Source organism: Meleagris gallopavo, chromosome 9 (genome assembly GCF_905368555.1).
Source record: "Meleagris gallopavo chromosome 9, MGAL_WU_HG_1.1, whole genome shotgun sequence".
Taxonomy (NCBI): Eukaryota; Metazoa; Chordata; class Aves; order Galliformes; family Phasianidae; genus Meleagris; species Meleagris gallopavo.
Genome location: NC_139412.1, coordinates 15,118,084 through 15,361,876, shown reverse-complemented (window position 1 = coordinate 15,361,876; position 243,793 = coordinate 15,118,084). Strand labels below are relative to the sequence as shown.

The following is a 243,793-nucleotide window of genomic DNA, read 5'->3' as shown; positions in this document are numbered from 1 at the left end:
TGCAGCCATGTAACATAACGTGTACAGTATCCAGTCACTATTCAGCACAGGAGTTAGAGCAGGAATAAAAAATTGGGATCTATTGTTTCCTAGCAACAAGGCTGAGGCCGTTATAACACAATTTCTGTAAGATCAGAACCTCTAACTGGTGTCGGACAGAAACCGAAGATCTTGGCATACATTGTAAACATTTTACTGTTCATGAGAAAGCGAAAAAGGAACGTTACTTTGACATATATTGTATGCTATGCTTCTCTTCTCTTTTATCGACACTTCTGCCTGAAGAGTATGAAGACTTAATGTGTTATCATGGTTCATACAAGTAAGATACTGTCAAGGACACAATCTGATATACTAACATTTATTAAAAGGCTAAAGTCCACCACGAGATCTAAGGAAAAACTGGGAACTGCCGAACGCGTTTCCTTAGACAAGGAATGGCTGGTGGCCAACGTATGGGCGCACGCCTGATGCCACCGCCCCGTTCCTGCTGAGCCGTGGTTCTCCTCACAGCTGGGACGCTTGTGACCTGGTGATGGTTTGTGTCAAGGACAGCTTAAATAACAGTCAGTGTTTGTCGGGAAACCCTCGCGGCCGGCGGTGTCAGCTGTGCTCCCCGCAGCAACCAGCACCTCGGCAGGACCCTGCCTTCGTTCAGCTCCAAGTGCAGCCCCTCTGCCACCTCTTTCACCCCGAGCTCTGTGCCTTCCCACAGCACCGAGCAGCGCCTGGACAGACGGACGGACAGCCCTGAGGACGCCGGCAGTGAGCGCCCAGAGCAGCGCCCGCTGCGGCAAGGAGAGGCTGTGCCTGGTGGGTGCAGCTGGGAGGGCAGCGCGGAGCTCGGCCTGAACAGCCGGCACATGAGTACCGAGTTGCACTTCGACCAGTTCATATATAGGTATTTGGCTATGTTCTACATATAGAGCTATATATATATTTATACCTTTGAAATGTTGTAGGCTGGCTAAATAAACAGGAACGCAAAGGAAACGTTACTTGTACACACTATTGTTTTGGCTGTCATAAAAAATATACAGCACATATCTCTCATGGTAGGTACTTGGCTACAGGATAGTGTGCAATAGTGGCTCTTATTTTTTGTTTTATTTTCTTGTTTTATAATTTTATTTTTTCCTTTTGCAGAACCTTGTTTGTAGTGCAGAACGCTAGCATCAAATTATCTGATTTAAAGAACGATACACATTTCCATGCACTTATTTTTCCTTTCTTTACTTTTACTCATTTGGGTCTCTAGGTGATAGTGCAAAATTAAAAAAGCAAGAAAAGAAGGAAAACTACAAAAAGAAACCAAAACAAAACCCAATGCTCAGAAATTATTCTAGCTACTAGAAGAAGAAAATGGAGACTGAACTGTTCCCTGCCTCCATCTGAGGTTGTTCATGGACACAGTGGCCCACAGCTGTTTGCTGTAGCTGCAGTTCTCACAGATCACTGCTGGCCCGTGTGGTGCTACGACTTCAGCCCCCAGTGCTCATTCATTAATGAATGCTCTTTAGCACTGCCGACTCAACATGACGCTTCTTTTCAGTTTCCTGAATTTCTGAAACTGTTTTGATAGAGGCATTTTTTCCTGTTCTAACAGGGCCAAGTAATATCACCAGATTCTTCATTCATCCAGATTCTTGTAAGAAATACTATTCAGAAAGATACCTTAGACTGTCCACCCAGGAACTGGGAAAATGCCAAACCTACTCTTAGAGACAAACTTGTCAAACTTGTAACACTTCCCACTCTTTTTGACCTTTTGGCATAATCTGAGAACAACAGTAATCAAGGCAGTATTAAAAAACACAGCTGTAGGTAATACAAAGTGCATTTCCTGCATATAATACAAATATAACTTTAAGAAACTAAAGGCACAAGCTAACTAAATAGGTATTACATACTAGAAATGCACAGTTCAAGGTAAATCTAATAGCTTCAAAAATTTGTTTATAATGGATATTTAAAGCAGTTTGAAAATGATACGTCATTATTGAATTGCAAAAAAGTATAATTGCTTAAAATATAAGTAAAATAGACTCTAATATTTGACATCTTGGATCAGTGATAAAATACATCATCACGTTTATGAATGCACTCTCTATATACAATTCATAAATTATTTTTCCATTGATTAAAAGCATATTAGAGGCTCAAGGATTCAAAGATCCATTTTTAGGCTGGTGTGGAGGTATTCAAATTCTCCATGATTTTATGGAAAATTGTGTCAAACGGAACTGCTCTTGGCAGCTCCAAATCCTGTACAACAGTTAATGATGAGCCTGAGCAAAATGTGTTTTGGTCCACGGGTCCCCCTGGCTGGGATGGAGGGTGGTCAATGGGACAGCATCTACTCAACCTGACCCCGAACCTCCGAGCCAGACTGCACCCCCAGAGCTGCTCTGGCTGCAGAAGGAGTAGAGGGAGTCTGTGTGAGACTGAGACCCAGAGGGTCTAGGTCTCAGGTTCCAGTTCAGGCTCATCCCTAACTTTGGTACAATCTGCTCCACCTGCCCAAAAACAAGATGAAAAAATGAAAATTTGAAAGGGAAGAAAGACAAAGAAAGCACTTTGTTAGCTTCGGGAAATGTGAGCAGAAATTGCTTCAATATATTCACTATATCTGTTTTGAAAGAAATGTGCAATAACATCACTGTTACAGATACACAGGTTCTATAACAAGACTTCTAGCTCTTTTGGAAAGTCAGCAAAGGAAATGTGCTTACCCAGCCTCTCTCCCAGGCACCCTCCCCCTGCCCATGATAATCAGGTCTGTTAAAATGACAAGTGAAAAGAAGGATCTCCTACTCTGCTATGAGAGAACTGTGCCAGCAGCGCATGATACCTTGGGAAATAAAAGTTTCTGCCCATGCAATATAATGCTTTTCTATGTGCTCTAGATATTGAGCTGAAAAGTGAAGAGTCATCCCCGAAATGTTCTACGTTTATCAACATATGTACTATCCACACTTAGGTTCATCAACTCCCAACCCACCAATCTTCTTCACACTTGGAATAATGATCAATACAGTGGGATTATCCATTTGAGATGAAAATAACATGATGCCTAAACCCAACACCACCACAATTTCCAAACGATCTGTGAAAAGAAGGTCCTGGCCCAAGGACTACAGGCAGGACTGATCCCGTGCGGCTGCTCATTGCTGCACCGCGCGGACCCTCCTGGCTGAATAGCGAAGGTTGTCCCAAAAGCACTGAGCTAAAGCCCATTCTGGAGCCTGCTGATGTTGGTGGGAGGCTCGTGCTGACTCGTTGCTCACCATGTGCTGTTCTGGCCCATCCTGGAACCTGGCTGAGTCCCAGTCGTGCAGGGCAAGCCCTCACCCCCTGCAAGATCTGCAGCTCCACGTGTGCTGCTGGGATCCACAGCCAGTGCCAGGGAAATCTTGGGGAAGAGGCCCCTGAACGCAGATGCAGACACAATGCGGTGCTCCTCACCGAGTGAGAGAGAGGCAGCTATGGCCCGGCAAAGACAAAGCTCACGTGGGGCAGCCTTTAAGTGCTGCATCCAATAAAAGTACTTACGTACTGTATCTAATAAAAGTTGGGTTAGAAAATCCCATAGATCACAGTTGTGACAAATGACATGTGCAGGGTTGGTGAGCAACTACAAAGTTTCCATACACAGTCTGGTTTTTGAATGCAATCCCTTGAACCTATGGGAGATCTCAATGGGATAAAACTACCCAGTAAGTATAGGTTGCAGAATCAGGCTCTGTAACCTCTTAAATAACTGGTGAATTATTAAACCACTACCAACAAAAAAAAAAGAAGTAGTGTTTCTTTAGAAGAAGACAGAGCATGCTGCGCTCACACCTGCCCTGCGCGCTCTGCTTCTGAAAGGTTTGAATACTGCCACACAAGAACTAAAAATCTTCACTGTAATCTCTCGAAGAGTTAAACGAACAATATTAAAATACCATCTTCTGTCACATTTAAAGGCAGTTGGATATGTTTTTTCCTCTATATTTATATATACAGAGTTCTGATCTAGAAAAACCAATACAATAAACCATTTTACGTTTAAAAACAGGCAGTCTTTGGTGACGCAAAGGCAGAGATTTTCTTTGTTACCTTCTGCCTATTTCACTCTGTCTCATAAAGTGAATATTATTGGCACTGTCAGAAAGTTCGAGATACTGCTCCACTGACAAAACAAAATATCCATCGTAACCTTGTACCCGCCCAGTGTTTAGAAGCTGCTGTTTCTCTCCATCTGTCCATGCCCTAATCCCCTCTTCCCCTTCCTGCAGCCGTCTCTGCTCCTTAGTCCAGGCCTGAGCCACAGCTCTCTGCCTGGCTACCTCTAGGACATGGTTCTTTTCCTCTTCCACGGTCGTTCCATAGCGAACGTTAAAGCACAGTGCGCCGTGCTGCAGCTGTATGTCAGCGAAGCGTCTAGTCCTCCCGTTGATCACGGAAGTCATTTGTGACACTGTGACATTCACGCCATTCTCCAGGATGCGTCGTCCTCCAGTGTTGCCAATTAGGGCCAAATCTTCTTCAAGAGACCCCAGCTTGATGAAGTAATGTGTGTCCCGGCCCTCTATGGTGAAGTGCAGGTTCTCCAGATAGTGAGCGTTGTTGAGTATGGCAGCGATGCGCCGGCTGTCCTCGTTAGCCACACCAATAATGTCCGCTGTGACGATGCCATCCTTGATAGCAAATTTGATGCCTTTTCCAAACACTGAAGGAATAGCTGCAAACCTCGGTTGCTTCACTCCCTCATAGCACTTGCCATCACTATACCTGGGGGTCATAGGAAGTTGATCCAAGGATATAAAGTTTCGGAGTTGCTTCTGTAGCTCGCACTGAATACCAAGGATAGTCTGGAAAAGAAAACACCAACAAAGTTTGCAGGAGAGAAATCTCACAGTCTCACAGTCCCTATCAGTATCTTAGCTGCTTAAAATGGATTTGCAATTAGTTTGCAAACCGTCGTACGCATCTATAAAGCCTGGAAGTACGCATAGGCTTTCTAAATACCGAAAGTACTACTTTATATCTCTTGGACTCTTCAGTTTCCAGAAAAAAAAAAACAGAAAACATATTTATCGCAAATGCTATTCTCATATTTATCTTTCCTTTTTTTTTTTTTCCTCTCTCCTCTTGTCACTCTAACAGCTGGTCTTTTGAATTGTAGGTATGGAGAAATCTGAACTCAAATCTGTACTCTCACACAATTCTAAGCAAATCACTTGTTCATTATATCTTCTGTAAAATAGCACTAACAGTTTATATAGCCCATTCTTCAGGGAAAGCAGGCTGTGAAGGTCTCAAGATGCTAGAACAATAGGAACCAGGTAGGCACATCAGATCTGTAGATCTTCCCCCCCCCCCATTGTGCAGAAGAAAATCTCCCTCCAGCTGTCTATTTGTCCGTCAACACAATATATATCATTATACTCTTCTTGTGCCTTTGTTATAGCTTCTTCAATATCTCACTGACAATTTTGCACGAAGATGCTCCACGGACATGACCCTCCAGCCTTCTGCACTCTATGTGGTCATCTATGCATGGGAAAAGAAGCGTATTCAATGCTGCTGACGTGAACTCACAACATTTTATGCTTCCTTTTCCTGGCTGAATAAGAGAAAGGCATCTATTCTACCTCTTCTATGTAAAATTATGTTTCTTTGTTAACAGATGCTCTTATGATTAAATGCAAAACATGAACACCTGCTCAGAACATCAGTAGCTGGCCCTTACAGTGATTGCTGGACCCCATGAGCTGCTGCATAGCACTTCTTCAGTAAAAATTAGCCCTGGAGTTTTACAGACCTTCTACACACCTATAGTAACATTACTGTTTTCCTGCAAAAACTATGCAGAGGAGCAAACTTGTACACTTGTTTGTATTCTTAGTGATTTCACACCTCTTGAGGCTTCTTTACTAAAAGATATAAACCAGTTACTAAAAGATTAAAACAGTTGTTTTAATTCTTAAATTCCATAAAATTCCTGCAGTTCATTCTATTTGTGCATGCTTTTATCCATTTGCTGCAAAGTTTCTTCACTGTGTGCCTAAAAGCTTCTCATTAAAATTGTCCTCCACTTGATACCAGTAAATAATGTGACAACATGAAGGCTTCTAGTGTAGTTAGACTATTATTTGTCTTGTCAATCAAGCAAAAAATACAGCCACATTGTTTCCTTGGTCTCCAGCATTTTCTAATCAAATTGCTTACTTTAGAAACAGAAGCGACTGAACAGAGTGTTTGCTAACCTTTCCAGGATCCCACTCCTGGGTTTTTGTTTGAAGCTGTAGAAGTTCATATGTTGTCTCCAAAGCTTCGATCTCTGGTTTTGGAAACCCAGGCAGTACATTGTGCAACTGAAAACCAAATAGCTCTAGCCAACTTCCAATGTCTACAAAACAGACAAACAAAAAAAGGGATTCTGGAAATGAGGCATGTAAATCCTAGAAAAAGTCAGTGTAGTTTGCAGAAATCCAAGCTATGCAGAAAAATGATTTCATGTCAATTTGTTTTCAATACTGCTTACAGCATTTATTGTAGGAAAGAAATCATGTGATTATAAAGCATGGCAATAATCAAATCAATAGTGTACCTACTTTCTATTTATAATGGAAAAAAACTTACATTTTCTTCCCCTTATTTTAGCATTTAAAAAAGCAGCAGATACAACTATTAATTATTTTACCGATTACCAGAAAGACTAAAAAAACAGATAAAGGTCTGTGAGTTGTTGGCTCCCATAGGAATACAGTAGATTAGAGCCAAATACTAACTTTAGATGTCTGCAAAGGATTTCTGAAATCTTGAATCCATACCAGAATCTCACCAAAGGGTGTATTTTCATGAGAAATGTGTTATTTTTACCTGTTGTATACTTAGCAACATCTTGGATCCTGCCAACTGGGTAGTTGTTTTCAAATGAGTAGAGATTGAATGGTTGTGGGACAGCATTCAGGTGTTTCCATATGTGATGGTTTGGTGTTGTCCACCGACCAGCAATAACATCGTAATCCCGCTGACCCAGATGAACCAATTTGGTGAGAGAATCATAGAGCCCTCCATGAAAACCAATGACAACCTGGAAATCTGGATTAGTGTCCTGGTAGATCTCTCCATATGGAGTGTACAAAATTTCTTTTATGACTTGGCCCCGACTGCTAAATACAGCTAGAGGTGTTCCAGTGTTATCACAAGCAACATAATATTCTTCTCCACTGCTTAATTCCATTGCAATGAGATGACCTTGAAGATCATAATACAGAGATGTTATTTCTGAGCTGCTATGATTGTACAAGTGAGTAACTCGTATTGGGTTGGAGAGATCAGCATAAAAGAACTGCAGGTGTTGTCCCAGGCTTGATTTGCTTGCAACTCGTCTTCCAAGACCATCATAACAGTATTGAACAGTCCAGCCAGACACTTTGTTGTATGCTTTGTTCAGCAGACCATTAGAGTTGTACTCAAAGATCTCATTGCCTCTTTGCCTGAGGAAACCATCTTCATCCATTTTATATTGAATTTCTCCAAGTCTGGTAATGCGATCTCTAAGGTCGTATCTCAGAGGAGTGAGGCGTGCACTGTTTCCATGGCTCAGCAAGTTGATGTTGCCGTTAAGGTCGTAGCTGTAGCGCCACTGGGTTTTATCATTCACAGACACAGTCTGAAGCTGACCATCAGCATCATACTCATAAAAATACCGTGTGATATTGGCATCTACACCAACACGTATGTCACAGATCACCATACGGCCCATATTATCATACTGGATGGTCATCCAGTAAGCAATTGACTTGAGAATTTCATACTGAACTTCAATCACCTGGCCGTTGGCACTAAAAATTTTGGTATGTTTCATCACAGTGGTGGTTATAACTTGATTTAAATCATAATTAATTACACTGAATTTCCCAAATTGTTCAGTCCTGCCAGAGACATCAACGTAACGGTACAGATCAATGGGCAGAGGCGTCTCGTTTATCATGGCCTGCATACTCGTGACACGGAAATTGTTGTAACTGTAGTCAAACCTGGCATTGACGAGCCCCTCTTCACTAAACCTGAAGATCTGGCGACCGATAAGCGGACCTGTCCACAACAAACAGGAGAAAGAGGAAAAGCAAGAACAAAAATGAATTACGTCTACAGAATACTTAACCTACAGAACTGGCACAGACAAGCTACGAACTCAGATAAACCCTTGAGCCTCATTGCTACTTGACTGTCTCAGACAGTACCACTAACTATGCTAGATTATTCTCTCACAAACTTTTATTAATGTTTGCTCTACGGAATATTTATATTTTATTAACATTTGTTTAAATGAATGCTTTTTTATTCATAATTGTGATTTCTATTTACTTGCAAGATAATTCTAAACTGAATTTATTTTCCATGGTGATTTCCTTCCTTATATGAACAGTTCTTTTGAATTTATGTTACGTTATGGTATAAACAGGGAAACTTGAAAATGCAATCAATAAAACAACTTGATTTAGTATTTAGCAAATATCCACACAGTGGAATAAAAACAATCAAACACTGTAAGAGCTATTCCAAACCAAGCAATAAAAAGAAAACCATATTTCAAATGGGGCAGCTATATATGCCTGTGGACAGAGACATAGACACACACACACACACACACACACACACACATTTTTCTACTGAAACATAAAAAATAAGAACTTGTAGACATAAAAATAATGGAATTTCATGACAGGTAAGTGCAGAATCAGGGAAACAAAAATTAGCAAAGTAGTTATAGCTAGACAAACCTGTTTGCCTGTATCTGATGGTGCAGATGAAGCCATCATGCATTAAGTGTATGGTTTTAATAACGCCAGAAGATTCCTCGTAGGTAAATGTGACTTGAGTAGTGTCATACAGAATCTCAGAAAGTCGAGACTGTTTGGAGTACTTATAGAGGACTCTGCGTCCCGTCCCGGGATACAAGGTTTGCAGAAGCCGTCCATCTCTGGTGACGTCCTGTATGAAAGCCGCGCCACTGTCCGGCGGGGTGTAGATGTTGCGATAGTACCCAACAGAGAGCATGGTCTGCAAGGCATGGCGTACCATGCTGGGCATGGTGACCGACAGCAGGTAGTCTGACTGGTCATATTCAAAGATGTAGCGGCGCTGGCTGTGCAACAGGAGCATCACAGACTGCAATCAGACAGGAATGGCGGTGTAAGAGGCTGATCAAGCGCTTTATTATTCATCAACTATCTGCTCTTGTAGGTTTCTATTACTGTCTGTTTAACCCCAGGTCAAGCTTTCAGCTCCAGCAGACCTGGCCAGCAAGGTGACATGGAACAGAAGGAGAATGATAACAGGGCTAGAGGTAAGGACCCCCAAACTGGAAGGCAGATGTGGCTCTCATTGGCATTTCAGCCTCATGCTGACTTGCTGCACTACTCTGAAATATTTAGGTCATCCTCTAAGGAAACTCCAACAGAGGGGACCTCACTCCTAGGTAGAGCATCTGTACCAGCAGATGTTTCTACAGGAGGTGGAAAGGAGAAACGTTCAGTGTTGTGTACGTGGTGTTCAGCTTTTATTGGAACTGTGCACAGTTCTAGCCCAGCCCTACCCCTTTTTTGTACATCTTCAACTGTCTCACAGCATGCACGCTAACTCTGCTTACACAGATGGATGAAAATGGACTGCAAGTTTTTTGGTGTGACTACTTCTGTCTCTGTTTTTTTTTTTTTTTTTTTTTTTTTTTTTTTTAAAATATATACAAAGATTATGTCCCTAGCCTGCAGTAAGGTACTGGCTGAACTCTCTCCTAGCACCGATGTGATGCCGCTCTCTATATACTGCTCCCGTGCCTGTTTTAAAGCTGTCTGCCATTGACAGGGAATGAATAACAAGATCAGAAACATCACTAATACAACTTTAGTGCCCCTCTGTGCCATTTTACAGCACTTTGAGGCTTTTCCACTTTTGTCCAGAATAATGAAAAGACAGTCAATAGAATGGCTGGAGACTGAGTATCTTGTCTGGCTTATTAGGGGACACTATAAAGAGAAAACAAAATAATTCCCTATTCATCCTAATAATATTGTGGAAGATTTTTGAACTATTTGCACAGACGGGGTTCTAATTGTTTTAAAGAGTTTTGGAGGCGGACTGTCTGTGAAACATCTCCCCAAACTGTCACTTTGCCAAAGCAGCCAGAGCCCGGTCAGTCGCACAGACTGGTGCCACATTGAGTCCAAGAGCCGCTGGCAACTCCTCGCGGTTCTGCTGGGAACAGGCAACTGCTGGGCACGGCCACTAGATGTCATTTGTGCCCAACAGATGCACACAGCCCTCGGCCAGCTCCCACGGCAGCGAGCGGCAGGATTTGGGAAGGGATCTGGGAGCGAGCAGAGATTTGGGAATGCCACTGGCTAATTGAGGAGAGTGACCCAAAGAAGGGAAAGTGAGAATTATGCACAGGGCCACCATCACGGCGCCTCTGAAAACTCAGAACGCTGGGACCAGCCCTGGGAAGTGGAAATCTTTGTGAAGATACGTAATTAACTCATCAGGTGCTAATAAATGGGAAAGTAAATAAACAGGCGTTGGAAGAGAACTGTATAATTGATTTTTTGATAAAAGGAATTATTGGTTCTTATGAGGTTTCAGACAACATTTAGTAATCATTACTTAATTAACACAATGAGCTATTGACTTTAATGGGCCACAAAATTATATCTCCATGTCTAATTCTGACAATGAATTCATCTTCCTTTGGCACGAGGAACAAATTGTGATGGAAGTACATTAAATAGCTGGGAGATTATGTCCATGGTGTGTATGACTTTCAATAATTTAGTGACAAGTTACAGCATAAATCAAGACTACCACTACCTAGGCCTGTAAGCTTCTGTCATTTGCTTCGACGTGATCAGGATCTGTCCACTTGTGCAGAATTCCAGAATGACAGATTTAAGTCGTACGACTTTATTTATCAGCTCGTCATAAACTATGAGCAAACAAAGTAGTTGGAAAGATAAAAAAAAATACATCTTTCCAAAATTACGGTCCATTAGGCCCAAAGAAAAAATAACAGATTCCTCCAAGAGGCATGTTGCCCAAATATTTGGAGGCTGCACAAATGCCTGTTTACTTGCAATCTGCAGAGCATACAGACAAAAGGAGCCCTGACAAATTTATCTGAACCGAACTTCTGAAGCTTCCAGGGTTTGCCAATCTTGTTAACAAGTGAGAGAACCATGCAGACAAAGAAAGAATCACATTTTTATGCATCTTTTTTTTTTTCTCTCTGGGTTAGATTTAAATTTTTTTTTTTTTTTTTTTTTTTTTTTTTTTTTTGAGGATCAGGCTTAAATACATTCAAAATAAGTACAGCAAAGTTTATCTTAAAAGTACACATTTGGAACTTTTTAATATATAAATAACTTCAAAGTCATTGGATTTCTTGCGTGTAACATCCGCTATCAGTTTTACCTCACCTGCCTCTTTCTATCCATTCCCTGTGGTAAACAGGTTCAGAAAACCATTCTGCAAATTCAGAATAGTCTGAGATGCTGCCATTCAAAAATAAAGTTTTGAAGGACACTGAATATAATCTCACACTGAGTTGTGAAAGCTTTCAAAATACAGATTTTTGGATTTGAGAGACAAAACGATTCTGAATGAGATGCTGCTACTGACGAATGTGATGCTGTTCTTCCTAAGACTGTACAGCATTTATTCCCCCATTTCATGACTATTACCTACAGTCATAAATGAAAATTACAACACTCAGGCAGTTTAGACATGAAGTCACTATAAAAGCATGGCAATAACTCATTTTGTATTAGTTTATGTTTTTTCCCCATAATGGGCATCATAAATACTAAAGTAATCTTTCTGTTGGCAGGATCGGTCCCTTTTTGACAGCAGAGCACTGAACAGGCGCTAGCTTGCCCTCACCGCTGTGTAATTCTGGCTTAAGGGAGCTGTATTTGGTGGGAGGAAACAGTTCCATTTCAATGACTTTTTTTTGACTACGTCACACAGAGCAGCAATGCATTTTTCATCAGTGAGAGTGTCCTTTGTGCTTGGACAGAGACGAGGAAGCCTTTTTGGCAACTGATTAAACAAACCTGAGGTGCTGATAACTTTCTTCTGAACTAATCTATGGCAGACTCGAAATAAGTCTGAGACATTTGTTTAGGTATGCATTTTCTATAAGTCCTATATCCTATTGCAAGAGAGAAAATACGAACATAGCTCACAATATGGTACCTGTATCAAAACAAACATTCTTGTGTTGGTACAACAATCCACTTATAAAGTGAGTTACCTTTTCTAAGTATGTGTAACTCCATATTTTGCCATCTGCCCATGTTCTGGAAATGATGTTTCCACTTGGATCATACTCCATTTTCTCAGTCCAGGTTCCTCTTTGGATATAGGTCACTAATCCAGAGTGAGAATAAGTGATGTTGACCTCATTGTATTTGCTGATGGGTGACCACAGAACTGGCCGCCCTGTCTGGTCATACATAATCCGAAGAGTGAATTTTCGATGATCATCATAGATCTTTCCAGTTCTGGTGACATGGTCAAAATCAATGGAGAGCAGATTTCTATTGTGGGCCTAAAAACAAAGATAGAGGAAGAAGATGATATACCTTAATTCCAGATGACGGAAACATTTCTGCTTCGGCTCTGATCAGAACAGGCAATGCTTTAAGAGTATGAGTGACAATGCAGGGCGCACTAAAGACAAGAAAATAGAAAAACGTTCAGTTGAGAAACAGGAGGACCAAGAAACAAAATGCTGCCTGTGTTCAATTGTTACATATTACATTGCAGAATGCTTCCTATTTCCATATGCTCAGCTTTCTTTTCCTAAGCTTTTCAGCTTTCATCTCTCCTACAGGGTGTGTGATTCCAGCCAGAGATGTGTAGCTAAGCCCACAAATTAACAAACCCCTCCTAACTCACCTCCTCTCTCCTAAGCTCCACTAGTGCCAATGGGTCAGCTGCTGCTCTGGAATAGCCCATCCAGGTCACATACCAGTGTGAAAAGGAAGAGCTGCGCTTTTGGCTCCCAAAGACCCTACTCACTTGTGTCCTCACACTTCTTCACAAAAGCAGCCCACTCCCAAGGCTTGTGAAAGCTGATGCCTTGGCAGGGGAACAGGCTGACTGCCTCGACCTGCTTGTGCTTGTGGTCCCACAGGGGGGGTGGCCCAATCAGAAATCAAAGACAAGCCAGACTTGTGAAGACAAAATATGCTTCTCCAGTGCTTCCACCATCTACCTCCTAACATCACTCAGCCACTGGGCAGTCGCTATTCAACTTCATTTAATTCTGAATTAGAATTTAGGGAACCATAAAACACTGCTCGTTGACTTGTCATTTTCAGATCAATGCCCAATGAACTCACTGTATTAATTGACTGCATTTTGCCTAATCACTTGCATTAATGTATTTGGATTAATACATTCCTTACAGCTGAGATGATGTCAGCTCAGGTGCTAGAACTGCACAGCACAGTGCCTGCTTCTCCTTGAGAGGTGGAGGCGTTGCAGTAAATAGTTAAAAATATCTATTTAATAATTCAAGCTGTGATGGTATGGTGGTTGTGATTAGAATGAACATTATTTTCATTTCCCTTTCTGTTTTTAGATACAAAATAATTTGAAAATCTAGAAGAAGCAGGTGTTCTTTCTTCGACTACCATTCCTGTGGTTTTATATACACACATGTCTAACTTTAATACTGTTCATTTACAATAGCTGTAAAATACCTATACACCCCTGTAGACTGCTGTAACTATTACAATTTATGCTCTAATGATAGTTAAGGAGCCCAAGTAAAATGTGATGCTCAATTCAACTATATTTGCTTGTATACAGTCTGTTGGATTAAGTTTATGTTAATATATTTCTTTGCAAACTTCTTGCAATTTCTGAAAAAACCCTCTTGGTGGTAAAATATCTGAAAAGCAAGCAGGAAATATACCCTGGCTCGTGCTCATTTACTGTGTATGTACATACTTATGTTCTTATTGCTAATATTATTATTATTATTGTAAAATGCAGCTAGGAGAAATGAAAGTCTTGAATACGAATTGCTTGCAATCTAATTTTCAGAGACAATATAATGAATAAGAATGGAAAACACAGAGAGACAGAATTAGCAGTGAAGAAAAATAGCAGCATCATTTAAAGGCTCACAGTCAAGGCACTGGGAGGCCTGGGCACAGGTTGCCCAGAGAGGTGGTGGTGCCCCATCCTTGGAAACACCCAAGGTCAGGCTGGTCCAGGCTCTGAGCACCTGAGGGAGCTGTGGTGTCCCTGCTCATTGCAGAGGGGTTGGACCAGATGGCCTTTAAAGGTCCCTTCTAACTCGAAGGATTCAATGATTCTATGATGATTCTGTGAAAGTTAAAACAAGGTTTGGAGAGGCATCGTTGCTTCTTTTATATTCTGTATTTTATGTCGTTTGTGTCTTTCTTATATTAGATTTAAGTTAAATTTAACACCCTTCTTAAGACAAGATGCAGTGATACATGAGTAGCAGGCTGCACTTCAATGCTGTCATTGAAATGCTGATTTCAAATCCCAGTGGCTTCCTACAGATAACTCCTCCAATGTACACGCAAGTCCGTAAGGAGCCCCTGTGAGAGACTGGAGCTCATGTGTGCGATTACAAGCTGGTAAAATCTGGTTTCTGAAAGCAGTGTTGGGTCCAAATTCCAGATGATGAAAATAGGGAGAAAACTCAGCCGATTTCAATAATCACGTTAGTCGTTCATAACAAGATACATTATATATTTTTAAACATTTTTTGGCTCTATTTCTATTGATTTGGTTGCCAGAAATTTTGCAGATGTAAATGATTGCATAAACCTTCACTTCTCTTGACATTCACTCTCAAATCTAAACTGTCTCAAATGTGAAATCGGATGATGTGATTGTGTATTTCCTTGTCTGTGTCTGGACTTGAGTCAAGGCAAACTGATACAGGGTGGCTGTGGATTTGACCTTACCATTACAACTTGCTGCAAGGCTGGTAAATAAAGGGAGATAATTTGCTAAGTATGATAATAAACATAGCTGTCAAAGCCTAAATTCAAAGGACTTTTGACTTGAATTGAGGCCAATGAGTTACTTCCATTTTTGTTATTTAAAAAGTAAAAAAAAAATAGGTGAGAGTGGCCAAGCATTCAATTTTCAATTCTGTAGATATTCAGTTATAAAACCTGGCCTGCATCCAACGCCAAGTTCCTCTAACTTATGCAAAAGACAGGAGGGAGCAGAGCTGAATTCTAATCAGTATATTACTATGCACCATGCTCATTGGTTTTAACAACAGCTCTGCTTCATTTTTAGAAGTCAATTAAAATAGCACTTCAATTGATAAAAAGAAGTCCTGCTAGATGAAGACTGATGTTAAAATGCCTGATTGTACATAGATTTATTATTAATATAAAATGCATACATGTCTACGGCCTGTTTTATGCACTTTCATGAAGTGCCAGGGCAGGCAGTTCTGCACTTAAAGGAAAACTCTGATTAATTCCTATTTCTAACATTGATTTAGATGCTGAGATAAAGTTAGCTGTCTTTCCCAGCACTTCCATTAACATACTCATTTCTGCTTTAATTCTAGAGCAAGTAATATGTATCATGCAAAAAAAAAACCAAACCAAACCAAACCAAAACAAACCAACCCTTTTTAAAACCCAACTTTTATCACATTATTGGGAATGTGCTAACAATGGCCTCTTTCCAAAACTTATTTTACACTAACAGTGTAACATGGTTTCAAGATGGGTTTTAATTGCGGTTAGGAATTAAAAATGTTAGGAACTGGCAGAAAAGGAATAGCTTTCGTCTCTTCAACTAGGTCATCCTTTATCTCATCCCCAGTGACCTGCCTTCTAATTTACACCTCTTAGCATTCAAAGCCATTTGTTTCAGTGACAGTATCAGGACTGATCTTTAAGTGACATCTTTAAACTTGATTTCTATGCTTTTTTATTTCCCTAGAAAACTTTTCCATTGTACTGTTTTCTTCCCATAACTGAGGGCTCCTGCAGATCTGTTCATTTCCACCGAGAACTTGTCCAATCCCCAGAGCTTTTCTTTACATTTATTTTCAAAGTTCAGCATAGTTCTTTTTGCCCTACATTGCAAGCTTTCTAACACACTTCCTATTGTGTCAGTCATGGCATATTAAGTGCTTAACAACTTTTTTTTTCAAGCTGGAACTCACTAGAACTCACTGGAAGTTTTCTGTAGGTCTCATCAGAACTCATCCAGGATAAGAGCTGCTACTGATGCTACGTTTTTTTTCAAGCACTACTCATGGAAAGGATTTGTCAACAGTGGGCCTTAAGTGCCTTTCAATATTGGCTGACTGATTCAGACACTGTATATAGTGGCATTTTTGCTCCTGAATGTCTTGCACGTTTCCTCTAATAAAGAAGAAAGACAGCTGTCTGTGGGTACGTTCTGCTGCTCCTTTGCCTCCCTCTCCAGCCGCACTGTTCTGGCTTCTTTACACCAGTGCTGGCTCCCAACTCCATCAGCATCCCATGCAAACATCCCAGTGCTAAAGCTGAACCCCGGGAATCATGTATTTAACCTCTCCTCCAAACTCTATTCATTGGCCATAGCAGCCTCAATAATCCATTTGTCTTCTGTGCTTATTTGCGTGGTTTATCTTATGCGCAGAATACTTCTTTCTGCTATCAAATCCTCCTTTAATATGTTATCCCACCAGATTCCTTCCAGCCTTTCTCTGACAGCCCTCAGACAGACAACTCTAGAGCTCAGTGCAGTCAGAGAAGAGGAAACAGCATAATGCAGGCAGCTGACTTTCTTTTGAGTAAGCAAGGGCAATGCATAATCTTCCCATCATCTTGGGTAGGTATAGAAGGAGATCTATAATTCACAGAAATAACAATGCAATGTTCAGCTGCTGCGATGCTAGTGGATCTTTCTGGAAGGACAAAGCATACAAATGGCATACTGATATTGTTCTTACACCATAAACTTTCTTGCTGGAGAGAAGATGAAGGAGGAGGAAGAGAAAACACAAGTGCTTCTATGCACCAGCAGACTGACTCTGAGGCAGGTCCATCAGGAGAACTCTAGACAGCTTCAGGTTTTCAATATTTCACTGAACATTTTATGCCTCCAGCCAGAATCCATCTAATCCTGACCAGTTTCCTCCCTTTTTTGGCAAGCATTATTAAGGATCATGCAGAGGCAAGTGAAAATGAGATAAAAGAACTCGCAATCAATTTCAACAACAGAAAACATAAACTGCATAACAGGAAAGCTGTGCAGGATGAAGAACTTTGAAATGTAACGGTGATGAACAACTTGGCCCTGGCAGTGTAAGCAGAACAGATGACTGGCAATGTCCTTTCCATTTAAGACTTTTATTCTGTAAGATCCTTAAAAAAGTATGTGCCATAGAGTTACTTAAGCACAAAATCACACAGGAACCATTTGATTAGGTAAAGTGAGCCACAGAGGCTACAGCTTCAATCCTGTGGTCTTAACAACACACTTTTGCAATGACAATATATTCAGCTGCCACCCTGGACAGGGAGATGGGGACTGACACTAAGATAGGGCAGATGCAGTCAGAGGATGGGCAAGAAACACCACATGAAGATTTTTCTCCACTTGCAAGACCCTTCTAAGTAATTAATTGTGACTGCCAAGACTGAAAGATGTTGTTTCAAATGTTTTTTTCACACATGGTGGTAATATCATGGCCATATCATACAAGTTTTTTGTTTCTGCCTGTTTTCAGGCACAGCTGAAAATCAAACTGATACATTTTTAAAATAAGGTAATATATGGGATATGATAACTAAAAAGAAATCCAGTGATTTAGTAACCATCTCTATATTTTTAGAGCTAACAGATGTACCTTCAGAGATAATACTCATCCAGACATGTTGCAGTTAATAATGCAATATTTTAAAGTCCAGAATTCCCAGTTGTACTACTGGTACAGGCGCTTTATGGACTACTCATGTGAAAAACAGAACTGATTTTGTAAAAAAAAACGTTCTGCAAGGTAGTAGCCTTGGTGTTACCTAATTAAATGCTGAGTGTTGACCATCTGTCATTGTAAACTGTGAGTTCTCCTGAAAATAAATATAAACTGTGGATGTACTGTTGAAATAATTCTCTATTAGAGCTGTAAGGTAATGCAGTCAGAGGGAAGGAGGGGGAGGGGGGGTGGGGCTGAAAGCACACAGTGGAGAGCAGAATCCACAGGACTGTGGATAGATGGGGAGGCTCTATAACACTATGGCTTGCAGGAGATGCCCTGGCACAGACACCCAAGGTATGCCCTGAGAGATCTCTGCACTGAGCAGAGGCTGGAACCTGCTATATTCCCCAGAACAAAGAGGTGGTTAGATCAGAGAGGCAGAATCTGGCTCCAAGTCTGCCACTGTACTGCAGGAACTATGATTCGTCCCTTGCTCACAGCTTCTTTCAAAGACATAATTAAGTTCTTAGTTGAAAAAGAAGAGGAAGAAAAAAAGTAATTATGTCTTGAGGTCAAGTCTAACAACCAAAATCAAACAGAGATTAAACATCCCTGCCAGTGTTGGAGGAGTTTGGTTTTGAAATTCATGGCTGGGGCCCACCATTGATACAAACTTCCCATTACACTTCTTACAAAGTAGAACATTTCAACATGATTTTAGTTCAATGGCTTTCAAAGGGAACACTGCACTTCACACAAGAGGAAACCTTACCCTTAGCCTTCTCTCAAATGTGGAGATATTGCCTTTGGTCTGCTCCCTCCTTTGCCTCCATTCAATGAGATTTGAGTTATGCTCTCCAGGAAGGGAGATATTGCACTTCCCTAAAGTGGGACTGACTACTCCTGCTAGAATATGAGGCTCTGTGTTAAGCGTGATTTCCATTCCACTGGCAAAGGTGACTCTCAGAGATCCATCTGGGCTGACCCGGTAGATATTCTGTGTGTTATCTGTCAAAAAACAACAAGCAAAAACAGGGAATAGAGAAAATTTCAGATTCACAGGTTTATGAAGAAAATGTCAGGTGTAATGGGGCTTTGTTTGTCCCAAGCTTACAGACTTCTGGTCGTACACTAACTGCAGTGTGATTTTTGAAATCTGTAACCTCCACATCTACACATGTCTAAGCATCTCTTTATTACACTGGGCCAAATGACTTCCGTTGTGCAGGTTTCCTGAGCAGGAGTAATGAGTTTTGCTTTCAGCCTAGCAGTACATGAACTCATAGGCTGCATTTTGACCACTGTTATTCCTCTACTCTTGCCCACTATCATCAGGACCCTGGGGCAGAGGCTCCATGATGGCCAGCCCTGAGACTGAGTTCTACTGTTTGCTTAGGGCTAGGAGACAAAGAGAGTGTCACCCTTAATAATCAACTCCTCCTTCCTACACGTGCTGCCATCAGGACGCAGTGCTACCAGAAAGAATTCATGGCACTGGCCAAACATGGCATTTCACTACCAGAAGGGCAGCAGAGCACGTCACTCTTTGGGCACAGTTCTCAGAATTACAAGCTTGGTGTATTATGGGTCAATCCAATTCCCCTAGATACTGGCATGGTTAATAGCATGTAAAGCTTGGAGACATCAAAGATTTCAATAACTGGAATCTACCCATGGGATTTTTCTCAGAGGAAAAGAATTCACTGGTGGTTTGTTCCTAGCAGGAGCCTCAGGAGAAATGTAAGTACTATCGAGCTATTTGTACTGAAACAAGGAAGAAACAAATGAACTAATTTCAGTGTCTTTCTGTCAAACAGTTAAGAATGCAACAATATTCAGAGTTTGAAATGTGAAGACTAGGAAAAAAATAACAGAAATGCCTTCATTACCTTGTTTTAAAGTATATATTGTAGAAGTAGCTGAGAAGTTTGTAGCTGTGACCACGTTCTCCCGGTTTGAAGTATCAAGTTCCACTCTTGTCAGTTTTTCAACATCACTGTGGAAACTGCTGACTTCCCCAGTTGGGAATGTGGCATTGGTCAGGTGGCCATCAGAGTCGTACCTGCAACACACAGCATTAACACCACAGGAGTACCGTGCCTGCAGATACTGCAGACATTCTTAAAAAAATAGAGGGGGAAAAAAAAGATGCATTTTCAATACTGCTCAATAAGCAAAAAGGTAAGAATTATTGCATGTTTCATTCTGAAAGCCAGACCTTAGGCTACTGCAGCACTCCATAGTGGTGAGGTGCTGGAACAGCTGCCCAGAGAGATCTTCCTGGAGGTGTTGAAGACCAGGTTGGATGGGGCCCTGGGCAGCCTGATCTAGTAACAGATCTGGAGGTTGTGGACTTGATGACCCTTGGGGTCCCTTCCAACCCAAGCATGATTGTGTGATTCTATAACTGCCTTTTGCTGCTGAGGAGTGAAGCACATAATATGAATGGCAAATTGAAAAAAAAGGGACCTAAAGCATAACAAGAGCAATAAAATTGTGTGGAAGTCTGTTTGGTCACCTGTGTGGGTTTCATTCATGTGTTACATTTCTCAGGGGCCAGAACCTCTCATCACAAGTAAAATCACCAGAACCTAGAGTGCCCCATTTCAGTTAACCTAAATTAATCAGTGCTATAGAAACCATTCTTGTTTAAAGGACTCTATGCAATAATCAGGCCATGTTACGAAAAAGTCAGTGAGTAATTCAAAAGCTGTGGAGCAATGTTTCTAATGGGTCTCTTCATTCTATAGATAAGTTTGTTCTTTCTGACGGTTCACACAGCAAACAACGCAGAGCAATGGTTGGTATTTGATACAGTTTCATATTAGTGCCACCCATCTTAAAAATCTCATTGATCCTGAGACATTTCTACTCATCCAAGAGAACTCACCGAACATGCTGAAGATGCTTTTGCATGAGTAAAAATCGACAAATATTCATAAAATAGAAGCCCACTTGAGCAGGTAGGAAAGCATAATTAAGTTTTCATCTTTTATTAACTGTCTCTCTTGCACTCACAAAATATATCCTCAGCTGGTGTACCAACTGGCACAGCCCTGCTCCCTCCAAGGGGAGCTCTTCCAATTCACATCAGCAGATGATCTGGCAATGTCCTTCACTTTAACCGGTTAGCATCTTTTCTTTCAGGCCCTTACCTACCCCTAATTAGACAAAATCTGTGTGTCACAAAAGATACTGATGAACAAAATCAGGAATCCCCTTTTCCATTCAATATGAAAAAGAAAATAGAGCAGCTCTTCTTCTCAAATGGAACACTGGAAAAAGAACTCGGCAAGCATCTTGTATTTTTTGACAAGTAAATTCATTAAATGTTAAATACAATATAATCTCTCTCTCTTTCACCTCTTACTGCCCTAACACACTTTGTATGACTTCCTTACATCTCACCCTGATGTTGGTTCTGTGCCAATGGACTGAGTGCCACTCTCTGTGATTAAAACAGATTAAGATCACTCCTCTTCATCATTAGAAAACTTCACAAACACTGGGCAACTATATTTCATTTACTACTTATCAAATAAGACAGCTTGCTAAGTTATTTGGATTTTCTACTTTACTACACAAAAATCCTCAAAGGATACATTTTTACGGGATAAATGCAGCCAGCTTGTTGGAATATACTTGCGCATGGGAATCAGGATCCACCTCTGCAAAGGACTGGTTTTGCTGCTGGATGCTGCTGATGAAGAGGTACAGAAATTTCTGTGTAGCTGAAAATGGGACTGGATAGCAGACCAGACTTGGCATTGAACAACTAACATGAGGCTGTAGAGCACCTGCCCGTGTACCCTAACTCAACTAGATGGTGCAGCTGACTTCAAGGTCAGTGTCTCCATAATGGTTTCACAGTGTGACTATCTAAAGGGCTTTTGTATTCCAGATTGCTTCAAGAAACCCAGCCCTCTGAGGACAGGTTTTGCCACCTTTCACATGATGAATAACAGCATACTTGGTCTCAGTTCTTGCAGAGCAATGTCCTACCCATACTAGTAGGGGCAGAATCATTACGTATTTCTTAATGTTAATTTCGTGCCCAGTTATTGCACTGTTAATCATTCTGGTGACCATTTAATCATGCAAATAATTGCACTGATTTCAGTACTCACATGAGGAAGTGCTCACCAATATTAGAAAAGCACACTTGGGGATAGAGCTTCACAATCTATTTGCATTTCTATGTGTAGCACAGTTAAGAGTTATACCATTTCAAAGGGAAAGCAGTCTAATTAATTTTTTCAGAGAGGGCTGTTTCTTGCAGATGTTTTCTTGTCCTTGATTTAATAGAGGCACAGTGGCCCCCCTTCTCTTTTAGGGCTTTAATAATATAATATTAGGAAAAAACCCTATATGACTGAAATTGTACATTAGTACATAATTTTATGCAAGAGCTCTTTCAGTGCTTCCATTCTATCAGATTAGACTAGATGGATGACAAGTACTTTTGTAGATGGTTTTCTACCTCTTAATAATCTTCCTCTGAGTGAATCTGACACACAGGTACGTGTTCTGAACAGTTCATTATCTTTGCTCATATTCCCAAGTATGTGTGATATGTGTTGTTAAACAAACTCATTCCTATTTCAGCTTGATGGTGACATGGATTGAACTTTTGGATGTAAATGAAAATCTAGCTTAAACAGAAAAGTTAATTGCAGGCAACTGGAAAGTTGCTTGTATGTTAATTCTCTAACCTCCAACACTATGTTTATCTATGACTAAGGACCATCATCTACCATGAGCTATTTATAGTGAAAAGGAAAATCAGCTTCTGAAAACGCATCTACATTCGGAATATCATTGATTATATCAGTTGTCCCTCTGACATGGCATCTCAGCCACTCAGAAAGTTGTAACATATTATGAAGATGGCTTAAAATATTGGTCTGAACAACAAATATTAACAATATGACTTCACCATTTAATATTGCTGTTATTTTTGTAATGTTAGATCTGTAACTCTGTTAATTCTACTGGCAGATCTAGACTTGGCAGAAGTGCACAAACATACAGTCTGTACGACTGGAAGCATCAGTGTGGACACTGTCCCTTCACGTATCTCTGGGTAAGGAAATCAGTGCTACATAAGTGGGAGGACCTTGAAAGCAGGCTAAGTCCTTTAAAAAGAAATCTTTCTGAGTCCTGCATTACAAACTACTTGCCAGAGGACAACAGGCATGAGCAGCAATTGTCTGAAAAGGCTTTCAGCCGATGTCAGTGGGACAGAGTAGGAGTAGCAATATCAAAGCCACTGAGAAGCACAGGACTACACATAATCCCCTCTAACATGCTTGAACAATAAAGGCCCTGAAACAATGCATAGTGTTCAGCATTTTAGGAAGCAGCAGACATGACTTGGAGCTACTGTGAAAGCTTTTTGAAAGTGTCATCTGTCCACCACCGGAATTCATCCCATCCTCTGTTAGGAATTTCAATGAATCCCTCTTCTTTCAAAGAAGCACATATTTTAATTCACTTCAGTATAGAAGAGATATCACTCTTAGATCAGTGTTTAAACTGCACCAGACAGCAAGCACCGGCCTCATGCTTTTGCATGAAACTTGCAACTTCTATCGCTAGATGCCAGATAATGAGAACCGAATCAGGGAAGCTCCGTATGGTTTTGTTCTGAATATCATCGAAAATTGCCCTAATTGTTTATACCCAGAGCAACTCTATCATTTATTCTGTTTTTAGTAGAATAATTGAGGGCAAAATGGAAAAATATCCACTTCAACAACAAATCCCACGCTCTAGGCAGCAGTTTCCCCTGCTTTTATCCTACTTGCAGTTTAATAGAAAATAATTCTAGAAAACCTCTAATGATGGTGACTCAGCTGCCTTTCCAGGTGACTTATGCAGTAGCTTAATTTCTGTTCATATCTCACCTGGATGGCTTTTCATTTTCCTTTTTGACAATGGACTCCTATGCCCTACAGAAAGCAGGCATGATTTTCCTTGAAGAACTTTGAACTAGTAGTGCAGTGTTGACACATGATTTCCATCAGTCACTTGCCATGTTCTCAAACAGGAATTATGACAATTAATTATAAATAATGAGAAATTCTGATATATCACACCTCTTTACAAATCAAACATTGCTTTTCTCTCGGGTTGTTCTCTCCCAGGGACCAGACTCTAACATTCTGACCATATCTTTACTTGCTTGCCTTGCTCTTTATGAGTCCTGTCAAATGTTTCAAAGCCTTCCTTATAAGGCCATTCCTATTCTTTTTCCTATTATATATATATATATATATTTAATTACATATCCTCTTCCCCTAACAATGGAGACAAGTCCATTCTTGCATTTGAATGTTCCTTCCATCAAGATTCTCAATTTCTTTTGTAACACTCCTTGCTCCTATGAGTATGTTAATTTTTCCCATTTTGTCTTACTCAGGGTTTTTGCAAATCTGTGATTCACATCACAACTGGCCTCTACTTTTATAGTTACCAAAAATTCCAAAACCATATTTGCAATTAGAGAAACAGAGATTCACACTAATATGGTATCAATGATGTGTAGTTCCAGGCAGTTTTTTTACATGTAATGGGCACTGTGTACATTTACATTTGACACTTAAGAAACGTTTTACCGTTTGTAAGAGCTTGTACAATAGCTTTGTCTTTGGAAATTACTAGAATCAAAAAAAATTTAACGCTTGTTTAAAACAGGGCTCCTTACGTCAGAAATTTAACATCATGGACTTACTCATACACAGTTGTCCATCCATTTTCATCACTTTTGGTTGCTAGAAGTCCTGTGTTTCCGGGATATGTCATCAGAGCCAGGTTGTAGCCTTGGGCATAAACCCTTTTCAGAACACCATTGCTGCTTATTGTCAGCCAGTATACCTGGCCGCCCGGCACCACGACCCACAGGGGCAAGCCGCTCGTGTCTCTGCGGATGTGCACCGAATTCCCATTGCTGCTGGTAATGGTGACAACATCCCCTTCTCCGCTGTAGGTGAAGTTGTAAATATAGTCCCTCGTGATGAGGTTCAGGGTGTGCAGGTGGGTGCCATTGATGGTGAACTGATACAGCTCTTGGTCTGCCGGTGACGCAATCTCGTACATGTTCGTGTCACTGAGGTGAGCCTTGTTTCGGCTGATGGCGCGGATGCGAACGTTGCCAAGGTCTGCTACGTACAGCGTGTCATCAGGAGAGACTGCTAGGGAGGAAGGTGCTTTCAGCTTTGCATCTTTGGCATATCCACCATCACCTGGGAGATAAATGGTAATGTTAGTAATCTGCAACGTCTGCATTTAAGCTGAACCTCAAAGCCTGACGTACTGCTTCTTCTCAGCATTTATATGTCAATAGGAGACTATCTGCTTCCAATTCATTAAACCTCCATTATCTAAAGCTGGTGCAATTCTGGATCAGTCCAGTAAAGACAAACTGGAAGACAAATTATCCAATTTACACCATTTTTACTAACTCCAAAGCCCTGATACTCAGGGAAGTATCACGTAGTGAAACATGAAAGAAAAAATGTTAACGACAGGTGAAGTTTCATTTCCTGCTTCTCGTATGCTGATATGTGGTCCAAGTAGAACTGTGGTATGAATAAAACAAAGAGCACATAAAAATCAGTAATTCAAAGTAATTAAGTGAAGCAAAGATTAGATTGTACTTACTAAAATCTCAACATTATGGGAAACTAAGTGAGATTAACAGCCAAAAAAGGCCTTGAAAATATACCTCCTCTTATATCAATTGTAATTGTACTTAGTACTTATAAATACGATGCATTTTAAGATTCAAAGAGGATGTTTTCATGATCATGGGCTGTATACCTGAGTATCTAAATGACTTCAGATGAACAGGATTTTGTGTAACTGGAAAGGAAGCATATTAAGCCTCACTCTCAGAGAGCAGCACATTACTGTTACTATTGCTCCCTTTCTCCTGACTCAGAAATACAATTTGATGGAGAATTTGAGCATATCCTTTCCTTTGCTGCCTTGGAAACGGACAAATGAGCTGGTCTCTGCCAACCTGTGCCTGCCTTTCACCAGCCCAGCACTGGCACAATCATTAGCTTTGCCACAATATTTTTCTGTGTGTGTGCTGAGGGTAGGTTCCCTCAAACGGAACCCCGGTCAGGATGCTATTTAGCACTGGTACGACAGAGCTATACCTGAAGCTGGCAGCATGTGGCAAAGCTCATGAGATTTTGATTATCCATAATGGGTCAGGAACTCACCCCCTCTGGAAGACCATTTACATTTTTTTTCCTCTCCTTCTTGACATACTTTATGTTTTCTTGTCAGTCATTAACCTTTCACTCGAAATGGGCGGCTTATGAATTATGATAGCATTACAGAGCTGAACAAAGTGGTTCTTGGAGATGGCAAGATGACAGTATACTGCCTTCCTCTGTGTAAGGGAACATTCTCTTTAGTTCCATCATGAAATAGGTTTATGTGCAAAAAAAAACGCACAACAAGAAGGCGTGAGATAGCATTTTTCACAGGATGTGGAACATTTTTATACTCTCCTTGGCAAAAAGGGCTTCCACATCCAGGAGCATTCAGGTGCAATCTGCACAGGGGCTGCTAACATCTTCAGCACGAGCAAAGCTGACATAAAAAACCATACTTAGAACTCATTTTGAATGATGTGTAATCTCTGTATCGAAACAGGAAAATCTGTGCCCACTCAGAGGCTCTTCCACTGCCAGCTGGAAGACTCATGACTCTGCACCCAATGGATTAAACAAATTCATGCGGAGCTACTGATAAGGCTTTCTGCTTTCCAAGTTGAACCAGCCTGTTACCCCTGTCACTTTGCTAACCTGCAGCTATGCCAGAGGGTCCTGACAGTGCAGCAACAGGAAAGTACAGGATAGCGTTGCCTTACCTGAGAAACAGTCACAGTTAGGATCAATCTTGCAGTCACAATCTGACGGGGCTCCGGCGATTACGGAGATCTCGCCGTTGGTTGTGACCTGTTGTATGCGGTTGATCTTTCTTTCATCAGTCTCAGCAATGTAGAGTATCCCGCTGTGGGACACTGCGATGGCCCGGGCCGACTCCAGGGTGGAGTGGATGGCCACCTTGCTGACGATGAAGTGGTCGATGCCGGGCACCTGGCAGTGAATGGGGCGTCCTGCGATGATGCGCACACGTCTGCTCTCAGAGATCTGCAGGACAATGTTGTTGTCCAGGACGTACAGCGAGTTGTCCAGCGGGTTCACTGTCAGGTCTGTTGGCCACTCTAACCGCACCTGTGAAACCAAACCAAGGGGAGGGCAGGTTCAAAAAAACAATTAAGACACAAAGCAGTTTTGGTCAACCATCTCTGAGGACCGTGTCATCAAGGGGATTTACCCACTGCTGCTGTGCTAGGATGTACCTTCAATTGCTTTTGTCAGAACACTTTAATATAAGCATACCCTTTTTGTGAGATCCAGCACCAATGTGGAACTAAATTTGATTTCAAAAGTAATTTAGCAACCCCTGAAAGGTATTTGCAGAAGTCCATTAAGGGCGGAACTTTATTATACCTATGCATTCATGCAAATAAAAGCATATACTTTGTGTCATGCAACATCAGCCAGAAAATTCTCCAGGTCTGAATGTTATTGTTTCAAGGTTGCACTCAACACTGGCAGAGTGAGAAAGTTAGAGGTTGTCAATGTCCTAACACTTTAATTGACCGTTAGCACAAAAGGAAAATGACACGGTAGAAGAGCATGACACATTGCCACAATTTATTTACTAAGCCAGAAATGTTAATAAGACTTATGTGCCATAAAATATATAAGCTCATTAATTCTTTGTAATGTAATAATGCACCGATATATCAGACTTCACACAATACAGTAGCTCAGCCATTATTACTTATAATGATTTTAGTTTGTGAATTCAGTATTTCTGTCATGGAGTAAGTAAATTTGTCATAGTTAAGGTGAGCTTTTTGCCTTTCGCCATGAAAGTCAAGGTATCAACCAAGCAAAGTTTCCAAACAGAATTGGAGAAGATGCTAGAAGAATGACCTCACGGACTTGATGCCCATTGCATCAGGACCTGGAGGAGTTCAGCATGTTCCCAGCTGGAGGTGGGGCAGCCTGTCACCCTGCAAGACAGCTGGTATGGAGGCTGCTGACACAGTGTGTTCTTGCAAGAGCTTCAAATTCCTCCTACAGAGAATGCTCTGCAGCCAGTGCAACAGTTCTAGTCTGGGAATGAGCAGCTGAGGACACCGGTGCTTCTCCCCAGTTAAAGGCTGGTGGAGGATTTAGTTTGCAGCTTGTCTATGGAAAGGTCACAGAACAACTGAGTTGCAGAGATTGCAAGACAGACTATTTTTATCTCAAGATGCTTTGCTTGTTATCCTTTGTGAAGAGATGGCTGCTTTTATCTGAGTGAAATTTCTATGGACTAAATATTTCAGTCATCAGAAGAGAATAAATGCCAAACTAAAATGCAATGGTTTTATAGGCACAGAAGCTTCCCCTGTTTCATGTACTGCTTTTGTTCATTTTTCCACTGTGCTAATTAAAAGATCTATGAATGCAGAGCCCACAGATGATGATACAATGCTCAGCACTGCAGAATAACATATGGTGGAGTGTGTGGCCATCACAGGCCACCTGCTCACCCAGGGTCAGCTCAGGCACCAGGCTGAAGGCCAGCTTCTGCCTTTCGCAAGCATTGGTACTTCCAGATAATCTCATTTCCAGAGGCACACTGCTGGTTTGATAATTGATGTTTTAATAAAGCGAGGGCACTGCGGCTCCTGTGTCTCACCCAGCGTGGTTACGCGGTGCACCACACCATTATGAAGGCTCACGGAGTAATCGAACTCCTCCTCGTGCCCAGTCCATTTTACTAGACAACATAATAACTGGCATTAAAACTAATGCTGCTAGGTTCAAGATCTCTCCTGAACCAAGTGGCAGAATCCCTCCAAATGACGATAACTGTGGTGAGACAGTTGGAAGCAGATTCCTCCCATAAAGGTGCTGAATTGTGTGTCCCACCCAACACGTATGGGCTGCTGCACACTGAGCTGCTCGCGCATGCCTTCTTCGCTTCAGCTGAGAGCTCGATGGAACCCGAACAAAACTTCTGGCACATGCAAACCTCTACAAGGCTGGCTGTGGGAAACTTGGGAAGAAACATTCTGCCGTGTGCTTTCAATGCAGAACATTTGATTGCTCTGTCAAACCGAATGGATTATTTGCAATGGCAGACACCTCAACGCCCCCTTCACAGATCTCTCTGCTGTAAAAATAATCTGTGATTAACTGTAACTAGATTATTAGTGGGAAAAACTTTGGGTTGAAACTCCCTACTTTTGCCATAACAGCTACGCACAGCACCTGCCATATCTTAATACCTGGTTTGCCTTCACAGACCAGCCACATTGTCTTCGCCTCAGTGAATAAATTGAATTCCTCCCACTGTGAAGGTATGTCTGGTGTCTTGCAGATAAACAGCGTCTGATCTGGACCAAAACAACTTCTTCTCTGGTTGATTTGAGGCTGGTTTTGTTTATTGAGGTAGAATAAGCTTTATGGAAATGTCCATTTCACTTGCAGCAAGATGCCTAAAACCTAAGAAGAAGCTGGATCTTAAGAGCTGCCATTATCTGCAAGCGCACTGCTTTCATACTGATTGCTTCTGCAAATCTAGCTGCATTATGGTAAAAATAGATCAAATTTAAATTGAGGACATCTAAACAGTTCTGGCTACTAAACCTGACCTGCCATCTAGCTCTCTGCAAAGCTCGCAGAAGGATGACTGCACTCATTCCTGGGTTTAAAGCAGTTGTGGATGTATTAATGGTCTAATTCCAGGCAAAATATTAAAGCTAGCATGTACCTGTCTAGAGACTGCAGCAAAAAAACAGCTGCCATTTGCTGCCGGAGGGGAAAAAAAGGCCATGTAGACCAATTAAAAGCAATCAAACGTACGAACAAATGCAAAATGCAGAATGTTCTGAATCCAAAGAAGAATTTCAGATTTGGAAAGAAATCTGTATTGCTCTGGTCAGCATGTGGCTTCATGGCATTAAAGGAGTGTGAGCTGGGGCTGCTGCTCACTCCTCATCTGCCCCTGCAGTCCTCACAGCAGCGCTGAGCTTTCCCTGCTCCTGTGGCGTGTGGGTTCAGGAATCGTGTCTGGCTGAAAATTAATCACCTCAATCAGCTTAAGCTGAAGTGTAAGTGCACCCTCAGGTTCACTGTTACCTTGAAAAGTCACCGGTTGTTTCTTTTCTTTGAAAGCAAGCTGCCCTCTGGCAGGTTTCTGTGACCAAACCATCAGTTGTGCTGCGTTCAAAGCCAATAAACATATTACAGAGAAGCACTTCAATTCTCATCTGATATGACTATGCCTATTAAAAAGTTTTTCCAGACAAACACTCAGTTAGGGTTAGAATATTAAGTCAGTTAATATACTTTTTAATCTGAAGCAGCACTTCATCTGCAGAGTCCTCTCCTATAGATGTATATTTTTATTATAATTAAAAATTGAGCCAACTGCCAAGTGTGTTTGCTTATACTTGATGGGTTTTTATTTTTAAGCAGCGCACAGAAATGACTTTGCAGATTATCCCATTATAAGCAAAAAGATAAGATTTGTTCAGCAGCAAATACCTTACTTCACACATAGAAATTTTCAGGTGACAATCTTGGTTTGGTTCACTGGAGACTAAGCATATGCAGTGGAAATCACTGTGGAAACAAGTGAACCCTTGAGCAATGAGACCTTTTGCATGTAAGTATTAGCATGTCAGCTTCTCCTGGAATCCAGCATTTAACTGTCAACATAAGGCTCCAGCTATAGGTAATAATCAATGTCTGGTTTGAGAAGTGCAAAATTAAAACCCACTGGCCTGGCTTTCTAACAGGTTTTTTTCATGTCAAGTGTTCTGGAAAATACAAAATGCACTGAGACAGTTTCAACTTAAATACATTTTCATGGGGAGATCTACATTTAGGTAGTTAAATAGCTCTCAGGCTTGAATGGTTGGTATATTTTCTTTCTTGCAACAATATGCATGTGGCTGTATAACCATCTGCCTACCTATCTATCTGGTTGTGAAAACCAAATATCTTTTGTGCAACAAACACTGGAACTAAGTAAATATTGTGAGTTTTTTGCAAAGTAGCACTCACGCCAGAGTAATCACCCACACCTCTTAAACACACAGAGACACACACGGACACACATCAGTGTTAGCAAAGAATACCATTTTACTTTTTGTTTTGACCACACGACCAAAACATTCTGCACATTTTGCACAACACTTTACAGCCGTGGCATTTTTGGTGTTACTTTACAGAAATCAAATCAAACACGTTTTGCTGTTCATATCAAAGCAAGAAAAGTAATGAGGGAAAAACTTATCCTTGTCCACAGAAGCAGATTTCAAGAGCTTAAATGTTTGAGGTGCAGGGGTAAATTTCACTGGGGTAAGTTTAATTTATCGTGGGTTAAAAGAAACTGCATAAATCCATAGAAAATCTTCACAGTTGCTTTGATTTCTTGCCATGCACTGATTGTATGTTTTGATTCAATTGCATGTAGTAGATTCATACCAATTGTTTCTGATAGTCCTGACTGATGGATTACTTCCTATCGGTACTGCTCAGCCTCAAGCATTTCTATTTATGCTTGCTTTGTCTTTATTCTGCTCTACGATATGCATTTGCAGACCGCACTCTGTATTTCTCTTTTGCTGCTAACCTCATTCTCTCATCTCTTTCTCTCCACACTCACTTCAGACGTTGCTTCCAGCACAGCCATGATGCACCCCACTGCTATGTGGAACAGTATTTTCCTCCTCCTGCTGAACCCCTTCTTTCTCCTCCTCCCCTGCGTACAAAGGCTCAGAGAAAGGACTTGCTTAGGTGGGGCTCTAGAGGTGAACACAGCTTACAAGGCTGGAGGAGCCTGGTTCTGCTTCCCTGAACTTTCTACATGATGTCTCACTATATATATTCCTCTCTATTTCCTCACAGTTGACAAGCACTGATATTTTTTTCATCATTTTCTGACAGTTTGCTCTCACTTCTGGGCTCTCTCTTTTGTTGACACTGACACTGTCAGCGTATCTCCTTCCTTAATGGCACAGAGACAGAGCTTTGCTCACACAGCCTGACACAGGGAGCACTTGGCATGGTGGGATTACAGCTTCCTCCCACTCAGAACCAGCCTTTGTTTCCCATGCTCCTGACGCTGCCTACTACAAAATTCAGAATTATGCAGTTCAGCTGTAGCGGTCCCTGCTCTAAACTTCACAAACGTTGCTCTCTATGCATTCATCGTTCCCCAGTGCAAAATCCAAATAAATGAGCTTAGCAGCCTAACGACCGCTGTTTGCTGCTCTAGGCTAGGCAAGCAGCTGTGGCACATTGACAGAAGCAGCTCGGAGCTCTGAGACTCTGATTCCCTGGGATCACGGTGTGGGCATGCTTCCCCCAGCCTGCCCCTACCCTCGGTAATTTCCAGTGGGTGAGGGTGCAGCAGAGGAGCGCAGCGCGAAGGCCCACACCACCAGCCTTCAACACTCCTCTCCGCTTTGCTTGCTGCAAGCTCCACTGTTCTCTCTCTTTCCAGCTCCCTTCTCGTTCCATAATTTCTTTTTTATGATCTTTTTTTTCCTACTTGACAACTTCAAAGACTGCATGAGGAATCTTGGGTTGACTAAATCAATAGGAAAGTTGATTTCTATGGGGACAGGTTTCACACTGTCTTTATTTAATAACAGACAGAATATTATCTAGAAACACATAAGCCCATTGACTATGAAGATCAATGAGACTTAGATTCCTAAGCCATTTAAGTCTGTTTAAACATAGCATCCATGGTTTATACAGGTTAGGAAGAAAATACTTCGTTAAACACCCAGAAGGAATTACAGAGTATTTCAAGCAGGCCGGTGCCTCTGAGAGGAGGAATTTGAGACTCTTCACTTAGAGTGTCTGAAAATAAATCATGAATCTAACTCAAACTTGACTCCTCGCAGAAATCCTTATGTGAGAGTATTATTTACATTCAGTGGGTACTCACAAGAAAACCCATCAGAGTCTTTGAACCTTGCTTGACACTATAAGCAGGCACTGATTTTGTCAACTGAAGGTATTTGTTACTGCTGTGATGCATATTTGGATATGCATTATCAGATCATGCCAGAAAAGCATACAGAAATAAATGTTAGGACTAAATGCTCTCAAGTGAAATTCAAGATGTTTTCAGAATGGTTCTTGATATCTCTAGCAAAGTTTTGGATCTCTGGATCTCAGGCTCTCAGGAATTTCTCGACCTAGAAAGCAACAGAAATCTCTACATGGTGCTAGGTCTAGAACTGAAACTGCCTTTTGAAACTTCTGCTTTTCTTTATTAAAACAAAATCCAGAAACACTGGAATGAACAGACTAGATTAAATGTCCTTCTGTATAAGAGCATGCAAACACAGTGAAACAACTGTGGTTGTTTCTGGTTTAGGATTGGGCTGCTTACACCAAGTTTCAACCATTGACGTCTTCCAATTCTCTCTATTTTTGATGTATCTTTCATGAACAATTCAGTGCTCTTATTATTGTTCACACTAACCACTAAAGACATTGGCTTTGTTGTTTCCACTGACGTGGACACAGAAATCTAACTGAACTGGCAAGTATAATAGAAAGAAAGAAATACATATGGATGGAAGACCTAGAGGGTTTTACATCATATCATGACTTTCTCCAGTTTTCACCAGAGACAGCTACATGCTGTTCAGTTTTCCATTTTGCTTTGAGCAGTTGATTGAATGGCTATTGAGTGATGTTCAGACATTTATGATTTTCCTGCAATGTGACCTACATTGCTTAACTTCATAAATTTATCCTCCAAGGCAGTGTATCATTTTGCATGCCATACCCATCCCAAAGGAACCTATCAGCAGGAGATGAGGCCCAGTTTGTATAAGCCGAATGTCCTTCAGACATTTTTAGCTAATTTGTTTGTAAATGTGTGTATTATTGTCAGAGTAACATACTGCATAAAATGGCGCTCTCTGTCATTCTGTTTGCATTTCTCTGTGTCACAAACTTAATAATTCACAGCCATAAACATAACCTCTGTATGGCAGGCTACAAATGGGTACAACCGGTTTCTGTCTTGACATCTGCATTTTTTTTTTCCTGCACTGACACAGTGTTTGTTCTCATTTTTGCTCATGAGGAACAATGGTAGAAAAAATGCCAAAGCAAAACCAGTATCATGAAGAGGGGAAATCAGGCACTCCTTGCTGCCATCCCCAGCTGCAGCTCCTGCCATTTTACTCCTGAGGCTGCCACAGCCTGCTTTCATTTGACTTCAGCAGCCTGTAATAATAACTCAGTCCTAACAGTAATACTGGAGATATCACTAATTTCTCCAAAGCAACAATTCCTGGTGCTAAAACCTTTCCAGTCCTTGTTTATAACTAGCAGTGAGACCCAAGAAGTATGAGATAGCAGTGAAACACTCTCTAGAGTTTCCTCATGCTGACATGCTTCAAAGCCCTGCCCTTTGTAAGCAGTTATTATTACAGCATTGTTTTGACACAATCTACAGACTTCCAGGTTCCTCTTAGCACCTGGAGCAATTTGCACACCAGAAGTATCACCGTGCTAGCTTTTCTGAGCCTCCTCCCAGTGGTTACGTTGGTGCAACGCTTTCAGTCACACAACCATTCTCACATTTGCTTATTATAGTTCCAAATGCAACGGTTTGCCACCACAAATTTCAGTGACCCAACAATAGAACTGAATACCCATTCCTCCCCCCACCCCACTTCCCCATCACTTATGCATTGGTATTATTCTTTTAATTTCAATATGCTTTCTTCTGATCTGCTATGGAAAGACCAAGATCTCAAAGACCAGCAGGGTGTGATACATCACTGCAGGAAGCACACCATCATCCCTGGTGACCTCTGCCTTCCATGTTCTCCTATACAGAAGCTCCAGACTTGGTCTCTCTCACCCTAGCACTGTGCAGTGTTTCCAGATGCTCAAAGCGGAATATGCTGGGCAACCTGAAATACTTGGAATAGAGGCAGTAAAGACAGATCCAACTGAAGTAACTCACTTTTTACAACACGCAAAATTTGTGCTTTTGACTCCACAGATTGTATTGGCTGGCTGGTGAGAGGAGGAGAGCAACACACACACATTACCAGCCCTGACAATCCTAAGAAACGGTGGAAACAGTAACCAACTCCAGCCAAGCACTAATTTCATAAATCATACATGGTCCTTATTATCAGTGAGTGTGGATGAACAACTGGATTAAAATAAAGGAGGGACACTGCCTACTTGGCTTGCTTCTGCATCAACAGTCACATTTCCTCCAGGTAACTCCAGGTTGACAGGGACTGCTTTACAATATCTGAACAATTATGGGAGCTCTGCAGGGTATATAAAGGCCATATATACATACTTGCAAATGGAAATATTTACATATGCATTTATAGTATATAGTAAGTATAAATTTATTCTTCATGTATACATTTTGTTCACTACGTCTCCTTAACAGATGAAAAACTCAGATATAGTCATCAATATAACTCAACCCACTGCAGGCTCTCACCAACCTGGCAAAGCCGTGCCACAAATTTGCAGCAGTGCAGTTCAGCACTGCCGACACCCCTGCCATAAATATCGCCGTATTCGGTCACACTGAAACCATCTTTAAACAGGAGATATAATCAAAGATGACTTGTGCATAAGGACTAAAACATGTGGCAACCAGAGACATCAGTTGCTTGGGAAAGTGCAACAGGAGGTCCTCAATGCTGGCCAGCCCTGCTAGCATCTGAGAGCACCACCATAGCACTGAGACACTACCTTCGTGCCAGCACCCACATCTTGTAGACATTACTTACTTTTTCAAGTCTCTCATTAGGGGGAAAAAAAATAAATAATTAAATATGTCTCAATCTGTCTCTAGCAAAAAGTAAGGTAAAAGCCATGAAAGCACTCTGCCATGACTCCCCTTCACCATGGGTCACATGAAGCGTCCAGTGCCTCCTGCCTCCGCAGCCAAGGAAAAGGCTGCAGGTGCTGAAAGCTGATTAAAATGTACATAGTATTTTTACTCAGTAGTAATGCATTATTTATGGCAGGTAATTGAAATAGATTGCTGTTTTGCAGGTGACCAATAGAAAAAGAGCACTTGGGACTTTAAGGAAGAAATTGGAGCGTTTCTTCACCACATCTCACTTCTATGAGTAATATTTCAAATCCAGTGATAGAATAATTTGATTAGAATATAAATTAGGTGTGATGAAACCATCCTGCTCTCTGTTTGATATTCTAAAAATCACATTATACACCTACAAGTTTGATTCATGAGCTCTCACAGATTCTTTTCGACCTGAGGTCTTAATCCTATGAGCCTCCTTTTTCTCAGTTCCTGTTAAAGAGAGGCCACTTAACCTCTCCTCTACCCCCAGGAAAATATTATTTTATCTTCTACCTGAAGATCCCTTTTTTAAGAGGCTTTCAGCTTGGTTTTGCTTCAAAATACGGATACTAGCAAAGTCTTTTCCTTGCAAACATGATTATGACTGGAATTATTTTGTATAGGTTTCTGGTTACAGGGACGAATTATTTGAGGGAGGGCTTTCCTGGACTACTATCAGCTTTTCTGGACTAATTCATACATCAAAAATCAGAAAAAAACCCAACAAAACAAAGAAAGCTCTGAACATCTCCTGTAAAGGAAGACCACAAATAAGAATGAAAGATCCTGTAAATCATCATTTTGTGAGCTTTAATTTCAGTGACCTCAAGCATACATATAATACGTACTTCTGCAAAGCACCAAAATGGACAGCACAGAGAATTTGTATATTTTAGGTGCATTAATTACACTTGACTAGAAGAGCGTATCAAAAGCCTCGCAGAGGTAGAGGTCTAAAAGCAGATCAAGAGCAGGAGTAGCTTTGCTATAGGGAGAACCAAGCCATTGCTTTTTGACGGCAGGTAGCTCTTTAACAGAGTAACAGTATTAAACACCTACCACTAAAACAAGGCAGCAAGAGAGCATTCTGTGCTTTCTGCTTTTATAAGAGTGCAGTTTATACTGTCGTGTTTATAGAGAAACACCTACAGGGACAGTATGTCTTCCTCCAGCCTGCAATACTAATTAATTAATGGGCTCTTCGTAATCCTGTAGGTCGTTTGTGCTGTCCTACTCTCACCCTGGCTTGAAAGCATTCAGCCTGGAATCCATTTGGCTTTCATGCTGGTAGCTTGCTCCCTCTGCTTCCCACCCGCTCATCAGATCATGGTTTTGTCTTTGTATTTTCCTTTCCTGCTTCCAGTGCACTCAGGGAAAGTCCTGTTCAGGCTGCTTGCTCCAATGAGCAGCCCCTCATCACTGCACTCAGCTGAGGTCACCGTGTCCTGGGAGCTTTTTGTTCTGCTCAAAAGGCATCCACAATGCCACTGAAGCGTACCGTGCCTGTGCAGATGCTGGTGGGGAATGCCTGCAGCATGTGTGACTGTGGAAGCAATGTCAGCGTTTGCATTTTTGAGAAATAAACTACATTTTAAAGTGATTTTGCTCCTGCTTTTCAGCATTCTTTACTTTTTCATACGGGTCTTCAGCAGAATTACTGCTCTCTCCTCTCTCCTACACATCATTTGTTCAAGGTAGGCTGCCCAGGATGTGGCACTTGTGCCACGTGTGGGTCCCTGTCTAGTCACTCCCCTTTAAACCTTGTTCTAGAAATGTGCCTTTTAATTTGACCTATGCAAGCAAATTGCCTACATAAGTAACACTGACACATTTTTATGAGGGAGCAAAACATTTTGCAGTGTCACTGAAGTTTATGCGAAGCAACACAATATAGATGGTTCCCTCACACGGAGAACTGCTGAACAAAAGCTGATGAAGTGCAAATGTCAAGAAAAAGTCTTCAAACCAGACCTTTCATTTTGCAACACAGCAGTGACAGTTATTAACACCATCAATCAGGCCAGAGCTATTGCTTTGGCACAGACTCATGCCTGCTGGGACTGACATCAGCTTGAGAACAAGGCCATGGTTTCAGGCTAAGAGAAAGCTCCTGGGATTCATTTTCTGTTTCCTTGCGAACGTTTAGTCTCTTCATTCGCCGGGAATGTGCTCAAGATTGGTTTATGCTGTTCCCAAACACTAACTGCAAAAATATAAATGACTCGAGGTTCAGAGTGGTGGAAATTCAGCCCACATATTTCTCATGGGAGGAAAGATAGGGAGTGAAATTGCAAGGTGGTAGAAATATCTGCTAATTCCCTCCTTGGCTCTCACCAAAGCAATGGAGGCAGAAGAGAATGAAAGCTTATTGCTCAACCTGAGCTGAAATACGTTTCCTTTGACATAAAACCTCCCACCATGTCAGTATAACATCTAGGAACGCTGGATCTAATGAAGTCCAGTTTCCTAAGGACTTGTGTCTCATGGCTGCCTGACTTGGGAGTTCAATAAAATCCAAGCACCAAACGAAGCTCTTCCCGTGAATGGGGCATTTATTAGATCCTGAGTGGATTCTCTAGAGTTTAATAAAAGAAAGTCCGTGCTGCAATATTTCCTTTTGAAAGGGCACTTCAGGTCTTTCTCCCGTAACTGGATTAATGTTTTGTATGGGACTTGTAGGAATTTAATAGCTATGAAGGCAATTTTCCTCTGCAAATTTGTTGGAAATCAGCCAAAGATTCTGATTCGCCGTATCTTAGTGAGGTGAATATTTACACTCGCGGACTGAAGGAATACTAGCAGCTCTTTTTGATATTCTCGAAAAATGTTTTACCTTAAAAGCTTAGCCCTTGTTCATGTGGCAATATTCAGAGTTCTGGGGTCAGCATTTACAAAAAGGACGACGAGCTCTACAAAGCAAGATACCAGATAGCTGACCTTAATGTAGGTAACCACCAAAATTTTGGCACCCATGGTGAGCGCTGAGTACATATAATGTGTAAAGCATGTTCACAGATCTGGTTATGACAGGCAGCTTTCTTTAAATGGGCTTCTCATTAACAAATGAACTTGCACTGCGCTGAGAAGTCACTCTAGCTAGCTTTGTACACGCAGAAACAGTACTGAGGAGACCAGAATACCATATAAATACCTCAACCTAACGTCCTATTTCTTCTAAATTCAGATTAACACCCTCAGAGTGAAGTATGAGATCAAAGCAATTAGTCAAAGCTGGGTAGCTGATTTGCCACAACACATCATCTTTTCAACCCCAGCTGTCCTTACCCCCACCCCTATCTGTTATGAATACAAAATTCTCTCTTAAGAACAAGAAAGCACTGAATAACAAACACAGAGTGATTAGAAAGATGTGTTTCTGTCAAACCTGATATTGAAATAAATGATTAAACACTTTCATAATCAACTCATATATTAAAGTGAATGCCTTAAAGTGAAAGCATGTAATTTATAGTAGTTTTCACAACAGGCAGTTATTCTGTGTGTTTACTTCAAGAGTACATTTTAGTATTTCAGTAAATCAAGATACATTGATTTTGAGCAAGTTGTTGATTTTATTGTCAGAGCAAATTTAGCTTTGAGAATTGATTTTATTTGCCTATTTCGTAAGTCCCTCTAAACACACAATTTGTGAGCAACCCACACTCTCTTGCTGTAAATGCCACTTGTAATTTAGCCAAAAAACTATCTAACTGAAGATGGCCAAATTCATTTTTCATTACTGTTGATGCCAAGCTGGAATAAACTCAGTGGTCTTGCAAGGACACAAAATTATTTTGACTAAGTGAAAATATCCCTTATTTTCTTAGATATAATTTCAGATTAACATGCTTTACTTCAACGGGGTGTGATTATTTCTCAGTTTTCTAGTTATCAGCAACAATTTTGAAAAAAAAAAAACAACACCCGATCAAGCAAATTTGATAGAGCTACTTTTCAGAACATGCATTCCAGGTATTCATTTAGTGACTATGCTTTACAAGATATGTGAAAATACTCAAAATTCTGGATTTTGCAAAAAACCTCAATAAGATGAATCTCTTAGGAATCCACAGAATAAATGTTCCAAACAAGAAATGCTTCCTTAAGCAACATGTACATCTATGCTGCAGATTGCTAGCAATGTTAGTTCACCTACCAGTAACAGAGAATTAGACAGCAATTATTACTACAGCTTACTTTGCTGCTTTTTAGGTTTAATTTAATGGCTGATTTAATATGCCATCATTTATTTTGTTGTTTTGAATATTTACTGACATGCATTCTCAATTTATCTGAAGATTATCTCACTGTCTGTGATAAGAAAGCATCTCGATTTCCCAGAATGCTGAAGCCTTCGCAAACTTTTCAGAAATTTGCTGCAATAGAAACCTGTAGGTGCTGTGAAATGGAAGCATAAGGCTTGTTCATGGAGAAAGGAGTGCCCTTCTGCTTCTATGGGAAGAAGACACTATCCCAGCTGAATGCCCATGCCCAAAAAGCACTACGAAGAAGAACTTGCTTTGTGACATGCATCTTCTTATCAATGATTTTGCAGATGTTTTTTCTCTTTCTCTCTATGGCATTAGGCCTGTATCGTGGACTAAGGTAAACTAAATCTGTTTCCAGCAAGTAGCCAGCCCACCATAAAACAAGATTTTAGGGGACAGAGCTATTTACAACTTTGATATGTTTGATTTCAACCTGAAGAGTTTTACCTTTTCAACTTCATTTTCATGTTAAAAACAAAGCCATTTTATCCCCATATTTGCCAGACCCCCTGTTGAAAGTAATTTGCTAAAGGGTGCTTGTATTTTTTAAAAAGGAATACAAAACCATCTACACGAAGCATTGCATTGCAGATTTAGTGAGACATTTTGTTACTGAGCAAAATGAGGGAAATGAGCAAAAATTTGCACATAAATACACACTCGCAAACTATACGACCAAAAAAGCAGTTATGTGTACAGACTTAGACGTGTATCACAAGGAGGAGGCAGGGAGCAGACAATGCACCTGGCTCCATTCCATGTCCCTCCGAGATCTCTAAACTGGTTACGGATGCCCCAGGCATTTGTTATGTGTATCCAAGAAGCAAGCAAACGTGCTTCAGGCAGCAATAAGTTCCATGAAGCATGGCTCCTGCCAGCAGGTCTGCAGCAATGGAGCGGAGAGTCAGTGCCTCCAGCTGTGGAATACTGGTTGCTTCAGTGGGTTCCTGCTCATCATCTGCAGGACTGGCTATCCTACAAGACGAGGTGCCGGAGCAGAAGTCAAGGTGCCCAGAAGCAACATGTCCTTAAGACAACTACTAGGCTAGTTTAAGCTTGGGCTTAGCACAGCTAACTCAACTGACCCTGTTGTTCTGCTTTACATGGAAAAGCTACATATCTACTGAACCAGAGAGAATAAGAAGGTATATCTATCATTTCCCTGCCCTGCATTTTCAAATGCTTAGTGACATGTAAAGTGGAACAAGGACACTATCTTCAGTTTTGACCCTAGTAATACAATCCTCAGGTGATGTTAGCACTATATTCCATTGTTTGTCCTTGTGAAATTCAATAAAAATTATCCAAGGCATTGACTCCATATTCCACATGTATGTTTTTACTGCTGTAATTCAAACTCTATTCAGAATTTAGGAGCAAGTTCATACCACTGTTATGCAGTATATTTTAGCTGTGATTTTGTAATTGTGAAAGACTGAGGGAAGGGCAGGGAGAAAACGAAATGCAAACTCAACAAGATGCCGGTTATTAGCTTTCACAGTCCGCAATGTACCCGCTGTATGCTACATGAATGCCTCAAGTTTTCTTCAAGTACTGTTTTTCCCCATTTTGAAAGTGATTAATTCAAGTATTTATTGGTAAAGGCCAATTCCTTCCTTGTGCTGTCTATAAGGGTGGCTCACTGACTAGCCAGGAGCACTATTTATGTTTCTTCATGACTATCTATATATCCTTTTTACTGTAAACTAGAGAGACGGTAAGTGTGCTTTAGTTCAATTTCTTTGCTCTGAAAAGAACTGAAAAGCACTTGGAGAAACACACTGAAAGGCAGCAGCTTCAGTACACTACTGCTGTTTTGTAATTACATACAATAATGCTCTTCCATGATTTAAAACAGACTTAGATGTCAACAGAATATATATTTTTTTCCATTTAGCAGTTCAAGCAAATCAATCTGATTACTGGACTAAAGGAAAGTACTCTAAACATCCCACAAACTCCTAGGAGGCTGTATCTAAAATTAGCTAGCAACTTTCCAAAGCAGTATATATTCATTATATACTCTCTACACACTCACATGAAAACTCCTGGATAAAATCAAACACACAGCTTTGCATTTATGTAATACACCTTATACATTTATATAATACACCTTGAAATAATAATGTGAATGAAAGATTCACTCCACACTGTGCAGTTCAGAGTTACCTGATTCATCTGGCAAATTCTGATATATAATCCTCGTACAAGAAACCAATCCCTCTGTCTCCACAATGTGTAGAAGAGTGACAAAACACACAAGAAACCAGGTGTCTACCTGAGTGATGTCCATTCCAGAGTCACAGCTCAATGGCTGGGTTGATGTGAGGCCGTTGGAACCTATTATTGTGGTGATCACGCCATTCTCATCAATTTTCCGAATCATGGTACCGTCAACGAAATAAATAAATCCATGCTTATCTATAGTGATACCTGGATGAAAGGAAAGGGTGAAAAAAAAGTGTTAGCATTGACATTTCCCAGATTAAAGAAATATTTCCTCTCCTCTTAAGGCTCTGAAAATCCAATGATTAAAATGAGTACGACTCAGTTTTTTTCTACCTATTACTTCTTCGAGGCTTATACAAATTGTATATGGAAAGATCTTATCCAGACATCAGACTGTCTCTGATCCACAGAAAGAAGGAAAATATAAGGAAGAAACAGAACAAAGCGGCAAATGCTTTTCTTGTCATGTATATAACATAAAATTATGCTCAACAGCTTCATGGCCTTCATCACAGAGCAGGACAAGATCAGCTTTTCGAAAACCTTACCTTGCACTTGATTTTTCTTTATTTTCCACTTTATTAATGCTCATGCAGAAGCAATTTTTTTGTATTACTGCACTGTGTGACTTCCTGGAGCATCTGAGCAGGGAGGAAGCACCAACAGAAAGCAAGATTGACTTTTGCAGTGCAGGGGCTATACAAACTAATGGTACAAAATGGGCTCTGATACCAGGTGGAAGGAATACCTGTGCTGCAGAATGTACTGCAGTTGGTGTTGCCCAAAGCACAGGGTCACCTACTGGAACCAGTCTCATGACAAGAGTGGCTTCAGTAAGGGTCTGCGTTAGCTCTAGCATCACTACACTGCAAAGGAGAGATGGACCCTGAAGCAAACACGAGGGCACTGCAGAGTTCACAGTCTTCTGTATTTCTGTATTTTCCGTATTTCACTGGGGAAACGAGCACAGAATGCTTGCTGTCTCCCACCAGCAGCGTGTGGTGCCTCTGTGTCACAACCCATGCCTGACCCTGGTCTATCCCAGTCCAATATTTTTTCCTCATTTCTCCCTGCATTCAATATTTGTCAGATGCTTCTATGTTGTGTGAAATGTATGTAGGATCTTTCTTTCCTGAAATGTTGAAAATAGCTAGAAGAGCACTTCTATTCATGTTAGGTTTGTGAAATAGTAAACCTGCTCCATTTCTTGCTTTAAACTACTTCATAATTTCCCATTTAAAGTTGCATAACTTGCAATTATAGCAGCTGCTGCACACAGCCAAGCTATTTTAATAATGAATTTATGTTCTGTTACACAGAAATGAAAGGCAGAGTGCTTGAACAGATGGCTTGGACAGTGGCTTATATGGTTCCTGATTTTTGTCCCCTGCATTTAGCACAACTGAAGGCTGCATGTTCTGTGAGTTTACAAAATACTTGTCTGTCTGCCAGCTAAGGATATCATGCAGCAATTCCATACACCATTATGTAAGAAAAGAAAAGAAAAAAATAACTTTTCCCCCCATCTCCTAGTCCATCTTCCTGATATTTCACCTCTTTATATACATAGGAGCAGTGGTAGCTGAGGGCGGTGGGGAAATAGGTGGGGGACAGAGGCAGGACCAGGCAGCTGCGATGGGCATCACACAGATCTGTGAGGCTGACAGTCCCTCCAGGCCCCTGGGTACATGTGCATCTGGCAGCTGGAAAACGTGTCTGGCCTTTGGGCTGCCTCTTACAGTGCTATCACCCAATGGCAGAGCCCCAGAATAATTCACCCATGGATGCTTTTCTAGCAGAGAGCAGGAATAACATCAACAGCAGTCCCTACAGAGGGGCCAGCAGGTTACAAGGGCTTGCCTTTCCCCCATACCAGGCAGACTGATGGCCCAGGTTTCATGACCTGATCTTTGGTTCATATATGTGTAAATGAGAAGGGCTGTGTTCACCTCCTTCTACCACAGCGTGGGGCCACAGAGCAGAGGGAGCTCTTGGGTATCTTCTGCTCTTGCTGAGGCACTCCGCATACCTGAGATCCTTCCTGGGCTCTGCACTGCTCTCAGCAGTGCTGCACGGTAAAGTTAAAGCATGCCAATGGATTAGAAAATGAAAAAGCTGTTAGGAAACCATGTTAGGATTTCGTCTTGGATGTGGGAAGGTCTCTTCAGATCCAGCCCCTTAACTCTTACAACTTTCCTGGAAGTCTCTTCAAGGCTCTTTCTGATGGAAGGGGGGAAAAAAACCCTTAGTGGTATGGATGGTGTGTGAATGCAGCTATGATTGTTGGAGGTGTTTCCAGCCTTCCTGATAATGCCTTATGGAGCTGTATGAGTTGGTATATCAGACACAGAAAGATGAGCTGAGACTTGCTTTGCTTTTCAGCATAGCTCATGCTTTGAAGTGAGAAAGCGGATGAGGGTGGGACCTACAGCACAGCTGCTGTGCCTTGGGGCCTGCCTTTGCACGAGCAGCAGGGAGCAGTACTGCTCACCTGGGCCGGATCCATGTCATGGATAACCAAGGCCAGGATCCATCATCAGGGCAAGTGCATCTTGTTTTACGCAATTTCCCTGCAAGCAGATGGCTCTGCTGGCTGCAAACCAGCCATTATGTAAAAGTCAGAAATTATGCAAAAATGAAACAAAGCTACTCAGCTGTGTTGCTGAATGGATTTCAAACACTGCCTATACAAGAAAACCAAAGATCTTTTTGCAATAACAACACACATTTTACTTTCCAGCTATGGCAGAAAGGCAGGCTATCTGCAGGGGAAGTACGTATGCCAGTGTGGTATAAACAAGCCCATGTCTTCAGTATTTGAGCAAAAGATGATAAATGCCTAAAGAGAGATATATATATAAAATAAAGGATGATAAACTTAACCTAGTGAGCTAAATTTCTTCAAGTACTAGCATACAGATGTTCCACAGTGGACCTGTGCTCACTCCTATATACTAAAATAATGTGACTTTGCCTTTTTGAAAAACTTACTTATGCGTTTAAAACATGTTGAGAAATGCCCTGTGTAAGGCATCCATTCGAAAACAAAACACAGGTTTGTGACTCAGCTGCCCCAGTTTATTCACTATTACAGATGGATTCATTAATGTTCCTGATCACATCTTCTGTGATGCTTCACCTAATCTGTACTCCAAGAGCTTATTTTAATCCTTTTCAGATGTACAGTGTGATGTTTAATCACTGAGGAAGTAGAGGAACCACGTGTACGCAATGTGTGACGATTTGCTCTGGGTGTAAGAGTTGTCACTGCTCACTCTGAGTGGGAAAGGTCGTTCTTAGGTGTTGCTTTGCTTTGTCATTTTAATTCTGTTAACCAACATTTAGCAATGGAGTGCTGCTGGTGTGATCACATGGCTACGAAGCACCATCACGAAAAAGACAGAAGCTTTTGCACAAAATAATACTTGGATGGGCTCGTTACAGCCATGGCGTATGTAGAAGGCTGACTGTTCTCCTATTATGTGCTCTGAGGAGTGATTTTGGTACAGGGTTATTTCTCCTGACAGATCTTAGTGCGCATACATATGCTATTAAAAATGCAAATAACACTTTGAAAGTTAACTGATCACTTCTGTGTGTAGTTCCCATAGGTATAAATTCAAGATACATATGAATGTTATAGATCTGACCTTTACTTTCACTCTTGAAACTTGGCCTTGCATTGTTAATGGAGCTAAACTCATGATGAATTTATAATTAAATTGGAAAATACAGATTAAAATTAATACAGCTAGTTCCCAATTAAGACAGGTTCCTTCTGCCTCGTGTCATAGACCACAGTCAAGTTTTAAGAAGCTTCCTGGGAACAAATCCTTTTCGGAACACAACAGTGAACAACAGCTAGAGCTACATATTACCTTCTTCTGAATATTTACACTTTCTGCTCAGCTTAAAACTTTGCAAATGATCATTTCACATTGAAAACTTCCAATTAAGCTTCTGAAGAGTTTATACATGAACATCTAAAACCACTGGTGAGGACTGATAAAAGAGAATGCCACCTTCAGCTGGAGAAAAATTGTATTTAGAAGAAACTTGTGATTCTCATAAAACTTTTAATAGGAAGAAGTGAATCAAATTGGTTAATTACCATTTTATGGTTGGTAAAAGGGCAAATTACATGCCATCTATTTCTAAACTTCTAAATGTCTCCGGTGCTTTTAATTAAAGCTGCCATCTAGAAACTACTAAAGCAATTTTATGCAATTAGTTATTTATATGTTACCATAATACACCACTCAAAATATGATTCAAATGATTTGCAGTCTGGTGCTTTGTGATCTTTGTCATCTTTACTTCATTACTGTCTTAGTACTAGCAGCGAAATTAACAATTCTTTGTCAGCTGGAACAGGACTTCAATACTTGCACTTCACTGCTGTTCTCTTTGGAGATGTGGAGCAGCAGAGCTGAAGCAAACAGCATTTTTAACTATTGAATCCAGAATGTCCTGCTTTAGTCAGAGTCATGATGGCTGGGGTCACGCTTTCTGCTGACAGTGGTTTGCATAAAGATGAACAACTAATGCATTCAAACGAAGGCTGGAGCAAGTTTAGGAAAATACACTTTCCCAAAAAATTCACTTCTGCAGGCCTCTGAAATCATAGGTAACCAAGGCTGCTGAAGAAAAATAATACATTTTGCTGAATCAAAAATGGCATGAGATGAATTTTGTACTACTGATGCACATATGATGATTTCAAGCTGCAACTTGGTTTATTCTTTACAAGTTGCTGCTGAAACATTCCGCTTTTCTTTTTGAATTGCGTGAAAGGTTTCAAAAGCTGCTGTGAATTTATAAAATGGTAAAGATTGATGAATGAACAAGAGATTAACTATGAAGGAATCCTATTTTCATGAAAGAGTAGATTAGGAATTTGGTCTGCATTCTACTGGAGCAAAGGGGAATCTCCAGCTGAGCAGGATCAGGTCCTAAATGGCCTATTGTGATTTGACAAATGTAAAGGTTTAATCTGAGCAGTTGTTCTTGCAGCTTTATTTACTTTAGCAAGAAGTGCTGCAGATGGTGAGCAAGAAGACTGATTATTTCAGGATGTAAGCTACTGGAGTGAACACATTTTCAAAGCCATGATTCTTTTAGTAGTATTTCCTTACAAAAATAACTTCAAGCAAAATGCATAAAACTAAGCTGCAGAACTGATTTTTAATTTAAGCTTTCATTTGTGCTGCATGGTCATGTGCCTGAGTGGAATGCTTATTTTTATGCATGGACTTTAAAACTTACTCCAGCCTTCTACTTTTCCCTGCTGCCTGCTTTGGGGTCACTATATTCAGGTAGGCTGAATCCTGTGTGCAGTTCTCAATTTCTTCTGCAGCAGCGATTCTCCACATAGCACAGATGTGACCCCCTGTCTTACAGTCCCAAAGTCTGGTCTGGACCCAGCAGTCAAAAACCATGCACTGCAGATGCTAAGATGGTTAATTCTTTGGATTCAGTGCTTGTGCTCCCAAACATTGTAAGTCATCTTGGTAACTTACTGTTCAGTCATTGGAGGGACTTGCTGGTTCAACATAAGGTACTTAGTTTGCTCTCCCATGCTAGTTGTCCTGCGTGCACGTTCTGAGACTGTCTCAAAACACACAGTAATTCAAATCAGATGTTAATCTAAACCACTTTTCTTGGTATACTGATGCGGAAATACCATCTCAGCAAAAAACTGGTAACTTGATTGTCTCAGCCTTTCACCGCCTCTGTCATTTAAGCCTGGAAAGTCAAACCTATTTACATGTGCAAAGCCCATTGGTTTCAGAGGGTTAATGGTAAGTATCTAATGCCTTCGACATAGAAATTGCCTTTGCAGTGTTAAGTAGACAACTCTTCGGTATTGCTATTAATTTTAGTGCTTACTGCTCCAAAATTTAGTGACTAATCTAGTAAAATCAGGAGGCTATTCCTTAGTGCCCTATTATAAATATTACTCAGGACAGTTTAAATGTTCCAGCGTTGGTGACTAGATATGCCATAAATACTTTTTAATCAAAAAATAACCCAAGCTACCAAACAGAATTCCCACCCCAAAATTAAAATTCGTTGCTTAGTAAAGTTCAAGCTATTAGAATTGAGTCAGTGATTAATATCTTGTGTAGTTACTACTTCATTTTCAATATCTTTTTGTATAATAAATGTGTTCAGCTTGTCACATATCTTACTTTATGTCCCCACCTTGTACCATTTCACATTTTGCTTAAGTACTTGGTCATCTATTACATGACTCATTAGTCTGAGTTCTATATAGAATTAAAGAAAGTTGCAGTAAAAATAATATATTGAAGTTCAAGTTTCAACTACATCACCCATGCATGTTTGAAAACATCTTTCAAAGTCAGCTCCAACACACAATTGTGCAAGATTAATATTCAAAAGACCCCATCTCCAGTTCTTTGTGCAGAAGTGGGAACAGACTGAATAAAGCCCCACACGTTTGTCAGCTGAGAAATGACAGCTGGGGAATGATCAAATCATCACCGACTAGTGTGACCATGATGTTTTACTGTCTGACATTCAGTTCCTGGTCACGTGGCAAAGTCAGCCATGCCAGATAATTAGAAACAAAAGCCAACGAAGGCCTGAAGTTGTCAAATAATTATTCAGGACTCTCCAAAACTGAACAGAAAACCAGAACAACAAAGAAAACACCCTACCTCTATGCTCACTGAAGTAGAAAAACCCGAGTTCAAAATAGTTAAACTAGTATTTTTAGCAATATTCCTTCAGAGAAGTAAATAAGTGTATATGAATTTCCACTCACTTCCATACTTCTGAAGATGTTACCAAACAGGATTAAATTTCACGACAGTATTACACAATAGTTATTTCTTATCAATTTTAGAAGTGGATAAACCAAGTCATATAGATAAGGTTCTATTCAAAGTTGCAACCAGTCAGTAGCAGAAATGAGAATACAGCTTCTGAGATGTAACTAACCAAGGTCAGCCACTAAACTACTAGATACTACCTTTCTACTAGGCAAAAGTACTTTATTTATTGCAGAAAAAGGGAACATTCAGAGCAAAAGCAAGGCAGGTAGACTAACTGGAGCCAGAAGGAAGTTCTACACCAGCCTAATAATAAATGTATATCTTGTCTCGTCAAGTAATGCATTTAAATATACTTAATATCCTTTTCTATTACTCTGTCTTTATCTATGTGATAAGGTACAAATTTTTGGACTGTAAAAAATCTCGCTGTTGATGAAAAATTAAAGTAATTCATTTGGTTCTGTGGTCGAATACTACATAACATTATATTGCTTTTTGTTCAAATATTTTTAAATGTGGAAAAGATGCTGCTGAATCTCTGGGCTCACCAACACCTCTGTCAATGAGTCCTGTCTTCTAGAAAAAATATATACAATTACATTTTGAATTAATTTTAGTAGAAAGGTAACATCTTCTAACTTACTCATGATTCCATTGACAAACCAAAATATTCATTAAATTTTACTTAGCTACGTAAGTCTTTCAGTTTTTTTCATAAATACTAAAAAGTGGGCACCAGGCAAGTACTTTCTATTGCTTCTGAGATTTTTCAGCGTCTTTGTGTAGTGGAAAACAAGGACATGCACTCATAAAGCCATCATGATAATGCACAGCTAACACTTTGCACTGTGCTGGTGACTGTGGGTTGATGTTGCGTGATCCCCTGCACAAGAAGGGGAATGTGACACTCCATAATGACTTCAAATGGAAATACAAAACCCAGAGCATAGAAAATGAAATAGAAAACATAGAAAACAATTTCAATTTAAGCTGACATCATTTAAATGTGTACATCAGCTGGGAGCCATTACCTGAATTTGCCAATGTCTGAGCCATTGTCTGTTTATGGTTAATTTTTTACTTTTTGCTGTCTGCCCCAGCACTTATGAATTATACTTTTTATTCCTCTTACTGTCTTTATGACTAGAACCTGTTGAGGAAAACAGCTATGCATGCATATTTTTATAAGTAGATATATTACAAATTCTCACCAAGATACTGGCTGGCAAGAAGGTACAATGAAACAATGAATTGTATTGTAATTAGATATAATCAATTGTAACCAAGAACAATACATTGATTATTTTCCTGCTAAAGGATGCGAAAACCTTTCTTCTCAACTATTTTTAGAATTGATTCATAGCATTAATTAGCTGCCAGAAGATTAACATTTATTTGTTCTCGTCTCACACTTAACTTCCATCATTAAAGACATGTTGAAGTTGCTCTATCTATAATTAAAATGTGTCACTTGCTAAGCCTTAAAACAGGATTATTTGCTTGCCCTAGAAATGTTTGTCTGTACATACATTCTAATTTCCTACTGATACACAAGCTTTCCTTTATTAGCTCAAGAAAAATAATTCCTCAGAGCTAGTCATTAGGAGCTGTGGTGTGCTGCAGGGGGAGCTTGCTAAAAGCCCGCTTACAGGCTCTGCCATCAGAGCTGCTGCTTATCCTCTGTTCCAGGGATCTCAGCAGGAGCTGAGGTTGATCAGCTTGTTTAGACGACCAAATCCAGACCCTCTATCTCAATTCTAATGCAAACTGCAGTTTTAATGTAGCTTGTGGGGTGATTAATTATGCCACTAGTGGAGATTCAAGGCATCAGGTGCATTTTGCCTGTGACAATACAGAATGAACTCTGAAAGAATGGCTGCAGCAAAATGCCCCCTTCATGTGGAGCTCCTATTTTAGAAAGTGCATCTAATGGGGAAGGACAAACTGGATTACTCAGTGTACTTGATCCTATTGTCTGTTTGATTTAAAAAGCCCTGACTTGAAATGTATAAGTAAGCCCCACTAACCAGAGTCACCTGATTGTATAAAAAAACAAAACAGAAAAAATACAACAATACTATTTGCTTAGAAGTAAAATATGATTAAATGCTGCCACCCTGCAATAGAAAGGTACTTAAATAGGAGTGTAACAAGCAAGGAAGGAGTAAGTAGAATGACAGAACTGTGGGATGTGGGTTGAAAGGTACTTTAAAGAGCATCAAACTGTGATCCAACTGTGCCATAGGTGGCAGGGACATTTCGCACTAGATTAGGCTACTCAAAGCCCCCACCAACCTGGTCTTGAAAAATTCTAGGGATAGGGTACCCAAAATGATCTGGAATAAACATGTTCCAATGAATCACCTCTCCCATAGTATAAATTATTTATCTGAAAGTAATGCCTCCTCTTTATTTTCACTGAAGCTACAACAGATATGAAGAGTATAATTACACTATTTGATAAAGCAAATTCCCAGCTACAAAGCACTCCTTATCAACATAGTCACTACCAATATCTGTGCATTTCCACCAGTGATGAACAGGAGCGTACGTGCTGTGCTCATAAGTGGAAGTGCCCCACTGTCACTGTCACCACTGCTAAAACCACCACCCAGCCCTCAGTGTGCTCACATCCACTGATTGGTCTCCATCAACATTCAGCAAGTGTTGATGAATGTCAGTGGGTGCCATTTTTTTCTGCATGGAGAAATTCAATTCCACAGCTTTGTTTCATACACCCTTCTATGTCAGATGCCATTCTGCGTGACTGCCCCCCTCCTGCCATCTGTCTCATGGCAACAAAATGTAATGGAATATTGATGGGAAGCTTCTGCCTTTGCTTCCATACCACCAACATTCACCTCTGATGTTGCTGAATGTAGGGAAATAACAGCTGCCCACCACATACTTCAGACATGCTCTTTTCTTACCTCTTGGGCTGTTGAGAGATGCCTCTGATGCCTTCCCACCATCTCCACAGTGACTCTGGTCAAATGGGAGGCACTGATCACCTGTTCCTGCCACCACGTCCACGTTTTTGGCCAGGTCCTTTGTTTCAGTGAGTGATTTTGCTTTGTAAACTCTTCTGGTATTGGTATCTGACAAGTAAAGGGATTCTGACACTGGGTCAACAGCCAAGTAATATTTATGTGCGGGACTTGTACTAGAAAAGAAGAACAACAAAATTATTATTTTTTCCTATTAATTTTTGTTCATGGTAGCCTAAAGCTTATATACTCCTATTTAATTCCGCTGTGAATTGGAGATGAGAATTATAAGTGAGACCAGCTATCATGCAGCTCATCCAAGCACCGCTGTAGAAGCAGCTGTAGAGCCTGCCCATCCTGGTTGGTGTCCTGGATAGCGAGCTCACCCACAGCAGTACTGCTGGAGTTGGTGTGGCGTGGCCATGAGGACCAAAAGACCCAGTGTAAAGCTAACTGAAGTGACTTCAGCTTACTTAATAATTATTACTTTCAAAAGCAAGGTCATTTTTTTTTCTATACCTTTTCTGTTTTCGCACTCTTGGCATTGAAAACACATCTGACTTGCAGCAAAATGAATCACAGATTGCTCTGCATGGGTACTACTATTCACTCTTGGTTATTTTTATCCGTTTCTAAACCTTAGCAAATATGAAGGTATGAAATATGGCACCTTAATTCATGCCGACTGTATTGTCAGGAGCGAGGCAGAAGGCCAAGCACTGTCAGTGCAACTAGGCATGAATTAATACACCATAATTCATGCACCAAAGTGCCTTATTGAGCTTATAAAATGCTATTTAAAAAAATATTTACATACGTTAATTAAATGGTGAGGATTATAAATTCCAATCAGAAAAACTGGGCTTCATCTTACTATCGAGTATGACTTTTTGCTTCGTTTTGAGTGCAAAGTTAATTTCCCCTTTGAGGAAATTGCCTGGGCTCAAACCTGGTGAGACTGCACTGTAGTGCTGATGATAAAACAGACCCTGGATGGGTGTACATCCTTCAGATCACTCAGACCATTACTGAAAATGGAGGAGCTGGGCAGAGGCTGAGGGGTGGCCAAAACTTGGTGTGTTGTTCAGGTCTCAGGCAGTATTTTACTGCTGTTGAGTTTCACCTAAGGAGGCGATGGCTGACTGCTGCCTGTATGAGACATGGTGCTCCTGTCACTCTTCATGCAGCTGTTCTAAATAAACACTCTTAGAGATTGCTATGCAGATTAGAAGATAGTCAAACCTTAATAATCTTAATAAAATGCTGCTAGCACCTAGGATTTCTGCAACTAAGTTAAGAAATGAGCTCTCTGAGCTTTGTCAGTTTTGTTCATAGGGGCTTTGGCAGTGTGCTTTGCCTAGCCCAGTTTTCTGTGCCACGACAAATCAGGACAGGCAGAATCCAGACAAAACAGAGCTGAAGAACTGGTAGAGATCCCAGGACAGCCACATAATGTCTGAAATGATGCTGACTTACTTTACTGTCCAGATTCGGGGTTGCTGTAGCCTCTTTAAAAATGAAGCTTTTGCTTGTCCCCTAACAGACAATCAGTTGAAATCTTTATTTGATTTATTAGCAATTAGGCCAATGCTGTAACTGTGATAAATGTGATGGAGCTTGGGCCTATTTCATTTCTCATTTTCCATTCAAAGAGGGACAGAAACTACTCAACACCTCTGAGTCATCAGCTAGAGTAGCTTAATGCTGACCTTAGTCATAAGCTTCTACAAAAGACAGAAGGGGGAAGTGGAAGGAATGAGACATTCCCACATCCGTGGAACAGATGTGAAACCCAATTCAAGGAAATATGGGGAATAGGAGATAACCAAAGCATCATGAAAAACAAGTAACTGGATGCAGCTAAAGGTAGTTAATGTTGAATTACACATCATCATTATTATAAAATTATTTGTTAAAAACATTTGAGAACCATTTGTGCTCTCAGGAGTAAGCTCAGAAGAGCCCGGCCAGCTAAAAAATGACTTTTTAATAAAATATTGCTGACGAAAATATTGCAAGGAGAATTCTAGATGTTAAATAAACATATTCTCCATCATGTAGAAACTACAGAGAGCCAGGAGTCATTATATACCCTCCTTGTAGACACATTTTCTATCATCCTCGTCATTACATTTAATAGGCCGGCTGTTAGAAAACTCTTGATGTTATCTATGCTCAAAGCCTTGAATACTAAAATGTTTAAATTTAAAGAATATTAGCAAAAAATGGAACAAAATCAAACACTCCTTATCTTTGCAGAAGTTTGCAGTTAAACCTAAATGCAAGCTTATTTAAATTAGTCTATCAAAACCAACATAAAATAGTCTAGGATTCATGATTCATTTTTCCAGAACAGTGATTATATCCTGTGGTACAGTTCACCCCTGTTACCTCAAAGCCTGGTTTCCATTTGACCAGTTACCAAACACCTTGGTTAGATCTTATTAAAAGTTTGATGACAAAGTTCAGAAAACTGAACAGGATGAATTGTTTTTAAACAGTCTTTTAAACCAAGAACTGTCTCTTCTCTGTCTCCTAGTCTCCCAGCACTACCCTTTTTTACATGGTGTTTTCTTTGTTCTGGCAAAAACTTCTTTTTCTCTCCTTTGTGCAGACTAGAGATTGTGTGGAGAACTTGGTTGTTAAGCCTTTTCCTTCTGGGACTTTCACAAGCCTATGACAAAATTCAGTTGTTTCTCCCAGGTATGTGGATATCACAGAAATGTCCAAGAAATGAATGCCCCTATAGTCATCCTCACCGTGGCCATTAAAGCCTGAACAGAACAGCATACACTGGGACTGATGAGTGCTCCTCCATAACCTCAAGGACTACAATAACTTCAATTTACTTCCTCAGATCTTCCTCAGATTTCACTTGGACAGGATATGGATAGAAATAATTATTACTGTAATTAATAGGGCTGTGGTACTTGTGCATTCTCACAACTTGATTTAATTAAGGCTTAAGCTCTTCTCAGGAAAAAAAAAAACAACAAAAACCTGTTCTAATGAGAAGTATTTAAAAAACTCTACTTTCCAAAGAAACCCCCAAATTAAAAACCTGATTGAAGGTCTGAATGCACTATAGAATAAGTACATTCAATTTACTTCCTTTCATCAGTGTACAAAGATACTGATCAGTTTAGCATAAAGGCAAATGGAAATGACCCTTCGGCTAAAATATAAAAACCTTGCACTTATAAGCTAGGAATTTTTCATTTTTATTAACCTTTTATTGTAAAATATATGAAATATGACATCATCTACAAGCAGGCTGGCAAATAATCTATAGTATTCAATAGCATTCTAGCGGCTACATCAATTAATTCTGATCAGTGCTTTCAGTCTGCAAAACATACACTCAGTCCACGCAGCACTTCCTGCTATGCCATGCAGTCATCAGCCTCAGTGTTTATTTATCTCATGTACTGAAATCCCTGACGTTTGCTCCTAAGGGTACACAGTGTCTCGGTGCCTCGTTCTCTCTTCCTAGTCTGCAATGCCGCTTTTGCAGGTGGACTGTAACACCTTACTGTATGTTACAGAAGTCTCGTTTCCAACATTTCAACATTAATTCTTTAAAAAAAAAAAAAAAAAAAAAGAAAGAAAAGAGACTTTACATTGCAATGTCAAAATGTTACATAGAAATGGGAGAAGTAACTTGCTGGAGCTGGAGGAGGCAAGGTTGGAGATGCGACGTGCTTTGGTACTGCCTTGTTCTCGGTGCACACCTTGTAACTATGGCAGCTTTTAAAGCTCAGGTATGCTAGAACCTCTAAAGCATGAGTTCTTGTGGGACTCTGAAGCCTTTATTTATTTCTTCACTGGTAAAACCCCAGTTTGCTTGTCTAGCTTTATCTATGATCATACAAGCATAACATGAAAACTGTATGACAGCCCTAGACAGCATCCCAGCTTGCAGGTTCAAACTTCTCCATCTCTGCTTGGTCATCAATTGATTTTAGGACCAATTAGTTGACAAAATCAACTGATTTGCTCCTTCAAAGGGAAAAAAAATCAAACGACCTTAAATGTGAATTTGATTAGCATTTACATTTATTAAATTTAGAGTTTCTCTATATCAGGATGTCTACAAATCAGGACTTTTCTAAGGGTATTTCCTTGAACGTGGTTCACATATTTGCATTACCATGTTTTACTCACCTGTGCCTTGTGTCTCTATTCCTAGTCAGACAGTCCGGTTCAGGTTTAAAAAAAAAAAAAAGACAAGAAATATTAATTCTCCAGAAAAGCTCTACTTTTTATCTGACTGCTGTACAGCAATAACAAAACACTGTTTATCCTGGCATTCAGTATCACTTCTTCCTCTCAAAATATGTTTCCCTTCTGCCACCCACCACCCGCACATTTTCAAGTTCATTCTGAACAACCAGCTCACAATTACATCACCTGCAAGGCTAGATAGTTAGATTTGTGTCTTCTAAGTAAGAGCATTTTAGTGGATCAGTGTCCAGAATCTTTCCTGCCTTTCTCCACATCCACATCTCCAAATCAGGAGTCATTAATACAGTCAAGTGGTCCTGCCTGAAACACATTGGTCTGCAGTGCCAATCTCGCTCAGCTGCTTAAACCCAGCCACATCCTGTTATTTGTGAAGAATGATTTAATTGCATTAATTTCAGCCATGGCAGGTATATCAGACCTATAGATCAGGCACTATGCATATCTGCTATTGAGTGGTGGTGGGAGTGAGTCTTAAAGAAAAGGAAAAAAAAAGCTTCCTGAAATTTCTAAACTTTCTGGGGGAGGAAATAATTGCATGAGAATCCCCATGAGAAGAAAGAACAGCTCTATTAACTCTGCACTTTGTAGAAATTCATTATGCAAACCCCATTCTAAAGGCCACTTACAATGCCCTTTTTTAACTTATGATTTTAAAGAATGCATAAGTTTTCTGATGACTGAGTTTCACTGTCAATGAGATGCGTGCTCAGGAGACAGCTAAATGCAGCTGTGTCTTTAAATCAAAAAGGACAAAGTCTCGCTGTAGTTTTCATAGGCGTATCACAGCCAGGATAGGGACACAAGCCAGAGCTAATCTCTTTTTACCTCAACTCTAATATGCCAATAGAGTTTCCAGAGGGAAAGATCCGTCTGACAAAATTGAAGTCTCCAATATACACACTCCCATCAGGCCCAGAAGTCAGAGCAACTGGGGCAAAGAGTTTGCTGTTGAGTGCAAGACCATTGCAGTTGGAGCAGGAGACACTCCTCTGGTGTCCATTGCCCATCACAGTGGAAATGACCGGTGGCTGCTGGGAAATGAACATGTTTTCACCATTTCCTTTGTGTACAATTCCTAGGCAGAAGGTGGGAGGGGATGTGAGAAAACAAGAGAAAACAAACAAACAAACAAACAAAGCAGATATAGAGCGCTTGAACTGTTCTGCAGTCTGGTATTTTGAAATCCTAGGGAAAAGCAGACCAGCAAAATAGCAACAGACATCAGATCTGTGAAAACTTCATCACGGGGCTCCATGAACCTCCTCTGATTTTGCTCAGTCCCAGGCTTCGCCATCACCATTTTGTCGATTAGTGGTTAGTGGCTATTTTAAAAGCCAACATCATGAGGAGAGCTCATGGTTGGTTAATGCTCTAACAAATTGACTGTTAATTGCAGTGCTATCCGATTTCTCAGGGATTACTACTTTAATATTCATTTTATTCATAAATTTTTATTAGGTAGCAGAGGAATTTCTGAGGCAGTTTGAATATTTAATTAAAGGAGATTAATGGGACGACTATGCATTTTTCACAAAGGAGCACTGAGTGGCAGTACAAAATCAATATTCACATTTAAATGCCAGTCCTTCATGGTATATAAAAATGGTGTGGCGTGCAGCAGAGCCAAGCTCGGGGTCACAGCACCGCGGCACCGACACATTTCTTACCAACAGGAGTGTGTTATGTTCTGCCATAAAGTTCAGAACAACTTGTCGGAGGATCAGTTATTTCAGCACTGCTCTGCAGCATATGGTGTTGAATTTTCCTGATCACTACGTTGGCAAGTACCAGACCCGCTACAATTATTTTCTCAAGTAGATATTTGCAGCACTTATTTTCAAATAACATAAAGAGTGACATATTCAATGACATACGACTGCAAAATGTTGGCTGTTTCTGAGCGAAAGATAGCTATTCTTAAAAATTTCCTATTTCCCTGAGAGAGCCCTACTTCATAAAGAACAGAGTGGCATAATTAAAGGAATAAACCCAAGGGAATGTACTTTCTGGAGGAATCTCACTGATACACCAGGAAACGAGAGACTGCAGTAAGGACACAAAACCTCCTCAGTGTTTTCCTGTGTGTGTGCTCCCTCTACCTGCTTTTCTTAAATTCTTCTACGTCTTGCAGTTAAGTCCAATTAAAACTTACTGTGTGTTGCCATAGATGTTTTGAAAAAGAATTCTATTAAAATACAATAAAATTCAGAACAATAAAGGACAGAATGCACGTGTTTATTTGAACGCTGGCTATTCTGGCTATAACAGAAAAAGGTATGTCGGCAATATGCCAGCAAAACAATGGCAATACCCTCCCTTATGCACTGGACAGAAATAGTGCTAAATGAAGATGCTGCCCTTTGTCTGAAATTAACAATGTAAAGGTAATCGTTCAACTGGCTCATACAAATTCCAGTAAATAATTAGGGCTCTCGGGAATGTTTTGCTGTCAATACATGTAAACGTGTACTTAATTGCAGGCTCTTGAGTTGCTGCTTTAATTTTAGCCAGCGCTGTGCTGTGCCGGGGCTAGAATTACCGTAAAGCATAAAGTCCCCTCAAAAGTAAATCAATACATCTGCCCATCAGAAGGAAATTCTAATTCAAAGAATACTCTGAAAAATCAGTTAATAGCACATTTATTTCTATTCATGAGATACCTGTGCCTCTACAAGGACCCTCTAGAGGAACCACTATTTACAGTATGTGTTCTCTTCTAGATTATGAGAAACGCCCTGAAGATCTTCCAAACTGACCAATGTTTAAACATCAAACTTAGGTCACGTCATGAATTGTAAATGATCAACTATCTGCACCAGAGGGAAGAAAAGTGGAAGAACAAGAGTTTACGATGGCTGAGGTGAGGCTGTGATCCTCAATGTGATGCAAAAATGCTCACATTTAAAAAGCTTGAGCTTGAGACAGCCGCATATTGGAATACATATTTCTCCTATCTACACTGCAGGAATCAGATATTTTCCTTTCTTTTTAAGATACTTACATTGGCACTAGAACACAGTTTTTAATTGGTATGGTTTCTGCATGTCAGTGCTTGTCCCTCCAAAGCTCAGGCTGTGCTATGAAGTGCAATCCTGTATAATTGCATCTATTTGTTTCCACAACTACTCTATTCTACTTGATTTATTTTGTAACATCTCTGAAAGGAATAGATTTGTGAGTGGGAGGGAAGCACAGCTACCTTGTCTCTAAGTATGAACAGCAGCAGATCTGCTGGAAGCAAGGCTCAGTGGCTGAACTTAAAAGTAAGCTCTTCTGGACCAGTTAACTCACTAAGCAAAACGGGTTTAGTCTGAAGACAAAACTGCAATTTCCAGTAGAGAATTTTTAGAAAAACATTTGTTATCTTTCAGTGTCATTTCTGTAGTTAATCCAGTGGCAGTGTTTCAAAACAGGATAAATTTCATGCTACTCAGAAGTGTAGCTCTCCATATGTACAGAAGGATGCTTTAATTACAAATGAAATTCTCAGTATCTTCATACTTGAGAAGGCTCCTCACGCTTTCTGTTTCACTCATGGTGGTATGGAGATAGGTCTGAACTGTACAGTTCTGAGTCTGAATCTTGCCCTTATTATAAGTACAGTTTACATATCTGAAATGGAAGAGCAGTCTGCTAGTTTCAGGATCAGAACTGTACTAGTTATTTTTAATCTTCTGAGTAATGCAGTTGACTATTTTGTTTTGTTGCTTCGATAGGAGCCTACAAACAGCTGTTAAGAGTGTACTAGCTATGATATAGAAATCTTTTTTTTCTGTTCTAATTGCTTTTCCAGTTCCTACATATATGTATGAGCCACGGACAAAGCCTCTACAATGAAGAGGAATGCTCAATGACAGAGCTGAGCCGTGGCTGGGCTCCATGCTCCTCACGACTGCACACACGTGCTTACACCCTGCCAGATGTGTCTCAGTAGCAGCAGATGAAGATGTCCAATGCTTTCCCCCTGACGTCAGCCCTCTTCATGGCCAGTGCTGCAGGAACACGTGAGGAAGAGGAGCAGCTATGGGAAGCTGGGGCAGTGTGCACAGCCTGTATGATTTCAGAGGAGGTGCTGTGTGGCTGACAGGTCGCTGCTCTCTGGTGCTTCTTGTGTCACACAGCTGGGATGGGGCCAGCAAGCAATTCATCCCAGTATATCCCACAGTCAGGAGTGCAATGGTTTAGCACTGTTTGCATTATTATTGTATATTTTACAAAATCTGAAAACGTTAGTGACTATAGGGGTGAATTACAGCAGGAAGCACCGCAGTTAGCAGATAGCCATATAAACTGGAGTTAGTGCCAGCAATTTAGTCTTGAAATTAAACTATGCAAGTGGTAAATTGGCACTAAGGAGGAGACTATAGGGCACACAGTTGGGGGCTGAGCTGACTGAGGTCAGATTTCTCTTTGTGTTAAATGTCAATAGCTGGCATTTAAAAGAGACAATCTATACAAACCAATAACACAGGGTATGAAAGAACTGCTGCTTAAAATGTCAAACTATTTTAAATCAAAACAGAAATCCAAATTATTTACAAACTAAATCTGACCTTTTGTATTTGGAATATTTATACTCTAGTTGCGCATTCAACAACAGAACTTGTAAAAACCTGACAGCCATACATCTGTGCATGAATCTTCATTATAGAAGTTTGCAGATGGAAATAGATTTCAGAGGAAAAACTCCCAGTTGGAGCAAATTGAGACAACTTGACTGAATCCAGTACTACGTTGGTTTCCATGAGCTGAAATCTGACCCCAAGTTTCCCAAGGAAAGCGAGATATCAGTTTATCTGCAAAATTGTATTTTCTCTGGTTGGCATAACTTGTATTAAATTATTGTTTTGATAGTTTTATTCCTTTTTACAGATGTTGAGGGTAAAAAAAAACCAACAAAACAACAAAGCAAAAAAGCAGGAATAAAATAAAAGCAATGATAAGATAGATTCAAGTCTCCATGTTTGAAGAATCTCCATGCAGCATTAACAGCGTGACGTCAAAAGTATTTACAGGATTTTTCTGGTGCTTTAAAAGGTGCTGGATTGCTTGTCCTGAAGAGCAACCTACTGTGCTTCTCCACAAAGAGGGCAACCACAAAAGCCTCTGCACATTGGACCGACCACCTATCATTCAAAAGTTCTGATTCCACATCTGCTCTGTCTCCCTCGATGTCTGTGGCCACCAGAGATACTGCTAATCAAGGTTGGTCGTAGGATGAATTACTTCACTTCACTGAGAATATAACATACACAAACTCACCTAAAATGTAATACTTCCTTACCAACAGTGTGAAAAGGAACCTAAATGAGCATGCCCTTTTCCCATGCAAATGACCAAAACGTGGTAGTGATCACTGGTTAGAGATTATTAGTCTTTAATACCTGGGAGCCAGAACATTTAAAATATCCTTTCAGATGGCATTTACAGTTCATTTCTCAAGAAAGGAGGGTGCACATTCAAGGAAAGAAGATTAAGTAGGAATACTGAATATCTGAACAATTAATTCCTTTAGAATTTGTTTTCTTCTTCTGCATGGCCAGTTAATAAAGGAACGACTTACCACTTTGCGGATTTAATACGTGGTGTTTGTTTATGGACCAGCCTCCCAGATTTGAAGCATCCACTTCAAAGCCTTGAAGAATTACTGTTCTTTTCTCCCACAGAATAAAATCAGGACATGTCTCATATTCATATCCCACTGACACTGCAAACAAATAATTAAAGATCTATCAGTCTATTTTTTTTTTCTCTGTGAACTACTATGTAATTTTTCTTTCCAGGTTTTGATATTCACCTGTGAAGTAACGATAGTACAGATTTACCTCTGCTTGATTGCTACTGTTAAGTAGTATTTCTTTTAAAGAATTTCAGTTATGGCTGAAATGGTATGATGGTTAGTACCATTTCAAAGCAGAGAAATGTTTGTATTATCAGTTATAGTTGTCTTAAGAACACTAATCTTTTCAACTATTATTTCTGCTAATTATCTGAGCAGTAGCCAAAAGAGAAAAACAAAATCCACATTAAAACACAATGAAGGGGCTTTGTTTGTTTGTTTGTTTGCTAGGTGTGAGAACATTGGTACCAAATTCTCAGAAATTAGATTTTTTTTTGAAATGCAGCATTCTTTAACATAACCTTGCTCTAAGGACTGCAGTTAGACAGAAATGGACCTCCAAACTGAAAATTATGCTATTCTGACAACAAATCCTAGATGCTTGCTGTAGGAAATACTGACATATTTTAGCCTTTCCAAAATAAAAATGTCTTCAAATAAATTTTAATATGAAATAAAAAATAATTTAAAAAACACAGTTTTCTGACATTTTCAGTCCTCTCACTTCTTCTATCTAGCAGCTCTGTACATTTTGCTTGAACCATACATAGTTATAATACCATCAAAATTCCATTATCGGATTCAATCATAACATTTTGATTAGTAGGGAGCATTTTTGTTTGTAAGATAAATGTTTCATGGGAAGCGGAAAGCCGTTCCTTACATCAGTTTCACTTGCCAGAGCTGCTTCATTATTTTAGCAGAAAGAACCTGGTTTTGTAGCTAAACTCTGGCTTGTAGAAATCACATCTCCTTAAGTACTGCTGATGTTTAAAACTACAGGTTTCAGTATTCTCCCATTTTTGAGTTACAGGAGCTCTTGTGACTAAAACCTGCACTCTTTCTAGGCGAGTCCATGCCTGTGTGCCCAGCTGTGTGTATGGAGCTTCTTCCAGAATGGCCACTGACCCCCTGTGCTGGGATGAGCCTTTAAGGCTCAGTAGCCAAACACACTATTTTCTAGGTGTTAATCCAGGGAGAAGACAAAGGGTAGATTTTTCCTATGAAGCAACCTCACACTTGTCACCTACATGTTAGCATCTTCGCCCCATTCACGCACTTAACACATCCAGTCCTGGGTCAGATGTGTACAGTTGAGAAAACGGAAGACCTATAAGGCAGAGTCACTCAGCCTAGCTAAGTGAATCATTACAGACCCCCACAGGACAGAGTTTCAGCTGCTGTGAGGTACCACGCTGATATTTAGGTCAAGGGAGGCGTAACAATCCATACCATCTGAGAATCTGTGCCAATGGATCCACGGTGGCACACTTAACATCGCTGTAGCTAACACTGCAAAGTGCACCTGCTATTCCCCCCTTACATCTGATGTTTCTGAGCTGTCAAGCACCCTCTAGAGACTATCATTCCCTTTCATAAAAGTTTCCCTGCTCACAGGTAGTGTGTAGCCGCCTTTTTGTCCTTTTCCATCAGCAACACCAAGACATGCACTCACTTGTGTGTCTACATAACTGTTTCTATGCATACATTAAGAATTTTTCAGACAGTTTATGCTCCAAAAAGAAATAATGGAATGATCTTAATGTAGGATGTCCCAAGCCATCTAAATGGAGCCACCAATGCTCCATACATTAAAATTTCCTATCAACTGTTTTGCATGTAAAATAATCAAGGTGAAGCATAAAAATTACAAAGGCAATCAAGTGGCTGTGCTTGAAAAGTAAGTATTTGTGTCTGGCAGCTTTTGAAAGATGCTGTGGTTTTTGTAAATGAAATGACAATCTCATTTTTAACCTCATTGTGGAGTGTTATTTTCTGGCCAACTTCATTTATAACTCTTTTATGAGGTGACTGAGATTTCACTGCACGAAGGAGAAGAATTGCAGTCGCTATCTTTTTGGACACTAACAGCCAGCAAGAGCAGTTGCAGTCTTAAAATGGATTTCAAAAGATTTACTGAAATCACCTGAACCAAAAATCTATTATTTTCACACAATTATATAGAAGAATCAAGAATAATTTGTTAGCCCCAGCATATACAGTTTCAGGGCTGCTGCTACTGTTCCAAAATAAACTTATAAAAACCTATGATATGATTAAGCACAACAGCAACCTCTACTTCAGCCTCTCCTGAAGTATTTGTACTTATCAGCATCTTACTTTGAACAATGAATATAACTCAACAGAAGTAACAAGTAGAACAATAAACGGAGGAGACCTAGGACTTGTCTGCTTGAGAGTTTATATTTGCATCCAGGAGTGTAAGTAAGTCGTAGCGCATCGCTTGTCCCCGCTGCAGGGGACGCAGTGTGAGACTGACCACATCAAAGGATTCACTGATGTTTCTATTGAGATCTTCCCTTTTCCTATGCTGAATTACAGCAGCATGCAAACTGTACCATGGAGGCTTGGTGTTAACATTCACATGATATTTTTTTACTTAGAACAAAAGGAACAAATCCTATTTTATCAGCTCTGCTGCTACTCGGAGAAAAGCAAGTGGTCTCTCATTAAAAAGACTTCTGGAATAGATAAATACCAACTAACATTTGCGCAACAAATTTAAACAAAACATTTTTGTGGTGAAATGTACTCAAAGCCATCCTTCCTGTAAACAATTCCATGATAATTTCTGTCAGTGACCTCAAAGAAGAATAAAGATGTTTATGGTAGTTATAAAACCAAATGCAGATGGTTATATTCCTGAGTTCCAGGACTTCAACCTGCTGCAATTTAATTTAATTAAAATAAAATCTGAACAGAATGCATTATTAAATATTGGTAATACACTGGCAGAGAAAATTATTTTGACAGAACTTATAATAACAGATGCAGATAAAGGCCCCTGAGTACTACAGATTAAAACTTTATTATAATCTAACAAGCATTCTAGCAGTTCTCTTAAAGATTTTTGATCCTATTTTGCAGGAAGCATGACTAAAAAGTAAGCAAAATAAAAAAAAATTGCACCCCAATTAAATGATTAAAAAGTTGCTATCCTGCACCATTTTGCGAGCCTTATTCATATTTAAACATAAGACTCATCTATTTCTAATTTGAGAACGTGTAACCACAGCACCATTTCATAAGACGTTACGTATTTGATTTCCAAACATCCAGGCATGTACTGGACTTGATCATAATAAGGTTCTTAAATGATGTAGAGGGAATTGGCATACTGAACATTTCCATCTCCAGAAGGTTAGTGTTACCACGCATTGACAGAGCCTTGGTACAGGGCACATGTAAACAGTCCAGAGAAAGGCCCTCGCCACCCTTCTGCCCCTGCCTGCTTACCAGTGGGATTGCCAAAGGGCATGCTGGAATTTTGCTTTATTTATGGACTAGTAGAAATATATATGTGAAAGCAGCAATCCATTTAACAACTTCCCTCACTCCAAAACACTAGCAGGAATTTGTCTGTCTGGACTGAGACGAGATTTGACCTCTAGCAGTGGAGTTTCATGAGATGAGCTACAAAGGATGCTCCTGCTCCCTGCCACGCGCTCTCCTGTGTTAGTGCCAGCACCTGACTGTTCCCTTAGTAAAGCAGTTCACCCTTCTGCAGGTTTGAGCCAGATGTGGTAGATCAGAGGCAGATGGGATAATGCAGCAGCTCAGGATGCCTTGTGCTAAGGATGGAGCTTTGATTGCTTTAGGCCAATTGTAATGTGTGAGCTTCAGCTGAAATGAGAAGACCTGTGCTTCAGCACTGGCATTCATAGCAGATCAGAAAGCTAATGAAGCTGAAAATTTGTCACTTATTTTCTGGTAGCTTCAGTTTTCAGCTGAATTTGTTCCCGATCTGGCTCATTTCATGATCAAATATATGTGAGTGGTGGCCCAGGGGAGATGGAAGGACCACGGGAACGTTCCTTCTGGCAGCAGCCTGTACTTCTATCAGCTTAAATAGGCTGTGGGATTGCTGTCCTAGAATAAGCTCCTTGTTTTCTGATATATTCCTATGTACACCTCATGATATGAAGTCATAGTCAGTATTTTTGTTTCTAACATAATCCTTTATGGCACCAACAGCTACGTCTGCACCATTCTCCAAGCAGAAATGAAAGTGCTATCGTCCTCCTTTCCACCATCTCCTATCCACACAGCTGCTTTGCAGCCTGCCTGGGAGCGTGCGATAAGAGAGTCAGGTATGAGAAGTGCTGGGAGCTGCTGGGGATAGTGCAGCCTGGATGGCACCTCTTGGCTTTGCATGGGCCAACGTGCAGGCGCAGAGTCTGCACAGACAAAAGACAGGTCCTAAGCGAAGCTTCTGGCTGCTGCCCAGATTAGCACTTTGCTCTCTAGAATGAGGCATGCTCCTTGTGAGGATGGATGCCTTCATGTAGCCCTTGCTATGCTTGCTATATAGCCTGTTCCTGCCAATGCCTCTTGCTATTATCCCTCAACTTAAAAAGCAAACCAGAACTACTAAAGAAGTGAATAGGACTCATTCACAGCTCTAAGCTTTGCTGATAAAATAAATAATCTTGACAGAAAGTGTCTGTAGGATTAGTCCATGAATAAACAGAACCGCAGAATCAATTAAAAGAAACAGCAAGACAAATCAAATAATGAAAATCATAACAAAGAATGTTGGATAAACAAATAGCACTTTCACAGACACCGTTTCTGTTGCAGTTTTCAAAATAGCTGCTTGGTAAAGAAAGCCTTTGTAATGTGATCATTTTCTTATAAATACCTTCCAACAACAAATCAAGAGGTTGTAACTGTTAGAGACACAAAATGTAGAAAAAAGAATGCCTGAAAGTTAGAATTTTGTAAACCCTAAGTGGAAATGACATTTTAAATGTCACAGCCAAAAAATGAGAGAAAAAATGACACACCAAAGGTCATATTCAAAGTAACATTCAAAAAACAAAGACAGCTGAATATAATGCTGTTAGTACATAGCCATTCTCAGAGGGAAAAGGGGATTTTCAAATTGATTAAATTAGAAAGATGACATTGGAGGAACAAGAAAATAAATATTCCTAGGAAACTACAAGTCATTTTAGCCAAAGAGGCATTTGATTAATAAATAAATAAATAAATAAATGAAAACGTGGCTACAAAAGGTATAAGCTGTATTTTCTGGGCTTCACTCGTGTTAGTGCTTTTACTTATACCAAGGTGATTCTACATACCCATAGCTTCTGCCAGACCAGAAACCTTCTGTCCATATATATCTGTCTTATTCCAGGCAAATGTGTAGACCAAATTGGCTGCAGCAGGAAACCATTTCTGAAGCAGGCGTCCCTCAACAGCAATGATCAGATGTACTTTTGTCATTCCAGAAGGGATGGCTGTGTGCGTCAGAATAACGCGCAGCAAAGTTTTATACCCCGGCGTTCGACTGCTGAGATAACTCAGCTTCACAAAACTCGAAGGAATTGGGATCTCCTCCTGGACCACCTTGGAGAAAAAAAAAAAAAAAAAAGACATAAAACATCCTTATATCTATGGCTAAGAAAAATGCACAATTTATTTATCTGCAATGACAACAGAAGGCTACTTTACAATTCACAATCATGATGTTATCACAATACTGATCTCTTCTGTGTTGATCTGAGCAATGCAGTGTAGAATCACAGAATCATGGAATGGCTTGGCTTGGAAAGCACCTCAAAGATCATCAAGTTCCAACCCCCTGCCACAGGCAGGGCCACCAACCTCCAGATCTGGCACTAGACCAGGTTGCCCAGGCCCCATCCAACCTGGTCTTGAACACCTCCAGGGATGGAGCATCCACGGTCTCTCCAACACTGAAAATTTACTGGACGGTGGTCCATCTATTTTGATAAAGAACCTCTTCCTATAATTCTCCATGTTTACCTACTGAGGAGCAAATGCTAGCTCCCTGGTAATAAGCACTACAGTTCATAATGCTCTGGATGAGTGTTATAGCTTTACCTAGGCTTTATTATTCGGGGTACTTGATGAGTATTCTACACTCAAACACAATCAAAAAAGTGCTTTTTTTTAATTACTATTTTATTTTAATATGCACACACTTCACACATTACATCATGATTTGAAGACACTATTCTGTTTTGGAGGCAATAATTCTAATGTGGGGAGAGCAAAGAAACTGGAAAACTTTTCCTGACAAACCAGCTTCTGTGCAGCAGTGCTTGCAGTAGGGCTAAACTCCAGCAAGAGGGGGCACGGCGTTAGAAGGCAGGGCATCAGAAATCTAACAAGCTAACTGGGGACACACAGCAGTGAAGATGAAACATTCGGGGCATCCATCATCTCGCTAACAGGTGAGTCAGTCCCCACGGTGTGCAACAGAGCTCACATCCCATAGCACCGCTGTCAGTGACGCCGTCTGAATCACTCGGATCAGAGCTGGCTCTGCCCATGTGGAGTGGTATTGCTTCCCAGCTGCTGTGAAGATAAGCCCTCAGCAATGAGAGGGACTGCAAAGACAGCTTGCGTGGGAAATGGAGAAGCTTGGCCTCGACCTTCTGAATGGTGCAGGCCTCAGAGCTACAAGGGATTCAGTTCTTGTTATCTATCTCCTAGAGAAAGGAGCTCTTGTAGGAATGGCTGCGATTATGAACAGGCAAGAGAGGGGAACAGCCTCCTGAAGGATGCCAGCACAGTCACTCAGAAGCCACTGAAAACCTTAATACTGAAAACCTTAAAAAGGTCAGTGATTTGAGTGAATTTCATTAACAAGAAGCCAGCCTCTCACAATTTTAAATTAGCTGAGTTCGGAAAAAATACAAACTGTTTTGTTTATATTCCTGTTTTCCTATCTTTCTTGTTTAACAATGAATTTCCTCACTTTCACAACATCCTTATTTATGTACTGCAACAGTATCAGTGCCACAGCACTGCTGCAGTACAGCTGGAGGCCTGCCAGCACTTGTCCTTTCAACATATGAAACGCGGTGTTGCCAGGGAAATCCTGCTCCCTTTGTTGATCCCGATTTGCAGTGTTCCCCTTCTTTCCTGCTGACATCCCAGCTGCCCCCTCTGTCATACATCTGACATCTTCTTATTTTTAATAGAAAAGCAGGAAGAAATATTCATGCATTAATACATGCTAATGTATCTCCTTCTCCCATTATTCTGGGTTATTTTTTGCTCTTTTCCCAGTACTGTACAAGTTGACACTCTAATGACCCTCCAATGCTGAAAAATAGACAGGGGCCAAGTTCCCTCTGAGTAGACTGCATCTTTATGGACCTCATTGTTTTGTTTTGTTTTAAAAACAACCAGGAAGACCTCGTGTGGAGTAATGTAACCCATTTTTTCTTACTGGTGCACATCGGTTATTAATTCATGTTCATTACTTCACTTAATATGTATTTTGACTATGGTCATCAGCTGGCTGAACCAAGATCTGTCTCTGATTTTACTGCCTGAACTCCACGCAAACAATATACACAAAACAGTGGGGTTTAGTTTAACATGACCTAAAACTGGAGTTGCTGTATCTTGTGGGGCATTTTACATACATCACCTTTATTAAGAGCAGTTAAAGGCAAGATTAATACAAAGTGGTTCTAAAAGAGACTCAAGAATAAAAGATATTTAAATATAAACAATCCAAAAGATCATATTAAAAGTGCTCTATGTTGAAAAGAATAATAGAAAAGAAAAGCAGGTAACATATCGCTGGAGAAGCCATTGTAAAGAAGACGTGAACAGATTAAAAATCCCTTGGAGTCTTTAAGGAACACTTAAGGAACGTAGAATGTCTCACACTGATGTATGGTGATGTTGTACTGTTCATCTGTAACCTAGGAATGGTTTTGTGCATTACTATAAATAAATAGGGATTTCAATAATAAATCATGATAAGGCTTCCCCTCTCCTCCTTCTATTTTGAAGGAAGGAATAAAGTATTTTAAAATATTAACAAAATGTGAAGAAAGAGAAAAGCATCTTGCATAACAGTCCTAAAGAGATCTATGCTAACCTCACTGCAATGAGTAACATCACCATGGTTCATTGCTCCCTACTCGGTACCAGTATTTTCACAGCAGAAGAAATTAAAGCAGAATATGTACAGCGAATACTTACCATACTCCACGTCTACAAATTGGTTTTTAAGTCTGAAACTGCAACTTTTGAATTCAATTTTAATGACTGATTTGAGTGAAATCCTTTTTTTTAATTTTTTTTTAAAACTTGTGTAAAGCTGAGGTCTATGTGCCCTCGTGTTAATGCACACTGATCAGAGAACTGTAAGCTTTCAGTAGAAATGTTTGATAAAATTGTAATATGATCCTTCACTGATATGAGTAATTGGGTGACTGAGTTTAACAGGCACGGACTTGCTTGGCTTTCAGTGTCAAAATTCATTGCTATTTGCAGAACAACCAAAGGGAAATGTTTCCATGTCACTATCACCAAATAATTGAGTAGGTTACATTAATGAAGGTGAGGAATGGTAATTTTTAACATTGTCTAGAACTTGTTCAGCAACCAAACACATTTTTAAAAATGTTAACTTAAAAGTATTTTCATTACCTGTAGCTCTGGAATAACAGTTCCTCTTTCTGGACAGGAGCCTCCAAATGCTGTCAGGGGTGAAGGGAGTACAATAGGATTTGGACTGATGAAACTACTGATGTCACAAGATGGTATATCTGACTCTGCTCTTTGCATTACAACTTTGTCTACAATGACAAATCTATTCCAAGGCAACCAAAGTGTCCTTTTTTCAGATATGAAAGGAGATCTGTCAAAAACCAGGGTGACGGAGATGCCTCCCACAGCCACAAGGTCAAAACTGGAAAAGACAAAACAAAATTCTTTGTTCTTATTTTATCATTACAATACCAGAACTTTCAGTGCATCACAAACAAAAAACTTTATATTACTCATTAAGGTCCTTAATTTACCATGTAAAATCATTCCAGTATATCTTCCTGATGTTACCACAGTATTCATGAAGGAACTTCACATCTCCACAGTTCCTTTCTGTATGCATCAATGGCAAGGTACAGTGTTTCACTGCTCTTCTGTCTCTCTCCCCTCTACTTATCAACTAGAATTGATAATAACAAGTCACCTGTAGCAAGAATCTGGACCTAGTTGATTTGGATTATAGAAAAAGAAATCCCTAGCTCAGGAAAGGGACACTTATAATCTGTGTGGGTATGGTCTGCAGAATAAGAAGCCTCACAGTCTGGTAGGTCTTTTCTTTCTTAACATATCCTTTTTCCATTTTCTAAAGGTTGCAGGAGAGCATACTGAATAAGAGATCCCTCTATGCAGGATATGATTTTGGGAAAATTGTGGATTATTTGAACCGAGCAATGAATCAGCTCTTGTAAATAAGGCAGGTGAACTTCTGGAAGTTACAGTGAAGCACCTTTGGAATATCTGGGCTTCAAAGCAGTGGGCATAGAAGGCAAGATACACAGTCTTAATTTTCTGAGTTACTGACATCCACAGTCAAGCAACAGAAGACAATATGTAAATAGATACTTCACTGTCTGTATTACTGAATGCATCTATTACTGAGACTTTTGATGGTAACAAACTGTGATAAGAAGTCAGGCTTAATTATGCATATCTCATCACATTTCTCAAATGACACCGATTACGTTCACAGCAAAATACAGGTAGCATATTTCCATGCAACAATTTTATCCAGACTAGTGTAAACAAGAAATGGTAATTACCAACAATAGTGTGATTTGAAAGTCAAGAAAGTAAAGTAAAATAAATATGTATGCTCCTTATGGTGATAAAGTGACAAACAAACAAAACAAAAAAGTGACAAATTATACTCTTCCCTTGCTGGAAGAGAGCTTCTGGCTTCTTGTCTTTCATAACACAGCCAAGAAAGATGAAGCCAATAGAAGCTTCACACATCTGAAGTTTAAGAGTACATCATGATCCTACTGCAGATGGGTGGCCATCCCTGCAGTGCAATGTAGAATATATCTGTCTTTGAGAACTAAGCTCAGTCCTATTAGGTCAGGGAAGGGAGGGAAGGCAGGACAGGATGCAGAGCAACAGCGTGACGGTTCTGTCTCTATGAAGATTCCATCCCCAGTTTTACTTGTACGGCTTAGATGATCAGCTGAAGGAGTTAACTTCATTGACACTTCAATAAACTACTTGCAAGATTTACACCAGAAAAAAAAGGGAAGACAGAGAATTCTCTGGAAAGCTTGACTACTGAACATTTTCAAATGTCAAGGATGTGCTGGTGCAGCACTATTGTCAGATTTTGACTGCACGTGTTTGAATGTCACTAATCTTGTTTCTGTTCAGTTTTTTTTTTTCTTTTTTCCTTTTTTCTTTCTTTTTCCCTTTCTTCTTTGCTTCTTTATACAGATAGCTCTAACAGGTATGCTACCAAAGCAGATGGCATCCTGAGTCCACACTTTGACCGTGAACTCTATGAGAATATTGCACATGAACAGGCAGAGGTAGATAGATCCAAACCAAAAAAAAAAAAAAAAAATCTGGACTGTACATAAAAATCTCACCTTCCATCTTGTCGACTGATGGTATATCCATACTCATTGTGGTGTAGAAAGCTGACATTCACACCAACCAAAGGTGTTCCATCTATTGCTACCACCTGGCCACGAATGACACATGCACGTCTGCAAGAAAAAGCATAGAGGCAACAATGTCAGACTCATCAGGACAGTGAGAAGGCTACTGACCTCAGAAACTGAGCTATGCTTCTGCACCAAGCAGGGAGAATTGCTGTAATGTCATCATGCCTTGATTTTGAATGAAAATCCAAACAAGCCCAAAAGATTGATTTGAAAAAAACATTATAATGAAGAGGTCACACAGGTTGCCCTATGAATCGTTAGTGTATCAAGAATACATTTCCCTTTCTGTCTACATTTCAGTACACCATTTGTTCTGCCATTGAATATCAATGCAAATGTTTCACTGATAGCATGATTTAGTTTGCTGCAGCTCCGGTGGTGATGATTTGTGAAAGGGGAGAATGAAACCTCTTTCTCTGCTGCTAAGAACAGGGCGTTGCTGCCTGTTAGAAAAAAAAAAAAAAAGCTGAACTAATGCAGTAAGGCAGCAGTGAGACATGTGATCACAGTTCAACTTCAGAAAGTTACATTGGTAAATCTAAAGAGCACCTAAACAGGTTATACTCTCTGAAATTCCCTTTAGTACACGTTGTACTTGTAGCCACTTTCCAGCATAAAAATCTTCCTATTCCACTAAAGAGGTTGGAATATGGCAGCACGACAGAATGCACCAAAATCAACAGGTAGGAAAGTGAAATCATAAGTGGGTCCAAATACAGGCTGACAAAATCATACAAAATGAAAGCTGAAAGGAAATACAAGACTTAATCTTGTCTGTTCCTTTGCCTCAGGTAAGATTAACTATGCCTACATTACTCCAGACAGATGCTTGTCTATATCCTCACCAGATAACTCACTCCAATCCTTCTGTATGAGTGCTTTACTCATGACAATTTTTTCCTACTGTCCAAGCTAAATTTGTACTGTTGTCTTTTAAGACTGTTACCTTCACCTTAGAATGCTCTCTTAGCTTTGGCCTTTTATATATTTGAAGACTGAAAAATAAAGGAGAAAAACACCATCAAGGATGAAGAATAACATATGAAATATTCTCATTGTGCAAATTAAGACCTGGTGAGATTTTCTTACACATCTATATTCCTGAATGCTGAAATACCTTTCAGCATTTTGCCCCATGCCTTCGGGTATTCTACATTAGCACAGCTCTGCTGGAAGCAAGGATCCAGGCTTCCTGGAAATATGGTTTCACATAATGAACTGAACAGTGTAGGCAGAAGTATTTTGATAACGGTAAGACACGTAGGGTCAAAAACATTATGATGTCTATAAAGACAACTGATATTATTTCTTATAACCAATAAGCATAAATTTATACAATGTAACGTTTCCCTTTCAAGTTGAAAGTTTGCAGCAGACCTCAATAGGCACACACCAACTTTGTGGTGTGAATATGTAACCTAAAGGAAAAACATGGGGCCTTAAGTGGAAATTATTTAAGAGTCTGTATATAAACTTAAGAAATATCCCTTGAGAGACTAATTGATCAGGATCCAGTGAAATCATATATGTGAATTAGAGACCATAAATTTCTGAAAATCTGCACTTGTTTCCTAAGATCCAAAGCCACTCGACAGAACAATAATTTACTGCTGTGATATCATCAAATTGAGTTGACTGTGACCTGAGAAAATGCAACTGGCAAAAAACAACCTCTTTTTCTGTATGCTATTCACCATAGCTGTTAATAAGAATTCCATGCTCCCAGGACATAAAAAGGTACTAATTACAAGCAAAGTAGATGAGAGTTCTCAGAGGAATGGGGAATGCTGCACTAGTGTCAGTACGCACCTTTCTGCTCCCTACATTAACTAAGCTGGTTGTGGCTCGAGCTGTGGGCAAAGTCTGCTGCTCCACTGAAGGCAATCAAACTCTTGTGTGTTTCAACTCTCAAGACTCACTGAAGAAGAAAAGGCAGGCTCAATTACTCTCTGATGTATTAGAATAGTAACTACTGGCTCCAATTGTTTTCTCGCATTTTTGACATCGACAGACTTATCTCTCACTTTCCAATCCTGTTATTAGTGCAGTCCATGTTTAAAAAGCATGTGGGTCTAAAAGAGACTTCTAGGAGTCATCATTATTCAGTACGTTGTTCTAGTACTCCTGTTTGTTCATTCAATGATTCTCATTCCACAGATCTATCTTCTGGCTCCACTATTTCCTCATATTTTATCAAGCATACAGATTTCTGTGATAACAACTCATCAAAGTCTTCATTATTTCATACACAGCTCTTTTCCTCTATTCATTCACTTCTCATTATTCATAAATAATATTAAGAGACTTATCTTTCAACTTCCTGCTCCTTTTTTTATTCATCATATTTTACAAGCCACACACATTTACACTATGTGATAAAGACTCCTAAAACTCATTATTCTACGTTTATCTGTACTGAACTGTCTTTCCACTCTTTTAGATTTCATATGTTCTAAACCTTCCTTTGTGTCGCCACATTTGTTCTCATTATTTACTGTCTTTTTACTACCCACTCAAGTTGAAGAGTCTTCACTCTTTGGCCTCTTTTTGAATTACCAGCACCTACTAAATCTTCAGCTAGGCGTTTGATCAGAATTACTTATAATTTTTGCATTTACTGCAGGCATTAAAACCTTTTTCAGTTACTTTACGAATCTGCAGGGCTCTGGGAAGTAACAAAACACCCCCACACTGCAGCCACTGGCCCTACTTCCCCAGTGCCCTGACTACACTCTGAAGGGAGCGCACTCTCTTGCAGAAGATCTCGCTTAATTCCTTTCCTTAACAGAGCTTTTAGGGCTCTTTCCCCTCAGTGATGTCACATCTGACTCCACTACTATTTAACTATTTCCTTGCCTCAGTATTCACTCTCTTTGTTGGACCTCGCTAGTGCTCACTGCTATTCTTAATTTTAATGAAGAAACCTCTAAACATCATTATGCCTCCACAGCGTGCTGCATTTTCCTCTTGGATTTTCAGTCTCTAGGGCTTATTCAACACATTTGTTACTGACCTGCTTTTATTTCTCATGTGGTAATGGGTAACAACTCATACCACCCATCCTACAGCCATTTAACTTGCAAAGATTGCACGATCTTGGAGTAAGGTTGCTCAAATATTCAAACTTTATAGTGAGTACAAAAATGACTTTTCCAATTAAGAGCATTTCGGGAGGGAACAGGTCCCTGATAAGCTGTTCTAAAGCTGCAGCTCCAGAGGGAGCAGTTGAGAGAAAGCAGAGATTCCTATGGGTTGTAGGTGGCCTAAAAAAGTAGAATTTCTCTGTAAACGCTTCATGGGTCATTCGGTGCGTAAGTGAGGAGCTCAGCTCTGTGACTCTGATCTCTGCCATGCAGTTTGTTTGGCATCTCTAATTTAAAATGTAAACAGTTTAAAATTCCAGATGCATTCTTTCACTGCTTGTAAAGCACTTCATTATTCTACCACCATTCTGTCTTGCTCTGCTACTTCTTATTTGTTATTTTTCTGCTTTTGTTTAGTGCGTTGAGTTTCCAATATTCTCTGAGCACCTCAGGCTGAGACATTAAGCTTAGATGTGGAACTCCGTCAAGCAACGTGTGAATTCGCAAGTGTCACATTACCAGAAGATGTCATTTACTGTATTACATTTCTGATTAAAACCTTCAATCAGAGAAATTAAGCTGAAGGCGAGTAAGGTACATTCATTTCTTCCTGCTGACAGTGTTGCTGTAAGCAGCCTTTGAAGGGTAATTAATTCAGTACCATGCACTGGACCCCTTTTGTAGGCAATTTGCAGTGAGTCAAATAGCTTGCCAGCAGCATGCATTAAAAACTCTCAGCAAAGAAACAAGCCAAAAATCTTCCTGAGAAAGGAAGTTGATAAAACATTTTAATCCTCTACACCATGCTACATGTAGTGGCTCAAAATCATTCCTGATGTAAGCTAGCACATTTCCATTTATTCAGAATTTGTCTCATCTGCCTTTAAGCAGATGTCACTGTTCAGGTTAGCAGCATGTCAAAAACCCTGTGCAAATGACACAGGAAGAAAATATATTTTTTGAAAACAATGAGTTCCTTAATACTAATTTTGGTCTATGCATTGAACAAACACTATGTTCTAGAAGCCTAGTTTTTTAAAAATTAAATCTAATATAAAGTCTATGATGTAAAAGGATAAATGTCCCAACAGTTCTCAGAACTACGCATTTTAGTATGTCAGATGATGAAAATGCCAGGAATATGGCAGAGACCAAACACTTTCAGGTTTAAGGACAGAGATAATCTTCGCTGTTTTCTGATAGTTTCCCAAAGCAATTCAACATGAAATCGGCATTATCTACAGTGAGATTCATGTAAACATCACCCATATTGGAGTTCCACTGACGTACAATACAGTAATATACTTCACAATGTCATTTTCATCAGAAGACTGAGAACATCAGTTTTCAGATAGAAGAAGAAACAGATATTTCTTCTTTAATCCTCCTAATGATCTTGGAGACTTGCAAAAAGGGGGAAAAAAAAAAAAAAAAAAAAGCCAGATAGGGCTTTGCAAAATTCTATATCTGAGCACCAGTGTGAATGGATGGCAATACTCTGAAATAAATAAATCCTTACAGCACTTCTCATTTAACCACTCATGCTACAAATACGGCACTGCAAACAGCCAAGAGTTAATATCATCTGCACAGGCAGAACCTCTTCATCAGTAGCTAAAAGGATATTAGAAAACTCAAGTATCCTTTGGTCTTCCCCAGATAGGCAGAATCACAGATTTTTGATGTATTTACAGTAGTAATAATAATCTACCTATGTTTTTTTTTTTTTTTTTCCAACAACCTTAACTCCCAGGAGACAAATAGACAAAGATGACAACCAGACTGACTATGTCAGGGGAAGATTCTGAACAGATACAGCGCTGCTAAGCTACTGCTTCCTTCTGAGATTTTGCTTATCCACGATCCTTAAGGAAAATTCCCTCAGCTTTTAATAATGTTTGACTTATGGATGAGCAATTTTTCAACAGCCTGGAACACTTGAGGATCAAGTGACGTGTAGACCGATGAACTCCTTAGGGTGCCTTGTACATGGCAGATCACTGCTGACAAAACCCCAGAGACGTGGCGGATGGCAAATCTCGAGGCACTGCCCTAACTCTAAATGCAGAAGCAGCCCCATCAGAATCCCAAAGATCTCCGATCTTTTTACCATGTGAGGAAATGATATCTGAGGTGTGTACAGTGCCCAACTACAAGTCACATTCCTTTGTACTATAAAGCCTGAAGTAGGAAACCATGGCAAGGATCGGCTGCTCCTCAGACACAGACCTTCAATGCTCTTCATTCTCCTAAAGCACACCAGACATGAGGGTAAAGAAATGAAATACTCAGGAAAAGCTTTTAAATCCAAGTTAAATCACATCAATGATAGCTTTAAAAAGATCAGTTCCTTATATCTACAAAAGCATGGTGGTGGGATTACGTGCAATCTGGCTGCTAACATTTGCAATGCCACAGAACACCATTCAGGCGACTTGAGTGCTAACCTTCTCTGTGAAAACACCTCATGGTGAGACATTTCCATGAGGAAAATCTTTCACTGGTGACTTGTGTTTTAAACTGCAGTCTGCTGCATGGCGTGTACAGCCAGCCAAGGATCTTGTAGGAGGTGCGATGGCACTGTTCCACCAGTGCTGTACTCAGAAAGACCTATCTTTGTCAGGTGGGTGCTCTTCACACAGTTCATTTTCATGCCCTACTGTTCTACATATTTATAACATCCTGTTTTGTTATTAATACTGATTAAATGTCTAGGTATTACAGATCAATAAAGACTCTGTTTACATATTTACTTTAGTAATAATTAATAAAGTACAAAGACAAAGTGCATTGAATTTGTGTGCAGCTATGGAATGAAGCTGAGGTTGTAACCTAAGTGCTATTTACTGTGCCCTGAAAATAAAAAAAATAAATCTCATGCCCTTATTACTGGAACATGGTTTATCTAATGTATATGCCTAGTTGACAGGGTAATAGTTAAGTGATATGGATGATTTATAGATCTCTTTGTCAGCATGTAAGTTATAGCTTCCCAGGTGAACTACAGCATAAAAACTTATATGTCCCTATATTTCAAATGCTCAAGAAAATGTGTGTTACTGGGTTTCTGAGCATGTAAGTGCCCCTCTTCTATTGCACTTCCTATTAAAGGGCAAGCCAATCTCCAAAAAACTCAACAATCACACACTACTGTTTACATGACAGCATAAGAATAATCTGCAACACAAGATAGTTAACTTCACACTCTTTATGCATACGTAATTAAAAAAGCAAGTTTGTTAATTAGGTAGCTAGATTATACATAAATAACTCACATTGAATTTATTACTCTGAATACTAAACAAATTCTATCGAGTAGCATATATGAATTCAACACATCTGTTTCCTGCCATTACGTGCATTTGCAGCACAAAGAGTTGAACTTCCCCTCACTTATTTTTCAAGTATTGATGGTTCACCTTCCACAGCAGTTCAGTCTTTTTAATAAGAGTAGTAGAGTTACTGTGATGCTTTTATAAGTTAGATGTAGCAATGAGAATATAACAAGGAAGACTCACAGCTGTTGGGGCTTCAAAGTTTGCTATCTTTTAAAATACTTTTTGATTATCAGTGAAGACTTCTCCATGATCTACATATCACTTTCTCCTAGTTAAGTAATTTCCTTGCTGTTCTCAATATTCAGAGGCATTACATCTAGAATAAAACTCACCTGCTCTCAAATGAGATATCTCCTGGGATCACGTGAGTGCTTTCCTTCCCAATAAGAAATCTGATTCGATCATAAAAGAGCCTTGGAGGATGCTGAGAGAAAGGCGGTTGGCTGTGTTGGATAAGGTCAAGGGGATCAGGCGAACCCTGGCAGAGAGGACTCACATAGCAGTTGTTTTGCTGACAGCAGTCGGGGTCTACGCAGTCTGTCAAGCCATCTGAAACAGAGAGAATAGAAAGTTCAGAGAACTGAGTGATTCTGAGGACAAAGCACAGCATTTACTACTGGAAAGCACAGGAGCTATTTAATCAATTGGAAGGCATGCTGATTATGATACATTCTAATTCAATAAAGCATTTATCTACATGCTTAATTCTGGGTAGGTGTTTCTCTCTAATTATTAACACTGTATCACCTCATAAAATCCCCACATAACAATGACAAAATAAAAGTTACAAACCCAGAATCTAGGGTAGAGTGGGACTGCAGAACAAACAGAAGAAAATCACTACACAATGCCACATGGGGCAGCTGATCTCTCTGATCACTGTCCCCTACTGTATGTTCACACCTGTGAAGGATATACATTCACTAAGCAGGCTGCAATAACAAGAAAGTCTGAAATGTTATATAAGTCCCATGAGCATCCTTACTATAGTAGTAAAAAAGATCCTTGTAGCAGTTTTCTATCTTCCATTTTAAGCCCTACGATAGCTTTGTATGTGCTTCAGGATGTTTGTTTTCATCTGTTGGTTGCAATACTAAGATGATCCCAAAAGGGCAGAATCATGACTACAGTCCTTTGGCAGTTGGCGATAAACAAATTCACACATCCATACAGGCTTTATCCCAGTGACCTGAGTGGTACAGTCTTCTCCATGGACGTATGCCCAAGGAAAGCAAATTTGGTGAGTGAAAACAAATCTGTTTCTCCTCTTTTCACTCCTCATGCATGGAAAACTGAAGCAATAATTGATATTTCAAAAATCTACATTTCTTCATGGAGAAACTTGCAGCTATATTCGAGGGTGACAGTAATTTACTTAAATGTCCAAATCTTATGATTAAAAGCAAAGTGAAGCACTGAAGTAAATCTAAATTAAACACCTAAATAAAACTTAAAATTGGGCCATCAGCATTTAATTGCTTCCATCAGCAGCCCAGACGTCCAAATTGCCTAAATTACATACTTCACCAGAAACTGTCAGATTTAATAAGGTATGGTAAAATGTCCAACTATCCTCTTAAACATCCATTTCATGACTTATCAGTTGCTAACTTCCTTGGATTGACAAACACACTAATGCATATAAAGGAACAGTAAGGCTTCATATCCTTTAACCTTCAAAAAAGACATCTCTTCTTTGTATTTTTAACAAGGTCAGTCTGTCTAAGTGCGGAGTCATCATATCACTGCATGGATTTCCCTTGTGTTAAAACTGGAATTCTACAGCATCAACATACTGTCAGATATTTTCACTTCAAACTTTGACTTTTCCTGCTCTGTTTGTGCCGACACTTTTGTGCCTATAAAACCCTACCTCCTCAGGGCAAACTGCATTATCAAAGAAGCTGCTGTCGTTTTGTCATTGACTTTAATGGGTGCAAGACCAGCTCTCAGACAACTCTGCTCTTTTCTCAATAGAGCTCACTGCACTATGTGAGTATTCAGTAAATAACAGCATAAAATATTCACTTTGAAAAGAAAGCGAAAGCTCTTCAACTGAACAAACAAGTATAATGAAATGGGCTTTCCTGGAATCTGAAAATCTTTGCCTGACCTTGAGCAAGGTAATTGTTTGGCTAAGCAAAAAATATTAACAATTCTCTCCTACTGCAGCTGGGAAATCAGATAGTGAAGGCTAGTTCTTGTGATGATGAGACAAGGGCAACTGTAGATAGCTAACAACAATAATCCGAGCCCCCCAGGTCTAGCAAAGCTGGCATAGCTACAGGTCAGCTCTTCCATATTCCCCCCGTCCTGGAACACAACAGGCAACTGCTAGTAGCGGGAGAGGAGCTTCACAGGGCCATATTGAGTTTATTGACTTTGAGAGTAGCAGTCACTTTATATACAAGAAAACCTAAAAAGCTATTTAGATTTGCTAGGAAATCTGTCAGCTGAAATAATAAGAGATCTCCACTCTAAACAAAGCCACACATGGAATAGAAGGAGAAGTGAACAATATGAGCCAAAGGACAGAGGCTCAACATGCTCTCATGAAGGAAGGAAAAAAAGTATTTCTGGGGTTGAAAAGCAAACTTGGAATTGCAAGGAAAAAAACCCCCTACTCTTACTGCTTCCTCTTTCTTTGTCCAAAGTGAGTCACTCTATACTCTAAATATGTGAATTGAACAGAAAAAAGCACCAAGTTTACTACTACGCCCTCCAAGACTGCAAATATTGAAGAATTCTACTAGACTTGAAAAGGCAATGTAGAAAGTAAAATCCCTTGCTTTTACTCTGTACTTCTGAAGAACCCTGTGTGGGCTCTATGTGGCAGGCTGTGGCCACTCAGGTCAGGTCTCTACTGGTGGAGCAGTTCCAGCAGTGACAGCTCTTCTTCAAGAAGCCCAGGTACTCCCTGCAAGGCATGAGCTGCTGTGTACCTGGGAAATGTGAAAAACATTGGTCTGGCAGAAACGAGTAACAATCATTAAAAAGACATGCTTATTCCAGAATAAGTATCTGTGGGGAAGCTATTTTGGAGTAATTTATTCTGCTGTAGTTCCTCTGACTAATTTTTTCCTTGTCAATAAGCCATTCAGTGTGGGAACTGAGCTGACCTGATTCTCTTACGTAAGAAGCAAAAGTGAAAATTCTCAGAACTATTAGAATCTGAAGATTTGCTTAGAAAATAAACAGCTAAAAAGACAACAATTAAATTCTTTACAATTGCTTTCTCTAATAGAATCCTCATTCTTTACTGCATTGCTCAACAGCTTACGTCTGGCAACATGCACTTGGCATTCATGCTGTATACTTAAAGAATGCAGGGAAAGGGAAAACCACTTTCATCTTCCAAGCAGAATCAGTTTTCACCTGTTCTTTGCAAACTGACCATCTTATCAGCCCATTCAGATTCTGCTAATGTGTTATTTTGGCTTGAATTACTTGTATTTGGCTTCATTTCCTACTCCAGTGTTTCAGGGCTATGAAAGGGGTGGGTTTCCCAGTAGGAAGGGTGTGAAGTCCCAGAAGCCTATCAGAATAATCCAGGGTGGCATTTGTCCTAACAGCACAACAAATGGATACAGAGTTTGTATTGAAGAATTTTTAACTATAATACTTTTAAATAATGCAACTTTTAGCTTTTTTTTTTTTTTTTTCCCCCGAACACTCAAACAGAATTCAGGAAATTAAATCTTCTTCCATAAAAGTGAAATCAATTTCTTACACTTTGCTGAAGTAAAATAATAAAACATCTACTTTGGGGCCAATTTGGAACCCTTCTCCAAAATAAATTGTTTCTTCCACTTAAGGCTCATTAGACTTCTGCTGTAATAAAAAAAATTACATGTATATCCCACAAATATAAACGCAGAAATCAAACATTTTATTTTGAATAAATCCACATGAAACGTTCTATGATTTCTGAGCAGAACTGTTTGAATAAAAAATTATTGAGGACATTTTGCTCCAGTCTTCTCATGCACATAGCTTGCCTTATTTGGATCTAGTGGCACAAAGAAATGAAGACTGATTTTCCTCAGCTTAAGCCTCCACTTACATGCATTTCATAAATCAGATATTTCTGTCTCCTGCAAAGGTTTTCTTTAGCTATCTTCTTGCCGATTCTACCATAACTCAGCATCATACCTGATAAAAGGAATTAGTAAATGCATGTGTAGATACTGTTCTCAACAAGTCAACCCTAGTTAAAAAGATTTTTAATCCATGAGAATAACCCGGAAAAAAATATCTCATTTATAAACTCATTCATTTGGAAATAGCACACACACATGATTTTCAGTACTTAACCAATGGTCACAGTTGTTAGTGGTTTTTTTTGTGTGTATGATAAATTTTCAGATCAGGAACAAACTATTAAAAAACTTAGCGTGTTAAGAAAACAGCAGGGTTTCTATTAGATCTCAGGAGACAACAGTCAGGAGTATGAACAAACCTCTGCAAACAGCAAAAACTGTAATTTATACAGCAGGAGACTCTGTATACTGGAGTTTTTATTGTCAATTACAAACAGTGCATCACAGCATAGGTGTAGCTAGGATGTATTACAGGGGTGTAAATGACTCTAGTTTGCTATTAGCATTTTCAAATTTATCTTACGTAAAAGGCATTCAGGGACCTTCACAGTGCAGTACAGATTATATAACAAAGTGATTCAGATTTTGGTAGGACAAATTTCAAATTCGAGAGGTGGCAAGAACTACATGTTCACAATTCACATGTTCCACAACTATTTTGCTTTGTATGCAAAAGGTAATTATAGACCTTTTTTAAAATAAATAAATAAATAAATAAACTAGACAGTCAAAATACTTCTAACATTATTGCTAAAACAGAATCCACAAAGACCAACTTGAGGATAAAAAGTGCTTCATGGCACTCTTAAATAATTTAAGCAACTTCAAAGAGAAGGCAGAGCATGCCAAAACAAGCTGTTCTGTTCTCAGCCTCACCACTCCTCTCTGCGCTGCTGTAGCAGTGCTAGGATGAGGTTTGCTCATTTCCTTGCTGGGAGAAAGGATCCTTTCAGGAAGTGTTCAATAAGGAATAACATTAATATTTATTGTGTCAGAAGTTTGTGTCAATGGAATCACACAATGTTGTTCAATAAAAAAGAAAACAACGCATTTTCTTGCTTACACAGGTATTTTGTATTTAATACGATGGAAAAAAAATACATAACTGTGATGAAATTAATTCTTTCTCACCTCTTTCTCTACTACAGCCACTGAGGGTTCTATGTGTGCTGGCTACAGCACACTCTGTAATGTATGGATTATGCAGCAATCTCTCTTCTACATGGAGGAGCACCCTCAGCACCTGCCTAACTTGGGAATGAAGCTATGGACCCTCCTCTTTACTGCTTACTTCCCAGCAATATAATGACTTCCTTATCAGGTTTGAGAGAATGCTTCACAATAATTGTATTTTATATAGTTTGTATTTGAGCACATTATCTATTTCAAGAAAATACAGCAATGGTTGGAAGATGAAAAGGTACGTTGTCAGCTGAGGCAACACTTTACTTGTTAACATAAAATCTAATAGCAAGACCACGGAACAAGTGAGATATTCCAGGCATGGTATTCACATCTCCATGCCACCTACTTTTAAACTCTCGGCTTTTTGAATCTTTCCATCTTGAATTACTTCCAATTTGTGTAGCAACAACATGATGCTGAAAATGTATTGGTGTTCACAATTGGTTTCCAGGTGGCAGAATACCATGAAGACATTGGAGAGGCACTGGGAAGGTCACCAAGAAAGAAGCAAAGAACAAAGCAGTTCCCACTGCAGCAGTGGTCCCTTCCCCAGCTCACTAGTGCAAAGTGCAGTAACTTTCACCACAGCTTCTTTTCTATTAAACCACTCAGAGGTTTTATTGGCTGGATATGGAAATGCCAAATTCAATTGGATTCTACCTCCCACATTACTAGGTTACTGCAGATTTTAATAATCTGTCCCCATTATCAAATGCTGGCAAGCAAAATGCAAATAGTAAGAAAAATTACAATTCTTCTGCTTTAAAGTTCAAAGAGCACAGTTCTCATCCCTTTGAGCTTTTTCATACATGGAGAAGGCACTGCTAATGTTGTCAGGTTTGAAGTTTTATGTTTACTGCAAAAACCAGAATGCTGCACGTTAGCAGCCTATATGCTTACACTTCACTTGCATATACATGTTCACAGGGATACTCCCAAACACATGGACCAAGAGACATATGTGCTTACTCACATGAAAATCAAGGCCATCCCCAAGCAGTGTACTGTATTTAATATAAACAGTACCAATGCCCTTTGCTTTCTCTGCTGCAGAGTGACCCAGTGGTGCCTGCGTAAGTGTTCTCACTCTCCATACAGATCCTGATGAGGGCAAGGCAGGGATTGAGCTCTGAGAACAAACCTCCAGAACATTTTCACAGAAAGCAAAATGAGCTGCAAGTTCACCCCTTCAGTAAACAGATTTTGTTTCCTGAACTTCTAATTCACAACAATGTAAAAAACTCAATGCTGAAACTCCCAGATCTTGAGGGATTTGAGCTTTTCAGTAATTAAACTCAAGTAGTCAATTGTCCAACACTTTTGTTGTTTGTGAGGAAAAATCCACAGGAGTCTTCAACTTACATTTGCTTGCTTTCTTTTACAGATTTCAAATAAGCTTTAAACAATGCCTGTGCCAACTTGTTTCACCACAGGTTCAGTTAAGCCCAATTAGGGTTGCCAGGAATCTGGGTGAACTGAATCAAAGAGGAACTTTGGAAGAGACCAGGCAGCAGCAACGTTAATGAGACTTATTTGTAATGCATTAATCCAAACGTCTCCCCAAATTTCAGCTGTAATACATAGAATGCAGCAAAGAGTGAGGCTGTTAACTGAGAACGCTGCTGTTGTGTAAGGACATTTGGAAACTCAACATTATGTCTCAAGAAAGGCTGTTCAGTGTTCTATTCAATGGGCGGGAGTAGTGTTTGGCCTTCCACGGGGCAGGAGAGTGCAAATATATCATATTTTCAGAAAAAAGCATCCCTGGGGAGCCCTCGCTGCTCAGCAACAGCAAAAACCATTCCCATCAGTATTATTTATATTGTGTAATAATAGCATATTACTTATATACGGACTCAATATCCCTGTGACAGATAGGTTATTAAAATGCCAATGGATGGGTCAGGAATACATCAATATTTTAGCAGCGATGGCTATCTACCAAAGGCTATGCTGAGTCATATGTTTTCTTGTGCTTGGAAGAGCCTGGAGAAAGCTACAATAACTGTCTGAAGTGACTGAAGGGGTATTTGGAAGGGAATTCAAAGCTTGCAGTAAACAGTATTTTCCTTAAAAACAAAAACAGTCAAGATTGATTCAGGAAAGAAAAAAATATGATGAAAAGTGATCCAAACAACTTTAAAACAGAGATCAGTATCAAAGAAATTCAAGGGAATGACAGGCTGTATCTTTGAGGTTATGACGATGACCCTCATGTGCAGTAGCAAGGCAAGCATGGGTAAGAAGAGCAGAAGAGTAGCTGGCAAGCTGGGGTAGGATGGTGCCCAACTCTTCACACATCCCACGGCTCAAGCTCTGCAGCCACGGGACACTGATGCTCACCTTTGGAGCTACCAAAGCTTCCATAGAGAGTAGAAGACAATGGCAGGACAAGAGAAAATGACCTGCTGAAAGGAGTGGAATGCTCATCTTATAAATTGAAAATGAAATCATGTCAGTCATGATAACGAAAGAGTGAGAATAAGAAATGGGGAACATGTAATGCTGAGGAAAGCTGCGGTGGGGAAAAGGCACACCCCACTGCAAAGGACATCTTGACGTCTTGCTGTTATTTAATGGACATCACTGTGCTAACAGACTGCAGATGTACTCCACAAGAGCAAGTGCAAACCATGTCGTTGCACATCTGTTATAATGCTAAGACCTTTCCAGTGGTATTTATAGTGATATTTGAACAGGTAAACATGCCCTTAACTCTGCAAGGAGAGAAAAGCTAACAGAGAGTGATGAGAAGGAACAGTACAGCTCTGATACAGTCAGGGTGTGAGTACTGAGCATACTAACAGGGCTCTAAAAGAAACGTCTCCCTGAAGATGGTTCTGCACGTGTTTTAACTGTACCATCAGGGACAACTGCCCTGGTGTGGAACTCAGTGTTTCAGTCTATGCTGAGCTGGGATGCACATGAGCACACTTGTGGCTTGCCTTTACACTAATATAGCAGGTCTTACAAAAACAGTTCAAGGCTCCCTCCTCTCTAAAGCTCCTGTGCCATTACTACAGATCACATATATAATATATATAATATATAATGCTAACACTTCTTCGTGCCAAACAAATGAGACTATTTAATCTCTGAAGTTGGAATCACTTAGAACACTTCCATTTTTATAATAAAATGATACATTTTTTTCTACCACGTATTTTGATATAGTAACAATGTCAGGTTTTCAGTCTCAGAAAGCACTATATAATAAACCTACACCAAATCATCATGCTGAGCAACTGCAAATTAGAAGTTGCTGAAACTACTGAACTTAGAGTTTGCTTGAAGTAGCATTTGTCCAATGCTACCACAGCTTTGCTCTTTGGTTGTGACTTCTTTCTAAAGACCTTGAAGCACAAAACACCTCATAAGAGCTGATACAGAAATGCTTGATTTAAACATGCCTGCAATAAATAAGACCTTTTCTAGGTAAGAATACCATGATTTGCACTATGCATGGCACTAAATTAGGTCTGGAGCATGATCTTTCAAGCTACGTGTTGCTGCCTGAATGTGATCCTATCACAACTAACTGCTTACGAAGTGACTACCTGCCAGCTGAGTTTTGGTAACTTAACTAAGTGCACACTCTTAGCTCACCACAACTGCAGACAAAAACTTAATAGGCTCCATCTTTATAAGCGTAAACCTGTTATGTAGCCTGATGGATGGGAACTCATTATGCCACCATAATGATCTCACAGTCTAAGGCATAACCTCATGGCAAGAGGAACTTAACAGATAACGTCACAACTCCTTCCCAATTTTGTTTTTATGGTTGCAGAAGTATACAAATTCTGAAACACTAGGAATCAGCTTCTGATTTCATGTAAAATTAAAACTAGTATGGCTCTAACGACTGTAGGGATATTTTTCTAATTTATGTTTCTCCAAATCAGGTCCTACGAACTTCACATATAAAGAGAAGTGGTTTTAATATGTAGATATAATTTCCTTTTCTTATATAACATTGATTGTGAAGAGAACTTAATTACATTTAGCCCATCTGTACTAGTCAAATTAATTAAATATTTCTCTCTGTACTTATCTCTAATTGTAACGTCAACAGAGCTGTCCTAGTACATGTTATGTTACCATTAAAAAAGAAAAAGAAAATTACTTTTAAAACCTGCAGTGAAATGAAGTTAAGTGTCTGCCTTAAACTGACAAATTCAAGGAGATTTAGAGTTAAGACTGCCAACTCTTTCAATAACTCACCTTTACTGCTGAATATAAAGCATAGAAAATCACAATACAGCGCAGTTTATACGGAGCCAGTTCAGAGTGTATCAGAAAATGCTTTACATACATTACAGGGAAAACAGGACTTTTGTGGGCAGATTTAAGAATGTACATGAGTGAGTCAGAGGCTCGGACAGCAGGGGAGGGCACCGGACAGATGGGAAAGCAGGCGGGGGGCAGCGATCCCAGCTGTGGGACCTTGTGTAAGAGAGATACACACTGGCATAGAGGAGCAGAGAGAGTGGGCAGAGACGTGGTTGTCAGTGCTCTTGGAAATAAGGTAAAAAAGGAAGGATGAGAGAGGTATAATGCGAATTTGAATGGGATTCAGAAATGAGGAAGCCTTCGCCAAAGGACAGCATGGTCTGAGAGACCACAGGATACAAAATCAGAAGGTCTCAAAATATATCTGTAAATGAGGAATCATCACTGAGTCACAGTGTTTCTATTGAGGTCCCACAGTGACCTCAGTTCTTGGCTCTCAATCAAGTTTAATTTATCAATGACCTGGAAGAAAATAGATAATTATTGTACTAAGTTCTGATACAATGCTGAGGCTTGAGATCTCTCCCAAGACACTGAGATACTCTGTAAGTGCGACACAATAAAATAGAATACATCCCAGTATAAAGTCTTAGGGAGAACACAACCATATTTGGGGCAGATGTATTCACAGTCTGACCAAGAAACCTACTCAGCTCCAAGTATGGGGTGAGCCAATGGGGACAAATAAAGGCAGAGGAAGCAACAGTCCTCCTTGACTGTCTAGTAAATCAAGTGATCCTAAAAAGGTAGGAACAGTACTTTGAGAACAACCTGTGAGGAATAATGCTGCTTTTCTGGAAAGTTTGAAATAAAGACTGGATGTTTTTGTTGGGAAAAAAACCAACGCTGCTTCCTGAGAGGGAGTGTTCTGTAGGCAGAGATCCTCATCACCAGTCAAATGAGTCAACTTTTTTTCCTACAATACTTGGCCTCGTATTGCAAAGAACTTATCAGAAGCAGTTTCACTGCTTCCAAGAGCAACAAAGAGTTTTTCATTTGGGTATCCATTCACTGATGAAAGAAAGGGAGAAAAGTGAAAGAAGAGGTGAAAGAAATGACTCAATAAAAGATATATATTTTTTAATATATTTTCAAAAATACGCAATTGCTAGGTGTGGCACATACATAAATTCTGCCTTGGAGAACATCTAACAGAAAGGTCTATTCTGTCACTGCATTGATAAAGTCTGTAGAGCAACTGTCTCGAGTAAACAAACAAAACATTGATATTTTGTGATAAAAAGGAAAACATACAGCAAAACTATAGATTGAAATGGGAATCGGGGATGTGACAAATAAACAGCCATGAATTATGTATCATACCTCCATCATTGTCCAGGTTATCCCCACACACCATTTCCATGACAACGTTACATCCTGAGCCGCTCCAGCCCACTTGACAAACACAGTGCCACCCGTTCTGGTCAAGAGTACACCTGCCATTTCCATAACAGAGACCTGGGCAGCCATCTATTGAAGAAAAAAAGAAAAAGTGAAAAAAGAAACAATCATTGAGGAGTTTTTTTCTCTTCCTGTAAAGTTGCAATTATTCAACAACATTCTTCAATCATTGCTGCCTAAAAACGAGAGCAATACAGCTCCTTTGCATGACATTCATACTCGTGGCTGAATATGGAAAAATACGTCTTTATCCTTACTTATACTTGCCCAGGAATCATTTCTCATTGAGGAATGAGGATTTTTTTAGTGTGTAACTTTTTGTGCACAGGAAAAAAGTGAATAAATGTGTAAGAAGTTATTTAACAGCCAGCTGTGTCAATGTCTTTCTCTACACACAGAAAAAAATGTTGCAAATCAGGAAATGTATATACATACTCAATGTTTATATCAAAAGTATACATGGGAAATATTTTTAAATGACAAACTGGCATTTTTGGACATAATCCTATATGCTGCAGGGAAACAAGGTGATCTATTTATTCTGATCATAAAGACTGAGCTGAATGTGAAAAAGCCTGTCTGGTTTATTCTACAACGCAATGACTTTCTACAGAAGGAAAATGAGACAGCATTTCCTTTCAATGGCTATTCCTACCTCCTTTCAATGAGCTGATTCAAATGTGACAAACAGTTGCCCTTTAGTGGTGCTGGTTCTAGATCAAAACTGGAGCAGTGATTGCAGTATCCCCTGGATTATATGCTTGTAAACTCTGAATCAATAGCAATTTGGACATTCTCATCTAGACCTCTTGCCTATAAAAGTAACTGAGGAATTGTCTCTTGGATGCATACTCATATGTCCATCTGCTTGCATAGTCTAGTGCCAGCTCAGACATTTGTCAAATCCTTGCCCTATCATGCATGGAGCCAAAGGACAATGAATAAAGCCTGGCAATAAGATTAACAGTGCAAGTAGCATCCTTTCTAAGAGGGCTCCAGTTTACCAGTGTGAATTTAGAGGATTTCAGGGCCCTCTTGTATTTGAGAGTGAATATCAGCAGTTAAGTATTACCAGAGAGAATTTCCTTTGTGGACAAGGAAGAAAGAAGAGGCCTCAGGCTTGGGAGAGGCTGACTGGAGAGTGCCTACAACTGGTCTGGCAGATGTGACTTAAAGGCTGAATGCAGCATGTCTCCTAACAACCTTACACCAGACACACCATCTTTCTCCTCCCCCCCTCTCTGGACAGTTTATCAATCACGTCTGGAAAGAGAGAGGAGAGTCTGAGTCTCTCGCTAGGAGGAACTGAAGACAGGTGGCATGGTTTTCTCACATTGGAATTCACTGCTCTAAAATAGTTTGAGGTTGGCAACCACCAGACGTACTGTAAAACCCAATTATTTGCCTTTTTGTGAGCTGGGGGAAAGGACAGGATTTGCGAGGGGATGTTTTTCCACTTCAATTTACCATCCTACTGAGTTAATTCATGTCTTATACATGATTATATTTTGCTGTTGTGCATGGTTATTGTCTTAATACTATAAATGTAATCAAATGAATGCTTACATGTTTTTATTATCATCATCTAATTCTGAAGAAATGAAATAGCAAATAGATACCAAACACTCAGTTCTTTCTGGAATATTGGTTAGTTTGATATTTCAGCTCGGGGCGGTTCTGTAAGGGGCAGTGAGCATCACTGCTCTGCACAGCAGGGCTAAGACTGAGGGACTGCAGCCAAGCACGGGAAGGCACTCACACTCCCACGACCAAGAGGACCTGAGGCAAGGCGTGGGAATCAAATGAACAAAACAACACAAAATTTAACCCTTGTGTCAAGCAATTTGAAGAGAACTCTATCACGCATCTAGCCAAGATAGCTTTCATAAACATGTCCCTCTCTATCAAACAAAACGGGCAAAAGATAAAAATATTTTCTTCTCACAGAAGACAGGATCAAATTTTTCCAGCAAGTCCTCCCCTCTGTTGCTACTTTGCAATGGCAAGAAAGAACAAAGATCTGACTTACAGAGCAGCACATCAGATGTCTGCATGAATAATGTGTACGTTGCTAAAACTTTGCAAATGAGCTGAGCACGTTATTTGCATAATCTGCACAAAATTGCACAAAATCTGCATATTTTTCTGTAAATCTCTCTTTGTATATACATACATCTCTACGAACAAATATTTGATCTATTTTGGCAACTTAACAGCACAGAAGCTCAGACAAAACATATAACACATAACACTTAATTCCCAATACTTTTGTATCGTTTCATTATTCTTTTGCAATGCTGATAGGAAGAACTTACCTCGAACCGCATCTAAGTAGTGAGCTTAAAAAAGAAAAGAACAAAACTGAGATGGATTGAACTTCTGTACCAAAATGAAAAGACAGAAACCGTTTGCTTATGGCTTGCCACCTGTTGGTTAGACATAAAGTGCCTCCCTTCTACTGCAATCATATCTATTCCGACCACTGTGATCAAAGCATGCTGCGCTTCTGATTGTTCTCCATTTGATGACAAGCATGCAGAGGACAGCTTGGGCCACGTCTGCAGCGCCTACACTGCGAGTAAGAGTGACGCAAAGCTTTACTTCTCTTTGTTATTATATTTGTCCTTTCTGGATTTGCTCTACACAACCTCTGGTAACTTAAGCCGTTCCTTCTTCGCGTATCTAAAAGCAGATTTAGCAAATCTGATGTTGTAAACTCTAGAGTCAGTGAATTAATCGTCTTAATTATTAATTATCTTAAAATTATCAATAAAGATTAAACATTCAACTGTATTCAGGAAGAAAACATGAAAGCTCACGCTGTTTACTTCTGAAAATTAGATACGCTATGCTTATAAACAATTAAAATGTTTATGAATAATATTGCTCTGAGACATTTTAGGGTGAAACATTATTAGATTTTCTCAAAATAACCTTTTGCATTTCATTAGACATATAACTATTATATTTCTATGGCAGAGAAATGACTTCTGAAAAGATCTGAGAGTTTTACATTTACTACAAATACTGTTAGAAGCCAGCTACAGGAAAAAAAAACCCTCTAGTACAAACTAAAATATGTGAATCCTCAAACACTGTGGCAAAAGACAATACAAGAATTACTTAAGTTGAACAACAGCTTCATCCCTAACACCTTCTATTTCTTAAAATCTTTTTTTTATCCATCCATGACTCAAAGTTCATGCACAATTTAGAGATATGCAGGGTCCTACACAACTGTGCTGTATGTGGTTGTTCTTTTTTTTTTTTTTAAGTTAATTCTTCAGTGTTATTTCTTCTAAATAGGGTACTGTGCTGTTGCCATTCTGTGAATGCCATTCTGATTCTGGCTCTGCGTTTTTCTAAAACGTGAGTCAAGTCACATTGATGGCTCTGGCAGATCTTTGTAAAACTGGTTAAAATGTCATTGATTTTATTCACAGAGGTACAAATCCCCCTTACCAATGGTGCAGTGGTCCCCTTCCCATCCGGGGCTGCACTCACACTTCCCATCTTTGCACTGCCCGTGCTCAGCGCAGTGGGAATGGCAGGTGCGCTCCTCACAGGTGGGTCCCACCCAGCCCTCCTCACATTGGCAGATTCCTCTCGAACACACACCGTGGCTGCCGCAGTCCAGGGTACACAGCTCTGCACAGGAATACAGAAACACATTATGTGAAAGAGCAACTTGATACTGCAGGTGGACTTTGCGCTGATGCTAAATGCAATCACTTCTATCCTAACAGAGATCAAGCATGGGATTCTGTCATCCACTACAGACCTCACACAATGTGGCTGCATCCTTCTTTAACAGCTACTTGGAAGGTGATTTATTTTGGACTAGAGACTATAAGTAATGGCTTTGCACATGGGAGAGCAATGGGTCCGAATCAGATCCCAGTGACACAACAGTGCACATCTCTGGCTGATTTCAGCTGAGAGCATGTCATAACTGCTGGGCTGTGCAGGCTGGAGAAGCCTAAAGGGAGGCTGTATGAAGGAAGGAGACAGAATCCTTAGTGAGGTCTGTTGTGACAGGACAAGGGGTAAATGGTTTCAAAGAAGAGGGGAGCTTTAGATTGGATATAAGGAAGAAGTTTATTGGAATAAAGGCAGTGAGGCACTGGTGCAGGTTGCCCAGAGAGGTGGTGGTGCTCCATCTCTGGAGAAACTCCAGGTCAGGCTGGACTGGGCTCCGAGCACATGATGGAGCTGTAGTGTTCCTGTTCAGTGCAGGGAGTTGGACTAGCTGGCCTTTAAAGGTCCCTTCCAATTCAATTTATTCTATAAATCTATGATAGTCATTCCCATGGGCTCATTTCTGAAATTTGTTATAAACTCAAACACTGTGTGTGGGATGAGCTAAAGTGGCATTCTAAACACACAAAAGCAAACCAGCCTTTGAGCCATTCAGATGTTTGCAGTGAAGGTAAAATGGCCTTCCCTTGCAGTACAGTGAGCCAGCAGGAAGGCAGCACAAAAAGAAGGGGAGCCTGCATCCCATTCTGCTGAAGCTACCACAGCTCTGCCTGCTTCAGAAAGAGCTTTCAAGCTTTCAATGTTTAAGTCTCTCTTTTTTTTTTTTCCTTCCTGACTCTCTTAAAAACTAGAGGAACTGTCTCAGGAAGGCAGGAACCCCTCCTGCACTGTGCTCCAAACAATTCCTCCACCTGGGCGCTGGGGAACGCACAGTGAATTGGAACGGGAGTCCTGAACTGCTTCAATACATCAAAATATGCCAATTGGAATTCTGCTTCCACTTAGACTAAAGTTATTCTGTGAAAAGAATGGCTTCATTATAGGGGTTCTGTGCAGTTTGATTTTATTTAGAATAATTAGTGTCAAGAGACAGAATTTGCTTGTTATTCGGCAATTAACCTGCCACAGAAATGTTTCCTCCTTCTTCCTCTTGGAGAGCAGCTGATAGCACAAGTGTGAGCCAAGTAACCATGCCTGCTCCGATTTCAAATGTCAATGTTACATATTTAGTTGTGGGAAGATTTTTCCCTTGACAGATCTTAAATAGTGATCATTTATATCCTGGAACTATTGTATATAAACATGCTTAAAAGCATTTGTAGTGATAAATGCTGTCACTGAACATGCCAAGCCAAGTTTTTAAAGTTTAAATTGAAATCTGATCAATTCCAATCATTTTAACATAACAAGAAAAGCAGCACAGAAACTGAACCACGCTGAGACCAATGTGCCTGGGATCTAATTCGAGTTAGATTTTAGCCCTTATTTGTTCTCGTCAACAGCCTGCATGATGCACAGAGTGCAACTGAAAGGAATGATGAGTGACAAACTGTGGCAGAGTGAGGTCAAACTCAAAACCACCTTCAGATCTTGGAGGTGTGGTAAAGAACAATGAAAGATGCAATGAAAGCAACTGCAAAGTGCTATGCCTGAGGAACTCAAAACCAACTACATAAAAAATAATTAATTTTTCTATTCAGACAGGGACTTGAGTTATATTGGAGTGCAAAATAAACACAATTATCTGTTGCTATTCTCACAAAAAGAGAAAATTGTACGTCCTTTTGCATGTAAGACCAGGAAAGAGACTGCTCTGCCACATTCAACTGCAAAGATGCCTCAAATGAAAAACTGCTGAAGCTGGGGAATTATCCTTTAGAAAGACTTGATTGCTACCTGCTGATCATGTATTAATCTAATGCTTCATGCCTTGAGCTGCCTGCCTGCAGGTTCTGGGCAGGATTTCTTCCCTGTCACCACACGATTTGGTTTGACTTCTTTGCTTGGCTACTCGATCCTTGGAAAGCTGGGATACTGCTCAGATTGCAGGGGAGAGCCTCCTTTGTTACTTCTTTGGTATTAAAATCACTCAAATACTTTTTGGTCCTATGATCAGGGATCACAAAAGTGATCATGGCATCCATTTACTTTCTGATCATAGGACCATTAGGTATCACAAAAGCATCCCCCCTGCCCCTCAGCCAGCCTGAGGACAACTGGCATTTCTTTCACTTACCTTTATAGTGTGGGGCACAGGCAAACTCCTGAGAATTAAATCCAATGAATCACCTGCTACTTCAAGGATTTAGGCTGCTGGAGGGATGCCTTTGATCTCTCCTGATCTCCCTGTAGTTCATTATAATTATAGTGCTTGCTATTTTACTTTAAGTGGCATAGATTGTTAAGAGGATTTTAAGAAATATTCCATGGTTTACACTATGCTGGGATAAGAGGAGCATAGAAGGTTGTTTTTTTTTAAACTCTTCTGGATTGAGTGTCTACTAGTTTTTGCAGTTGTGGTACTGTTTTAGCTCAACCAACACCAAAACTCCAGGGACTATTCTAGGAACACACAAGAGAGTCCGTGGCAGTATAGGCTGGAAAGGTTGAAGTGGAGAAACTAGGTGATACAAAGAGCTTCTGATCTTGTCAGCAGCTCAGGCAGCTTCCTCCACTTCTCTAACTGTAAATAAAACAAAGAACCAGCTGTGGAAAACCTTGAACACATTCTCATACACGGCATGACTTCCTTCTGCTTGTCTACCCCACAGAGCCTGATCTCGACATCTGCATCCTCCAAAGAAATAAAGAAATAGCAGGGGGAAGAAATGTAGGCACAACTCTACTGCTAGGATGTAGAATTTGAGTATATTCCCATTTTACAACCTAAGGAAATAGACCTTAAAATTCTGGACACTTTTCCATTGTTTTCTCCATGTTTTCAGCCTCTTTTATCTATTACACACAAGAATAAAGTATTTATACACTATTCAAGCACATTAATATAATTAGATTAATAAAGTGGAAATAAAAGACTTCTCTCTATACAAAGAATACCCTAGGCCAGACAGTACATGCTGTAAGCACCAGATTAGAAAGAAAAACAAAGTCCTTGTTTTTTCTGTTTGGACTAGACACCTTCCCCAGTAGCTCTGGTCATCCAACTGCTCAGCCCACTCATCCTTTATGGCCATGAGGCCAATTTTAGGAGCTGTTGCAATGATTTAATGTGAGGCTTCAGAAACGCTGTTTAATGTGATAATGCGGTCTTCTGAAAAGCAAATCCCAGATTCTCCCCAGACTTCTCAAGCAGAGCAAAGGAAATCAAGCCTAACACCATCCTTTTTATAACATGATAGTACACACAGATTCAATTTGCAGCTAATTCAAACAACTAAGATTAAAGAAAAGAACGATCAGTTTAATTTGTTCTCTTTTTAGGTAAAACAATTCCTAGTTACTTCTATGGATAAACAATAATGGATGTCATCCATCTGGACTTCTGCAAAACCTCTGACATGGTCCCTCACCACATCCTTCTCTCTATATTGGAGAGGTGTGGATTTGAAGGATGGACTATTCGATGGAATAGGAATTGGCTAGCAGGACCCAGGCAAAGGGTTGTGATCAAAGGTTCTGTGTCAGGGTGGAGGCCGGTCACAAGTGGTGTCCCTATGGGGTCAGTCTTGGGACCGGTGCTCTTCAATATCTTCATCAATGACACTGATGTTGACATTGAGTGCACCCTCAGCGAGTTTGCAGATGACAACAAGCTGAGCGGTGCAGTTGATAAATTGGAAGGAATGGAAGCTATCTAGAGGGACCTGGGACCTGGACAGGCTGGAGAAGTGGGCCCATGAGAACATAATCAGGTTCAATAAGGCCAAGTGCAAGGTGTTGCACTTGGGCTGGGGTGATCCCAAATGTTTATACAGACTGGGCAAAGAACACTTTGAGAGTAGCCCCGTGGAGAAGGACTTGGGGGTTCTAGTGGATGAGAAGCTGGACATGAGCCAGCACTGTGAGCCTGGAGCCCGGAAGGCCAACTGTGTTCTGGGCTGCATTAAAAAAGAGGTGGCCAGCAGGGAGAGGAAGGAGATTGTCCCTCTCTACTCAGCTCTTGTGAGGCCCCCATCTGCAGAATGGAGTCCAGGCCTGGGGCCCCCAGCACAAGAGCTCTTGGAGTGGGTCCAAGAGAGGAGGGCCACTAAGATGATCAGAGGGCTGGAGCACCTCTCCTATGAGGAAAGGTTGAGAGAATTGGACTTGTTTAGATTAGAGAAGGCTCTGGGGAGACTTCATTGTGGCCTTTCAATACTTGAAGGGAGCATATAAACAGGAGGGGGAACAGCTGTTTATGAGGGTGGATAGTGATAGGACAAGGGGGAATGGTTTTAAACTGAGACAGAGGAGGTTTAGGTTAGATATTAGGAGGAAGTTTTTCACCCAGAGGGTGGTGACGCACTGGAACAGATTGCCCAAGGAGGCTGTGGATGCCCCATCCCTGGAAGCATTCAAGGCCAGGCTGGATGTGGCTCTGGGAAGCCAGGTTGGTGACCCTATCCGTGGGCAGGGGTGTTGAAACTAGATGATCACTGTGGTCCTTTTCAACCCAGGCCATTCTATGATTCTATGAAGGACAGAAATATCAGCACAGTAAGGAGTCATGTTAGCATTTGTGTTTGTACCATGGGAGGGTTTCCACAGCACCAGACTAAATGAGACACTGAGTGGACAGTGATCAAACGGGAAATGAAGGAACAACTTGAAATAGATAAATGGCTTAAAACAAGTCTGATGTAAGAGTTCAGACAGTACTGAATTCCTCAAGTCAGATGTCATCCAAGTGTTCTGCTTGTTGGCACATCCTCCTCCTTCCATAGCAGTTGGCCCTACAGGATTCAGAAGCACCCCAAAATGCAGTGAATGCTCAGGAAGGAGCCAGCAGAGCAAGGCATGGCTTTGAGATGTGTGTAGACACAGTAGCCAAGCCAAAGATCTTACCCGTATGTGAATCAGTTGTTCCACTCCCCCTCCTCTCAATCCACCTCCTGGCTCTGTCCCTGGTCTGGAGCTTATCTGAAACTGCTGAGCTGACTCAGAACATCAAACTGGCAGATCATTGTTCACTTTATCATCCTAGATTAATACCCAACAGCTTGCTGAGCTAAATCAGCCCAGTGAGGGATAAGAGGAGCAATGTGGGCAGGGTAAAGGAGGAGATGCAGAGCCCAGCCTGTCTGGGGCTCTCCTTCTGAGGAGCCAGAGTCTTTGTCCCCAGACAAGAGCAAGGGAAGGTGACACATATTAGGTAACAAGGGAGGTAGATGACAGGAGGCTACACTTTACATTAGAGAAGTGGACTTCGGGGAATATTTATTATAATATTCCCTTTAGTTGTGCTGTTACATCATCAGTCTTTCTCACAAGGTGCAGTGCATCACATAACTCATGAAGATCTTCATCTTCATTGGTATTCAGGCTTGTGGACATGCACAAAAGCCATTTTGTCCCCTTCACTCTTGCTCACAGCTCCATTGGATGCCTCCAGCCCAGCTCAGCTGCCCGAGCTCCAGGCAGACTGCAGTGCTTGTGTTGCACGCTGGGCTCCGTGCTCAGACATCAGATCCTCAGCAGCTGTGAATTTTCTCTGCTCCTGGGAAACCAACAGTCACCCTAATTCACACTAATTAAAGGCTTTGTTTCAGTTTTTGTACCTGTACACTTCGCAATCAAAACAAGGTTCTCTAAGTGTAGAGCTGAGAAGTTAATTTCCTGATTTAAATAAACCTCAGCTGTGCAGGCTGACTGTGAGCAACACGCTGGCAAATTGCTGGAAGCTGGCCTCAGCCGACCCCTGCAGTTTCTTATAGACTTTCATGAAATATAGCCTTTATCAAATCTAAAATTCAGATTCCCTGACTTAAACCAATTAATGAATAAGAGACTTAAATGTTCAACTCAAGCAGTCTAGGATCCTTACTGACATGTCTTTAACTCTGAATGTTCATTAATTTTATTGAAGGAAGGCAAATGCGAGCTGTGAAACATTATTTATTCTTGAGAACGAGACAAATATGTTGATCATTCCTGAGCTAATCAAAAAAGCATTAAAAATTCACTCCACATTCTTCATTTTAATTATCTAAGTCAACAATGAGTTCTTTTAAATGTATTTTATAATATGTTTCTACTTATGTGATACGAAAAGGGAAATGAAAGCTAAATATTTTATAATTTGTAATGATAAGGAAAGATATTAATGTTAATTCAACATGTTTCAGGAAATTCATTCTTGGAAATTCACATAAAGAATACAAAAACATATGTAAGCAAAAGTGGTCCAATAATATGAAAACACTTTCATTTTACTTTTTATCACATACGATGGAAAGTCTTCCGTTACTGACTCTCTAAACCCTTTCATATCGCATTCATAACTTTGCTATCCATTTTTTAATAAGTGGATTTCCATAAAGATTAGAAATTAATCTAACCCAACTTTCACCCAATATGCTTAACTGCTGGAGGCAGCAAAAATCACCTATCTAGGCCTAATAAAGAAAGTTTTTTCAATTTAAATATACATCGCATTTAATAAGCTTGTATGATAATTTCAACAATCTTCCTGAGCTTTTTAAATTACATTCCCACTGTGTCCTGAAGACAACTCTGTTCCAGCTTTCATTTTCGGCATCTGACTTTATTAATAATTTTTTTTTACACCATAAAGAATTTTAAAATTCTTTAAGTTCTATAAGTTTCTGAGGCATTTGAGCAGTTTTTTCCAGTGAAACCTAATGGAAAGCTGTCCCCATCGGTTACCTGGCAGAGTGCAGTAGAGAGATTTGATGTGGATACCAAGTTTTACAAACCTGTAATAAAAACTATACTATTTTTATGGCAGAGCTTATCTAATTTCCCTCATTTAAATAAACTCCTTTGGCAATCTGGGCGTTACAGCTGCATCTGGGTTGGGCTCCTCCAACCGCATTACGATCTGCCACTTGGGTGTGAATGTTTTTCACATTCCTAGCCAAACCCAGCTATGCCACTATGCTGCTCAGCCAAGGACAGCTTTTCTATAGAGGCACCACAGAAGTGGGCATGGACTACGCCAGCATGCAGGGGTATCTGATCTTCAAGCTCAAGTTAAAAATTGGATGGACTTGGAAGCAGCTGCAGAACAAAAGCCAGCTTTTGTGAGAGTGCTTCCTCCAGCAAACAGGTTCCTTTGTGCAAGAGGCAGCAAGGTCATGGTCCCAAGCCATTACTGGTAACTTTTTATGAAATTTGGTGTCATGAAATAAAACTGTCAGGACAGATCATCACTGAAATGACTGACAACTGTTTTAATAAACAAACAAACACATGAATGAAATTAATGGAAATTTACTAAAGACAGCAATGCGAAGGAGTTCACATGATAATCTACAATCCATCCCTGTTTGAAATCCAGTCATGACTGGCATCCCTCAGCAAGTTCCCAGCAACAGAGAACCTACAAACAGCACTGAGTAACCAATCCGTACCATCCCCGAATTTCTGCAGCTGACAAATGTTTTTTTTCAGCCTAAATTTCTCTTTCTTGCTGCAATTCCTCTCATCCCTTTCCCCATGGATCACGTACCTACACACCTGACAATATCCCAGCAATTGGTGGATTTGAGCTTCTCATTTTAATTGTGTGAGTAAGTTCAAAGCAACACTACCTTGTTAATTATATGACTACTTTAAAATGATTCCATTGAGTTGATTCTCACCCATACCTCCAAAAACGTTTCTATAGATGTTTCCAAAGATTCTGCTCTTGCCCAAAGTGGGAGCATAGTGGTGCATCCCAATAAAAGGCACAAAGATTCAGACTCATCATCCAACTTGAGACAACTGCATTTGAAATAGTTTTCTACAGCAAATCTGGATCCACTTCAAAGCAGCAAAAATTTATCTTGCCAATAGTTTTATTAACACATTAACACACAATGATCAAATATTTCTACCAAAGGCAAAACTTTTCCAAACGATGTTTCATTTTAAACCTTTTCCTATCTTTATGCAGCAAACCTTTTGCCATGTTGCTTCACAGATATCCAACTACCTTTCTTATCTTCTTGCCACAGTCCAGAACACATAAAATTAAACCACTGGAACAAAAATAACCAGACCTCGCCATTTGTTGTTCATGATGTTTCACCATCAATCTACTGATGGTTTTAATTGCCTGCTGAAAATAATCCTACTATCATCTCACTGAACCCAGTTCTAATGCATTAAGTACTCCATAAATAGCACTTCTGACTTCCAGCACGGACGCTGCCATTAACGCTATTGTGCATCTCAAAATATATGAATGCAATTTCATTAAAAAAAAAACCACCACCACCACGATACTGTAATGTAACTTCTGATAATACTACATCTATTTAGACGGTATCTTTTTCACAATGGGGAGCCTCCTACTCCTTCAAAATTTGCTTCTCTGAAAAAGTAACCAGTGAGCAAATAGAAAGGTCCCAGAGGCAGATTCTGCAGAAGCAGAGGGGAAAGACAGAGAAACTTTCCCTTTCTTGGATCTTTTATCACACTTTTCTTTTCAGCTTTATTCTTCATGTGATGAAGAATATTCTCTTCCTGATCCAAATCCAATTTGTATATATAAAAAACCTCGCCCTTTATCGATTTCACTATGGCTCAAAATGGTTTTTTTACAGTGGAAAAATTTCATCAATACAATCTTATGAATCTGGACTGGTAATGGTAAACACACTCACTGATATTTCATTTCAGGGAGCCAAAGCTCTGCAAATTGATACTCCTGAAAAGAATTACTCATTTGCCACTGGGTATATCTCTGTTTACCCAGCCATAGTATTGGTGAAGCAGAATACTATTATGCTGTGCTGACACACAAGGGACTCTAGCTGCAGAACCTGTCTCTTTCTTAGAGATGATACACATTGCCAGGTCAGATAAGGCCTTTGTGGGAAACGCTTAAAATAAATGAAGTGCAACCTAACAAGCAAGGAAGATGAGACTGACACAAAGGTGAGGAGAACCACAATACTCTGACCAACACTGTTTTTTTAATACCCCGTTTCCCACGTAAATGCTTTCTTGTCAAATCTGCTCCTGTTTTACAATTTGTCTCCACTATTTGATTTCCGCTTGTACTTCTCATAAAGCAGTGAAATTACAGTCGTCAGTGGAGAATCATAGTCTGACTAATAAGCTCCGAAATCCTTCCCAATGTACTGAGAACCACAAAAGGAAATGCCTCGCAATGTCTGCCTCATTTGATATTTTATGTCATCAGGAGACTAGTAAGAAAAAGCAGTTCAGAGTAATCTATCCCGAGTCAAAATGGCTGAGATGAAGGCTAGGAAAGCTTTGCCTTCATGTCCACTTACAGAGGGAAAATGCAATACCCATTTCCTTGGGCTGAAAAACAATCATATAGGAAAATGGGAAACCTATAGAGTAAGTGGCAGACCACGAGGAACAGTATGGGCAGGAGGCAATACATGATAATGATGAGAAGCACAGAGAGCACCCAAATGGCTTAGCAGCCAGAAAGAAAACAGGCAAAGAATTGGCTCTGCTGGTACTTTTAATAATGCTGTCTCACAGGCACAGCCTGAACTAATACAGCATCAAAAGAAAATAAAGATATGGAAACAGCTGTTTGCAGCAAAGGTTCACAAGATTGCCTGAGTGGATCAGGATATGTCTTTATACAAGCACTAAATCTTTCATGATACACAGAAGTATTATTTAGTATTAACACCAAATAGGGCTCTGCTCAGAACATAAAGTTTTCACAATTATTTAATCAGTAAATTTGATTAGTAATATTCAGTAAAGAAATAATGAATTATTTAAGCACTGCAAAGAGCAGACACCATCTGTAATACAGAGGTGTAGAAGCTGACCTCTAGCAAGTGAGTCTACTCACAAAAACTTCAGTAATGAAGACATATATTTTACTTATCACATCTCCAAAGGGTTCAGAACACTGGAAAGTTGGGCATGGATTCTGGTTCTCAAAATATTAGAGGAACATCTATTGAGAATCACTTGTGTAAAGGCAGCGGCAGCCCAAAAGTGGCATACATGCACTTGTTGACCAAGTTGGGCGTGGAGCTGACCCTAAGAAGGAATGGGGACAGTGGGGCACATTCAAAAGGACATCCATCCATTTTTACAATTCTTTTTTTTCAGTGAAGAACACGACAGGAACATTGGATCAACTAAATTACTGGGAACATTGTGTTCCCAAGAAAAAAAGATAGTAAAGAGGAGAAATTAAATGCCATTACCAGCTTCTGAGCAGCACCTCAGTGTCACAATCAAAAATAAAATTAGCTGAAGAGGTTGGAATTGCTTCCTCTCTTTTTAGCACAAATAAAGAGTTTCCTGGGGAAACTGAAGAGCCAAGCATAATGAGCTCTTCCACCGGAACCAGGAGCACAGCTCCAAGCTGCACAAGTCATGCAGCATTCAATGGCTTACTATGAACCCCGCTTGCACAGAGTAGGAGCAGACATTTCTGTGTTCAGTGCTGTGTTTGTGAAGATCAGCACACTGCAGCTCTCAGCAAATAAACCATAACCTCCTCTGTGTCAGCAGCACTAATAGAAATAGCGACATGCGTCTGGCTGCTGCTGCTCTGCTTTGTTGCTGCTAATGCAAAGATGCAGCTCCTGGCTTGCACTTTTCTGGTACCGGTGAGAAGCAGCACCTTGTGCACACAGCCCTGGCTTTTCAATGTGAGCTGCTGCCACACTCCTCAGCACCCCAGGCACAACTGCTTTCTAGATTTTAAGAAGTGAGTGTCCTTTATTACTCTGTGCTCCCTCTCCCTTCTACGCTGCATGTAATTTTCCACTCACTCTTCATTTCTCCCTGGTTTTGCCCATGCTGGCACAGCCTTGCTGAGCAGTGCAGTTGTCCTCTGGCCGTGCTGCTGGGCACAGCCTGCTCAGAGCGAAGCTGTCCCTTCACAGCTGCCTCTCCCTGGGCACAGCTGGTGGGGCACAGCCCGGCTGTTTGGTAGCGAGGTGGATGTGCATGATGTGGGACTGAAAATAAAAAGATGTCATGTGAGCGATCTGCTTTCTGCAGCACATCAGAAAATGATTTCGGAGCACAAGGTCGCAGATACCATTTTAATAATCTGCTCATAAAATGGCCAAGGCTTCCTAAATTAAAGAGCACACTGCTGCTACAGTACACAAGGAATTTTTACTCGATCACCCCTAACAATAGCTTGCATAATTACAGTAAGTCAAATTTTATTTTAAAAGTGTTACTGAAGCCTAAACATTTAAGCAAAAGTCCTTGCTTAAAGAAGGCAGAGACCACGATTTCCTTAAAGGTCTACATATATTATCCTTGCAACAATCTACACAATCAAAAACCTTAAAAATGCAATATGCAGGAGAAAAGAAAGTTTCCATGATTTCAACTTTTATCAGTAGCAATTTCCTATTTTCAGAAGTAACTTGAACTTAATAGAAAGAGTCTGCTGCATAAGTGTATTGAAATGATAGCTATTTTTGTAGAACTCTTACCATGACAATAAAAAAATATTTTAAATAGCTGCTTTTCAGGGACCTGTGCGACACATTTTGCATAATAAATTTCAGAGGGACAAAAACTCTAGCTCTCCTAGTGGTTTTTTGTACTCTTGCTCTCATCTGCGTTTTTTCAGCTGGAAGGAAGGGAAGCTGCCTCCTGCTATGAGCTCCCTTCTTTAAATGCTGCTGGCATGGGTAACTTGCTGGATATAATCACTGAACTTGCCTTTGCAAATTAAAACTTGAAGGCCTGTGCATCTTTATTGCCCTTTTGTCTATCTCAGCTTTTCTATTCTTCCTCCATTACAGCACCAGCAGGAGCTTCCCACAACCTCCCTGCTGTACAGAGGGTTCTCACAGAGTATGATCCTTTCATATACAGAATCTCCATCTTGATATTTTCTTGCATAATGAGTGTTCACATAAGTCCTTTCCATATGATAACCTATCAGTTTTTTACTATGTTTTGCTACAAAGTAAACCTTTCTACCAGATCACCTACGATATAGTTGATAGGGATGAGATCCATAAAGGGATGTGGGCACCTAACTACCACTTTAAATGTCTGAGTTTAAAATTTAGGTTATAAAGCCCTTTGCTCATCTTATCTAAATCTGGATGTACTTAAACCATTTTGGCATTTGAATTGCTCTTAGAATCCCACTTATTTGCCAGGTTCTGCTACCAGATAATACCCAACCAAGATCATACAGCTCTGTTTCAGTCTCTGTGATCTCACAGTTCACAAGGTCCTTACACAGTTGTTTACTGTGGATCCTAATTAGCATTACCCTTAAAACAGATCTGCTGGATTAGGCCTAGAACAAACACATTGAGGTAGATATTTCCTGCGCACAATGGACTCCTTATACAGATGCTATGTTAAGCATGCAGAGGAAAATCTCTGTCAGCTATGTGGAATGGAGGAGGGAAAGAACAATATTGCTGTTGCCACTATCAATTCACTTATCTTGGTCCTGGATAAGGGAAGAGCTCCTGGAACAGGAGAATTCAGATTTGGGGCTGTGGGTTCCTCCCAGGGGAATAAGTAATACTTGTCTGTGGACTGTAGCAGGATTTACAAACCTGACTTAATTAAATTAGGTTTACATTTGAATTGGGGATATTTCTAGTAACTGCTGTATAGCTGCAGACAACAATAGATTAAGGATCTTAATTTTCAGGAAGAAAAAAGAAAGGGAAAATACATTATTTTTGGCATATCTACAAAATAAGGAGCACTCGGTTGAATCAGAGAATCACCAAGGTTGGAAAAGACCCACAGGATCACCCAGTCCAACCATCCACCGATCGCCAGAACTCCCAACTTTCCTCACTGTATCTACAATATCCTTGACTTACCCAATTTCTTAAATAGGTACATGACTACATCAGGTATTCCTGGTTCACGCTGGACTGATTTCAACATGTACAACAATTAATTTTTACTGGAGTGCTTCATCATTGCTTTAAATTTCTCGTGTTTTTAAATTGTCCAGTAAAATATATTAGCCGTTCCAATCTTTAACTACTAAGCTTTTAATAGAAATCTTGCTCACCAGATATCTTCTTGCAAACTCTTGCAACTCTACGGGAGATTCAAGTCAAATGAATCACACATCATTTTTTTTTCTATTCGATGAAATATACAGTAGTAAAAAGAGTCTTTCTACAATGTCAGACAATGTACAGCATGGGAAACTTCAATCATCCTTTTAATTAGCAGAGCAGTAATAATCAAAGCTCCTCACAAATTAAAGAAAGCGGACAGTTTGATGAAATTAAGTAAGTCCATCATTTCTTCAGAGCAAAACAATGAAAGATACTTACAGTGTTAATTAAAAGATTCTTGAGATTTCTCTAAAATAGGGAGTAAAATGCCAACATGGAAAATAACAGTCTGCAGAAAATGTACAGTGGATTATATCCCATACGGATACGAACACTTCTGTGAGTTGTTTGTAGTGAATATCCTTGTCCTTGGCAAATCAGAATGACTGACACCCATAATTTGCAATTTCCTAAACCTGAAGAGTTTTCTGATTGCAATGAAATGGTTTTACCTAATTATTTTTTCAAGTTGCAGTTTTTGATGTTTAATTTTGAAATCAATTTGAGATGTCTTGAACTATATTAATACACTGTATTATGCCTTCATTTCTTTTTGAAGCACTTTACTTTAAAAAATGCATACTTCTAATGATTTTTAAATTACTCTACTCTGCACATATCAATTTACAACAATTACAACATTTTGCATTTTTCAAAGCACTTCAATTTTAAAGAGGTTTTATGCCTTGCAAGATACTGAGGAAAGAGGCTGCTGATCCATTTTTACCCTTTGTAAAATTACCACCAATCTTGCTAGAGAGCTTAACCAAAAATAGATATGCTAAATATATACCATCTACATATAATCATTTTAGGATGAATGTTTTTGTGACTAAGAACTGCCAGTATTCTTTTCCCAATCATAATTAGGTTGCTTCAGTGGTATAAATGGATTCAGTGGAAGTATGACAAATGTCCTGGAGTAAGGAGGACGAAAAGTGGCCTACTTTGGCTGAACAGAGTCTAGAGAAATGAATACAGGATAGAACGTCAGAGGCATCAGCTCTGTCACAGAATTCAGGCCGTAATTTCTTATATTACACCTCATCACAGTAAATTAATGACATGGGGCTAGATTGTCACCTGGAACACACTGGCTTTGCACAGTGGCACCACTGCAGTTATGCCAACTAAGGATCTGCTCCCCTCAACAGCACTGCCATCCATTTTGATGTTTTACCCCCTTAATCTCTAAGCTCCACATTATACATCCGAGAACACAGGATGAGGTTTTCTCTCCAGTTTGTTGATGCTGCACCTTCAGTTTACAAGTTTCCCTTCTGCCTGTCAATGAGTAGTTAGTATTCACAAGTTTGATTTCGTCTTTTCGAAACACACTGCCTATCTGCCTCAAAGCAAAATGACTCATTAACATCAAGGAATCACAGACATTAAGTAGAAATTTGACTCTACTGATGTACTACCAGGCTTACAACACTATCAGTGACACCTCTAATGCAGACAGATATGACAGTCCACATGACTTTTTGGCCATCCATCATGTTGCAGAGCCTCCTCATACCCCTTGTGTAAGGGCACCTGGGAAGGTGAAGTGGGCCAGGAGGGGATACAGCTGCAGCTCTGAGCAAAGACCTGCTGCCATTCCTCCCTACCTCTTACACGACCGCCTACTCCCTAGCGGAGACAGGGCAGGAAATCCTCTGTCTCATGTGCTGTGATTGGCTGACACCTCTGTTTGAGCTGGCTGAAGGCTGTCACCCTGCTGGACTGATGCTCTGAGCACCCCAAGGCTGCCCTTGGAGGTGCAGGGGCAGGTTTCTGTGCTCTGCAGGGGATTCCCAGCTCATATAGGCCAGGCATGCTGTGAATTCTGCATGAATATGCCAGCCCTAAGACTTGTTATGTGTTTCCACAGGATGAATGAACTAGGAATAAGCTAAAAGCATGTGAGGAAAGTGATAAATTAGATACAGAGGAATCAACTTGTTTATTGATGGTGAGGAAAGCACCCTACCTTGATAACGTAGTGGATAGCAGGGACACAGAGAAGTATTTTCCCAACTGGTGCATGAAGGTAAGAAAAAAGTGACTTTTCTTCCAGAAATTCAACAAGTAGCTTTGAAGGCCAGAAAAACATGAGAACTATGATCCTAGCACAGAACACAAAAGGTTCGCTGCAGTTATTCATTAGCTTTTTGTTCCCTTAGTATCTAATTGCCCCACGTAGCTGACACAATGGAACCATTAGAGTCTAACATCTCTTTTCAAGCTACAGTAGCTTCAGGATAGAACAGAATTAGTTTGTGTACTTTTTGAGGAAAAAAAATAACTGATAAATTACTGGCAACGTTCCTAATTATTTGCTTAATCAATGGAAGTCTTATTTTAGCACATAATAAAAGACATAAAAAAAATGCAAACTGAAAGCCAGTAAAAATCAATTCTTATCAGAGCAGGTACCGTATCTAGCAGAAACCACATGTGCTAATTTTGGAGTATGGAATGAGTGTGGGGTCTGTGTAACAAATACTCAAAATTATCAACACATCGATAGTTTGTTGCTGAAAAAGTTATAATGGAGTCTCAGCCTAAAGATTATAATCATGAACTTTAAATAAATGAAAATTGAACTATTCCATGTGTTCTTCTGAATGATGATTTCTAAGAAAAATTGGTGACATGGACCACTGGTTGTATTCCACAGTATTCAGCAAATCCGTCACTTGGATCTCCTCTGTACTAAGATGCATTACTCATCATCTGAGAATCTAGTTTTGTGAGCTCCAGAGGAAAAAAAAAATGGCAATACCTACTTTAGTAATGATATGCTCCATTACAGAGTAAAATATCCTGAGTGCTCTCGATTCAAGAAAACGAAATGTAAATGTACAAAGCACATAAAAAACCCATTTCAACTCTTAATCAAATTCAGCAGGATTAAACTCTGATAGTCTTCTGAGAAAGAAAAGAGTTTCTATTCCAGCATGAGAGAACAGATGACCATTTCTGTTTAAATATTTTTTGACAGCAATTTCCTACTTGTGAGTCACTGAATTTACACTACGATATCCTCCCAGTCTCTCTCAGGATTGTATATTTCCTCATTGCATGATCCTGATAAGCACTGAACACCTCAGGAGAGAATCCTGCTTAACTCCAGTTCAAGCTGGGAGCCACTTGCACTCTCGCAGGCCTACCATTCTCACTGTCAGGCAGTCAGCATCCTTGCTGCAAAGGAAAAGCCATTTTTATCCTAGTTGGCACAAAACCAGTTGTTACCAAACCCACTGGCGTATTTACCAAGAAACTGGCACGCAATGTCACAGCACCCTGGCTCATCTCTGTCTTATTTTTCAAAGCAATACTAGCACAGCAATAGAAACTGCTTTCCTTCACAAGCCAAACAGGAAGCATAAGCTTTTAAATGGCTTAATTGTAAAAGGACAATCAGCAAACCTGTAGAGCAGTCAGAACCCGTCCACTGTGGCTCACAGCTGCAGAGCCCCACATCCAGGAGGAAGGTCCCGTGCCCTGAGCACTGCTCCTGGCAGATGGGCAGTGATGTCTCGCAGTTCACGCCGCCCCAGCCGGCGGAGCAGTGGCACTCCCCTTGAACGCACACGCCGTGACCGGAGCACATGGGATCCAGGCAGTCCTCTGGAAAGCAGGGAATACACAACTTAAGAGAACTAAACTTACATCTTTATGGTGGTTTCCCAGAGACATCCAGCAACAGAGATTCAGTTTAATTGCACAGTTAATCTGCAGATATGTTGACTGAAATGATGGTAATTGAAACACAAGAAAAAACGGCCTATGCTAACATCTGTGCAAAAGTATAAGCTAAAAAAGGAAAAAAAGTCAAGTGCATAGATTCGTGGAGAACATGATTCTACTCATCACAGATACTGTTTTATTTTAAAAATGTTCACCTGCTGATCTAAGTCAAGGAAGTATGGATTTCAGCAGCAGAGCTCGGAAAGAACTGGAGTAATTAAATGTTATTTTTACAATTGTGCATTTCATTTTGGCATTTGTGTTCCATGTTTTATTTACATTTGGGAAAAGACAGATTTATCGTTTCATGCTCCTGAGGAAATCTCTCTCTACAGCTGGGAATCTGGTAGGAAAAAAAAGGTCATCCACTAGCTCTAAATTGTGAATCTCTGAACACACACTGTGAAGAAATCTCATATTCTCATAAAAAGTATGTGCTGGGCAATTGAAGATAATGAACAGATTCATAAAAGTCGTAACATATTGATGAACGATTTGCAAACAGACAAAGAGCTAAATTTGTTCTCAATTTGGATTAAACCATTCATAGTGAAAAATTCAGGAGCTCTGTAGAAGAATTTAAATCAGCTGGTTAGTCCCACATAATCAGCATATTCTTTCATCAAGATCCAGCATTTCTTTAACAAGACAGACACGAAGCAGAACACAGCCTGCCGTCTCTGGAGGCCACAATGAAACTACAGAGCTAGAGAGGAATTTGTGGGGTGTCTGAGCATGCAAAACAATTAGCCTATTCATATTAGATGGTGCTTCATATCAACACTGTTAAAGAAGGCACTTTGGAAGTTCTTGTATGCATTTCTCAAGTATTAGCCCAAATACAGTTTTAAAAGTTAAATAGTACTCTTTACAAACAGTATTTTGTACTATAAGAATGAAGAGATGTTCTGTTTCAGTAGCAGAAGACGAAATGCTTCTCTCTGAGATTAAGAGCATCCAGTTTACAGCACGCTTTGTATCTTTGCGCCGCTGTGCCACAAGTTCGAGATCTTAAGTCAGCTTTTATTTTGTATCTTTTTTAGCCTTCCAGGCTTGTGCGCAGTGCAGTGTAATTCTGAAAAAGAGAAATCAGTATTTCTGGACAAAGTACCTAGGTTGCTCTGAAAGTAATGCCTCCTACTTATTTCCATGGAAAGTGCAACAAAGAGCACAATGACACTATTTGATAGAGCAAATTCTCAACTACAAGACACTCTTTTCCAACACAGTCACGACCATTAGCTATGCATTCTCACCAGGGACGAACAGGAGCTTGAACGCTGCACTTGCAACAATCTGCATCAGTGGAGGTGTGCTACTTTCATCAGTGCTAAAACACACCATCCAGCCCTGAGTGTGCTCACATCCACTCTTTGGTCTCCAGAAATATTTGGCAAGTGTTGATGAATGTCAATAGGCGTCATTCTTTCTGCAGGAAGGAATTCAGTGACATCCCTTTGCTTCATCTTCGCTTTCGTGTCAGATGCCAGACTGCCCTTCTGCTGCCACCTGCCACACAGCCACACAATGTAACGGGATATTGGCGGGACAGTTTAGCCTCTACTGCTGTACTACCAACATCCACCTCTGACGTCATGGGCCAACATCATAAAATAGGAGGCATTACTTTCGGAGCAAGCCTCACTCACCTTGCTAAGTGCAGCACAAAAATACTAGGCAATTGTCTTTTATCGTGAAAGACAGCTCTTGATTTTGCTGATCTTTTGAAACTGAGAGCCTCCATAAGCAGGTTAAAAAGCATTACTTCTTTTAGTAACAGTAACCTGACTGGACAAAATTGAAGGTTGTCCATAGCTGTGAATACATAGAGCTATTGGTGTTCCCTGGATTGAACATCTGTTACTGTTTCTTGCAGTCACAATGCAGCTTCAATATTAAACTCATATTTACATACAATATTATAATTCCAGTCCCTGACAGAGTTACCTACATTATTGTACCAGTTAAGCAGCACAGTACAGTAATGGAAAAGTCATGTCATGCACACACTATTACAATAAAAATCTGCTGCGCTCCACTGTATAGTTCTGTTTTATCTACCTTCTTCCACTTTTATTTTATAATTATTTAAAAAAATCCAAGGTTTTCATGCACTTGTTTTCAATAGTTGTCTAAGTACATTCATCTCAATTATTTTTTCAACCATTTTGTAGGACCACATTATGCCAACAAGCCAAGTAACTGCAAAGGGCAGTCTCTTGTCAGCTTCAGGCTTATTCAGCATCACGGCCTCAGTGAGTACATTTGTGCATTACTTGCTTTTTCTCATCTGAGTTTTCTTGTTTTTTTCCATTTCCGAAACTACAAACAACAGAAAATGTCAGAAACATTCTGTGGATCCTCCCTTTAAAAACCGTATCAGGTATGTCAAATCCATCAAATCCATCCTGGACATTTTTCTGATTAGAGAATTCAGGCCACAGAAGAGCTTCCTCTGTGTGCTACTCAAAAGAATTACCTAAAATCTATATAGCACGAAGCACAAAGTATGCTGGCACTAGCTTCAGGCTAACGGTACTACTGAAAAATCATCAAATCAGGGCAAGCATGAAGAACAGCTCTGCTTTCCGAGGCTATGCACAGGGGAAGAAAGTCATAGCTGATGAGCTATCTCAGAAATGCCAGCAGCCAAATAACAACTGTTTCTGTAGATGAGGGCAGAGACACATCGGTACTACAAGCAGCTGAAGTACAATTACTTCTTCTCGTAATTTCCCACTTTTTATTAGCCAAGCTTTAAAGGACGCCAGTTTAGTACCCTGAATAGAGGCTCACAGTAAAAATGACATATGACAACAGAATTACACAGCATGTTCTGCTAAACTGAACCTGTTCGCATCTCAAGATGCAAAAGAATGAAGAAAGGGAAAAGATGATTATGATCTGCTGATTACTTTGGAGAAACACCAGAGCCTATTTTGTTTAGACCATCTTCTGACTGCCTTCTCCCCTTAGATTTTGGCAGAAAAGAAACAAACAAACAAACAAACAGTCTTTGACAATGCACACTAAGGGACTGAGGTTTCTGGCACAAGGAACCTGGCAATCCCAGCTGCCCCTTCTGAAAGAAGTGTCAGGGTCTTGAGAGAAGAAAAGCAGAGACAAACACATCGGGGTGGTCTCACTGCGTTCTCTCAGAAAGGGAATCCATGCTGTGACATTTTCCTTACAGGACTGAGAAGTCCCCTCTTGCTGAAAGGCAACAACATCCATTCGGTTCTTACTATCAGGATGTGGAGGAGGGAGGGAAGTGAAACCACCTGAGAATTCATCCTGGATGGCATTTCAGAGGATTGCTCATGTCCCACTTACTAGATATTCTTATTAGACAATGTTGAACACTTCTAATCTTTTAGAGTAAAAAATGTTTTATTCTTGGAAATTGTGTGATTAACCCCCACTGACTGTCACTGAGACCTGAACGCCTTTATCTTTGAAAATTTTTCTATCTCACATCACTCACCCCGAGACTTTAAAGGTGCTTTTGAGAAAAGCAGCATTACCTTACAGTAAGTCTCTCACATCTGTGTGAGTTTGAACTACCTTAAAACAGCTTTGGAGATTAAAGACTAAAATGAAACTCCCTAACTACAGAGAGGGAAACTTCACAAACCTTCCTCACAGATCTCTCCTTTGTATCCAGGGACGCAGATGCAGACTCCCATGATACAGGTGCCGTGGCCAAAGCAGGTCGGGTCGATACACTGTTCTTCAGGAACATCACACTCTGGTCCTTTCCACCCGTTTCGACACACACAGTGACCTTTCTCATATTCTCCATTTCCACTACAGAGCACCGGGCAGGAATCTGAAGAAGGCAGATTGACCTTTTTAATATATTTACATTCTTAGATTAACATTTATTGCATTTATCGTTCTGTAAAATCGCTTTTCCACTCCTGCTCTCCCAATCCTTCCCTTGATTTGAGGACTGTGACAACGAAGTAGTGCACCAGCGATCCAGGCACCCTAGTATCCTCAGCCTGCTTCACTACCATACCTTAAATTTGACTTGAAATGGGACATCTTGGAAGATGAAAATCCCTCCCCTTGGTGGGTCTCTGCAGAAATTTTGCACAGTGATGCCTGCTTATCATTTTTTTAACATTAATATTTGTTCCCTGTGAAGCAAGATGGTGCCTTATTCTTTCTTCTGAGCAAACCTCTTACTACCAAAGTTGTTAGCCATTGCTGAGCTACATGTGATACACTAGTGATACGGAAGCTAAGTTTTACAATCCACTATCAATTTCTGACCCAATCGATTTCATAACACATAAAGTGAATCTAAAATTTGAGGAAACACAAGAAAAACATGAGAACTTCCAGACAGAATAGATGATGGACAATACAGAAATAAGATCACATGATCTCTTTAGCAAGTTTTTGCTCCACGTGCTGAAAAATCTCTATAATGGTTTAGGATTTCTTTTCCACACCTATTCAAGTTAAGATCACAAACGCATTCAACTGACATGTGAGATTTTCTCTGAAGTGAAAAAGTCACTTTTAAATAACTGTAAACACTGTGTTCAGCTGATGCTCTAAATTAAAAAAAAAAAAAAATATCACAAAATGGGTGCAAAGAGCGATGGAGGAATCTGTTGTCTCTGAAAGTCATGGTGAGAGAAGTTGTTGAGGCATCTTAGCTAAAGTACAGCATAAAAAACTTTCTATGCCTGTGCTTGTGGTGCATTCGCCATCTGTCTGTAAAAAGGAATCAAATCTCATTTAATGACATTGAATCTTTGTAAGCTCAGCCGTCACACTCCATAATCATGATTCCTGTCCTGCACTGCAGGTTGGCTGATATGAGATTACCTTTTGCACAATCAGGACCAAGGAATCCTGGGAAACAGTGGCAGTGCCCCGAGATACATTCTCCATTCCCATTGCAATTAGTAGAGCAGTCATCCAGGACTTCTATTTAGTCAGATTGTCATGCAGAAAGGAAAATACAAATTAGTTGAATTTGAAAAGCATGGCACCTTCACCCCACTCTGTGGGACACATCTCAACATACAAATAGGTGAGGAAGCAGTAAAAAGCCCATTTCTATTCACAGGAAGAATAAAACAAAATTCCTGTTCAAACAGCTTACAAATATTAGATTTTGTCTTGACAGCTTTGAGATAATAAGTGCATCATTCATATTACACCAGAAAGCTTTTAAAGTAAGTGTTCATGTAAAATTTACCACCATTAAAAGCACTGTAAGAACCAAAGTATTTATGGAGAAATGTTCACCTTAAACACTTTCTTTTATTGTTGAAGTAATTTGTTGGAAACTTCTCTATAGAATGTATCATCTACTACAGTGTTCATTCGAAGCATGTGAATTGCATTCTTTGGGGGAAGGCAGGGTTTTCACTTTTATACAAGATAAAAAAACATCTTTCATAAAGCAATAAAACTCAAGGCCTTTATAGGCCTAACAAGAAGATTTGGAGAAAAAATCCACCTTTAGGTCTAATCTTAAACTACTGCACGCTTCATCATACAGCTTTGGATAGGAAACCTCTTAACCTCACACGTCTTGGGGCAAGCTTATGTCTGTACATTTGTTAGGTGTCTTTAATCTACACATGTATATCCTACAGGATTTCAGTGGATTCAATGACTTAGATGCATTTTATGTGAAAAATGTGAAACAAATGCATCCCAAGACGGGTTATAAGCATATGCTACCATTAATATGAATAACTGAAGTAAGTTTATTTTGATCTTATTTATGGACACTTGGGCAGACAAGAATCGGTTCCTCTGGAAATCTTGCGCTGATACTGAAAAACATTAATTTCCTTCCAGGCTATCACTTTATACCAAGAAATGGGCATTTGCTATGTAACTGCTCATCAGATATGCACAACCTAGACACAGATATCTGTTTCAAGGTCAAGAAATCAGCTTTTTTTTTTTTTTTCCCCAGAAACAAGTTTTTTTGCAGATATACAGCTTATTATTAATTTTTATATATTACTGTTCATTATCAACTCTGCTCCTTGCCTATTGAGAAGACAGAATCCCTAGAATCACATAATGAAGGATCCCTACACTGACTTGAAATGAAGAATTGGCTGTTTGAACAGTTAATTCCCTGGGACACAACGTCCAGTTTGGGTTGGCCTTTATTCAGTCTATGGAAGTACTGGAGGCGTGACAGATTTTGCAAGCAAATTACACACTGTCCCACACCCCTCTGAGGGGAACTCGGATCAGAGCTTTACTTAACGTGTCAGCAAAATCAATTTTGCACAACACTGACGTCCAGCAACTGAAAAGACTTCCTAATGGATGCTCAAGAGGAAGCCAAGAGTGCCTCATGCAGCCAGCAGTGACATACAGCAGAGATGCGTGCCAGCTCTCACCCCATACTGACTGTTTCAGACTGCAGTCCTGGTTGATTCCTTTGTTGGTAGAGTGGTAAAATATGACTCTAGCTGCAGACACTCCCCAGTGTCCATGGTAGGGAGCACGGCTCAAGGATCAGAAGATGATTAGATTTTTTTTGTGACTCCCTCTTCTCCACCCTCCACTCCCCCACCCCAAAAAAACAACACAACAACCAAGAACCACTGTGCAAAGAAAAATATAAGGAGAAGATATACAGGTTGTGAAACCACAATAGCTAGCTGTATTTTCAAATCCATCAGCAGTAGATTCTTGCAGCATGAAGCCTCATTTTCCCCTCAAGTTCTTTCTGCCCAATTTCTTCTCACAGCCATTTCTCAGGTTAGTGGACTCCTGTCCACCCCACAGCCCTCACTGTTCCCTTCCATAAGATCCAAACAGTTCTGCTTATTGGCCAGAGAAGGGATAAGCACCTTCTTCTTCACCAAATTTAATAGGAAATTAATTGCAGTATTCAATTGCATCTATCTTTTTTGTTGTTGTTTTGTTTTGTGATTACATGCTACTCAATGATGAAATACTGTTTAGACTCCCCTGCATAAACACTGCTGTGTTACAGTAGAAATAAACAAGGGGGTAGACATTTGGATTCTGATCTGGACTGGAGTTTGGCCAGGTTTTATGCTCTTCATAGAGCATCTGTGAGCATGCTTCATAAATTGCTTGAGAATTATTTTCTCACATAACATTGAACAATGGTATTTCTCCCACCAGTAAAAGAGTCACGCTTCTCCACAAAGCAAGTATGAACTTTTAAACATAAAAAACTCATTGCATTTCTATCTCAGTTTTAAAATAATTTTCCTGTAAGTCCTTCACCAATCTTGGTATTTGAATCATACTGTCCTGCTCCACAAGGTGTTTACCATCAAGTAAAAATAGCATCCAATTGTTCAGAAGAGCAGATGGCATGTCCATTACTAGTAAAGACATCTTGCTAAACATATGGCAGAACAGGTTAACTAAAGGGCAAAGTGGTTAAAGTCTTGCAGCAAAGCAAGGCACTCATAAATACAACACTTCACCTGAAATGAAATTCCAGAGAAACCCTATGTGTGAGCATAGCTCTGCAACAACACCTAGAGTTGCAAACATTTGTCCACCTTTATTTATTAAGGAGGCAACAGGGATTTCATATCCCACCAGCACAGTGTCTCCTCTATTTGCCTTTGAGTTCCAAAGAAAATGGCGCAGTTGAATGATTGTATAGAACGACAGCAAACACCCATCAAAAAACAGCAATCAAATCCACAAAAGCATCCTTTTAGATTTTCTAACTGATTAAAATATTGAAAACACTAACATATAAGGCGTGGATAATTTCTGTAGGATTTATGGTTCCTGTGTAAACAGATAGGGCAGACGTATTCTCTTTCTGCTTTGAGCAAGATAACACCAGAAATTACTCAGCTATTTAAGCTATCACATAAAAGTTTTAAAACACAAGACAACTTCACACATAATTAATTTAACACCCATCTTTAATACACAAATGTTTCTATTTGCCTAATATCAGCATAAATATGAAGTAACTCCACTGAGGTTAATTAAACAGAACTGAAATAAAACATTTTTAAGAGAATATTTAAGAGAAGCTGGGATCAACAATCTGTTTTCAAATGCAGCTTTCCAATGCAGTAATCACTGTAGCAATTTTACTGTAATTGTTCTTACCGATTGCCGTGGTCAGCACAAACACTTGCTCCACTTTCTTTCCATCATTGTAAAATGCCATATGCCAAGCGCCTTGATCCATGTATTCAATGAAGCCTGTCTCTTGTAGTGAAGTTAAGATCAGATTCCTGGGAGCTTGCTGAGGCTCCTCTGAGTTTTTTGGTTCCTGCTTAATTAACTGCTTTCCATCCATCAATTTTACAAAATCAAACTGAAATAATAATGAGCAACAATTAACCACCTAGTAAATTTTTATGGAATCTGCTCTGCGTGTCTCATTCAAACAGCAACAAGCAGCTGAAATCTCGAGAGGAATGGCCTGTTTGACTAAGCGTTCATCAGAGTGGACAGTAGTTGCATAACCTGGTCTGTTTAGCATCAGTTCTTCATTTCAGATACAGAGTACTATGGTAGGCCAGAAATTTGGCACCAAAGCTTGCTGTCTGCTATAGCAGAGTAAATTCAAACTTGCTGCACTAAATGTAGCAAACTAACTTCAAATTACAGCTCTTTCACGGGAATTATTCCAAAATTCCTAAGCTATAATGCTTAGGCATCTCAAATGCAAAAAACAGATAAAATGTGCTATTCTTCTATACAAAATTTTAAAATATCTCTTCATATATATCAATACCAAAAGCTATTTCTACTTTTCATTTATAATTAATTTAATTCATGGCAATAATTGACTATTTAATGGAGTTGACTCCAACAACTGATTTTCAGTAAAGCTCAAGTTCAGCTCAACTTAAGGCCCGCTTTTTATTAAAGCCAATGATAGCTAAAATCTCTCATTTCTAAGGTCAAACCTCCTGTAAATTGTTTTTGAGGTTAGACTAGACGATCTCCACAGAATCACAGAATTGCATGACCTGGTACGGACCTCTGAAGATCCCTCAGCCCAAACCCCCCAGCTCCCTACAGCAGATGGCACAGGAAAGTGTCCAGGCAGTTGAGATATCTCCCAAGAAGGAAACTCCACCACCTCTCTGGGCAGCCCATTCCAGTGCTCTGTTATCCTCACAGTAATGAAATCCTTCCTGATGTTCTTGTGGAACTTGCTGTGTTCCAGATTTTGCCTATTGCTCCTTGTTCTGTCATTTCCAAACAATCTTTCTGTGATTCTGCATCTAAGTTTATCACATATGGTGTAATCCTGCTATCAGACAGCAGAAAAGCCTATTATCATCCATTGAAATGAGAGCTTCATATGCCAAATGCATTAAGGAAAACAAAAAACAGTTGAATGCAACCAGCAATACTGCACATTCTTTTCACTGAGATAGCCTTTCTCCTGCAAATCCCCAGTAGAAATGCTTAAAAGTAATAGTTGTATCAGAAACTAGAATTAAAACAGTGTTTTTTCTTCCCCCTGTTTACACTGACTGTAGTCTGTTTACTTTGATGAATACCTAAAAAGACCAAAGCATTTTCAAATGAACTGGTATTTCATGCCACTACCCTAAGAGAAGGTGCTGGATCTACACACTGTGCACATGTCCAGGCTCCCACAATCATCTGGCAGTGGTCAGAATTGCTGACCTTGTTGATACAACGCTGCCTCTCCATTTGAGTGGTGTGTTTTCAGGGTTCAGCTAGACTTCAGTAAAAGAATGGGATGAACAAAATGCTTTGTGTGGTTATGGTCAGTTCCTTCCTTCCTCTCTGCTTTGCAAGTGCATCGGGAACACCAGCAACTGTTGCTCTTTGAAACTGTAAGGCACGATACCATTACTACTAATTACCTGAGTGTGAGTAGGTGGAATGTTTCTTCTGCCATAAATTCCTAGCAGAGAATCCTTTGCCAGTGAAATGTTAAATTTCAGGTACACGGGGTGATGGATGGTGATCTGAAAGCGCCAGAATAAGCCGGGCGGGATTGTTTGCATAACTTGTGCTCCAATCTCAACTTCTCCTGTGTCTATGGCCCGTCCCTTCTGAAACACTGATTTTCCAGAAACAAAGAAAGCAATCAGTTACATATTCATAGAGAAGATACCACAGATCAGATATCAGATATAATAAATAGTGTCTACACTGAGGACATTTCTTTAAAATCACTGTATTTCTCATTCAGCTAGATGAAAGATAGAGATAAACTTGTGTGCAGCATTTACCACGATGGGTGTCACAGCATGTTTTTACCTCGGAAATCTTGGAACACTTTACTGACTACAAAAAGGTACCGGCGCTGCTGCAGGAACCACGGCCTTTGCGTCTGTCTGTCAGCTGTGCAAACAGAACCCATTTGACAGAGCGTGGAGAGCACGCAGCAGGACAGCTTCCTCTGGCACGGCGCTCCAGCTACTGCCGGGTGGGCATTGCATAAGCTGCACAAATGGACACCGGTGAACAGAGAAAAGCCATCAAACTGCTAGGTCAGAGCCCAAGCCCGGATTTCTGTTAAGCACCATTCCTAACAATTGCATTATGGTAGTGATAATCTAGTCCTGGAGAAATAAGGAACATCTGTTTGTGCTTGGACTTTCTGCACAAAAGCATAGCAGGGGCATAAGGACAGGGATAGGCAATTTAAAGGGAAAACTAGCATCATTTTGTAGAGCCTAACAATAAATCTGCAGACATCTACAATATGTAACTTCACACGTGGGTATGAGAGAGCTGAAATAGAAAGGGAGATGAAACGTGTAAAGAAGCCATTGCCAAACTAAAACAGAGCTCGCTTGCTTTGCTGGTGTGTATCATCATCTTTGTCTATTTTAGTGCCTGCCTGTGATTAGCATCCTGGCATGCTGCAAGCTACACCAGTCCTGCTAACATCTGAGCTAACTCCTGCTAACATCCGAGCTAACTCCTGCTAACATCCGAGCTAACTCCACTGGAAGTTCTGCAAAACTCTAAAGCTCATTCGTAAGCTTTCTCTCAAGTAGAAAAAAAAAAAGGACAGCATGCTGCAATGGAGAATGAACCATGAGATCAAATTCAGCAGCAATATCTATTTCTGTGTCATTTCATTCCAACATCATGGTGAAGGATAAAGAGAAGCAATCAATGTGACTGGAGCTTCACTTTTTACAATGATGCACAGAAATATAGAACGCAAAATAATGCACATGAAATGATATAAATTGTCCTTGGAAACGAACACAGCAGTAGTGAAGCTAGGGCCAGATTTTTCCTAAACATATTAATAACAAAGATCCTCGGTGGGATCTTTCACTGGATTTAACTCGTGTAGGAAGTACTTAGCATTCTTAATGAATAGAGATTTAATTTACAAGGCAGGAGCAATCCTCAGGGTACTGGATCTTCCAGTTTATGGCTGCTTTGTGTCACCGGAAACAAAAGCACAGCAAGAATGAGGAGCAGACTTTTAACACCTTACCATATAAAAGCATGAATTTTTGGAGCACAGAAATTGTTTGCTAATACTCTAAAAATATACCTGTTCCTTAATTAACAAGCTAAAAAATTCCCAAATCCCTGCTTTAGCAATGTTCAAGGTGAGAATTTTTTTTTTCCCAACCTCCTTAGTGAAAAAAGTCTCGTATGTTGAGTTTTGAGAGGAGATTTAAAATGTCTGTGTAGCTGGGCAAAGAAAGCGAGTCCCTCCCACTCCAGCCCATACATTAGATCCCACTCAGCTGATGTAAATTTAAAAACCTTTTCCCCCATTTCCAGTACTCCAGAGATATTAAATCTTAATGATTTTTTGCAAGCAATTACCCTAGGTTAAGTAAAACACTAAGGAACTTTTTGGTGATATTGACACATGGTAATTAATGTGATTCAATTACAAGATGGTGGAGCTCTAAGTAAAAAGTCAAGGATACAGTATCATTTTTGAAGTTAATGGCATTATTGGTCCATGTTCAAGGTCTTTTAAAATACAGTAACTGCTTCTGAGTTTGTTGAAGTGAGGCAGCCTGCTTCGTTGTTGAAAATGAAACGCAAAAGGCCTTACTTAGGGCACAGGCATTCTTTGAGAAAGTATTTTCACTAATTGGTGTTATCAAATTATGCTGAATAGCAGTGAGTGTTGCTAGGCTCAAAGCAACACTTCTCTGAAAAGTCATTCCATGTTCAGATGAAAATGTTGTTTCAGTAACGATTTCATATAATTAAAAAAACCCCACACATGTACTTGGATTTACTGTTATTTCTATGAAAGAAGTGCATGCTGTTGTTGACAATGCTAAAATGAAAAAAATCCACGTTATCTTCCACCTACTGAAAGCAGTACTGGCAGCACCCCTACCTTTCCAACACTATTTTTTCAGGTAACCACGCAGCATGAGAAGGCGACTGTAAGCACTGCATCTGAAGTGCATTCTCATATTCACTGAGCCATTTTCATATTCACTGAGCCACTGTGCTCTCCTCTATTGAAAAAATAATTTAGCTCTGTTTCTGTGCTTAACTGAATGAGGCAAGTATTTGGCCAAACAAATAAGGCAATGAAGATATGCTATTCACAGACTATCCTCAAATGCTTTCTTACATTTTCTTGTGAAGTCGTAGGTAAGCTTTTAAAATTACAGCGTTGCAAATACAATTTCTGCACTTGTTCTGAAAGCTTCTTTCTCATACCATTTTCCCCATGACAAAATATCATTTAATTACCTACATTCAATTCCTAGTACTGCTCCCAGTCTTACAAACTGGTACTAATTCTTCCCCACCCTTTCTAAGCACACTTTTCTCCACAATTCTAAAACAGAAGATAGACTCCTAATCACAGGTTTCTTTTGGCTTTGAGAAAGTAAAACTCTAAACAGCATGGTGCCAATTATCTTCACAAGAAAGAACCCATATGCTGATTATTACTGATCCTGAAACAATCAATCTCCTTGTACTCTCCTGGTAAATATCAGCATCGATAGGACGCCTGAGATTTTAATCACATTGCTAGATATTAAAATGTTAACTCATAGCCATGGGTCACTGTGTTATAAAATGACTTCTTAAAGAAATCTGACTTGCTGGTTTGTTAATTTGACTTTCATTAGAAAATTAGTTAAATATATGCTTTCAAGATCTAGTACAGCATCCCGTGTTGTTGCGCAGGGTTGGGAAAATAGGAGGTCACAATATCTGATAATATTTATTTATCCTTGTGAAATCACATTAGACGCTTCAAGGCAAAGTATCAACTTTCTATGGTACACTGTTGAAGTAAGGAGAGTTCCATGTTTCCAGTCCTCCTTTCAAGACATCAGTGTAGAGTATTTGCCACAAGTATTGAGTATAAAATTACTGATACATATTAAAGACGATGGAAAGAGAAAAAGAGAAGAAGGAAGGAAGGGAGGGAGGCAGGAAGGGACAAAGGGAGGAAAGGAGGAAGGAAACTATCAGAAAGCAGCCAGAGATAGATTATGCACATATCAATGCTCTGCACTGAGTCCACATGGCTATTCTTGTGCGTATAGCCTGGATTGTAGGTCTCCCAAGAGGTGGAAGACAACAAGATGGACAACAGTCTACCTATGTTCCAAGACTGACCCCATAAACTACCAGATAAGCCCTTGGAGAAGTGGCTCCGGTGTTACAGCTCTCCACACTTTAGTGTTCTGGGAGAATTGTGACATTAGGATCACTTGAGACAAGGGACTGTCATTTATTTATTTAAACTACTACACTGTGTTCTCTATTGACTCATTTGAGTCTCTTCTCCATTATCAAATATCTAATTTCTAGGATCATGTTTTGACGTTTTTCCTATATCTTCTCCTCTGGAAGCCAAACACTTTGGATGGATTTTTATTAAATCTGTAATATATTGGCAAAGTGATTTAATGCACTTTAGAAGAACTATTTGAGACATCTTAGACATTTTCCATGGTGCATCAGGAAAAAATACAAAAGTGTATAGAACGTTTACTGTAATTCACTGTCAATCCATTCTAAGAGAAGAAATAATGGATAACAATATTATTGCGTCCTCATATATATTTCTGCTGCTCATTTATCTACCACGATCTCTATCCAGCTGTGCCACATTGATTTGTAAGAGTACTGATGTGAGATGCAATCTTCCTTCAGGACAGAAAAGCACAACCCTGCCCCACCTTGTCTCATATTTAGAATCATATATCTAACTTTGCAGACACAGAATCAAATCATTGCTCTGCTATAAATGCTGGAAATTCTGGAAATCTCCCATCATTGCAGAACTCTCAGTACAATTTTACTTTCCTTCTAACAACTGAAAGACTAGAGTTAACCTTCTGTTTCTATTCATTTGTCTCTGATCTAATCCATCTGATTTAACAACTTTTTCTGAGTATTTTAAAAAGCAATGAGAGCAATATCTGCTTCTTAGAGTCAGAAAGCATCACCTTACTGTATTATGTAGCGGTCAATGGAAAATATAGGTCAGGGTTTCTAGCTAATATTGGGGTAGGTGAGCTAACAACACTGAATTAGAGGACTTGAGAAAAAGGAATTATGCAACCTCTCAACAGCTCCACTCTGTTTTACATTGCTGGCTGCACAGTCAACCCCTTTCCTGTGCCAGCTCTGGCACTTCTCTGCCCCTTCAGAACAGCTGGTTCAGCCTCTAAAATGACTATACAAGACTATTCACCATACCACCAAAGCTATTTTCTGCCACCACAGTATGCTGAGGTGCTTCACTCGTGCCCAAGACAGTTACTGCAGTAGGCATGGGGCAGCAGAGAGCGGTGCTGTGGGTCCATCTCCCACTGCCAAATTGGCTTGGGCATTTTGTGAAACCCCAGGAGGTTCCTGCATGCTGATTCAGTATGACTGGTTAAGGCAGGATGTGACAGGATGCTGTATTTTAGTTTATGCCTTCAAGAACCGGATGCCTCTAAAAGCATTAGGATTCCTGCCCTTCTGCATATTCTGAACTGTCAGCATGAAGATTTTCACATGGCTAAGACTGGCTTTGGTCTGCAAGACATGGGCACAGCAACGAGCCCTCAGCACAGTGAGGGGACGTGGCAAATATACTCTCATCTCCCTCTCTAACAACAGAAGCCAGGCCCTCTAACCTCTCACAAAAGAAAGGCAATTATTTTGCTATTTAACATTACCTCCTTAATGACTTGGGTCAGCTGCTAATTTCAGTGAGACTTCTGCTAAATCAAACAATCAGGATGTGGGATTCTGATATCTATTTTAAAATTGTTCCAGAGAAGCTAGAACCTGAATTCAAAACATTGCCAAATTGCAGAAAATATGAAATCTGAAGCACAGAAATATTTAAAAATTCCTCACCTGTCTTTCTGCACCTTCACACATACCTTTTTTTTCTGTTTTATCAGAAACTTTTCCTCCGATCGGTGAGTAAGTAGTATCTGTGGATTCTGCTCCCTTATTTCCTTTGCTAACTCCATTTTCATACAGCTGCCCTTCAACAGGCTGTAGCTGCCAAGTTAAACCGAACAAGTGTACTGCTGCAAAAAAAATGAAGACCAATTAATTGATGTCTAAGCTACAGCACCTTCAGTCACATGAAGAAAGAATGCTATGACCCAGTTTCTGCAAAGTCAAGTATTATTTAGTTCTGTTAGCAGTAAATCAGAATTTCGAGGGTTCTAATGAGCAATCTACTATTTTACCTTAAAATTCAACGTTTAATTAGTTTCCACACTTTCTTTTGGAGCTCAGCCAGGTCAAGGTGATGAATTTCTACAGCAATTAATGGAAGGAAATACTTGCAATTAAAAGGATAACAGTTGAATGCCTCAAATATTGTATGACAGATTCTAATGCTTCTTCAGCGATGTCCCACTGCCTTCAGCTCTCACAGAGCTCAGAGTTTGTTGGATTAAAGCACAGCCACTACGTAAAACTTTCCAACCCAGTTCTAACTGAAACTTGTGCCCACCATATTCTCAGACCTTTTCAATTAGATCAGTTTAAGCATTAGTAAAATCACTGATTTCATCAATTTGCCCTAGAATTAGATTGCAGATAAAATAAGGCAGGCTTTGGATAAAAAATATATACAATGTTATAGTGTAACACATTAATGGAAATATCTTTTTATTTATGTACACACAGGGAAATCTATAATTCTTTTATGAATTTATCTCCATTCATACGGTCTGCTTACTCCATTTTGGCAACAAAGCCATTCATTTTTTCTGCTTTCTCCTCTGTTTTTTCTAATTTGAGGTACAGAAGAATGGTAGGAGAAAAAAAAACAACACACAAGAGAGGACTTTATTTTAAGCATACTATGATAGTAATGCAGTCATTCGAGACAATTACCTCGGTCTTACTGAGACAGGCAAATTCTTCCAAGGAAGACGTTGCCTTAGCACTGAAGTAACTCAGCAGGGAGCACTGATGACCCACTAAAATATGGATTGAAGATACCCCCCACAGAGGAGCTGAAATCATCACAAAAGGAGCAAAACTTGAGAAACAGGTCCTTTAGCCACATGCAGCATTTTGCACTGAGTAAGATCTGCCCACAGTGGGAGCCTAAAAAGGCACCATATCTTCCTTTCCTGAATTAGTTAGGAACCTCAGAGGCTCTCCAGAGAAGTGAGGAGGTTCTAGAATGAGGCCTTGCTTCTGGAAAATGCATTGTTTTTCTTTGTACTGGATATGTTTTAAGAGAAAAAGAAATCTCACTATAGGAAACTTATCTATTTTCTACACGTTTGCTCACATGTCCCCCTTGCCTACTTCAAAGTTAGACTATACAGCAAAATCCCCATACCTGGGGGGTTCCTGGCAAGGGTGTGCCAAAACCACAACAGGAATGCAAAAGTGTCAGTCTACAATCATTAATTTCAGATCTGGGCATTCCTGGATCACCCAGCACAGATGCATGATCTGAATCGAGCAAATGATAGCACTTCTATCAAATTACAGAGGTGACATAGCCGAAGTACGTGCAATGTTTATATTTTTATGTTGGCTCCAAGATGAGTGACCCAGTTCTCACTGAATTCCAAAACCACTGCACCAGCACCAACTCCGGGCTCTGAAAACACAGCTGAAAATTCCCACTCTCCAAAAGAAGCGCTAGAGGCTTTCCCCAGTGTGCTAGTGGAGACATCTCCAACCTGAGACATGCCGGACTGCTTCATATTGCATGGATTTGAAACTACCAAGGGACTGTGCCTACACTTTGAAAAGGGTCTTGCAGTCAGATCACATAGACCTAAGCTCTGATCCTTCAGCTTATTAATGCAAGACAGATTACTTCTACTTACAGAGGTACAATAAAAATCAGTATGCCTTGATATCTCCAGAGCAGGCAGCACTGGCTTCTGGCTTGAGCTTCTGGGCATTATTATGATTTAAAGAGTTAATAACAACAGAAAGGAACAAAGTGCAATGGGACTGGTAATTAATGCATGTACATTTCTTTATACTAATGAAAATAATTATATGAGCACTTGAAACAGATCAACACCAGATGCAAAACATAACTGCATACATCAATAAGTTTTTAGTGGCTATACAATCATGAACAGTCTAGTTGCTTTCTTATGCTATTTCCATTGTTGCTATTATTCATTTCCTAAGACAAGTATTTGCATGTGCTGCAAAGGGTACATCACTGAAGCAAGTACTGAATATGTAATACATATTTTTCCTTACTGTGTATCTTTTCCAGATACACACTATGCATTCATTTTGTCATCCATTTGCACCAATTCAAAGTTTGCTTGCTCAGTCTTCCCTTCAGGCTGGGAAGTGCTGTTGTTTTTATAGTTTGTGCCAAAGCTTGGCAAGCTAGCAAAACTGTTTGTATGCATGTTTGACAGTCTGTTTCCTTCCTGAGAAATGCCAACTGCATTGTAGAGATGATGGTCTTTGCCAGCATTGGACTCTTGAATTCTACTCTGTGGGAGATCACACGTGATGCTGGTAGTGCAACTTCACGTTAAAGAACATTCCAGTCTAAACATTTGAACAACAAATCACACTGCTACGAAAATAAGATCTACCTGAATTAAACTAAATGATTGTCACTGCAGAAAACTGTTCATCTTGCAATCTTTAAGTAAATCTGAGTTTCATTACACCAGCTATCAAGTTGGTACGTATACAAACTACTGCTCTTGACAGATTACCTTTGGATTCAGCTATGACTCTAGCAACAAACAGACCACATACCACAGAGAGGCATTCATTCTTAGGATCACTTTGCTCAGAAGCTAACTGCAGGGACTTAGCAGACACAGAGCCTTGTCTTCCCTTTATCTTTGCTGCAATACTTTTATGTAAAGTAAACATAATTTATACAAAACCTCTGTTTCCTGCAACATACATGCAACATATTAAAAATACACAGGTATTTTACCAAATAAGATTAAGTAACATTTTCAAATCTTTCTCACAAATCTCTTGAGAAGTAGGCATGTACAGAATTTCATTAAAACACTCAAATGAGCTTTTCTTTTGAGTCGCTCTCTCTGATTTTTCCAGTAGATCTCTTACTTTTACTGTTTCCGCTTTACAAGGAGAGGCACAGATAGTAATATGGAATTGAACAATGGGACAAAACATTATTTTCCACAGTGAAAATCCATCTGTAAGATGCTCAGCTATAGGTCCCATGTGCAGTACACAAGTACAAGGCTTCACTCCACAGACCAAGCAGCTGTCCAGCGCAGGATTGAGCTGAGAAAAGAGCAGGGATGTTTGTCTTCTGATGAAGGTATCTGCTCTGTCCTCAAGATTTAGTCTTCCAGACTGATGTTTATACAAACAAACTATAACTACAGCATTTTTGAGGGTGTGTTCTGACCAAGTATCAAAAACCATCACTACAACTAAAGATGCATTAGTTTACATAAGTCAAGCTCCCTTAAATATACAGCCCTCAAGGTACGATGACTACACCGATACTATAGGAAACACAAAAATAACTTTGGCTCTGGCCACTTGGCATTCAAGAAAAATTCCACCATCAGATACCTTGCATTCTGCATCACTTAGAATACCTCAGTTACTGGTGGGGTACCTAAGACCACTGGTGGACTGCTACAGTTTCAAGCAAAACCAAAGACTGTGAAGTAAGTGGATGTTACTCTCATAGTTTCATTACAGCTTCTTAGGAGCCTCAGTATTCTTCATAGCTATAACAACCCTTCTTAAAACTACCAAGGATTGCAGTGAGTCACCAGGAGAATGAATTCAAGATGTCCCCTCAATGGGGTCAAAACCAACCCTCTTGTCTGAAAACAGTGCCAGTACTGTCACTGCTGGCAGTAACCATGCTTCTCTACCTGGCATTCTTGAACATCCAGCTTGCTTTCTGTTTCCTCGTTTCTTCCATCTTACTTCAAATCTCATCTGAAAAGACATTCTTTCTTGGCTTGCTTGAACTTCCAGTATATTCACCCCTCTAACATGACACTATCACCTGGTGCTATGCAATTTATGAGTTGCATTCTGCCACAAGCAGAGTCATACGTTCCTCGCACTGAGGTGACTTGGAGGCAGGCAAATATAACTGAAGGCAAATTCTGACCCTCTTTACATAATGTCTGGAGATAGAGCTTATGCAATGGATGCCAGCATACCTGTATTTTATTGAATAGTCCTGTTTAATTCAAAATTTCAGACAAAACTGCAGTATAACAGTGGACGTATATTTTTTTGTTTACAACATACATTATGGATGTCAGTCCAGATGCTAAATTTAGAGGCTTCTCTGTTCAGTGAAGTTAAAGAGGAGGGAGGATAGCACGCAAACATGGTGATACTAAGCTTCTTCCTCAAGCTCCCAGCCTTGGCTGGGCCGCATGGCAGAGCTGCTCAGGGGCATTTAAGTGACCCATCTTGAATACAGAAGATTCTACCTGCAGTGTGGAGCTTTTCTTGACTAATTTATTATGCTTCTTAGCTAAAAAGTAATTTTTAGGTATAAAATAGATCTCTTGCAAGAAGAAGATAAATTAAAGACCTATACCTTCTAACCTACCTATAATTTTCCTTCCTAGAACAAGGACACAAAAGGATGATATGATTTTACGCCATCTAAGAAATTTTCTCTATCTAGAGGCAGATCTCTGGTTACTTAATAGCTTAAAAGGGCTGAACTGGACCAAAACTGTGGCACAGATATATATTCTAAACTGTTTGTTCTCTACTGAATTCGAATAGAATTGCTCAGGATGGAAAAGACCTTCAAGATCATCAAGTCCAACCACAACCTAACCATACTACCCTAACTCTAACAACCCTCTGCTAAATCATGCCCCTGAGCACCACATCCAAACAGTTTTTAAACACATCCAGGGATGGTGACTCAACAACCTCTCTGGGCAGCCCATTCCAGTGCTTAACAACCCTTTCTGTAAAGAAGTTTGTTCTGATATCCAACCTAAACTTCCCCTGGTGCAATTTGAGGCCATTTCCCCTCATCCTGTCACCTGACACCACTGAGAAGAGAGCAACCCCGCTCTCACTGCAGTCACCTTTGAGGTATTGGAAGAGAGCAATAAGGTCTCCCCTCAGTCTCCTCTTCCCCAGACTAAATAGCCCCAGTTCCTTCAGTCTCTCCTCATAGGCCACATTCTCCAAGCCCTTCTCAAGTCTTGTTGCCCTTCTTTGGACCTGCTCCAGCACCTCCATGTCCTTTCTGTACTGAGGTGCCCAAAACTGAGCAGAGCACTCGAGGTGAGGCCTCACCAGTGCCGAGTACAGGGCAGGATGACTTCCCTGGTCCTGCTCACCACAGCATTCCTGATACAAGCCAGGATGCCGTTGGCTTCTTGGCCACCTGGGCACACTGCTGGCTCACGTTCAGCCAACTGCCCATCAGCACACCAAGGTCCCTTTCCATCAGGCAGCTTTCCAGCCTCTCCTCCCCAAGTCTGCAGGGTTGCCTGGGGTTGTTGTGACCAAAATGCAGGACCCAACACTTGGCCCTGTTGAAACTCATACAGTTTGCCTTGGCCGGCCCACCGATCCAGCCTATCCAGGTCCCTCTGTAGTGCCTTTCTCCCCTCTGGCAGAGGGATCAACACTCTCTCCTAGCTTGATGTTGTTTGCAAACTTACTGAGGGTGCACTCAATCCCCTTGTCAAGATCATTAATAAAGATGTTAATTAGAGACGGCCCCAGTACCGAGCCCTGGGGGGCACCGCTCGTGACCGGCTGCCAGCTGGATTTAACTCCATTGACCACAACTCTGTGCGCCCGGTCATGCAGCCAGTGTTTCACCCAGCGGAGTGTACGCCCATCCAAACCGTGGGCAGCCAGCTTCTCCATGTGGATTACTTCACACTACTGCTGTAATTCAAACCAGTTGGGCTCTATTTGGAACCAAAGCCTGGGGTTTTACATCTGATGTAAATAAGCAGGTTACATTTAAACAAAACAAACTGATTTTTCCAGATAAAGTAACTCAGTCTCTGCAATTCTGCAGCATATTTAAGTAAATATTCACAAATATACAATTTTTTTTCCTTCAGAACTCACTAAACTGGATTAAACCACCATCTGCTATGAAGCCAATGATCTAATTTAATTTATTCTTATCTACCTTCTGTGTAAGCACAGCTTGTCAACTCCTCTGCTACACGTTTGGCAGAATATGAATAGGAGCCTTGGCTGCAGTGCAAAACAGGCTCTCCGTAGTGAAGAGATGTCAGAAAAGTCCTGTGCAATAAGTACTTATCAGTCCCCAAGACAAACTTCAGAGGACAAAAATCCTGCATACATGAAGTCTCTCCAAATTGCTGACCTCCACTAAAGGCTTTTGTTTAGCTTTCTGCTCTGTTTCCAGTTATTTTGGAAAATCTCAGTAGATCATCCCCCTGAAGCCTAGTCTTCAGAAGAGCTGTGGTAGAGAGTATCTCAGCAGCTGACTACTCTTTCTGCACCTGCTCTGACCGGGTGCCAGAAAAGTACTTATTTTCTGTAACTGTGAGCAAGTTCTGCTTAGAAAACTGGATTTCACTGTGGCATGAAGCCACATGGTGTACCAGTTGTCCAGCTGCAGCTGGGCACTGTAGAGGTGGATTGATGTGAAAATACCTGAATATAATAAGTAAGAGTCAGAACCAGGGTTCTGATGTTCTGGCCTACTTAAGGGAAGTTCTTTTGCAAGTTCCTTCTGTAACTAAAATGCTAGTGTCATTCTGCTCTAAACAAATTTGAAAATTTGAGACTGTTAATATCATTCTGAACCAAAGAAATGCCATTTCAGGACATGAGGGTTTTTCCACACAGTTGCTCTGTTTGCCCTATCCTCTCAGGCATTCTCCTCATTCTCAAGCAGCCTTCTCTTTATCCACAATATATTTCTATACCTGAGAACAAGAACACCCCCCCTCTCCCGCAATCCTCCTACTCAGAGATATAATGACCATCCTGGTTTCACTTTTCATTACTAAACCATCCATTAGTCTTAGGAACAAACAAAACCTAATCTTAGACAACAGTACAATGCTGTCAGGCTTCCTCCTCAGTGTACTTGAAGATTTGTGACAATATCAAGCTCATCAGCAGCATGCAGGCTCAGAGAGAGCAGAGGCCATGGTTCCCTGATGGACCTGTCTCAGCCAGAGTAATCTCACTGATGACTTCAGAAGCATTACAAAGTTGCACATCTATATCATGGCTTTTACTTAGACCTGATGCATCCAGCAGCATGCAAAATACCATGTTTCAATGTAAAATCAGCACATTAGCCCCTTGACCCTTTCCTGCATAGTTTCTAGCCCCCACTTTTTTATATTGCATAAAGTTATGCAACCAATATAATCAATTGAGATGTGTATATCCTTAAAATTTGGTCTAGCCTTTCCCAGTCCTGAAGCCATCACTCAGCCTTGTACAGCGCAAGAAGTGGTAGGTAACAACAACAAACACAGAGGTTTTAATTTCCTCACCCTCTGTATGAATATAATTTAAGGCCCAACACACATCAGAGATATCACGAGGAATAGGGACTTGAGAATTCATTTGTATATAAAATAGTCATTTTGAAGTCAGGGATGGTTACATCTAAGTACATGGGATCCAATTTTCAGAGGCACAGAACATTTGCATCTCCTGCTGAAATCAATGGGAACCATAGGAGTTCAGCACCTTTAATCAATAGGACCAATGATTTGCAAGTCCAAATCATCTGCTGATAAAAACGGAAGGTATCATGGAAGAAAATTCCTATTTAATAATGGGCTAAAAATAACTGACTAGATGATCAGCCACATCATAAATATTGTATTGCCTTTAAAAAAATAAAAGGCAAGGTACTGAAAATGACAGAAAAATAGTGCCATTATTATTCTATTTCTTGCATTTGCCTTGTATGCTCTTAAACGTTGCTTGTTTTTGTTCTTTAATTAATGATGGCTGCTTAGGCTTTTATTACAACGAGATTGAAAAAAGAGGGTATTTAGTACACTGCCCCAAAAAGGTATCATATTTTACTTGTTTATACCAACACAGACCAATAGATGAACAGAGAGACTATTAACTGCATTGAATCAAGCAGAGATGGTCTCATTTTTCATTTGATAATTAGGAATCTATTTATAGTCTTTGGCCACCAATATGTGCACAGAGTTTGCTAGCTCTCTCACCTTACTTACCAAATCTGAAGGCTATCTGAAAAGTATTTCCCAATGCTATCAAAGAAAACTCAGTTTTCTTTCCCACCCTTTCGAATGTGCCATCTGCAGAAGTACCTGAGCCCACCCTAGTAACAGGTATCCAGCTCTGATGGCGGAGAAATTGGTATGAGTGCACTGAAGTTGTCAACATTTATGAAATTATAGGAGAAAAAATTAAAGCACAATGCTTTATTCTACTGAATAAATATATATAATTCAAGACATTTACAGAGACCAAACACTGCTGTATGAAATAGGCATTTTTTGCAGTAACTATTATGACTTTAAAACTTACTTGCGGAAATTATTCCTGCTGAAGTGACAATGTTTTTCACTCGATATACTAAATATTCCGCTTAAAATTTTTCAATAAATCAGTTGTTGTACAACCGTTTATGGAGTTCTATACATAACTTTCTTACTGTCCATGTAGCAGCCAGATTTATAGCAAGGACCAAGCAATAAGAACAGTGATTTATAGGGCACCAATGGAATTAGAGAGATTTGTTTTTCCAAACTGACCAGTACTTCAAAAGAGAGGAAATGCAGAATTATTTGTTCTCAGGTGAAGTTTCTCTTTTGAGTCTCACTGATAATGGGGAAAAGTTGAAAAATAGAAGAAAACAAGTATTTTGATACTTCTTCTTTCAACTGGAAAGAAATCACAGCTCAGAGCACGTTGGTCTGCACAGGTCTTAGATCTTCACAACTGCAAGAGCTACTTGCACATTTTTGGTCTAGAAGAAGCTCTGGATTTTCCAGGACTTTGGGAACATTCCAACTCGAGGCTGAGATCTGAGTTTGGTTTTGACAGTAACGTGTAGCTCTGGCATCTAATGGTAGTGCGAGGTATTGGAGAAAGCACATTTAAGTTGATAAGGGGAAGAAAAATCTTAATCTTAAATTTTGATCCACATTCAATTGGCTTGAAATTGCAGATCATTATAGTTTACTGCAGATCATATCATAAAACATAATGTTGAAAATAAATTTGCCTTACTCTTCCAGTAAAAACCATGGAGTTGATCCCAGGTATGTCTGACTCTGCGTTTCCTTTGAGTTCTGCTGCACAATTTGGCCCCAAGTCTGCAGCCATTGCTTGGCCCTAACTCCCTCTGACTTGAAGGAAATCCCTCTGGAGCAAGGGCTCAGGGAGCCAACCCAGCGTCAAGCGTGGTGAGCAAAGAGAAGGTACCTGCTGCAGTGAACTTTAACCTCACAGACTACATGCTGTCTGATTCCATATATTTACCTACTCTCATATAAAACACTCACATTTAAATTCTTAACGTGGAATGCAAAATATGAAACTCTACATAGCAATTGAACTTTGAAAACAATTTGTATGCTGGTATCTAATCAAATGGAAAGAATTAAGGACAGATCACGAACACATTGAAATGTACCAACCAGAAATGGGCAGCAGAGTATCAATTTGGAATAAACAAGCTAACTGCCAAATTTACAGGACAAATTTATGCAACTGAAAAAAAAAATCTGGTGAAAATAAGAGCAAATAATGGCATTTTGGAAAATCTTTTAAGTCAGAATTTCTGGTTCAGAGAATTTCTGGTCTTCCAGGCTGCAAAATGTAGAAAGCGGGGTTTCTGTTGTAAATATGCCACATTTTTTTAACCTTAATTCCAATTCATGTTTTCCTAATTATGTTTTTATGTCCAAAATATAACTGGAAATACCAATAATTTACCAATAAAATTATTTATGCAATTCAAAGGTACATTAATTTTACCCAGTTCTGCCTAAATCAAGAAAACATGTTATATGTTACAAAGTTAAGAGAAAGACAGACATGTCTACAGGCAGCTCATATAGAGTTTTTAACATCCTAGTGATATTGAGCCCTTACAGCCTTCTCAGGCTAATGACTTACAGCAGAACATCTCAAGAAAGTTAAAAACTGTTCAGTGGCAGAGACTGAAATCTAAGCAGGGATGAAACACAGAGTGCTTCAGATAAAACAGAAGCGGTGTCGGTGAGATATATATGTAGCAAGCAGATGAGGCTGCGAAAATTATACAGCCAGTCCTAACTGAGGGCATATGTTCACCAGCTGTTATGTAAATCTGCAATTAATGTAGCTTACTAGATCCTCAGGTGCTTTCAAATAATCATACACCAGAAACGATCAAATCTGCTTTCCAATCTGCATTAGATCAGGATGTCAGAAAAAAATCCCTCCTGATGAGCAGCTCACCAAGAACAAGGGCTTTGTCACTATAGGACAAAAGATACAGTGGGAAATGAAAGTGACTGGAATTTCCATCATCATCATTTTCATCATGGAGGCTTATGGAGGGAATGCAGAAAACCAAAGGCTGCTTTTCTGTGTGGAACTGTATCTCAGCATCTGTACCACTTTTACCAAGTATCAGCTTCTAGGCAAACTCAGAATTGTTCCCACTCACACCAGAAGAGAGTGGGGATGCTCTGGCTTCTGCTCACCTTGAAACATTTGATAAAATGAACCTTTTATAATATTTTCAATTCAGACTGAAAAAAACATTACAATTGGTGTTCAGCCAAAATGCCATACAGGAAAACATTTTTCTCTCATGTATGGTTTTAATCACACAGACTCAAAGCCCACCTTCAAAAAATAAAAAAAGAAGGAGTTTCTAGCTACAGTGATAAATGCTGCCAATCCATCATGCCAACAAAATTGCAAAATTAGTTACCAAAAATGAGTTTGAAATTAATATTTGTACTTCAATCTATGTTACATTGTTCTCAAACATAAGGACAGAAATACATTGTAGAAAATATGTAGAAATTGTGGTTTAAAACACTACATCACTTTAGAGCTAGTTGCAAAGGTAGTCAATGAAATAAGTATTAAAGGAAAAATAGGAAAGATTTAAACAGATCAGATTGAAGAAACGAAATATGGTAGCAAACCAAAATACTGTTTAGAGTTACAGATATCTGTTCAGAACAAACATTTAAGAGTAATAATGTTGTAAGCCTTCATATGAAAATCAGATGTTTAATTTAAGAAAAATATCACAGCAATTAAAATCAGTAGGAGTCCTCTGTTGGTAAAAATATGTCATCCTGAATAGTATTTATTTCTGTATTAGGCAGTATTGAGGTTAACAATGTAATAAATTAACGAGAATTCTATGTTCAACCTCTGGCCAACCTGAGATTTTGCTCGCCAGAATTCACAAAGCATCCCATGGCAAACATTATTAGTAAAACACAATTTGTATCAAAGTAAAAGCAAGCATGACAGCAGAGCAGAAAAGGCATGAACAACTCAGCATAGAAAAGAAAGAGAGGCTTACCAATAACATAGGCCAGCAACAACGCCAGCGTAACTGTAATGGCAGTGGCACTCAGAGCAGTGCACTTCCAGTTGCAACACCTGTAAGGTTTGCTAAAAGTGAAGGCAGGTCTAGAAAAGGTATTTCTAGGAAGAGGCCTAGGAGGTGGAGAGTAAACAGTATTGGATGTTAAAGGATAGTTCTGACTGGCTGCACTGAAGATTGCTGAAGACCCCGATCCATGTTTAAATAGGAAATGCCTACAAAAAGAAGACAAAGAACCACATTGTAAAAACCAGTTTGTGCTGCAAGGAGCAAAAGGCACTATTAAGCATTGCATGATAAGTAGTGCATACATCTACAGAAAATACAAAAGTCAGGAAAAGATACATTTGAACATTCTCTGTTCTAGAAGTATATATGACGTTTTAACCACACAGCAAGATTTCCGGCAGCTTTTCAACAAAAACAAGACAAACACCTCCTGAGCTGCTGGCCTAGGAGCACAGAGCAGTGCAGGGATGGGGCAGCCTGAGGTGTCAGCCCCGTGCTGCTGGCACAGCTGTGCCTGGGATGCAGACTTGGCCTGCAGCACCTGCTCTGCCTGCAGACACACAGCCAGCTGTGCTCATCTCCCCAGGAGCCCCAGGAGCAGGCAGAAGGGGAAAAGCCACCCCCACTTTGAGTATTTGTTTTTATTGTGGATTCTCTCCAAAATATAGTCCTTAAAAAAAAAAAAAAAAAAAAAAAAGGAAAAGTAGTAAGAGTCTACTTAGTAGAAAATCAAAAGTACAATAAATTTTGAAAGTCTTTCGTCTGTAAGTACGATTTCTCTAGTATTCTTAACTGAGCTATTCTGAGAGCAGTTTTTCACCAAACGTTTTTGCTTATTATGGTGATTCTCATCACGCTAAGAAAGAATTCATTTGGAGACCAATTTCAGCGAAGGCTGGAGGGCTGATTGACTTCAAGACAAAATAGGGAGCATCTACATTAGCACAAAGAACAAGGTACAGAAGTGGGCTGCGCAGCATGGAGGCTGCTGCAGAAATACAGAGTGGCTTCCTGTAGGAAGGTGGATGGCATTCAGGGCTGGCAAGAGCTCTCCGAGAGGATTAGGAAAGAACGTTTAATTTGAAACAATAACTCAGAGTACTGTGCACTGTGAAATTGTGGTAGAAAGGGACAAAATCAGGACCGATCACACCAAATATTCCTTTGAAAACACCAATGTTCTTTGGTCTTTGGTTCCTTACATGAGTGATTGAATTTCTTGAGTGCACTCTTTTCTGACAGAGCCACATCCAGGTCTCCTGCCATTCCCTCAGCTGCTTCAGGTGTGTGTTATCTCAGCTTTCTGCCCCAGGCAGAGGTGAGAAGTGAAGAGGTGGTGACATGACACAGCTGGCATAACAAGGACTTCTCCTGTGGTGGTGCTTCAGCCAGGGTCTCTGCAGCCCTTCTGTACAACCAGGTACTGTGACTTGTGTGTGCCAGAACTGAAGGGCTGGCATCAGGCACTGGATGTCTGCAAGCCAGAAACCCCAGGCACACTTCTCAGCTTCAGACAGTTGACCAGCACTGGGCTGGTCCAGAGTCTTCCTAGTGCTACATCCACAGTGTGAAGGGCGGGGGATCAAACACACACGAGTATGAAATATTATTATAGTGTGACATTTGACTTCAAGGATACTGTAAATACATGTTCCTGAAAAGGTCCTGCTAAAAAGGTGTAATGAGTATGATATTCTGTATCTCCATTATAACATTTTGAAAGAAAGGTTACGGTTCTCCAAAATGGCAGTTTGTAGAAAATAAAAAGATACTGCAGAGCAGTTGTATCTGGTAGAAAGCCCATTGTTCAGGCAGTTCCACAAAAAAAGAAAGTAAACAAGGATAAGTGGCCAGCTTGCACTCACAGTGCCTGTATGTCAGGATTCCTGTGACGAACCACAAGCAGGAAATTTTGTGTTACTTACACTGAGTACCAGTCACTCCTGCATCATACTTCTTGCACGAGTAAGTGGCACTCAGCCAACAAAAGGACAACTGAACTTCATGGAGCACAGCATCCAGAAGTTATACAAGGTTGATTCTAATTTCTTTTCTTTTCTGTATTGCAGATATATGTTCTGTGGCCCTTATTTGATAGATGGGAATGCTCTGAACATGGTAATGCTATCTATATTTGAGTCAGAAACTCTAAATTCAAATATAGGAATATAATAAATTCCAAGAAATAGCACCACTGTCTGCAGGACTATATATTCTGTTTTACTCCTATCACACTATCAGAATACAGTTGGTTATTTTGGTTTCAGTGCTTCGTCATCACACATGGAGGCTTCTGCAAGTACATGAGGTCTTTTCAGTCAGCACTTACCAGATACATAATCACTTGGACTTGCAGTGGATAAGAACATTGCAGCAAAATTCAAAAGTCCTAGTGATCTTCTAGGGAGCTGACTCATCATATAAAGTAAGAAATGTGTTATTATACCATCATGTACATATATTATACATACACATATGTACATAGCAACATGTACACATAAAGATTACATATATTAATCAGTTAGCAGTAATTTAATTGCCTTACATTATGAAGAAATAACCTAAGAAGACCTACTTATGTGGTATTTTTTCCTTCAATTTTTTGGGAAATTACAGCAAAATGGCCTGATATCAGCAGCACTGATTGACCTTTTAGGTGCACAGCCAAAAGGTATTGGAGGTAAAGGCAAGGAAATGCTGAACCAGAAGTTATGAAGTTATTAAGTTATTATCACTCTTCTAATAGACTTGCAATCAATAGGCAGGAATATTTTCATTCTTTTGCACAAGGATTTAAAAATGTAGCTTCATAGCCTAATGGTAAAATACTAGTGTGCAGATGGATTTCTTTAATAGCACAAGTGCAGACAGATGCTGGATCCAGCTCATACCCTTGTAGACAGATGACTACACTGACACAGAGGAGAATTTACGTAGCTCTAACTTGTTCAAATAAAACTGAGATTATGGTGAAAAGAGAGCTACCAGTGAAATACTGCTGAGAAAATGTTAAAAATCACAATTGTTTATGCATTTCATTTTTTTTGAGAGAGTTTATTGAGTGCCCAAAGACACTTCGACAGAATTTGAAAAACACTGGTGGCACAAAGACAAATTTCCAAAGCTAGACTGCAACTATGCTCTCATAAACTCAGATGACTCCTCATCTGTCTAAGCACATTGCTACTCCCAAAGGTTGTTAAGACACGCTAAACTGTTGCTATCAATTCCATAAAATCAGGCTCCCTCTGAGGAGCAAAATAATAAAAACTGCAGTTCAAAAGTTTACATGCGACTGCAGCCTGGCATGAGCCTTAATATTCGATCCGAGAGAAAAGGTAAAGCTTTTTTTAATTTTTTTTTTTAACTTGACTGAAAACAAATAAAAATACATCAGAGAATTTAAAGAACATATTATACTATCATTTGTTTTAAGTGGGGAAGTTCTAAAGCATTCACAAAAACATCAAAAACTTTCAAAACCAAGAAGATGATATAAGAAGAGGAATACGAGACATAATCTGCACCCATTCACGAAGTCAAGTCACTTCACAATCACCATGCCAGTTCACCTATCTGTCCATTTGTTCATCTCTCCAAAAATAAAGCATCCAATCCTTGAACTCTTTCAATCAAAAATAACAGGAAGAAAAAGATTCTATCAAACTCATAAAAGTCAACATCTTGATCTACAGCCAATGCTCCAATGAGCAACTGTCTGCAAACTCAGGTCTTCACTGCTGTGGTTCTCTAAGCAGGACAGGGAGCAGCTGATAACAGCTGATAACTGCTGCTTTGACATGTGTAGGAGAGGGGGAGGGATGAAAAAGAGATACTGGGTAACTCAGGTAACATGCTGCAAGCAACATGGCTTCTCAGCCCTGATGCTCACAGGATAGCCTGCTTTCTGGAAGGAAGCATCACCTAAGTCCTCTTGTTGAACCTTAAGCAGAATGGCGTAGAACTCCAAGAGTGCAGCTCATAGAAAAATGATGAATTCTCAGTTAGGAGAATGTTAGAGAATGGAAGTTTACTTATTTCTTTACACTGTTCTCTATCTGGGTGTTTTGTTATGTATTATTTATTTTGAGCTTCTTACCTGGTAATGTGAGTCCTTCAAGAGCTACACATGAAGCAATATCCCACGTGAATTCATGGGGTGGTAATGCTATTGCAGAAACTAGATTAATCCCACACAGAATTCCTTAATTAAATTCTGAGAAAATATTTTTATATCCCAGAACTGTAGTAATGCCCCTCCACTGCGTCAAGGGCTTCTCTAAGTTCTATGCATTTGTCCTGTCCCTAGCACTTCTGGGCCTAGAAATTCACCTTCATTTGTATCTGTAACATGTCTTCCTTCATTTTCATTAACAATTACATTTGCAAGAGAAGAAATGAAGAACAAATACAGATTTGAAAAGCTGTGGGAGTTAACAAAAACCAAAATGCAAGAAATCTTTCAATACCTGGGCCAAAAAATCAGTCTGCTTTTCTCCTGATTAAACTGAATGGGTACACGTTTGTACCTGTATGCATTACGTATTAAAGAAACAGTTATGAAAAGCATAATAAATTGCTGCAAAACTAAGTAGTGGTAGAAAAGCTAAGTCATCTTCAGTTGGATCGTGTGTATTTTTTCAACATCTTTTTGACTATGTTCTATAGCTGTGTTCAGTTATATTATATATACATATATAATACCTCTGTACCAATGCTTAAGGAGGCAACTGCAGTATCTTTGATTTAGATGCCAGAAGAAGTACAAGAGGAATTTTTCAGAGGCATAGCTGTTGATACATAAGAACAATTCTGATTTTTGCTGAAATGAAAATACATGTGAAGTTGGTATCAAAAGGGATTTGGAACTGAAACAGTTGCCCTTTTACTTTACTTGGGCAAATCCCAAACAAACCCATTATGACCTGACTCTTCTAGAAAAGTATTTCCTGTGGCATTGGAAAGAAGTAGAAACTTGCTCTTTCCTCATTTTCTATCTATTCTATTCCATGTCAGAAATGGAAGAGGAAAAAAAGAGGAAATTTCTAAACTTATATGATGATCAGAATACGGACATCTGTTTGTAAATCACTCCTTTATCTCCCATATTTAGCAAAGAGTTTAGTACAAAGATGTGACAGCTGTGGTAGGGGAGGTATATAGTATAAAAACAACACATTTACCTAACACAGAAAGATACACTAATCATCCTGGCTTCTTAAAATTAACCCAGCAAAACAGTAGGGGAATTATATGATATGACTTATAGAAGAAATCTAACCCATAATTTTATCTGGTGCAATAGTATGCCTATTTTGCCTCTCTGTGTACAAGAACTGTAGGAGAAACAAAATTCCTGAATCAAAGAAGAGGGAAATGGCCATGAACAGTATTTATGTGATTTATTTTATCATTCTATTTTTATGTCTATAATTGAAATATCTTTAAATCCCAGTGGGACAGCAGAGATTAGTCTTTGGGAGCACAACTGCTTCGTTAAGATTTCCTCTTTGAGCAGGACTCGGTTTTTAATCATTGATGTTTCCCTTTATTCACCACTGTTTACTTTACTCAGTGTTTGATAACCTTGCCCTGTGACTCTGGATGCTAAAGGATGTAAAGTCTGTGTCCCTTACTTAGCACTTCAGCACAGCCAGCAGAAGTGACACGGTGCTGACTCACTTGCCTGTTGTTGCTGTAGGCGAGTCAGCTCTGCAAAACATGTGATGAGACTTTGAAGTCCTTGGAAGAAATCTGGGACGATAATTATATAAATACAGGATTTATAAATACATATTTGCATCTTTTCTGTAAAGAACGGTATGCAGTATTTGCAGAGTACTTTGAAACCATGAAGTGAGAAGGATAAATATATTAATATCGTATATTTTTTTCTCTTAAAATCTGTGGTTAAAAGTATGACTTGGACCAAAAAAAAAGAACATGACATAAGTAAAGCAGACAGGCACCCATGGTTCTCTTTGCCATGAATTTCCTCCTATGAGTATTCATGCATGTTCCAGCTGAATTTATTACTACATCTATGTTCAAATTTCTGTACGGTCAAATGCCAAGGTGTAAATCTAAAGTGACAAATGATGCTGTCAGCACTTCTTACTTGATGAGATGTGTATCATATTTCCTATGGAAAATACTATCTAGTTATCCAAAACAGATTTCCTAGAAGTAGCAAGCCAGGGAATAGATACACGTTTTAGGGCAATGACATTCCACATACCTATGTTTCTTTCACAAATAAAATGATAGGCTGTTCTGCAGATCTGTGACTCTTTCTGCTACACAGTGTCTGTTCTCCAAATCAGCGCAGACCTGTTATATTAATCTGGAATTCTTTTTCTCCTTCCAGATTTACACTCTAGTCCCTTTCTGCTTTTGTAAATGAAAATACTATGTTTTATAGAAAGATAACAGGTGCTCCTGGTTATCGGTGGCCATAAAATAACAGCGTATCTTTACTTTTATTTATTACTTTATATACTCTTCCATTATTCAAAATAATGAGCAAAAACTATATGCAGCATGACAGCCTAAGTTACTACATTAAGGCAGCATAAAACCACTTACACATGCATATACAATCATGTTGTTCCAGGGAAATCCAAACCATAGCTTTTCCCAAATAAACCTTACAGGAGAGTACATGAGCAATCGCCTCATTGACCAAAGTGACTGGGTCTCAAATTTTTCAAAAGAAGGACCCTCAAGTGCCATAGCTGCTGACATTAAAATTGTAATTCACTGTAGCTGACAAATGTTTACATTTTTATTTCTATAAAGAATGGTTTCATTCGTGCATTATTAAAGTTAAGGTCATATTTACAGCTTTTATTTTAAGTTCATTGTCATATTTACTCTTTTCAATTCGTCTTTTACAGTTCAGAAGCCTTAAATTTTTTTAGATCTTCTGCATGGTGAACACACATGGGAGTTGGACTGGATTTAAACCCCTTGCCACGTGTTGGTTTTTAATACGATCAGTCTCTCGACTGGTTAGATTTATTGTTTAATTAAGTAGAAAATGACAAATTACAAGAGAAATGTCAAAATAGCAAATACCAAAGAATGTTGGAAGGATCATAAATGAAGCTCCCTGCATTTATATTTTTGGAATAACCACGAGGATGGTCATTTAACCCAGAGGAAGGCTCCATTCACAAACAGGTTCCTAATGAATTGCACTGCTCAAATGATAATTGTCTCACTGCTTGCAGGTTTATGATCCCAACACCTGCATGCTTCTAGAGCTATAAAAGCCATTCTGTTCACCATGGAAAACTTGAACTGGGAAACAAAGAAGGCACAGAATTACTTCCTATATCTCCTCACTGGGGGCTGGATTCGCAGGTTGCTCAAACAAGAGACCAAGGAGAAATAACAAATTTTCAAGAGCTCACTCTGAAATGTTTGTTTGTGTATTCCTATATATGCATTTTTCTGTAATTATTTCTGCTTTTAGCAGTACTACATCCTGAACAGAAAGCGAGTATGTACAGGTTTCTGCGGTTTGAAAGGCTATCAATGCATTTTTGAAGAGCATGAATAATTATGAGTTTGATTAAAGAAGAACAAGAAAAACCCATAGCACTGAATGTCTCCCTTGCTAAGTGATAGTTGCTAAGACCTCCCCTGCTATAAAATGCATCACAAACAAGATGACCTTTGTAGGAAAACAGAAACCCTGAGCCTTAAGCATGCACCTCACATAAATATATGATATAAAAAAGAATGATACCATCTACATGAGGAGCTCAATAAACTCCAAAGATCTCAAAACATCTGCGTTCAGACTCACAATCAAACTGTAGGGCTCTGAAGTATTGCTGAATAGTAAGGCAAAATCACAACTGCCTTGAACCCCAAACACTTCTCCTATTATTCTAGTATTTCTAAGTTTTATATAAATTAATGATAATTGAATCATAGGTTCATGGTCTGGTACCTTACTGTCCCTTTAGAGGAGCTATTACCGCGGTGATAAGATTGCTTAAATTAAGCTGTCTTTTTCACAGTGCTTGGCTCATTGCCAGTGCATTGAAGGGAGATTTCAGTCCATTCAGCACAGCATTAACCTTACTGCCAACACTGCTAAATGGGTTATAGGAACTAGAAAAAAATCTGATTTAAAAAAGGATGGGACAAGCAAATATGTAAAATACTAACGCACAATACAGGAGTAAAAATGAGCACACTGAAATAAAATTAAAATGAAGTAATTTTTGATATGTAGACAGAAAAAAAAATATTCAAATGCTTAGGTAATTTAAATGTAAAACTTTACCCCAAATAAGCATGTTTATCTATGGGGGGTCTGCAACATACTATAGGCAGCATCAGGAGTAATGTAAGCTAATAATACATATCTGATATTAACTTTTTTCTTCTTATTTTGGAATTTAAGTGAACTGAAAATAAATAAAAGAAAAAAAATAAGTACAAATGAGAGATTCATGAAAACAAACTCTAAGCCAACTAACAGGGCATGGAGAAAATGAAAAACACTCCACTGAATTGTCAGGATTTAATACATATTCCATAAAAAACAGTAAGCTATGTTCAGATGGGGCTGTCAGAGATAATGACAATGTAAATCATAAGATTTGAAACATTAGAGCAAAGTACCTATGAAACTTGAAAAAAACAATTATTTTATTGGAAAGGAAGAGAACAGGCAATAGGTTGCGAGTGCTTATTCTGGGGGAGTAGAAGAAATCAATTTATCTATGAGCCCAATAACATTATCCTGAAGAAGAGAATCAATGTTTCCTGTGTTTTCATGAGGTGCGAAAAGTCTTTTCAGTCTTTTTCTCATAATACTTACAAATTAGTTTTCTGTGTGACAGAATGAAATTACTGCATGCTCGTAAGACATTTTAATAATGAATAAGTTGTTTTTCCAATTGTGTGCAGGTGTACAGGCAGAGTCTGCATGTGCATTTGAAGGCTGTATGATGGTCAGTTGGCACAGTGAGCTGCTATAACTTCTGCAGCTACGGTACAGATTTTCTCCAATTTTTTCATCTGCAGCTACTCTATGGCTTGTACCTGAAAGATTTAAGGCCTTCCTAATTCCTGCCTTCACTTGGGTTGCTTAGAGTCAGATCCACCGGGAGGGCAAAGAACTTGGCAGTGGCAGAGCTGTGGACTGTTCTTGGTTTTGCCAAAGGTTGCACAAGCCATTGCCCTTCTCCTTCGTAAACAGTTGGGCCAGTAAGCTGGGCGCTGCCAATAATGTTCTGTGGATCAGCCCACAAAACTGAGTTTCAGAAAAGCCCTTTTAAATAAAACATATAACCAAGTTTTAGTCTACAAAAAGCTTCCTTGAACGCGTATCACAGTAAATGTCTTTACTACAGGCTCTTCCAGACTGAAGTAGGTTTCAAAGAGCAACTGCATAAGAATACAACTCTAATCATAGAATCATAGAATAATAGAATATCTTGGGTTGGAAGGGACCCCAAGGATCATTAAGTTCCAAGCCACAGGCAGAGCCACCACTGGCACTAGACCAGGCTGCTCAGGGCTCCATCCAACTTGGTCATGAACACCTCCAGGGATGAGGCATCCACAGCCTCTCTGGGCAGCCTGTTCCGCACATCATCACACTCTGTAAAGAACTTTCCCCTGACATCCCATCTAAACCTTCCCTCCTTGAGCTTAAAACCATTCCCCCTTGTCCTGTCACTATCTAGCTGAGTAAATAGTTGATTCCTCTCCCATTTATAATCCACTTTTAAATACTGGAAGGCTGCAATGAGGTCTCCTTGCAGCCTTCTCCGGGCTGAACAAGCCCCATCAGAGTATGTTAAACATTTTCAGAACAACAGAATTTTCCATAAATATGGCACATTATGAGCAGCCTCATAAACTTGCCTCATTTCTGAGTATGGACAATGAACAGGATTTAGAGTCACACGATTAGTTTTAGGGAATCTTTTTCTGTCTGAAAAATCTCTAATATTACGTGGCTGTAGCTAAACCATGCAAACACATGTGCTGTTTATGGATTAACAGGAGATAAGGTTGAATAGAAAAGCTGAACATGTGCATTCTGATTTCCGCCCAGTTATTGCAGCAGGGAGTAAATTACTGTCTCTAAATCTTCTTTTTGATTGCAAATGTTCCAAATTAGAAAAAAAAAAATCTACTTAGACGTATTAGTATGCACATATTAGGTAGATTTTGCACTATTAAAGACTTAGCACAGAAATACAGCTGCCATTGACATGCTGCCCTTTATTTTACAGGATTATTTTTAATGGACAGATAAACATCAATGCAGGAGGAAGGCAAGAGAATCCAGATATTAGGCCAGTGTTTTTATTCAATTCTAGCTGAATCACTCTCTGTTAAAGACAGGAAAAAAACAAGCTGCTATCTTTTCTTCTTCTCTAAAGCTGCGCTGCATACTACAGCCTTCTGAGAAGCAGTGACCACAGATGTCCTTTATTACAGTGCTCCCCTGCTATGTCACTTATTAACTGCAGATACATCTTGGTGAACAGTCTTGCAGATTCTCCTTTCAGATGCCTTTCAGTCACCTTCAGGAGAGGCTGCAGAGGGTGCACAGAACAGCTGAAACAACCACTAGAGGTCAGGAATGTGGGAAATTCCCAGAGGGAGTGAATTGCCAAAGGGGAGCCAGCAGCATGGATTCCAGTCTGAATCCCAATCCACTGCACAGCCCTTTCATCAGTATCCAGTTATAGAGATTTTAGCTTTAAGTAGGTACCTAGGAATTAACACTAGAAAACGCACCTTATAAGAAGTATGAAATCTGGAAAAGTTAAAGAAAAAAAAAAAAAGGAAAAAAGTAGAACAGAAGGTTTAAAATGGGAAAGTACTTTCCCCAGCAAGGAGGTCTGAAGAGAAAATAGTGAATAGGGATGCAGAAAGGCTAATTAAGATCTACTTAAGTGTTGATTGAAGGAAACCAAAAGACACTCAGTTGGCACAGAATGCCTAGGGAAAAACTTCTCACATAGCAGAAGGTATGGAGAGATAAGCTTGTTACATCACAAGAGGCAGAGATTTATCTTTATAAAGATTATGCAAACAGAAGCTCTGATGCTAGCCATCTCTTGAATATTGATTTTTTTAAAGTGCATTTAAAAAGCAATGGAATTTCAATGATATTTAGTGATGTACTAATATTTGAAACTTGTATTTTTTATTATCTCCAATGTATATTATTTCACTATTATTCCTTTATTGCTTTTTTTTTTCCTGAACTACTCTTGTTCAGTAAGATAAATATATTCTCTTCTGACTCAAATTTAAATGACAAACTTTTATTTTGAAATTTGGATAAATGTAGTTAAGAAGGATTTTCAAATATAAGAATTTGAAAAATAACATTATCTTTGTCCTTCTGATTCTATTTTGAAGAAACACACAGAGATGAGGGGCTAGTTAACGAAAATTTTCCTTATGTTCCCTTTTGGCAGAAAGCTTCCAACCTCTTTCATTCTTTTTGTGATTTATCCTTAAAACAAATAAGGAAAGTCTGACTATAAAATGAATCAATTTATTTCTCAATCCCAACTTAATAACCTTTCAGTAAGGAAAAACTGAATTTGACACTTGTGATTAGCAGCAGTTAAGTGTTTAAAGATGTATACTAAAATTAAATTATGTAATAAAATAAAAACTCATTTCTATAAAAGAAAAAATGCAGGTCTCAGTGATAATTGTGATAAATGGCAATACGCATTGGTTATATGTGTATAAACAAGAAAACACTTCTTTACATATTACCTTATATTCTCTTGATCAGATTGGTCAAATGGCAGAGATTTATCTGTGTTTCACCAACTACAATTTTACAAGACCTAAAGGAAACCCTAGTCCAAACTTCTTGGTGCTCTGCTCACAATGAAGTGGAAAAAGATTGTAGAAAATCAAAGGTTTGTGTTCACTATCAAGTCAGCAAACACAGATTTGCTGAAAGCCAACAAATTAGGTGGTACCTACCAGGAACAAAAAAACGTATGATCAAAACGACAGAAGAAGCAGTTCATGTACTTCTGCAAGCAGAAAGCTGAGTACACAGGTTTGCTGGATACAGAATATACTTGCTTTCCATTATTTTCAGAATATATTATTTAGGTAAATTGCATCTGAACTTGACATTGAACTCTCCTTCTGCCAGCTCCCAAAGGTAAGGCTCTTCATGCTCCATACATGCCTTGGACCTGTATAACTTCTCTATTATCAGGTGGTGTTCTTTGTATGTATGTGCAATAAAATGTTTAAATACACCTTGATGAAAACATTATTTTAATATTATTTCCTACTGTTTCTTATCATTTAGAAGCCAAAGCCTGGAGACTGACCATGCTGATTACAAAATGGCTCTGGGAGAATGTTGGATGGTCATACAAGTACATAAACACAAGTATTTGCTGCACACACCTTCAAAGTCATAATTTACACTACTTAAGAAAATCAGTCTCTTCCCCAGCTTTGCAAAACATATGCTCTTACAAGCTGTATCAAGCTAGATGAATCAAGTGGAAAAAAAACCACATATGCCTACACAACATGGATTCAAATCAAAATGCGTTCGCATGGTAATCTTGCAGTCCTTCATCTCCTCACATCAGTGTCAGGCCTCCCCCCTCTTTCTTTAACATTTCAGATAAGCCGTGCAGAACAGGTTGGTCCATACCTGGTTTCCAGCGGTATGTTGCTGTTCAAGACCCAGCTGTTATGGAGATGCACAGAATCCTGTGTGCTGGTGGGGGGCGTTGGGGCAGCAGGGCTGGGCTGGCTGCGGGTCGTCATCGATCTCCTCTGGAGAGAGTCGGCCGCCGGCGGCGGTTTCCTGGTGCAGGTGCACGCGTGTGGTGGTGGAGGTGGTGGTGGGAGAGGCCTGAATGTGAACTGGTTGTGTGGGCTCCCCGGCATGTCTGAAACAACACAGAGAGAAAACCCGGGGGCTTACTGCTTGGAAAACACTGGGAGAGCATTGGGGATGATATACGATTTAATGGGATTAAAGGACTGCGAGCATTGTGCGACTGATCACATTAACTCAGGTGTCTGTAAGCTGTTAGTGCAATGTGAAATAATTTAAGATATAAGGCTCTACTGAAATGAAGAGTATTAGATACACTCTTCAGCACTGTAGTTAGATCAACAAAAGAAAAAAAAAGAAGATATAACTTTCACTTAATTTGTCCCAGGATTTTTGGGGAAATAAATAAATCAAGTTGACATTGAATTGCTGCACCTACACCATTTGATTTCATGAGGCATAAATCTCATCTAAGAAGAGCATTGAAAGACAAAGACACAATACAAGAATTAGCCCAGCGCTTCATATCAAGAGAGAAATAACTGAATAATTCCTACTACCTAATAAATACCTCCCATAATATAAGGTCAACACATTTCCCCTACCTTGGTACTGCGCTTGTGAAATGACGGCTGGGAGAAGGCCACCTCACAGACTGTCTGCATGACCCACATTCCTGCAGAAGCTGAAGGCAGGTGGGCAGGGCAGCCCGGGGGTCCCACGGCAGAGCAGGTGGGGATGGGTGATGGGGACATGGTGCGGGGACACCTGTGGCCCTGCCCTGGGTCCGAAAAAATTCCCTGCGAGGAACTGCTGCTGCCACCCATTTACAAAACGTGCTTTCCTGAAATTATGACATAGTTTGTCTTCAAGGTGAAGGATGAAAGCATGCCCCTTCCCTTCTTGGAGTAGTTGGCAGAAAAACAGCACTTTTTTTCTCCGTGACAGCCACAATTTACCCCAATTGGAGGAACAAGGTTGTTTAGTGCTCCACATAAGCTTCTCTATGCTGTGGTAAGCAAAGCTGTCACGGATTTGGCCCAGGCTTAATCCTTTTAATTTCATTGATCTTTTATCAAGGCAGAATTCTTACAGTTGCATTAGGGTTTACACTGCTATATTAGTTTGCATATACCAGAAAAGCATTTCTAAGCATATTAGAAAATTGGAGGCCTCAGTAAATTAAATCACTGGAGTCAACAGTCCGGAGCTCTGAAATAATCTGCTAAGACACTTTCATATAATAATTAATCTCAGTAAATCCTGTATCCTGCTATTTTAGAATTGAAGCTGCCGAAATTTTGGATATATCATTTGACGTGCAGCATCCTCAAGTATTTGATCAGTGACTTTCTCAATCTTGTATCCAGTCTACAGAAGATTTGCAGGATTACCATACATACTACAATTTGCATGACACGCAATTCAGTGGTCTTACTGCTGTCCTGTCAGTTAGAAAACTACTGCCAGAAAACACAGATAGATGCTATAAGGTGCTTCAAAAGCTCTGCAGTAAACGTTGAGCACCCAAGGTGAATGCTTCTCTAGGTAAATGGGAAAAACCTGTGGAATCAGTATGGCAACAAACCTTTAAGTTCCTTTCTTTTCCTTTTACTGCCCCTATGCTGACAAGAGCTATCATTTTCTAATATTTTTCTTTGCTCCATGCAGTGGGATGGTTCTGCTTTGTGAACCATAAAGTATTTCTGGTCGGTGGGGTACGCAGTATCTCCCAGTGCTATTTCTCACAATAAATTAATGCACCAGATTTCCTGGGGGATTCCTTTTTAATTATCACACTTGTCACCCCTTCCTGCAGCTACTGGCATCAAAGAAAACCTCACATCACATTCTGAAGTATTTTGGTGGTTTGAAGACAGGTCTTCTGCATTAGACCTTTACTTCAATGAAGCATTGAGAATTCATCAAGCTGAGAATCTGGCCTGAGTTTCCAATTAGCTTTTACAGACTTCCTAATTTAGAAAAGTTATTTTTATTTTGCTTGAAACAAAGTCTACATCTCATTAACTTTATTTTTATACTACAAGCATTGTTGCTTGGAGTATAAAACAGCATTGTATCTAAATCTGCACACTCACGATTCTGCAGGGCCCTGACTAAACAGTAGGTTCTGTAAAATAATTTCTGTAAAATAATGCAAAATAATAAAATAATTGGAAAACCATTTGAACACCTAAAAAGAGAAACTACACAAACTAATTTGTCTAAAGTCACAAAGTTTCCGGTTTATGAGAGCAATACAGAAATTAACTGTACATTTTTATCCTATTGCAGCATAATGCCACCTATCCATGGGAACCCCTGCTTTTATTTTTAATGATTGCTTAAAATGTTTAGATTTTAAAATTTTTTAGACAACAAAGTTTATGTATGCTATGCAAATATAACATTGTTTCCAACGTGTTTATTGACAGAGTAGAAGTTTGAATTAATCTAAAAATGTAATGACAAACATGATTTAATCTCAGTTTCCATTTACAATGATATCCTACAGATCAGATTCTCATCTGAGCAGTATGCAAGCCAGAAGAGGTGCTCTTGGGTCTCACAGATGGACTTCCTTTCAAAGTTGTAGTGTTCCCACCTGCACATGAACTTAGCTTTTATTTATTTCCTTACTATACAGTCAGAAAAGGGTTCTTTAGAATACTTAAGTTCATTCTCCTATTTTTTTTTTTAGAGTTCTCTCATGTCCAAGAGCATGTCTAGAACTCTCCTGTTTTCCAAAGGCATAAATATGACATTCTGCTCTCTTTCCACTTCCCTGTTGAATACTGGATCTGCTTTAACTCACACATTGCCCATCTATTCCACAAGCAGCTCTTAAACTTTCTTTTCCTTTTTAAGGATTTCTCTTTCATTCTTCAGTGAGTGTCAATGTGTTAATCTTTTTTCTTCTGAGACAACTCCCTAACTCAATGTATGTGATCCAAAGGAGAGAATGCTGTATTGATGCTAGCTATAAAAAAAGGAAAACTCTCATTTCAAGGATTTTCACTCACTCTCCTTTCTTTTCAGCTTGATAGGAGGAGTTCTGGTTATGTTCTGAATGTTTCTTCATCTTTATCCAACACAACTATTACCCAACACAACTATTTTTGAAAACAAGCCAGAACTTTGGAAACCATTTTCCTAACAGTTTTGAAGCATACTTTACTGTATCTTCTGTACTTCTCAGATCCATGAAGTAAGAAAGAGTAATTGAACAGTTTTATCATTCACTGACAGGACTACAGCAGTCTGCATTGTTACTAAGTGAAGTATATCAGAAAGAATATATTAAAAAGTAATGAACCTTAAAAAGTTTGCATCTAACCTGTAGAACTTTCAAAATATTTTAATTTTTTCAGTTCCTAAATTCATTACTTATTGGCATGTTTTATTCTACCAGACATGTCAATTAGTTTGCAAGTCATTATTTAATGAACTAAATAGCAGCATGTGCTCAGAGATGTTAGCGTAGGTTTGTACTCTATGGGTATAGTACTACTCAGTTACAAGCCAATCAGTAATTTTTTATTAAGTGGAGGTGAATTATAACAAACCTATTTATGAAAATAAAGCCTTGGAACAGGTAACTCTGCACCATGCAGTAAGGCATGTCTGGTAAGGCATGACAGAAGGATCTTGCCCAGAGTCTTCCATCCAATCCACGTAAATGGGCAGAGAATGGGCACTGTAAGAACATTCTGCAGAGAAAACAAGCTCAATGCTTAAGACTACAGTTAAAAACCACAGAATAAAAAAATTCGATTTTACAATGAAATGCATGTAGTGGGTCTAAGCAGACAAACTAAGAATTAAACACAGCCGTTAATACTGAAGAGTGCTACATGTTAATACTCTTATTGGTCTTGTTGAAGTCTTTACACCCTTTCCTTCCATTCCAGATTCGATTCTATGAGATTATGTCTTCAGACTTATTTTTCCACGAATGTCCTAATAGCCTTTCCAAGTCCATCATTATTTGTTATTTCTCTGAATTCCTTTTGTTTATCCTGTGATATATTTCGAGAAAAGGCAAATATATTAAAAAATGTAAATTAGATTGCTCTGTTGATGCGTAGATTTGTGCTGTATTTTGATAATCTCGTTTGCACTTGCTCCTTCAGACACAGCTTGGTATTTAAATGGCTTACTATATTTACAAAATGCTTTGCTTCTAGCACTTTTTCAGAGCACTAAATTGTGAAAGTATCTTTAATACCAATTTGCCCTTTCATTATAGTTTTGCTCCATATACTTTCAGTTTTTCCCCTCCATCTTTTACTCAATAAATCCACCAGAACATAAATTATCAAACATTTCTAAAGAATTCTACAAACCATATGGTCTTATGCAACATAAAGATTATAATGCAATGAAAGCTTACAAACTATAGGCCCCATGGACTCAAAGTCCACATAGTAAGCAAGAGAGAGACCTCCAGAGACTTCCCTGTCACAGGACATCCAGACAGACTGATAGAAGGAGGGAACAACTAAACAAAGTACATAACTAGGGGGTTCTGAGCCCTTTATTTATCAGTATGGATATAACCTGGTATAGTCCAGACTAGAATTTTGCACCACACTGCCAACTCTAAGAGTAGAATGAACCCAGTGTATCGTTATTTAGGGGCTGTACAGAAAATACTGGGCATCACTTCCAAGGAAAAATTAACAGAGGTCTTAGGCCATGTATTTTGGATAGCCTCAAAGAACATAAAATGCAGCCAGATTTGTACTATGATGATGTAATGATATATTTAAACACAGTCGAACAGTCCAATGTGTTCATATAAGTCCCATTAAATGTTTCCTTCATATTCCTTTTACCACATTAGTTCAATTCACTTGAATCCCTTACAGTCATACAATAGGCATTAACAGTGTCTATCTTGTAACTCCTAGATCACTTTAACAGGAAAAAAAAAATGGTGAAATAAGAACACTGACAATTTCCCAATGCCAACTTGCTTCTGCTTTTTCTTCAGTACAGTCAAGTTTAGCCCTATTGAGAAAGGAAATACGGTCATTCAACCCTTTCACAAAAGCAAGAAACAGTTGTGCTGAATGATGTACAGCCTCTGTGCAGCCTCTTTATATAGGCCACAAGGAAGGTAAGGACTTCATATGAACTTTGTGCAGAACATCTTTTTCTATTTTTACAACAATAAAAACTGTAACATCAAAGTGACAACATTTTGTAAACACTTGTAAAGAACTTCATTCTAGTGAATTTCATGAGAATACAAAGATCCAGTTTCAAACACCAAGGTAAAAAGAAAAGCAAGTCTTTATCTATTGGGCTTTTACAAAGGTCAGTATTTTCTCTTTCTGTAACTCTGCTTAGCATACTCTCTTGTGAAACAGTGCTATATTCATCTAAAAATCCTTCTGAAGTCCATATTTATTTTGGAAGATTAACATAAAACATTTACATTTTTGGTCTATTTCAAATAAACAAAAGCTGGTTTACTTAAGGTGTACTAGGACTTTGCAAGTCATACAATACAAATGATTTTACCTGCGTATAATATTAATATCAGTACCTTATAACATTATCTGCCACTTGATCTAGAAACCCTGCCTGTGGCAGGGGGCTGGAACCTGATGATTCTTGAAATCCCTCCCAACCCAAGCCATTCTGTGATTCTATGAAAACTCCTAGCTACAGAGGATTTTCACTAGCAGGACTTCTGTATTTGGGCTTTTGCTGCTGTCACGATGGTGATGCTGCTGGGTTCTATTAGTAGCGCGCTGAAAGCAGAAAAAATAAAAATAGTGTAGACCTTGCAGCATTTTGGAAAGTAAGAAACAGATACTTCAGGATTGTCTCTGTAAACAAACTGTTTAGGAAAGATGTGGGAGAAATCTTCTTTCCAAAGAATGGAGGTTTGTACTCATTAGAGAAGGGAAGGCTGTGATTTATCATAGGGAGCTGTCACATAGCAGCCCTTTCTAACTTTGCTGATAGGATGAATTTAATAATATTCTCCCTTTCAAGATTCAAAAGATCCTGGCAGTTGTCTTTTTTGCCCACCGTATGCCTAGCTTGTCAATTTTTACTTTGTAAAATTCTTGTAACAAAACTGATAAGATTCTTTTTTTCGGGTGTGTGGGTGGAAGTGTTTTTCTTATCTTTCTGATGATACAAGTGTTAATATACTCAAATCCAAAAGAAGTGCTCGTGTGCCCAAAGCCATCTACTTTTTTTTTTTTTCCAGCTATATCAGCTAGTGCAATAAAACACATTACCTTTCCTGACAAACTTTGCCTCACTTAGAGGCACTTATATCTGTAGACCTTTAGAGCTCCAACAGCACTACTCCTCCTTAATTAACTCCATCACTCAGTGTTTTAACTTGGGAGTTTGACTGCTGAAGTAGAATAATTTTGGACATAAACACTGCACTGTAAGGTGCCATCTCTGTGCTGTAGTTTGTAACCAGCAATGAGTTTCAGGTTATAATGCTTTGTACTGTGGGTAATATGCAAGTTTAAAACGTTTTCATGCAGAAGCACCTGACAATATAATCACACTGAAGGGTGTTTGTAAAATATAAGCATTGCCAAAAGGGAGCAAAGCATCACAGCTCCTGAGGTGCTTTTGTTCTGCTGAATTGCCTGAATTATAGCTTTACTCTATGGTATTTCTTCATACGTCTGTAAGATCAGTGTCCTGTACGTATAATATTTATATGAAAAACATCACATCTATGTGAAATGCTCACATGTGCGTCAATTAACATGACAACTTCGAAATGAAACAATCTTACTCAGTCCCTTCACATCATTTGTCGCAGGTGGTAAAGAGCACACTGGAACGGATCCATCATCTCAAATCTCCTCGTAAATCACTACAGCATGTTCAGACACGATAGGCCTGTTGGTGTCTGAGTCACAGGGGTCAAGGAAAAACACAGGGGGAGGGAGAAGGAGAACAAGAGAACTGCCTCACCAACTAGCTTGGGCTTCCAGAGGTCTGTTTGGCAGATCAAGCAGCTACTGGTACAACTAATATCACACAGCATTCACACAGGGGTGGTGATTGACAGCTCAGTCAGCTTAAAGGCAGTATTTCAGGAGAATGCGTAATTCCAGCCCTTACTTAAAAGTGAGGGGTTCATTCAGTATCACAAGTTGTGAATTCTACTGGTGGCAGATCACTGGGGACATTACAGCTGCTATTCTAAAACTGTGAACAAAACAAGGGAGATTATGGCTTACACAGTAAGCCCAGCTTTACAAAAGCCTGACAATTGCAGGTAGCCTGGCAGCAAATTTTGACGACCTTAGAGGTGAACAGATTTTCATTAAAGAGCAGTTTATGATTGGTAAAATAGGTTGCAAGCAGCCATGGCTGTAAAAATTAATGGTTCCCCAGTTATTGATGGCTTTCGGACAAGTGATATATATTCAAGTTTTGCCCTTGGTGTCATTAAATTCATTAGCTGTGAGGGCTTTTAAAAAGGGATCTATGGGTAATGGAATTAGGAACTATAAATCATACTGAATACACAGTGTATTTAGCCCACTTGTTCAGTGGAACATGATACATTAAACCATTTCGTTAACAACCTCTCTATGACAGATGGTAACCTGGCCTCTTACCTGCCCCTATATGTTCCTGCTATTTTGATGCATTTTCAGGAAGCAGGCCTGCTGAGCTCTAATGATGTTACAGGCCCAAATACGTAAAAATCCCTGCACTGTTTGAGCTCTCTGCACAGGGATGGCCAAGGAGAGGACTTGTCCACTTGACTACCACAACAGCTTCTGGAGGGACACAGCCCTGCTCAGCTTCCAGCCTTGCCACGAGACAGAGCAGTTTGGTAAATATAAAACATCCTGCAGCTCTGCAGAAATGTGAAAGGATGGTAAGCCCTATTTAAACCTGGGACACAACCAGAGCAGTAGCACCGCCTGCCCTGCATGCTCCTCAGCTGGCTGGGATGAGGTACCAGGGATTGCCCTACCCATGGGAACTCATCAAGCTATCACTTGGTTGGCAGCACTCAGCCTTGCTTTAAGCTTCCTTCTGGGTGTTCGTGCCTGAAGACTTTGGATTCAAGCACAAATCCCAGGCCCAGCTTCTTCCGCTTGCATATGTAAAGGCTTAGTGTTCCAGATCGCTGTATCACACCCAGCACAGCTCCTGACATTATTTTGCAGAGGATAAATAAAAATAACCATCCATTTGTATCATAACCAACACGTACAAAGGGGCTTGAAGCTTTTCCGGCCCATTCAGTAATTGTGCTTCTATCCTGATATACTTACTTCATTTTAAAGACAATCCTTTTAGAAAGGCTTAAATAAGAGAGCATAGGGACAGATACAGACCAGTTCCAACATTCAAAATATTCCAAAGAACAGGTTTATAGCTTACATAAGAAAATGAAGGAGTCTGTTTTATCCAATAAAACATCACCCCATATGCTTTTATTATAGATTTCATGCTGACATCAAATCACTTGATAAGAACATCTTTACAAATATTTCCAGTGACTGTTATACGACTATAGGGAGTATTAAAAAGTATATTTATCTGTGGTTATATAGTAACCTGTGGAGGAGAGGAAATAGCTATGAAATATGTCTGTAAAGTGGAAATGTGCAGAGTTTAACTATGGCTTTATATGCCAATGTATATCTATCTCAAATTCATCCAAATAATATTAATTTAGTAACGTTCACAGAATTACCAAGGTTGGAAAAGACCTTCAAGATCATCCAGTCCAACCATCCACCTCTCACCAATAGTACTCATTAAATCACGTCCCTCAATGCAAAATCCAAATGTCCTTGAACGTTTTTATAAATAAATGTTTTTATCTGTTTCTACCTGAATATATTCATAGACATTCAAATAAATTAGGAATATGAACCATTACTTTTCCCAAATGTAAAAAGAAACTTTGACTTAGTAGAGGATAGCTTTAAACACTGCTGATGAATTTACAAGCAACAAGAATGTGCACCTATTACAGGTCAAGAAATTCTGATGACAGCTTTTTTTAATTTTTAAATGTAAACAGATGCAACCCCTCCTATCCTCTCCTCTGAGCAGTCTCATCTATAATTTTCAACTAATATATAAATTACAGTGGGACATTCCCACTTCTTCCAACAATCCTACTGGCTCCCTCTTGGCATCTCAGAGCAGAGAGCTGGTAGTACACCAGACTGTTTCCTTCAGCTCTACTTCTGTCCTGCTTCACAGATAACATCTGTCATCCGTCAGCTAGCAGATTTCTTAGAGAAGAGTTAAGTCAAATTACAGATTTAAAATATACAAGGGCTACTCTAAAACTAGCACCTCCTATTTCATTATGTTGGCTCACAACACCAGAAGTAGAAGTTAGTGCTATTTCCACAGAAATAAAGGGGAGACATTACTTTTGGAATGACCTGTGCATATATATCCCTTTAAAGTTTCATTTCTGAAAAGAAAAAAAAAAAAAAGGAATAATTTTTAAATCCCCTATAATTCTCATTTGAATATAGACTTATTGTTCCAAATAAGAGAAAAAATGTATTTTATAAACACAAGGAACACGGAAATCCTGGCTGCCGAAGAACCAACAATGTCTTACTTAAGAAGGAGTTGCATGCCATTGCCAGGGAGCCTAACAGAAAGGTGTTTGTCTCTCACCTAATGATTTTACACGGTATCTAATACTAGCTGAAGAATATGCTTCAGTGTAGAACGATCAGACCGACCGCTTCTGCCTTTTATCCCAAGAGGCAGCAAGTTGCTGCCCCTCGCAGTTTAATCCACAAATAAAAGAAATACTTTTACAAAAAGATCTATTCCTGCCATTGATGCTTGCTAGCACTTTGTTTCAGAATGCTGGCACTTCTCCTATAGCACTACTTGCTTGGAGGAAAGACAATGTTATGTGTGTAAGTGATGGTAAACAACAGATCGATTGTTTTTACAAAGAAAAGAAAAATTCCTGTATGGAAAGACCAAATAACAACTCACAAACAGCCTGAAAATGAATGTAACAGACTAGGCGTAAACCCACAGCTTTCAAGTCAGTCTCTCAAATGCTTACTTAGGTTTTTGCAAGAAAGCATGTGGATTTTTCAGACACACCAACATGCTGACACCGCTCTGCTGAAGCTGCGGCTGTGCCCTACTTCTTTGCAAGGGTTCAGGACTTCCAGCTGCACTCTTACACTCCTTTGAAGACAGGAGCTGAGCATCTATCAGGTACCCCTCAGGTCACTTTGGTACCAACTAATTCAGACAGCCAGCTTTAGGAAATGGGCTTCGACAAGCTTCTCCTATTGCTCTTGCTCAACTTCCAAAGGAAATCCGGTGCAATTTAAAATTCATAAAGATGACATCATTTATGGCATTAATAGGTTGTAAAAGTTCTCTGTGATCATTTCCTCAGTTAACCTCGATGCTTTTCTAAGTTGCTTTTCATTCAAAGCTTATCTATAGGCAGTTATTTAAACTCTTTGTAACTAAGACACGCATTTTTGAATATTATTAGAAATTACATCTATAAAATATCGAATAAAACCTTCAAAACAAAAGCATAAAGAAGTATCAAGGGTAACATACTTTTTCATAAGAATCTAACCAACAAAGTATTTTAATGAGTGCACATCTATTAAGAGAATTCTCAGGATGCAGTAATTATTATTCATTTTCTAGAATTGTTTCACCATGAAGCTTTATGCTACTACGGGGACTTTAATGTTTATGTTTTGTGACGGCTGCATTGACTATTAAAAAGCAATTTGGCTGACATTTTAAGTCTTTTGTTGCCAGTTTTAATTGGATTGTTCACCAAGCATCAACTCCCCCGTTAGCTGCAAAAATTACAGGCCGACGTCAGTTTATAGTAATGACTGTTTAATGATTTTTATCCTGTCAGTATGCCAGCATCGTATGGATGCATGCATGATTAGTTTCATATCAAGACCTGTAATTAAATAATTGAAACCTAAACAAAGCAGAATACCAAACAGGAACACATCTTTAATAAAGGCTCAAAGATTTTTCAAGACACTTGCTACTAATTAAAAAATAATTAATGTTTTGAGGTCTAACAGTGCAGAAGTTGGTGTCAGAGGAAGAAGTTCTCCGCATCTTTTCCAAATTCACGGCTGCAGAAGAAATTTCCCTTTCAGTAATGCAAAGTTGGAGAGCTCACAGCAGTGACTCTTTGCTTATTATTTTTAAAATTGACTCAAAACTATTCCGTGTTTGTTAGCAGCTATGTTTATTTGCTTCCGAGACCAGTCCAAGCTTCTTTTAGAATGACAATTCTAAGACAACAACAATTATGCCTCCAATGAAACTTACAACACTTACAATCAGAAAATGAGCGTGCAAACTGCAGAAATGTCAATTCTTGCAAGAAAACTATTATTCTCCATTTGGTTCTGAATCCCCTGCCCAACTCCTGCATACTTCAGAAGTTCTAACAGTTATAACCAACAGTGGTCTTACAGAAACAACTCTCTGAAAGTGTGAAAAATTGCTAGAAAGCGAAGAGCGGTGAGCCCAGAGCAGGGCCAGCCCTGCAGAGCCAGTGAGTGCCTCCCTCCTCACCGGCTCCAACAGAGCTCAGAAGCCAGAGGCTTTCCGGAGAGCTCCACACCTCATGTTTTTTTGGCCATCTGACACAGCTAGTAACTTCCTGTAGGCATTTCAACTCTTGAACTTTCGTATTTTGACACCTAGAAAGCTCAGGGGAAAAAAAAATCACCATCAAAAGAATAAATTTTCAAAGGGTTTTCACTATCTTACTAATAAGCACATCCGCACTATAAAATCTGGGATGGGCTGCCTGTCAAACAATGTCTCTATAAGCAGAGTTGGTATGGGTATCGATTCCCATTAGACTTAGATCCCAGAGTTCAAATACCAGACTTCATTGTGTTATGCGTTTGGTAAGTATTCAGGCAAATTTCAGCAATTTATAGCAACTCAGAAGAATTTCTGTTCATCTGTTTTCAGCCTTGACTTTTATGGGCTATAGTGACCTGGTAGAAAATATTAACCTACTGGAGAGTCAATAGATTTTCAAGGTTGCTTCATTTTTATGTACAAAAAGCTGTATTCCTAGCAAAATCATTCATTTTCCTTTTATTGCCTGGATGATGGCTTAAAACCTGTTCTGACCAAACTTCTGAGCAGATGGCTTTATTTGAAAGATTTAGGGGTAAATTGAGGACCCATCTCTTTTCCCATTACAACAGCATGATATAGGATTACCTCCATTGATTTCAATTATGCTATTCCACCTTGATTCGCTAGACATAACCAGAGAAGCTTGAACTCCAACCTTTTTGGAGGTATGTCTTTTTTTTCTTTTTTTTTTTTTGAGTATATATTTAGAAACAAAAAATTTCCCATTTCAGAACTCCAACTGTGGAGCAACAACAATTCTATTCCAGGAAAAGAAGCTCCTGCATTTGTGATTTAGAAAGGGATGATCACTGAATCAGTGCAATATAGCTTGGCACAAACTTATTTAAATCTGTAAATATAAGAGGGCCAGCAAAGGCACGTGAATCAGTAGATGAAAATTCACACTGACAAATGCAACATACCTCCAGGTGCTTGCTGAGGTCTACATTAACTCCAAGTGCTCAGAAAATGGACCGATGTTACGCCAGTGAGCAGCTGGATGAAAACCTCTTTGCTGTGTAGAGCTTTACTAATAGAATGTAACAGTATGAAAAATAAAGCGAAATAATGCTAAATCGTTACTTAAAAATGAGGTGGAATACATTGTTCTATTCTTGCCACTTTTTCTTTTTGAACACTTAGGTATAAATAGAAGGGATTTGCAAACAGGTGAGTAGAATAGTGATGTGGAAAACCCACTATGTCAGGAGATGCTAAACAGACTGTGTAGTTTAAAGACAAGCAAGACGTAAATGATAGAGAAATAAGACAATTAGAATTCAATAGGTAAGCAGTTATTTACTCTCTCAATAAAAGTACGATGGATCACTAAGTGAAACTGTTAGGAGACAGATTTAAAACAGATAAAAGGAACTTGTTCTTCTTCTCCTTTTTTAAACAATATTTAGTCTGGGAAATCGTGAATGCTTCACATATAAAATTTTATATGGATAATTATTCATTCACACAGAGTAAACAGGCAAACCCAAGCGTATCTAAGTTTAAAACCCAAATATAAAGAGGAAGCAGTTTTATATGTATGTTATATATGTATGTTTTATGAATACAAAAAAAACCACCAAAAACAAACAACTCCACTGAATACAAATTCCAATGGAAAATAAAATTTAGACAGATATTTGCTCAGTTTATTTACAAGACTCACTTTTTATCACCTGGAAGGATAGACCTTAACATACTTCATAGACCTTAACATACCAGCGCAGAGCAAAACCTGTACTCATTGCTTGCTTCTCGTACCAGCCAGAGAACCCTAACCAAATTCTAGCCTTTGATGACTTTTTTTTTTTTTTTTTTTTTTTTCCCCTATTTGATCAGGTCAACCCTGTTCTACTCAGAATATGTTTGGGGAAAACAAGAAATGTATGGCATTCACTTAGCCAACTGCTGAAAAAAAAAAAGTCCAAGATGATCCATCCTTACAGTTGATAAAGAAGAACAGATGTGCCCTTCAGTCTTGTACCACCAATTATGCAAAAACAAGAGATGCAATACTCAATCTGCAGATCTTGGAGTGAGCTAGGTATCAATACTTCAAATAGCAGTTAGAAACTCACCATATATGAGGAACCTTTGCTACAGCATTGGTTGTGCAGAACAGAGAAGCAATGCCTGCCTCATTCTGTCCCTCACCCTGATATGTTTCAATTCTGATTTTGAAGCATAATTGCAGCCCGCTGAAATACATAACTCTTAGCAAATACAGTAAAACGCCTCATCCAGATTTTGTGAACACCAATGGGAATACCACACTTACACCTGAATGATGCAATAACCTTGTAACAAAGTACCCTGTGCCAAACTCATCTCACACTCCCGAATAACAGGATAACAAAGGAAACTAGAATAGAACAAATAGTGCTTTTTATGCATTTCCAGTGTGCCTTGTCTATCTGCCTTACAGTGCAACATGTAACATGCAAACAGAACGTAAGGAAAGCAAATGTATCGTGGAGATGGAGGAAGGACTTAGGAACAGCATACGCTGTAGGTAGCTTTGACTGAAAAGGGTGGACATGATGGGTAAGGATCAGCAGGCAGTTTCAGCTCATGTAATTTCAAAATGACCTTTTAACTGTGATGATTAGAGCTGAGTCATAGCATCCAGCTGAAACTGAACTCTTTGGAATTCCACATTCTTATAACATACAAATCATAAAGAAAAAATCATTATATGTATCAGAATGGAAGGACAACTCAGTTTTCTTCCTCCTCCTCCAGTCTGCTTTTCACAATGTCACGCTGACAAAAAAGCAACACACCACATATCCATCAAAATAAAGCATATCCTTTCGCAGAAAAAATACCCTGCTGAAAAGTACATAAGTCAGTAAGTTCATTCCAAATGAAGAAATAACAGAGTACAAAGATAAAATATAAGACAGCTGTATGTATAGTCCAAAGTGGGATTCTTGGGATGAAAATTTTGCATATTGTAGGAGGGCTTGTAGATATACTCCAAGGCTAGTCTGCAGCCTGTAACTGTCTCCAAAGCCCTAACTTTGTCATTTTTTATCAACAGCAACAACAACAAAAAGGGAAGGGGGAAGGGAAAGGCACCGTCGTTGACTCAAGCCTGCAGGGAATGTGCCAGCACCATTCTGGCCCTGCATTCTGCAAAGGAACTGCACTGGTGCCAAAGGGGCCACAAAGAAGGAATTGGCACCTTTGCCTGGAACCACCTGGTTCTGTCAAGCCAAAACTCACCTCACCCTTGCAAACTGATTCACCTCCTTCCAAATGATCTCCGAGTATGACAGCATTGTGTATATTTACATTTCCCTTCGCTGTGAAGTGTTACTTAGCTCCATTTAACACTGCTGTGCATTATCTGTATAAAACTACTTTATGCTACTTTCAGAATGACTCTACCACCATAAAAAAAGCAGATAAAAAACTAAGCAAAACTATCAACAACAACAGCCTAACAAAAACGGGGCCCCATGGCAACAACTGCAAACTCCATGTCTTTGCAGAGATCCACTAAGGCAATGATACATCCGTTCTATTAGGTTGAATTAATAGAGAATTCTTCTATGGCCATTGTGAAATTTTGTGCATGTCATTGCTGAGGATGTAAAATCACCTGGAACATTTCCAGCACAGACTCCATGAATTACAAGAAAATCCTGCACTCAGTAACACTATAAATTCCTGGCAGAGCATGACTGCGTACAAGTGCTCGTGAAGCACACAGTGAGCACAAGCACAAGAGCTCCCTTAATGTGCCAAAAGCAAGGGCGAACTCTTGTCTCTGGAGCAGAGCCAACCCTCAGAGGTGCTCCTTTCTCATAAGTGAGAAGCATGGATGGAGTGAGACACTGCCTTATTGTACTTTCCAATAACCCAGCTGAACACAAGGGAACTGCAAAGCGTGTTCCCTTGTTGGACGCAGTAATACAGTCCTTCTCTCAGTCTCTCTTGTTGCTTCCACTGGTGCAATGAAGCTCTTTATTTTCTGTCCTAAGTTCTTATTGTCAGGCAAAACTGAGCAATGAACAGGGAAATAGTTGAGCTGACTGCAGAATTTGATTTAATACTCCTATAACACACTGAACATAAAAACGCAGTACGGAAGTGCTAAGTCTTATTAGGCCTGGCAGTAGTGGATGCAAGGTGACAGCTTCCCTAGACTTGACAGTATTGCTCACCAGAAGACTCCAGTGTGTAAAAGCATAAGCAGGCATCACATACAATACTTAAGGGTAGAAAAAAGAGGAAGTGCTCCTTCTCACAAATCCAGAAATCTAGCCCTGGTGGCTTTCATCTGAGCATGGGAGGCTCACCTTTATTTGCTGTGTCTGACGCAGAAATGGAGCTTGAATCCAAGGCACTCATAGCAGACACCTACTACTGAACGTGCCACTCTGCACCCTTAACAGCTAGTTGGCAGAGGGATTTGAGCTTCTGTCAAGCACATAACATGGGAGTGCCTGGCCTCTGCACTGCGGAGCAAGTCTGTCTGTCTTGCTGCTCCAATAAATATTTGATTATTTATATGTTCTGAAGTAGCTCCCAAGAGATGATTAGGAGAAAGAATGAGAAAGATGACTGATGGTGTACTAGGTGCTAAGATATCATTTTCAGTCATCTCCTTCACTGCCATTTGACTTTCCAGGTGAGTATCTTGACAAGTGCTTTGTCTCTGTGAACTTCATGCTCTGATGAAGAATTTCACCTTGGAACAGAAAACTCTGCTTTAGGGAAAAATCATTAGAATTGACATGCTCCCTGAAATGTTTGGGTTTCAGCACAAGTGCAAAGGAGTCTGATTTTGCATTTTAAAGCTCTAGCACAGATCTGCAGGCAGCCCTCCAGGGTGAGGGAGAAGGCACGGTGCCGGACCTCCCTCCTGCAGGCAGCAGCAGAAGGCTCCCAGCAGAGAGGATGGCTCAGGTGAGATGCAGATGGCCCCATGCCTACCAGCTGGGGAGGCCACCAGCTCTTCCCCTCATCACTTCTTACTGTACCTACCAAAACTAATGCAAAAAGAAAAAAAAAAGGTAGCCAACAGGAGCTTTTTGTTGATTGCAGTGGGAACTGAGTAAAACTCAAAGTGCGTAATTTCCAATCCATTTAAAACAGTGAATAACCAATTTACCAGTTTTCTTCATATAGATGAAAAAGACTCCATGAATGCTGAATGTATCGACGCACTGCTGATGCCACAAAGACAGACTAATCTACTGTAGAGCCCAATAAAAGTCAGATACCTGGTAATCTGCCTCTTTGTCAAGCAGTGCTCCCTCTAATCTCATACAGGAGAGATAAGAGACAGCACGGAAAGCTAAGAGGACAGCACTTTAGCCCTTTGTTTGAAAATTTCAATAGAGAACATTTTTCAATACACTAAATGGGTTCTATTCAAATGCAGCACGAACGTAAACGGTGTCTAGTTCAGTGCGCATGGTGACCTGCCCCAGTTTGTAGGTGAACAAAAGCATAAAAGCAAATGATACAAGTTCCATTTTGCTATCCAATATTTCATTAGGGAGCTAATTAAACTGGCTGCACTCAAATGCAGCACACAAACAATATTACACATGAAGGGGAGAATTTCTGGGAAGATATTAGGTGATAGCACTGACATAAATGATTTTTTTTTTTTCCTTTTCTCAACAGTTAGGAACAAAAAGCTTTTTCCCCATTACCTCATCCTAAGTAGTTTTTCAAATCGAGCCCATGTTCACACTCACGCTGTCACTGATAATGGATCTTGTGTCAAATAAGAACAGAGTAAAGGACTTGATAATAAGTGCAATTATAAAACATCAAAAATGGTAGATCAAAGTGGATTTCCTTTATTCCACTGTGTACAGTCACTTCACAGCTTCTCAGTGTTCCTGTCATGTGGTCCTGACAGGATGTATTAATTTTCTCTATTATCATAGCAACAAGAGTGGCACACTTCAGAAAGCAGCTGACAAATGCAGCTCCTCATTATTACTCTGTCTTACTTTTATTCATTTTGTTTATAAAAACACTTTTTAAATCTCCTTCTCCTGAGATTCTCAGGCATGATGATAGCCATCAAACGGTTGATAGCCTTGCGATAAACAAAGCCCAGGGACAGTCTGAAGCCTTCTGAGCACTGACAGCCTCCGAAAAAGAACTGAGTTACAACCTGCAAGACTTTCAAAGCCAGTAATAAGTCAACATTAGGAGAACTTGAAAACTTCAGCTAACCATTCCCACTCTAATTCATTTTAGAAAGGTATCCATTTTCTCTACATTTACTAAATTCTGTATGGGAATTTACAGCAGAGATTGGTAATTTAACATACAAATTGCATTTGAAGAAGCAATAAAGCACAGAGTAACGCAAAGCTCAGTTCCATTCCTGGTAATTCCCATTCCACTCTCCTGCCCCATGGGTGCTGCGACAGCTCCTGGCGGCTGCTCAGCTTGGCCAAGGCAGTGACAGCCAGATCCTTCTGAAGGGAAAAGTGCATGGCAAGAAAAGAGTTTTAGAGCATTTTCCTACAGGGGAAAATATGGATAGAGGCATTGAGCTGGTGGTCTCCTCAAGAAATTATGCTTAACTCTCCAAATACGAAAGCTCACAGAAATGTTTTTTTTGAGCTGATTACAAAATGTTGCAGTTGCTCTTGTTAATATCCAAAGGAATACAGAATTGAGCCCAAGCTGTAAACTGCATAATATAAACAAGCTTATGCAAAATAAAGTTCTGAAGCAATACACTGTCATACAAAATTGCATGCCTCTGTTGAAGTGAGTAAACCATAACAATTTGCACTAAGCGAAAACTTAATATTCGCACTAAAAAATGAAAATGATTATATTCAAAACGTAGAATTTCATAGAATAAATTCTGCTTTATGCAGGCATGCCAGTTGAAGCACCATATCCAAAGCCTATAACGTCACCCTGAATTTAGAGCATACTTGCATAGTATTGACTTTCATGATTGGTTTGAAAGGGTAACTCTAAATTCTCTACAGCAGTTGTCTTCAGCATGGCTCTACACAGTTGGAAATAAACTGAAGTATTATGCCATCCTGCCGTCACAAAGAATAACTACCTTGAATATTAGTGTAAGAGTGGATGCAGCAGTTTCACATCCTATCATGAATATTATGGCAATGATGCGTAGAATTGATTTACATCTTCATTATTTCTAGAATGTAAGAATCGCTATTACTGGCGCTTTGTAGAGTCATTTGCTTGCATTTAAGCAAGTTATGATTAATGTAATTTGAGTAGAACGCATATTGGACAGATAGATTATAGCCCTGCTGATATTGTATGTACAATAATTAGTACTGTGACAACAGCTAATTATTTTTAATTTTAAAGCTGAAGGATTTTATCTGCAAATATTGTGGCTGTAGTTAATAGATCAATCCTTTCCACAGCCAAAACAAGGTGACAGAAGTGATGCATTAAGTAAATGAGTAATTTCTTATCAATATTTAAAAGTACTGGAGCGCCAATCAATAACAGCACTAGACATTTAAAGCGCTGCTACTAAGTATTACTGACAAAATTAGTATATAAAGTATCCACATCACCAGCTCACCCAGGGTGCTGCACAGCACAAGGGAACTTACTAAAAGACAATTGAAAACATAAAAACTACCTCCTTTAAATTCAGGAGAATTGAGGTACTGAACGCTGTTTCAGTTGCATGGAATACCATCTATCTGCATAAGAACTGGAGTGAAGAAGAACATTCTCAAATGAACCCAAACAGAATTACCTCACTGATTTTGACAGTAGTACTCTGGAACAGCACGTCCAAATCATATGGTCTGCAGTTAATATTGGGACCTTACTTACCTGCTAATTATCAAACTAATGTCATGATCACGTACATCTAAGAATTCAGATAGCAGAACACCAGGGAAACTGTGACATTTCCATTTAAAAATGAGCACCTGGTTTACTTTGGCCTGGAAGCTGTCAGCTTAAAATATTTGGAAAAAAAAAAAAAAAAAAAAAAAAAGTGCAGCTTTGGGCAAGGAGATTTGAAAGCTTCCAAAAGCCAAAAAAGTAAAAAAAGCCTTTCATGGCACGTGAAGATGTCACGCAACATCCAGTAATCCATAATGGGCAATGAAGTACTTATTCCAACACGAGGCACTAATCAGCTATAGGTATAATATGGGAGAGACTAATAGCACTGGGGAGACTGCTTCAAGCTTTCACATCTGCTTTTTCTACCCCTGGAGAGTCCATCAATCACCAAGTAACTGGTTTATGCACAAACTGCAGCCACCGATGATAGTACTGCATAGCAAATTCCAAGGCAGCCTGCCTTTGTGCTGAAAGACTCTATGATGTGGGTCCAAGCTGTTGCCAAACTGGTCAAACCCCAACATTTTGATAGCTTAAATCAATACAAGGTGGAATGTAGGAATGCAAACGATATTTATCATCCCACCGTTCTAAAATAACGAAAAAAAGAACAGAAAACATGGGTAAGTCTAAGTAGGAGATTTTCTTAAACCCACTTATCCATTTTCCTTAGAGCTCCTTTATCCCAAAGAGAACGATTTCATGCTTTTATACAACTGAGAGGAACACTAGTCTACTTTGAAAGAAAGCCTCATCCCGTCAGTATCGCCTCCGCACATGCTCCTAGGGGAGCAGGCAAAGCTGGAGGAAGGCTCTGCTTGCAGCCTGATCCAAATTTTAGAGGAGTCTTGGGCATGCTCCATCTACATCATTCTCTGGGATTGGAGCAGCATACTGATTTTCTTTCAGCCCTTTCAATTTTATGGCAATACAGAACATTAATAATTGATGTTTCATTGATTTGGTTATTTTCTTTAGGAAGTTGTACAGTTCTTCCACTGCTAAGAGCTGCAGAATGTTCCCCAATGCATTCATTTTTAGCATTACTCCTCTGTCTCACTTTGAATCAGTTTATTAGCCTTAATTTGCACCCTCGTGCTTAACATCAAGGAAGTTACTTTTTGACTGACTCTGAAGAAATAACCCTTAAAACCAGAAACTAGCAAACAAAAGCTTTCCCAACAGAACAATATTTTAAACATAGTGATACTAGAACAAACTTCGTGGTTTCATTTACTTGAGTGGTAATTGCTCAGTGGAACAAAGAACCCATTTCTAATAGAAGATTAGAATACTCACGTCCCTAGATCCTTTAAGTGCTTTTGGTATCAGATTAAATATTAATACAAAATAATCTGTACTGCTATTCAACCATTTCTTGCATTGCTCATCTATAAGGGATCACAGAATGAAGCAGATGAAAGACTGATGTCAATATTAAATGTACTTAGCTTTTCTTTGAAACCAGTCAGTCTTTACACAGAGAGAAGGACTCATCTGCTGGCCCTTAAGATTTTCTTGAGCTTCTACATCTCAGAATCTCCACAAGGTAGAAAAAAACAGTCAGAAATGTAAATATTGTTTTTATTAGACAGAAGTTCCATTATGTCAAGAAGAGAAGAACCTAAGAAAACCATCAGGTAACTACACCTGAACATGCCGAACGAGAGATCTGCTAAGCCAGCAGAAACATGCTTAATTGCAAGGTAAATTTTTGCTACGAGTCTAAAACAGGCTTATCAGAAGACTTACGAGGCGTCTGCTCTCACCACAGCGATGTCCATTTCCCTAGCTGATCCGTATTTACACACCTGTAATTGAGCTGCAGCAGAGAGGACCCTGCAGTCTGTGAAGTCTGGGCCATGTCTTGTGTCCTTCAGATATCCAACATCATACAGGCTTAAGTCACATGAGGTGACTAAAAGCAACCTGACCCAAATCCCTGTCTCCATGCTATTACCTTCTATCTTCTCTCCACACATCCAAGCAAGTTTAGAAGCAAACATCAGCTTGAAGCCCGACAGTGATAAAGATAGAAAGTGATAACAGGTATCTACAAAAGAAGCTAAACTAGTAAAACTCATGAAAAAGTATGGGTGGTACCACTGTATTTCTGTGGATTTTAATGTTTCTCTTTCAATCACAATTGGCACTACCTGCGCTATTTGCATGTTAACGAACAACACCTGGCCTCAGCTGGATATGAAGAGGCTGGTAACATTTTCCTCTCACCTCAGCAACAAGTAATCGAACACGTACAATTTTACAGAGCTAAGCTTGCCAAATAAAAGGCATCAATAATTAGAGCAATGTGTAAGCAATCTAACTTATCTGCAAAAGTGCAGCGTTACAGAACTATGTTTCTGAATTATTGAAGAACTGGACTGAAACTAAATCTGAAACACAGGTATAGGAGAGAAGCCAAAACAAGAGAAAAAAGACTGACTCAGTTATCTTGTAAACAGGATGAAAAAACATCACACAATTCTGTCTGAATAGATAATCTCCTATATTTTCCTTATAACAAAGCCCAGTCTGCTGCAGCACTTAGAGAGGTAAGTACCCTCAGACAACTGCACCAGTGAGAACAACACAGCGGTGATGAAGCTCAAAATTTATACCTATCTGGTTTTTAAATAAAAAGCCATCTTCCCACAGAGTTGACCTGGGCCAACTGAAAACCACATTACTTCCTACTTTTGGTTAATAAGCGAGTCATTTCCAAAAGAGTTACTCCAAAAAGTGTCTAAATTAATTTGCTTCCTCTCTTTCAAATGCGCACTTTCTCAACAAAATTGCAGAAGCTATACAAGCACTGCTCCTGAAAACGGTCATTTATTCTTGCTAATGACTGCATCTCTGGAATTTATTTCAGAACAGCAGTTCTTCAGCATCTCACAACTGGAAGACATAACAAAAGCCAGAAAACTAAATGTTATTGTATGCCTTACCCAATTCCAATGACTCCGATCTTTTCCAATTAACATTATCATTGCCATTATGAACAGCTTGAAGGATTCTACTTGTCTTCTCTAGATCAGAGAAAATATAATTACTTGGATGTGTTTTAGAGAGTTGCTTCTTCTGTCTGATTCTCTAACAATTCTAACTGCATTTCCATAGTAAATATGCACATTCTGAAAATATTTGTTTGAGGTAAAAAATGTCCTCTTGAACAGAAATACAAGTAACATATAATTAGCTATATGTTGCCCATTGTATGTTCTTTTAAAAAATACTGATTTTTTAAAATGTTCTGATTCGGAAGAACCTAAGCATTATAGTAGCTTAAATAACTATTGTCACATGTATTTGGCAGAAGAAACATACACAGAAAAGCTCAATCCATTCAATGACACTACTCAATATGAACAAGCCATACCTATGACATGCAGACAGCATTTATACATTAGGAATATTTGTGTATAATAAAACTCAGCTCATGAAGATTTTCTTCAGAATCACTAAATATAATTTTATTTAACAATACTGCACACAACAGAACAAAAGCAAATTCTGTAAGACATAAGACTCAGAAGAGGAACATAACCTAAGGGGACTTACTCTGATAATGCTTTGAACAGAGGACTGAAAAGGAAGATGTGGTTAAAAGAAAGGGCTGAGCATAGCTGCAGGAAGAATTGCCATGTTTAATTTAGAAAAGATGGGCTCCAAGTCCAAAGTTACATTTTAACAGATACTTCAATTGGGCTTTAGCACCACATCTTAGGGAAAAGAGGGTCCACAAATCACGATACACATAAAACTAAGGTGCACAATATGAAAACAAACACTGTTTGTTTGCCCTTTTTCTGAACTGCTGGGAAACGGTGCCATCCATAAACAAGCTTTATGATACAGTAATTAATTAATACAAAAAGACGTAGATGTTGGAGGGGAAACAAAGACTGCAGGAGCAAATGGAAGTACTGCTACACTACCAGCTTTACGTCAGTGAATGAAGATGGACAAAATAGGTAACCAAATGGTTTATAAACCACACGCACGGAACATGAATGAAATTCATTCAGCTTTTACACAGTGAGACTGCTCAGCCTTCCTTTCAATGCCATAGCTAAATTTGGCTTTAGGTTCTAGCTGGGATGCTGCAGGGTTGAGTGTGTCTCTCAGCTTCCATCCGGAGGACTTGTCAATAGCCTTTTGTTATCTCTGCAGATGATGAAGTGAAAGCCAGAGGAAAATAGAGGAAAACTCACACAATTACTGTAACACCTAATGATAAAAGTTGCTGCAAAGTCATCATGGCTGGGCCAAAAATACAAATGTTAGTAAGTGAAAGCCTAGAGTTAAAAAAAAATACACAGAAATTAAACCACAAGCAGTTTCACAGAATCAAAATTATCCAAATTTAGCCTTGGAACAAGGGAAAAAGGCACCTGAATTCCTTATGTACATCCTTCCCAAGAACACTTAACTGCTCAACAGTTCAAACTTCGCAGCTATGTCTCTCTCCAATGATGAGACAGATTAATTATGCTTTCCCATGAACACTCGAGTGAACGGAGCCCCCAGTGCACACATACAACACCACCACTGACTTCTGCATCACTGATTCATCCCCCTCTCGTGTACGCTGGCTTTCATGTCAGCTGTTTTCCAAGTAACAAACCTATTCAGCTTTCCACCTAACCATGACATCACCTTTATCACCATAATTTTCCAATATTTTCATGTGATAAGGAAGTTACTTTAACACTGTTGCTATTTAACAAAATAAAACATGCATTATTAGTCACGAGTGCTCATTTACAGAAATTCAGATGTATTTGATTAAAACCTAAGCAAAAACTCAGTTTGCAAGTAGCCTTTTTGCCATTATATGTTACTGTTTTTTGCACATTACTGGGTGCTTGCTAGGAAAGCCTGTTAGTGAACCTGATCCCTCTACAAAGACACATAGAGACAGTTCTAGAATGTAGCGACAGAAAAGAAGTATAGAAACGCTATGCTAAGGCAGGGAATGATAGAAATTACAGTCTGGTTTTCAGGAAAAGACCTATCCCTAAACTAATTTCTCTGCCAAAGTGTAATTTCAAATTGGCATGGAAATACCACAAATATATGTATGCATACACATTCCCTCTATAAAATAACACTGTAAAAACATACACACTGTACACATGTGATAATTAAATCATTGACAAAACTGCTTTCATTCTTGCTCTGATTTTTCGTAACAGGATTTAGCAACAGCAGCAAAAAATATGAAATGCAATCTTCACGAAACGTAGAGCTCCATCAATCAAACAAGAAAAAAACCCCCGTAACTTTATGAGAGTTCAGGAAGAAAAATCTAAGGCTGCAGCAGAACGTCAGAGGCATGCTAAAAGGTGTGTAGTTCCCCAGGATTGGGGGGAGGAAAGATTTAAAGGGAAATGAGAAGCAACATTTCATATAACACATAACTGACGTAAAAAAAATAGTATTCATGATCGTGAAAAATCAATAGGGGAAAAAATATTGGAAATAAATAAAACTTAAACATTCAAAACTATGAAATAGAATTGCAGAAATTAATTATAGCTAAGGCTGACATTCTGTGCCTTTGTAACTCACACCTGACATGACCAGATTTTATAGAAATTTTTTACAGGGACAAACAGGTACAGATTTAGCATTTGAACTTAATTTCTCAGGTTTTGTCAATTTAAGTTATGGCTTTCTTATTTATTTGTATTTTAAAATCTCGTTTCATTTTGAAAATTTCTTTTTTTGAAAGCTAAAATTGTATTGTACTTACAGTTGCTGAAATATTGATTTGTAACATAGATCAGCAAATACAAGTGCTGATACAAGTTCTCTCCCAAAGGAAACCAGAGCCAGTAATGGTCATTACATACACTTAAATCAGACCATGGAAAAAGTACAATTTTAATACTGAACCAAGTTTCCAACTTACTGAGGATAGTTGGAGGCTATCAATTTTTCTTTGCATCGAAGAGAACTGTCTTTGTTAGAAATTCTTCTCAGCTCCCTCCCCTCCATAAACAACAGACCTTGCTGGCTCTTGTTTTATGCCCTGGAGCACCTCTACTTATTTTTCCAAATGATACTCACAGAGTACAGCAGTTCCTTTTCTTTGACTACAGAAGTTAATTTTTCTTGCTCATGTTATTTAAAGTAGTTTTACATTTGGATGATAAAATAATGTTCCTTGCTACTGTACATTAGAATGTTCTAATATCAGAAAGAAAATACAACTCTAATAAAAACATGAAATATACATATGCTCAACTCTATAACAACTGATAGAATAAGGGAAAAGATCCTATGCACCAGGAGTTAAGTGTATATGAAGAGTTAAAAAAAAAACCCAAACAAACAGAAAACGAATACTTTACAGGACCTTGTTTTGGCTCTTTGCAAAACTATTTTTATTATTTAGAAGTCTAGGTTTTGTGGCAAATCTGATTTGATTATTACCACCATTGAGATTTAACTCTTGCTTAAGACCAGGATTTCCTGAGGAGGAAAATCTTTAAGAAATAAGGTAAGTATTTAGAAATAAGGGCTGTGAGCCACCTGACAAGTTGTATACCTAACACAATACCAATTGCAAACCAGATTAGACGAGTGAGATTTCCATCTTGAGGCCCCAGTTTTCCTCTTACAATGTTAATTGTGATGTTTTTACAGAGCTACATTTAATTACCCTTGCTATCCCTTCACCTAGTCATGAAATAAACTTGCATCAGTAAATATCACGAAAAATCCTTGTCTGACATTTTAAGCTGACTTTTGAATTGAGTATGCTTTTTTTTTTTGCTGTTATGTTTACTAATAAGGCTCGAAGTAATTTTCTTGTTACAAACACGAGTTTCTTTGCCATAGCTTACTATCGCACATGAGGCACCTATGCACAAGATAGATGTGAATTAGAGACGGAATCACAGTTCTACAGAAGATTGATCTTTCTCCCAGAGCTGTCATGTTTCACGGAAGGAAGGAACAAGCTGGCAGTGCTCCAAGCACAGTCATATCTGTAAGATCCACGGTAAGGTGGATTTTTTTTCCCAACTGACCTTTAAAAAAAAGCACCCTGCAGAATAGAGGCCACATGATAGCTAATCTTAAGGATCTCTCATGGCAGTGAAAAGTCACAGAGGCATTTCCCATCTCCCCGAGACTCATTAACATTACATAGCATCTCTTCCAGAGTCAGACAAAAATACTTGCATGCCTCTGTTCACCACAAAGAAAATAGAGGTTTCTTTGATTTGGATGATTTTAATGGAACAAATATGGTGCAAACTGCAGCCAGGACTTAGGATGCTGTAACATCCATGGAATAGTCAGGCACTGAAAGCTGCACAAATGCTCTGATGAACAAAAGATTTATGCAAGATTATTGCACTTGCAAAAATAAAGGCCTGAATCTGGAGTGAGAAATCAGAGAGGAATTTTCCAACAAAATTAAAAATGTTTGTTTGTGTAATGCCAATGGGGCTACAACAGCCAACTGCAGGAAACAATCTGAGCAGTGGCAGGAGCTGGGGATGAGCCTGAACCTTCAGCCCTGATGTGCATGAAGGGAGCAGAAAGGAAGAGTGCACAAACCAAATAACTACTGGATGATAAAACAAAGGGAGGGCGAGCTCCTCCTCTCTCTTTCAGTCATGAAAAATAACCTTGCATGAAAATAATTATGACAAACAAGCCTTGAACTTACAGGGACAACTAATATCAAAAGTGAGAGCATGTTAGGGCTGTGCTAGATCCTTCTTTGCTCCATCTCTCAAAAATCAAGCAGAATACAAAGTAATAAGCAGATCTGAGAAGTGGTAACTCAGCAGTGTGAATAGTAAGTTTTGTTATGGCAAACTATAGCTAAGAAGAAACATCCTTGCACATAGCTCATTAGTAAAGAACACAGTCAGGTCTGGAAGTGCTGCATGAGCATCAGCACAATACCAAGAACAGAGCTACATGCATGGGCAAAGTGTGGTCTAGAATCATGCTGCAAAACTGTGCTTGTAGCTGTCTACACCTTGAAAATCTATTTAAAGGAGTCAAACTTCCTGCAACGCTAACAATCTTATTAGCTGTGCAATAATAAAAATAAACTGAAATATTCATCAAAACAATTAAATGCAAGTCATACCATATTGAAACCAAAATCTAGAGTGCCCTCCAAATGCGATTTTGTCAGTGTATGTTGCTACAACTCTATGTACTTATTTATTTAATCCCTGCCAACTTGTCAGGATTCATCAGCTAGCCTTCAGTGTGCTATCAGCTATCACGTGTCAATTAATAAACCTGCAAACAAGCTGGATGCTGTAAATAAATTCACCATGAGAGAAGCAGGTAACACTGCTTCGAGCTCTTACACCATTCCTTCACCGGAATAGTGAAGGTGTCTCACAGTTTAAGGGACTGAAGCTCTGAGAAGTCATACCTTTGCTCTTTCCCCTCTTGTTTCTTCACTGGTCCTCGCCCTCCTGTGCGCAGTGAACTGGTTCAGGTACCACGATGAGGAGCATCAAGCTAGCAACAGCACTATTTTTATGTAAGATACGGACACTAGGCTAGCATCGAGGAGATGGCAGGAGATGACTGGATTGGTCATCTTATCTGTGGTGTAACTGCATTTCAAGAGCAGTGAAAGAACAGCCTGGGGGTAACATAGTGAGCATCCTACCACTCCAACCCACCACCACCCAGCGATGCCATACAAAAGCCTCCAAACATGTAACAACTGACTTCTGACCATGGTACTGTAATAAAAAAATATATATATATTTAAAAGCTAAAACTGAGAAAAAAGCATAAAAGTCAGCTGGCATGTACCTATATATTCAGTTGTTCAATTTCAAGCTGATGTTACTAAAGGAAAAAAAAGAAATTTGACTTCACTGTGCCACAGACTCAAGGATGACAGAACCTGAACCATAATTAATTGCTAAGTGAAGCTGTACTGTTTTTTGTTTCCCTCCTGAGCCTTCATATATATAGCAAATATATAAGGAAAGCAGCAGCCTCATCTCATAAGCACTGAAGAGCAGAGCACGTGCTGAAGTCAATCGCAGCTCTGTTTGTGCAAGCTGGCGAGACAGGGACCCTTGTGTAGGAATGGTCTCATAAAAATGTATTTTAAAAGAAGATGATTTATTTTTATTTAATCACCTCACTATATATTCTTGTCATCCTGGGCAAACAGCCAGGAGGAGATTAGGGAAAAAAAAAAAAAATCTTCTGCAACAGTAATAAAACACATGGAATCGGTAATGTTATGATTCAGCCATTTTTCCTACATTCCCGAAATACAAAAGAGCAGATTGCATTTTCAGGTTGAAATAGGCTCTATTGGGTGCCAAATGGAGGGAAAGCATTTAAGACTTTTCTTTTAAAGAAAGAATAAAAGTTGCAGCCATAATTCCTACAGATAACGCTGTAGTTATCCTCCAGCATTGCAGTGTTCTGGGAACACCCAGTGCCTATGTGCTGGGACTGGCCACGGGCGCACAGCGGATTCTCCTGGCTCAGGCCTGCCCTGAGCCTGACACCATTGGCCTGGGGAACCAATAATGCCAACTGCAGTTTTTGGGTTTTGGATAGGAATCCCAGGTGGCTAATTAAATGCCAAGGTCCCTTTTTAACTATTTCACTGTAGAACAGCAGAGTAGCAAGATCAAGGTAATGTGCTCACAAATGCAACGAGGGATTACTCTCATGTCCCGATATTTCATTCATTTGGAAAGTTGCTCTGTGAGAACAAAGTTAATAATACATTCTCTTTTGGCAGTGCCTGTAAGTACACTCGTGAATATTCAGACAGGTATCAGCTCAGGGAATCTGTTGTTTAAGTTGTTGGGTTGGAATGTGTTCGCTGTTTGGTGAGTGCCAGATGGAATAAAAACATTTTCTACACGCTTCAGACATGGAAGGAGAGTGGATCACTATAATCCTTATATAGGATTAAAAGCACAGAGCGTGAGAGCATCTTGCTTCCTACAACATTTTCAGCACCAGCAACTTAAGTCTCTATCAAGGCTGACTTCCAGAAGCTCCGTGCTAGTGGAGCTCATAGTAACCTCCTCCTACAGTTACAGGATGCATGCATCTAATCATTTGAGTATTAAAATTCGTAAAACATTTTTTTTTCCACGTTGCAGGGCGGGTGAGCACACACACACAGCAGACAGGCATATAGAGTGGCTCCATGTAGGATCTGACCACGGCATCCAGTACAGCGCTGAGGCTGCTCATATGAACCTGAACTTATGCCAGAGGCCTGAGGACTTAAGTTGGGCCAGAGGAGGTCGGTTATTAGAAAAAATTCCTTTTCAGAAAGAGTGGTGAGGCACTGGAATAGGCTGCCCAGGAGGTGGAGTCACCATCCCTAAAAGTTTTCACAAAAAATGTAGATGTGACACTTAGGGAAATGGTTTAGTCAGCAGGGTGCAGATGGACTGATGGTTAGACTTGATGATCCTAGTGGTCTTTTCCAAACATTATGATTCTACGAATTCTCATTTTAATGCTAACATTACAACACAGAAAATACACTGTCTCTGTCAAGAAAGAAATAAGAATAGATTTACTAGAAACTATTTTCAGTACAAAAGTCTGTTAAGTAAGTTCCTAACTATCTACCATTTCAAATACACCTAAAAGTGTATGCCAGAAACAGACCACAATGCTTGCTCAGCTCCTCAGAAAAAAACACAAAAGCAAAAACAGAAGAGGTATAGAAACACACAATCATAGAACAGCTTGAGTTGGAAGGGACCTTAAAGATCATCCAGTTTCAATGCCCCTGCCATGGGCTGGCTGCCTTCCACCAGATCAGGCTGCTGAGGACCCTACCCAACCTGTCTTTGGGCACCTCCAAGGATGGGGCACCCAGAACTTCTCCAGGCGACCTTTGCCAGGTCCTCTACATGCTCTAAGCAAAGAATTTCCTTCTTCCTTCAATCTAAATCTCCTTTCTTTTAGTATAAAACTGTTTCCCCCTTGTCTTATCGCTATCAGACCATGGAAAAAAGTTCTACCCATTTTTTTTTAAAGCTCCCTTTAAATATCGGAAGGTCACACTGAGGCCTTCGCAGAGCCCTCTCTTCTCCAGGCTGAACGAGCCCAGCTTCCTCAGCCTTTCTTCACAGGAGAGATGCTCCAGCCCTCTGAGAATCCTTGTGGCCTCCCCTGCATCCGCTCCAACAGCCCTACATCTTCCTTGTGCTGCATGCCCCAGGCCTGGGTGCAGTACTCCAGATGGGACCTCAGAAGGGCAGAGCAGAGGAGGATAATACCCTCCCTTGCTCTGCCTCCATCCCTTTGCAGATGCAGCCATGTCGGCCCTCTGAGCTCAAAGTACACATTGCTGGCACAATATTTTATGTTGGCTTTTAAATAGCACAGACATTTAAAGTACAGCTTAACTAAAAAGAGCGCATGGTGAACCCACAGGGGACCAAGTTGTTCAGAAAATGTGAATTCATTCTCTCTGGACAGCATGTTCCTCTGCTCCAATACTCTTCTAGAGAAGTTCTTCCTTGAGTTTGTATGGAACTTCCTATGTTCCAGTTTCTGCTGGTCAGCCCCTAACCTGCACCCCATCCTCAGGTTGCAATACTCTACACTTGCTCTTATTGAACCTCATCAGGTTACTCTCTGCCCAACTGTCCAGCTTGTCCACATCTTAATGAATAGCAGCACAGCCTTCAGGCATGTCCATCACTCCTAGTTCTGTATCATCAGAAAACTTGCTGAGGGTGGACTCTATCCCTTCATCCAGGTCACTGATTAAAATGATGACAAAGTTCGGAACACATTAATTTAGTCTGGCTGCACTACTTTAAAATACGTCTATTTGGTTTGTAATAAAAATGCAAGGCTCTTGGTGAAGACTTTCTGAACTCCAGTATCTACCTTCTTATTCACTCAGCTGGGAGCCAGTACATCCTCCAAGTCAAAAAGTGCTCATTTTCCCTGCTGGTAGCAAGCATTCCTAAGTCCAGTAGATCACAACAGATTACAAATCTGCCATTGTGGCAGGACTGGAATACTGCCTCTTGTACTTAAACAGCACGTGTAAAAATCCTCCAGAAGAGGAATACTGCAGAAATTTTGCTTGTATTTATAGATTTCTTTTTTTAAGTTTTATCATGGCATGAACTACTAAAACTAAGAGGAGTGGGGCAGATAGGCTTGGTAGCAGCCACATCTGTCCCTCCTGATATTATTAATACATCACATGTAAACTCTAAATAGACCTCAAAGTGATCTGAAGCCCTCGGAGTTCTATGAGAACAATATAGTGAGAACCACCTACAGGACACCTTTTATAATTTAATTCAGCAGTCTGGAAAACATATAAAACATTATAAACTGAAAAGATTTAAGCACTATAATAAAACTGTTAAATCACAAAGCTGCAAAGTAGGTTGGAAGGAAGAAAGCATTACAGCTGACAAATTTGAATTCCATATTCAAGAGCAACATAAAGATGTCACAGCCCACTTCAGTATATATTCAGAAACTGCATTTCTCTTGAGTAAAAGTAAACAAGTAAAAGTATCAGGAAACAAAATTTAAAAGCACAGACCAGCAAAATGGAGTTGTGAAATAAGAGAACCTTTTTTTTTCCTAAATGAAGCATGCAGGAGAGGAAGGAAAGAGCCTCAGAGTTGACAGAAGGCCCAAGACAGAAATAGAGACAAACTGCTTCCTTCCTCAAAGGCTCGTACAGAAAACAAACCAGGAGGAGAACAAATTCCCCTGCAGCTGCCCTTTGTGAAGGTGGAAAGGTGGCAGCAGGTATCTGATCACCCCTCTGGGACCACGGCTGTGTGCCAAGTAACTGTGGAACAGCTGAGGTGAACCCTGACTCAATCCCTTAGGTATATGCTAAAATTTGCAGGAGAAATATGCATTTTTTTCATTATGCTACTAGTTTGTAGCTTTTTGGAACCACATAACACAGAGAATGTGAGCTTTTCAATTTCTAAGAGCATAACTCAACCAATAAAACTGAAGATCAAAGATGTTTTCTCCATTTGTCTGGTCACTAAGTGGTAGCACGCATTTATTTTCATAAATAATTAAAGCTAATGGAAGTATTAACTTTAAAGAAATTACTAGCAAAAATAGTTCTTTTGATAGGAAGCACAGCAAGCAGTATAAACATATGGAAACTCTTGGGAATAATTACATTTATATTCATTAAATGTATCTATTCCAAGGGCATCACTGTAGTTAAAATGGCTTATTACATAGCATTCCTTGTGACCTAAGTATGACACTACATGGAAAACATTGGGCTGGATTACAATTTCAGAATGAAGGCAGGGTAAGACAGGCTACAGTTGAACTACAGCAGGTAAATTTACATGTTTAAGTAATATAAATTAAAATATGAACAGTTGCACTCTTTCATTTGATATTAACTCTTCTCCATACACATAAATAAATCACATTACACCAAGAATAAATTTTTTCTTGCCCCAAATGTTAAGATAGATTCTACAAAACAATGGATTCCTCGAACCATCAAATTTATAGTGAAACAAAGTAGGATGATCCAAAAGAAGGATTAATAATCTCAAAATTAGATTATGCGCATCATCCACAATCATTAATAAAATAGAACTGTTTAGTAAACCTCAGATAATGTTTGATTCAGAAACAAGGAAATACTGGGCAGGATCTGCTGCGAGCAGAGCAGCTACTGTTTGGTATGCAATCAAAGTGACTGGACTAAGTACTGAATGTTTTGGGGCTAGTGGAATATTTCAAATCTCAGGCACTAATGAAATACATTGTAATATGACCTTTAGGTCACCATCTGCTATTTGAAATTGAAATTATAGCAAGTGATAACCTCTGTACAGCTGAAAACAGACAAACATCAACCACATTACCTGTGAATTAAAAATGCCTCGGACGACTTATCACCTATTTTACTGAATCGAGATCTATACGCACGCACACGCTTTTAATGCTGTCAACCAATTATGTACTGCATGCAGAAATCACATGAACAAATGCAAGCATTTATAAAGCAAGATGAAAACAGCCTCTGAATGCAGTGCTCTCCAACAGCTATGGCAAGGGCTTCGCCTCCAGAATTAACAAACTGCAAGCATATCCCTCCAAACCCAAACCAAACAAGCAGGACAGAAATTAACCACCAAACCAGCACCACTCCCAGAGGGAAAATGTACTGCAAATACAGCAAGACAAGCAGCAGTCCTGCTGCCCCAGAGCCAAGCATTTGGAGTCTGTAAACACACAAGCACATCTCCTTCGCTGAAGCAAGCAGAGAAGGAAAAGAAAGGAAAGCTTCCCAGAGAAATGCCAAGGCGGCATGGTAACTGCACATATGGCAATGTAGGAATGACAACGTTATCAGAAGAAAGTCTAAAAGGCTCATATAAGAAGCAATTGTAAAGAAGTTTAAATTTTACAATGGGTAACTCTAAATACTTGTTGAAATAGAAATGATTATGTTTTGCAAATTTACACAGTTTACATTTGTTGGTGTATGTTTTTAAATATCTAGACAGTGAAAATTTATGCCCGTTCTCTTGTAGGAGGAAAAGAAATCTTACATAAAACACTCCAGGGTCTTTCTTCATAACTTTTGTCACACTTCATTTAGAGCTTTAACTGACTGTCTTTGAACAAATGTTTTAAGTAAGGTAAGCCATAAAATCTTTGTATAACTCAATTCTCTATTACCATGCAGAGACAGATGATCCTGTGCAGTCATATCCCATGACTGGGCTTCCCAAAACTCAGGAACTGTTACACAAATGCATTCAACATGTACCCAGGAACGCCCAGCAAACAGGCCTCAAATAGATAATTTTGATCAAATCACAAATATGACTCAAATGAGAATCATGTACCAGGGAATATGCTGGAGATTTGGGCCAAAAGAGTTGCAGAATAAATTAATCATTGGGAAGTAGCAGGGTGCAGACCACAAATTTAATGTTACAGAATATAAAATATATCTTGAATTATTTTTGAATGAATTATTTTCAGTGAAAAATCTGTAGGAAGCTGGTATATAGGCTATTATTCTAATATTCTTAAACAATTCTTACTGCAATATGACAACATGGCATTTGCATTTGTTTGTTTTCACTGAAATTCCAACTGTTTAGCACAAATCTCTCATCCCAGGTTTGTACTCCAGGTTGCTTGGGGAAGAGTTACTCAGATTCCCCCAAACATCTCTGAGGAGGATGTTAGGGACAATGTGTTTTACATATGTTGCTGGAGACTTTTCCTCTACGATGTTCCAAGTCCCCTAAGCTGTTAGAACAAGAGATTTGCAAATTATCATAGCCATTAGCTTTTCTGTCAGTCGTCTTGCATCCAAACCAAATGCACAGAAGTCCTCAGAAGCCTCTTGGTGGCCAGAAAGTGCTGGCTCCACACTGAAGGAGGCTGAGAATGCATCAGCCCAGGGCAACAGCGGTCAGGTCTCTGCTTTCACTGCTGCATTTCCTTCCCTCCTTCCCCAGCAAGGACAGCACTGGGGAATAAGTCAAAGAGCCAGAGGTTCCTCCTCCCATGCCTCTAAAGATCTCTGTTTAATGGCACTTAAGTAGGATGGAGAAGATAGGCAGCTGATTTAAACTCTTGCACAAGAGAGAGGATACGATGAAACCATCTGGATACAAGGGAATGGTTAGAAACTATAATTTGCAAAATGACAATAGGTAGGAGCAGACAACAGCTATTTTAGCAGGAATAGTGAGATCAGGCTTCCTCATGAATGGTATGGTAAAACCTCTGGAATTCTAATGAAAAGCACAAAAAGAAGAAATTAAGTAGGAGAAAAAGCCTGGGGTAAAGCTCAGGCTTAGAAAGAAAGTGCCTGGGACTAGATCATGGAAAGAAGTCAGCTCCAAGGAAGGGGATACAAAACAAAACAAAAACAAACAAACAAACAAAAAACCACCAAAAAAAAAAAAAAAAACCAACCAGAAAAGCTGTCATGTAGCATTTGTGAAACCAAACAGCAAGGTATTGATTTCTTCTCCTTTCAGTATTGGTTTCAAAGAGAAGGCGACAGCTTGCTCCCACTATCAGCAGCTCTTCAGCTATGTTAGATGCACAAGTTTAGTGGATATTTTTTACTTAAACTTGTACATATGTGAATTCACCACCCATAAAATGGAGGTAATACCCCCACCCCTTCCCAGGGTTACTGCAAAGAAAAATACATTAGTCCCTGTGAAGTATTAGAATACTACAGTGAAAAGCACCACAGAATTGCCAACAGGAAATTAATATTGTTGTAAGAGCAAGATTTGAATAGGAGTAATAAATAAGGCTTAAGGCTATACATTAAACAATGTACTATAAACAATAAACTAAAATATTGAATGGCTTGTCATCATGCTGCCAAAGGCCATTCTGTACACTGAATATGTGAGGGATACTGCAGGCGAGGACACAAACAATGCCTGTAATGAATATGCATACACACCTTTAATTCTGACACTAGATTTTTTTTGACAAGTAGTCTTGATATTCGTAGAATAACAATCATTATCATAAGTGAAAGAGAGCATAAATATAGGACAGCTACATTGCTCACATGAAAAGGTGAAGAACACTGACAATGTACCAGTGGGCAGAGAGGAGTATTCAGCACTGCTGCAGAGTAAGGTTTAACAAAGGTGGTGACATGCTGTAAAATTCTTTTTGCTTGAAACTCTTAATTTACCAGTGAGCATTTATTATAACTGATGAATGCAGGAACATGGGTTTCCTCTGTTCCAGATTTTTTTCTCTCTACACATATGGTCTCCACACAGCTACAGAAGATCATTATTCCAACTTCTTCAGGAATATATTCTGTTTAATTTCATGGCATAATATATTACACAGTAACACACACATATTTACTTCTTTACCTCCTTATTTCTTTGTGATCTTTGTCTATACAATGAATAAAGATAATTAAGTAGAGATTTTAGAATTTGTTTTAATAACATGATGAAACAAACATATAAATGGGATTTATAGGGCAGGACTGAAACCTTCTCATTCATAAAAAGTATGGATTAGCTAGCATATAAGCAACAGCAATAATTAATATAGTCACATGTATTTACACAGAACAAGTGCCTTCACCATGATCTATTTTCAGCACTTATAAGCTAATTCACAATGAGGCAGTAGGCTCGATGATGCTAGCAAAGCGCTTGTGCTTTGGAAGCAACCTCAAGAAAAGCATCAGCTCTCCTCTGTTCCTACTTCAGCAACTCACTACATGCTGAATCACACGTCCTTCCTCAGGTGAAAATCCCAGGAAAAATCCACAACATAGTGCAAAGTACAGCCAGTTCCTAGACTACAGACCCGTGGGCCTGCTGCCCTGCCCATGGTTGCACTGCTAGGCTCTGCTCTGCGCGGCCATGTGCGCTCAGCGTGCTCATCCAACAAAACCAGGCTGATGTGTGACTTGACTCTGCACCTCATTAAAAAATTCTAGGCCAAGGGTCACTGTTTCATATGACATAATAATGATGGGGCAGTCATGAGGTATAATTCTCTTGTGATGGACAATAAAATGCCTTTGGTGCATTCCTCTGCAGTAATGAAAGAAAAGCAGAACACAGTATAATGCTTAATAAAACAGAAGGTAGCCAGTTACACACTCCAAATGCTTGTGTAAACTCATTTAAAACACTGATCTGCTGTAGTGAAGTTAACACACTGTTTTACATTCACATTTCAGTCCAATTTCTCTTTCTCAATTAGCAGTGACAGCACCTGATTTACACAAATAAGTATCTCAACCTTCTTTCTACATGAAGTACCCTTTCTTTAACTGACTACTGCAGAAGTATGTCTCTGATGTTTTGGATTATTATTTTACAAATGGATTCTACCAGCTCATTCCCAGATGTATAGTCTTATTCAATAAGCTTTCTGTGCAAACAACAAACTGAGTGGCCTTTGTCCTTCTTTGCTGATAGAAAATTAATTTCTTAGTATTAATTTTTGGGTTTGGGCTAGTTGCTAAACATATAGGGCAGGAGCTAGAACTACAGACAATATCACACAAGTCACAGATGGAAAGATCTATTAGGTTATTTTCTTCAAGTACAAACTGATGAAGAGCTGCAATCAATGAATCACACGCCTGTCATGTCCTTTACAGTATACACTCGATTGTGTTGGCTCGTTTTAAATAGCTGCGGCCACAAAACCTCTACCACTTCATTTATTGCTTCATACTACTCTAAACAGATATGTCTGAAAAATGTAACAGTCAGTAAAAACATTATAGTTTTACAGGGTACGAAGCGAAGCAAGAGCTGATGTGCCCATCCAATCTCATCACCTTCACAATCTGAACCACTGTTTCAACCAGCGACCCTCGCATTAACCCTAATGATGCAGGGGTTAGCTTAAGCATGTTTTGAAAAGCATTTAGTCCCTAAGGGCTACAAATGTTAAGGGCTTACTGTCCCCTGGCAAATTACCCCCCTGCTGAACGACTAAATCATTCTCAAACTATATTTGATTTTATATTTAAACATCTCAGACTGCAGATTACAGCTACTGAGAAAACATTTCTGTGTCTATGTCTGGAAGCAGATACGTTCTCCTGTATATTCTGTACCCTACTCTTAGTGCCCCTGTGACACCACATGCCTCTTAGAGACCTTCTAAGCTCTCCTTCCCTGTGTTCTGCCTGCTTCTGTTGTCCTTCTTCCCCTCAGGTGTCACTCGGCCATTCTCTACACGTTCAGACCTTTTAAAGACCTTTCCTTCACTAACAAGTCCTGAAGACATAATCACAATTTTCACTCCTCTGAGAATCTCTGCAATTTCATACACCCCTGGTGTTGAACTGGCTAGTCACAGAAGTCTTAGCAGCATCTGCTGTACTTCACAGACCCCAGACAAGTCAGACACATGCAGGCAGCCCAAGGTAGTACTTGACTTGTTGGCTCCAGTTATCTCACCTACCACACCTTAAGGTCCCTTTCAGTATCACTGTTTACCACAGTAGACTCTATTAAATATGTTATTTTTGGTTACCATCCACAGCACTGAATCCCACTCGATTTCCTGTATATTCTGGATCTTTGAAGTCTTTTTACATCTACTTTTGTGTCACCAATGATGTTTTTTTTTTAAATGTCTGCAGCTTAAATATTGGATAAGCAGCACATTTCTGACATCTTCAGCTACAATCTTTCAGAGAGATCTACATCCCTACTACGGATTCTGTGGCACACCACACTTTTTCACCTATTTCAGATACAGAAGTAACCAGCTAAAATAATAATATTGTAAGAAATTCCTGTATTATCTATGCCCTAGTTAAAAAAAAAATAAAAGAATTTTAAAAGCCCAAATGTTCTGTTTAATTATTCTCAGTAATTAATAATTCTAACCATAAATAGCAGCAACAAAAAGAGCAAACACCATTTTAAAGATCAGTTCCACTTTCCAATTTTAACTGCTATAACTTATAGCTTCTAGGCTACAGAAGATCACATAGCAAATAAAGGTTTCAATAAATTAAAAACATACAAAATGACCCCCACAGTTTTGCTTGATAAAATAAAAAGCTTTCTTATACGGAAACTAAATATTTGTGCAAATTCTGAATTGTTACCATATTAACAGACAAGACAAGTATAATAATGAAGTTCATAGTTGAATACCAATTCCTGTATCTAAGAGCTTTGTGCATATTATATGAAGCTCAGAATGAACCTATGTAAGATAGAGGAGATAAAATAATCAATACATGTACACTGCTTGAGTTCTTCAGAGGACTATCTCATCTTTTAGCCATGTCTGTGTAACATGAAGTAAAATAAGGCTCAATTTTGATGAGAATCTCAGTATTGTAACACAAACAATAAACTGCCTGGAAGCAGCATTCAGGAGATGAGCAAACTACCAAATGATAAGGTCAATACTGTTAACTAAAACCTTTTCTTGTGAGCCGCATTTAAGGCAGCGTATTATTATGACTTCTTATTTTTTGTATTTTTCCTACTCTTCCATTAACTGATAAACTTCACTGTATATACTGAATGTACAAAGGTAAACATTTCAAAGGAATACTATACAAGCTAAAATGAAGAGGGAATCCTGTATAATGAGGACAAATACAGTATTTCCAAATGCGTTATATTGCATCCCGCAGAACAGAGGTAACTAAGGCTGTCTCATTACTACAATTTGTCATGTTTTAGCCACAACAGCTCAAAGAGACTGGGCTTTCTACTCATAGTCCATTCTGGTTTAGGATGACTGCAGATTTCAATCACACTTACCAGCTTGCTGTACGACTGAGGTGAGCCAGAACCATATCTCTAGCCAATCCCCCAGGTGCCCCTACATCAGCACAAACAAGCAACATTCAAAAGAAGAGTCAAGAAATTAATTCAAAGGTGTTGAGTTCTGAAATGCTGTTGTATCTGGTAGGCATTTATAAAAGCAGTCAGGTTAGGCTGTTCCTTGTTCTGCTACCCTTAAAGAAATAAAATGGTGGATCAAGAAAAAAAGCACATTCAAGTTTTCTGTCTGTTTTCAGGTCTCTATTTAAAGAGAAACTTAAGGAAATATTTGTAGAAGTGATTATATCAGCTGTGAGACTGTAAGGAAAATATGCAGTAGAGAATTTGTAGTTAATTGTCTCTATTTATCTGCTAACTGTTCTAGCTGCTCATTGGAAGTTTCTGAAGAGGGGTCAAATCTGAAATTACCAACAGAAGCTCCTGAGATGGAGCGAGATGGAGAAATTCTGCAAATTGAATTGTGAATTCATATGAACAAGACCACGTGCTCAGTTGCCCAGTCAGCTGCTCTTTGGTATATTTGCTTTTCTTGTGTCTGCACGTGGATCAGTGTACAGAAACAGAAGTCTCTAAAGAAGTCTGAGTTTTGAAACACCCACTTTTCAAATTAATTTAAGTTTCAGTGCAACATTTGTGCAAGTCAAGCTAAAAAACAACAGCAAATTTATCAGCTGAGATGCACAAATTCAAGACTTACATGACTTTGTTTTGTGACTGCACAAACCTGAAGCCTTGAAATAAAATGAGCTGAAACTACTTGAAAATGGTAGTTCAGTGCCATTTTTCTTAACAGAGGTTTCTTATCACAAATTTGATCATTCTTCAACTGTTATTGCCAAGCTTGACAGAGATATCTACCTCAAACTGTAGAATTTGGTGTAGGTTTCTGCAACATGTAAGGTTGTGTATTTTTTTTCTACTTTTTTTCTTTCTTTCTTTCCTTCTTCCAAACAGAAGGTAACCATTTCTAATCTATTACAGAAGCTAGGACTTAACAAATAATTCTACAAAGATTAATTTAAAAAATTAATGAAGATGTAGACTATTAATTTGTTATGGCTCATTATTTAGCATAAATAAACATTATTTAAATCTAAAGTAACATTCATCTACACATTTTGTAGTATTTCTGACTTTCATTTTAAAAATATGTAAAACAATCTTTCTACCTTATTTTCCAGAATTTTCTGATTTAGTTCTTTTTTTTTCCTATTATAAGCCACTAACCAATTTATAAGTTATTTACAAGTAAGCTCAAAAAATTCAGCTAGAGTTGACTGCTAAATTACAGAAAATGCATTCTATTTGATTCTGTATTAAAAGGAAATTGGATATATTAGAAGACTAAAATGGCAGTGCCAGCCAGAAGGGTATTTAGAGACAAAATGCAGAAGACTGTCTTCAGAGGAAAGATGTAAACAAAAATGAGTGACTGTTATAATGTGGATCACTTCAGAAATGGACAAGAGGTACTAGGGATCAGAAATGAATTATTATGCTCTAAAACGATCCAATAAAAATCGAACCATAGTGCAGTAATCAGAAAGTGTATTGGAAAAAGAGAGAGGTTATAAAAAGAAAAAGGAGCTTCCAAGAACTGCAGGTTATTAGCTATTATACAGAAATCTGTATTCTGGAGATTACATTCCTGGCAAAATATGTACACAACCAAACACAGTTGAATTTGCTGTTCTAAAGGAAGTGAACTATAAAAATTAAAAAGCTAGAATGGAGACAGAATCACAGGCTAGAAGAAAAATAATCAATGCAATCACTGATAGGACTGTTGGGATAAACATTGAACTGACTGAACATATAGCCAGGCAGGCTCGAGGAAGAATGACTCGATTATGATTTTCCCCGTGAGCAAAGACAACAAGATAGTTGTAGGCACATCGAACACATGACAACAAAGCATTTGGGCAGTGCCTCTTGTTAGAGAGGATGAACTGCGCTTCTCAGTGTGAGTTCTTACAGCCAGTGGAAGAAACACTGGGGTTCTGTTCCCTTTGGCACCGCAGCACTGGCAGACCACAGCAGTGGTGCCCACCTTCATGTCTCACCAGCACCTACTGCCAGCACCTGCTAGCCCTGACACTTGCACAGAATGGGAGGGAAGGTCTTCCTCTATTGAAGCAATCGGGAAGCACTGGAGCAGCCCTGACCTCATGAATTTCTGAGGTGGGGGTGAGATGAGCTAAAGGTTTTTGATAAAGGCACAAATCTCTTTCTTAGTACTTTGATGCTAAACTAGAACACGGACGAAGTGGGATGCCAGGGCTTCCCCAAGCACATATCATCTCTCATATCTTTATATCAAAGCAGGCAGATTTCGGAGGGCTGCAGCATCCTTTAGTCCACTGGCAGAAACACAACAACAAAATGCAGCAGGGACTTGGCAGAACACCAACAGCCAATCCCAAATGCACTTAACTACATATGGAGAACATACGCTGTTTCCAGCGGAGGGAGGCACCTTCAGAGCAGCCTCTTGCTCCTCCTTTACAACACCAGAAAGGAATGACTCTTCAGGATTTTTTAGTTTTTAGGACTCTCTAGTCATATCTAGGATACTGAGACAAGAATGTTCCTTGAGAGTTAGGATAGCATATTAGAGCATGAAGATGACTATATTGCTGCACCATTCCCCACAGGAAAATCTATATTGCAAATATATGTGTAGGCATAGCTTTTTATTCATAGTTCAACTAATTTGAACGAGCTGCTACAAATATATACATCACCTTACTTATCAAGATATGGCCTCTGGCCAGACCTATCCTAAGTCTTCTATAATCATATCAGGAGGGCAACTATTCTTGGAGCCGGATACAGATTCTTTATCTCAACCTCTCAAAAGTAATTTCTCCAACTACTTCCTCACTGCCACTTTTCTCACAAAAGAAAACCATGTCACATTCTGGAAAGCTTTCTGAATTTTACAACAAGTGTTCCACCCCTACCTGGGATGAGCAGCACAACCCAAACCAGTATCCTTTTCTGGCAAAGGGACAAGAGAGTGCAATCCACTGCCACCCCCTTGACACAGTGGTGCTGCAGACAGTAAGATCTGGTTCATGGAGACCAGCAGCTAAAGAAACCTCTGAAGACATCACTAACTAGTGAAGGAGTTTGAGAATCTGCAACAGTAGCGGATTACTTTAGCACATTCTGCTTCTGATATTCTTGTGGAAATCAGAAAGTGCAAGCATCCATTATTTGTTTTGTTTTTTTATCTTTTCTACTCGTAATGATTATTTGTAAGTATAAAGTAAATTAAAAGCTTCCAGTGCTCAACTATAAATACTGCACCGCTCATCAGATCTCGTTAACTACTACAGATCCACTACCAGTAAGCAGAAGTGCTGTATGATCCCAGTATCACAAGTTCAAGAAGATTCAAATCACATAAGCCTCAATTTAAATTACATCAGCTACTTTCTGACTGTGCAACTGAATTTATCTGTTTATGTCAAATAGACAGAAAGGCGTAAATTCAAAGCATGCACTATGATTTCCCCATTTCAGCAAACAGTGAAACACTTGCTCAGAATGAGCTTAACATGAATGGGCAATGACAGAAAGTTTACTGTCTTGAAAGCATTGTTTGGGGAAGAATTAATCAAGTATGCTGTTCTCAAACCAGAAAGGCCCACTGAAATTGCAATTAGACAAAACAATGAGAGGGGAACACTTAGGTCTAAACAAAACTCACCCGTGGCTGTGGTACAAACAAAGCGCAAGCATTACTTTTTGCTTTATGTTTACTCAAGAATAACTGCAGGCAGGGAGGGAAAATCATATTATGCAAGCAGCTTAAAAGCTACATTGAAAGCTATAAATAATATCCTTTCCATTAAGTGTTTTACTGTACTGTCTATAGACAACCTGGAGAGTATCTGTGGCAAAAAGTCCCCTTTTCGCTCATTACCTTTTAACAGAGCGTAGGAGGGAGCCAGCTCATTCTCTCATAAATGCTGAGCAATCTTCTGGCTGAGTTATAGCTAGGTGGAATGATAACATGGTGAAGATCCTATGGGCAACCATACCACAGAGCAAGGAAACACTCTCTTCAATATTTGGTTCCTTAAGGAAAAAGCTTTACCCACTCCTACAAGGCATATACCTTCTGTGCTTCTTTGGCCATAGGAAATGTACTAATATTTTGCAAGAGATAAGAATAAATCACCACAAAATATTTCAAGCCCATTTACAAATGTGAATTCTTTTCAGCTCCAAAACAAGTGGCATGCTTATTACATTGATGTAAACAAGCCCAGAGCAACATTCAGTAATGCTCATTATAATGACTGGATTCAAAAGCCAAAAGAAAATTAGCAGTTAATCAGTAACATTCAACTGCTCCACAAATATACCCCTAAAATGAGACAACATCAGCTGCAAGAAACTGGAATAATACTCTGCAATATCTATAACCAACGCTAAAACTATATGGAATCTTCAGAGAAAGAAAAACAGGAATAAAATCTAGTAGCTGGAGTCACAGAAATTCATAATCATCGATGTTCATGTGCTCAAAAAATGCAAAACATTCTTATCATTTAAGAATAAGAGAAAATTTAACACATGCAAATATTTTTCTTTTTCTCTGTAAACATGACTTTTGTTAAAATACTGATGTTTTTTTTCTCCAATTTTTGATCTAGCACAACAAGCTGTCTTGCTTGCTTTCCTAATGGTGCCAGAGAAGGTATAATTGCATGATGTATAAAACTGACGAGATGTGGAGAGAGAAGTGCTGTGAACCATAATAAACACTGTATACAGCTTAGGAATACACCAAACATTGTTTTCTTACATTCTTTTGGTAGCTTAAGCTGCCTTTAGCAAGGTTTCTGATGAATAGCATCGAGCAACCCTGACCTGATGTCCTAAGCCATTCTCACTTGCAGTCATTTTCTCCAGCATACAGGGCCTTTCAGCAAATTTGGTGTCACAGTCCAAAGGAACCTCAGGGTTGCTGACCTTCCACAGCTGCTGTTCCAGATACACACAAAGGAACGTATACGTACTTTACACCACTTGGTATCTGCTGCCCAAGGGGCTGGCTGTCCTCAGAACAGCCAACGTGTCTCACGTGGAGTAACTTGCTATCAGGTGTGGACACGTGCTGCTCAATTCAAAGTCAGCACTGTGAAGAACTATATAAAATCTACATTGCAAATCATTGCGAGTAGAAACTTAAGATAAAGAAACAACATTGGCAACATAATTACTCATCAGAATATGTGACTCTAATTAAAATATTACTCAAAAACATCTGTTAGGGAGAGGAAGCAGCCTGCAGGAATTATTCAGTGCTCCTAGGCCCGTATTCTAGAAGAGCTAATTATTCAGATTCTCTTCTGCTCCTGTTACAAAATAAGAAATTGGGGAATAGAGCTAGTTACGATTAAAGAAAACAAAATTAATACATAAAATACTGCATTTCATTTCATACAAGCTGTATATAAAAGCAAGTTGAAAAGAGCTGCATTCAGATCTGTATTACTCTGCACAAAGCAACTGCAATTTTATACGCTATTTCCCATTCTCATCTTATTCTCTGTTGCAAAAAGATAAACTAGTCAAGTACGTTTGGGTGAGCTTCCATTTTTAGAAGACTATGGAGGTTACAACCATGGAAGGCAGCCACTTTTTCCATTTTCTATGTTTCTTCTTGATGGTCTCACCAAAGCTATTTGCTGCTATCAATAATTCCTGTTTGTAAGATGAGGATGTGCTAATATTTAGTTTTGAATAATGGAGATTTGTGCTGATCTGATCTATCATGCTCCCCAACAGGAAATGAACTACTAACAAATTTGAAAATGGAAGATAAGACTTCCGTGTGAAATACACAATGAACTAAATGGGCAAAAAACAGGGAAAAAAGGCTGAAGACAAAGAGTGAACAATCTTTTCTAATCCGTGGTAGGACAGAATAATAAATTCTTTGGAGATCTCATACTATTGAGAAGAAATTATATTTAGATTAACTTTGCTAAACCTTAAAGGGTGATTTGTCAGTATTCTCCATTCACTACTAATTTTGTACTCATTTGTTAGTTCACTTGCTTTTATCTAATTGTTTCACAATTTGAAATTTCTGAAAAGCATCTTGCTGGGAGGAAGAAGCTCTCAGGTATCTCTGTATTGAAAATCATATTGGCTGAGCGTGTAAGGAAGTAAATATGAGTAATTTCATCTTTTTGATCTAGCAGCCTTAATAATCTCCAGGTTCCAATTGTAAGGAACATTTGCATGCCAAGACATATAAACAAGAATTGCATATAATTCAAAATAAGTACATAAAAGCACTAAACTAAAATAAATATTTTATTCCAAAGGAAATATGTATAAAATGACTGCAGGTTGTTTCTGCAAAACAGCTTTCTGATCTTCAAATACATTTTAAATTTTAACCAAAGATGAGAAAGAAAACATGATAAATTTAATAATAAAACAACATAAATAAAATATAGGGACAGACATGTCTTTTGTTTAGTTCCTAGTTCAGAGCTGTCCTCATGTAGAATTCACAGTAAACATTCCAAAAGAGTATTTTTGTTCAGGGGTCCCCTATTCTCACCGAGGTTGCTGGAACGAAAGGCTGGATAACCCTCATTGCAGTGCTTGACAAAAGGCAGGGGCTGTATGCTGATCTCATCTCACTGCTTACCTCCATGGCTGCCTAAATAACAGTGCCCAAGAACTGCAGAAGCATCGTGACATCATCTTGCATTGTAAAATGTTTGTGCAAATACTTCTACTGCGTGCTCATTTCCATCTGAGAAAGTCAAAAGGATTAAAAAAAAAAAAAAAAAAAAAGCAGCAATAATTTATATTGCTACAGGCTCCTTAAGCCACATTCACTATCCTTCCTGTATAACACACAGGGGGAAAGTCAAGAGACTGTTTTTGAGCTTTATAGCCAAGTTACTCATTTCTGGGATAAAAATTAGACCTGACTGCTCTCCTCAAGATTCCCTCCCCCCCCTTTGAGTTACCAATGAAAGAAAACAAAACAGCAATGCTAAAAATATTACACAGTCTTGCGTAAATACACAGCTACATTTCACTGTGCTGTGGGCAAAGGTTATTTGAGTTAGGGAATACATGAAATCTCTGTTATGTTCTGAATATTGTTTTATTATTTTTAATGTAAAATGATACTTTTTAATGTTTGCCTTTAAATTAATGTTCACAGTGCTTACAAGACAAACATGGAAAAGGGAATATTTCAGCAACAGAGATTGTAACTTAGCATATGAAAAATGTTAAAGTTAAAACAACAGACAGACAGGTGTAATACCAATGTCAGTCAGCATAAGTAATGAAATCATCCTTTTAAAGGGCAGAATTTTCCCTGTCACATGGCAAACAATTATTCATCGTTAGCAAACTTTCCATATGTGAGAAATTTCATAAAAGGGTTTAATACCAAGGGAACAAATGCAAGAATGTCATGATATTACAACAGAGGTGATGCTACAGCGCTTACAGAAGCATGTCGTTCTTATCCACAGCAGTTCAGATGACTTACATGCTTCCTCTGAGACAGTAACATTTCCAAAGGAACCTCTGTGAGGTCAGCAAAAGCATCCTACACCATTAACAGCTCCAGCAGAGCAGTAACAATGTCAGTGTATACTCCAAAACTCCCACAAAAAGCACTGCTGTGTTACTGCTGAGATTCATGCACTTCCTCTGACAAAGAGGAGAAATCTCTAAAACAGCAGTAGAAGTAACTAACATAAATACTGTTTAAACACTAAAAGAGAAAAAAAAACATGACAGATGCAAAATAAATCTTTTATGAAGGGAGGATTACTGGCCTGTTCCTGTCAAATATCCAACCTACAGTAAACTCCAAAACTTCTAGCTATTTCACACTGGGGCTTTGTATTTCTGTGTAAACCTTGTGGTTGCCTTGATCCATTAGGTGTCTGAAACCAGCCAACAGTCAGTCATCTAAATGGGATCTTACGTGCAATCCTTGCCACGATAAAAAACAGTGTGAAGCACAGTAGGAATGGAGAGGAAAAGAATAAATGACAGACACAGAATGGGAGTTAGACCAATGTTTACCTCTGTATTTTCAAGCTACATGCACATATTTGACCTCACTCCTCTACTTGCAAATTAGTAACTCCATTTCCTAATTGCACCATTATAAACAACAAGTGACAGGATAGTAGCTAATAGAAATACTTCAGACAGTCACTGTTACTACAAACAAAATCCTGCATAGAGAATCACATGGATATCTCTTCTCAGAGCAGGTATTGTTTTTATAATGTAGTTGTTGGTAATAATTTCCTGGTGAATTGAGAACGTGAGCTATCAACCTAATGACTGGCTTGTTTACAAAATAACAGTAAATAACAGCAGCATTAATCCAAACATTCTCAATTGCTTGCATTAAAGCACAGGACTTTTACGAAGTGCTAAATTCAAATTTAATTTAAACAGGTGTGAATTCACAGTAGGTCTATTGACACACACTATAAATTAAATCAGAGCCTTGTCCTTAGCTAAATCCTTCCCGGGGTCTGAATAGCTACAACATTCACAAAGCTGCATTTCTCATACTGCATCAGCATTTTCAACATTTCTTTTATTAATTAAGCATCTTTACCCCCTTAGAAAGTACTGCTAAGATACTGAACCCAAAGTGCAAATTGCTGAGGTGATGTGCCCCAAAGTGACACATCCACCCAGCAATCAAAGTGAAAAATCCTCAAGGATTTAGCCAAAGTCAAAAACTCCATTAAATGGACCACTGCTCTCAAGGTATAAAACAAATACTTAAGTGAATTACACAATATTAATCTTATATGTTTCTATGTCATTAAACTCAGCTTTGATGTTGCCCAATAAATACAGACTTATAAAGGAAAGCGTGTTCTATCTGGGTTAGAAGAGAGGAACTGCATTCTGATCTCATTAGAATTGATTTGTATTGATACCAGTAAAGCTACGCTTGATTTATATTTTAAATATGTATTTAAATGTTTGATATTTTTAAAATCAAAACTTAGTCTCAGGATGGAGAACTAGGGACCGTCTGACACTATTGCTGGTTCACTGTCTGAACACGGGCAAAGACCTCATCTTCAGCACTCTGTTTCTGTTACTTTACTTCTCCTCATATATAGCTAATAATATTTTGTCTTTACAATTGGCTGTTTAAAATTATTGATATCATTAAAATTTATTACTCTAATTAGAATTTGATCCTGGATACTGCTGTTAAGAAAGAGGTTTCCCAATAATTTCTGGAGAAAAAATGGAAGCAGATGAGTTTCTTTATTTCATTTTCTTCCTGTTCTTAGGTGACAAGTATGTTATTAAAAAAAAAACAGAACAAAACAAAACAGAAAAACATCCTCTGGCCTCAAACACTCTGTAGCTATATCCCATGATCAATCTAGTGGAATTTCAGTCTGTAGTTAGACCTTAATTTCTTGCAAATCTCAGAGAAGCTATTGTGAATTAAAGTCAAGTTGACATAAAATAAGGCAGTCAAAGGAACGGAACATGAATTTGGATCCAAGTGAATGTCCTTTCACATGGCATGGGAATCCAGCATTATGCTGGTTCTCTCTACTTACTAAAGAAAACCCCACGTAACTACTTGCAAAAAAACACGTAAGTCTGTTTTGCAGGAGCAAAATCAATTAGTCTTTAAAGGACTTCATAACTGCCTGAAAATCTGAAACAGGTTAAAAACTATGTTATCATGGAGTTCCTTACTAGTGTTCAGCTGAGATGTGGTAACAAAAATTAAGAGTTGGTGGCTGTGCAAATAAGTCAAATGTGGCTTACAAATGGATTACAGCGTGGCACGAATGAACTTGAGGTAAACCACACTCCTTCATGACTGCACGGGCAATCGGTAAGGGAAAACACAAAATCGGCATGAACGATTCAGTGGGGAAGAGTGCATGGATACAAAATGGACTTCAGTCCATTATCAGCAAACTGGCTGGAAAGGGATGTAGTTTCATGTCATTTGAGTAATTTCAGATGCATGATCAAAGACAACTCTTTTTGTAGATCAGGGTTTTATTCTTTCCCGCTCTATGTATTTTGTTCTAGAAAAATACGTTTGGAAAAAAAAAAAAAAAAAGGAAAAACAAGATGTGCCAGCTCAGTATTCTGGCTGACTTAACCACCGAACTCAGTGTTCTGATATTCTGCAATGACAGATATTATTGTTTCAGTGAACTGAGGCTATAGCAGGAAGTAGGTGATCATAGAGGTCCCTCCGAACCCAAATCATTCTGTGATTCTATGCAGTCTTCTTCAATGGAGTAAGTAACTATTTTTAATATTGTTCTTTTGTCGCATTTCTGTCCAAAATTTACATTCCCATACCATAGAGTAGCACTTTTAGTGTTAAAATAGAGCTGTTTATACCATTCCAAGATAACCAATGATCCTCAAGAAATTGGTCGTTCATTACTTGCCATTAATATATATTTTGCTTAGCCTCAGGCAAAGCCTCAGGCAGTTTGTGCACTAATAGGCTATTATTAGTTGCCATTAGCGTTGACAACACTAATTTAAATAGGAATGTTGGTATTTCACACAATCTGTTCAATGCTTTCAAAACAACAGAGTATGTTTAAACAGGGATAATGATAGAGTTGGTGTGTCTATGAAGGAAAACATTCCTCAAATAAATTCTCAAATCTGGCTAGTTAGAATACACAATGAAGTATACTGACTATGAAAAAAGTGCATCCAAGAGAAAATTTACAACCTTCATTAGCTACTTGGAGTAAGAAGGCACTGTTAGCTATGTAAGCCAAAAACCAAAAAGTAGAATTTTTTGAGCCATTACCTACAATTTCCTAAAGGTGTTAAATACTGATATGTTATGCTTATCTTCTTCCACTAGATTTGGGTTCAAGTTTACCTCATGTAAATTTCTAAGGTTATTTCTGATTTTTTACACTAGAATACATGTTCTCAGAGTAACAGGCAGTAAATGGAGTAGGCACATGCCCAGAATACTGACACAAAGGGCTTAACAAAGGTTCATAAAAAAAAAAATCAGGTCACTTTTACAGCTATTGAGATAGACTTCTGAGTTACACCCACTCAACCAACTGCCCTCGCAAAGATCAAGGGTTTGAAGTAAAAGGTTGTGCTTTGTCTGTTCACTTGTTCTTTAGAACACAATTGTTCTGTACATCCTGGAATAAGAAAATCTTTCTTTGATAAACTCAAATAGATTAAAAAAAAGAAAAAAAAGCTGAAGGCAGTAGTGCAAGATCAGTGTTTTTTCTCTTATCTGGAATAATTTCTACTTATTCAGTCTTCAGGTTATGTCTACACAATAATAACAACAGCACAGAGTATGCAAATTGTCATTCAATTACCTTGTTCTATTAGTTTTAGCACTCAAAGGATGCCAGAATTTCAGTCAGTCCATGTTACCTCCTTATATCCTTATCAGATTTGTGAATGAGCAGCTTGTCCCTTTTAGGTTAGTCTGATCTTTTTACTGAACAGTACTGCAGGTACAGATATATCATGTGTCAAGTAACCTCTCTAGAGCTTTGCATGGGTAGGACAAACTCAAGGAATAACTTGACAGAATAACATTTGTAGAAGTATAGTCGGAGTTCTATGAAAAGTAAAGCATTTCCTGCAAACAGGTTTACTAGAGTCTATTACATTTGACTATTCTGCATTCTACAAAAAAGCTATTATGCATTTGCAGCAGAATTTTGTCCACAGATTAAAAAAACCAAACCAAAACAAAAATCAACAGATCTTTTCAAAATACAGAGAGTAATAGCACTTAGTTTTCTCAAACAATGCAACAATGGTAAATTACTCATTAATTTTACTCCAGTTTCAAATCAGCTGTACCCACATGGCTTTTGGACAACCCTCCTGCAGCCAGAAATTCTAAATCTATTTTTACAGCACAGAATCATGAAAACAAGAATTTCATGAACTTCCAGCAATGGCTGCAATGTACTCAACCATTTTCACACTACAGAAGTTTCTGGCTGGCACAAAGCAAGTCTGCTTCTCTGGTAGCAACTGACAGGGACTGATGCAGCACTTGGAGCTCTCCAGTAAAGCTTTTTGCACAAATAACTGCTTAAAAAGAGAAAGATATGTCATGTGTTACTTCATTTACTAAGAGATTTAAGAATGTCTGTGCTCTAAGAATCCTGAGAGTTACTGAGAGTCAGCCCAGATAGAAAGCAGTTGCTCTCTGGGTCAGAACTCTTGATTATGAACCAAGCTGTGAAGTACTTCACAATCACCTTCGTCTTCAAATTTATCCACATTAACTTTCAAGACTAATTATTCTTATAAATACTCAGCTCCCTAAGAAATACTGACACCCCGTCTGTCTACCCTGTCTGAAGAAAACTTAGAGTTCATTTCAGCTTGTGGTCTCAATTTCTCTTTCTCTTCCAGCTTAATTTTGCACTTGCTTTCCTCTCCCAGTTTCCTACTTAAAATTTCTATTGAAGCATCTAAAACATGAATCACTTAACTGAATTAATTAAAAGCTTGTTATTAAGCTTACATACACTCAAATATTAAATCTATGTGCAGAAGGACTACTCTGCTATATGCTAGATCATGTAAGAAAAGAGTTTAAATTGATTCATTCCTATTATAAATATAAAAAAGATATTCATGAGTGAATCCTTTTTCATATTACTATAGATCCACTAAAATATATCACCGTCAACACTGAAGTGTCATCTGCCACTTTCACTGGTTCCCCTGATCTCTTATCAGTTAAAAAAAACCAACCAAACAAACAAAACCATTTATTGAACTACATTTAACTACTAATGTAGCTAAGTATTTGGTTAACTACATTAGCTACAAGAAAATCATAGAGTATCCTGAGTTGCGAGGGACACACAAGGATCAACAAATCCAGCTCCTACATGTATCTGTTAAATGTGCAAACTGAGATATGAACTAAGCAGATTTTCATTAATTTTGATGCGTTGAGATAAACAGTTGAATTTTTTTTCCCCATTACTCAATTAAATACACATTTTCCACATCTAAAACATAAGATAAGCAAATAAATAAAAGAATCCTGAAAGAGAATGAGTGCTTAAAACAAAGAACAAAGAACTACTAACCGAGAAATTCAACTTCTATGCAGAGAATCAAGACGTGACAGAGACCAGCTCGGCCTGCCCTGCTGATAAAGGTACCTGTTCAGATATAGCCTAACTCTCAAGTCTTAAAGCTACACTCAAAAACGAGAAAATACAGGATGGATTGTACACAAAATGTGTGATGTAAATATACGTGTAAAGATTTATTTAGGAACCTAATTCATAGTTCACGAAATTAAAATGATGATCTTCCTATTGCATAAGAATAGAGAATACAGGAGAGCAATTGTTCTCACACAGTCTTTTTTTTTTTTTTCCTTATTTTTCATCTACACTATAAACCCAATTCAAAACATGTTTTTATCTTGTATATATAATAGATAATCTAGTAGAGATCTAAGAATGAAGGAGGAAAAAAGAAAGAAAGGACAATAAAGGAGAATAAGAAAGTTTCAAATGAAGTAATGCTTCTGTATGTCAGATATATTTCTTTATTACCATTCTCCCCATCAGACTTCCTCTCATGGTCAGTGTCAGTCAGGGACAATGCTGAGTTGGCCCGGCTTGACAGACAGGAGCTGTGTTCTGACTTCATCCCCCTCATCCACATCCTCAGGGCATGATCTGGTGATGCTCCACCTTCGGTTTCAGTATCCACATCTGAGCCCACCTCCAGTGGGTAGCTGTGCTCTGATACACCATGTAAATCTGTTTGGTAGCCAGAGCACAGAATATGGGGTGTCTCACAGAATTCCATGTCTGGGGGGAGGGGGGAGGGAAGAAAAAAAAAAAAAAAAAAAAAGTGTTTAGAAAAGAATTTGAAAGTTAAAAGCAACATACATTTGATGCTCTTCAAGAGAACCTGCTATGAGAATTAATATTGTTAACACCATTAGAAAACTTTTTTTGATCAATGACTAACTGCTATCCAACGTAATACAATTTTTTAAAAGAGTGCTATTTTAAAGTATATAATACAGCACTGTGACAGTGCCTTTTTGTCTGATAGAAATATACCACTTCCATGTGCATACCTATGCACTAATAGTAACATATCAATTTACAACTGGCCTGAGTTCATATCAAAATACAGATCCTTTTTTTTTTTTTTTTTTGCCTGAAAGATAACAGTTCTAAAATTGATCTCACAAATCAGAATGATGGTTGTTTTTATCATAAGGAGTACACAGTGAATTTGCAAATACAGAATTTACAAAACAATGTTGGAAAGATTAGGTTCATCACACACACACACACACACACACACACACACACACACACACAAAAAAAAAAAAAAACTACTTACCAATGACTTGCTCTTTGAGAGTGCTGTCCTTGCATATTCACACCAGTGGGTTTTGGAACTCCAGTGCTGGTGAACTACAGGAACCTCCTGGAAGAGCAGTGACTACTAGGACTGTACAAGTGCCATCTCATGACACCAACTGATCAGAGATATTGGAGAGTTGTACAGTGCTCAATACTTCATTTACTCTTATTTAAACACTGCAACTGTAGAGCATCAGAAATCCAAGGAAAAACAGAATGTGGACAGGAACCATAATGTGAATATGCAGAGGAAACATTCTCGAAGAACTACAGGTAAGTAAGACACATTAGCAAATTATAGCTTTCCTTTGAGGTGGCCTCTGCATATTCTCACTTGTGAGAATCCAATTACAAATGCAACTCCCAGGGAGTCAGACAAGGAGTTCTAATTAAATAAGGATTACAGAACTGTACTCCCTAATTGAACATCAGACCTGGGATGCCATCTTGAGAGACTAAATACAATATCAAACATGCATACAGTATTCTTTCAATTTCTAGAAAAGAAACATGAGAGATGAGGGTCATTGAGAGAGACTGAGGACAAATATTCACTCCTACTGTCATCCTAACGAAAGCCTCAATTTGCTGAACTAATCCACTTACCAGCTGGGGAGAAGAATGGTTATTATTTTAAGCATATTCTCAGAAATAACAAAAAGCCCTGGTATTTTCTTGAAGGCATTGACCAAAATCTACAAACCAAATGCTAAGCTAAAACAAACAAGTGCCTCAATATTCAAGTCATCGATCTCTGTAAATCAAATCTCTTAGCCAACAAAACATTTCTGAAGGTCTCTGTTGTGGCAGCAGCTCATACAAGCTCAGGCAATGGCAACGTACTCTCTAGAGAGCAGGAAAGTGGGCAGGGACAGAAAACAGAATGAACTGATCACGACCTCAGTTGAGTCCTGGAAGATCACCCTGGTTCCCTGGTGTTACTGCACAGGCTGCCCCATCCCAGAAGCACTGACTGTGCTGCTCACGCTCCTCCCATGCCCCAAGGCAACCAAACCAAGGCTGATATAGGGGCCCTTTGGAGAGCTCTAGCACCTCTCTGATCTCTCGTTACAGGCAGAGGACCTGATCTCAGGTCTGTATTTGTGAAACTGCAAAATGCATCAACTTCACTAGCTCTGTGCTCCAAGTTTCTCAGCTGACTTGAGGTGGACTCTGAGGTTTGATGGAGATGGCTAGGAGATAGCAGGAGGCAGCTGCATAATTTCTGCAGAAGAGAGAATAGTTGGCATTCACTTTTTCTATGTTTACAATGCAGTCTTCCTTCCTGTTGCCTGGAGTCTGTTTTAAACTGCCACTTGGCAGACTCGGAGAAGGAAGGAAGAAAAGTGGTTCCAGTGGATGCAAATGGAAGCTGAACAGCTGAGGCTGGACTTACACTGACTGCTGGTTCTTAAACCTATCCAGATAACTGCAAGAGAGATTTGAACCCTACTGGCCTTTCTGAAATAAACTCTCTGTATCCTATGGCTAGGATGGTAAGCACAAAACATCCAACCTCCAAAAATCCTTGCTTTTCTGAGACCTTTAAAGTTCCTTGGACATAGGAGACACATACACAGAGGCCATCTCACATCAAGTTACTGAAGATAACTAAATACAGTGTTGTTCATAGAATGACTTATTTGTACCTCTCATTTTAAATATTCACAACAAACTAGTTCCACTTGGTTTAATTACACAGCATTGACCGAATTTTCCTATGACACAGTCTAGATATTGATGCTGGACACAAACATCACACTCAGCCTTTACTTTCCTTTTGACAATAGTAAATGAATAAAACTACCTTTATATAAAAAACAGTTCCAAATGGTGCATGGTATCTCTTATTTTTTTCTTGACAAAGTTCAAAAAAGGACTTGTACATAAACTAAATAAAAAGCCAACAATGGTACTAAGTGACTAATCCAATTGCCTACTACCAATGAAATAAAGATGAAAGCACGTAAACAGGCTGATACTATTCCACGCTGAAATAAAGCCTATACTGTTCATTTAAATGGAGGCTGTGGACACCACTGTTTCACCAAACATTTCCCAGTAACAGTGAAGTGACTGAATGCTTCCTTGTAAAATAACTGATTTAAAGTTCTGCTTAAATGAACTGAGCTGTATAAAATGTGACAAGAGCTCTAGTCCATACCCTGCCCTCATGCTGTGAAAGGAAGGTGAATGCTAAATCATGCTGGCCAACAGTAGACAACTGGCAATGAGGCACCTTGCGACAATTCTGACAATTACCACATGTATTAACAGATGACATAAAAAGGAGGCATTTCAAGAAATGTGTTATCAAAGAAAACTAAGATTTATCTGCTAAAACCATATAAAATTCAAGGAAAGTAAATTAGACAAGTTGGATAGCTGCATTTAAAAAGACTAGCAGTTCTGTAGTGCTTCTCATCTACACTGATGAGAGTGTATTTCCAAAGGATGAAAGCTTATTGATATACATCAAGAAAAAAATATGGAAATGACACTTATCACATCACGAAACAAGAGTCAACAGACTTAATTACCAGTCTTAATAGTCATCTAGATTTTGATCAAGGCTGCAGAAATAACCTCTGCTAAGTCCGTCCCGTAACACTTGCTGCAATTCTCTCAAAAACCTGTTTCATTCTCATTTTTGAATTTAGACTTCTGTAAAGTACTGCAGCAATGCAGCGTTCTTAGATTATGTCTCTCTTTGTCAACTGAACAAGAATTTCAAGAAGCATCTCCTTCCCTTTAAAGCCAATATCGACTTATTTTTAGCAACTAAGAAACTTTCCTGTAATAATAAATACTCTGGCCGTTTCAGGAGCTGTGTCAGCTGATGGCAGCCCCCCGGGAGCTAAGATGCAGGCACTTCCCTCTGCGGATGTCCACCACAGGCAGACTGTCTGCCCCTAGCAGCCTGCAGCCCACAGCCTTTCCGTTTGCAATTGTATATGCCAAGGGGAAAATTCATCCCAGTAAATCTCACAAATGCTAATTAGATTACACATGTTTAAGAAGCATGGAATTTAACCTTCAGTCTAGAAGTTAATTCAAAATGTAGCAGCTAACAAATTCAATATTTCAGCTATTTTTTTCTCTGGCAGAGTAAAATAAATCGATTTTTTAATAGTATAACTCACAGCCAACCAAATCTGAACTCAATATATTGCATGAATAGCCTATTCCTTAAGTATACAAACCTTTGTAGTATTTCAGCTCTCGTGGGATGCATTTTCTGAAAAGCACTTAGCGTGCCAAAATTGTCTGGTTTGGCTTGCATATCTAACCTTGTTACCTGAAATACTACGCATTTCCACAAGGAGACGAAGTTCAGGTGAATTTATGTTAGACATAGTCTAACCGAAGAGACACAGTCACAAAAGAAGTGAGGGAGCGTGAATATGAAATTCAAGTTTTTGCATGAACTGTGTACAGAGGAAAAAAGTCTGCTATTATGAACTTATACAGAAGATCAAGATAGGATTTTCACATCAGAAGCTATGTGGAGTTCATTTTAAGTGAACTTTTAAAAAACAAATATTTAATCTTTTGATTTTGTAAAAAAAAAAAATTGTATCAAATTAACACATAAAGAAATGCAAAACACTTTATGAACAGGAATTGGAAAGGAGACTGGTTGCATTAAAAATAGTCGGAGTTTCAGTTATCCCATTCCTTTCTTTTACTTTCTGCAACTTAATTTTCATGAAAAAAAACCATCTTCACAAAGGATCAGCTAAACATGTCTTTGTCCACACTGGACAATATTGTTTGCTCTTCTTTAAGATGTTCAAGCTGATACAGGAATGATGGAGTTCAGTAGTAGCCAGCTCTAACACTGCTCTTGGCAATGTACAACTACTGAGAACTTTTGCCTTCTCTTTCCAGATACACACTCCAAGTTCTGTGAGTCTTACTACAGCTTTACTTTAACCACCAGGACCGTCAATAACTTAATTAGGTTTACATGTGTGTGTACAGCCTCTATCGCAATGCATCTTCAGTACTATCTCATCCTCCTTTGTATGGTCAGAACTGTCTGCCAGCTCACGTAGGAACAATGTGGATGAAAGTCCCACTGCTCAGCTCGGCATTTCTGTAAATCTTAGCAGACCTTCAGGACTTGTGGAATTTCTGCAGTGTTTCCATTTATGAAGAAGTTTGCTAGTAAACAAACATTAAACAAAACAAACAACTGTCCAAAGGAACACATAATTAAGTCATTTGGACTTAGATATTTCAAAGTTCTCTGAATTCATCACAATTTTTTTTTTTCTTCCTAATTCTTGTTCTAGCGTTCTTATTCTGAGGAACCTTTCACCCAACTACACAACCACTCAATTCTCCATATGAAATTCCACAGAGGATCATAGAGCTGTCTGAATTGGAAGGGACCTTTAAAGTCTAACTCCTCTGAAATGAACAGGGACATCTATAGGTAGATGAGGGAGGAGGAGCTCAGAGCTCCATCCTGCCTGACTCTGAATGTCTCCAACGATGGGGCATCCACGACATCTCTGGGCAACCTCTTCCCTAACAACATGCCTGAGAAGCCCCTGATAAATCTAAAGACACGTTCGCTCCAGTGCTTTCTCTTGTACAAAACACAGCCTAATTGCTCTGGTAATTAAATCATAATATCACGTTTCGCTTCAACATATGCCAGTTACTATTTGTACCATGAACATGATGTTACTTACTAGGAGCAATCGCTGTTTCTGAGTCCCTCACCACCATACATGTCATCTATAATATTTAATCAACAGACCAGAATTGGATAAAGTCAGGATGGTGGCTAAGCTTCAAATAAATTATTGCAGAGATACCGCGCACAGTTGATGGCTGGAGCATGCTGTAAGGGCTCTGCCCACAATACCTGACAGTAAGCAATGGTGCTAATGACAAAAATCAAAGGAAGATGGATATTTCTTACGTAACACAAAAACACAGGTTTGAGGAGCCATTCAGCAGCAGGTGCCTGGGGATGAGCAACAGACATGGCGCAAACACCCAGTGGGGACCTAACGTGTTCTTACGGAAATGAAGATCTTTAAGTTCTTCAACAGTTAATGTTGCAAACAAAAAGTGAAGCTTGCTTATTAATTTTTATGGACAATTTATCTGGTTCAAGGGGTTGATTCGGCTAGAGAAGAAATGTGTTTTTTCATAGATTAAGACAAGAAAAAGATTGGATCACCACCTGTCTATATACTTATGATAAAAAGATGACCAATATGTCTATCAAAACATTAATTTCCCAAACTATGGGAGAAATGTGCAACACACACCCAAGACCGTGCACTCGGTGGTGAACCCCTTTTGGTTTGGCATCAGCTGTGGATCTATCATAGCCCCATCAGATTGGGTGTGTGATGGACCTGGGTACATTGGTCCCCCTGTCCTTCAGCTGTCCCCATGCCTGGTGGCCTTGATCCCCCATCCTTCCTCCGTCATTTCCAAATTGCCTGTGCTACGCACAGGGTGATGCATTAAGCTGAATAACATCATGCCTACAGTAGTTACCAAGCTAGTGTCTGAAGGAGTGATAATGGGAAAATCAAAGGAAAAAAAAGTAACAAACATGCAGTTTGTTTTTACTGTGTTACACAGTGAATGCGCTTTCACACTTTAACACCAATAGGTTAATCAGTGAGTGCACTTCTTTTACTTCAAAATAGGAAGACCAGCTGCTTATGGTGCAAGATAGACAGACAGGAGGAGGAACTGAGAAAGGAAGGGAGAAAATAAATCAAATGGAGAAAGTGAAGCTCACATTTATTTTTTGAAGCAACACACATGCACCCTCCTAAATGAGAAATTTTGAGGGCTATTGAGCACTCCGCTAAATTCAGTGTGTTCAATGGCCCTGAAAATTTCTCATTTCTCACCTGAGCACCATGGTTTACTGGCTGTACCCTGGACTTGAGAATTAAGTGTGCAGACATCTTAAGCTGCTTTATAAAGTTGTTTGCGTAACGTAAGCTGCAGGATAACTCTGTGAATGCTCTGTGTGTGTGTGTTCACATTTGACTGAGTTAGAGACTGTTATTTAAAAAAAATTTTTTTGTATGCTCTCAAGCTGAGAACACGCTGCTTCTTCCCTAGGACAATATTATTTAAGGACATCAAATTTCAGTAACTTTTCATATTAGAATCATTGAGACAGAAGCCAAATATCCATTAATTTGCAAAAGCACTTTACAATAACTATTAATTTGCTTTTTAAATCAATGTTTATGACTTGATAGAGTATTATCACAATCCAGAATAGATTTAGTTGCATCTATTTTAGTAAAAAGCATATTACACATAAATATCATTTGAGCTTTTATATTTAGGTATCAAATGCACAGGACTGGATGCTTTCTCCTACTGTATTTCAATTTTTCCTTGTATTCTTTTATCTCTTTAAATTATTTTCTTATATTAATCTCCGGTTACCACCAGAAAAGCTAGAAATTTAAAAATAATAGTAATAACAAATAGTAATACAAATAAGAAATAACAAATAATAAAAACAAAAGGAAGATTAAAATGGGAATCCAAATCTGCTATATATATGAGAAGGAAAGAATCAATTTCTCAACTCCTTCCCCAGAGGAAGCAGAAGATGGCAAACACCTTTCCCATATCGTCTTCAAACCAATTCTTCAGACTTAGAGGGCAGGAGCAGACTGACAAGAATAGACTGAACCATTTTTTAAAAATGCAGCTGGAGTTCTCGGAGTAATTTCTGTAAATTACTATTAAAGTCAAATGAATAAGGACATGTAGTTCTCAAGTTCTGCATCCTACCCTCATCCTATGAAGACACAAACTTTGTGGAAAATCTTTTCTGCAGACCATTGGAAAACTGTAATGTTAGAGATCTTGCTTTTCAAGAGTAACTTAGCAAGGTGCCAGAGATAAAGCTTTTACAAATACAATGTGGATGCAGTGGGTCTCATTTTAATTTTGCAAGAAACATGATCATTATCAGATAGGTTGGGAATATAATCCTTCAAATTCAAATACATCTTAAGTATTGCTGGCTAATGCCTTCCCTATTCTTAAAGTGTGGCTTTATAATGTAAAATACTTCCATTCACACGGATTCTGTTAAAGAGAAATTTCTATTGTGGATACTCATAAATCACTTTTAATGAACTTTAGAGTTATAAAACCACAGCAAACACCAAGTGTTAGCATTTAACCTACATTTCTGTTAAAAGAAACCTACTTAGTCTCTAATAATGACCACGTTAATGCTGCTCTACAAAAGGCAAGAAGAAAGACAGGAAAGAACCTCAAGTATCATTTGTGAGAACAAAGATGTTTTTATAATGCAGCAGTTGAAACAGAGTTTGGAAAACTTGTCTTACAATACATTCAATTTCAATATACAAAAATACATTAGGAAGGAAGAGTTTTCAAGAAAAAAGAAGACTTTCTGTTTTTCAAAAACTGTACTATAAGAGAAGCGTTGAAATCTTCTTTCAGAAGCTTAACAAGTTTCCTTGATTCTAAAATCATTTGTCAGTTACAATTTTTGGTATTTCTGCACGTGTTTAAAGGAATCAACAGATAATGAACCCTTTCTTCTCATCATTACATTTTTATAATTAGAGCTAGCCACAATCTTACTGTGTAGATTCTGTTAATTTCTTTTATTAAAAAAAAAAAAAAAGGAATTTCTTGAAGGCTAGCACAAGTATGAATCAAATCATCTGGAGAAAATTGACTTTTCTCTTTGAAAGAGTTTTAAATGAATGCATATTCTTCCTCAAGGTTAACTTCAGAAAGTGAAAAAGTGGAGTACTGATAGCTTTAATCCAGTATGTTTATAACTTAACAGGCATGGATAATGTAGTGGTTCCAGCTTGAAGGCTGGCTTCTGATTTAAGAGAATGAAGTCTGACAATTTTTTTTAACAGTTGTATGGTTGTATACCACCTTTTTTCAAAATGACATGACCCTCTAATTGTTGCTAGGTCCCTACAAACTTCTGGAAGTCATTTTTGAATGTAGTTTACATTTAAAGCAGAATCACTTACATTCAAATATCAGTCTTTGAGATTTCATGACAGATATCACATCCTAACAGCCTTCAGGATGGGAATATAAAATTAATTTCTACCAACAGTTTTGATTCTGGTTTGTAAAGTATTTTAAAAATACACCTATTGTTTCTAGAAGTCTTGAAATTGTTTCCCTTTTAAAATTCTAGTAGAACCATTCATATGCTAAATGAAAATCAAAGCCTTTTCTGAATTAAAAAAGTGCAAGTATCTTTACAATATTCATTGATTTAGTGTTAGAAGGCAAAAAAAAAAAAAAAAGTGTAAAATCTGATTTCATTTACATGCTGTAAATCCAGAAACACCTTGTATGATGCCAGTGGGGCACATAAAGTAGGTAGCACGTAGGCTTCAGGTCAGTACGACTGTCTGGGAATAAGCATCTGCAAGTGCACATCTTCATGATGATGGAAATACTTTTAGAAATCCATGATCAACAGAGACCTACCAGACATGTTCTTTGCTGATGGGTTATTAAAAATTTGCTTAAAAGAGTTATCTACTACCCCTTTTCCTTTGAAGATGCAGGGCTGAGTATCAGAGGCAGGCAGGATTGGAGGAGGGCTGTCAGCGTCACCCTGGGCCATCTTCAGAGAATGCACTTACAGTTATTTCAAGACTGAAACAAGACAACAGGACTGAGGCTTCTGTAGGAATGGTTACTTTCATCCATTAGCAAAGGTCACACCCGAGCTGGCAAATTTTTAAAATACCCTGAAATTTTGGAAAAAGTATTTGCAACAGAGTGGGTATTACTGAGAGGTGTAAGCAGGATCCTTAAAGGAAAGGGTGAGGCATAAGACACTCGCAAGCATCAGGTCGTGCGTTCACAAAACAACCAATAGGTGAACAGTCACTGCTGTCACTGTGCTGCCATTACAGAAACGAGAGAAATGGAAGAGCAGTGGCTTCTGGCAGCACGAGGTCTGACCCTCACATGTCTCCTCAGCAGCCCCTTCCTACCCTGCAGCTGTGTCAGAGCCAACTCGGTGCGAGCTCTCAGACACAGCAGCGCCAGGTGAGGGCCCTGCTCCCACCTTCTTGGTATGCTCACTGCTTTAAGTATAATCACCTTTTCCACTAAAAATCAATTTAGACTGTGAGATAGCTCCTACTTCAGAGTTTAGGATAGCTAAACAGATTAACATTGCCCTAGTTGGATTGCAGGTGCACATATTTGCACTTTTTCCAACCTTTTCCCCCAGGATCTTTGAAAAATTTACTTATAGCATACACGAGCTTAACATCTAATAGGGATGCTGCATATACTATTAATTTAGATAAAAACAACTAAGTAAAATGTAGACCAACAAATACCCTCTTTTTATTAATTCTGTAAGAAGAAAGGGAGAGCTCGTGCACGTGAGCCCTTCAGTACTTCCATTCACATCCAATTACATCCAGCTGCCAACCTGACATTGCTGAGAACATATGAAAGACAACTTGGCACATCCGTTGCATTTGATTAACCAACTGGGGATACGGATTGTCAGTCAAATAACCTCTCTTTCCCCAAAAATCTCTTGAGGAGTTTGTCACCAAATGTTCCATCTGATCGAGAAAAGGGAGATTGCACTCCCTTCAAAAAATTTGGACCACTTCTGTTCCCTTCTTTTTCCAAGTGATGATTTTACCAAAGGGCTTTCAATATATATTTCAATAACAATTTCAAATGTTGCTGTTTAAGTAATATCAAAACAATTTAATGGAAATTACTGTTTTTTCACATCTCTCATTTCTACTACATAAACCATTTTTTCAAGTGTTTAAACTCATTTCCCTCCTTTAGATCTTTATTAGTTCGCTTTGTATTTCCAGAAACTGTTTCTTCAACACTACATTCCATTAATTAGTTACTTAACTTTAAAAGACTCATATTCTGACTCAGTAACTAGAAAATCGGTTTTCTTTTTGTTTTCGTACTATCAAGATGCCTTAAAGTAACTCAGCTGAAAATGGTGCAGTAATTGCAGGTGTGCCCACCCACGAAATACACTGTGGTAATCTTAAATAAATATCACAGAACATTACTACTATTTAAGTTAAATAAACAGTTCTTAAAATGCATTTCACCCTAAAATGCATAGCGTGGTTATCACAGAAAGATGAAAATCTCAGACATTTATGTCAGCATAATAAAGTTCCTAAGCATACAATATGGTATCTACAAAATTCAGGGTCATTACAGTAGAGAAATTGAGCACAGAAGGGAACAACGTACTTCCAAGAACATTTTTCAGAATTACTCCAATAGCATTTGTCTTTATGCTGTTAAGCTACTTAAATAGGTACTACAAGATGGCCTATTCCCTATATATTAGGAGGGATATATGCTTAGAATACCAAGAGCTGTTTTCATCTAATTTTCTACCTCAAGATTTGATATAGGGCTCCAAAAGAGGGAATAAGTAACATCATTCCTGCGCTGTGCCAAAGGGAATTAAGTATGAGAAGAATTCCAAAGCACACCAAAAGACCTCAGTACATTTTCATAAAGTTTAAACAAGTGCTGTGAGTCTCTACCATCTGTCACCAAAAATTTATCCAGGCTTTGGGAACAAAGCCACTATACGTTGAAATACCTCCAGTATTTTTATGTGGGTAGGAGCACTTGGCTGCATTTTTTTCTAGCTCTAGACCTCTTCAATTCCCTCGCCCTGTCTTAATATGTGTTCCATTTGTTTTAAAATAATGAATAGTTTATTTGGGTATATAATACTTACTTTAGCTATTCGAGTCACTGACTTTGAACTCCAGGCTGCAGTTTAACCACACAGCATCTTTTATCATTGATTCTGACACAGCCATGTAATAGATTCCTTGAAAATAACAAGTTACTGACTGGTAAGCATTAAAATGTGATTGCTCTCCTTTCGAAAATGAGTAGACAAGCACCTGCTCTTTCTAATGCAAATCACAGATATTGCTGTCTAAAACAAAGTCTCCTTCATTGTGGAATAAATGGATACATTTGTATTGCTAATATGATGGTTGGGAGGCTAACCACCCAATATGAAATAGTTAGAAGTTGGTAACTAACAAATTTGCCAAAAAAGAAGTTAGAAAATGAAATAATTTGTTTGGACCTCAACAGACTGAAAAGTACAGGCAGAATAACCCACAAAGTATTCTACACAGACAGAGCTTCTAAAGGTTCCCAGGCTCTACCTCAGAGAAAGTAAACCAAGCCAGAAGAGCAAGACATCTCACTACCAGATTAGCCTACAGTAGCCATATAAACTCCTCCATGCCCCAAAGGAAAGCTTGCCATAGACAGACAAGCAGAACTCAAGTTCAGTATTGCTGGAAATACTTTCTGCCTCCTTATTAAAAAATTCACACAGTTGGAGGAGAACTAATTGAGATGGTGGAGACAGTAACACAGAAGGCATTTAAAATGTAATTAAGCCATGATCCGAAAAGGGACACATAAGGGAGACAGTTCTCAAAATAGAGACTCCAGGGAAATACCAGATTCAAGCACAAATGAGAGCAACTGTGCATTGAACCACATTCAAAAACATTTATATATACAGCTAGAAGAATCTGCACAAATATCAATTAAACACTTAGGCTACAGCTAACCAGAAAAATAAGGAGGAAAAAATAAATTTACTGTTTGAGATAACTTTCATTGGCTTTACTGCACATCACAGAGAAAGGTGTTCTGACAAGAAAAGGGTCCTATCCTGCACCTGAGGGATTCTGAATCACACTGGGGATTTGAGAAGAACCACCCCACAGGATCAGTAAGTGTCACAATTCTTTTGACTTTATTCTATAATATCATGCTTTAGCTCTACTTTTTGCTGTTCTGGAAGGACAGCAGCAGCTACTATTTCACACAGTGAAAAACACAACTCACACAAGTAATTCACTATATTAAGGAGAAGGAAAACAAATACTAAAAACATGTAATTTATAAACCTTACAGTTTTGACCTAACATATTTAGTAAATATTCCCTTTGTGACAAAACCTGCTTTGAGAGACTCAAAGCAATAGCCTACAGAACTTGGTTCAAAATTTTCCCTCAATGTAAGCTATTTTACAGAAAAAAATGCATTACAAAAACTACAAGCTACTACTCAGCCATGTAACTAATTGTTTTCAGATGACAATAGGAAATGCTTAAACATCCTTTTGCACAAAGCTTTCTGTTATCTAACAGTTTTGCATTTAAACATATCTTCAAGCCTTTTTTCCAATTCTTTCTCCTAATAAATTTGTTTCACGCCAGCCTGCTGAGTTCAGAGTCTTCATGAGTAACAGTCTCTCTATAGAGCAGGAGTCCCACCTGCGTTTTGCCTTTCTACGCATTATCTACAGTTTGGTACCGTCTCGTTTTCCTACCAGCTGCTACACCATTTCCCGAGCTGCACCACCTCGTACTGTGCCCGATATTAGCCACAACAGAGACAGAGCAAATAGGAAAAAAAAAACAGCACAGCTTAGCAGGATGACTGGCACAGGCTGCAGGCAGTAGATCTAGAAGTGGCTGCAACTGGAAAAAAAAAAACACGTTTGTAGGAGCTTTAATCTCTTCTCTCTAAAAAACATAGCAGGAACCTCTCCGATACTAACCAGATCTAGCTCATACAAACTAGTCTCACTCTTAAGTCAGTCAATGTGTGAAGAACAGAGCATTGAATTAGATGTCCTTTAGTGACAGATTTCAGTGCAGACGACGGAACAAGGAAGTGAAGGCCTGGAAGGCTCTGAACAGGAGGAAAACTCAACGTGAAGAAAAAAGAACAGGGAGTTGTAGTGCTGTAGAGAATAAAAAAAGCCCAGTACAAAGAACCCTTTTCATGGGTTATGCCAATACAATCCACCTCCCTGAACCATCTTTTCCAAAAAAAACACATTCGGAAGAGTATGTATACTCTTCATTGCTGAAATGCTTCCTCATGCCTCCAGTTTATTTCAATTCAAAATGGGTCACACATGAACAGTAAGAATCAAATGGGTGGACACCATGATGGAAATTAGAATACCAAATGAGAAGGAAGCTGCTGATGCGCTGCTACAAAAGAATTTAAGAGTTATTGGAAGGAAAACACTGACTTGTGAACTTTTCTTGTTTACTCTTCTTGCTTAGACTAGTTTGCTGAATTTTAATATAATAATTAAACAAAGATAATAGCCTTTACTTTCCTTTTTTTCTCCTTGAAAAGGACCTATTAGCCAATTAAATGTATTTTATATATATAAGTCATTTTAAGGAGCCCATAAAATAAAACTGAAATATGAATACTTGCTAGCAACATTATTCCCACTGGCAACCTACAGAGATCCATTCCTACAACCAAATTAAAGACTGAGATTATTATTATTATTATTTTGTAACTACAGTCGTAGATTAAAAAATCTTTAAAATACTGGAATATTATGTCTGAACACTCATCTGATCATAATATGCTTTCTAAATTGGAGCATCAAGTTACAGCAAAATAACTTTGGTTGCTGTTCCTGCCCATTGTGCTGTTACTTCTCAGTCAGGTTTGGTGTTCCTAAAACCACACGCAGTGCATACAGGCAGTTTTTTTTAACACTTGACCCATATCTGATGTCCCAGATGATGGAGCGTTATTAAAGCATAAGGAACCATAAGCTCCCTGCTGCCAGAACAGTGACAGAAATGAGTGCTGGTGAGAAGTTTGGTGTTCATGGAGCTGTGTGGGGATGATGATAATTATCTGTCAAATGAATATTTATTACATGGAGGAATTCAACGATGAATAATTCTTCATTGAAGAGTGGGAATAATGCTATGGAGAAATTGGCCAAAGCAGACACAGCTTCCTTTGTTCTGAGGTCCAGTGCAGCTGTATGATATACAGATGGGTGCCAGGAATTTGTGAACTAGAGTAACAGCCTGCAATAAGTAGACCTGTCTCCCTTATGTTAGCCTCCAAAGACAAAGCTGAAAATTAGCTAAATGAGCTTTTATATTCCTGAAGGCATGCTCAGCCCTACTACAATAAATGCACTGTGGCTAATGATTCTGGAAGAAGCACTGAGGTATCTAATGTCACACCTTTGACACCACAATTGCAATTTCTTTTCCTGTCGTAGGCCATCTTGTTTATTTAGAGTAGCATTCAGAGGCAGCCATTTCAGATGTTCAGCCTGTATCTGCTGATTTCTTTGCAAGTGGCACCAGCCTCTGGCTAGCTGAGGCAAACACCTGGCGAGTGGCTCAGTGGAACAATGGTCAGCACAGTGGGACCGAAGGAATGGGAGCTTAATTTTAGTTGATCAGAATAAAAAAAGCAAGGAAAAAATGTCTGTGTGCCAGACGTCCCTTTTTTTTTTTTCTTTCTTTTTAATTTTTTTTCTAAATAAAAATTCTCCACAAAGAATATGTAAAGTAGACTCAATTGTTTTGAAGTATCCTTCCTTCTTCCTTTCATAACCAAAAATGAGCAGAGCAGCAACTTGTGATAACAAGCTTGAGAAGAATTCAAGAGGAAAATGAAAGAAAAAAGAAAACAGTCTGTATCTTCTAGTTTCTAAGAAGCATCCAGGGAAGCTGTGACATCCCCCTGAACTGCAAAGCAGCAGTATTCAAGTGAGCAGCAGTAAGTAAACTGGTGAAGATTGTAAGCATGCATCAATGAGATCTTTAAACACCTGATCCAGCAAGTAGGATATTAAGATAGACAAATAATTCAGTAATGGTGGAGGTTTTTTTTTTTTTTCTTTTCCCACTTTGTTTTTATCTGCAAGTAGATTTGAAAGTATAGAATAAAATCAAATAATTACAATCATTCTCCCCAAACATCTAACGTCTACAAATCAATGGCCAACAATTAATTGCAAACATTCTATAATCACTACTACAATATCAGCTAAAGCTCAGGCTACATCTGTAAATCCAAATCTCCCTGGTACTAGAAAGAACTGTATCCCTAAAATCAACAGTTCGATGAAGCCTTTGAGAATCCACTTGCAAACCAAACCAATCACAGACATCCTACAGATATTTCCTTTCCACGACCACTAATTTATACATTACTGAAAAAGTACTCTCCAAGGTATGCACTGACACAGGCTACATCACAGAATTTGTAACGTTATTTTTTTGTTACTATAGATAGAAATATTAGTTTCTGTTTGCAGTAGTAAGAATAGCAAAGTCAAAGAAGGGATTGCATACAGAATTAGAAGAAAAACAGACCCATGTTTTCATACTTTTTATCCACAAGTAGAAATACAAAATTAATTTGATCCTATATATTCAGAGAAGTATTTTACAGAACAGTGGGTGTCTTAATCCAAAGACATAATCATTATACAAAACTAAATGACAAATAGTCTCTTCAAAAATAAATACAGGGTAAAAATGAATGCATTAATTTATTAGGGAAATTAGTCCTTGAGAAAGGAAGTTTTAAAAGATCACTGATGATTGTAATAATAAAACCAAAGTACAAATTCTCAAGCTAAATTTAAATGCTGAAGCAATGAAGACTGCACCTTGAAGTCATGCAGATAGAACCTGTACTATGCCACTACTCCATGCGTATCTTTCTGTGTTTACACACACATATGAAATAATTAATTTGAAAACTCCCACAGAAGGAACAATGAGACATCACTGAAACATTTTAAAACTAATTCATGCCTCCAGCTGAATAAAAAAAACTCAGCGTATGTAGGACAGTATGTGATCCTTTGATTTCTACTAGAAATAATTATTTAACCACAAACTTTGTTAATTTCTTTACTCAGAGGAATTAAAAGTATGTACCAAAACAACATTACGAAAGATCAGATTATCAGTGGTCTGATACGATTGTTATTTAAAAATATTCGAAGCTCTATTTTTTTAATACAACAGCATAAGAATTTTTTTCTTTTTTCCTTCATGCCAATAGACTATGAAATAAAAAGGTCAAGCTAGTAAACATCATTAATTTCATGCAAGTATTTGAAAAGAAGGAAAAAAAATGGTATGCTCAAAACTAATAAAATGCAATTTTTTTAATCAATATTTGGAGCTCCCTTTTATTGGAATTCCAACTCTTGGAAAACAGAATGCATCCTTCGCAGACCACAAACACTCGTCTGAAGAAAGAAAAGTACATTTTCTTTCTTCTCTACAACTCTAACAGCAGGAGTTGTTAAGTACGTTTCTAGATATCATGGATGCTTACTTTCATTATTTTACTGCTTTCAAATAATATTGACACAATTGTGCAATGTCAGAAGTTACCCAGTGTAAGTGCAAGTAAGCTTCTGCTTTTCAGAATCACAAAACATTCCAACAAACAACTAATAAATTTAATGGATTAAGAAATTAACATATGAGTAAGTGATCACTTACTATGTGACCTGAATTTCCATTTCTAGAACTTTTATAGATAACATAAAACCTACTTCTTGGTTACATTTTATTAGATTATGCTGTTAAGAAAATCTCTTGTGAATGATTTTTGCTCTGTAAATTAAAATCAACAGAAACTCAAGATTTTATACACTTCTGAACACCAACCACTTTTATCCTATTAAATATCTGGAATTAACTGTTAACCATTTCTGGCAAATGTCCACAGGAACTGTTCACAAGGGAAAATAAAGCCATTAATACTGGAAAAGTTCTGGAAAGCTTAAATAAAACTCCCTGATAAATCAGTTTATACTGTGCCATGTTATTTTCTTTCTTAAAGAAATTTTAGATAATGCTTCTTCATTTGTATAATGAAAGCAATAAATAAACTGAATCTGAATTAGTGAGAAAGAATGTAGCAAATTCAGAGAATAAAGAGTTCTCCTTTCAGTGGGAGAAATCAAAATAAATTTAAAAATCAGGCGAAAATAAAAATATATTAACCACAGTGAGCTCAAATAAAATAACTGTATCAACAGAAGTTTTGATGAACAACAGTTCATGAATCTTCAGTACATTCTGCTTACTGTTTGTCAGGGATTGGAAGAGACCTTGAAAGATCATCTATCCAAAGACTAGATGAGATGATTATATTAATTTTTCATATTACGGTAGCCTTCTAGCAGCACAGGCAATGTGTATTTACAAGCACAAGGATTCTGCCAGGCCACCTGGCTGGTTGTTCAAGAGGCAGCAACCTGTTTATGTGGCTGTATCAAGCCATGCTTCTTAGGGACGACATCCAGAGGAAACTGGAATGACCTTGAGCATCTCTAGGATTTTAAAGGTGATTCACTGTTCTTTATTATTTTCTTCGTATTATTTTAATTCCGTTCTTATGAAGCAATCTAAAAATTCCAGGAAAAGTGCCTTACTAGTGAAGTACTTTAAACAATGGCTGAATTATGAAATGCACCACTCCCATTTAATAGCTTCACAAGGAAAGCTCTGCAGAGTTTGCAATACACTTCTGTGTTAAGAAAGTGCTCACTGAAGGCAGGTACAGAGTGTTCTCCACTTACAGGTGTGCAGGAAGGCTGATTTTGGCACTTGAGGCTCCAAATACAGATTTGCCCCATTTCCAGAGACCATTATAATCTGAGGCCAGTATAATCGGATTCTGCTTCTCTTTATTTAGCACACGTAACCTCTACAGCTTTCTATTTAAAACATGGCAACCAGTTTGGCTCCAATGTTTTTTTGAAAAGCCAACAAAAAAACTCCTCTGAAGCCAAACAACTTACTTCGACTAAGTTAGCAGCAATGCCAAATCAAGCTTTCACTTACCAGAATAAAAGTCCAAGACACTAGGACTTCAAGAATAGTCCACTTCTGAGTACAGTATTTAAGGTAGTCCACTTGTTCACGTTCTTTCTCAGTGATGTAACAGTTACAGATTCCCGTATTTTGTATTATCACACTAATACTGAACAAAGCAGAGTTGATCTTTACAAATGTTTACATTTCTTGACAGGCAGTTTCATTAGTTGTCATGTTAATATTTTCATCTAAATTTGCTGACTTCCTAATCTCTTGCTGATTTTCACACCAACAGTTTATATTTTGATAAACGACATTTCTAAGCTTTCGGGTGACAGCTGGAATTGTCAGTACTCCCTGTTTTATTGTGTAACTGCTGCTTACAATGGAGAAAGAATCAATCTGTTGGTGTTGAACATTACCTTATTCCTTTCAAGCTGTTTTTTCCATCTGAGCTAAAGATGCTTCGTCCACTTGCAGAGCATTTCTAATGAGTGGCAGTCAGCAGGAAACTGATTTTTGAGCAGCTTCCAATGGAAGTGTGGCTTTGAAAGGAGAACCCTAGATTTTAAATCAAATCCACAGTTTATTTCATACAAGTAAACTTATTTATGTGAAGCATTTGAGTCTAATTCTAAAAACAAAAACTAATTAAAATTGTAAGTTAGTAGATATCCACTCTTCTGATTAACCAGAAATGTTATGGAATCACTGAGCTACTTCTCGACAGTTCTTTATTTCACGAAGTACAAAATCTTCTGACAGATACGTAATTGAGAAACCCTAGGAAGAAATGTTATTTTGTTTCAGCACCTGCTCTATAAACGAAGATAATCAGATTTCTCATTCCAGAAATTAAGATGACTCTTCATTTCAAGAGTGACGTAAAAGACACAGCAAGAGTGTGTAGAGCAAAATGCCTTGCAGAACAAGTGCAGAGGCTCTTCGCTCGATATGAATTTCTGTAATATTTGCTTAGACATTCTCTGTATTCATTCATATCCCTGTTTTGACCTATGCCAAACCTTGAACGCTTTTAAGTGTTATACAAAGAGACTCTATTCATACAACGAGAGCATTTTGAAGATAATTTGGTATTATTTCAGGTTCTAACAAGCACAAACCCAAGCCAGAATGTACAATATATAAGAATTACAGTATCACAATATATCCTGAGTTGAAAGGGACTCACAAGAATCATCGCGTTTAACTTCTGGCTTCACTGAGGACCACCCAAAATTCAAACCCTATGTCTGAGAACATTGTTCCAAATGCTCCTCAAATGCGATTAGCTTCTTGTTGTGACCACTGCTCTGGGAATCTGTTCCATGCCCCATGAAGAACCTTTTCTTAATTCCCAATCTGACCCTCCCCTGACACAGCTCCATGCTGTTCCCTCGGGCCCTGTTCCTGTCACAGAACTCAGTCCTGCTCTCTGCTCCCTGTGAGGAGCTGCAGCAGCCATGAGGCCTTCCTCTCAGCTCCTCTGCTCTGGACCCAGGGGCCTCAGATGCTCCTTAAATGTCTTTCTCTCCAGACTCTTCACTATCCTTGTAGCCCTTCTTTGCATGCTCTTTAATAGTTTAATGTCCTTTTTACACAATGGTGCCCAACTGCACACAGCGCTCAAGGGGAGGCTGCACCAGCCAAAGCAGTGCAGGATAACCCCCTCCCTTCACCTGGATATGGTTGGCCTTTTTGGATAGATAATCATGGAATATCTTCAGTTGGAAGGGTTACACAGTCTCTACTGTAGATATACTAGTAGCACAGGGTACAAGTTCCTGTAAAGATTGTTTAGTGTTTTTTACAGCTACTCTTTCCTCATGATTTTTATTTCTATGACTTCAGGCATTTTACACCATGGAAAACTGGTAATTCAAAGAAGAGAATGGAAATTAGGGTTGTCTACTGTATCTGTACACTGACAAATGCATTGTTAAGCTTGTGTAATGTTTGGAGAGTGCTTTTTTTATTCCTTAGATTAGATTTGTTAGCAGGGGACTGGAAACGTGCTGTGATCCTTCTCTCATTTATTTCCTTTCTCAGTAGTTTTTTTTCTCAGTTTTCCCCCTTGTCAGATATTCACTTTTAAAATCAAAAAGATTACTTATGAGAACGAAACTATTTTTGATAATACAAGGCACTAAGATGGTAAACACTGTAAGGTTGGAAGCAGCACTACTGAAATGGTGGCAGCAGGCTACAAGGTTCTGTAATGTATTTGTGATACCATAAGAAAGCACCCACTCCATTCTTGTGGGAAAAATCTCTTTGTACGTTCAGTTTACTTGTGTACTTTGATCTGATGAGGGAAAGGAAAAGTATTCCCTCTGTGAGGTTTAAATGAAGCCTCAAAATCCAGTTCTCTCACCGCAGTTATTCCAAAGAGAGAAATTTCCAATTACTTGGCAAATCAAGAAAGACTGTCCCAAGGAGGCCTGAAACTAAGTGCATCTTTTTCCTTCCTTGGAGTCTGCTGATACTCCCCATGCAGAAGAGAAGGCTGCAGTACAGGAAGCTGCAGAGAAGAGCTCATCACACTATTTTTCTCTGGGAGACAGTAACATCATCACCATTAGACCACAACGAGCCAAACAAACACAGCACAGCACAACAGGAATCTGCATTTCTGTGAGAGAATGCAGCAGGAGGCAACACACTAAAACTTTAAGAGTATGGATTCTTTTATACGGCCTCATACGGAATCTTTTTAGAACAATGTGAAGCTCATAAACATTCAGACCAGATGGCATAACACAGCAGCACAAGCTGGAGCTTATTAGCTATTGCTTCTGTTCATTAGTATATGGCCCAGAAACCTGAAGGAGCTTTAAACCACACTCTGCTAACAGCTGAACAAGGGCACTGAGGTACAGACTGTGTGTGCCTCTTCCCACAGGCATCGTATCTGGGCTATGTTTCACATTTTTGCTCTAAAACATACAGGTACGTAACACTAAAATAAAGTTCACCAAAGATCTTCTAAAATTGGCGAAATAATGTTGTACACAACATAAAAAGTCTAAAAGTTAAATATTTAGCATTTACAAACAGGTGAGAACTGAATCTGATGATACAGTGTATATCAACATTTTTGATACAAGCCCTATTTAATAATTAGTTATATTTTACCAAAATATGTATTATCAAAGAAAACATTTTATATTTTTTTCCTTAAGCTATGGGGTTTCAAGGAAAATACTAACAAAAATAATTGGTTTCCTTTGTAATCAGCCTCTTCCTATCTTCCAAATCTCTGTAGCGCTCTATTCCACAATACTGCAGTCACTTCCCAGATAACTTGATAAACAGCTCTAAACAAATTATGCATCTTAAAGGTTCAAAAAACAAAAACAAAACCCTCTTCATTAAGTCCACAATCTTCATAATAAAGAAAATATGGGGAACAGAATTAAACAACAATCCAAAGAGTACCTCACTTCTGAAAGCACGCATAGAAATTGTTCTTCAAAAGGAAAACTTTTCACCATACAATGTTCCTTTCTTTTTCAAAACGACCCATTCTCCTCTCCACATACAAACTTTAAAAAAAAAAAATCAACACCTGTTACTGTGTCTTGCCTACATATTAATCACTTTTATTACTCTTTATTTTGATAGTATTTATGCCAAAAATAATGCTGCCAAGAGCTATACCGAACTGCTCTATCACACTGCACTGAACATCAGCTTAGCACTGACAATACTTGACCACTGAATAGCAGTCAGTGCTCAGAGATGCCCCTCGATAAAACATTTTCCCTTCATAAACTGCTGGAAGTTTCAAAGCACGTAAGTCCTACATTCACACGGATAAGAGACAGCATTCCTGTTTTTAACAAATTATGCAAAATTACACAAGCTGTAGATACAACTGTCAAATAATCATCAGTTCTAAATCTCTATTAGAAATGATGAACTTCACAGCCATTCTGTTGGCATTCATCTCCACTAGAAAGGCTCCCATGATCTTTAACTTACACTATGCTTGAGTATTATTCTAATGTTTCCAAGAAGGGAAAAAAAAAAGCTGATAAAATTTTGCTTCTTTATCCTTATATGTTATTATATAATGAAGTAACTGAAACAAAGAGGACATGGTATTTGCAGCCCAAATTTGATTCTCCATCACTCCACTACAAGTGCAATACAGATCTGTTAGGCCAAATGGATTTGCTTAATTCTTAAATCAGAAAATAATACAGTTATTATATAAAAAGCTTTTGCTGTTTCACAGATGACAAAAAAAACACCGTGACAGTTTCCTGACAAAACCATTTCCTACTATTCCTCAGTATACCTTATATTTATGTCTCTAATAATAAATAAAAATGTTTTTGACTGGTCAGATGAAGTTAAGAATTGCATGTGTTTAAATCTTCCTTCCTGGTAAATTTATATTTGCTGAAACATAAAGTTCCCCCCAGTTCCTGCACTACACATGCATTTCTTCTTTTCCAGAGAAAGTGCTATTGAGCATCAGAATACGTCTGTTGTCCACATGTCTACATCAGAGCTGCAATGCTAAGAAGTATAAGAATGAGAATATGATGGAAACAGCAGTGAGCTAAAACAATGGAGTTTGTTGAAGGAAGATGTTGGAACAAAAACCAAATCTATTTACCTCTTATTCCTTAAGACAATCTTATACATCTTCTCTAAAACATTTATTAGTCTCTAGCTCTAGGCCTACTTATATGGCTAAAAGCAGAAAATGACAACTTTTTTGTGGAGCACTCTAAAATCTTGTTTTTTGGATTAGTAGTAATGCTGATTTTTTTTTTCCCATGCGTTTATCAGAAAAGTTTTGCTGTATCTTCCTTTCAGGAATAATTCCAGTTTGCCTCACTTATAATGTAGTTCAATATATCTGTCTTGCCAGGAAATATACGTTTGCCTAACCAGAAATGTACCACCGTATGCTTATTTTGTTAATGATCAATACACTTCACCATGCCAATGATTCAATCCCAGATGCTTATCCTATCAGGGATTCATTCCTTTCAACTAGTGTTTTCTACAAATCTATACTTAGCCTAAAAAGCAATAAAGCTTTTTCTGTAGGGACAATATTTGTGGAATACAACTTCCTTCATATTTACTTTGGTGGAAACAGAGAAAGCTGTGGAGGAAAACAGAGTTTTAATGATGTAAACATGCCACAAATAAACTAGAAATGAGAACACGTATGGTACATTTGTGAGACCTTATTTCTGCATAGCCAGGTCCATCGATGATTTTCCCAGCAAGAAAACATTTCTGATGGCTTCTGCCAATTCTACCCCAGCTCTTCCAAGTACAAAACACTGTGTTTACCAATTCTTCCAAGAATTAATTTACTATGTTTGCCAATATGCACAAGCTATATGATATCGGGTCTGGCAGGAATTCATAACATCTTCTTGCCAGGATGAGATATTGTAGATTTACATATCTTCAGATAGACAGGAGTTTGAGCATTCCAGTGATTAAAAAAAAAAAAAAAGCATTTTAAGATGCACTCATCATACAACTAGCATTGACTTTTCAGGAGTGAATGACACTGACATGAGATTTTTTTTTTAATCTGTTTGCAATGAGTTGTTAGGTGAGAAAACCATAGCTGAGTTTACAACATTGTGATATCATTTGTTAAATCTAAATTGTCAGATAACTACAAGATTTTGAAACAAATAACTCCAGAACTGCAACTGATCTTGCACTGTGCTCTCCAAAAGGGACATAAGTACTAGATGTCAGGAAGACAATCTAGAAATTGTTACTTAAATGACAGTCTCTCAAGAGATTAAATCCATATTTACTGTAGATTTTCTCTCATATTCCCGTCTATTAAACTTGGGAAAATTGACCAAGAAATTGGTCCTCTTTGAAGAATAAGATTTGAGAGAAAATTTCAGGAAATGCAAGGAATACAAGAATAACAGAAAGTTAAGTACTTTGCATCCGGGTGTTGTTTTCAATGTGAAAAACCAAAAAATTATCATTTCCAATATCACATGAGTTTTCAAATAATATTTTGACATAAGAAGATGTTTGCAAAAGTATTAGCAGTGCTATTGAATACTGTAGGATATAACTGAGACTTCTGAAAATATTTTGAGACGTGCAAAGTTACAGTTTATACAGACTGACTATATTCACAGGATCATAGAATCACAGAATCGTACGGGTTGAAAGGGACCTCTAGAGATCATCGAGTCCAACCCCCCTGCCAAAGCAGGTTCCCTACACCAGGTCGGTGTAGGTGTCCAGGCAGGTCTTGAATATCTCCAGAGAAGGACACTCCACAACCTCCCTGGGCAGCCTGTTCCAGTGCTCCGTCACCCTCCTCGTAAAGAAGTTCTTACGCACATTTGTGCGGAACTTCCTGTGCTGCAGTTTCTGGCCATTCCCCCTTGTCCTGTCTCTACACACTGCTGAAAAGAGTCTGGCCTTGCCAGCATCTCCTCTATGAAGAAAGGCTAAGTGAACTGGGTCTGAGAAAAAAAGACTGAGAGGGGACCCAGTTCACTCAGCCATTCTTCATAGGGGAGATGCTCCAGGCCCTTCACCATCTTTGTGGCCCTCCGCTGGACTCTTTCCAAGAGATCCCTGTCTTTTTTGTACTGTGGAGTCCAAAACTGGACACGGTACTCCAAATGAGGCCTTACCAGGGCACAGTAGAGGGGCAGGATCACCTCCCACGACCTGCTGGCCACACTCTTTTTAATGCGCCCCAGAATGCCATTGGTCTTTTTGGCCACGAGGGCACACTGCTGGCTCATGGCCAACCTGCTGTCCACCAGGACACCCAGGTCCCTCTCCGCAGAGCTCCTCTCCAGCAGGTCAACCCCCAACTGGTAAAACCCAATGTACCAGTGCATGCAATTATTCCTCCCTAGATTCAAGACTCTACACTTGTTTTTGTTAAACCTCATCTGGTTTCTTACTGCCCAGCTCTCCGGTCTGTCCAGGTCTCGCTGAATGGCAGCGCAGCCTTCAGACGTGTCAGTCAATCCTCCCAACTTCGTATCATCAGCAAACTTGCTGAGGGTGGCCACTATCCCCTCATCAAGGTCATTGATGAAGATGTTGAACAAGACCAGACCCAGCACCGACCCCTGAGGAACACTGCTAGTTACAGGTCTCCAACCGGACTCTGCACCGCCAATGACGACCTTCTGTGCTCTGCCAGTCAGCCAGTTCTCAACCCACCTCACTGTCCACTCATCTATCCCACACTTCCTCAACTTTGTTATAAGGATGTCAGGGGAGACAGTATCAAATGCCTTGCTGAAATCAGGGTAGACTACAGCCATTGCTCTCCTCCCATCCACCTAGCCAGTGACAACATCATAGAAGGCTACCAGATTGGTTAAGCATGACCTCCCCCCTGGTGAACCCATGCTGTCTACTCCCGATAACCTCCTTTTCTTTCAGTTGTCTGGAGATGGCATCCAGGACAAGCTGTTCCATCACCTTTCCAGGGACAGAGGTGAGGCTGACTGGCCTGTAATTACCTGGATCTTCCTTTTTGCTCTTTTCGAAGACTGGAGTGACATTAGCTCTCCTCCATGGTATTTGCAAACATATATATATATATATCTACACATATATATATCTACATCAATTTACATATTCTCAGATTTCAAAACTTTTCACAGAAATAAATCAAGGATACTGAAAGTAATAATTAAATTGTCAAACTACCCATATAGAAAAAACAAAAATAAAACTTAAAGAAATTGCTGATATATCAATATTCTAAGATATGATTCACATATACAATGTTCTTATGTACATTAATGGAGACAGAAATTCTTCCAGTTTCCATACACTTCTAAATGATTCTTTCCACAAAATAAGATCAATACAAACATATATGTCTATATTTGTTATTGTTATAGGCTCCTCTGTACTAATATTTTATTTTATTCTGAAATGATGTTCTTCTCACATTCAATCATTAGAATTCACATTTGACTGCTGTCTCACCCTTCATCATTATCACTTTATTCACGACTGTTACTATGTGCCTGTTTTCTCAACTATTCTCACACCTTTCATGCATGAAGTTAATGGATTTTACCCTCATTTTGCAATCCATTAGTTCATCACCTACTGGGTACTATTTCAATCGTAGCTAGTGGCTAGAAAAGAATATCTGGGTATGTAACCATGGATATCTCTTTAGTTTTAAAATTTAGATTTTTTTTTTCAGTCTTAAGTAATACTTCAGTCAGTAACAATCTGAAGCAATCGCACACTACAGCTTTTTCCCCAGCGAACAACCCCTTCTGAAAAGGGGCACTATGGGTCTTTTTTTGTTTTGTTTTTTAAATTCCAAAGATGTGCCAAACATGAGAAAAACTTTGTGAAAGATTTTGAGAAGGAATTTCAGAAAAGAACGCATTCTATGCACAGTCTAATGGATTCATGACAAATTCACAGTTAAAAATGGAATCTGCTGTTTTTCTAGACCCGACTGAACAAATACCAACATTCAACAAGGACTCTAAAACTCAGAGCACCCACATCATGAAGTCTGGATGCCCTTTTGGAAACAGTACAATAGTACTGCAGTCAAATCAAACTCTGGCTGAAGTCTAAATATTTACACTCAGCTTTACAACCTTTTTTTTACTCTTGTCTGAATTTTGAACTCAATCAGTTGAGCTGCCCCAAGGTAAGCAATCATTCAGGTGCTTCCCTACTGACGAACTACCACTTGGCTGCAAACATGAACATTGAACCTCATACTGCAGTTTGAAGCAATACAAATCTGCATAGCTTCTAAGAAGAAAAAATACATAGGTTTTAAAATAGAAGACCTGCAAATTCATACCGTACCTCCTAAAAATTAATTTGCCTGGAAAAATCTTCTGGCATGTATTTCCAATAAAATCATTTTACAACATGAGTGTAAAATACCTGCTGGCATGCTAAAGCATCAATTTGATTCCTAACATATCAGTTCTGAATATGTGAGGTAAGTTCTGACACCTTCTTGCAGAAATGCACACTAATTTGACTTTCTCCAAAATTATTAACATGACTGCTTTCAGACACACTGTTCTGAAAGAATAAATCTACATGACACAGACTGCTTCCCTATGCCTACAGCTGAGTGATTACTTCATGCTTTTGTCTAGGCCACCAACACTACAGCTAACACGGGCCCCCACAGCAGTAAACTCAAGGAGATCTTCAAAGGCCTAGCAACGCAGAGGCTATGCTTTCAGTGCTCAAATTTTCACAAATGAGGTAGCTGCTTTAAAGAGGTCTACACATACATTTACATTATCTCCAGCCTCAGCATGATAGACATATCTTCATTAGCCAAACTCTCCTAACAAGAGTGCGAGAACAAATCATTTATCATGAGTCAAATGTGGTGGTGAAGTTTTCTATAGTACTCTTAAGATTTGTATTTGTGACTTTTTCTTCCGCAGTACTGGAGAGAAAACGTATATGCATAGAGGCTATCTCTGGCAGCTAGCTAATTATTCTCCCATGAATTGCAGGCACTTTTTCAGACAACACCAGCCGTATGAAAGCGACTTATCTGTAGTAAAAGTTAGAAGACTATATGAACTATGTAGCGCAGCTATTCTAATTTTTGCATTAATTTACACATCACAGAGGAGACATTTTTTTCCATCTTCAAAAGCATATTCGTGATTTTCTTGTCAAAAAATGAAAATTATTTTAATACCTAGAAGAACTAGGGAAAGCTTTTGCTGAGTGAGGGGTGGAAGGTTGTTTTATTTTTCCTTAAAGTGAGTACAGAATTTTTTATCTGACAAATAGTGGGCACACGATTTAACCGCTTCCTTGAAGAGCAGGAAGGGGACTGCTCACAGAGACCTTTTCTTCTGCTTTGAGGGCAGAGGCCCCTCTACTTCTGATAAGTACTCCAGTTCCTAAAAATGCTCTTCTTTCCCCACCACCCTGCCTAAATTTGTGATGGAACTAAAGGCAAGAGATAAGCCACTAGTCTGTATGAAGTGCATTAAATTCAGCACGCAGGTTACCAGGAGAAGCAGTCCATTTGGGAATGCTGCAGTACAGCACATTTTTTTCCACTTTAGTCTCAATTGTCATCCTTTATCTGCATCCAGTGAGTATCTTTTCCTAACCTCGGCTGCAGCATCATAAGTTCTCAAATATTTCTCCTAGACTTCTGTCCATATCAAGCAAAAGGCCAAAAAAACCCTCTCACATTCAAACCTCCAAGAAAAAAAAACAAAAACAAAAACAACTAACCCATCTGATAATTATCTGTAATGTTTAAATAGACTTTAAAAATTACAAATATTGTTAAGAGTATGGTAGCATTTGAATTCATTGTAGACATATGCAGAGACAACCCACAAAATCAAGCTGATTTTCTACCAAAATCCACACAACACATGTAAAACACAGTAAATTGTTACCCACTCAACGTTACTGAGAAGACCAGCCACTGCTATGAAAAATTTTGTGAATCATGTGATGTACTCCAGAATGTCACTAAGTTTATACTATTAGAATAATACTTCTAAAAGTGATTTCCCATATTTATGATATAATAACATATTCAAAAAAAAAGCAGAAAAAGCAACTTATTGCTACATGCCTTTGTAAACAAAATGGCTGCTTGCCTGCTAACATCATATTATTTCACAGTGAATAATCAAAAAGTAATTTTTGTAATTAGAAGAGAAAATAAACAATTTACCTTGTGTGGGTTGGTCAATATTTTTTCTTTTTTTGCTTTGACTGTTGTAGTTCAGTCTTAGCTCTTGACTATATTCGTTGAGTGTTTCTCTTGAGTCATAAGACTGCCTTTGCTTTCTGCCATCTTCACTTTCATCTGAAGAACTTGTGTAAGTTAGATCCACTTCATGTTTCACTTTTGACAGTGGCTGGTAGGGTTTGCAATCCATCTGCTCCATCTCTGGCTGAATAGGCTCAAAATCATGAAAATAAGCAACCAGAATTCCTTAAGGAAAGAGTTCTGGAAAATAAAAAGAACACAAACAATAATCCCATTCAGACATCATATTAACTCTCAAAAGCCCGGTCTTATTTTCAGTCAATATAAACCAATTAAATTGTATTTGAATCATTGTGATTCAGGAGAAAATATGTCTTATTTTGGTGTTTTACTTTAAAAAAATGTCATTAAAATAACATTAAGTACTAACCCACCATGCCAAGCAATAAACATACCCTTATGCACAGAATCTGTTACCCGTTCTTGAAACTGTTACTCTTTCTCTAAAGAAATATTCATGTACATATATTCCAAGTGAAAATAAAATCTTAATTTATTTTAAAATACAAAGAAACCAGAAAGTTCATTGTTCTGAAGTATTTTCTTGTAAATAGAATTACACAGAATTCCTGGGGTTGGAAAGGACCTCCAGAGATCATCCAGACCAACCCCCCCAGAGCAGGCTGCACAGGAAAACATCTCCGTGGGTTTTGAACTCCTCCAGAGATGGAGACTCCACAGCCACTCTATGCAGCTTGAGTGCTCGAATGACTTAGGAACAATTAAAACTCACAACCTACTTACACAAGTATCCCAACCACGTTCCCCATCCTCTGGGGCCCCCTGACATCTCCTGCAGGCCTGCAGGGTCACACCTCCACCTGCAGGGTGCTGAGGCCTGACCCACGTGTGCAGGCTGCAGTGCAGCCTTTCACAGTGCAAGTGTTGCAACTGGGGGCAGGTCTAACCCTGGCTGACTGAAAGGTGCCAAGGGCTGTGCTTGGTTTTCTTTTATTTTCACCTGGAGCATGAATGTGCCATAAAGCCAGGCTATATGAAAGCAGGTGATAAATCATTTGCAAGATAAAGGACAAAAAAACCCAACATCATAAACTTTTTCAACACTAAGTCGTTTTATGAGGCAGGAACACACAATAAAGTTGAGACCACTTCTTCACACTTTTTCACAGCAAAAGTTACTTAAATTCACTTAAATTTAGCAAATGATGGCGTGTTATGATAACTTGAATTTAAATACCAGCAATCGAATACCTGACTTTCTTTCATATTTTGTTAGGAAAAAGACAATGTAATAAACAACAACCAAAATGCTGGAGTAAGTCAGGAGTTTAAAGAATATTGCCTGGATGTTGACACAAGTTTCTGTAAAATAACTGGCCTTCAAGTAACTAAACAAAACACCCAACTGATCAATATCCAGCTGACCTTGTCAGCAAAATAATAAAGTCTCATAAAAGCTTACAGTTCCTCTAAGTGACCTTTGTACAAGTGTCTTAATGCTCTCCTTCTCGCTGAGCACTTTTTCCATCCTCTCATTAGCGTTCTGTCATTATAAGTTTTAATTATTTAACAAAACATAAACTTTATAAAGATATATCAATATGCTATATCTAATATATAATTACATAAATAACGTTTTCATGTAGGCACTGAAATGCATATACTACTCAACCAAACTCTAAAATAGATATCACACACAGTTTGCAACTGGATTTCTAGAAGAACATACAGCTAATTTAAATTCCCAATCAAACACTATTTTGCACATTCCCCAAGCCTCACAAAGCTCTATTTGAGGGGAAACCATCAAATTAAGTTATGAAGTTATGGAATTAACACAGGGATTAACACATATACAGGTTGATGTTTGTAATACATTTTTTATGCAACTTTTAAAATACATATTGTGCACATTTAGAAAGAATTTTCACACGCCACTTACACCAAAACCCTCTTACATCAACTACCCACGTTCATATTCTGCTTAGATGGGGTTCCAACATGCTGAAACACTACAATGTCAGTACAGCCGTGGCCTACAAGAAGGCCTGTGAAGAGGTGTACGCACATCCTTATCAATATGTGATTTGTAACAAAGCACACTGTATGAGTTTTACTGCATAAAAACCCTGTGCTCAAATACAGCAATGCCACAGAGATCACATTAATTTAATAGTACTTTGTGAAAAATCCTATCAGGGTGCTCATTTCATACAAATATTTCCATGCTGACTATCCACCACCAATTCCGTTAGGTCCTCAGTGCTAAGTAGTATATCCAGCTAGCTATCAGGAAATCCAGTGTTATTTAGAGATGTTAGGATATGGATAATGGAGCTGAAGAAAGTCTTCCGTAAGCATATAAGAGTAACGACATGAAGCACTGAGACCTTTTTTGGCCTTAGCTGATCATTACATCCAATCCTCAGATTGGACTCATGAACTAAGTACTTTGAAAAATTTTGGGTCCTGAGATCCAAAGTACATAGAATTAAAACGTAATTGCAGTTACAGTGCTAAAATATAAGCAAGCAATATTCATTGTTTGCAACATGAATGCAAAAGACGGCCTTGAGTAATTCCTTTTTTCAGTCTCAGTGAGTTTTTCTATCAATTACAACCATCAAATGCACATTTGCTCAATTCTCTCATACATTACTTTGTCTTCGACATACACCTTTATTTGAAAGTTAGCATTTGCTTATTACATCTTCAGACATCTGATTTCTGAAAACGAATGACTATGCAGAAACTGCATCTCTGAGTAGCTGAAGGCAAAATGATAGCATTGTTATTATGAAAATCTATTCTGAAATACAAAACTGTAAAAAACAAATGGGAAACCAAAACCAAACACAGGATTTAAATCTTTGAAAAATGCAATACTGAGGAGAAAAAAAAGAAACAACAAAGGGAAACAATCTTATGACCTTGTGCAGACCATCAAAACCATCCCCCTCAAATATTTGTTTAAGTATCAAAAGCAAAGAAAGTTCTTTCATCCTTTTAAGTTCTACATTTTACAGAACAGTTGAACACACTGAGAAAGCTATCAGTTACAACAGCTGAACAGCCGTATACTAGAAACAAACCAGTTCCTAGATGGCACATAAAATCACAATATGAACGTATATGGAAATTCTGTTCAGTTTTGCTGAACAGAAGATGGAGGCAGCTAAAACTTTCCTCTGGAAGGAAAAAAAAAGTCATGCAACAACCAAGAAAGAATAATTGAAGTTATCCCTGATGAAAGACTGCAAAGAATTTGCAAAACAAACAAATCCAAAAGTAACCTAAATTCACGTGAACATTTTTAGTGGATTATAAAATTGGAGCACATTAGAAGATGCTGGAAGATGGCATAACAACGTGTGAATCACTGAATATCTTGTGGCCAGTATTTCTCTGCATATAAGATCCTGAAATTGACACATTGCACAATTCCTGCCTTAGAGTGGACTACATAGTAAATCAGAGATGCATATGCAAAATGCAGCTGTCAGGAACACACCACGGGTTTAACACACTCCCCAGAGGATGCGTGGTTTTAACCTGTAGGTGAATTATATTTCTCCATACATTTACATGCTATGATAGACAGAAGAGGGTTGTTTCATTTCCATATTTAATAGTCTTCAATTAAAATTACTCAAAGTATAATTTAATTTTAGTTAGCAAAATAATTCAGAATGTTTTCCTTTTTATCCACAGTTTCAGAGAGAAACCATTATAGAATAAAGCTGTAACATAAGTCAGGTTGCTGCAGACTGACAAGATTGTAAGACTGACAGTGAACTGAAAAACAGACATTATATCAGCTGCTCAACTGTGATACCCAATTCTTGGCCAGCATGTGCCCTGCACTTTACTTGGAGAATTGCTACTGACTGCAAAATCACACACATCCCCAATGCTTTCTTTTGGATGCCAGTCACCTGATGCCTGTGAGCACAGCAGTTCAAGCACAGAAGATCAGTCCCTAATGCTGGTGGATGATGCACATCCATGATTCAGGGAAATATGTCGTGGACAGGCTCAGAATATTCTCTGGAGCACAGATCTTTCTGGAAAACTGTTCTTTAGGTAATACAATTGCAGATTATGTTACAGGATAACTAGTGTACACTTTTAATTTCAGATCAAGAAAACATTTTGAAAAATACTTTCAAAGTATCGCAGCATCTCAAAGCTTCATTTGGAGTGCTGCAAATGTGAAGGAATTCTGTGCTTAAGTAAAACTGAAGTGCTTCATACCTACTGATCCAGTACAGAACACAGGAACATCACCTGATTCCTAACTATAAAGCAGGGATGATGCAGGGAAGTGTGGCCTGTATAAGCGTGTATAGGCTGAGCTTATTCCTACACAGAGCCCTCAGAAGTCATCTATGGCTCCAGGGAGGATGTACGGTCAAAGTTTTGTTTTCTAAATTTTAAAATTAGAATGGGATTGAAGAAAGGGTCATCATTCCCCTTCACATTCAACTATGCTCGGGACCACTAAGCTTCCTGTCACTGCACAAAATGTTTCCAACATACACTAGACACTTAATTGTATCAAACGTATCTGGATGTAGCGTTAAATTCTTTTCAGTGGAAGTTCATGTTGCTCTCCATTGCAATAATGGAGACAAAGTCTTGCATTAAAAAAATTAGAATTAGGAGCTTCCTATTAACAGCTAAGTTTTTTTTTTTTTTTTATATGTAAATTTAGTTTAATCTTGGAACTTTCCTGAGCAAAGGATGCTTAAAAATCATATCTCTTTATGTATACAAAGGCTGCTCTGAAATAAAAGCCTCCTATTTTATTACGTTGGCCTGTGGTGTCAAAAGTGGATGTAGGTAGTATGGCAGCACAGGTTGACACTTCATGCCAATATTCCATCACATTTTGTTGCCATGTGACAGACAGCAGCAGAGGGGCAGTCTGACAGAAAGGCATCTGACATGCAAGTGTGGATGAAGCAAAGGAGTGGAACGGAATTCCTCCATGCAGAAGAAACAACATTTACCAGTGCTTACTGAATATTTGTGGAGACCAAACAGTGGATGCGAATGCAGTGAGATGGTGGGTGGTGCATTTCAGCAGTGGTGACAGTGCCAGTGGGGCATCTTCACTGGCGTATATTTTTATGAGAGCAGCATGCAGGCTTTTGTTCATTGCTGGCAGAAACTGCCATAATAGTAGTGACTATGTTGAAAAGCAGTGTCTTGCAGCTGAGAATTTGTTCTATCAAATAGCATTACTATGCTCTTTCTATCTGTTGTAGTTTCCATGGAAATAAATAATAGGAGGCATTACTTTCAGAGTGACCTATGTATTTATCATGCAAGTGCCACCATTTACCTAACAACAGAATATGATAAAGCGAGGTGTACATGTACTTACGTATATGCCTGTAGAAATAAGGGGATCTTCACCTAGTAAGCAAGCATTGCCCTCTGTAACACACTGTGGTTTAAAATACACTGACATGGAAGTATTATATTAGAAAACTGAATTGTGTTTTTGCTGTTTGTTGATAATGCAGATTGTATGGTCATTAAATTGAGATAATTACTGTTATGTCCCTTTTCCAACTGTGTGCCTAATTAAGACGACCCAGTAATCCCTAATTAGCAACAACATAATTTTTAAAACCCAATTTAGTAGCTAAGAGATTGCAAAAAATGGAAAGAACATGTTCAATTCGGACATTATTAATTTCTTGAGATACCAATTTAAAAATTTTAATATAATAAGGTTAGCACACGAGAACAATTTACAACACATCAATGCCATGGAACATCTAAGAAAACAAAGTATTAGGTTGTTTGATGCTAGGATGCATTGGCATCTGAAACATGCAGTCTCCATTTCCATTTTTCCTGGTTTTAATTAGAATGAGGAAAGAATTCTTCATTGAAAAAAATGCAAGTTTTTTCACCAGAGCACTTACGGACGTATCAAAGCACAAGAATAAGTATCATTCTTCTTGATAAAACCAAAGCTTTGATCAGTTGACATCACAGTGAACAAAGGCACAAAAAGGGAAGTTATTTCTTTCTGGCACTGTACTTGTGCTTTCATTCTTCTCTCTATGAAAGACCCCATAAGACATCACAGAACATCCCAGGGGGCCTCAGCAATTTTCTTTTCCACTTGCAAAACCGAAAAACCCTACCAAACAAACATCTCCGAAACAAAACACTAAAGCCTCCCAACTGAATATTGCCAATCTTAAATATTATCATAATCTCTCATCTTGTCTACTGCTCAGCTTTGTTGTGGCTTGTTCATTTCTTCAATTAAAGTTTTTGCAAAAAGGAATAACTGAACCATTATTTTTGCTATATTACATCTTCAAGGATTTCTGAAGCAGCACTGATTTCAGTGTCAAGTTAGTTTCCAGTACAGCCTAAAATGTCTGAGCACTTAGACCAGGCGTATAATCTACACTTTGATGTCTTGCAAGTTTATCAGATATCCAAATTAATTTGCACAGCAGCTGTGTAAGAACTTCTACTTGCAAAGCCAGCTCAACTGACTATAGATAGAAAACAAAACTTTTCACTCTTCTCCTACATACTTGGTTTTCTTAACTTTTGCTCTTCTTATTCTAGAAAGAAATGCCATCCATTATTATGCAGTTCTGACATCACGTAAGTTACAACTTAAAAAGCTTTTCAGGCATTTGATGTACTTTTTTTTTCTCTCCAAGAAGACCGGCGTACTGCCTTGACCACGCAACCAACATCTGCATCACCTCCATTTGAAGTATCACTCAGGTTGCTGTTCACATGCCTGACACCATCACGCCTGAGAACTCATCGTACTGTTCCTTTTCTTCTTGCTTTGATGTCTGCCAAAGTATTCGGTGTCTTCAAGTGCCATTGTTCTGACAAGCAGACCCTCCCGATGGACTTGTACTGTATAGTATGGTTCCCAGAAGTGCTATTATTTGAGCTGGTGTCAGATTGATTTTCCTTCTCTTCATGATAATGCTATGATCTTGTGGGATTGAAATTACTGCTGATTTATGCCTTGATGCAACCCCTTGAGAACTGCCTTGTATCAGCATGTCACCTATGAAAAGCTACATTTAAATCCTTGGAGATCTTTCTAGTGGAACCTTTGTTCTCATTTCAATAGAGGATCCTTTGTAATGGATGTTTGCTAGAAACTTCTCCTGCAAGTGCCAGAAGTCTTCTGTAGTGCAAACTGCAAGTACATTATGCACCTCTTCATTTTTACCAGTCATAGCTGTGGGAGCCTTCTTGGCAGAGATGGTAAGTTCTCCATCCACAACTGCACACTTTGTGCAAATTGATTATACCATTTTCTTCACAAAGGGAAGTGCCAGCACTGGAGAGTAGGAACATTCTTAAGCTTTATTTCTAAAGGTTCACCTGCACAAGGAAATGTATCTGACTAAAACCAACGCCTCCAGAGTTCCTGTGGAACTAAATCCCTTTATGACATTCTTTTAGTTGGACTTCAGAAAATAATTTCTTTTGTTGTTTGAACATTATTCACATTTTTACATATTCTGCTTTTCAGTGTCACAGACATTTTTTGCTTTCTCATTACAAGAACCATCTTAGCAACATTTTTGTAAGCATTTTTTTTCCATAAAATATAGTATCTCTTGAGGAACTATTCATTAACAACTAGAACATGATTTTACTTTTAAACAACTGACCCCCAAGTTGCAATTGAAATCCTCTCACCTGTTTCTAAAAGCAGCTTCCGAAATCCTAAAATAATCTCAAAAGAATAATTCTCTTTCCTGTTTATAGAGCTAATTTAGATAAACTAATTATTTTCTTTTTGTGTTCATCTTTGCTTTCACAATGGAAGAGAGAAGACAGACATGAGGATGCTGCCATGTTTGTTATGACTTTATGAATGACTTGGCCATTTATTCCCATACTAATATATAACTCCATACTAGGGAAAACACATTAGGTAGATAAAAATACCATACAAATTCAGACAAAAGTTCAGCGTTGAGTATGAATTTGTTCAACTATCTGTGAACTGTGAGCATAGACAGTTTTTAATAAAATCCTTAGCCTCAAATGACAAACTAGACATTTCCATTCAGAACTACTACTTTGAGACAGGTGGCTGTTGCATATTTACTAAAGCATTGTTACATAAAGCACCTTGTCACCTCTTGACACTTCTAGACAGGCCAAACCTATTTCGTTGAGGAGTTACTGACCAGTTCCTGTTTGTACATGTCTTTTTTCAGCATAAGCGTTACTGATACAGATAGATACTGCCCTTCCTCTGAATTTAGGCACAACTACCAAAAATACTACCAGAGGGACTGAGGGTGAAAAATTTTTTGTATTCTGCAATAAATAATGTTAGATCAAGAGCAGATAGCATTTGTTCCAACAATCTAAACAGAAGTGTGTAAGAAGCCACATGGTCCCACTTTCTGGCCTTGATGCAAGAGGAAGGTGAGCCTCCAGGAAGCCATCAGAAGGTTCTGTGTGCCCAGTGACCTCCAAGAGGGACAAGGATGACAACAACCCCATCACGTCTCCATCAGCCAGGAACAGTGAATTTGTGCCACTCCTCACTGATCGGAATAAGTTCTCAAAACCATACGTCATGTACCTAATTACATTAGCATCTCCTGTGATCACTCTGCCACAGCACTTCAAAAATCACATTCTCCTCAGCACTTCAGCAATAACTCCATTTAGCTCAGCTTGCTTTTTTCAGCTGTGAAATCACAGGAAGAAGAAAGAGAAGGATGAAATTGAAATATGTGGCTTCTCTCTGTTGCCTTTACACATATCTATGTACACACACATACACGTATATATCTCTGTAAAAGCTGCCTTTAAAAAAAAAAACAACACAGAACCATTATCCTTGCCTCACTATTAGGATCTGCTGTTGTCACGGTGAATCATTTTTCCTCGGGGATGTTGTGTGGATAACAATTCAACTCATGTTAATTCTATTTACATTGGGAAAAAGTAGGAGGACTGTAATGGCTGTTTAACTGAAGCTCTCTTCTTTCATGAGCAACTAAAATGTCACTTCCCTTTCCCAAAGCACCAAGAGGCTCCTTTTACTGTCACAGAACACAATTATACGTTAGGGCTCTGCTGTCTCTTTCCAGCCAACAAGGCAAGAAAATGACCTTTCTTTAACCTATGGCTGAATTGCATTATATTCAGTTCAGTGAACAGCCTTTTTTGTATTCTCCTGTATCAAGTGCCTTACTGAGGTTAGGAGATGGGCACCTGCCTTTCTCAGCTGCCAGTGATCTCACACTTTCCAAAAAAACCCCTCCTTTCATCAGTGGAGAAGGGCTGTTAACTCTCATCCCACATTTCAATCGCTGCTTTGTAACGTTTGTAAATACCTGACACCATTCAGCTCTGCAAGGAGCCTCTGCCAGCAGCATTGGTTACTTGCTGCTTGTTCTGCTTTGTCTTATGTGCAGCTCGGCAGTGAAGAGAAAGAGACATTTCCCACTACACAGGGATCAGCCGCTCTGAGTTACATGCCGGAGACACTTGGGGAAGCAAAAAAAAGTGGCTGTGACATTAATGAAGCAAACCACAGCTGATCTGCACAAGACAGCAAGTCAGCAGTGACGGATTTGAGAGCATGATGCCGAACAGCAAATATTGCTGAAGAAAATGGCCGTGTTCAGTTGTCATAGAGTATGGGGCTTTAAAATTAAAGCCTGCAGATAGAAGAGCATGAGGGAAAACATCATGTATACAAAGAGCTCATCTCCCAATAGCCACAGAAATAAGCATCCTCAGAAGACACCCAGCATCGATTCTTCTGCAGAGAATTCTCACCTTGTGCGTTGCAAATATTCACGTTAATGCTTCTAGGTGAGCAGGAGCTCCAAGATTCAGCAGTTCGGCACGCAGCAACTTTTCTGACAACTGTTATTAGGGATGACTCAGACTAATCACTCCTCTGCCTAAGAAGGAAAGGTGTGTAGCTTGAGGACAGCTTCTTAAACACTGCCATTTCTCTGACAGGTTGCTTGTTATGTTAATGCTGCAGGCACCTTACCACTGAGTTAAGATGAGACTGAGGATGCCAAAGGAGACAGAGCAGCTGCATGGGCTACATCAGGCTCAGGGAGAGCTCCAGTCCCTTGCTGAGCCCTGAGCTACTGCTCTAACACTGCGCTGACACCAAACACGAAGGAGAAAATGTTCAGAATAAAACAAAATACTCATTTCTTGTACTACAGTAAAAAGAAGCTCTTGATATAGTTGACCTTTACATACATCTAGAAGCACTTCATGCCCAAGTGAATGCTGCTTTGTGAAACATCTGGGGCTACACATTATGGCAAAGCCAGAATCCAGTGTGTATGGACACTGC

The 243,793-nt window shown here is 39.0% G+C and overlaps 1 protein-coding gene across 2 annotated transcripts; it reads right to left on the bottom strand.

Annotated features, from left to right (window-relative positions):
* Positions 1-1,052: 1,052 nt before the first annotated feature.
* On the bottom strand, positions 1,053-233,608 carry TENM1 (teneurin transmembrane protein 1). 2 transcript variants are annotated; one of them, XM_031554696.2, is made up of 31 exons: positions 233,374-233,608; positions 204,127-204,387; positions 150,564-150,804; positions 137,843-138,081; positions 126,243-126,395; positions 120,756-120,955; positions 119,011-119,221; positions 115,747-115,848; positions 114,539-114,733; positions 110,584-110,784; positions 93,683-93,868; positions 92,536-92,559; positions 90,143-90,289; positions 79,574-79,790; positions 72,743-72,862; positions 70,767-71,028; positions 67,427-67,694; positions 62,043-62,186; positions 57,305-57,554; positions 56,399-56,419; positions 52,178-52,410; positions 42,497-42,651; positions 26,865-27,231; positions 24,711-25,221; positions 19,867-20,039; positions 18,750-18,985; positions 12,305-12,601; positions 8,781-9,168; positions 6,871-8,091; positions 6,255-6,397; positions 1,053-4,856 (listed from the first exon to the last, which is right to left on the bottom strand). In XM_031554696.2, the coding sequence occupies exons 1-31, from the start codon at positions 233,588-233,590 to the stop codon at positions 4,098-4,100; spliced, it is 8,142 nt and encodes a 2,713-aa protein (XP_031410556.2). In that variant the 5' UTR covers positions 233,591-233,608; the 3' UTR covers positions 1,053-4,097. The 2 variants fall into 2 exon arrangements, with proteins under 2 accessions (XP_031410556.2, XP_085086721.1); XM_085230595.1 differs by lacking the exon at positions 92,536-92,559.
* Between the last annotated feature and the right edge of the window lie 10,185 nt (positions 233,609-243,793).

Coding starts and splice junctions, on each gene's coding strand:
- TENM1 (XM_031554696.2), bottom strand. CDS start 233,590: ATGGAGCAGATGGATTGCAAACCCTACCAGCCACTGTCAAAAGTGAAA. Junction 120,956..126,242: donor TGATAAAACAGAAAAAAAAG/GTATGTGTGAAG, acceptor CTGGAAAATCAG/TGTTTCAGAAGGGACGGGCC. Junction 90,290..92,535: donor CTACTTAGATGCGGTTCGAG/GTAAGTTCTTCC, acceptor TTTCTTCAATAG/ATGGCTGCCCAGGTCTCTGT.